Source organism: Salvelinus namaycush, chromosome 10 (assembly GCF_016432855.1).
Source record: "Salvelinus namaycush isolate Seneca chromosome 10, SaNama_1.0, whole genome shotgun sequence".
Lineage (NCBI taxonomy): Eukaryota > Metazoa > Chordata > Actinopteri > Salmoniformes > Salmonidae > Salvelinus > Salvelinus namaycush.
In genome coordinates this window covers 26,004,592-26,242,847 of record NC_052316.1, presented here as the reverse complement: position 1 = coordinate 26,242,847, position 238,256 = coordinate 26,004,592, and the positions used below count along the sequence as shown (strand labels likewise).

At 43.9% G+C, this 238,256-nt stretch overlaps 4 protein-coding genes and 3 pseudogenes across 9 annotated transcripts; 2 read left to right on the top strand and 5 right to left on the bottom strand.

Moving 5' to 3' along the window:
- LOC120054269 overlaps positions 1-4,948 on the bottom strand; it is a 44,888-nt pseudogene extending 39,940 nt beyond the window's left edge.
- An 11,474-nt stretch (positions 4,949-16,422) lies between these two features.
- LOC120054268 lies at positions 16,423-19,827 on the top strand (annotated as a pseudogene).
- Positions 19,828-34,827: 15,000 nt separating this feature from the next.
- LOC120054901 (protein PRRC2C-like) lies at positions 34,828-70,240 on the bottom strand. The gene is made up of 29 exons (XM_039002625.1): positions 69,883-70,240; positions 59,488-59,657; positions 58,708-58,882; positions 58,303-58,553; positions 57,769-58,103; positions 53,596-53,675; positions 53,355-53,482; positions 53,153-53,240; positions 52,873-53,026; positions 52,034-52,706; positions 51,691-51,866; positions 51,230-51,512; positions 50,877-51,078; positions 47,738-50,488; positions 45,171-45,313; positions 40,032-40,186; positions 39,487-39,883; positions 38,835-38,920; positions 38,499-38,693; positions 38,100-38,360; positions 37,784-37,972; positions 37,533-37,704; positions 37,178-37,378; positions 36,460-36,581; positions 36,166-36,326; positions 35,774-36,014; positions 35,465-35,572; positions 35,132-35,326; positions 34,828-34,935 (listed from the first exon to the last, which is right to left on the bottom strand). Exons 2-29 carry the CDS (start codon positions 59,600-59,602, stop codon positions 34,828-34,830), a joined length of 8,145 nt encoding a protein of 2,714 aa, XP_038858553.1. The 5' UTR covers positions 59,603-59,657; positions 69,883-70,240.
- Positions 70,241-71,875: 1,635 nt separating this feature from the next.
- Positions 71,876-95,006, bottom strand: LOC120054900 (flavin-containing monooxygenase 5-like). 3 transcript variants are annotated; one of them, XM_039002621.1, is made up of 12 exons: positions 94,901-95,006; positions 86,367-86,515; positions 81,976-82,164; positions 81,664-81,829; positions 79,743-79,885; positions 79,260-79,342; positions 78,175-78,291; positions 77,952-78,099; positions 77,658-77,865; positions 77,364-77,436; positions 74,395-74,596; positions 71,876-74,193 (listed from the first exon to the last, which is right to left on the bottom strand). In XM_039002621.1, the coding sequence occupies exons 2-12, from the start codon at positions 86,496-86,498 to the stop codon at positions 73,969-73,971; spliced, it is 1,686 nt and encodes a 561-aa protein (XP_038858549.1). In that variant the 5' UTR covers positions 86,499-86,515; positions 94,901-95,006; the 3' UTR covers positions 71,876-73,968. The 3 variants fall into 3 exon arrangements, with proteins under 3 accessions (XP_038858549.1, XP_038858551.1, XP_038858552.1); XM_039002623.1 differs by having other exon boundaries at positions 78,175-78,288; XM_039002624.1 differs by lacking the exon at positions 71,876-74,193 and having other exon boundaries at positions 74,505-74,617.
- A 2,072-nt stretch (positions 95,007-97,078) lies between these two features.
- On the bottom strand, positions 97,079-182,740 carry LOC120054898 (flavin-containing monooxygenase 5-like). 4 transcript variants are annotated; one of them, XM_039002619.1, is made up of 10 exons: positions 128,659-128,768; positions 116,664-116,805; positions 113,750-113,938; positions 113,456-113,621; positions 113,058-113,200; positions 100,475-100,671; positions 100,264-100,399; positions 99,952-100,171; positions 99,725-99,797; positions 97,079-99,631 (listed from the first exon to the last, which is right to left on the bottom strand). In XM_039002619.1, exons 2-10 carry the CDS (start codon positions 116,793-116,795, stop codon positions 99,196-99,198), a joined length of 1,692 nt encoding a protein of 563 aa, XP_038858547.1. In that variant the 5' UTR covers positions 116,796-116,805; positions 128,659-128,768; the 3' UTR covers positions 97,079-99,195. The 4 variants fall into 4 exon arrangements, with proteins under 4 accessions (XP_038858547.1, XP_038858545.1, XP_038858546.1 ...); XM_039002617.1 differs by having other exon boundaries at positions 128,598-128,733; XM_039002618.1 differs by lacking the exon at positions 128,659-128,768 and adding an exon at positions 125,917-126,012.
- Positions 182,741-194,334: 11,594 nt separating this feature from the next.
- Positions 194,335-199,834, bottom strand: LOC120054897 (phospholipid phosphatase 6-like). The gene is made up of 2 exons (XM_039002616.1): positions 199,241-199,834; positions 194,335-195,960 (listed from the first exon to the last, which is right to left on the bottom strand). Exons 1-2 carry the CDS (start codon positions 199,731-199,733, stop codon positions 195,590-195,592), a joined length of 864 nt encoding a protein of 287 aa, XP_038858544.1. The 5' UTR covers positions 199,734-199,834; the 3' UTR covers positions 194,335-195,589.
- Positions 199,835-200,657: 823 nt separating this feature from the next.
- Positions 200,658-216,305, top strand: LOC120054267 (annotated as a pseudogene).
- Positions 216,306-238,256: the final 21,951 nt, after the last annotated feature.

Sequence of the window (238,256 nt, the reverse complement as noted above, 5' to 3'; positions counted from 1 at the left end):
CTTACTACCATTGACTGATGTGACAATAATAAGACCCCCCCCCCCCAGCAGGAGAGGCCCTGTGATCACATGCAAGTACGCATGAACGCACACCACACACATACCATGCCTGTAGATTGGACATGGAACCAGATGTCTTGATTAGGCTGCGGGCTGGAGAGGGATGACTACAACACTTTTTATTTTGTTAAAGGGCCTCGCCCTCTCTCCACCCCTCCTAGGGTGTTACGTTCATCCGTGAAGAAAGAGAGAACACGAAGCATCGCCCTCTGTGGGACGGAGGAGCACATGTTCTTCTCCTCTCTTCAATCTCAAACAGCTCCGCCCTCCATGGACCTTCCCTTCCTCCATGAGAGAGGTCATCAATCCATCCATCATTCATCAACCACCAATCCAACTCATCTATCCAATCGGGAGGGAGGACGGGGATGGGGATGTAAGCCAATATGGTTGCAGTGTGCGATGTGAAAAGGCAAGGCCACCACCACACAACAAACACTCTAGGTGGCAGCCGACACATTAAGAGGCAACCACTAAAACAACGCCCCCAGTAACCAGACAAAAGGACACACACAGAGGAAGACCAGACTGCGACGCTATTCTCTGCCAATCGACGATAAAGCAGGTCTGTATTCTGATCTACTTGAGGTGGTTTCAATTAGGTCCTCCTGATTTCCTTGGGACTCCTTAGAGCAGCTCATTAACAGGTCCACCTTCCCCTTGAGCAATATCTTACACACACACACCACACACACACACACACACACACAACACACACACACACACACACACACACACACACACACACACACAAGACACACACACACACACACACCACACACACACACACACACACACACACAACACAAGGAACAGCACACACACTCTGAAACTTACCCAGACTTTCTCATCGATGATCTTGATCCCCTCCAAAGGAGACAGTTAGAAAACACCTTCTGTTTGTGGTCTCCTTTCGACGCCCTGCCGCTGCTATACCCACAGAACACACCACACAACAGGGTTATAGACACATATACACACGTTACTGACTTTAGATGGAGTATGAACAGGGAAGTACTTCCGGAGAGAGATGGCCTCCCTCACTTCGTGTTCCATATTACTGCCATGGTCGGAACTAAGAAGCACAAGCATTTCGCTTACACTCACATTAACATCTGCTAACCATGTGTATGTGACAAATAAAATTGGATTTGATTGAGAGGAGGACAGATCGAAGTGTCTGTCTGTTGTCTGTCGTCTCTGTGTGTGTGTGTGTGTGTTGTGTGTGTGTGTGGTGTGGTGTGTGTGTAGTGTGTGTTGTGTGTGTGTGTGTGCGTGTGTGGATGGTGGATTTTCTGTCTGGATGAGAAAGAGGAAACGGTTTGATCAATTTACCATCTACCTCTGCTCTTTACCCTGTCCTAATCTTTCTCCTTCGCCATTCAACCCTAGCCTCTATCTCCTTTCTCCGCACCCCTCTCATTTTCACCCATCCTGCCCTTGCACAATTAACCAGCATGTAATGGAGATAGGAGCCAAAATCCTCCGCCTCACTGCTTCTCTCGCCATCTTCATCCTCAACCCTCATTCCCTGCCTCAGGGTCAAACACATACACACACAGCACCTTGAGCTTCATCATGGGAGTCTTGACAGAGTTGTCTCCGCGTTCAGCTGGTGACTTCGTTCCAGACGATAAGTTTAGCCTTGTAGGAAACGCCATCCCCCTTAAAACCGCCTGATCAACCCGGCCTCGCTACGATCCTGCCTGGAGAGAGACAGAGACACACAGGTCAGTACGTACACACACATGACCATACACACACACACACACACACACACACACAACACACACACACACACACCACACCCACACACACACCACACACACACACACACACACACACACACACCACACACACACACACACACACACACCACACCCACAACACACACACAACCTCTCATTATGATCCAGCTGTAAAGAGAGTCTTAGTACACAGTCAAGAAAAGGAAAGCCACACAGTATTTGCTGTTCCATTGATTGGCAAAGGCTTCAGTATTCCTCTCATTCTCAAATACAGACACAACACACTGCTAGGTCAACATGCTGCAGTGCATCTCTTCGTCCAATTCAACCCTTCTTTATCCCATTCTTTTCTCTCCTCCCCATTTCTATTGAATGATCGGCATGACATTTTGTTTTTATCTCCTATCTCTGTTTCCCCTCTCTCCACATGCTCTTATTGTCTCTGTGTGTGTATTGAATGTGTGTATGTGTTTTGTGTGTTTGTCAAGCCCTGGCCTTAGGTATTCTTTGTTTTCTTTAAATTATTTAGTGGGGTCAGGGTGTGACATGGGAATGTATGTGTTTTTGGATTGTCTAGGGGTTTGTATGTTAAAGGGTCCGTGTCTTGTCTAGGGTTTGTTGTCTATGGCTGCCGGATGGTTCTCAATTAGAGGCAGCTGTGGTCATTGTCTCTGATGAGAGCCATATTTAAGTTGGGACAGAGGGCGCTGTTTCACTTTGGGGAAAATCGTGCCAATTAACGGCCTCGTACTCAAATTCTTGCTCGCTTTTTTTTTTCCCTTTTTTTTTCCCTTTTTTTTTTTTTTTTTTTTTTTTTTTTTTTTTTTTTTTTTTCCTTCTTCCCCTCCTCTTTCCTTCTCCCCTTCATACAATATGCAAATTATTATTACTATTGGATAGAGAAACACTCTCTAGTTTCTAAAACCGTTTGAATATATGTTGAGTAAAACAGAATCAATTGCAGGAAAAACTGCCTGACAGGAAGTGGAAAATCTGAAATCGATGCTCTTCTAGGGCATGCCTAAATGGGCCCTTCATATATATCAGTCTACATGCCACTTCATACGTCTTCCACTAGATGTCTGACAGGCAGTGCTGAGAAGAAATGGAGTGTATAACTTGATTCTGGGTCGATAAAAAGCTCTCGGCCAGGACGTGTCACCAGTTTCCTGTTTTCTGGAGAGTCGTGAAGGGAACCTGGTTTGCCTTTGCTAAAGCTGTCATTATGGACGAAACATCTCCGCTTGATGTTATTTGAAACATGTGACAAAGCATCGTAAAGTATGTTTTTTCCAATATAGTTAATTAGATTATTGAAATTATTCGGGACATTAGGGTGTGCGTTGTGTGCCTTTGCTTCAGGAAGAGAGCTCGCGCCACTTTGCTAGCTATTTCGTGCTAATTGACTGAGAAGGGACATTCTTAAAACCAAACAACGATTGTTCCCGACAACAGAACCACTTGTTACAACATCTGATGAAAGATCATCAAAGTAGGGCCCATTTTATGATGCTATTTCATATATCTGTCGAACATGTGAAATAGTTCCCCCCCCCTTTCCTTGCGCCCCAGATTTTGGGTACTCTCTCGCTATAAACAAGCGGATGTCGTAATGAAGTTATTTTTAGAATTCAACACGGCGTTGGACATTAAGAACTAGTGTATCTACCATGTCTATACAACATGTATTTTTTAGTGATGTTTAGAATAGTTATTTGGTCAGAATATGTGAGTGTCAGAAAAATATTCCGGACGTTGTGGAAAAAGATGCCTACGTAGCACAATGTATAAACCACTGATTCCAGCTACTTAAATATGCACATTTTCGAACAAAAACATAAGTGTATGTATAAACCTGAGGGTATAGGACTGTCATATGATGGAAGGTTTATGAAGGTAGTGAAAATTAATATATTTTGCTGGTTTATTCCTAATCGCTAACGTGCATATTGCTATCGCTAACGTCCCTTGAGGAATGAATGCGTAGTGTGGTAGGTCTATTGTTTTTTAGGGGGGTAAAAAAAAAGGCTTAATATAATTGGCCTATTCTTCCCTTACTCTTCTATCTATCTCTCCCATTAATAATATATAAAAATATAAATAAAAAAATATGAAATTGAATATATAAAACTAAAAATGTAATAAAAAGATAGAAAGTAAAGTATGATATATTAATATATATAAAAGAGATATATCATAGATATAGAAATAAATAAAATATATAAAATAAAACCTATTAATAAAAATTATAATATATAAAATATATAAATAAATATAAAGGAGAAATTAGAATATTAAAATCATTATAAATATAAAATAAAATATAAAATAATATGAATTAAACATAATAAAAATAAATTCTACTGAATATGCTAATAATAAATAAGAGAATAATAATAATAAAATTGTGAATTAATAATAATTATATTAATAAAAGAATAATAAAAAAAATATAATAATTATAATATATGATAAATGAACTGCTATATCAACTATAATATATAAAATAAAATAATATAAATATTAATATATTACATAAATGAAACAATAACAATAAAGAAAAAAATTAATAATAAATATAAATAATATAAAAAACCACTTAAAATATATATAAATTGATGCACAAAACATATAATACTCTACTACTCAATCCTCACTATACAACATCTACCAATACATATAATTATAATTATCCTATATAAATATCTTTACAATTATATAATCAATAAATACTAATAATATCTTTATACTTATAAATAAGAATGAAATCTCTAGAGACTTACTAAATATCCCTCTCCAATACCTCCTTCCCCTACTCCATCACTCTATACACCACGAACCTACTCTCTTCTATTCCCTCCCTTGCACACATTACCCAACCTACCAACTACTATACTCTCTCTCCACTTATAACAACTATCTATCTCTCCTATCTATAATAATTCTATTCTTCGACCATTACCTTTCCTAATGCTTCATCTCACTCTTTATAACCACCCTCATCACCTCATACTAACTCCTTGCCCCCCTGGCCTCCCTTCCTCTCTTCCTCCTATTCCCCTTCCTCCCCCTATCTCGTCTCCCCGCCCTCTTTACCTTCCCATCATCCCGCCCGCACCTCTTCTCCCCTCTTGCTCCATCCCTACCTCCTTTCACTACCAGTCTACTACCTCCTCCCTCACCTATCCCAATCTATCCTCGGCACCATACCTCTTGCTCCCCCCTACGCCCTTACTCTGCCATTCTTCCCCCTCCTCTCGGCTCCCCTCTCCTCCCTTCCTCTGCCCCCTCCCTTCCTCCCTCTCTCCCCTAGCTCTCTCTATCCCCCCCCCTCCCCTCTCCCCTTACTCTCTACCCTCCTCCCTCCTTCCCTCCTAACTTTCTCTCCTCCTCTCTCCTCCCCCTCCTCCCCCCTTCCTGCGCCCCTCCCTACTCCTCCTCCCCCTCTCTCCTCCTTCCCCTTGGCTGCCCCTGCCTATCCCCTCCTTCCCTTTTCCCCTTCCCCCTCTCCTCCCTTTTCTACTCTTATCTCTACCCTCTCTCTCTTTCCTACTCGCTCCCTCCTCCTTCTCTCCTCCTCCCTCTCGCTCTGCTCCCTCCTACCCTTCCTGCCTCCCTCCCTACTCTCTCTCCCTATGCTCCTCTCCTCCCCTCCCCCCTCCCTACTCCCTCCTCCCTTCCGCTCCCGCCCTCCTGCCCCTTATGCCTCTCCTCCTCCTCATCTTCTCCTCCTCTCCCCTTTCCTCTCCCTCCTTCTCCTCCCTCCCCTCCCTTCCTCCTTCCCTTCCCCGCCTCTCCTCTCTCTCCTGCCTTCTCTCCTGCCTCTCCCCTTGCTCCCTCCCTGCCTCCTCTCCCTCCTGTGCCCTCCTCTCCCCCCTATTCCTCTCCCCTGCCTCCCCCTAGCCCCCTCTCTCTCTCTCTCCCCCTCTCTCCTCCTCTCTCCTCTCCCCCTTCCCCTCTCCTTCCTCTCCCCCTTGCCCCCCTTCTCCATCCTCCTTCTTGTCCCCCCTGCCTCTCCCCTCCTTTCTCCCTCCCTCTCTCTGCTCTCCTCCCTCTCCTTCTCTTACTCCTCTATAATTGTATTTTCGCTGTAAAACACTTAAAATCAGAAAATATTGGCTGGATCACAAGATGTTTGTCTTTCATTTGCTGTACACCATCGATTTTCAGAAATGTTATGATGAGTATTAGGTATTTGACGTTGGGTGTCTGTATATACTCTGGCTGCTTCGGTTCTATTCTGTACGGTAGCTGGAAAGCTGTCAAAATATGCACATTTTTCGAAACAAAACATAGTATTTATTGTATAACATGTTATAAAGACTGTCATCTGATGAAGTTGTTCCTTGGTTAGTTTGGTTGTTCTTGGTTAGTTAGGCTGGCTTGTGCATGCTTACCTGTGCTGTGAATAAAATGTCATGTCCTTTTTTGTAGTTGGTGGTGAGCTTAACATAAAAAAATATATGTGGTGTTTTCGCTGTAAAAAACATTTAAAAATCGGACATGTTGACTGGATCAAAGATGGTTGTATCTTTCAATGTTGGCTGTATTGGACTTGTTAATGTGTGAAAAGTTAAATATTTCTAAAAAAATATCTTTGAATTTCGCGCTCTGCGCTTTTCAGTGGAATGGTGGGAGAGAGTTCCGCTAGGCGAAACGCCGGTTGCCAGACAGGTTAGGCAGCATACGGCTTGGGTTTTGTGTGGTAATTGTCTATGTAGAACGTTTGTATGCTTTTGATTTGCACTTACAGTTTGTAGCTTCACGTCGTTTGTTGTTTTTGTTTTTAGTTGTGTTTTATAAGTGTTCGTTTGTGTCTTTCACTCGCTCTAATAAAGAGAATGTATTTTTCACACGCTGCGCCTTGCGTCCAATCATTATCCTCAAGCGATCCGTGACAGAATTACCCACAGAACGGGCACCAAGCACGCGTGTCAAGTCTAGCAAGCAGGAAACATACACAAGGATTTATGGCAATGTGAGCAGGATACTGACTATACTACGTGGGAGGAGATCGACAGGTGGCGACGGACCCAGGGCGAAGCCTGGAGCCCCTGGGATCTCCTGGAACAGTGCGAGGAGGATACCGGCGAAATTGGAGGCAGCACGACGGACGCGGTGGCAGCCTGTGAGTTCCAGCCCCAAAAATTTATTGGGGGGGGGGGGGCTCAAGGGAGGTGGCGAAGTCAGGTAGGAGACCTGGCCAACTCCCGAGCTTTACCGTGGAGCGCGAATGTATGGGCAGACACCGTGTTATGCGGTAGAGCGCATGGTGTCCTCCTGTACGTGTGCATAGGCCCGGTGCGGGTTTATTCCACCTCCCCGCCATCTGGAGGGCTAGATTTGACGTATTGAGCCGGATGTAGAAGCCGGCCCAACGCATCTGGCCTCAGTGCGTCTCCTCGGGCCGGCATACATTGCACCGGCCTTACGCATGATGGTGTCCCGGTTCGCCTACACAGCACAGTGCGGGTATTCCACCTCCCCGCATGGTGGCTACGGGGAGCATACAACAGGTAAGGTTGGGCAGGCTCAGTGCTCAAGGGCGACCAGTACGCCTGCACGGGCCGGATTTCCGGCGCCCACCTCCACCGCCCCAGCCCAGTTCCACTCAGTGCCTACCCACGGCCACCAGGCTTCCAGTTGTCTCCAGAGCCCTGTCCTCCTCCAAGCACTCGCCCTATGTGCGTGTTCCAGCCCGGTACCACCAGTTCCGGCACTACGCACAAAGCCTCTGTGCGTCTCCAGAGTCCTGTGCCGTCCGTTGCTGCTCCCGCATAGCCCTGAGATGCGTGTCCCAGCCCGGTACCACCAGTGCGGCACCACGCACTAGGCCTAATGTGCGTGTCTCCAGGGTCCAGTATCCCTGTTCCTTCTCCCCGCACATAGCCTTCAGGTGCGTGTCCCCAGGCCGGTACCACCAGTTCCGGCACCACGCACCAGCTCCTGTGGTCTCCAGAGCCCTGTACGCACTGATCCTGTCTCCCCGCACTCGACTGAGGTGCGTGCCCTCAGCCCGGTACCACCAGTTCTCGGTACCACGAACCAGGCCTATAGTGCGCCTCGAGAATTGTCAGTGTGCCTGTTGTGTTCCTGCTCCCCGCATAGCCTTGAGGTGCGTGTCTCCAGTCGGTTACCACCAGTTCCGGCCACCACAGCACAGGCACTACTGTGCGCCCAGCAGGTCAAGATGTCGGCCGTCTGCCCACGCCGCCTGCACTGCCGTCTGCCCAGAGCCGTCTGAGTGCCTGCCTGCCCAAGCGCCGTCTGAGCCCATCACGTCTGCCCAGCGCCGTTGAGCCATCCGTCTGCCAGCGCCATCTGAGCATCCGTATGCCCAGCCACGACCATCTCTGCCCGATCCTACTGCAGGCTCTGGCATCCGTCGCCTAGCGCCATCTGACAGCATCCGTCTGACCCAGCGCCATCTGAGCCATCCCGTTTTTTTTTTCGTCCCGACATAGCAGCCGGCCCGTCTGTCCCGAGCCGTCAGAGTCGCACCTTCTGTCCCGAGCGTCAGAAGCACGTTCGTCAGTCAGGAGCGTAGAGCCGCAGTCAGGCCAGGATCTGCCAGAGCCGCCAACCAGCCAGGATTTCTTCAGAGCCGCCAGTCAGCCAGGATCTGCCAGAGCCGCCACGCAGCCCATGAGCAGCCAGAGTCGCGCAGCCAGCCATGGAGCAGCATGAGTCGCCCAGCCTAGCCATGAGCAGCAGAGTCCTCAGCCAGCCATGGGCAGCCAGAGTCGCCAGCCAGCCTATGGGCAGCCAGAGTCGCAGCCAGCCATGAGCAATCCGCAAGATGACCAATGCCCCTAGATCGCCAGCCAGCTAAGATGCAGATTCGCAGCATGCCATGAGCAGCCAGAGTTCGGCCAGCCAGCCATGAGCAGCTCAGTCGCGGCCAGCCATGAGCAAGCAAGTCGCCAGCCAGCCATGAGCAGCCAGAGTCTGCCAGCCTAGCATGGAGCAGTACCAGAGTCGACCAGCCAGCCATGAGCAGCCAGAGTCGCCTAGCCAGCCATGAGCACGCCAGGAGTCGCAGCCAGCCATGACAGCCAGAGTCGCCAGCCAGCCATGAGCACCAGAGTGCAGCCAGCAGCAGCCAGATTCGCCGCAGCATGCAGCCAGAGTCACCAGCCAGCCAGAGCAGCCAAGAAGTCTACCGCAGCCATGATCTGACCGAGTCTACCGCCAGCCATGATCTGGCCAGAGTCTTACCGCAGCCATGATCTGCCAGAGCCGCCAGTCAGCCAGGATCTTCCAGAGCCGCCAAGCCAGCCAGATCTTCCCCCAGAGCGCAGTACGCCAGGATCACCAGAGACACCAAAGGCTGGTATGAACAATGGTGAGTGGGGTTTTTTCCCAGTCCCGCACCGAGCCGACCGCATAAGAAGGCCACCCGGACCCTACCCATTCTGTGTTAGTTTTGCGGCCGGAGTCCGCCACCTTTGGGGGGGGGGGGTACTGTCACGCCCTGCCTTAGGATTCTTTGTTTTCGTTATTATTTAGTTAGGCGGGTGGGACACTGGGGAATGTATGTGTTTTTGGATTGTCTAGGGGTTTGTCTGTTAAATGGGTCAGGTCTTGCTAGGTGTTTGTATGTCTATGGCGCCTAGATTGGTCTCAATTATGGGGCAGCGTGGTTCATTGTCTCTGATGTAGAGCCATATTTAAGGCAGCCATAGGCATTGGGTTTTGTGGTAATTGTTAATGTAGAACGTTTTAGCTTTGTATTGCCACTTACGTTGTAGTTCACGGTCATTGTTGTTTTGTTAGTTGGTATAAGGTTGTTCGGTTTCACTCGTATCTAATAAAGAGATGATTTTCACACGCTGCCGCCTTGGTCACTCATTATCCTCAAGACGATCGTGACAGTGTTGTCCTGCTACTTTCTCTATGTTATCTTCTGTGTTGAGTAGAGTACTCCTCTCAGACAATAGAGAGGGAGAGAGGAGAGAGGAGAGCGAGAGAAAGATCCTCAGGTCATGAGTGTTTAGACTGATCTCTCTTTAGCTGTCTTGGACCTTTACCTGTTCCATCCCACTGAGATTAGAAGCACCACCCACTATACGACAGTGCAGGCAGGAAGCAGTGGACCAGGTGTTTAGGGGTTAAGTTGTCTTGATGAAGAGAACAACGGCGTAAGTTACTGAGGTACTGATGACAGAGCCCTTCAGCCCTGGAGCGAACCGTCAACGCTTTAGTTGCATCTGTAAACCCCCCTAAGCTTACCATGGACACCCATAGCAGTATTATCCTGCTTTTTTCTGGCCACTATGACTGGCTGTCATAGAGGACTAACAGAACATACAGTGCCTTGAAAAGTATTTGCCCTTTCTAATTTTCTTTACTTTTGCATTTGTTTATTTGCTGAATGTTATCAAATCTTCAACCACAATCTAATATTAAACAAAGGACACTGTTTGGACAAATAACACAATTAAATACTTATTTAATTTATGTAATAAACAAAGCAACACCAATATCCATGTGAAACAGTAAGTTGCCCCCTAACACTCAATATGGTCTGTTGCCACCTTTAGCTTACAATGACTCCACCACTCACCTTCCTGTAGTTGTGTCAGTCTCTCACGTCGTGTGGAGGCTGATCAACAACTACAGGAAGTGTTTGGTTGGAGTCATTGTAGCTAAAGGTGGCACAACCAGTTATTGAGTGTTAGGGGGCAATTACTTTTTCACATGGAGATATTGGGTGTTGCTTTGTTTATTAAATAAATTAAATAAGTATTAAATTGTGTTATTTGTCCAAACAGGTCCTTTATTTAATATTAGATTGTGGTTGAAGATTTGATAACATTCAGCAATAAAACAAAATGCAAAAGTAAAGAAAATTAGAAAAGGGGCAAATACTTTTTCAAGGCACTGTATGTTCTGTTAGTCTCTAAGTGACAGCCAGTCATAGTGGCCGAAAAAAGCAGGATTAAATACTGCTATGGGTGTCAGGTAGCTTAGAGGTTACAGAGCAACTAAAGGATTGGCGGTTCGACTCACAGGGCTGAAGGGCATCTGTCATCAGTACCTCAGTACTTACTGCCGTTGTTCTCTTCAGCAAGACACTTAACCCCTAAACACCTGGTCCCAATGCTTCCTGCCTGCCTGTCGTATGTGGGTGGTGCTTCTAATCTCAGGGGGATGGAACAGGGTAAAGGTCCAGAGACAGCTGAAAGAGAGATCAGTCTAAACACTCATGCCCTGAGGATCTTTCTCTCTCTCTCACTCTCCTCCTCTCTCCCTCTCTATTGTCTGAGAGGAGTACTCTACTCAACACAGAAGATAACATAGAGAAAGGAGCAAGGACAACACTGTCACGATCGTCTTGAGGATAATGAGTGGACCAAGGCGCAGCGTGTGAAAAATACATCTCTTTTATTAGAGACGAGTGAAACACGAAACGAACACTTATAACCAAACTAAACAAAACAACAAATGACCGTGAAGCTACAAACGTAAGTGCAAATACAAAAGCTACAAACGTTCTACATAGACAATTACCCACAAAACCCAATGCCTATGGCTGCCTTAAATATGGCTCTCAATCAGAGACAATGAACCACAGCTGCCTCTAATTGAGAACCAATCTAGGCAGCCATAGACATACAAACACCTAGACAAGACACTGACCCATTTAACATACAAAACCCCTAGACAATCCAAAAACACATACATTCCCCATGTCACACCCTGACCTAACTAAAATAATAAAGAAAAGAAAGATAACTAAGGCCAGGGCGTGACAGACCCCCCCCCCCAAAGGTGCGGACTCCGGCCGCAAAACCTAACACAGAAGGGGAGGGTCCGGGGTTGGCCTTCCTATGGCGGCGGCTCGGGTGCGGGACGTGACCCCCACTCCACCATTGTCAATACCAGCTTTGGTGTCTCTGGTAGATCCTGGCTGACTGGCGGCTCTGGAAGATCCTGGCTGGCTGGCGGCTCTGGAAGATCCTGGCTGACTGGCGGCTCTGGCAGATCATGGCTGGCGGTAGACTCTGGCAGATCATGGCTGGCGGTAGACTCTGGCAGATCATGGCTGGCGGTAGACTCTGGCTGCTCATGGCTGGCTGGCGACTCTGGCTGCTCATGGCTGGCTGGCGACTCTGGCTGCTCATGGCTGGCTGGCGACTCTGGCTGCTATGGCTGGCTGGCGACTCTGGCTGCTCATGGCTGGCTGGCGACTCTGGCTGCTCATGGCTGGCTGGCGACTCTGGCTGCTCATGGCTGGCTGGCGACTCTGGCTGCTCATGGCTGGCTGGCGACTCTGGCTGCTCATGCTGGGGCGACTGGCTGCTCACTGGCTGGCGACTCTGGCTGCTCATGGCTGGCTGGCGACTCTGGCTGCTCATGGCTGGCTGGCGACTCTGGCTGTCATGGCTGGCGGCGACTCTGGCTGCCATGCTGGCTGGGACTCTGGCTGCCCATGGCTGGCTGGCGACTCTGGCTGTGCCATGGCTGGCTGAGGACTCTGGCTGCTCATGGCTGGCTGGCGACTCTGGCTGCTCATGGCTGGCTGGCGACTCTGGCTGCTCATGGCTGGCTGGCGGCTCTGGCAGATCCTGGCTGACTGGCGGCTCTGGAAGATCCTGGCTGGTTGGCGGCTCTGGCAGATCCTGGCTGACTGGCGGCTCTAGCGGCTCCTGACTGACGAACGGCTCTGACGGCTCGGGACAGAAGGGCGACTCTGACGGCTCGGGACAGACGGGCGGCTCTAATGGCTCGGGACAGACGGATGGCTCAGATGGCGCTGGGCAGACGGATGGCTCAGATGGCGCTGGGCAGACGGATGGCTCAGATGGCGCTGGGCAGCGGATGGCTCAGATGGTGCTGGGCAGACGGATGGCTCAGATGGCGCTGGGCAGACGGATGGCTCAGACGGCGCTGGGCAGACGGATGGCTCAGACGGCGCTGGGCAGGGGCAGCTCAGACGGCTCTGGGCAGACGAGCAGTGCAGGCGGGCGTTGGGCAGACGGCCGACTCTGACCTGCTGAGGCGCACAGTAGGCCTGGTGCGTGGTGCCGGAACTGGTGGTACCGGACTGGAGACACGCACCTCAAGGCTAGTGCGGGGAGCAGGACAGGGCACACTGAATTCTCGAGGCGCACTATAGGCCTGGTGCGTGGTACCGGAACTGGGGTACCGGGTGAGGCACGCACCTCAGGGCGAGTGCGGGGAGAAGGATCAGTGCGTACAGGGCTTGGAGACGCACAGGAGGCCTGGTGCGTGGTGCCGGAACTGGTGGTACCGGGCTGGGGACACGCACCTGAAGGCTAGTGCGGGGAGAAGGAACAGGGCATACTGGACCCTGGAGACGCACATTAGGCCTAGTGCGTGGTGCCGGCACTGGTGGTACCGGGCTGGGGACACGCATCTCAGGGCTAGTGCGGGGAGCAGCAACAGGACGCACAGGACTCTGGAGACGCACAGGAGGCTTGGTGCGTAGTGGAACTGGTGGTACCGGGCTGGAGACACGCACCATAGGGCGAGTGCTTGGAGGAGGAACAGGGCTCTGGAGACACACTGGAAGCCTGGTGCGTGGTGTAGGCACTGGTGGTACTGGTGGGGCGGGGATGGTGGCGCCGGAAATACCGGCCCGTGCAGGCGTACTGGCTCCCTTGAGCACTGAGCCTGCCCAACCTTACCTGGTTGTATGCTCCCCGTAGCCCGACCAATGCGGGGAGGTGGAATAACCCGCACTGGGCTGTGTAGGCGAACCGGGGACACCATGCGTAAGGCTGGTGCCATGTTGCCGGCCCGAGGAGACGCACTGGAGGCCAGATGCGTTGGCCGGCGCTCATGACATCCGGCTCAATACTCAATCTAGCCCTGCCAGTGCGGGGAGGTGGAATAACCCGCACCGGGCTATGCACACGTACAGGAGACACCATGCGCTCTACCGCATAACACGGTGCTGCCCATACATTCGCGCTCCACGGTAAGCTCGGGGAGTTGCGCAGGTCTCCTACCTGACTTCGCCACACTCCCTTGTAGCCCCCCCCCCCCCCCAATAATTTTTTGGGGCTGATCACAGGCTTCCTACCGCGTCGTCGTGCTGCCTCCATTCGCCGGTATCCCTCCTCGCACTGTTCCAGAGAATCCCAGGGGGGCTCCGGCATTCGCCCTGGGCGATCGCCCACCTGTCGATCTCCTCCCACGTAGTATAGTCCAGATCCTGCTCCCATTGCCATAAATCCTGTGTATGTTCCTGCTGCCGCTTGACACGCTGCTTGGTCCCGTTCTGGTGGGTAATTCTGTCACGATCGTCTTGAGGATAATGAGTGGACCAAGGCGCAGCGTGTGAAAAATACATCTCTTTATTAGAGACGAGTGAAACACGAAACGAACACTTATAAACAAAAATAAACAAACAACAAACGACCGTGAAGCTACAAACGTAAGTGCAAATACAAAAGCTACAAACGTTTACATAGACAATTACCCACAAAACCCAATGCCTATGGCTGCCTTAACCTGTCTGGCACCGGCGTTTCGCTAGCGGAACTCCTCCCACATTCCACTGAAAAGGCAGAGCGCGAAATTCAAAAGATATTTTTAGAAATATTTAACTTTCACACATTAACAAGTCCAATACAGCAAATGAAAGATACACATCTTGTGAATCCAGTCAACATGTCCGATTTTTAAAATGTTTTACAGCGAAAACACCACATATATTTATGTTAGCTCACCACCAAATACAAAAAAGGACAGACATTTTCACAGCACAGGTAGCATGCACAAAGCCAACCTAACTAACCAAGAACCAACCAAACTAACCAAGGAACAACTTCATCAGATGACAGTCTTATAACATGTTATACAATAAATCTATGTTTTGTTCGAAAAATGTGCATATTTGACAGCTTTCACAGCTACCGTCAGAAATAGAACCGAAGCAGCCAGAGTAATTACAGACACCAACGTCAAATACCTAAATACTCATCATAAACATTTCTGAAAAATCGATGGTGTACAGCAAATGAAAGACAAACATCTTGTGAATCCAGCCAATATTTCTGATTTTTTAAGTGTTTTACAGCGAAAATACAATATAGCATTATATTAGCTTACTACAATAGCCTACCACACTACCGCATTCATTCATCAAGGCACGTTAGCGATAGCAATATGCACGTTAGCGATAGGGAATAAACAGCAAAATATATTAATTTTCACTAACCTTCATAAACCTTCATCAGATGACAGTCCTATAACATCAGGTTATACATACACTTATGTTTTGTCGAAAATGTGCATATTTAGAGCTGAAATCAGTGGTTATACATTGTGCTAAAGTAGCATCTTTTTCCCACAACGTCCGGATATTTTCTGACACTCACATATTCTGACCAAATAACTATTCATAAACATAACTAAAAAATACATGTTGTATAGGAAAAGATAGATACACTAGTTCTTAATGCAATCGCCGTGTAGAATTCTAAAAATAACTTCATTACGACATCCAGCTTAGTTATAGCGAGAGAGTACCCAAAATCTGGGCGCAAACGACTATTTCACATGTTGACAGATATATGAAATAGCATCATAAAATGGGCCCTACTTTTGATGATCTTTCATCAGAATGTTGTACAAGGGGTCCTTTGTCGGGAACAATCGTTGTTTGGTTTAGAATGTCCTTTCTCCAGTCAATTAGCACGGAAAGCTAGCAAAGTGGCGCGAAGCTCTCCTTCCTGAACAAAGGCACACAACGCAACACGCCTAATGTCCCGAATAAATTTCAATAATCTAATTAAACTATATTGAAAAAACATACTTTACGATGATATTGTCACATGTATCAAATAAAATCAAAGCCGGAGATATTAGTCGTCCATAATGACAGCTTTACAGAAGGCAAAACCAGGTCCCTTCACGCACTCTCCAGAAAACAGGAAACTGGTGACACGTCATGCCGAGAGCTTTTATTCGACCCTAGATCAAGTATAACACTCCATCTTCTCTCACTGCCTGTCGACACTAGTGGAAGACGTATGAAGTGCATGTATACTGATATTATGAAGCCCATTTATAGGCAGGCCCTAGAACAGAGCATCGATTTCAGATTTTCCACTTCCTGTCAGGAAGTTTGCTGCAAAATGAGTTCTGTTTTACTCACAGATATAATTCAAACGTTTTGAAACTAGAGAGTGTTTTCTATCCAATAGTAATAATAATATGCATATTGTACGAGCAAGAATTGAGTACGAGGCCGTTTAAATTGGGCACGATTTTCCCCCAAAGTGAAAACAGCGCCCTCTGTCCTCAACTTAAATATGGCTCTCAATCAGAGACAATGAACCACAGCTGCCTCTAATTGAGAACCAATCTAGGCAGCCATAGACATACAAACACCTAGACAAGACACTGACCCATTTAACATACAAACCCCTAGACAATCCAAAAACACATACATTCCCCATGTCACACCCTGACCCAACTAAAATAATTAAGAAAACAAAGAATACTAAGGCCAGGGCGTGACAAACACACAAACACATACACACATTCAATACACACACAGAGACAATAAAGAGCATGTGGAGAGAGGGGAAACAGAGAGAGGAGATAAAAACAAAATGTCATGCCATCATTCAATAGAATGGGGAGGAAGAGAGAGAATGGGAGAAAGAGAGGTTGAATTGGGGACGAAGAGATGCACTGCAGCATGTTGACCTAGCAGTGTGTTTGTGTCTGTATTTGAGAATGAGAGGAATACTGAAGCCATTTGCCAATCAAATGACAGCAGAATACTGTGTGGCTTTCTTGTTCTTGACTGTGTACTAATACTCTCTTTACAGCTGGATCATAATGAGAGGTGTGTGTGTGTGTGTGTGTGTGTGTGTGTGTGTGTGTGTGTGTGTGTGTGTGTGTGTGTGTGTGTGTGTGTGTGTGTGTGTGTGTGTGTGTGTGTGTGTGTGTGTGTGTGTGTGTGTGTGTGTATGGTCATGTGTGTGTACTGTACTGACCCTGTGTGTCTCTGTCTCTCTCAGGGCAGGATCGTAGCGAGGCCGGGTTGATCAGGCGGTTTAAGGGGGATGGCGTTCACTACAAGGCTAAACTTATCGGTCTGGACGAAGTCACCGCTGCACGCGGAGACAAACTCTGTCAAGACTCCATGATGAAGCTCAAGGTGACTGTGTGTGTATGTGTTTGACCCTGAGGCCAGGGAATGAGGGTGGAGGATGAAGATGGGCGAGAGAAGCAGTGAGGAGGAGGATTTTGGCTCCTATCTCCATTACATGCTGGGTAATTGTGCAAGGGCAGGATGGGGTGAAAAATGAGAGGGGTGCGGAGAAAGGAGATAGAGGCTAGGGTTGATGGGCGAAGGAGAAGGATGAGGACAGGGGTAAAGAGCAGAGGTAGATGGTACATTGATCAAACCGTTTCCCTCTTTGCTCATCCAGACAGAAAATCCAACCATCCACACACGCACACACACACACACACACACACACACACACACACACACACACACACACACACACACACACACACACACACACACAGAGACAGACAGACAGACAGACACTTCCGATCTGTCCTCCTCTTCCAAATCAAATCAAATTTTATTTGTCACATACACATGGTTAGCAGATGTTAATGTGAGTGTAGCGAAATGCTTGTGCTTCTAGTTCCGACCATGCAGTAATATGGAACACGAAGTGAGGAGGCCATCTCTCTCGGAAGTACTTCCCTGTTCATCTCCATCTAAAGTCAGTAACGTGTGTATATGTGTCTATAACCCTGTTGTGTGTGTGTTCTGTAGGGTATAGCAGCGGCAGGGCGGTCGAAAGGAGACCACAAACAGAAGGTGTTTCTAACTGTCTCCTTTGGAGGGATCAAGATCATCGATGAGAAGTCTGGGGTAAGTTTCAGAGTGTGTGTGCATGTTCCTGTGTGTGTGTGTGTGTGTGTGTGTGTGTGTGTGTGTGTGTGTGTGTGTGTGTGGTGTGTGTGTGTGTGTGTGTGTGTGTGTGTGTGTGTGGTGTGTGTGTGTGTGTGTGTGTGTGTGTGTGTGTGTGTGTAAGATATTGCTCCAAGGGGACAGGTGGACCTGTTAATGAGGCTGCTCTAAGGAGTCCCAAGGGAAATCAGGAGGACCTAATTGAAACCACCTCAGTAGATCAGAATACAGACCTGCTTTATCGTCTGATTGGCAGAGAATAGCGTCGCAGTCTGTCTTCCTCTGTGTGTGTCTTTGTGTCTGGTTACTGGGGGCTTTGTTTGTGGTGCCTCTTATGTGTCAGGCTGCCACTAGAGGTGTTTGTGTGTGTGTGTGGCCTTGCCTTTCAACATCGCACACTGCAACCATATTGCTTACATCCCCATCCCGTCCTCCCTCCCTATGGATAGATGAGTTGGATTGGTGGTTGGATGAATGGATGGATGGATGGATGACCTCTCTCATGGAGGAGGGAAGGTCATGGAGGGAGGAGCTGTTTGAGATTGAAGAGAGGAGCGAAGGAACAATGTCTCCTCCGTCCCCACAGAGGGCGGATGCTCGTGTTCTCTCTTTCTGTCACGGATGAACGGAACACCCAGGAGGGGTGGAGAGAGGGCGAGGCCTTTAACAGAAAAATAAAAAGTGTGTGTATGTCATCCCCTCTCCAGCCCCAGCCTAATACAAGACATCTGGGTTCCATGTCCAATCTACAGGCATGGGATGTGTGTGTGTGCGTTCATGCGTACTTGCATGTGATCACAGGGCCTCTCCTGCTGGGGGGGGGGGGGTCTTATTATTGTCACATCAGTCAATGGGAGTAATGATAATCATCAGCCTAGTTAATAAATATAGGACACATCAGTCACACAGAGTTACTGTCTCCTCTCGTACCACTGTAGCTGCTGCTGGGTGCTCTGTAGTACTGTCAGCTCTGTCAGAGCTCTGTGTGGGTGACAGATGCACGTCTCCTGTGTGTATTTGGGCTCATGCTATGTTCTGAGATTGCCTCTGTCTGTAGTGTCACATCCAGGGAGTAAATGTAGTGATCGACTCGACTGCCTGCAGAGACGCGACTCCATTGTCACAGACATACACTGTCACACACATGCAGGCACACGCAGCACGCGCGCACACACACACAGACACACAGTCCCAGCTCTGGTTCACTGGGACAACCAATGCCATCTGCCATCCCTCCCTGGCACAAACCACTCTGGCTAAACTGGAGGGAGTAGGGGAACTAAAGACTGTTAAATGTAGCAGGCGGGAGTGTGTGTTGTGTGTGTGTGTGTGTGTGTGTGTGTGTGTGTGTGTGTGTGTGTGTGGTGTGTGTTGTGTGTGTGTGTGTGTGGTGTGTGTGTGTGTGTGTGTGTGTGTGTGTGTGTGTGTGTGTGTGTGTGGGTTGAAGAGGTCTAATCCCTCCCTCTGCCTGGCACAGAAACACAACACAGAGGCTCATAGGGATAGTGGGACTGTATCCCTCCGTCTGGCCACTTCCTGCTGAGGGCTGCCTGAGCTCTGAATAGAACTACTGCCAGATATCCTTTCCTCTTTCCTCTCATCTGTTCATCTCTAGATCAATGGTTCTGTCTGTGATGACTTTGTGTTTCTGTCTCTCTCAGGTCCTCCAGCACCACCATGCTGTCCATGAGATCTCGTACATCGCTAAAGACATCACGGACCACGAGCCTTTGGCTACGTCTGTGGGAAGGAGGGAAACCACCGCTTTGTAGCTATCAAGACCGCTCAGTCAGTGAGTACCACACAATTTGTGAATGTGTGTGTATGTCCATGATCCTATTGCCCTCTGCTAGCCACGGGGAACATTGTCCTGTTGACATTTAGATAATGACCCTTGAATTAGCTCTCAGCAGATAGACACATGCAGAGCACAGTCGCCCTGCTGCTGTGGCATGTGTGTGGTGCGTGCGTGGAGAATAGCGATAGAGTCTATATTCTCACCATGTTGTCTGTGTCTTAAATTCCTGTGGGCAGGTTCTGCGTGTAGACATAGAATCTGCCGGGACGGAATGGGATGTGTCAAATGATGAGCGGCAGTAGTTTTGGTCTTGGGTTTCTTCACTGATTATATGGACTAGGGTGTGAACGTTTAAACATTAAAACATTTAAATGAAATTGGGATCATTAACGTTAAGAGTTAATGTGATTTTTTTGCGTTCCTATTACAAAGTATGTCATTGCCTTTTAAAACGCCACTGCCCCTGTTTACAAACATAAGAATTAAAGCTGCAAGCAGCATTGGTCCCTCCCCAGCGGGTGGAGACGACAACTCCAAGCCTGGAGCGCATCCTCCAGAGGCAGGGCAGAGACCAGCTACACTTCTGCAGACGCAAGGTGTTCATCTTTCGACCTCAGCTCGAATGTCGCCAAGAAAAGAGCTAAATTCTTCGATGTGAAACGCAAACTTCAAGCGAAGAAAGTGAATTTCTCACTCTGCTTCCCTGCTCGTCTGCACATTGAACATGCCGGGGGGAAGCTACAATTCGACTCCCACGAGGACGCCCAGCATTGATTCGACAGTCACTTATGAGTTGTATCTGGATCTATGACCTACTCTTTGCCAGCCTAGCCTAGCATGCATAGCCTAATTCCCTTTACAGAAGGGAATTTCTTTTTCTCCCCGTTGCCATTAAAAAATACTGATACTGTCTTGTATGGTTGTCATTTAAGCTACACATTGGCAGGTCCTTTTTATTTGGCTAGATGGCTAATGTAGTAATGCATGGCTACAATTCCAGGCTTTTGCAGAGCTTTGCTCTGTTGTTTTTTCTTTATTTTTGTCTAGATACTTACTGAAGGACGTTTCCCTACTTTATTACGCCCTATTGATCATTCGTATGTGTACAGACACTCGGCCTCTTTTCTTTTTTGTAACAGGGTAACATACTGTGGGACACTTATTTGGCAATCCTTAAGACACATTGTATGTGTTGCACTGATTATAGACTCCCTGAGTCAGAACAATTCCGTTTCACTGTTATGGGGTGTGTGTTTTGGTTATCTGTTGACCTACTTTACCGTTTTACATTTACGTCATTTAGCAGTTTTGTGAATGCCTTTTCAAGTGTATTTCACTACTGGGGTATGGAGCCTCTCCACGTTAGGATAGGAAAGTTTTCTTTTTATATTTTATATTGTGTATTTTATACCTAACACAGGCTTCAATAGCGCTTCTCCTTAAGAAGGGGAAAGACCCCACTTCCTGTTCTTCTTAGGCCCCTAAGTCTCCTTAATGTGGATGTAAAGGTGCTGGAGAAGGTGATAGCGAGGCGTTTGAAGTAGTCATACCAGGACTCATATCACAGGAACAAACCGGCATTATAAAGGACATATATTCATTTTTTAACATTCGGACGCTGTTTAACATGATTTATTGTAAACAATTCTCCAACTCCCCTGAGGTGGTAATTTCCTAGACGCAAAGAAGGCATTCGACAGAATTGAGTGGGAGAACCTATTTGCTGTTCTTAAAAAATGTGGATTTGGGGACAAATTTAGCTCATGGATCCATCTCTTGTATACATCTCCCCAGGCCAGTGGCTGTACCAATGACACCCGTTCTGATTATTTTGTCCTGGAATGTGGGACACGCAAGGCTGCCACTGTCCCCTTTATTATTTGCTGTCACAAATTAAGCCCCTTTCAGAGCTTTACGGGCATCCTCCTCTTTCCAAGGTGTAAAGGAGTTGAACAAAGGTTATCATTATATGCAGATGATTTGTTACTCTATGTAAAAACCCTGTAACCTGTTTACCTTCTATCTTTCTATTCTGGAGAACTTTGGCACCTTCTCCGGTTACAAGCTGAATCTCCAGAAAAGTGAGTGCTTCCCAATCAATCCAGAAGGCAGACTTGCCTTTTGAGCGCTACAGTTCCAGCAGACAGACTTGCCCTTTCAGCTTAGCCGCTCTGGTTTCAAATACCTTAGAGTGAACGTAACTCGTTCATTACATGCTCTTTTTCTGCAAACTTTGCTCCCCTTGCGCAAATGAAAACTGATTTTCAGAGATGGGGTAGCTTACCACTATCACTTAATGGAAGGATTAGTGCTGAAAAATTAATAGTTTACCCAAATTCCTTATCTATTTCAATCTATCCCATTGTTTTTACCAAAGTGTTTTTTTAAAGTCAATCAGTCAGGCTGTTACCACATTTATCTGGGGAGGAAAGGTACCCAGAGTCAGTAGATCTTTACTTTAGAGGTGCATGTTTATTGGAGGTGTCACGCCCTGACCTTAGAGAGCTTTTTTATGTCTCTATTTGGTTTGGCCAGGGTGTGATTTGGGGTGGGCATTCTATGTTTTGTTTTCTATGATTTTGTATTGTATGTTTTGGCCGGGTATGGTTCTCAATCAGGGACAGCTGTCTATCGTTGTCTCTGATTGGGAACCATACTTAGGTATCCCTTTTCCCTCCTTTCTTGTGGGAAGTTAACTTTGTTTGTGGCACATAGCCCTTAAGCTTCACGGTTGTTTGAATTGTTTATTGTTTTTGTCGGCGTCATTTCTAAATAAAAGGAATATGTACACTTGCCACTCTGCGCTTTGGTCCTCTTCATTCGACGGCCGTGATAGAACTTCCCACCACAAAAGGCCAAGCAGCGTGGCAGGAGTATGAGACAACCGGGAGGAGGTAGAGAGGTGGTCGGTCGAACCAGGGAGAGTGCCAGTGCCCGCCTGGGATTCAATTGAGCAGTGCGAGGAGGCATACGGAGAATGGAGTCGGCGAGAAGTACATGGTTAGCGAGGAAGCCCGAGAGGCAGCCCCCCCCCAAAAAAATTGGAGGGGGCACACGGGGAGATTGGCTGAGTCAGGTTGGAGACCTGAGCCAACTCCCCGTGCTTACCGTGGCGAGCGTAGTACTGTTCAGGCACCGTTTCATGCGGTGGAGCGCACGGTGTCTCCAGTGCGCGTTCAAAGCCCGGTGCGCTACATCCCAGCTCCCCGCATCTGCCAGGCTAGGGTGAGCATCCAGCCAGAACGGGTTGTGCCAGCTCTAAGCTCGAGACCTCCAGTGCGCATCCACGGCCCAGTGTATCCGGTGCCTCTGCCAAGGACAATGCCTCCTGTATGTCTCTCCAGCCTGGTGAGTCCTGTGCCTGCGCCCAGAACCAAGCCTCCTGTATGTCTCCCCAGCCTGGTGAGTCCTGTGCCTGCTGCCATAACCAGTTCTCCTGTATGTCTCCCCAGCCTGGTGAGCCCTGTGGCAGCTACGTACCAGACATCCATACGTCTCCTCACTCCAGTGATGACCCATGCCACGAAGCCTCCAGTGATGATCCATGGCAAGAAGCCTCCAGTGATGATCCATGGCAAGAAGCCTCCAGTGAGGATCCATGGCACGAAGCCTCCAGTGATGATCCATGGCAAGAAGCCTCCAGTGATGATCCATGGCACGAAGCCTCCAGTGATGATCCATGGCAAGAAGCTCCAGTGGATCCATGGCACGAAGCCTCCAGTGATGATCCATGGCAAGAAGCCTCCAGTGGGATCCATGGCAAGAAGCCTCCAGTGATGATCCATGGCACGAAGCCTCCAGTGATGATCCATGGCAAGAAGCCTCCAGTGATGATCCATGGCACGAAGCCTCCAGTGAGATCCATGGCACGAAGCCTCCAGTGAGGAGTCATGGCACGAAGCCCCAACGACATTCTCCAGTCCGGAGCCTCCAGCGAAGGTCCCCAGTCCGGAGCCTCCAGCGACGGCCTCCAGTCCGGAGCCTCCAGCGACGTTTTCCAGTCGGAGCCTCCAGCGACGTTCTCCAGTCCGGAGCCTCCAGCGACGTTCCCAAGTACGGAGCCTCCAGCGACGTTTTCCAGCCGGAGCCTCCAGCGACGTTCTCTAGTCCGGAGTCTCCAGCGACGGTCTCCAGTCCGGAGTCTCCAGCGACGGCTCCAGTCGGAGCCTCCAGCGACGGTCTCCAGTCCGGAGCCTCCAACAACATTCTCCAGTCCGGAGCCTCCAGCGAAGGTCCCCAGTCCGGAGCCTCCAGCGACGCCTCCAGTCCGGAGCTTACAGCGACGTTCTCCAGTCCGGAGCCTCCAGAGACGTTCTCCAGTCCGGAGCCTCCAGCGACGTTCTCAAGTACGGAGCCTCCAGCGACGTTCTCAAGTATGGAGCCTCCAGCGACGTTCTCCAGTCCGGAGCCTCCAGTGACGGTCTCCAGTCCGGGGCCCGCAACGAGGGTTCCCAGTCCGGGGCCCGCAACGAGGGTTCCCAGTCCGGGGCCCGCAACGAGGGTGCCCAGTCCGGGGCCCGCAGCGAGGGCCCAGTCCGGGGCCCGCAGCGAGGGTGCCCAGTCCGGGGCCCGCAGCGAGGGTACCCAGTCGGGGCTCGCAACGAGGGTCCCAGTCCGGGGTCGGCAACGAGGGTCCCCAGTCCGGGGTCCGGCGACGAGGGTCCCCGCACCAGAGGTGCCACCAAGTGGGGTGAGCCAGTGGTGGAGGGGGTCTGCGTCCCGCAACTGAGCCGCCACCGCGGATAGATACCCACCCAGACCCTCCCCTATAGGTTCAGGTTTTGCGGCCGGAGTCCGCACCTTTGGGGGGTACTGTCACGCCCTGACCTTAGAGAGCTTTTTTATGTCTCTATTTGGTTTGGTCAGGGTGTGATTTGGGGTGGGCATTCTATGTTTTTGTTTCTATGATTTTGTGTTTGTATGTTTTGGCCGGGTATGGTTCTCAATCAGGGACAGCTGTCTATCCTTGTCTCTGATTGGGAACCATACTTAGGTAGCCTTTTTCCCTCCTTTCTTTGTGGGAAGTTAACTTTGTTTGTGGCACATAGCCCTTAAGCTTCACGGTTGTTTTGTATTGTTTATTGTTTTGTCGGCGTCATTTCTAAAGGAATATGTACGCTCACCACGCTGCTCTTTGGTCCTCTTCATTGACGGCCGTGACAGGAGGGCTGGCACAACCCAACTTTTGATACTATTTCTGGGCAGCCAACTTTCAGAAATTGCTATTCTGGTTGCATGCTCAGATATCCCATGGTGCCACCTAGAGGCACATTGACACAGTGAATCCTCCCAATTTTCTGGCTTCCCTGCTCCACCCCCTTGCCAACCCTGGGATGGCATATTGACTATATTACTCGACAGAAAGCAGCATTTCTCAGATCTATCTGTGTATTTTGTCATTGGACAAACACTCCACCAACAAAATTAAATCTGTTGTGAATGGGAAATGGGTGTTGAATTTACACAAGAGTGGTGGGATGAGGGAATGATGGAGTACGCTCCACTACATCTTGTGCTCGTCTTGGTCTCATACAATTTAAGGTTTTACATAGGGTGCTTTTTCCAAATCCAGATTGTCTGACATATATTGTATATCCAAATGTAAATGATGAGTGTGATAGAGGTCATGTCTCACCATGTGACCTTAGTCACATGTTTATTCAATGCTCTAAACTACAAAAAAAACGTGGATTCTATTTTTAAAACTTTATCTGAGGTGCTTGAAATGAACCTGCAGTGTTGTCCCTTGATAGCTGTTTTTGGTATTTCAGAAGACTTGTTCTCCTTGGACCCCAAACATGCTGATATTGTTGCTTGTACATCCTTATTAGCTCGACATAGAATTCTTCTCCAGGAGTAGTCTGCTCAGCCCCCCTCTACTTCAATGGCTCAACAATGTAATGTTCTTCCTAAAGCTTGAGAATATTAAGTTTCTTAGGGGTTCTAATTATACTTTGTTAGAAAATGGCAACCATTTATATCATACTTTAATGGCTTGCAGAGGCTCCCCTCTGATGAGATGCTTTCAGGTTTTCCAGTAGACATTACCAGTAGTCATTACATAATAGGTACAGTCATCAATATAATGTTATCCAAGGAATCAAGGTGGGTGGACTGAGGTAGGGCGGAGAGGTAGGGAAGGGACTAGTCGGGTTGGGTGGATGTGTTGTATGGAGGGAGGGAGGTGGTTGGGATATAGTAAAATCTTTGTACTTACATTGATGTACATTTTGTAAAACTTGAATAAAAATGTATTTAAAAAAATATTTATATATACTGTATATAAACACATGTAAAGTGTTGGCCCATGTTTCATGAGCTGAAATAAAAGATCCCAGAAAAGTTCCATATGCACAAAAAACTTACTTCTCTCTAATTTTAGGCACAAATTTGTTACATAATTGTTAGTGAGCATTTCTCCTTTGCCAATATAATCCATTCACTTGACAGTGTTGGGTTGTAATTTGAAATACTTGCTATACTAGAAGTTAAAGGTACATGTACAGTATAAGGAATGTATATGGTGGAGTCAATGGAAGGTGGATAAGAACTAGGGACCTGAAAAGTTACTAAGTAAAGGAAAAGGCAATCACATGGCTGAGGTCACTGATAAGGTTGGATAGCGTGGATTAGTGAGGAATGGGGCCGAGATCAGGTCACATGAAGGGAGAAGGAACAGTTATTAACCAATCACTTGTGTTACCTGTAAGGACTAGGTGTAGGTGTGATGAATGTGTGTTACCTGTAAGGACTAGGTGTAGTGGTAGTGTGTGAATGTGTGTTACCTGTAAGGACTTAGAGTGTCGTAGTAGTGTGTGAATGGTGTTACCTGTAAGGACCTAGGTGTAGGTGTAGATGTGGAATGTGTGTTACCTGTAAGGACTAGGTGTAGTGGTAGTGTGTGAATGTGTCGTTACCTGTAAGGACTAGGTGTAGTGTGTGTGAATGTGTGTTACCCTGTAAGGACTAGGTGTAGTGGTATGTGTGATGTTATGTGTGAATGTGTGTTACCTGTAAGGACTAGTGTGGGAGTGTGTGAAATGTGTTACCTGTAAGGACTAGGTGTAGTGTGTGTGTGAATGTGTGTTACCTGTAAGGACTAGGTGTAGGGGTAGTGTGTGAATGTGTGTTACCTGTAAGGACTAGGGTGTAGGTAGTGTGTGAATGTGTGTTACCTGTAAGGACTAGGTGTAGTGGTTGTGTGAATGTGTGTTACCTGTAAGGGACTAGGTGTAGTGGTAGTGTGTGAATGTGTGTTACCTGTAAGGACTAGGTGTAGTGGTAGTGTGTGAATGTGTGTTACCTGTAAGGACTAGGTGTAGTGGGTGAATGTGTGTTACCTGTAAGGACTAGGTGTAGGTGTAGTGTGAATGTGTGTTACCTGTAAGGACTAGGTGTAGTGGTAGTGTGTGAATGTGTGTTAACCTGTAAGGACTAGTGTAGTGGTAGTGTGTGAATGTGTGTTACCTGTAAGGACTAGGTGTAGTGGTAGTGTGTGAATGTGTGTTACCTGTAAGGACTAGATGTAGTGGTAGTGTGTGAATGTGTGTTACCTGTAAGGACTAGGTGTAGTGTGTGAATGTGTGTTACCTGTAAGGACTAGGTGTAGTGGTAGTGTGTGAATGTGTGTTACCTGTAAGGACTAGGTGTAGTGGTAGTGTGGTGAATGTGTGTTACCTGTAAGGACTAGGTGTAGGGGTAGTGTGTGAATGTGTGTTACCTGTAAGGACTAGGTGTAGGGGTAGTGTGTGAATGTGTGTTACCTGTAAGGACTAGGTTGTAGTGTGTGAATGTGTGTTACCTGTAAGACACTAGGTGTAGGGGTAGTGTGTGAATGGTGTTACCTGTAGGGACTAGGTTAGGGTAGTGTGTGAATGTGTGTTACCTGTAAGGACTAGGTGTAGTGTGAGAATGTGTTACCTGTAAGGACTAGAGTGTAGTGGTAGTGTGTGAATGTGTGTTTACCTGTAAGGACTAGTGTAGTAAGTAGTGTGTGAATGTGTGTTACCTGTAAGGACTAGGTGTAGTGTGTGAATGTGTGTTACCTGTAAGGACTAGGTGTAGTGGTAGTGTGTGAATGTGGTTTACCTGTAAGGACTAGGTGTAGTGGGTAGTGTGTGAATGTGTGTTACCTGTAAGGACTAGGGTGGTAGTGTGTGAATGTGTGTTACCTGTAAGGACTAGGAGTTGTAGTGTGTGAATGTGTGTTACCTGTAAGGACTAGGTGTAGTGGTAGTGTGTGAATGTGTGGTTACCTGTAAGGACTAGGTGTAGTGTGTGAATGTGTGTTACCTGTAAGGACTAGGTGTAGTGGTAGTGTGTGAATGTGTGTTACCTGTAAGGACTAGATTAGTGTGTGATGTGTGTTACCTGTAAGGACTAGGTGTAGTGGTGAATGTGTGTTTACCTGTAAGGACTAGGTGTAGTGGTAGTGTGTGAATGTGGTGTTACCTGTAAGGACTAGGTGTAGTGTGTGAATGTGTGTTACCTGTAAGGACTAGGGGTAGTGTGTGAATGTGTGTTACCTGTAAGGACTAGGTGTAGTGTGTGAATGTGTGTTACCTGTAAGGACTAGGTGTAGTGGTAGTGTGTGAAATGTGTGTTACCTGTAAGGACTAGGTGTAGTGTGTGAATGTGTGTACCTGTAAGGACTAGGATGTAGTGGTAGTGTGTGAATGTGTGTTACCTGTAAGGACTAGGTGTAGTGGTAGTGTGTGAATGTGTGTTACCTGTAAGGACTAGGTGTAGGGTGTGTGTAATGTGTGTTACCTGTAAGGACTAGGTGTAGGGTAGTGTGTGAATGTGTGTTACCTGTAAGGACTACGTGTAGTGGTAAGTGGTGAATGGGTGTTCACTGTAAGGACTAGGTGTAGTGGTAGTGTGTGAATGTGTGTTACCTGTAGGACTAGGTGTAGTGGTAGTGTGTGACATGTGTGTTACCTGTAAGGCTAGTTGTAGTGTGTGAATGTGTGTTACCTGTAAGGACTAGGTGTAGTGGTAGTGTGTGAATGTGTGTTACCTGTAAGGACTAGGTGTAGTGGTAGTGTGTGAATGTGTGTTACCTGTAAGGACTAGATGTAGTGTGTGAATGTGTGTTACCTGTAAGGACTAGGTGTAGGGGTGTAGTGTGAATGTGTGTTACCTGTAAGGACTAGGTGTAGTGGTAGTGTGTGAATGTGTGTTACCTGTAAGGACTAGATGTAGTGTGTGAATGTGTGTTACCTGTAAGGACTAGGTGTAGGGGTAGTGTGTGAATGTGTGTTACCTGTAAGGACTAGGTGTAGGTGTAGTGTGTGAATGTGTGTTACCTGTAAGGACTAGGTGTAGTGGTAGTGTGTGAATGTGTGTTACCTGTAAGGACTAGGTGTAGTGGTAGTGTGTGAATGTGTGTTACCTGTAAGGACTAGATGTAGTGTGTGAATGTGTGTTACCTGTAAGGACTAGGTGTAGGGGTAGTGTGTGAATGTGTGTTACCTGTAAGGACTAGGTGTAGTGGTAGTGTGTGAATGTGTGTTACCTGTAAGGACTAGGTGTAGGGGTAGTGTGTGAATGTGTGTTACCTGTAAGGACTAGGTGTAGGGGTAGTGTGTGAATGTGTGTTACCTGTAAGGACTAGGTGTAGTGTGTGAATGTGTGTTACCTGTAAGGACTAGATGTAGTGGTAGTGTGTGAATGTGTGTTACCTGTAAGGACTAGATGTAGTGGTAGTGTGTGAATGTGTGTTACCTGTAAGGACTAGGTGTAGTGTGAGAATGTGTGTTACCTGTAAGGACTAGGTGTAGTGGTAGTGTGTGAATGTGTGTTACCTGTAAGGACTAGGTGTAGTAGTAGTGTGTGAATGTGTGTTACCTGTAAGGACTAGGTGTAGTGTGTGAATGTGTGTTACCTGTAAGGACTAGGTGTAGTGGTAGTGTGTGAATGTGTGTTACCTGTAAGGACTAGATGTAGTGGTAGTGTGTGAACGTGTGTTACCTGTAAGGACTAGGTGTAGTGTGTGAATGTGTGTTACCTGTAAGGACTAGGTGTAGTGTGTGAATGTGTGTTACCTGTAAGGACTAGGTGTAGTGGTAGTGTGTGAATGTGTGTTACCTGTAAGGACTAGGTGTAGTGGTAGTGTGTGAATGTGTGTTACCTGTAAGGACTAGGTGTAGTGGTAGTGTGTGAATGTGTGTTACCTGTAAGGACTAGATGTAGTGTGTGAATGTGTGTTACCTGTAAGGACTAGGTGTAGGGGTAGTGTGTGAATGTGTGTTACCTGTAAGGACTAGGTGTAGTGGTAGTGTGTGAATGTGTGTTACCTGTAAGGACTAGGTGTAGTGGTAGTGTGTGAATGTGTGTTACCTGTAAGGACTAGATGTAGTGTGTGAATGTGTGTTACCTGTAAGGACTAGGTGTAGGGGTAGTGTGTGAATGTGTGTTACCTGTAAGGACTAGGTGTAGTGGTAGTGTGTGAATGTGTGTTACCTGTAAGGACTAGGTGTAGGGGTAGTGTGTGAATGTGTGTTACCTGTAAGGACTAGGTGTAGTGTGTGAATGTGTGTTACCTGTAAGGACTAGATGTAGTGGTAGTGTGTGAATGTGTGTTACCTGTAAGGACTAGATGTAGTGGTAGTGTGTGAATGTGTGTTACCTGTAAGGACTAGATGTAGTGGTAGTGTGTGAATGTGTGTTACCTGTAAGGACTAGATGTAGTGGTAGTGTGTGAACGTGTGTTACCTGTAAGGACTAGATGTAGTGGTAGTGTGTGAATGTGTGTTACCTGTAAGGACTAGATGTAGTGGTAGTGTGTGAATGTGTGTTACCTGTAAGGACTAGATGTAGTGGTAGTGTGTGAACGTGTGTTACCTGTAAGGACTAGGTGTAGTGTGTGAATGTGTGTTACCTGTAAGGACTAGGTGTAGTGGTAGTGTGTGAATGTGTGTTACCTGTAAGGACTAGGTGTAGTGGTAGTGTGTGAATGTGTGTTACCTGTAAGGACTAGATGTAGTGTGTGAATGTGTGTTACCTGTAAGGACTAGGTGTAGGGGTAGTGTGTGAATGTGTGTTACCTGTAAGGACTAGGTGTAGTGGTAGTGTGTGAATGTGTGTTACCTGTAAGGACTAGATGTAGTGTGTGAATGTGTGTTACCTGTAAGGACTAGGTGTAGGGGTAGTGTGTGAATGTGTGTTACCTGTAAGGACTAGGTGTAGGTGTAGTGTGTGAATGTGTGTTACCTGTAAGGACTAGGTGTAGTGGTAGTGTGTGAATGTGTGTTACCTGTAAGGACTAGGTGTAGTGGTAGTGTGTGAATGTGTGTTACCTGTAAGGACTAGATGTAGTGTGTGAATGTGTGTTACCTGTAAGGACTAGGTGTAGGGGTAGTGTGTGAATGTGTGTTACCTGTAAGGACTAGGTGTAGTGGTAGTGTGTGAATGTGTGTTACCTGTAAGGACTAGGTGTAGGGGTAGTGTGTGAATGTGTGTTACCTGTAAGGACTAGGTGTAGGGGTAGTGTGTGAATGTGTGTTACCTGTAAGGACTAGGTGTAGTGTGTGAATGTGTGTTACCTGTAAGGACTAGATGTAGTGGTAGTGTGTTACCTGTAAGGACTAGATGTAGTGGTAGTGTGTGAATGTGTGTTACCTGTAAGGACTAGGTGTAGTGTGAGAATGTGTGTTACCTGTAAGGACTAGGTGTAGTAGTAGTGTGTGAATGTGTGTTACCTGTAAGGACTAGGTGTAGTAGTAGTGTGTGAATGTGTGTTACCTGTAAGGACTAGGTGTAGTGTGTGAATGTGTGTTACCTGTAAGGACTAGGTGTAGTGGTAGTGTGTGAATGTGTGTTACCTGTAAGGACTAGGTGTAGTGGTAGTGTGTGAATGTGTGTTACCTGTAAGGACTAGGTGTAGTAGTAGTGTGTGAATGTGTGTTACCTGTAAGGACTAGGTGTAGTAGTAGTGTGTGAATGTGTGTTACCTGTAAGGACTAGTTGTAGTAGTAGTGTGTGAATGTGTGTTACCTGTAAGGACTAGGTGTAGTGTGTGAATGTGTGTTACCTGTAAGGACTAGGTGTAGTGGTAGTGTGTGAATGTGTGTTACCTGTAAGGACTAGGTGTAGTGGTAGTGTGTGAACGTGTGTTACCTGTAAGGACTAGGTGTAGTGGTAGTGTGTGAATGTGTGTTACCTGTAAGGACTAGGTGTAGTGGTAGTGTGTGAATGTGTGTTACCTGTAAGGACTAGATGTAGTGTGTGAATGTGTGTTACCTGTAAGGACTAGGTGTAGTGGTAGTGTGTGAATGTGTGTTACCTGTAAGGACTAGATGTAGTGTGTGAATGTGTGTTACCTGTAAGGACTAGGTGTAGGGGTAGTGTGTGAATGTGTGTTACCTGTAAGGACTAGGTGTAGTGGTAGTGTGTGAATGTGTGTTACCTGTAAGGACTAGGTGTAGGGGTAGTGTGTGAATGTGTGTTACCTGTAAGGACTAGGTGTAGTGTGTGAATGTGTGTTACCTGTAAGGACTAGATGTAGTGGTAGTGTGTGAATGTGTGTTACCTGTAAGGACTAGGTGTAGTGTGAGAATGTGTGTTACCTGTAAGGACTAGGTGTAGTGGTAGTGTGTGAATGTGTGTTACCTGTAAGGACTAGGTGTAGTAGTAGTGTGTGAATGTGTGTTACCTGTAAGGACTAGGTGTAGTGTGTGAATGTGTGTTACCTGTAAGGACTAGGTGTAGTGGTAGTGTGTGAATGTGTGTTACCTGTAAGGACTAGATGTAGTGGTAGTGTGTGAACGTGTGTTACCTGTAAGGACTAGGTGTAGTGTGTGAATGTGTGTTACCTGTAAGGACTAGGTGTAGTGGTAGTGTGTGAATGTGTGTTACCTGTAAGGACTAGGTGTAGTGGTAGTGTGTGAATGTGTGTTACCTGTAAGGACTAGATGTAGTGTGTGAATGTGTGTTACCTGTAAGGACTAGATGTAGTGTGTGAATGTGTGTTACCTGTAAGGACTAGGTGTAGGGGTAGTGTGTGAATGTGTGTTACCTGTAAGGACTAGGTGTAGTGGTAGTGTGTGAATGTGTGTTACCTGTAAGGACTAGATGTAGTGTGTGAATGTGTGTTACCTGTAAGGACTAGGTGTAGTAGTAGTGTGTGAATGTGTGTTACCTGTAAGGACTAGATGTAGTGGTAGTGTGTGAACGTGTGTTACCTGTAAGGACTAGGTGTAGTGGTAGTGTGTGAATGTGTGTTACCTGTAAGGACTAGGTGTAGTGGTAGTGTGTGAATGTGTGTTACCTGTAAGGACTAGGTGTAGTGGTAGTGTGTGAATGTGTGTTACCTGTAAGGACTAGATGTAGTGGTAGTGTGTGAACGTGTGTTACCTGTAAGGACTAGGTGTAGTGGTAGTGTGTGAATGTGTGTTACCTGTAAGGACTAGGTGTAGTGGTAGTGTGTGAATGTGTGTTACCTGTAAGGACTAGGTGTAGGGGTAGTGTGTGAATGTGTGTTACCTGTAAGGACTAGGTGTAGTGTGTGAATGTGTGTTACCTGTAAGGACTAGGTGTAGTGTGTGAATGTGTGTTACCTGTAAGGACTAGATGTAGTGGTAGTGTGTGAATGTGTGTTACCTGTAAGGACTAGATGTAGTGGTAGTGTGTGAATGTGTGTTACCTGTAAGGACTAGGTGTAGTGGTAGTGTGTGAATGTGTGTTACCTGTAAGGACTAGATGTAGTGGTAGTGTGTGAATGTGTGTTACCTGTAAGGACTAGATGTAGTGGTAGTGTGTGAATGTGTGTTACCTGTAAGGACTAGATGTAGTGGTAGTGTGTGAATGTGTGTTACCTGTAAGGACTAGGTGTAGTGTGTGAATGTGTGTTACCTGTAAGGACTAGGTGTAGTGTGTGAATGTGTGTTACCTGTAAGGACTAGATGTAGTGGTAGTGTGAGAATGTGTGTTACCTGTAAGGACTAGGTGTAGTGGTAGTGTGTGAATGTGTGTTACCTGTAAGGACTAGGTGTAGTAGTAGTGTGTGAATGTGTGTTACCTGTAAGGACTAGGTGTAGTGTGTGAATGTGTGTTACCTGTAAGGACTAGGTGTAGTGGTAGTGTGTGAATGTGTGTTACCTGTAAGGACTAGATGTAGTGGTAGTGTGTGAACGTGTGTTACCTGTAAGGACTAGGTGTAGTGTGTGAATGTGTGTTACCTGTAAGGACTAGGTGTAGTGTGTGAATGTGTGTTACCTGTAAGGACTAGGTGTAGTGGTAGTGTGTGAATGTGTGTTACCTGTAAGGACTAGGTGTAGTGGTAGTGTGTGAATGTGTGTTACCTGTAAGGACTAGGTGTAGGGGTAGTGTGTGAATGTGTGTTACCTGTAAGGACTAGGTGTAGGGGTAGTGTGTGAATGTGTGTTACCTGTAAGGACTAGGTGTAGGGGTAGTGTGTGAATGTGTGTTACCTGTAAGGACTAGGTGTAGGGGTAGTGTGTGAATGTGTGTTACCTGTAAGGACTAGGTGTAGGGGTAGTGTGTGAATGTGTGTTACCTGTAAGGACTAGGTGTAGTGGTAGTGTGTGAATGTGTGTTACCTGTAAGGACTAGGTGTAGTGGTAGTGTGTGAATGTGTGTTACCTGTAAGGACTAGATGTAGTGTGTGAATGTGTGTTACCTGTAAGGACTAGGTGTAGGGGTAGTGTGTGAATGTGTGTTACCTGTAAGGACTAGGTGTAGTGGTAGTGTGTGAATGTGTGTTACCTGTAAGGACTAGGTGTAGTGGTAGTGTGTGAATGTGTGTTACCTGTAAGGACTAGGTGTAGTGTGTGAATGTGTGTTACCTGTAAGGACTAGGTGTAGTGTGTGAATGTGTGTTATCTGTAAGGACTAGGTGTAGTGGTAGTGTGTGAATGTGTGTTACCTGTAAGGACTAGGTGTAGTGTGTGTGAATGTGTGTTACCTGTAAGGACTAGGTGTAGTGTGTGAATGTGTGTTACCTGTAAGGACTAGGTGTAGTGTGTGAATGTGTGTTACCTGTAAGGACTAGATGTAGTGTGTGTGAATGTGTGTTACCTGTAAGGACTAGGTGTAGTGGTAGTGTGTGAATGTGTGTTACCTGTAAGGACTAGGTGTAGTGTGTGAATGTGTGTTACCTGTAAGGACTAGGTGTAGTGTGTGAATGTGTGTTACCTGTAAGGACTAGGTGTAGGGGTAGTGTGTGAATGTGTGTTACCTGTAAGGACTAGATGTAGTGTGTGTGTGAATGTGTGTTACCTGTAAGGACTAGGTGTAGTGTGTGTTACCTGTAAGGACTAGGTGTAGTGTGTGAATGTGTGTTACCTGTAAGGACTAGATGTAGGGGTAGTGCTCCTAGCGCTGTGAGGAGTTGTCCCAGGCTTCATGTCCATCCCACTGCCAAACAGCTTCAGGTCCATCTCAGACATCTGGATAGAAACACACAGAGCAGACACACATTACGTAATGTACTGCTAGCATCTCATCAACACAATTCTTACACACACACACGCAAAATACATAATACAGGTAGCTATTATACCATTAGGCCATGAAAGGGCTTTGAGACATACACAAGTCTGTCTCTCACACATGCAGAACTTTGTATCATTCCCTGGTGAGTACCTTGCTGGAGGGGGGCTGCATCACGCTGTGTGTGTGTCCGAAGGGTCCCCTGTAGGGCTGGGAGACTGGGGGCTGGCGGCTGAGGCTGGGGGGCTGGGCCTGGGGAGGGGTGGGGGGCAGAGCCAGGAGGGGCTGGCTGCCCCCGGAACCATAGTTAGGAAGACCGAGCTGGGAGCCTGGCATAGGGACTTGCACCTAGAGAGAGGGAGGGCGAGAGAGAAAGAGGAGGAGATTGGGAGGGGTGAGTTAGTTGCAATGTCACAACTGTCTGTTTTGACAATCTGTTCCTTTTGCAGAAGTTAGCCTCTGAAAGTGTGTAAATTATGTGTATACCTGCTGCATGGCAGAGCTAGGAGACTGTGTGTTACTATAGTAACTGCTCTGTCCGTGTTGTTGCACCTGTCCTGAGTACAGGTTAGAATGTGGACTCATCCCCTGACGCTGGCGCGAGAGAGAAGAGAGCGAGAGAGAAGAGAGCGAGAGAGGGTTAGGACAATAGCATTCATGATCACGTCTTACAAAGCTCTTGTATGACCACATATAAGCTTGCTTCAGCATTTACAAAAGATAGCATGAGTTCTCAACAGTTATCAATAGATTCTAAGAGAGTTGGAACTACGTTGTGTGTACCTTATTCCATACCTGCAGTAGGTGTGTGTCTATCAGCTGGGATCCTCCCATGCCAGAGGGCTGGTTGAGCTGTGGTTCAAACAGGATGGGGATGTGTTGTGTGTGTGTGTTGGAGGGCTGCTGGTAGGCCAGGCTGGACTGGGGCTTGCCCAGGTCATGGCCCCCAACACCAGGGTAGCTGTGGAGAGATGGCCCTGATAACATCATGGGACTGGGCTGGGACAGACTGCTCTGCATAAAGGCCTGCTGTGATCTGAAGGACAGAGGAAGGGAGACGAGAGAAGAGAGTTAAAATATTGTGTGATCAAACACACAAACACACCTCTTACCAGTCAGAATGACACAAAATTTGACCCAAACAGCATTATTTGATAAATACACATCATTGTGTGTGTGTTTGTTACCTATAAGGCTGCAGTGAAGAGCTGAAGAGGTCCTGTGGCTGGGAGACGGGAGGTCCGGTGCTGAGGCTTAGCTGGGCCTGGTGAGAGTGTGTGTGTGTGTGTTGGTGCTGCCCCTGTAGGGGAGCATAGATTGGGATAGGAATCTGCTGCACCGCCGCCTGCTGCTGGAGGGGAGAAAATAAGGCCTTATAAGGCTTCACAGGGGGAGAATAAGGCTTCACAAGGGTTGAATAAGGCTACATTAAAGGCAGTTTAAGCTTAAAGTCGTGTTAAAGAGATCCTTGTAGTGTGTACCTGTGAGAGTCTAGGCTGGTAGCTCTGCTGCTGGTGCTGTGTCAGAGGTGCCAGGCGGGAGTGGGGGTTGCTGAACAGGTGACTGGTGTCCATGTAGAACGCTGGAATCTGGGCTGCAGAGCCTACACACACACACACACACAGCGCGAGAAGAGGATGAAAACTACTCAATTCACAAACTCACCACAATTCTGACAAATGCATGACTATTGTGTGTCCTGAGGACATTTTAAATCACTAGCATCACCTTCACAGTAACATTAAGCTGTCTCCATCTCAGATCACATAAGGATTGTGAATACATTGACCTTTCTCTAAATAAGTGTCCTCTATGAGACATGAGGTAATTATGTCCTACATGAGCCGTGATGGCTGTTCCTGTGGGCTCAGCACTCTCTGATCGAGGCTAATACCTGACCTCCCTATGGGGCCTACTGCACTGTAGTAAGCTCTATAGCTAGCATCCCAATGAGAGGCTCACTCAGCCGTCACTGATACGACACGAGAGGAGCACAACACTAAATGGCTGTCTCATCAAAAGCGTTACACCTCCATACCCATTTAACAGAACTGTTTTCATTCAGGTTTAGTAGTATCTGCTAGACTAAGTCTAAGTAGGGCCAAGTCATTTCCTGGTGAGGTCATGTAGTTAAGGAAAAACTCCTGGCCCTAGTCATACCGCTAAGTGCATACAAGTCAGATGTGTTTGAGGACTCACCTGCTGCAGACTGGGAGACGTAAACCTGTGGAGTCTGTTGCTGCTGGGGAAGCAGGGGGGCCACACAGCCCAGCTGGGAGAAGCTGGTCCCGCCCATGGATCCAGTTTGCAGCTGCTGGGGTTTCACCTTGCAGATGTTGGGGGGGTCAGAGGCCGTGGTGGTCTTAGTGCTCAGAGCGGACGTGGTGTATGTCCCAGCACCTGGGGGGGCGGTGACAGGAGATGGAGGGGGGAGGAAGCTAGATGTCACTACACCCAGTTGCTGTTGATGATGTTGCCCAACCGTCAATCCATTTAGTATTAGTGTAAAAACATTGTATAACAAGTATTATTGACTTACAAAGAAAGACTGTACCTGTCAGAGAAGTGCTTGGTGTGACAGAGGCTACTGGTATCTGAGGCATGGAGACAGAGGAGAAGGAGGAGTAGGAGGAGGAGGTGCAGGAGGTGATGGGAGAAGAGGTGACAGGAGAACTCTTTTCTACCAGGCTGGGGGAGTTCTCCCACGCTTTACGGGCTGACTCCATCTTACAAAAGAAATAAGATAACGTATTAGAAGCAGATAGACACCGTATGCATAGAAGGGTATGTTGTGTGTGTGTGTACCTTCAGTGTGAGGTCAACAGAAGCAGGAGAGACAGTACTGAGGCTGGAGCTCTGCTGTAAGGCCTCTCTACGAGGGAGAGGGTGAGGCAGGGCCACGTTGGCCACCAGGCTCTCCTCCATCTTACTCCCTCCAGTAGGAACGCTGTCAGCCAGAGAGGAAGAGGGGGTGGTGTAGTCGGTCACTGACTCCTGGCAGGGGGAGGGTTAGGAGCAGACAAGTTTAAGTCAATAGAACTAGAATGAATGGAGCATTCATGAATGTGGTGGATAGACTGGTGGCCATATTGGGTATACCATACCAACCATCCCCTCTCACCTTGGAGCTGCTGGCGTACTCAGCCGAGGGTATGGTGATCATCCCCTCGATATCGCCCCCTAGCTCAGGAACAGAGGTGTCTGTGTTGGGGGGGCTGGAATCTACTGCTCTGTTGGTCCCTCCTCCTGGTACAATCCCCCCATCAAGACATTCTTCCCCCCCCACACGGACGTCCTTAGCCTTGCGGTTACGCAGAGAGCGTTCTTTACCAATAGGGCCAGGCTTGTACTCCTTAGGCTCTACTGGCTCCATGTCAGGGAGCTGGAAGTAGAGAAGAGATACAGTTCAAGTTGAGAAAATATGAAGAATCATGTCAATGTAATTCTTTGCACAAACATATCAGTCACTATGGATTTTCTGAGTATTTGTGTCAGTCAGTGTGTGTGTTTAGTACCCTACCTTCTGTGTTTTGATAGGTCCAGCACGGGGCTGTTTCTGTCTCTGTTCTTTAGGAGCAGGTAGTTTGTTGTCAGGTCCAGGCTCAAGCATGGCTGGTACACCATCGCTGTCTGTACTGCCAGCTGAGGACGGGGCTCCAAACTGGATACTGTCCATCCCTAGATCCACACTGCCTTCTGAGCCAGGCTTCACTCCCTACAACACACAAAGGCACTTTAACTAACCAACCCCTTTATTTGCAGCCACAATAAAACAGAACGAATCCATAGCAAGTCAGTCTGTTGTACAATACAGGTTGTGAAACGAGATATTGAGAGCAAGAGAGGAGGTCCGTACCTCAGGAGTGACAGTCCCAGTGAAGGAGGTGAGAGGTTTGTTCCAGGCACTGACTGAAGGAGGCTGAGGAGGGCTGATCGGTCCAACTGAAACACACACATCAGATGAGACCAAGCATATGAAAAACCCTAGCTCATGTATATATATATTTCCCCCCCCCCCCTTTTCTACCCAATTTCATGATATCCAATTGGTAGTTAGTCTTGTCCCATCACTGCAACTCCCCTATGGACTCAGGAGAGGCGAAGGTTGAGAGTCATGTGTCCTCCGAAACACGACCCTGACAAGCCGCACTGCTTCTTGACACACTGCTCGCTTAACCCAGAAGCCAGCCGCACCAATGAGTCGGAGGAAACACCGTACAGCTGGCGACCAAAGTCAGCACGCATGCACCGGGCCTGCCACAAGGCATTGCTAGAGCGCGATGGGACAAGGAAATCCCGGCCGGCCAAACCCTCCCCTATCCCGGACGACGCTGGGCCAATTGTGTGCCGCCTCATGAGTCTTTGTTGCGACACAGCCTAAGATCGAACCCGGGTCTGTAGTGACGCTGCGATGCAGTGCCTGAGACCGCTGCGCTACTCAGGAGATGTACACGTTTTAACTAACGAAACGTCATCTCGTTGTGAAAAATGACTGTTGTGTGACTCACGTTTCTTGACGTCAGGGAGTATGGTGGATCCGGTCACCTTGTTCTCCCAGAGTTCCGTACCGAGAGTGCTGTGGGGCTGCGTGAGCAGGGCCACAGAGGGAAGGGGAGTCTTGGAGATGAAGTCCACAGTGGTGGGGGTAGGGGCGGGGGGTAGGGTGGCCACAGAGCCTTCCAGAGTCTGGGGAGAGGCAGCAGGCTGGGAGGGGGGAGGGAGCTGGGAGGCAGATAGGAGGGGCTGGGGTTGTTGGGGGGGAGGTGAGGGCTGCTGTGGCTGTGAGGCTTGTTGTGGTTGTTGTTGTGATGCTTGTTGATGATAATGCTGCTGTTTTTTGGCGAATCTTGGTGGCAGCTTGCTTCCTCCTCTCCCCTTTTCCCCTGATCCTTTCTTCCCATAGTGCTATAAACCGACACAAGGCAACGACATACATGTTAGGGATGTCGGATGTTAGGGTCCTATGGTCCTCAGTGTGAATAAAAGTCTTGTGTTTAGTTAATACAGGAATAACTGCCTCCCAGCGGTGAATTGCACACTCTGCCTCTCTCACCTGTGTAGTCTGCTCCTCTTTCTTCCTCCTCTCCTCGTCCTGTAGTCGTTTCTGTTGTTTGCGTGAGACCACCTCAGTGAAGCCGTCATCTGTAGTGTTACACTGGGGGTCCTCTAAGGTTGTCACCTCTGGATGGTCATCTATGATCACCACACCTACAGGACAGCACACAAAGTGAAATCAGTTCCATGGACTAGGTACAAGTTCTAGAACAATAGAATCTGTCAAATTCAGTATTGAGTATGGCTGTGACGATACCAGTAACGCAATATTTTTTCCTGCTGTATGCAAAATAGTGTGTGCTATAGCTTGGAAAATAAATAAAGACAACAGAATGTTTGTTTCCAACAAAAGGGCTGTTTTCCTAAAGAAGTTAAATTCGCTTCGTGTTCCGTTTCCTTGCCACGACACTAACGAGCATTGCAATACCAGTATCGTCCCGGCCCTAGTACTGAGCCAATAAAGCATTACAGTACCCATAGCATATTGAAAAATATATACAGTACAGGTCAATAGTTGACACACCTACTCAAAGGTTTTTCTTTCTTTTGACTCTTTTCTACACTGTAGAATAATAGTGAAGACATCAAAACTATGAAATAACATATGGAATCATGTAGTTACCAAAAAAGTGTTAAACAAATCAAAGTATATTGTATATTTGAGATTCTCAAAGTAGCCACCCTTTGCCTTCTTATTGGTGTCCTTTGGAAGTGGTTTCTTTGCAGCAAATCGACCACGAAGGCCTGATTCCCAAATAAAATAAAAGCTTCAGAGTTCAAGTAACAGACATATGGCAACATCAACTGTTCAGAGGAGACTGCGTGAATTAGGCCTTCATGGTCGAATTGCTGCAAAGAAACCACTACTAAAGGACACCAATAATAAGAAGAGACTTGCTTGGGCCAAGAAACACGAGCAATGGGCATTATATGGGTGGAAATCTGTACTTTGGTCTGACGAGTCCAAATTTGAGATTGTGTCTCTCAAAGACACAGCGGTTGGAACCCACAGAGTAGGTAAACGGATGATCTCTGCCTGTGTGGTTCCCACCGTGAAGCATGGAGGAGGAGGTGTGATGGTGTGGGGATGCTTTGCTGGTGACACTGTCTGTGATTTAATTAGAATTCAAGGCACACTTAACCAGCATGGCTACCACAGCATTCTGCAGTGATACGCCATCCCATCTGGTTTGCGCTTAGTGGGACTATCATTTGTTTTTCAACAGTACAATGACCCAACACACCTCCAGGCTGTGTAAGGGCTATTTGACAAAGAAGGAGAGTGATGAGAGCTGCATCAGATGCCTGGCCTCCACAATCACCAGGCAACCCAATTGAGATGGTTAGGGATGAGTTGGACCGCAGAGTGAAGGAATAGCAACCAACAAGTGCTCAGCATATATGTGGGAACTCCTTCAAGACTGTTGGAAAAGCATTCCTCATGAAGCTGGTTGAGAGAATGCCACGAGTGTGCAAAGCTGGCATCAAGGCAAAGGGTGGCTACTTAGAAGAATAAAATAGATTTAGATTTGTTTTACACTTTTTTTGGTTACTACATGATTCCATATGTTATTTCATAGTTTGTCTTCACTATTATTCTATAATGTAGAAAATAGTAAAATAAAGAAAAACCCTTGAATGAGTAGGTGTGTCCAAACTTAACTGGTACTGTATATAATTTACTGATGGACACTAGATAGTAGGGGTTTGATACGCATCGAGATTAGAGGTCGACTGATTTCAAGTTTTCATAACAATCGGTAACCGGCCTTTTTGTATGCCAATTATGGCCGATTACATTGCAAACCACTGCGTGGCAGTGGACTGCGTGGCAGGCTGGCCACCTGTTTCGCAAGTGCAGCATCAAAAGGACCTTGTGGCTGCAAGGAGCCAAGGTAAGTTGCTAGCTAGCATTAAACTTATCTTGTAAAAAAAATGTAAAAAACAATCTTCACATAATCACTAGTTAATTACACATGGTTGATGGTATTACTAGGTTAACTAGCTTGTTCTGCGTTGCATATAATCAATGCGGTGCCTGTTAACTTCTTATGGCTGGGGGGGCAGTATTGCGTAGCTTGGATGAATAAGGTGCCCAGAGTAAACTGCCTGCTACTCAGGCCCAGAAGCTACGATATGCAGTAGATTAGTAGATTTGGATAGAAAACTCTGACGTTTCTAAAACGGTTTGAATGATGTCTGTGAGTATAACAGAACTCATATGGCAGGCAAACACCTGAGAAAAAATCCAACCAGGAAGTGGGAAATCTGAGGTTTGTAGGTTTTCAAGTCTTTGCCTATCCAATATACAGTGTCTATGGGGTCATACTTCCTAAGGCTTCCACTAGATGTCAACAGTCTTCAGAACCTTGTTTCAGGCTTCTATTGTGAAGGGGGAGAGAATAAGAGCTGTTTGAGTCAGGTGTCTGGCAGAATGCCATGAGCTCAGTCAGGCACGCACCCGTGAGTTAGCTGCGTTCCTTTTCCTTTCTAAAGACAAAGGAATTGTCTGGTTGGAATATTATTGAAGATTTATGTTAAAAACATCCTAAAGATTGATTCTATACATCGTTTGACATGTTTCTACGAACTGTAATATAACTTTTTTGACTTTGTCTGGACTAAGTGCCTGCACCTCTTGAATTTGGATTTGTGAACTAAACGCGCGAACAAAAAGGAGGTATTTGGACATAAATGGACTTTATCGAACAAAACAAACATTTATTGTGGAACTGGGATTCCTGGGAGTGCATTCTGATGAAGATCATTAAAGGTAAGTGAAAATTTAGAATGCTATTTCTGACTTCTGTTGACTCCACAACATGGCGGGTATCTGTATGGCTTGTTTTGGTCTCTGAGCGCTGTATTCAGATTATTGCATGGTGTGCTTTCTCCGTAAAGCTTTTTTGAAATATGACACAGCGGTTGCATTAAGGAGTAGTATATCTTTAATTCCATGTATAACACTTGTATTTTCATCAACATTTATGATGAGTATTTCTGTAAATTCATGTGGCTCTGCAAAATCACCGGATGTTTGAGGCAAAACATTACTGAACATAACGCGCCAATGTAAACTGAGATTTTTGGATATAAATATGAACTTTATCGAACAAAACATACATGTATTGTGTAACATGAAGTCCTATGAGTGTAATCTGATGAAGATCAACGGTTAGTGATTCATTTTCTCTCTATTTGTGCTTTTTGTGACTTCTCTTCGGCTGGAAAAATGGCTGTGTTTTTCTGTGACTTGGCGCTGACCTAACATAATCGCATGGTATGCTTTCGTCGTAAAGCCTTTTTGAAATCGGACACTGTGGTGGGATTAACAACGTTTATCTTTAAAATGGTGTATAATACTTGTATGTTTGAGGAATTTAAATTATGAGATTTGGGTTTGAATTTGGCGCCCTGCACTTTCACTGGCTGTTGTCAAATCGATCCCGTTAACGGGATTTCATCCATAAGAAGTTATTAATTTATCATCGAACAATGAAGACTTACAGAAAACGTTTGAGCTCTGTCATTGCCAACAAAGGGTATATAACAAAGTATTGAGATAAACTTTTGTTATTGACCAAATACTTATTTTCCACCATAATTTGCAAATAAATTCATTAAAAATCCTACAATGTGATTTTCTGGATTTTTTTTTCTCATTTTGTCTGTCATAGTTGAAGTGTACCTATGATGAAAATTACAGGCCTCTCTCATCTTTTTAAGTGGGAGAACTTGCACAATTGATGGCTGACTAAATACTTTTTTGCCCCACTGTATATAAAAATAGTAATTATTTGGTATCGGCTTTTTTTGGTCCTCCAATAATCGGCTTCGGCGTTAAAATCATAATCGGGCGACCTCTAATCTAGATACATGGGTTCCGATACGATACAGGAACAATACGTTTAGTTTGAAACGATTCGGTGCAATTTGATTTATGGACTGAATCGATGCGATTTAGGTCGATTCATCGCATGAACACATTCATTTTCCATTCTAAATTAATATCTGACACTGATGGAGCTCATGAGCTGGATCTGTCTGAGCCGACTTCTCTGAGCAGAGTGTGAGTATGTGTGAGAATGATGTACTGGGTGAGCTGAGACATAGGGCATCTACCACTATCAGATTAGGCAGGGCTATTCATGTTTTGTCCCCCCACTTCCTCATCACCTACTGATTAACTTGTCATATAGCAGATTAAATTGTTTTGAGCTAGTAATATGTCAATACCTATCTTTAAAAATTAGCTATGAAATGTACATAGCCAATTAATATAAATACAGCTTTGGATTTCACCCAGTCTCAAAAGCGAATGGTTTGGAACTTTATGGAGGAGAGCTGCCCTCTTCTCCCATTCCGACCAGTGTGGCTCGAAAATTATTGTTTAAATTACACCTTTACCCTGTTCATGTAAAAGTGACCAAATGCACTGACTGACTGTAGCAGAACTAACAAAAATATTTTATAAAAAAGGTGAGCCTGGCAATGAAAAGCCCCAATCAGCGGTAGCCTACACAGCTCCACCGGTAAAACGCAATTTTCTACAGCGCATTTGGTAACAATTACATTGGTTGTCCCTCAATATTGCAAAAGCCATTTTACAAACATCTGAATGCTTTATTTTATTTTTTATTTAACCCTTATTTTACCAGGTAAGTTAACTGAGAACACATTCTCATTTACAGCAATGCCCTGGGAAATAGTTACATGCTGAAGGTGTAGCCTACAAATATTAGAAGAGGACTACGCTCTCATTGGCGCGAGCAGCTGAGTCTCCCGCACTGTGCACACAGTTATCTGACTTGTAGATCAATGTCATTCTCAGTTACTGTACTTGCATAAAAGTTTGATAGGCTGAAGGAGAGGACGCATCAATTCAGTCAACAGATCAGGTATTTTTGGAACGAGGCAACAACAAAAAAATTAAATAAACTTGTGAACCTGGCGATTCATAACGTTTGGATCGGTTCTCTTACTGATGCATGCTTCGTTTGGATTAGTCAGGGCTCCCGCAGACTGATACTCACATCTTCATTTTTTTAAACCAGGGACCGATGAGTATGGGTGAATCTTTACATCCCTACTGGATAGCAGGTGTGTACGTCTGTGTGTGTGCGCGCATGTGTCTCACTGGCATAGTTGTTTAGGTCAAACTGCAACAGAGCGTTCTCCTTCTCCTTGGGTTTCTGTTTGGTCTCGTCCTTCCTGCGTCCAGCAGGGTCTTTACCCCCAGTACGCACCACTCCCCCACCTGGGGCTGAGTCTGGGGCCGCTCTGGAGGGGAGGAGAGAGAGACATGTTAGGGAAAGAGAGAGAGATGGAGACAAGAGGACAGGCCACTGTACAGAGAAGCAGCAGATTTATTAAAAAAACAAGATGGGCATCCCAATAGTGTAAAAACTTTAGGATCTATAGTAGTCCTTTCTGATAACACAAAATATAGAAGTGTAATAGAGGACATTGCTTTCACATCAGTGAAGGTGAGGAAACACGGAAAGGAAACCGCTTTAGACTATTGAGATGCAGCCAGAAAGGGAGAGGAAGTGATTAGAGGTCGACCGATTAATCGGAATGGCCGATTAATTAGGGCCGATTTCAAGTTTTCATAACAATCGGAAATCGGTCATTTTGGACACCGATTTGGACTTTTTTTTTTTTACACCTTTATTTAACTAGGCAAGTCAGTTAAGAACACATTCTTATTTCAATGACGGCCTAGGAACGGCGGGTTAACTGCCTTGTTCAGGGGCAGAACGACAGATTTTTACCTTGTCAGCTCGGGGATTCGTTTTTGCAACCTTCCGGTTACTAGTCCAACGCTCTAACCACCTGCCTTACATTGCACTCCACGAGGAGCCTGCATGGCAGGCTGACTACCTGTTACGCGAGGGCAGCAAGAAGCCAAGGTAAGTTGCTAGCTAGCATTAAACTTCTTATAAAAAACAATCAATCTTAACATAATCACTAGTTAACTACACATGGTTGATGATATTACTAGTATATCTAGCGTGTCCTGCGTTGCATATAATCAATGTGCCTACTTCGACAAACGACTGATGATTTAACAAGCGCATTTGCGAAAAAAGCACTGTCGTTGCACCAATGTACCTAACCATAAACATCAATGCCTTTCTTTAAAATCAATACACAATTATATATTTTTAAACCTGCAAATTTAGTTAATATTGCCTGCTAACATGAATTTATTATAACTAGGGCAATTGTGTTTCTTCTCTTGCGTTCCGTGCAAGCAGTCAGGGTATATGCAGCAGTTTGGGCCGCCTCATTGCGAACTGTGTGAAGTCCATTTATTCCTAACAAAGGCCGTAATTAATTTGCCAGAATTGTACATAATTATGACATAACATTGAAGGTTGTACAGTGTAACAGCAATATTTAGACTTAGGGATGCCATCCGTTAGATAAAATACGGAACGGTTCCGTATTTCACTGAAAGAATAAACGTTTTGTTTTCGAAATTATATTTTCCGGATTCGACCATTTTAATGACCTAAGGCTCGTATTTCTGTGTGTTATTAAGTCTATGATTTGATAGAGCAGTCTGACTGAGCGGTGGTAGGCACCAGCAGGCTCGTAAGCATTCATTCAAACAGCACTTTCGTGTGTTTGCCAGCAGCTCTTCGCAATACTTTAAGCATTGCCCTGTTTATGACTTCAAGCATATCAACTCCCGAGATTAGGCTGGTGCAACTGATGTGAAATGGCTAGCTAGTTAGCGGGGTGCACGCTAATAGCGTTTAAATCGGTGACGTCACTCGCTCTGAGACTTGGAGTAGTTGTTCCCCTTGCTCAGCAAGGGCTGCGGCTTTTGTGGAGCAATGGGAACGATGCTTCGAGGATGGCTGTTGTTGATGTGTTCCTGGTTCGAGCCCAGGTAGGGGCGAGGAGAGGGATGGAAGCTATACTGTTACACTGGCAATACTAAAGTGCCTATATAAACATCCAATAGTCAAAGGTATATGAAATACAAATGGTAGAGAGAGAAATAGTCCTATAATTCCTATAATAACTACAACCTAAAACTTCTTACCTGGGAATATTGAAGACTCATGTTAAAAGGAACCACCAGCTTTCATATGTTCTCATGTTCTGAGCAAGGAACTTAAACGTTAGCTTTTTTTACATGGCACATATTGCACTTTTACTTTCTCCTCCAACACTTTGTTTTTGCATTATTTAAACCAAATTGAACATGTTTCATTATTTATTTGAGGCTAAATTGATTGTATTGATGTATTATATTAAGGTAAAAGAAAAGTGTTCATTCAGTATTGTTGTAATTGTCATTATATTACAATTACATTTATTTTTGAAATTTAATTTTAAAAAATCTATTATTATTATTTAAAAAATAATAATAATTTAAATCGGCCGATTAATCGGTATCGGCTTTTTTGGTCCTCCAATAATCGGTATCGGTGTTAAAAGTGATATGTACCCAGCAACTAGAACAGGATACGAAAGGAGATGAGAAACATTTGTCCTTCAGGAAGAGAGTGCTTCTACAGCTTTTATTCACACACACAGAAACGAAAACAGAAGCACATGGTATTGGAGTTTGGTTGTTTAATAAGATATTGTTCATTATGTTAACAGTGAAGATATAACATGCAAACAGTCAGTGAACAAGACTAAAGGCCAAACCAAATCATGGTGTGAAATTGGTGGATGACTCACCCTCTGCGTCCAGCCTTGCCACCTCCTCGCCTCTCTCCCTTCCCCCCTGCGTAGCCGCGGCCTGGTTTGGGTCCGCTGTTCCCCCAGCGGTTCTGCCTCTCCACCGGACGCTGACTGGAGAAACTCCTCCTGCCCCCGGCGGGCCCGGCTGCCTCGCGTTTGGGTGTCACCCCTCCCTCGGTGGGGGTCCTACTGGGGGGTGCTGAGCCCTGAGGGGGTAGGGGGGCTGGTGTCGAGGGCTGGGCAGTGCCACTAGCAGCCTCCCGCGCTCCCCTCCTCTCCTTCCGTTCTCTACGCTCGTTAAAGTCGCTACTCTCCGACGCCGTCTCCCACTCCTCGTTGGCCTGGTCAGAAGAGTTCTGCGTGGACAGGTCAGGTGACTTGGTGCCCACGGCAGAGGTGGTGGGAGGGGTGGTGTCAGGCAGTGCTGGGTCAGAGGTTAGGTCAGCGGCTTTGGGTTCCTTATCTACAGGCAGGGTGAAGGGGGCCCCTGGAGCTCTGGAGAGAGTAGGGGACAGGGAGACAGGGCCAGGCACTAAGGCTGGGACGGGGGCAGTGGAGGTGGGTCCTGGTCCTGTGTCTCCTCCAGCTAAGACTGCAGCCTCTCTCTCCTTCAGCCTTCGGAAGCGGGGGGGTTTGTCCTGTCTGGGGGGTCGGGCTGGCCGAGGGCGACGGGGCCTCTCTCTGTCTCTGCTACTCTGGGGTCCCCCCTCCCCAAACTTCTTCCCCTCGAACTGTCGGTCTCTGTCTCCTCGAACGGGCCGTCGGTCAGAGTGGTGGTCCCAGTTGTCATAACGTGATGACGAGGGTTCTGTGTCCTCGGGGCGGAAGGTCTCCATGGGTTTAGAGGGCCACTGGGAGGACGACTCTCTAGTTCCTGGTCGTCTGAGAGGAGCTGACCTAGGACCTCCTCTCTCCCTGGCTCCCCCTCGCCTGCTGTACAGTCCCCCTCTCCCCCGCCGTGAAGGATCTCCTTTGGGCAGGAAGCCTGGCTTGGGCCTTCCCTCGTCTCCTCCTCTGGGCCCTCCTTTCTCCCCCAGGTGATGGGGTCCGAAGCCAGGTTTGTGTGGTCCAGAGCGGGGCTCTCCTGGTATTTCACTGCGGAGCGATCGGGGTGGTTTGGCACTGGGCTCACGGTCTGAAGCCCCAGTGTCGCTAGCGGACTCCCGTCCTCCTTCGCTCTCTGAGTCGGTATCGGAACCACGACGCCGTCTGCGTTTGGGCATCACTTCGAAGTCTGAGCTCTCGCTGCGCGTCTCGCTCTCTTCACGGCAGCGGAAGGCAGCAGCGCCACTGACGGCAGGAAAGTCTGAGCGCGAGCGCGGCTCCTGATAAGGGTACTCCCATCGACTACGACCCCGGCCACCTCTACTTCGACCAATGTAAGTCCCCCGGAAACTCCGTCCTCGAGAGTAGTACTCCCCTCTGCCTCGGCCTCTAAAACCATCAGCCGGCCAGTCTCGCTCTCTGTCCCTTTCCATCTCTCTCTCCCGGTCTCTTTCCCTCTCCTCACGGCGGTAGGTCCGTGGGGGGAGGTTGGGCTCCTTCCTAGAGGGTAATTTAGGTTCAGGGTTTTTGTCATGGTTCGGTAGTTGGTCTGTCTTGTCGTCCTGGGAGGCTGGTATCGGGGCATGTGTATCTCTGGATTTCTGGGGGCCCTTCCCAGACCCCTCTGTCTCAGGGGCCTCACTCTTCCCATCCCTCTCTCTCTCCCCGTGGGGTCTGTCCCTGTCCCTCTCCCCGTGGGGTCTGTCCCTGTCCCTCTCCCCGTGGGGTCTGTCCCTCTCCCCGTGGGGTCTGTCCCTCTCCCCGTGGGGTCTGTCCCTCTCCCCGTGGGGTCTGTCCCTCTCCCCGTGGGGTCTGTCCCTCTCCCCGTGGGGTCTGTCCCTCTCCTTCTCCCCGTGGGGTCTGTCCCTCTCCTTCTCCCCGTGGGGTCTGTCCCTCTCCTTCTCCCCGTGGGGTCTGTCCCTCTCCTTCTCCCCGTGGGGTCTGTCCCTCTCCTTCTCCCCGTGGGGTCTGTCCCTGGGGCCCTCAGACACCGCAGCAGCAGCGGAGGCAGCTTTCACTTCTCCTCGCTCCTCCTTCTTGGGTCTCTCCCCCTTTTCTCCTCTCTCACGGTGTCGCTCTCTCTCCTCCCGCTGCTCTCGTTCTTCCTTCATGTCTCTGAGTACAGGTTTCTTAATGGGTCCAGACCTGCGTACCGGCCTCTCTCCCCCTGGTCCGTCCCTACGGCCGGCCCCAGACCTCCCTCCCCAGCGCAGCTCAGCCTTCTGCTTGCTGGGGGCTGGCTTCTCTAGCTTGTGGAGGCCGTCAGCTGGAGGGGTGTCCCCGGCCACAGCAGCCTGGGAGAAAGGCTCTTTACTGGCCTTTATATCTTCCGCGCCTGGCCTCTCTTCTGGATCCTGGAGCTCAAGTGTCTTTGTGCCCAGGTGGAGGCTGTCGAACCTGGGCTCATCCAGTTTGAGGGAGTGGCTGGAGCCCTGGGAGATAGTACTCTGTAGCATGGCCTGTCCCAGAGCCTCCACCTCTCCAGTGGGCAGGCTAGGCTCCACTGGCTCAAAGGGAGACCCACCAGGCCCTATTTCTGTCTGCAGGGGTTCTGGAGCCTCCTCTGGGCCTGGGCCGAATCCTGACAGGGGCTTTGTGGGGTCTCTGAAAAGGTCTGATTTGCCACAGGGTTTCAGGGGATTGTGATCCTGGCTGGGGTACATGGCTGGGAGACCCCTTTCCATCTCCAACCCAGAGTCCAATCTGGGAAAAAGGAGAGATGTTTTAATTTAAAAAACTCTACGAACTTGGTGGACAACTGGAGCACACTTGATGACAGAAGGGCTTTTGATCTAAAGTGGCTTCCTCTTATTCCTATCTACCGTGGAGACAAGAAATTAAAAATAAAATGTTTTGTTTAACCTTTATTTAACTACGCAAGTCAATTAAGAACAAATTCCTATTTACAATGACAGCCTTGGAACTGTGGGTTAACTGCCTTGTTCAGGGGCAGAATGACAGATTTTTACCTTGTCAGCTCAGGGATTCGATCTAGCAACCTTTCGGTTACTGGCACAACGCTCTAACCACTAGGCTACCTGCCGCCAGGTTAGTGTAATAAGATGCAGCCTGAGTGTTGTTGTCTACTCACCTGCTGTCCTCGTCCTCCCGTCCTTTAGGGGGTGTGACAGAGGGCAGGGGTTCAGTTTGGGGGTATGGGTCAGACCCCCATACTATGCGCGGTTCAGAAGGGAGACTATGGTCCCGTATGGGCCTGGTCAGGTGGTCGAAGGAGTCAGAACTGGAGCTGTCTCCTGGCTCTCTACGAACTATCTGCTTAGGAGGAATCCGCCCTGTAGACGAGGAGAAGGGACAGTCAAAATGTTTATTTATATATATATATATATCTCATTAACAATTCATGGCTTTTGTGCCAAACACATACACTGAAGACAAGCAAACCTAAACAGTCAAAACAGACACACTATGTCAGTATTGCCGTACCAGGTCCAGGGTGCATGTTTGGCATGTCGAGCGGTGGTCTTCCAGACATAATGCGGGGGTCTATATATGACTGCATCATGAGCCAGCGGGGGTCAAAGCCCATGTTAGCCAGGTGCTGCTGATGCTGGTGGTGAGGGGGGCCGACGGGCTGGTACAGGGAGCGGTGCTGCTGCTGGGAGGCAGCTACACATCCTCCACCCGCACCTCCTCCTGATGGGGACACAGCCCCACCACCACCCCCCTGCTGCTGTTGCTGCTGCTGCCACTGCTGCTTCATCTGCTCCTGCAAGGAGAAAAAAGTAAGAGTTAGATACAGGGATTCTCTTCAAAATAACATGGACAACATTAAAAAGATCAGGACTTCAGAGATGGAATGTAATGGAATTTGGTTACTGTTTTCTATATCCAATTTCACATTTGAAATTCCCCTTGGAAAAAATTAAGCAACACAAGTCCAATACCTGCTGCCTGAGGAAGCGCGGGGGCAGAGACTTCTGGAACTGTTTAGAGTATCCAGAGGTGAGAGAGGGGCGCATGGCAGCCCCCACCTCTCCCTCAAGGTCCAGGGGGGCCACAGGGGCGTCCTCTCCACTGAGGGGGTCCATAAGGGGCAGAGTGAGTGGCACAGGTTCCTCCACTAGAGAGAGAAAGAGAGAGCGAGAGAAAGACAGTCACACTGAAATTAAACAAAACCTTGTTATTGGAATAAACAAATAGGGTCTCTGCTTGTTGTGAAAGTGTGGGAGGTAAAGCAGCTGGTTAATTTATGTTGGTGGAAACACAGGGCTCTGCCAGGGGGCTCACCTCTGCTCTCATCGGTGCTGAAGTAGTCTCTGATAGGCATGGGCGTCAGTCTCTCAGTCTGGCATTCCTCTACCAGAGGGCTCACCTCACTCAGGGGGCCCACCAAGCGCAGGGGACCCTCTCCGAGCCGAGGCTCTGGGGGTATGGACAATGGTCTCTGGACTGGAGGGCTGGGCTGGCGAGGCACAAACTGACTCTCTTCCTTCGCACTAGGCTCTACTCTCTCCACCCTCTCTCTCTCAATCCTTTCCCTCTCCACACTCTCTCGGAGAGGGGCTGATATGTTCGGGGGCTGAGAGGAAGGGGCAGGCTGTGATGGTGCAGGGTTGGAGACAGGGGGAAGAACAGACAAAAGAGGTGTGTCTTCACACACAGCTCCAGTCTCTTCATTGGTTGTCTCGGCGGCAGGGCCGGGCTTGGCATCTGTTGCCGGGCGGAGTTTCTCGTTGAGGCGTTTGAGTTTCTCTGCGCAAGCGGCGAGTCTCTGCTCTTCCATCCTCCTCTCCTCCTCTTCTCTCCTCCGCCTGGCTCTTTCTACCGCTTCCGACAGGTCCTGCTTCTTGTGTTTCTGGCGCCAGGCCTCGCACTCCTCCTCACCAGCAGGGGGAGCAATGGTGGGGGGTTTGGCCACGCGAGGGGCTCCGCTGCCCACCGAGCGCCCACCTGGCTGACCCTAGAGATAGAGTGAAAAAGATGATCTAACACTACTACTTTACCTTAAAACCTCCAAAACCTAAATTAACTTGTATAGTAAAGCTCTTGATGGCGCATTAGTCCTGGACCCCTCCATCCAGTCAAACACACCGCAAACCGAGCCAACCAGCCACCCTCAGCCTCACCTGATGGTCCTGTGGTGGGCCGGTCTTGTACACCCCCTTACTGCCTGGGGAAAGCACCCTGGGGTCCCTTCTATCTACCCATGAGCCTTTGCTGCCCTCCTGGCCGTCTGACGTGCGCTGCACCCTCATCCGCTCCAATTTACCCATCCACTCCCTGAGTGAGTGAGACAGAGAGAGTGCAATGGTTAGGAGTCTTGAGGTGTACAGAAAACCAAGGTTCAAACAGTCTATCACACCCTGGTAGTGAGGCAGAAAAGGAAGCACCTTCAGTGAGACTCACCAGTTTTCCCCTTTCTCTTTGGCGGCATGGTTCTCCTCGTCGTCACTGAAGTTGAGTTTCTCTGTGTAGTCGACCTCCATCTGAGCTCCTGGAGAACAGATAGGGAAAGATGAGGGTTACCGTTACATCGAGTTTACGTGAAAAGCTACTAAAACGTAATGAAAGTAAAGAATCATTATGTATAAATACAGATGAGTCTTACCAGCCCAGCCCTCGTCAGCCTCTGTGTCCAGGTTGTCAAGCTCTTTGAGCTCTGTGGCGCTGATGATGGAGGGTCTATCTGGGTCCTTAATCCAGGCCTGGGGGGGCCCGTGCTGGGGACGGACTCTCCTGGGGACCCAACACACAGGGTCAGTACACTGAGGAATGGGTGATGCGAGGTCTAGGAAGTTGTGTTGTTATAATGATGAATAGTGTTGGGATGTAGATGTGTGTGTACTCACCTGGCTCCATCCTGTGGAAGAGGGTATCTGATGTTCCCTGGCACTGGAGCAAAGGGCATCCTGGGATACGCATTGAACATCTAGAACAGGACACAGAAACACACAGCCATTACTAGGAGAATCCTACTCTGCAAGGTTAAAGAAATGTTTAGCAAACTAGCAACGATTGTCAAGAAAACATCCCACATCAGGTAAGACATTCTACAGCTTTTTATTCACCTTACGACGCCTGGCAACAAGAGCGCATCCAATTTGTTGCGATTGTTTTCCTACTTCCGGCCCAGTCACAAGCAAAACATCATTAAATACAAATTCAATGTCAAAACTATTACAGAATTAGAAAGATATGTTAATACTATGTTGAGTAAAATTATAGAAAACATTTAAACTTTTGTTATCTAAGCTACCGGACTTGAATATGTTCCGGGATTCATCCGATGGCATTGGAGGAGTTTAACACCTCAGTCGCAGGCTTCATTAATAAGCGTATCGACAACGTCGTCCCCACAGTGACCGTACGTACATAACCCAACCAGAAGCCATGGATTACAGGCAACATCCACACTGAGTTAAAGCTGCCTCTTTCAAGGAGCAGGACACTAATCAGACGTTTATAAGAAATCCCGACTCCAATGAACCATCAAACAGGACCATGATCGAATCCTACTACACCGGCTCTGATACTCGTTGAATGTGGCAGGGATTGCAAACTATCACAGATTACAAAGGGAAAACCAGCCGCGAGCTGCCCAGTGACGCGAGCATACCAGACGAGCTAAACGTCTTCTATGTTCGCTTTGAGGCTAGCAACACTGAAGCAATGAGAGCACCAGCTGTCTGGGTGACCAAGCTCTCCTTAGCCGACGTGAGTAAGACCTTTAAACAAGTCAACATTCACAAGGCTGCAGGGCCAGACGGATTACCAGGATGCGTATTCAGAGCATGCGCTGACCAGCTGGCAAGTGTCTTCACTGACATTTTTAACCTCGCCCTGACACCTACATGTTTCAAGCAGACCACCATAGTCCCTGTGCCTAAGGATGCCAAGGTAACCTGTCTAAATGACTGTCAACCCGTAGCACTCACATCGGTAGCCATGAAATGCTATGGAAGGCTGGTCATAGCTCACATCAACGCCATCATCACAGACACCCTGGATCCACTCCAATTTTCATTACGCCCCAACAGATCCACAGATGATGCAATCTCTATTGCACTCCACACTGTCCTTTCCCACCTGGACAAAAGGAACACTTATGTGAGAATGCGGTTCATTGACTACAACTCAGCGTTCAACAAGCTCATCCCTAAGCTGAACATCTCCATCTGGATCCTGAACTTCCTGACAGGCCGGCCCCAGGTGGTGAGGATAGGCAACACATCCACCACGCTGACCCTCAACACGGGGGCACCTCAGGGGTGCGTGCTTTATCACCTCCTGTACTCCCTGTTCACCCACGACGCCAAGACCACCATTAAGTTCGCTGACGACTAGACGGTGGTAGGCTTGATCACCGATGAGACAGCTTATAGGGAGGAGGTCAGAGACCTGGCAGTGTGGTGCCAGGACAACAACCTCTCCCTCAACATCAGCAAGACAAAAGAGTTGATCGTGGACTACAGGAAACAGAAGGCAAAGCACGCCCCCAGTGCAGTTATCACAACACATTATTTTCTGTGTTATAGCCTAACTAGATAATATCGCTTTAAAGCCCTGTGGAAAATTACCTAATTTAAATAAAAGCAGAGGAAGAGGCGAACTTTAGAATACTTGTGAATTTGCGAGGCATGCAAGACAATTAAGACATTGCGAGATGCAGACTACCAAGACATGGGCAGGCAGAACCGTACGCACCTCTCTGACGCTGGCCTTTCTGCTCGGTCTCTTCACTAGTGATGGGAGTATGTGTTCAGACTTCGGTCTGTTGCATGTAGAATATCCTAGCTTAGGCTATTCATGGGATCGATGTCGTACAGTATCTTCGGGCCAGTCTTGTGCGCATGGCGTAGGCTACTCTTCGTTGCTGAGGGCGTTTTTGTCTCATAATATGAAATTACAGTAGGCTACCAGAATAGCCTGTATCGATTACTCTTTTCAGATATAACAGTATGTGGCCCCTTGAAAACGCCTTGGCTACAGCATGTTTGTTTGTCCGTTAGGGTAGGTTATACTACGTTTATTTTTACTGGATATTTGTGTATGTACTCTTTACCCATTTTTCTCCCCAATATTATGATATCCAATTGGTAGTTACAGTCTTGTTCCATCGTATGGACTCGGGAGAGGCGAAGGTCGTCTCCGACAGACGACCCAGCCAAGCAGCACTGCTTCTTGACACCCTTCTCGCTTAACCCGGAAGCCAGCCGTACCAACGTGTCGTTGGAAACACTGTACAACTGTCGACCATGTCAGCGTGCATGCGCCCGGCCCGCCACAAGGAGTCGCCAGAGCGCAATGGGACAAGGACCACCGCCTCATGGGCTCCCGGTCGTGGCCAGCTACGACAACACAGAATCGAACCCGGGTCCGTAGAGACGATTGCGATGCATTGTCTTAGACCGCTGCGCCACTCGGAAGGCCCTACACTACGGCTTTTTAAATGCTGACACGAAACCTTCTCTGGAGATATGAACTACATTTTACTTGCCGCTGCTGAAGCAGGACTAACTTCCATCACTAAGCAACCAGAACTGTCAATCCTAGACTGCATGCGCGCAGATCCCCATTTCCTAAAAAAGTACTTTAAAAGTTAAATATTGCAACTTCCAAGACATTTAGTCGATAGAAAGCACATCTACAAAACTGCATAAACACAGCAGCACATCAATCAGCAACGTTTGTTGGGGTCGGGGAAACAATAAAGAACTTTATATGCCAGAGCAAAATTCTACTGTCTGATGTCACTTTATTTTTATTGTCTGAAAATGTATCAATTACAGACATGTTACTGTACCGCGTTCTGTGTCTATAAAGGGTCGTGGTAGATATAAATGAATTACCCGGCCCTGGAGGTCATACATACGTAATAGGACCATTATTCTGCATTGTGAATGGACGTGGAATTTTATCGATAAACAGGCAGTTTAAATGTCACATCATTAATAGTCTATCATGGTCCAAACACCCAAACACAGTCGTAAAGAGGGCACAGCATCGCCTCTTCCCCCGTAGGAGGCTGAAAAGATTTGGCATGGGCCTTCAGATCCTCAAAAGTTCCACTGCTGCACCATTGCAGGACATCTATACCAGGCGGTGTCATAGACTGTTCTCTCTGCTACCGCACGGCAAGCGGTACCGGAGCAACAAGGCGTCTGAACAGCTTCTACCCCAAAGCCATAAGACTGCTGAACAGTTAATCAAATGGCTACCCTGACTATTTGCATCGACCCCCTTTTAATATGTACCGACTCTCTTGCACCAGCTCTATGCACACTCACTGGACTCTACCCCCCCCCACACACACCACATACGCTCACACACACCCAGAGACACACTTCACAATCGTTACATACGCTGCTGCTACTCTATTTTCTATCCTGATTGCCTAGTCACGTTTACCCTTACATACATGTAGATTCTGCCTCAATTACCTTGTTCCCCTGCACATTGACTAGGTACCGGTACTCCTTGTATACAGTCTCGTTATTGTGTTACATTTCCTTTTTGCAACATGTTACTTTTTAACTCTGCTTTGTTGGGAAAGGGCTCGTAACAGATTGCAATTATCCGAATGTTATCTATATAAAACATTTTTGCACTGTTTGTCATTGATATTCCTTGTCTAACAACATTGCCATTTCAAGTATTGATCTTCAAAAGAAAAGGGATAGAGCCTGCATTGATAACGACCATTAGATAGTCTAATATGCTAACTAGCAAACCCGCCCAGTCCAAGCTAATGAGAATGCTAACGATCGTCAGCTTCTGACGAGGTGAAAAACAAAGATTAAAATGTTTTCTATCATTTTCCGTCACATATAACTAACATATCTTCAAATTGTGTGCACATTATGTTATAGTTTTGACAAATGTCCTTAATATTTAACAATGTTTTGTTTGTTGGTGAATGGGCCGTAAGGAGGAAAACAATCATGTTCGATCAGGAACTGAATCAAGTGGGCGGGCATTATAAATTAATACCAAGCAAAATCAATAATCAGTCCGTCACTTACGTAGGGTGGCATCATGCCCCTGAGCTGGGGGTGGAACTGGGGAGGCACACCGGCATGGGCCTGCTGGCCCCCATTGAGTTTAGGCTGGGCTGGAGCAGAGGGGGGTTGTAGCTTGGGCTGAGAGGAGAGGGGTGCAGGCTTGGCAGACAGGGGCAGCCTCTCCCTCTCCTCTTTCTTCTCAATAGGGGGCACCCTGCCCCTCTCCTCCACCTCCCCAGGGGGTGAGGGGGTGCTGAGCGCTGCCCCTCCCTCCTCTGGCCCACAGCTGTCCATCTCAGAAGGGCTAGCTGAGGTGGTCAGATTCTTTCCCCCGCCCTCGCGCCAACTACCAACATCTATAGGGGAGCAGAGACAAGACAACACAGGCCAGTCATTTCTGTGGTAGAGTAACAACCTTTGGGTCGGGTAGTTTGGTCCATCAGTAGCGGGTAGAAGAGTGCAACGCTCATGTTCTGAGGACAGACTGGGGAATGTGTGTGTGTGTGTGTGTGTGTGTGGTTATGTGAGTGAGTGTGTGTGTGTGTGTGTTCGTACTCTGAGGTCGGAGGCTGGGTCCAGGTCCATAAGGCTCTTCCTCCTGCCCCTCCCCTTTCTCCGGCTCTCCGGCTGCCTGCAAACTGGGGAACTCCTGGTGGAACTGGCTGCTCACACGAGGGGCTCCTCCATCTAGCTGTGGTGGTGGCAGCTTGCTGTTGGCCCAGGATCTGCTGCACCCTATAGAGGACGAGACCTCTGGGGGTTGGGGGGGCCCTGGGTTAGGCTGGGGTGGGGGGGTATCGGACTGCCTGATACACACAACACAAAGAGGAGGGGGAGGGGAGAGATCGTGGAGAGTAGTTGTTTATTATTAGGGCTGAGAAACAACCTAAAGACAAAAATAACTATGACCTAGTAACAGTGTATGTAGATATTCAGTAAGGGACAGCCATAGTATCTCACCTCTCGTCTCCTCCCTCAGGTCTGGAGGCCCAGCCGCTGCCGTCCTTGGGGACAATGTTAACGTTGGGGTCGTTGCCCTTGTTCTCTGCCTTCAGGCTGGGCAGGTTGGCAGGGGGGGGCATGCGCCGACTGACAGCAACCTTACCCAAACTCTGGAGCCCATGTCTGGCAGCCACTGGACGAGGGCATGAAACATTTCGACATTTAGCAAGGAGCAGTTTACATAATCACATTTATTATCAGGGGTGCAAACTGGTGAGGACCCGAAAAGGCAGAAAATGAATTGTGCGGAAACGTGTGACAAATCTGAGATTTTTTGGGGCCTATTTTTTGAGAATAAGTAATGTATACAATACACATTTGATTAATCTCAAAACGGTTAACTTTCCAAACCACCATAGACAGAAAATTGTGTCCTGGGGGGAGGAGTAGGGTTCTTTGGTCTGCGTTTAAGGTTTACCATGACAATAATCTCCGTTTCCCCGGACAGGAATACATAGGGAAGATTTCTATTTGTAGCCCAAATTCCATTATCTTGGTTTTGTTTCTCCAGGTTTTGGATTTCGTGTGATTTTTTAAATTCTTCTTCAGATCTACACGATTCACGTGAATGGTCTATTTTTAGATCAAAACTGCAAATATCGCTGAAAAGCAACGAGTTCACATCCCCGCATTATGGACAAACCCAAACTGGCCTCTAGCCACAAGGAGAGGCAAACATTTTACAATGAGACCTTGACAAAAGAAAAAGTGTGTGTGTGATGGGAAGCAGGAGCGTACCTGCAGTTTTCTGGGTCTCCAGAGACTTGCCCTTGTACGTGTTGAAGAGGCTAAGGGTTGCATACTTGGTCTTGCCATCCTTTGCCTTGGTGCTCTGCCCTGACTTCTCTGACATTTCGCTGGAAACTCATTGAGTCTGGTCCTCTGGTCTCACCCCCAGAACCAGCCTCCTGCAATATAAATCAAGCTTTATTTAAAAGGCGCTACACAGATTTTTTTTAGTTACATTTCCATTGTAATTTCAGAAAATGTATATAATATACAGTGCATTCGGAAAGTATTCAGACTAGTGATGCACAGATATGAAATTGTTCGCCGATACCGATATCCGATATTTTCCTTGCAAAAAAAAAAAACTGACACCGTCAATCAATATTTAACATTTCAGCAGCCTTAAGCATTCTAGTAGTTAAACACACACATGGATGCAGCGGTCTAAAGCACTGCATCTCAGTGCAAGAGGTGTCACTACAGTCCCTGGTTCGAATCCAGGCTGCATCACATCCGGCCGTGATTGGTAGTCCCATAGGGCGACGCACAATTGGCACAGTGTCGTCCGGGTTTGGCCGTCATTGTAAATAAGAATTTGTTGTTAACTAACTTGCTTAGTTAAATAAAGGTTACACACACAAAATAGTTATTTTGTTGGCATTTACGCATGTCCCCATTACCAGTAAAACAATCAAAACCTATTTCTTTCACTTACTTGCTGTGCTGTTCATTTGTTCAGTCGTTTCATTCTCAACCAGGATTTCTATGGAACGCCGTTTGGGTCTTTGCATATCAAAAAAGATACTATTTAAAACTATTTGACGTGTCAAATAAGTTTGTTGACCAATCAGGACCTGAATATGACTGCACGTCACAATTTAACGCGTTCATAAATGTTTTACGTAGTTATTACGCTATCACTCGTATTTCATATGTCACAACGATTCATCGATACGTATGCTATGATGCTGGTAAAGTTGTCTTGCGCACCTACAGTGCTGGTCATTAAAAAAAGCTATCTAGCTCATGGATGCAAACAATGTTCTTCCCCAAAATCAAAACGACAATCTGTTTCAGTAGCTATAGTTAGCTAGCTAACTATATAGATAGGTGTCATCATCAGGTAGCTAAGGGGAAAATTAGCGGGAAGGGGGGAGAGAGAAATGGGGGGAGGGGGAGAGAATGAAGGTAACTCCACAGAGCTCTTCAGAGTGACGGAATGACTGACTAGGAGAGACTCTACACCTCTCCATCACAATGGCTTCTCTCCACTCGATGGGGCATGTCGTGTTGCCATGCCGACAGGCCCTAAGAGAGCAGCCTTTGTTGAGCCATGCGGCTGTGCTGCCTAACGGCCGGGAGCCATTCATTATTGATGGAGGAGCTATGTTTGAGCATGGAGGGGGCCAGGGCAGCTAACAGCACAGCACTGAGGCTAACAGTGCTGTTTCCCAAATGCTCAATGACCTCTGGTGGGTGGCATCACTCCTACATAATACTGATGGAAGACACTCTGATATAAATGAATGCCCAAATGGTAGAGCAGGACCCACTAATTGTTGTTGCAGATATCTTACATTTAAAATTTGAAAGCTTTCACAATTGCAGTAAAAGTTTAAAAACCCGAAATGTAATAGATATTTCCTCAACTCCGGCAGTTCCATTGTGTTTTTTCATTGTTCCCCTCTAACCAGGGAGTGATTTAGACCTGGGACACCAGGTGGGTGCAATTAATTATCAAGTAGAACAGAAAACCAGCAGGCTCCGGACCTCGTAGGGTAAGAGTTGAGTACCCCTGCTCTAGGCAGTGGGCAAACTGATTGTATGAGCAAAAGCAAAGTCACAAACAGGCACACTGCGCTGACAATCCTAGCCACACTAAACTGGCACACATCTGCTAGCAGAGAATGCAGAGCGCCTGGGAGAGGGGAGGCACGAGTGAGATAAGCAGAGCCACTTCCTCCACAGGGAAGGCCAGGCCAGCCCCTACGTGTGCCACAGCCACAAGGGAGAGACCCCAAAAAGGGACAGAGTCAATCAAGGACAGAGTGTGAGTCACAGGGACAAAGCAGCCTAAACAGACATTCTGCTCCTCTGATTGTCATAAACACCCCCCCCCCCATAGACCTGACCAGCCCCCAAGTCCTACCTTGCTTAGCCCTCACCTCTATCTGCCGGGTCTCCAGCCATACATTGTTCACCTGCTCTGTCAAGTCCCACATAACCCAGCCATGCTCCCAAAGAGGTCATTGCCCAGCCTTGCCCACCTGCTCAACCCAGACCCTCATCCCAGCTTCAGTTCAAATCATGCCCAGTCCTCTCTCTCTGCAAACCAGCTCTACCCAATTACTCTAACATATAATATTCTGACTGATGTTTTTTTTTTTTTAATCAAAAGTGACATAACACATATAGCCCTTAGAACTCCAACCATGGCCCTTTGCCTCCAGGGAGAGCGGAGATGAAAGAAGAGGCGCAGAGATTCAGATCTCTGTAAATGAGGGTAAAGAAAACAAGGAAAGGAAACCTTTAGACCAGGGGTGTCATAATCATTCCGTTGAGGGCCTAGGGTCTGCGGGCTTTTGGGTTTTCCTTTCAATTAAAACCTAGACAAGCAGGTGAGTTCTTTATTAATTAGAGACCTAAACTCACCAAATGTGGTGCGGATCTGTTTTTATCCAAAAGTATTCTTCGCCTCGTATCCGAAATCCACAACAGAAGCTAGCCAGCTCACTAGCTAACGTTAGTATTCAGCTAACCGCAGCTAGCGGTCATCAGCTATCCTTTAGCTCGGGAAAGCTATCGCAAGTTTTGTACAACGCGACTCAGACCAGAGCATACCTGACCTATTTTCTCTCCATATCCCCGGATATCTACCGCAAGCTCTGGACATTTACACCTGGATCTTGCAGCTAACTAGCTGCTATCCGAGTGACTATTGGCTAATGTCGATTCTGGCGCAAACACCAATTATCCCGGAGCTAGCTAGCTGAAGAGTTCCATCAGCCACTCCTGGGCTACAATCCCCTATCTGGACCCGTTTTACGGCCGATGCGGAGCCCCACCGGGCCTTCACGACTGGAATGCCAACGTTATCTGCCAGAGGGAGTTATTCAACTGGACCCTCCATCGCGACGTAACCTGAACGCCCATCTGCTAACTGGGGCCCGTTAATCGTTAGCTGTCTTGAGCATATCGGCTGCTATCTGAACAGGTCTATCAAACAATCTTCTTGGGCCACTATAACTATTTAGACAATTGGATTGGTCCCCTCTACCACACGGAACCCCACTAACCTACCGACGGAAACGCACGGTGTGGCTAAAAACAGACCTCCATCTTCTGCTAGCTTGCTACCCATGGCTCGGCTAGCAGTCTGAATCGCCGTGACCCCAACCAATCTCACTACTCACTGGACCCTTATGATCCCTTGGCTAAGCATGCCTCTCCTTAATGTCAATATGCCTTGTCCATTGCTGTTCTGGTTAGGGTTTATTGGCTTATTTCACTGTAGAGCCTCTAGCACTGCTCATTATACCTTATCCAACCCTTCAGTTCCACCACCCACACATGTGATAGAGACAATATCTCTTTCATCATCACTCAATGCCTAGGTTTACCTCCACTGTATTCACATCCTACCATACCTTTGTCTGTACACTATACCTTGAATCTATTCTATCGCCCCAGAACCCTGCTCCTTTTACTCTCTCTTCCGGACGTCCTAGACGCCCAATTCTCATAGCTTTTAGCCGTACCCTTATCCTACTCCTCCTCTGGCGATGTAGAGGTGAATCCAGGCCCTGCAGTGCCTAGCTCCATTCCTATTCCCCAGGCACTTTCTTGATGACTTCTGTAACCGTAAAAGCCTCGCTTTCATGCATGTTAACATTAGAAGCCTCCTCCCTAAGTTTGTTTTATTCACTGCTTTAGCACACTCTGCCAACCCGGATGTCTTAGCCGTGTCTGAATCCTGGCTATGGAAGACCACCAATAACTCTGAAATCTCCATCCCTAACTACAACATTTTCAGACAAGATAGAACGGCAAAAGGGGGCGGTGTTGCAATCTACTGCAGAGATAGCCTGCAGAGTTCTGTCCTCCTATCCAGGTCTGTACCCAAACAATTTGAACTTTTACTTTTAAAAATCCACCTCTCTAAAAACAAGTCTCTCACCGTTGCCGCCTGCTATAGACCACCCTCTGCCCCCAGCTGTGCTCTGGATACCATATGTGAACTGATTGCCCCCCATCTATCTTCAGAGCTCGTGCTGCTAGGTGACCTAAACTGTGACATGCTTAACACCCCGGCCATCCTACAATCTAAGCTTCATGCCCTCAATCTCACACAAATTATCAATGAACCTACCAGGTACAACCCCAAAGCCATAAACACGGGCACCCTCATAGATACCATCCTAACCAACTTGCCCTCTATATTCACCTCTGCTGTTTTCAACCAAGATCTCAGCGATCACTGCCTCATTGCCTGCATCCGTAATGGGTCAGCGGTCAAACGACCTCCACTCATCAATATCAAATGCTCCCTGAAACACTTCAGCGAGCAGGCCTTTCTAATCGACCTGGCCCGGGTATCCTGGAAGGATACTGTCCTCATCCCGTCAGTAGAGGAGGCCTGGTTATTCTTTAAAAATGCCTTCCTCACCATCTTAAATAAGCATGCCCCATTAAAAAAAAACAATAGAACCAGGAACATATACAGCCCTTGGTTCTCTCCGACCTGACTGCCCTTAACCAACACAAAAACATCCCGTGGCGTTCTGCATTAGCATCGAACAGCCCCCGTGAAATGCAACTTTAAGGGAAGTTAGAAACCAATATACACAGGCAGTTAGAAAAGCCAAGGCTAGCTTTTTCAAGCAGAAATTTGCTTCCTGCAACAAACTCAAAAAAGTTCTGGGACATTGTAAAGTCCATGGAGAATAAGAGCACCTCCTCCCAGATGACCACTGCACTGAGGATAGGAAACTCTGTCACCACCGATAAATCCACTATAATTGAGAATTTCAATAAGCATTTTTCTACAGCTGGCCATGCTTTCCACCTGGCTACCCCTACCCCGGTCAACAGCACTGCACCCCACAAAGCAACTCGCCCAAGTCTTCCCCATTTCTCCTTCTCCCAAATCCAGTCAACTGATGTTCTGAAAGAGCTGCAAAATCTGGACCCCCACAAATCAGCAGGGCTAGACAATCTGGACCCTTTCTATCTAAAATTATCTGCCGAAATTGTTGCAACTCCGATTACTAGCCTGTTCAACCTCTCATGTCGTCTGAGATTCCCATAGATTGGAAAGCAGCTGCGGTCATCCCCCCCTTCAAAGGGGGACACTCTTGATCCAAACTGCCACAGACCTATATCTATCCTACCCTGCCTTTCTAAGGTCTTCGAAAGCCAAGTTAATAAACAGATCACTGACAATTTCGAATCCCACCGTACCTTCTCCGCTATGCAATCTGATTTCCGAGCTGGTAACGGGTGCACCTCAGCCACGCTCAAGGTCCTAACGATATCTTAACCGCCATCGATAAGAAACAATACTGTGCAGCCATATTCATTGACCTGGCCAAGGCTTTCGACTCTGTCAATCACCACATCCTCATCGGCAGACTCAACAGCCTTGGTTTCTCAAATGATTGCCTCGCCTGGTTCACTAACTACTTCTCCGACAGAGTTCAGTGTGTCAAATCTGAGGGACTGTTGTCAGGGCCTCCGGCAGTCTCTATGGGGGTGCCACAGGGTTAAATTATTGGGCTGACTCTCTTCTCTGTATACATCAATGATGTCGCTCTTGCTGCTGGTGAGTCTCTGATCCACCTCTACGCAGATGACACCATTCTGTATACTTCTGGCCCTTCTTTGGCCACTGTGTTAACTAACCCCCAGACGAGCTTCAATGTCATACAACTCTACTTCCGTGGCCTCCAACTGCTCTTAAATACAAGTAAAACTAAATGCATGCTCTTCAACCGATCGCTGCCTGCACCTGCCCGCCTGTCCAACATCACTACTCTGGACGGTTCTGACTTAGAATATATGTGGACAACTACAAATACCTAGGTGTCTGGTTAGACTGTAAACTCTCCTTCCAGACTCACATAAAACATCTCCAATCCAAAGTTAAATCTAGAATTGGCTCCCTATTTCACAACAAAGCATCTTTCACCCATGCTGCCAAACATACCCTCGTAAAACTGACCATCTTACCGATCCTCGACCTCGGCGATGTCATTTACAAAATAGCCTCCAATACCCTACTCAACAAATTGGATGCAGTCTATCACAGTGCCATCCGTTTTGTCACCAAAGCCCCATGTACTACCCACCACTGCGACCTGTACGGTCTCGTTGGCTGGCCCTCGCTTCATACTCGTCGCCAAACCCACTGGCACCAGGTCATCTACAAGACCCTGCTAGGTAAAGTCCCGCCTCATCTCTGCCCGCTGGTCACCATATCAGCACCCACCAGTAGCACTCGCTCCAGCAGGTATATTTCACTGGTCACCCCCAAAGCCAATTCCTCATTTGGCCGCCTCTCCTTCCAGTTCTCTGCTGCCATTGACTGGAACGAACTACAAAAATCTCTGAAACGGGAAACACTTATCTCCCTCACTAGCTTTAAGCACCAGCTGTCACAGCAGCTCACAGATCACTGCACCTGTACATAGCCCATCTATAAATTGCCCAAAAAACTACCTCTTCACCTTACTGTATTTATTTATTTAGCTCCTTTGCACCCCAGTATTTCTACTATGCACACTCATCTACTGTCAAATCTATCATTCCAGTGTTTTAATTGCTATATTGTATTTACTTCACCAACATGGCCTATTTATTGCCTTTACCACCCATATCTCACCACATTTGCTCACATTGTATATAGACTTATTTCTCTACTGTATTATTGACTATGTTTGTTTTTCTCCATGTGTAACTGTTTTATCTTGGCCAGGTCGCAGTTGTAAATGAGAACTTGTTCTCAAACTTGCCTACCTGGTTAAATAAAGGTGAAATAAATACAAATTCAACTATCAGGTACAAAGGAAGCGTGAAAAGCCGCACACACACGGCCCTCCGAGGAATGAGTTAGACACCTGTGCTTTATGCTGCGGTTAGTTGTATGAGGTAGACGGCAAACCGGATGTCATTGTTTTCAATGAGAGCACGAAGGTAAATGCCGTTGAGGCTGGCGGTGAATGCAGTCAGCCGCCATGGTAGACGGGACTTGCCACCAGTTAAAATATTTCCACTTTCGTCGTAGCGTTGTTTTCTACCGGATGCTGATTTGCACCGATTGTTTACTGAAATCACAATAGCAACGCATAACGTCGTCCTGGCTCGCTTTTTCCGTCACCAATTTTCTTACTTTCTTGTCATGCTATGCCGACTGGTATGACGGTTTTTGCATGTCTCGTCTAAACGCAGCATTAGACTATCGAGATGGCCCCCATGGCAGGAAGCTACAGACAGACCCAAGATTGTGTGCACTGTGCCAGCTGAGGTGGATAGCAGCTGAGTCACCTCTCACAGAGATACAACAGTAGTCAACAGATAGCCATGCAACAGAGGACCACAACACACCTAGAATGATCTGAAATCCTAATGGGATTAATCCGCCATTTTGCTTCTATTCATCCTGTTTTCAGATAAGTGGACATGAGGGACAGGAGACGCAGCGAGGAAGCCACTTTAGACTATTGAAATTCAGCCTATATTAAGTTATATTGAGCTGCAGCCTCTTGGGAGGAAGGAACATCAATATCTTCCAGTCTGTAGGGAGATGGAATTCGATGGTTTCTAAATATTTTCCCAGTCATTGGGGACTAAATCCTGCTGTTATCTTCCCTAACGCATATACAAAACAGATGGCATTGAATATGGAATCAGCTGGACTGAGATGGATGAAATCATACCTTGAAGGCAGAACTCAGTGTGTCAGAGTGAGCAATGAGCTGTCGCCCACTCTTAGCTATGATGTGGGTGTGCCCCAAGGGTCAATACTGGGGCCCCTCCTGTTCAGCCTGTACATTAATGATCTGCCTTCTGTCTGTACTGGGTCTGAAGTTCAAATGTATGCAGATGATACAGTGATATATGTGCATGCAAAGAGCAAACAACAAGCTGCACAAGAACTCACTACTGTAATGGTCCAGGTTACAAAGTGGCTCAGTGACTCGTGTTTGCATCTCAATGTGAAAAAAACTGTTTGCATGTTCTTCACAAAGAGGGCAACAGATGCTACTGAGCCAGATGTCTATGTGTCAGGGGAGAAGCTCCAGGTGGTATCTGATTTTAAGTACCTTGGCATCATACTTGATTCCAACCTCTCTTTTAAAAAGCATGTGAAAAAGGTAATTCAAATAACCAAATTCAACCTAGCTAATTTCCGATTTATACGAAATTGTTTGACTACAGAGGTAGCAAAACTGTACTTCAAATCTATGATACTCCCCCACTTAACATACTGCTTGACTAGTTGGGCCCAAGCTTGCTGTACAACAGTAAGACCTATTCAGTCTGTCTACAAACAGGCTCTCAAAGTGCTTGATAGGAAGCCCAATAGCCATCATCACTGTCACATCCTCAGAAAGCATGAGCTCCTGAGTTGGGAAAATCTTGTGCAATACACCGATGCATGTCTTGTATTCAAGATCCTAAATGGCTTGGCTCCCCCTCCACTCAGTATTTTTGTTAAACAGAAAACCCAAACATATGGCAGCAGATCCACAAGGTCTGCCATGAGAGGTGACTGTGTAGTTCCCCTAAGGAAAAGCACCTTTAGTAAATCCGCTTTTTCTGTGAGAGCTTCCCATGTCTGGAATACACTGCCATCAGACACACATAACTGCACCACATATCACACTTTCACAAAATGCTTGAAGACATGGCTAAAGGTCAATCAGATTTGTGAACATGGTCCCTAGCTGTGTGTTGCCGCTTTCCATGTCTGTTGTCTGTAACTTGTGAGGTGTGGAAACACTTTGTTGCTTTTATGAATTTTGTCTTGCTGCTTTTTGTTCTATGTTGCTCTGTCTGTATGCTACGTCTTGCTTGTCCTATGTTGCTATGTCTGTATGCTATGTCTTGTTCTATGTTGCTATTGTCTATATTGTAATTGTTTTTAATAACCTGCCCAGGGACTGCGGTTGAAAATTAGCCGGCTGGCTAAAACCGGCACTTTTACTGAAACGTTGATTAATGTGCACTGTCCCTGTAAAAAATAAACTCAAACTCAAACTATAGACCACTTTTCAGGACTTAACATCAAAGTTTGACTTGCGGGTTAACTATACACTGCCGGCACACAGCAGGGCAGTGTGGCTTTCGGTTGGAACTTGGTACCAGGATCAGTATGAGACTATCCCTCTATCTCCTCCCATGGACATGTGCTGACTTTTTAAAATCAATATCAATTTAAAGTGGATAAATTCACTTTCCTATGAAATGGCGTCATCTGGCCCACTCTGGGGATTCGGATAGACAGGTAGGTTGAATCACTTATGACTGTTTCCTAAACCAATCTCCTCTGACACGCTGCACATGCTCACTCATCTCACCACACTCAGGTCAAATGCCTGGTCATTTGCATACCAGTCACACCAGAGAACACAATAAATACCTGGTTGTCAGTGATCGGAATCAATGGTAGCAGAGGTTATCAACATGGATTTTGGTTCATATAATTTACTAATGGCCTTGTCCAGAAGACAGGATCACGGTCACCGGAAAATGTTTAAGACCTGTGGACTGTGTTTGCCAACTGTCTGGGTAAATGTATTCCGAGTTGTCTAGAGAGGATGTTTATAGGTTAATACTTTTGTTAATTTTTAAACTGGGGACACGGACACTGTCACGCCCAAAACACAAAGAAATGTAGATGTAACGTGTTCAAACCTCTAGCAGTGCATTTTTATTTTAGTAATAGTTCAAGGCTTGGAGATGGTATTAAAATCTCGGTGCAGCTAACTAACTGGTCAAATTGTAGCCTAACTGGTTCACCGCACCGGGCAGGCCGATGGTTTGATGGATCAGTTTTACGTTGAGACATGATGAGTCACATCGGTCCGGCGCCTTTTCTAGCCCAAAACACAAAACAATCGAACACAAATTAACGATATCAAACATGATTCTAAACTAGTAGAATACTATTTGGCTGCAATCGTTCAGATTTACACGATACTGCAGCATGGTGGGTTAAGCAGTTGAGAAAAGTCAAAACGTTCAGTTTCGGTTCTTAAGTCGCCATCATCATCATCACATTCGGCTTTTTCTCAGTGGACGTACAGTGCTAGCGTGCTAGCTAAGTGGCCAACGTAGCTAGCGTTACACCTAACCTGCTTTTCACGACGAACTAGATAGAAAATTCTTGACATGGCGACCAACCTGTCACCGCCGGTCTCTCTTCTTCTAGTATGTCGTCTGGGTTCGGCTTGTTTTGTAGTATCCAAGCCGAGTGTGTGGCCGGCGGATTACAAAAACTGGCTAGCTTGCTAACGGTAGCTAGTTAGGTAACTAGCGTGGTACAGTAGCTAGCATCCAACCATTTATCCTCGACTTGCACGGGCCTCAAATCTATTCTGTGCCAACACGGTGCCCTTTCTTCTTTCCCGGGGTTTCCACCGTTGTTTGGACGTTAAGGGGATCACGACTTGTGTTTCTGTCTTTTTTTTTTTGCCCACCCGTTATCTCGTGTGAGACAGTGCTGCTCTCGTTGAGTGCTGCTTGCGCCGCGGCCTGTCTCACAATCAAAGATGGCAGACCGCCAGTCCACGGGTGTCTGACGTCATCACGCACAGAAGACGGCGGCTGCAGAGCGACAGTTTTGGGAGTAGATGAAGCCAGAGGAAGACGCGAATCGAGAGAATTTACTCTGTCCAAAATCTGTTAAAGCCCTTTTAACATGGTAAGCCTAAGCCCTTTTGTATGGTGGTCTGAGTATCGAATTACGGCGATGCTTATTTGATCGAATATAAGTTTCCTAATGTTGAGGCTGTTACAAATGTACTGCTAAGTGGATACACGTGGCATTCCGGCAACTCTGAGAAAAACGACTTATGCCAAGTTCAAAACAGCTGGGAACTCGTTGTAAAAAAGAATTTGTTCTTAACTGACTTGCCTAGTTAAATAAATACATAAATAGAGCTCCGAATTTCTGACCTGAAAATCACCGACGTCATGATTTGACCTCGTAATTTCTGCGTTCCCACGCATATCTGCCCTCTCATTGGCTATAATTGTCCTACCTGATCTCGTCTGCCTTCAATCATTGAGGACATGCATTTCTTTTGTTAGAGTGGTCACTCGGCTATCTTGTCAATATAATAGATCATCTTTGATGACGCCACAGGTGAGCAGATAGATTCAGGCCTTTTAACCACTGATGTCAGTTCAGTTTTGCATTTCCCTTCACAAAAAAATTAAGGTTAAGGATGGTGTTGTGAGAATAAACTGATCTTAGATCAGTGTCTAAGGGCAACTTCTAGCTGGATCAAATTGTTTGGAGTGCTTGGCTTGGAACCCTACTTTAGCGCAGCTATGCATCATTAGCCCCACAGCTGATAATAACACCCTATGTACAGTTAGGGTGGTTGTTTCTCTAAGACATACAACCAATGATTGTTTGCAGTCTGGGGATGAGGCTTGTGGTTTACATTGGGTCCCAGTGGTATAAAGTACTTCAGTAAAAATACTACTTAAATTAAGTAATTTTTTGTGGGTCTGTATTTGACTTTACTAGTTATATTCTTGACTACTTTTACTTCACTACATTCCAAAAGAAAGTAATGTACTTTTTACTCCATACATTTCCCTGATACCCAAAAGTACTCGTTACATTTCGAACGCTTAGCAGGACAGGAAAATGATCCAATTCACACACTTATCAAGAGAACATCCCTGGTCATCCCTACTGCCTCATTAAACACATGCTTCATTTGTAAATGATGTCTGAGTGTGCCTCTGGCTATCCGTAAATGAAAAAAACAAGACAATTGTGCAGTCTGGTTTACTTAATAAGGAATTTGAAATTATTTATACTTTTGATACTTAAGTATATTTTAGCAATTACATTTGATACTTAAGTATATTTAAAACCAAATACTTTTACTCAAGTAGTATTTTACCAGGTGACTCACTTTTACTTCAGTAATTTTCTATGAAGGTATCTTTACTTTTACTCAAGTATGACAATTGGGTACTTTTTCCACCACTTTTGGGTCCTTGCTATCCGGCATCCTTGGGATGTCCCAACTCTGACGTGCATTGAAGTTGGCATTTTAAATGGTAGGGGTTAAGGTTACTGTTTAAAGGTAGGGCCGTCCCAAGGATCCCCAAAAGCAATAACTGTTTACATAGAGGGCTGAGAGGCTAAGGCAAATGTCATTAATTTTTTTATTTTTGAATCTATTCTACAATAATGTTTCAAATTCATAACTTGTTTTCATCCCCTAGTATTACATTCAAATGTTATTAAGCCCAACAAAGTAAATGTTGCTGGGCTAAAAACATACAACATTACAAAGAAATTAAACCTAGAATCCTTAATTGAAACAATAACAAAGTCGGCACCCTGCTTCAGTTTTGGAAAAAACCTGAGGGATGGGCCCAGAGAAATCTAACCGCTCTCAAATCATAGACAGAGGATGCAAAGACTGAACATCCATGAAATCAAAATGAAAGTTTTAAAAATGTTGAGGCTACACAGTGTTTGTTTAAATATGCATTGTTTACAAACATTTGAGTAAAATTAGCTTGTATTTTGGGTTCGGATTGGGTACGACATTTAAAGTAAGCGCAAGGCATTTCTAAGTTATATTCTTCAAGAATAAATGGGTACATATAATTAGTCAAATAGGATGTAGCAACTAAGGATTCTAGCTTTAAAGTGCGACTGCCTTTAAGAAGCAACAAATCCCTTTGAAAACGGCCTATGTGACAACAAATTAGCAAGATACAGTTATTCTAGTGTCAAAATTGACTACATAGTGTAAAATAATTTGGGTCATAAGGTCATCTCATCTAAAACAGAGTTTGGACCATCTGTACGTCACAACGGGTAAATTAAGCTTGGGTTTTGATTTGATGATGTCCATTTGCCAACTAACATGGGGTGAACAGCTGTGTGGATTGCTCACTCTCCAATTGACAGTGAGACAGACCTGCCCAGCAGCTCTAACTTTGCTTACATAAAGACAACACATTGCGCATTTTTTTACTTGAGAAATACTACACCAAACACCTTAGATGTAAAATTGCGCAACATCCTCGTCAAAAACGTCAAAATTAATTACAGATTTCTTGAGTTATGTTAGATTCATTCTGGGGATTTTGAGGAAGTGAAACAGGCTTCCGCATCTACAGTGTATCATGGGGGACAAACATATTTAACCAAACGCCCAATCGATCCAGAAATCAACATTTTATAATGAGCATCAGAAAAACACGTGCCAATCGGCGTGTTCAGTGGCTCTTTAAACATCCAGACACCATGCCTAGCAACTACCTCCTGTCTCCTACCACCCTAGGCACCTGTATAGCTCTGAAAGGGATGACAGACAAGGATGGCAAAAATGCCATATATCTATTCACATACAAGTGCATAGAGGCTAGGGGGGGGGGTGTTGTCTCTGGGCCACACTTTAGTGGTTTATAGCAAAGATGTTCCTGGAGTAGGCACTTTGTGGTGACATTTATTATGGTCACCAGTACATCGTAAGGAGGGAAAGGTAGAGGTTAGTGTGTGCATACATTTGACTAGATTAGTGAATTACAGACGTGTAACACTCAAAGCCAATCCAAACATCAAGGCAAAAATGTATTACACCACTCTCCTTAAATCATTTTGCTATTTAGAAAACAAGGTTATAGAACAAAAGAAATGACATTACAATATATCTGATCAGCACTGTGGCATCAAGTAAAATCGAATCCCAGCAATTATGAGAACAGGCACCATACTGTGAATAATGCATAGTGCAATATTAGTGTATTATTTCCAATTCTGTGCATCCATTCTGTGAATTATTGGTTATGAGAGATTCATATTAACATCATTTGTGTTCCCTGATTAGTTGGTAGAACTCATCTTTCACAAAGATGACCTGGCAGATTAATTAACAGACAGTCAGGTTAGTGATTGCTGCCTGCTATTGCATTTCTGTATTTCTGGTTAATAGCTCATCTGGATTATGAGTTTGTTTCAGGTCACTGTCCTGGTGTAATGGAGGTGACCTCCTTGGCTTTGCTCAGTGGGCTAATGGGCATTAGTCAACCAAACCAGGGTTACAATACCTAGTACTCTGGGACCCTCAGTCCTTAAACATATTTGTTCTATACCACCACTAGTACAGCTGGTTTAGGTGTACTTGTACTGGAATTGAATAAATAGGTGGAATGGCTGAGAATTTAGCACAGTGGGCTAGCATGACTGGGCTAACACCCAGTCACAGCCTGGGTTTGATCCCTGATGGGTTACCACAACACTGGCAGGTATGGTTTGATCTTGTCCTGCCAGGTGGTGGGGTCCAGGGCGATGAGGAGGGATGGGTGGTTGTGTATGTTCCAGTAGTACCCCAGAGCCAGGGCAGCAGCCCCCACGGTTAGGGTCAGGGTCAGGGAACTATGCTTGGGCTCAGGGATGTCCGAGGGCCTGGTCTTCAGGGCTCCTGCCATCCGATCCCACGTAGTCAGGATGGCCTGGAGGGAGAGGTAGATGTTTCAGTTTCTCTAATGTCCCAAGTAATACTTAGGCCAGTATCGAAGACTATTCATTTAAATAGGGAGAATATAAACACATTAATAGTTAGTTCTGAATTTCATCTGATTGTATCGATACCAGAAAACACAACATTATCAGCAGTATATTTTTGTATTAATACACTGTAGGCCCATCCCTACCTGTCGGGCCCCGTCCCACTGTCCCGGCCCTCTCAGACGGTACTGGTACGGGGTGCATGGCCCCAGCAGCACACACAGCCACACACCAGGATCCCGCAGCAACAGCCCTAGGAGGCTGGGACGCACCCCCACCTGGTAAGCTATCTGGTCCATGTAGTCAATGTAGTCCACCTGGATGGTGTGTCTCTGGGAGGTCACATACCTGAGACAGGAGAGTTAGGCCCTGCCCAAAAACAACCCATAGGCCCCCCTCGGTATTTTGCAGATCTGAAGGAGCAGGATATCTAATCAAATCAAATTTTATTTGTCACATGTGACTATGCATAGATAGACAGCGAGTAGCAGAAGTGTAAAAACAATGTAAATAGTCAGGGTGGCCATTTGATTAACTTTAACAGTCTTATGGTTTGGGGATATAAGCTGTTAAGGAGATTTTTGGTCCTAGACTTGGTGCTCCGGTACTGCTTGCCGTGCAGTAGCAGACAGAACAAGTGGGTCTAGGGTTTCCGGCATGATGGTGTTGATGTGAGCCATGACCAGCCTTTGAAAGCACTTCATGGCTACCAACGTGAGTGCTACGGGGCGGTAATCATTTAGGCAGGTTACCTTCGCTTTCTTGGGCATAGGGAGTATGTCATATCTACATGTTGCAAACAGACCACCAGACTCGGTCAGGGAGAGGTTGAAAATGTAAGTGAAGACACTTGCCAGTTGGTCCGTGCATGCTTTGAGTACACGTCCTGGTAATCCGTCTGGCCTCGCGGTGAATGTTGTCTTGCTCACATCGGCTACGGAGAGCGGCAGGTAGCCTAGTGGTTCGAGCGTTGGACTAGTAACCGGATGGTTGCAAGATCGAATCCCTGAACTGACAAGGTAAAAATCTGTCGTTCTGCTCCTGAACAAGGCAGTTAACCCACTGTTCCTAGGTCGTCATTGAAAATAAGATTTTTTGTTCTTAACTGACTTGCCTAGTTAAATTAAGGTAAAATAAATTTAAAAAAAGAGCGTGAGCACACAGTCGTCCGTAACAGCTGGTGCTCTCATGTATGCTTCAGTGTTGCTTGCCTCAAAGCGAGCCTAAAAGGCATTTTGCTCGTCTGGTAGGCTCGCGTCACAGGGCAGCTCGCGGCTGGGTTTCCCTTTGTTTTTCCGTAAGATATTTCAAGCCCTGCCACATCCGACGAGCGTCAGAGCCGGTGTAATAGGATTCAATCTTAGTCTTGTATTGACACTGCCTGTTTGATGGTTTGTTGGAGGGCATAGCGGGATGAATCTCTGAATATATTCCAGTCTGTGCTAGCAAAACAGTCCTGTAGCGTAGCATCCGCGTCATCTGACCACTTCCGTACTGAGTTCATCACTGGTACTTCCCGCTTTAGTTTTTGCTTGTAAGCAGGAATCAGGAGGATAGAATTATGGTCAGATTTGCCAAATGGAGGGCGAGGGAGAGCTTTGTATGCATCTCTGTGTGTGCAGTAAAGGTGGTCTAGAGTTTTTTTCCCCTCTGGTTGCACATGTGACATGCCGGTAGAAATGAGGTAAAATGGATTTACGTTTGTCTGCATTAAAGTCCCCCGCCACTAGGAGTGCCGCTTGTGGATGAGCATTTTCTTATGGCCTTATACAGCTCGCTGAGTCCTGTCTTAGTGCCAGCATCGGTCTGTGGTGGTAAATAGACAGCTATGAATAATATAGATGAGAACTCTTGGTAGATAGTGTGGTCCACAGCTTATCATGAGGTATTCTACCTCAGGCGAGCAATACATCGAGACTTCTTTAATATTAGACATCGAGCACCAGCAGTTATTGACAAATAGACACACACCCCTGTCCCTCGTCTTAACAGACGTAACTGCTCTGTCCTGCCGATGCACGGAGAAGCCAGCCAGCTCTATATTATCCGTGTTGTCGTTCAGCCACGTCTCAGTGAAACATAAGATATTACAGTTTTTAATGTCCCATTGGTAGAATAGTCTTAATCGTAGATCATCCAGTTTGTGAGAGTGCTACGGGGCGGTAATCAATGATTGCACATTGGTCAATAATACAGGGAGTAGTGGTGGTTTACCTTCGTCAGCAAATTCTTACTATGCACTCCGCCATCCTCCCCCTTTTTTCTCCGTCTTTTCTTCACGCTGATGACGGGGATTTGTGCCTTGTCTTGACAAAGCAGTATATCCTTTGCGTCGGACTCGTTAAAGAAAATATCTTCATCCAGTTCGAGGTGAGTAATTCCTGTTCTGATGTCCAGAAGCTCTTTTCGGTCATAAGAGACGGTAGCAGCAACATTATGTACAAAATAAGTTTAAACAATGCGAAAAAACAAACAAAATAGCACAGTTGGGGCCTCCCGAGTGGCGCAGTGGTCTAAGGCATTGCATCGCAGTGCTAGCTGTGCCACTAGAGATTCTGGGTTCGAGTCCAGGCTCTGTTGCAGCCGGCGGCGCACAATTGGCCCAGCATCGTCCGGGTTAGGGAGGGTTTGGCCGGCAGGGATATCCTTGTCTCATCGCGCACTAGTGACTCCTGTGGCGGGCCAGGCGCAGTGCACGCTGACACAGTCGCCAGGTGTACAGTGTTTTTCCCGACACATTGGTGCGGCTGGCTTCCGGGTTGGATGGGCATTGTGTCAAGAAGCAGTGCGGCTTGGTTGGGTTGTGTTTCGGAGGACGTATGGCTCTCGACCTTCGCCTCTCCCGAGTCATTACGGGAGTTGCAGCGATGAGACAAGACTAACTACTACCAATTGGATACCACGAAATTGGGGAGAAAAAAGGGGTGAAAATAAAAACAGCACAGTTGGTTAAGAGCCAGTAAAATGGCAGCCATCCCCTCCAGCGCAATTATTAAAAAGGTGCAAGCAATATGGTGGAAACTTCCCTAAATCCAATTAAAAAGGTAGGTGGAGCCATCATTATATTGCTTAAACTTATCCTGTCCCCTCAAATCTACTAAATCAATCTCAGTACCTCTTGGCAATTGTCTCCTCCTTGTGTTTAATGTCCTTCAACATGCAGTCCATTGAGGGAAGCTTATTCAGCCCTGTGGGTGAAACAGATAATCCAACTGATATACAGCATGGCTCTGGACAAAATAAGTGCACCAAAGGGACTGTTGTGTCATTTTGATAGTTTAAAAAAAAAAGAACTGTAAGTGCCTTCTGAACAGAGAGGTATGCTTGTGGGAGCAAGACAAAGAGAGAGAAAGCGAGAGCGGGAAGTTAAACAAGTGGGCCAATGTCTGGTAAAATAACAGTGATGTACCTTTGAAGACCCTGGTGGCCCATCGGGCCTGCATTTCAGAGATGGGCATGATGGCTCCAAGCGGCTGCACCAGCCCTATAACGGCCAGTGTGGGACGCTCTAACCCCGGAGGGAACATGTACTTATACAGACTGGCCTTGTTACCGGAAACCGGCAGCATATTGGACGGTAGGAAGGGGAAGGAGAAGTTGTAGCCAGTGGCAAACACCTGGAAATGAGGTAATGGACAGGTGAAAGGTGGCAACTGTGCATGAGTTTGGGTGTGCGTATATATGACTATGTCTTGTTACGCACCACCAAGTCTATGTTGTCCTCCACGGTTCCGTCGTCAAACTCAATGCTGGACCCCCGAAGCCTGCGGATGTTGGGTTTGACCTGCACTGTGCCAGACAGGATCCGGTTGGGCAGCTCATCATTCACTGTAGGGTGCTGGCTGAACAGCCTGGGACATACACAACAGGTTTAAAATATACTTAGTTCTCTTTCTTTTTTTCTTTCTTTGTATGTGTGCTCTTACCTGTGTTTGGGCTGTAGAGAGTAGAGGCTGTGGTTGAATCTCTGGTTGATTTTGTTCTCTCTCAGTCTGCAGACCAGGCCAAAGGGCAGTACAGACTTGGCCATATTTAGCACCCTTCTAAATAGAACCAACGCAATGTTAGTGTACACTGAGTATACAAAACGTGAAGAACACCTGCTCTTTCGATGACGTAGACTGACCAGGTGAATATAGGCAAACGCTATGATCCCTTATTGATATCATGTTAAATCCACTTCAATCAGTGTAGGTGAAAGGGAGGAGACAGGTTAAAGAAGGATTTTTAAGCCTTGAGACAATTGAGATATGGATTGTGTGTGTGTGCCATTCAGAGGGTGAATGGGCAAGACAAAAAATGTAAGTGCCTTTGAACGGGGTATGGTAGTAGGTGCCAGGTGCACCGGTTTGTGTCAAGAACTGCAAAACTACTGGGTTTTTCACACTCAACAGTTTCCCGTGTGTATCAAGAATGGTCCATCACACAAAGGACATCCAGCCAACTTGACACAACTGTGGGAAGTGTTGGAGTCAACATGGGCCAGCTGTTAAGTTCATGTTTTAAGTATCCCTATATTTCTGTTATTACGGGGCTATCACTCAGTCAAGAGTGCGCATGCGCAGGAAGTCTAGTCGTTGATGGACCTAGCCTCGAGTGTAATGGCTACCTTGTAGTGTGTTCATATAGTATAGTAAACTTTGTTAAACTGGAACCTTGTCGTTGTGTCATTTCGAGTTAACACCAGCATCCCTGTGGAACGCTTTCGACACCTTGTAGAGTCCATGCCCCAACAAATTGAGGCTGTTCTGAGGGCAAGGGGGGTGCAACTAAAATATTAGGAAGGTGTTCCTAATGTTTGGTATACTCAGTGTATGTTACTGATGGAACGCAACCTCCTTCAAGTGGAATCCATTGATCAGGCATGTTTCTGAAACGGGTGACATCTATGACCAAGCACTTTCTTTCATCTGTCCAATAATTTCTTATCAGTAATGATGGAGGAAGACATTTTGCATTTGTAATGTTTTTAAAGTGTAAGGCGCAAAAAGGTGATTTCCAGACAATCTACCTGTTCAATTCAAAGTCAATGGGCACCCCTTGTTGACCCACACGGTTGAGGATCCATGCCCCACGCCTGGTACTGAGGAATACCTGGAGAGAGAGATGGGAGAGTGGGGGGAAGAGCATGGAAGAGGAGGAGGCAAAGACAGGCAGAGAGGTCAGAGGATGATTTGACATAATAAAATGGTACTGGATAGACAGACTTGCCTTGTTTTACTGTTTCAGTCTTCTGCCCAAGTTTGCAATCTTATCTCAGTACCTCTGAGCATATGACAATATTGGCCCCACCTCACTACACACAGCAAATTGGGTTACATTTTGTGAGTGTGTTCAAATGGTTTTGATCATTTCTAGGAAGCCGTTTGATATGAATATGAACTGATTGTTACAAAATGCCCTGTTTGACTGGGGCCTACTTGGTGGCGTGTAAAAACGTTTTGCTTGGTCGTTGTACCTGTTAGGATTCTAACTCCCCGCTGTTCTACTGTACCTGTTTGGTGACCCTGCTGAGTTCCACAGCGATGTCTCCTCCAGAGTTGCCGATGCCGATCACCACCACCCTCTTCCCCCGCCACTCCTCTGCCGTCTTATAATCCCGACTGTGGAAGTACTGGCCCTTGAATGTGTCGATACCTGGAAGACAGGCCTGTGTCACTGACTGACTGACCACCCCGTACAGTACTACTAGGGGTAGTAAGTGCACAGTAAGCGAGATAAGACTGTGGCTGAAATGAGACAGAGAGCAAATGAATCAAGACATTTCACATATGGGTTCTGTCCGCTTTGTAAAGAGTGATCATGTACTTGATATTAACTGTGTTTCTAACCAACAGATAAATACCTTTTAAATCTGAATCGGACTTCAACCTACCTATCATCCGCCATGCATTGGTCTCTATCACGACTAAGCTGCGACAGTGCCCTTCAGCCACTATTATGAGACTGCTTGATCAACAAACCTTAAAATAGAGTTGAGATAAGACCAGACTCGGGGTTGGAGCTGACATAGACTATATATACAAAAGTATGTGGACACCCCTTCAAATTAGTGGATTTGGCTATTTCAGCCACACCCGTTGCTGACAGGTGTATAAAATCGAGCACACAGCCATGCAATCTCCATAGACAAACATTGACAGTAGAATAGCCTTACCGAAGAGCTCAGTGACTTTCAATGTGGCAACGTCGTAGGATACCACCTTTCCAACAAGTCAGTTCGTCAAATTTCTGCCCTGGTTGAGCTTCCCCGGTCAACTGTAAGTGCTGTTATTGTGAAGTGTAAACGTCTAGGAGCAACAACGGCTCATCTGAAGTGGTAGGCCATACAAGCTCACAGAATGGAACAGCCAAGTGCTGAAGCGCGTAGCACGTAAAAATCATCTGATCTTAGTTGCAAAACTCACTAGCGAGTTCGAAACTGCCTCTGGAAGCAGTGTCAGCATAAGAACTGTTCGTCGGGAGCTTCATGAAATGAGTTCCCATGGCCAAGCAGCCGCACACAAACGTAAGATCACCATACGCAATGTCAAGCGTCGGCTGGAGTGGTGTAAAGCTCGCCGCCATCGGACTCTGGAGCAGTGGAAACGCGTTCTCTGGAGTGATGAATCACACTTCACCATCTGGCAGTCCAACGGACGGATATGGGTTTGGCAGATGCCAAGAGAACGCTGCCTGCCTCAATGTATAGTGCCAACTGTAAAGTTTGGTGGAGGAGGAATAATGGTCTGGGGCTGTTTTTCATGGTTCGGGTTAGGTCCCTTAGTTCTAGTGAAGGGAAATCTTAATGCTACAGTATACAATGACGTTCTAGACGATTCTGTGCTTCCAACTTTGTGGCAACAGTTTGGGGAAGGCCCTTTCCTGTTTCAGCATGACAATGCCCCTGTGCAAAAAGCGAAGTCCATACAGAAATGGTTTGTCAAGATCGGTGTGGAAGAACTTGACTGGCCTGCACAGAACCCTGACCTCAACCCCATCGAACACCTTTGAGATGAATTGGAACGCAGACTCCGAGCCAGGCCTAATCGCCCAACATCAGTGCCTGACCTCACTAATGCTGTTGTGGCTGAATGGAAGCATATCCCTGCAGCAATGTTCCAACATCTAGTGGAAAGCCTTCCCAGAAGAGTGGAGGCTGGAATAGCAGCAAAGGGGGGGCCAACTCCATATTAATGGCCATGATTTTGGAATGAGATGTTCGACGATACTTTTGGTCATGTATTGTATCTACAGGACACAGTTCAAGGTTCACTCTGTATTGTGCCAACGTCTAAAATAAAACCCTATTCCTTAGGGGTGCTGCGTCTAAAATAAAACCCTATTCCTTAGAGGTGCCACGTCTAAAATGACATACCTTAGGGTGGGTGTCATTTGAGATTGGCCTAGTATCTGAGGTCACTGTTGTAGGCTACCTGGGAAATCGTGTAGAGGCAGGTTGGGGTGACAGTGGTGTCCTATACAGATCATCACAGCATCAAAGATATGTTTCTCCTTCTCTCCCTTCTTGTTCTCCGTCTCCACATCCCACTGGCCCGAACGAGAGAAGTCTGGTCTTGGCTTCACCTGGAGGACTCTGATCTAACTCACACACACACACAAGTACACGCACGCACGCAATTGTATCAGTGTTGTGTAACATATGCAATGTTCTAAACGCCTCACCTCCCTGAGTACAACCTTGAAACTGTATAAATGATTGCTGTGACCAGGAACTGAGCTCCTACCTGGAAGCGTATGTGCTTGGTGAGTTGGAAGTGTTCGGCGTACATGCGGAAGTAGTCCATGATGAGGGAGTTGTGCATGTAGTTGGGGAAGTGGGCTGGGATGGGAAAGTCAGAGAAACACATCATCTCCTTGGAGGTGTTGATGATGACAGAGTGGTAGATACTGGCCCTGTCAGCCTCCGGGTTCTCCTAAGGATGGAGAGAAGAATAGGTGTAAAAGGTCAGAAAATGATTTCCCCACACTTTTTATGAGTGATTCAGACAAGGAGATGAAGCCACTTTAGCCTATGGAGATGGAGAGAAGATGAGGCCACTGTATCTAGAGCAGTGTTAATTTTGGCAGCTATTTTAGATTTTGTTTTAGTGTTAGCCTTTATGACTAAAATACCTTTTAATAGTAGCAGGGAAGACTTATTTTGCTACTGAGTCCAGCAACCAAAAACACGAGTCATTGCTAAAATATAACTTAAGCCAAAAGCACATCAAGTTCAGGGACAAGTGCATCGGGGCAGGGGAGGGAGCAACATCACTAACTGAATTAGAGATTGAATTTAACACTGCTTATTGCATTGCCAAAGAGGAGATGGCCTTTACCAAATTCAGACCCATGTTACTCTCCCAGAAAATAATGGATTACAAATCTACCCGACATATGGAAACGAGGTGTCCTGCGCAAACATTATTGGCACCATCGAGAACACTATCCGGGAAGAGGGTTAGTATTACCCGGGATCCTTGGGACGTATCTACCCTAAGCCTTAACCCTAAAAGCAAGTTGATTTAATAGCTAGATTCTTGATCAAAGAAATTGACTTGTTATTGTGAGAGGCGACTAAACATTTATTTCATTATCCAAGTATCAGCTCATAGTCAGCATGTTGCCTTGTTACAACATAAATATTATTAGCTACATAGTTTTGTATTATTCTGTTAGCTGAACGCAGTTATGGATAACAGTTCAGTTTGCAGTTGCACTTTTAAATACAATAAAGATTGTTTTAATCATCTATATACATTTCTTTGCTGTTGCACTTTTGAATATAATCAATGTTCTGTTTTGTATATTACTTTGTCCAAAACTAGTCACCTATGCAAATATGTTTGCAGTTGCACTTTTGAATAAAATTATTCAAAGTTGTTTTTATTGTAATGTCTTTCCCACTCCAGTGATGTGTTCTACAACATCAAGGTAACAACTGATAACAATTAGGGATGATAGGACAGTCATTTGCAGTAAATTTTGTCTGGTGCTCCTTTCTTTTTGAAGTTAGTAGCAGCAATGCTACCAATTAAAAATGTTAATTTAGAGCACTGACTATACTCCTAATATTCAGCAAATAGCATGAAAAAACAACTGCAGCATTTGCGGAACGTGATAGCGGTAACACAGACGAATAACAGCGCATATGGGAAAATAGAGCTTCTGATGTGATTAAAGCTAAAATAGCCTAAAGGAAAGTAAGAGAGTAAACATTATTGTTTCTAGTTTAGGTTAGTTACAATTGAAGTGTATTGTCCTCACTGCGCATCAGTTCAAAAGATTGACGAGTGACTGAAGTGACCGCCCGGGAGCTGTTTGAGAGTCAGGGCAGATCAATTTACAGACCACGTAAATCATGGGTGTCAAACTCTGGCCCGCGGGGTAATTATATTTGGCCCGCGAGACAATACCAAATTACTACTAGAGCTGGCCCGCCGGTATTATACAGCGCATTCACCGCTAATACTACGAATTCCATAATGCTCTGCTGTTGTTTTCGCGCGCCAATCAGGACAGGACCCAGAAACGCCCTCTCCTCTGTGACAGTAGTCATAGCAACATAGACGCTACAACTGTCAGCTCGCTATCCCTTCCCAAAAATGGCGAAAAGAAAGGCAGAAAACAGGAGCTTTCTGGACAAGTGGGAGGCAGAATATCTGTTTACATATGTAAAAGACAAACCTGTTTGTCTTGTTTGTGGAGTCAACGTGGCTGTAAGTAAGGAGTACAACATTAGACGACACTGAAACGAAACACCATGACAAATACAAGGACCTGGACATGACTCAAAGGAGCCAGAAAGTAGAGGAGATGAAAAGAAGTTTGGTTTCACAACAGAATATGTTCAAAAAAGCCACATCACAAAGTGAGGCTGCTGTAAAGGCTAGTTATATAGTGGCAGCAGAGATCGCAAAATCAGCCCGGCCCTTTAATGAGGGAGAGTTCGTGAAAAAGTGCATGATGAAAGTTTGTGACCTCGTATGCCCAGAGAAAAAGCAAGCATTTTCAAACGTGAGCCTGAGCAGGAACACAGTAGCTGATCGCACATGTGATCTTGCCACCAATCTGTATGACCAGCTGATGGAAAAGGGAAAAGATTTCGTTGCGTTCTCCCTCGCTGTGGATGAGAGCTGCGACGCATCTGATACTGCTCAGCTGTCAGTCTTCATCCGTGGAGTGGACTCAAATCTGTGTGTTACGGAGGAGCTATTGGGATTCAAAACAATGCATGGCACAACCACAGGAAAGGAAATCTTTGAGGAGGTTTCCAAATGTGTAACTGAAATAAAGCTGCCGTGGGATAAACTCGTTGGATTAACGACAGATGGTGCGCCAGCGATGTGCGGTAAAAAGAGTGGACTGGTGGGCATGGTTCGGGAGAAGATGCGGGAAGAGAACTGTGCAGGTGAGCTAACTGTTTACCACTGCATCATACATCAGGAATCATTGTGTGCCAAAGCCCTAAAGATGGAACATGTTATGACCACAGTAACACAGGTAGTTAACTTTATAAGAGCCAAAGGTCTGAATCACCGCCAGTTTAAATTTTTTCTAGAGGAGTGTGGTTCGGAATACGCAGACGTGCCGTATCACACAGAGGTGAGATGGCTAAGCAGAGGAAAAGTACTGAACAGATGTTTCGAGCTGCGTGAGGAAATATGTCAATTCCTGGAAACCAAAGGGAAGGATACAGCAGAGCTCCGGGAGCAAAAGTTTCTGTGTGAGCTGGCCTTTCTCTGTGACATCTCGAGCCATCTCGATACGCTGAACCTGCAGCTTCAGGGGCGGGGGCGCATCATCACAGACATGTACGCTGCAGTGAGGGCCTTTAAAACTAAACTGTGCCTGTGGGAGAATCAGATGCTGCAAGGAAACCCTTGCCATTTTCCCTGCTGCCAAACCATAAAAGCGCAGATCTCTACCGCCGTGTTCCCATGCGCACAGTTTGCTGAAAAACTCAGTGTTCTCGCCGCTGAGTTTAGCCGGCGATTTGCCGACTTCGATGTCCAGAAATGTAGGTTTGAACTGCTTAGTAATCCCTTCGCAGTTGATGTGGAAAATGCACCAACCAACATCCAAATGGAGCTCATTGAAATCCAGTGCAACGACACGCTGAAGTCAAAGTATGATGCTGTGGGCGCCGCACAGTTTCCACGGTTCATCCCTGACACAATGCCTCAGCTCCGCACCCAAGCTGCTCAGATGCTCTCCATGTTCGGCAGCACTTATCTATGCGAGCAACTTTTCTCCTCGATGAAGATGACCAAAACAACTCACAGGAGACGTCTGACTGATGAACACCTTCGCTCGATACTGAGGATTTCTTCAGCTCAGAGCCTGAGCCCAGACATTGATGAACTAGCATCCAAGAAGAGATGCCAGGTATCTGGCTTGGGCACATCAGATTAGATCAGTGTGCAATAATTAACGTTTTCTTTGTGCACTTTTTCTTGCTACAAGGCATGGGCTTGAATGGTTGATTGATTTATTATCATTTTATTTGTAAAATTATTAGCCAGTGGAAAAAGTTTATTTTGGTATTTAAATCAGAAGGCTGCAAATAGAAAAGAGGCATACGATTTTTATTTAAATTTTATTTATTTAATAAATGAATGCCATTGATGTGTTTTTTCATTTGAAATTCGATTTTGCATGTCTCCACTATTAAATTATATATTGTATGGTAATAAGCGATGCTTGTTCCATATTCAATGTTAAAGCAAAACTTGTTTGGGTCCATATTAAAAGGTTCATTTGTTCAATGTTGGCCCGCGACTTTGTTCAGGTTTTACATTTTGGCCCACTGGGTATTTGAGTTTGACACCCCTGACGTAAATGAAAGACATTAATTCTGCCAATGAGAGGATTACATTAAATATTCTACAAAGGTTGGACAAAACAGATGATGTCATATTGAATGTCCATTAGTCACACTTGTAAATCTCATCGTCACATTTTTTCCCCGTCAACTAAAATGAAAGCTAATTTGTTACAGCTATCGTTTTATTCATGGCATCCCGTCTCATTATCATCATTCGTTTTCATCAGGGAAAATAGGATTACAAATATTTTTCGTCATAGTCAATGTTGACGAAATGAACACTGATTGAGATGCAGCAGTCCGTCTTACCTTGAACCTCCACAGTCCCCCGATGTCATCACTGCTCTCGAAGCAGGTGGGCTCCAGACCCTCGTCCAGACAGCTCTTGATGCTGGTCAGACCTGAACTTCCCCCTCCAATCACACACACGCGCCGTGACATACCGTCTGTCTGTCTGTCTGCAGAGGCAGGGAAAGACACAGTATAACGCAAAACATTAGGGTTAGTAGCCTACAAAAAATGCATGCTGTCTGTCTCCACAGGAAGGACAGAAGTAGAGAGGAGATTCAGTAACTCATGAAGGATAAATGGAAGTAAATACTGTATACAGACTAGATCTAAATCTATTCAAACTCTCCAATCAGAGGGGTGGGTGTGGTCGCTGGTGAGCTGCTTGTTTACCAGTCATGCAGCACAGGCTACTGTAGCCATTGCTGAGTATCTCAACTCCATCCATATCAAAAGAGGCTGCTGGGAGGAGCTATAGGAGGACGGGCTCATTGTAATGGCTGGAATGGAATCAATGGAACGGTATCAAACACATGGAAACCACATTTGACATTCCAGCCATTACAATGAGCCCATCCTCCTATAGCTCATTCCACCAGCCTCCTCTGGTCCATATATACATCTATACTGAGTTGAGCTGCGATTTGTGTAGGCGGAGTCTACCACCAACTACATGGAGTCGCTATCAGTCGACACTGAGCAATTCCACGGAATCAGAATGATGCTGAGACTTTTCACTTCAACAAACAAAACCAATGATTTCAAAGGTAAACAAACCATACAACTCTATGCACAAGGACTACTTGTAACAATGTACACATTTACTTGAAGAACAGTGCAGATGCCAAGTTTGGTAACAAAATGACAGTTTGTGCTGTCATTCTGTTACCAAATTTTGTATCTGCACTGTTCTTAAAGTAAAATGTTCTGTGAAAATTGATCAAAGTAGTCCTTGTGCATAAAGTTGTATGGTTTCCAACTGGGCACACACTGGTTGAATCAACATTGTTTCCACGTCATTTCCTACATAAGAATTCAGACCTTTTACTCAGTACTTTGTTGAAGCACGGTCAGGTTGGATGGGGAGCGTCGCTGCACAGCTAGTTTCAGGTCTCAGTCTCCCAGTCCCTGCCGCTGAAAAAAATCCCCAAAAGCATGATGTTGCCATCGCTTCACTGTAGGGATGGTATTGGCCAGGTGATGAAAGGTGCCTTGTTTCCTCCAGATGTGACGCTTGGCATTCAGGCCAAAGAGTTCAATCTTGGTTTCATCAGACCAGAGAATCTTGTTTCTCATGGTCTGAAAGTCCTTTAGGTGTCTTTTGGCAAACTCCAAGCGGGCTGTCATGTGCCTATTACTGAGGACTGGCTTCCGTCTGGCCACGCTACCATAAAGGCCTGATTGGTGGAGTGCTGCAGAGATGGTTGTCCTTCTGGAAGGTTCTCCCATCTCCACAGAGGAACTCTGTAGCTCTGTCAGAGTGACCATCATGTTCTTGGTCACCTCCCTGACCAAGGCCCTTCTCTCCAATTTGCTCAGTTTGGCCGCCTGGCCAGGTCTAGGAAGAGTCTTGGTGGTTCAAAACTTCTTCCATTTAAGAATGATGGGGGCCACTGTGTTCTTGGGGACCTTCAATGCTGCAGACATTTTTTGGTATCCTTCCCCAGATCTGTGCCTTGACACAATCCTGTCTCTGAGCTCTACGGACAATTCCTTCGACTTCATGGCTTGGTTTTTGCTCTGACATGCATTGTCAACTGTGGGACCTTTATATAGACAGGTGTGTGCCTTTCCAAATCATGTCCAATCAATTGAATTTACTACAGGTGGCCTCCAATCAAGTTGTAGAAACATCTCAATGAGGATCAATGGAAACAGGATGCACCCGAGCTCAATTTCGAGTTTCATAGCAAAGGGTCCGAATACTTATATAAATAAGGTATTTCTGTTTTTTTATTTTTAATACATTTGCTAAAAATTCTAAAACCTGTTTTCGCTTTGTCATTATGGGGTATTTTGTGCAGATTGAGGGAAAAAGTATAATTGAATCCATTTAAAAAGAAGTCTAAAGTAACAAAATGTGGAAAAAGGGAAGGGGTCTGAATTCTTTCTAAATGCACGGTACATTTTAAAGTGTTGATTAACATACATTCTCAAGCCTCGTTCCCATTACCTATAAGCACTTTGTTACGTTCCGCCAAAAGTCATGCATTTCAGGAGGTTGCCTGCCATGCAGGCTCCTCGTGGAGTGCAATGTAAGGCAGGTGGTTAGAGCATTGAACTAGTAACCGGAAGGTTGCAAAAATGAATCCCCGAGCTGACAAGGTAAAAATCTGTCGTTCTGCCCCTGAACAAGGCAGTTAACCCGCCGTTCTTAGGCCGTCATTGAAAATAAGAATGTGTTCTTAACTGACTTGCCTAGTTAAATAAAGGTGCACATTTTTTTATAATATATATATATTTTTTAATCGGCAAAATCGGTGTCCAAAAATACAGATTTCCGATTGTTATGAAAACTTGAAATCGGCCCTAATTAATCGGCCATTCCGATTAATCGGTCGACCTCTAATGCATATACAACAAGTCACCATAATCAATTACAGAGAGAAAAGTGGCCTGAACAAGCTTCTTTCTAGCCATAAGCGGGAAGCAAGCCTTATTACAAAAATAAAAACCCAATTTCAATTTAAGCTTTGTAACAAGATTATCCACATGAACTTTAAAGGACAACTTGTCATTCAACCAAATACCTAGGTATTTGTAGGATGACACTTTTTCAATGGATAAGCCACCAGATGTGACAATGCTAACGTTCTCTGGCAGAGTTCTAGCTCTGGTCATGAATTTTGTTTTTTGTACATTCAAGACCAGTTTGAGACCATAAAGGTAGGTCGGCTGTGACTGAAAAGCAGTCTGGAGCTCTTCAACAGCCTGAACCAGAGAAGGAGCACATGAATATATAACTGTATCATCTGCATATAGATGTAACTTTGCTGGTTGCATCACATTTCCCAAATCATTAATAAAAATTGAGAACAACACAGAAGCTAAAATGGAACCCTGGGGCACACCTCTATTAATCTCAAGAAAGCTAGACTTGTGATTGTCAGTATATACACATTGTGTTCTGTCAGAAAGAGTTCCTAAACCAATTTACTGCCCCTTCACTGAGACCAATGTTTCTGAGTCTAGCTAGCAACAATTCATGGTCAACTGAATCAAAGGCCTTTGATAAATCCACAAAAAGTTGCATGGCTGCCAACTTTTTGAAGAAAGCTTGGATTGAGATTTGCTATGTGAATTTCATTGCCCCCTGGTACAACCCCTAAATGGAAAATTTGACTGTTTTAAAGCTAATTTCCTGCAATTCTACGTATTTTGACATGGCTTAGGCGTATGAACATGGTGGAAATAAAAAAATAAAAAACATTTTAAAACACAGGTCAGGTGTATTCAGGGTTTTTTGAGCATTAAATGAACACCCAATTCGATGACTTTGTTACTTTGAGATTTGGGGGGGATGAAATTTAAAGAATGCTAATATTTTTTTAAATATATTTTTTAGGTGGTTTACAGTTTATCCAGACAAATGAGATAGGGAGACAGGCAAATGCTAGAAACAGTGGGAAGGTTGGAAGCAGGATCCCTGTTCTCAAGTGGAATGTTGTATGTGACACGTGCCAGGGAGTGTCACCACTACACCAAGGCTCTCCACAGGAAATACTAATAATAATGGTTGATGGCAGTGGGTAAACAAATCATAGATTGCTGTCTACTTGTTCATAGACTGCTTTTAAGGTAAGGACACAAACATTTTGTAATTTGGGTGAACTGTCTCTTTAAAATAGGGCTAGAAGAAAATCCTGCTTGCTCTCCAGGAGGGTTGGCCACCCCTGATCTATATAAGTTTCCTAAGTGCTGGGTGTTTGAAAATGTTCTAACAATAATTCCTCAAAATCACCCAAACTTCAAGAAAAATCTAATGAATATCAATATTCAGGTGGTTTTTGACCTTCAAGACAAATCTAATGAAAATCAATATTCAGGTGGTTTATGCCTATTAGTTGAAGATCCTTGCCATCATCTTACTCTACATAGACAAAATATGTGTTTATAAATTGTGAGTCCCCCTATCATCTCTGCCTAGCATGTGCACAATACTAAAATATAAACAATTATATTTGATTCCCGGACGATTTAATATCCAAAGCTTATTTGTATGACATATTCAAAACTGGCCATGAATGGCTGCAATAATTCATAGCTTCATATAATTAATTTTCAAAGACACAAGTAGGCATATTAGATTTCAAATATGTCATTACACTGGCAAAATTGGGAAGAAATGGAATAATAAAATAAGTGTGGGGAATAACAGTGTTCTTGCTGACAAGAACAGTAATTACCCTATATTTTAGCCCATTAAGAATGAGAATTGTTCCACTGCTCAGACTAAATAAAATAAATAGATAATCACATTTCTTGAAGACAAAATGACAAATCTGCCCTTACACCCTAACCAAATTATTTTTCTATTAATTGTCCCTCCTCTAGAATCAAACTTACACTTTTCAGTTCACAATCTGTTAGACAAAAATGTTCATAGTTACAAATCAGGTCACTCTACCAGATTTCCCTGCTAAAACGTGCTGTATGTAGGTCTGTCTGCTGCCTTTTCATTGTCACAGCCTAAATGACAATCACCAAATGAGGGGACTAATGCAAGTGGATTATATCGACTTTAGTACATGCTGTCAAAAGGCTGCATTCTGCAATAGGGACTGGAGTAACAGCAAACAAATTGTTGACAACATTGTACACTGAACAGAAATATAAACACAACATGTAAAGTGTTGATCACATTTTTCATGAGCTGAAATTAAAAATCCCAGAAATGCTCCATATGCACAAAAGCTTATTTTTCTCTAAGTTTGTGTATACATTTGTTTACATCCCTGTTAGTGAGCATTTCTCCTTTGCCAAGATAATCCATCCACCTGACAGGTGTGGCATATCAAGAAGTTGATTAAACAGCATGATCATTATGCAGGTGCACCTTGTGCTGGGGACAATAAAAGGCCACTAAAATATGCAGATTTGTCACAGGACACAATGCCACAGATGTCTCAAGTTCTAAGGAAGCGTGCAATTGGCATGCTGACTGCAGGAATGTCCACTAGAGCTGTTGCCAGAAAATGTTATGTTCATCTCTATACCATAAGCTGCCTCCGTCATTTTAGAGAATTTGGCAGTACGTCCAACCAGCCTCACAACCGCAGACCACATGTAACCACGCCAGCCCAGGACATCCACATCCGTCTTCTTCACCTGCAGGATCATCTGAGACCAGTTACCCGGACAGCTGATGAAACGGAGGAGTATTTCTGTCTGTAATAAAGCCCTTTTAACTAATTCTGATTGGCTGAGCCTGGTTCCCCAGTGGATGGGCCTGGCTGCCAAGTGGGTGGGCCTATGCCCTCCCAGGCCCACCCATGGCTGCACCCCTGCCCGGTCATGTGAAATCCATAGTTTAGGGCCTAATGAATTTATTTAAATTAACTGATTTCCTTATATGAACTCTAACTCAGTAAAATCATTGAAATCGTTGCATGTTGTTTATATTTTTGTTCAGTATACACAGTGGCATTTTTTAGCATGTAAATCTTGGTGGGGCAAACAAACAAATTTTTTTTAGATGCCAGCAAAGCTACTAAACAAGACAACACTAAACAATACATTAATTGCACTATAACGGTGACAAACGGTGCCACAAACTATTAGGGGCTACATAAAGCTGTCCCAACAGCAGAGCTTTCTTTTCAGCACCATGGAGTGAATCCTTACCACTGCTACACCTGGATATCAGCTGAGTCTTGTATGTCAGCGAAACAGTTCATTCAGCCTCATTTACTGCCTTTTTAAAAACCATTGCTGATATGGCTGACTTGCTTAAACAAATGTGCTTACTATTGACTCCTTGTGGATTTGAGTAAGTCGATAAGAACCGCAAAGTTGATAAGAACCGCATTCTCCTTCAATAATAACAAACAGCAAAATTAGTTTTGACTTTTGAACCATACACAAACATTATTACATTTATGTTCAGTAAATTCATGTTTATTCTTATATCATTAACACTTAGCTTTAAGTATAAGCAAGTGCAAGCAAACGAGCTGCGACGAGGTAAGGCCTATTCATTCATCACTTTCAAAATGGACACCGACAGAAATTGAGACAGATGTTAGTTCAGATTAATTCAGCAACATGAGGCCTTGACTCCTCTTTAAGTCACCGCAGAGAGAAAGAGAGAGAGAGACACTTGGTTAGCCTACCATTTGAAGTATTTTATTAGGCCTATGAGGTCTAAAAAGGAAGGAAAATACAATCATGAGGATCCACTTTTATATACAATATACCGACGCACAGACAGCGCATTGCGCAAACAAAACAACCCTCGCAATATCAACTGGAATTACATGGGTCTATTACTGAACTTTTTGTTGAAAACAAATATTTGAATTTGAAGAGACTGTCACTGGCAAACATGGTTACAGACCCACCAACATTATATAGCATCTCCTCCTCGTCAAGAAATGCACGAGCTAATTATAATACACAAAGTAAGCAAAACTATGAAATCTTTCCAACTTTGCCTAAAATCATGAAGACGACACTAATGAAATAGACCTATATAACAATATGCCTATAACAAGTGAGATGTACAAACTATGGCATAAAGGAACGATGAGCGGATAAGAGGCTATCCCTAATTTCGATTAAGACATTAATGAACGAGATCAGATGGACGTGGTCAATATAACTATTTGTTCAGCACTTTTGAAATGTACAGCGACAGAATTGAGAACATGGGCTGTTCTTACAGTATTCTCCCTGTACACCAAGTCAGAACCAAATGATAAATAAAGGGGGCATATAGGCAGACAGAGAAAGCTCTTACAATATTGTATAATGACATTTCTCTAAAACAGGCTATAGGCTACATGTGCACCACCAAGTCAAAGCAGTAGGCTACATTCTGAGGGGAAAGGGATCAAATGATTAGGGTGAGGCACATGGGCTATTAACAGCTTACTACACAACATACACTTATTCTTACTTTCTTAGCTACAGTATACATATCTCCCTGGCATATTACATAATTTATGCAGCAGCATACAAGACATTTTTGGACTTGTTGTGCTGTGCTCACTTGAACAGGAACATGGAGTGGAGGTATTTCTTGTGGGCAAATTTTGTCATCAAACTTCGTCATCAAAGTCTGGCCTTCTCTGGATGTATGATGCTTTCAAGACAACTGGGAACTCAAGAAAGCTCTAGAAAGAGGCCCAAGTTCCCGACTTGGAATTCTGAGTATTCAACCTTTTCAAAACTTTTTTTCCTAGTCGGAGCTAGTTTTTTCCCCCAGAGTTCCCAGTTGTCTTGAACTCACTGAAGTCTGAGATTTCCCAGTTCTGAGTTTCCAGTTATTTTGAGCATGGCAGGTCATGCTGGAATGACAGCATGGCCAATGTATTCAACCTTTTCTGTCTCATGGTGTTGCGTGTTAATGTTTATCCTTATAAGCTTGGAAAAGAGACCCTTTCAGATAGGTGTTTTAAATCCTTGAACCCAGATTTGGACCACACACCCTCTCCACCGAATAGCAGGCAGGGGAAGCAAAACAGCGATTGCTTTGCAATGCTTGCAGTTTGCCACTGATTCATTCAAAACCACTCATTGTTGCCAGTAGATTGTCGATGTGATTCATGATGATGACTGCTTGTCTAGCTTTTTTAATATACATATATATATATATTTTTTTAGCTAAGATTGAAAGATTGAAAGTATGATGTATCAGTCCAATCAAAGCTATGGTGACAGAACACTGAGCCAATCACTGCTCAGATAGAGAAGATTACCAAAGCCTACGCTCTGTATTTTCTGCTGGCTGCCCCTCCTCCACAGAAAGCACTGAGCTAGGCTGGAACACCTGCATTTTGGAGTTGCCTAAACAGGTGGGGCTCAAAACACCTGTCCTGAATGACGGGACGCCACTAAGCATAAATAAAACAGCCCTACACTTTTTCGTTTTCTAAACTCAGCAGAGAACATTCTCTCGCTCCATTCAGCTCAGCTCTAATCTTGAGGGACGTATCTTTAAAACATGCATCCAATCCCCTTGATCCCTTACATAACTAGACCAATCACATGCTTCAATGTGCAGAGGTTCACAGTACTGTGGCAAGACAGGACAATGACAATATACTTTTTTCTATTGTATTATTGACTGTATGTTTGTTTATTCCATGTGTAACTCTGTGTTGTTGTTTGTGTCGCACTGCTTTGCTTTATCTTGGCCAGGTCGCAGTCTTGTTCTCAACTAGCCTACCTGGTTAAATAAAGGTGAAATAAATACATAAATAAAATGATAGCGCGTCAAATGTATGTCACATCCTTGCAAAGTTATTGTTAACGTTATAACGCATAATAAGACACTGTTATAGTTACATTGTTCTACTATTAAAGTACGACTTCGAATAAAACCGTGGTCTTACCTCGTATTATCCCGAAAAAAATCTGCAAATAGAAGTTCAGGAAACTTGCATGTTGCAACACAAATCGTCAAATGTATAATGTTGAGGGCAGAGTCTAATGGCGTTTATATAATTCATTGGCAGAGTGTAAAGGTCCTTGCTTTCCGGAATTCTTGGGACGTCCCTACCACATTGAAGTTGAAATGTAACATGGTTAAAGGGACAATCAGCAGTTGTTACATCCATTTTTGGACTTATAAATGAATTATATGTATCAAATCGAATACAATTGTATTTGTCACATGCGCTGAATACAACAGGTGTAGTTACAGTGAAACGTGTACTTACAAGTCCTTAACAAACAATGCAGATAAGAAAAATAAGTGTTAAGAAAGGGTAAGTGTAGGGGTTAGAGTTTAGGCAGTGGTGTAGTGGTGCCAAAAATATGAACTAAAATGTCCTAGTTTCAAACATTTAAGGAACTGGACAAATATAGTGATGCTATTGATAGGTCTAACCGTCTTATGGTAGATGGAAAGGATTTCCCTAAAATGTTCAAAATTAAATGTTAACTAGCTACAAAGTAGCGTATGACTACCTGGATGAATTATATAATGATTATTTGCATCATTCCAGTGGCCATTTGTTTTGCAAACTCAATCTCATGTGGCTACAAGATCACACAAGATGGCGCTGACAGAGAGGGCTGCCTCGCTTCTAGTCCTTAGGAAACTTTGCAGTATTTTGTTTTTTTATGTATTATTTCTTGCAAAATGTACAAGCATTTCGCTACCCTCGCAATAACATCTGCTAACCATGTGTATGTGACCAATAAAATTTGATTTTATTCACAGAAGCAGAGGTAACCAAAGAACAGTGCTAGCTGCCTGTGCACTTGGATTAAAGGGTAACTACAAAAAAATATATATACTGTATATATTTATTTATCCCAGACCTCAAAAGTGGTCTCCTGATGTGGTTTAAGCATAGTTCTGGACTTATAACTTCCAATGTTGTTGTTTTTCTATTAAAGTGTGACTTTGAAAGCAAAAACCTGAAGAAAAAAAAGAAACCTGTGAATTTATGACTCAGTTGACAGCGTCTTTTATCTAGTTCAATAATAGGCCTACTATTAGCCTACATGCACAGTACAGTTTGGGTTGGCCTGACTGAAAAACCAATATGATATTTATCATTTTAGGTCATTCAGAGTACATGTTACTGTTTCTCGTATAATTTTTCCACACGGGCACCTTTCCTTTGCCGGGCAGGCCGTTTGGGAAATGTTAAGCAAAATTACAGTATACCCACTTCTCCAGACAGCACTTGCATGGCGCGTATAGGCTGGACTGACTGAGGCGGTCTGTCTGACTTCATTTGAACTTGCCTTCTCTTTATTAAAGGGACACTGCAATTGGGGATTCTGGGAATTAAAGAGCCACTGAACACGCAGATTTGGCACGTGCATTTTTCTGTTGCTCATTAGAAAAACAAGATTTCAGTCTTGGAGTCATCCCCAGAATGAATCTAAGATGACTCAAGAAATCTGTAATTAATTTATGTTTTTGTAGAGGATGTTTTAGTTGCATACTTTTACATCTAAGGTGTTTGGTGCAGTATTTCTCAAGTAAAAAATGTGTGACGTGTTGTCTGTCAGAACTGCTGGGTAGGTCTTTCTCACTGTCTATGCTATTGGATAGAGAGCAATCACCGCAGCTGTTCACCCCATGTTAGTGGGCAAGTGGACATTGTCAAATCAAAACCTAACCTTCATTTACCCATTGTGACGCACAGATATCCCAAACTCCATTTTAGATGAGATTTACTTTATGAAAAATGATCCTATTTACACTTTATAGTCAATTTTGACACTAGAATAAATGTTTGACTCATATCGATGCCACATAGGAAGTTTTGAAGGGATTTGTTGCTTTTTAAAAGGTAGTCACACTTTAAGCTGTTTTTCTACCTACTCAAGAGTCAGATGAACTTATAAATACCATGTTTACATCTCTGCATGCAGTGTAAAGGAAGTTAGAGGTAGTTTCACAAGCCAATGCCAACCAGCGTTAGCCAAAGACTGGAAGTCTAAAGTTAGTAACATACGCTAGTAACAAACAACATTTTAATGTAGGCCAATTGATAAAAGCTGGTGGGTAATGTGTCTCGGTAATTAATTCAACAAACTGCCCCAATCAATATGTTTCAATAACTGTATTAATCAAACAATTTAATAGATTATAAAATATTCATATAAAATCGTCTCCATTCATTGACAAATACTTATTTTCAACTCCTGCCAGGCCTACTTTACTTGCAGGGGCCAAGGCAAGCTCTATTGGAGGGCTTATCCCTGTTCATGGAGAGCTACCATCCTGTAGGTTTTCACTACAACTTTTAATGTAGCACACCAGATTTAATTAGCTGGTTGATAAACTGAACCATGCTGCTTTTATAATCAAGTGGGAAGGTGGTAATTACCAGTTGTGAAGTCTTAAATATGAGTTGGGTACATTTACATTTTGAACTGGGAAATACACAAACATGGACGTCTTTAGAAGGCTTGTGATTGTTTTGCTCAGTCAGTTTCTGCCCATAAAAAGTATATCCAGAGCTGCTTTCACTTTCTAAATCAAAAGAAATAACAGAATGAATTTTGTATCAACAATTTGTATTTAGTTCTTACCATGAACAACAACTGCTGAAGATGCCGCCAGGCTTGTAGTCTTTTTGTTGACAGTGATGTCAGAGGTGCAAGTGGGAAACTCAGAGCACAGTGATGAGACAAGTTTCCCACTACTAATTACCAGTTGGAGGGCCATTCAATTGGATTCTTCCCAGTTGTTTGTGGTAAATATTACCACCTTCCCACTTGGTCGTGAACACAGCATCAGGTTAGTTACAACTGGGGTTGGAGCGAAAACATACGAGGGCAGCTCTCCAGAAACAGGGTTTGATAGCCTTGCTTTATTGCATTCTCTTGTACATTTTCTCTAATAAGGCAGCACAATGGTATTAGTCTACAGTAGTTGTCTTTCACACACTTAGTACCCCCTGCTCTTATGGGCCCATTGCAACCAACAGGCAGAACTTAACACTCAGTTGTATGTTAGCACTTGATGCTACTAATGGGAAATTACATGCACCTAAGTGTTAAGACAAACTTGCTTTCAACCAAAAACCCACAGATCAGTTGATCTCATGTTGTTACCATGTCAAACAAGTCTGATACCAAACATCTGCATCTTGGCTATCTACTCCCGACCCCAATGAAATATCGAACTATAAGGAACATTCCAAATCGGAAGGCTGGTAAATAATGTAAAATGCATATTGTAAGAATATTAGGGCTGCCAAACTAAAAAAACATGTCATTGAGTTAATCGCAAGTATTCCTGTGATTAATCACGATTAATGGAAAATTCAGAATTTGCTCAAATTAAGCTGTCATTTAAGATGTTTTATACAAAAAAGCATTACAAGAATATTGATGTCTTGATTTTGTCCAAAGTAACGGTTAGCAAAATCGGGTAGATTGATAAAGCACACTTTCTTTAACCTCAATGTCAACTTGTTTTGACATTGCATTGTTGTTTTTAGCTGTATAGACTGTTTTCAGTGTATTTTGTACGCTTTTAGACAATTCGATTAACCACGATAAAAATAAATGTGAGCACTAAAATTACAAAAACGTAATTTGAGTTCACTAAATAACTCTTAAAGCCCTAAAGAATACAGTATTCATATAAACATACCAATATAACTAGAATATAATTTTTGTCATCTGAAAAACCTTGATTAGACTATAATTTAATACAGATTATATTAACTCAATCATGATTGGCTTGATTTTGTTACACATTTCAGATGTGGACAGTTCAGGGATATTTTAGCCATACTTAATTACACAAGTTATAATTCATGAATTACATAATTTGTAAATGAATAAGTAATGAGTGCACCAACATGAGTTTTCCCTTCATATAACCTATATTGCAACAGTATAATTGCTGTCTTAAACAAGAAATGACTATGGTAGTTGTACTGAATGATTATCAAATAGTTAAATCACCCCTTAGTTTGCTCGATTACCAGGTTTTATTTCTACCAAAGAAAATACCCTGTAGAACATGTTGGGAGAAAACAGGACTAACTTAACACCAACCTCAAACGTAGCTCTGCTTTTTGGGAGCAGCAAATTTTGGAAGCAATTGAGATCAGCTGTACGGGTGATGTTAACGTGTATTGATGGTTTAACAAGAGATCACCTGGAGATAAAATAGTGGCCAACAGTGGTTGCAATAGGCCCATAGTGTTCATTTCCACCCCCACATGGTCTCAGATGGACTGTACATCTTATAGAGGAGGCCTGTGGGATGTGAGAGGAGTGATGAGAGACTGTGTCTAGTATAGAGGGTTAGTAGGAGAACAGCGCCAGACAGGGTCAATGTCAGTCTCAGACTACAGGAAGCTCTGGTTCTGCTCTCTGGTTGTGCAGCCATCCTGGTCCTGAATGGCTGGGCTACTCGCTCCCACTGGGTGAGGATAGCCTGTCGGGCCCCGTCCCACTGCCCTGGCCCTCTCAGACGGTACTGGTACGGAGTGCAGGGCCCCAGCAGCACACGAAGCCCCACACCAGGCTCCCTCAGCAGCAGCCCTAGGAGGTTGGGTCGAACTCCTAACTCCTCTGCCATGGAGTCCAGGTAGGGGATATGGTCCACCTGGAGAGGGTGACGCTCCAAACAGGCAAACCTGGAGGGAGAGGGAGACGCACACAGGTGAATAGTTTGTTACCTATTAGCAAAATAATGATGTGAGTGTAATAACGCATGGTTGTTGTCCCACCTGTTTTGCAAGGTACTGGTGTCTCTCTTTATATCCTGCAGCATGGCTTCTTCAGAGGGCAGAGTTAGTAACCCTGGAGCAAGAAATTATGTAATCACACATTAATAATGACAACAACCTCAAAGCTTCAATCACTCGCATTCAAATACACTAATCTACCCAACAACTTCAGACACAGAGCTGGACAATTCAGGAAAAGGGGAGTTAATGAGTTAGTTAGTTTTTACCTTTAAAGACCCGGGTGGCCCAGCGGGCCTGCATCTCAGCCAGAGGGTTGATGGCTCCCAGGTTACAGATGAAGCCCACTACAGCCAGACTGGGCCGGGCCAGCCCAGGGGGGAACACATTACGGTACAGAGACAGGCGGTGACTGCTATTAGCCAGCAGACCCGAAGGCAGGAAGGGAAAGTCATAGTTGTAGCCGGTGGCAAACACCACAACATCCACCTAGAAAGGAGAGGTAGAGTAGGGTAAAGGGGAGGTGAGAAGGGAGGAGAGAGTGTCTGTGTGTGTGTGTGTGTGTGTGTGTGTGTGTTCACCTTGTCCACAACGCTGCCGTCCTCAAACGCCACACTGGAGCCTCTGATCTCCCTGATGTTAGGTTTGATCAGAACACGACCAGAGATGATTCGACCAGGCAGGTCATCATTCACCACCGGGATCTGGGCAAAGAACCTGAAATAGATGGATCAGTCAGCCAGCCAGCCAGCCAGCCAGTCAGCCAGCCAGTCAGATATGTATAGAGCATACCTGTGTTTTGGCTGTAGGCCGTACAGTCTGTGGTCAAAGCTCTGGTTCAGATTCTTCTCCATCATCCTGGTAATCCAGGAGGGGAAGAGCTTCTGCAGCAGCTTGTCCAATCGTGAAGTGCCCACCAGGTCACCTGGCAGGCCCCCTGCCCCCACCCTGCTGACCACCCATGCCCCCTTCCGTGTGCTGAGGTACACCTGTAGACCAGGAGAGGAAGGGTTAATGATCTTTGTCAGAGGTGGCCTAGTTTCATTATACACCGACAATATTTTACTTTATCTAAACAATGTATCTCAATACCTCTCAAACGCTTTGAAGATCATAGTCAAATTCAGCACCATCAAGTTACAAAATAAATCTAACCAAATCTGTCCTACTGCCTCTCAAGACCCCGATGGAGGACTCCATCTATACTTATGGAATCCCAATAGTTTTCCATTTTAATATTTAGGAATAAATATATTTCCTTCCATAGATAAAACCATTTCTAGAAACTTCAACAGAACACTCAAGTCAATACGACCTCGGTAGATAGACTAACATCCGAGTTGCGTTAATTGCCACTGATGAATTTCTGTACAGTGCCTTCAGAAAGTATTCACACCCCTTGACTTTTTCCACATTTTGTTGTGTTACAGCCTGAATTTAAAATGTATTAAATTGAGGGGTTGTCACTGGCCTACACACAATACCCCATAATGTCAAAGTGGAAATTCTAATTAAATAAAAATGAAAAGCTGAAATGTCCTGAGTCAATAAATATTCAATCCCTTTGTTATGGCAAGCTTAAATAAGTTCAGGAGTAAAAAGTTGCTTAACAAGTCACATAAGTTGCATGAACTCACTGTGTGTGCAATAATAGTGTTTAACATGATTTTTGAATGACTAACTTATCTTTGTACCCCACACATACCAATAATTGTAAGGTCCCTCAGTCGAGCAGTGAATTTCAACCACAGATTCAATCACAAAGACCAGAGGTTTTCCAATGCCTCGCAACGTTCTTGACCCTAACCAGTCAGGCTTCAAGACGGTTCACTCAACCAAGACTGTTCTTCTCTGTCACACAGAGGCTCTACGCAATGCCAAAGCTGACTCTCCTCTGTTCTCATCCTCCAAGATCTATCCGCTGCCTTTGACACCATGAACTATTAGATCCTCCTCTCCACCCTCTCAGGGCTGTGCACACTCTTGGATTGCATCCTACCTAGCAGGTCGCTCCTACCAGGTGACGTGGAGAGGATCTGTGTCTGCACCACATACTCTCCCCACTACTGGTGTCCTCCAGGGCTCGATTCTAGGCCCTCTCCTCTTCTCTCTACACACCAAGTCACTCGGCTCCGTCATGGTATCTCCTATCATTGCTATGTGGATGACACTTAACTACTTTTTCCTTCCCCCCTTCTGGCACCCAGGTGTTAACACGCATCTCTCCGTGGCTGGCAGATATCTCAACAATGTCGGCCCACCACCTCATCCTCAACAAGACTGAACTGCTCTTCCTCCCAGCAAAGGCCTTCCTACTCAAAGATCTCTCCATCATGGTTGAAAACTCCACAGTGTCGCCCTTCCATAGTGCAAAGAATCTTGGCGTGACCCTATCGTTCTCTGCAAACATCAAAAGCAATGACCCGCTCCTGCAGGTTCATTCTCTACAATATCCGTAGAGTACAACCTTTCCTCACACAGGAAGCGGCACAGGTCCTAATCCAGACACTTGTACTCTTCCGTCTGAAATACTGCAACTCGCTGTTGGCTGGGCTCCCTGCTTGTGCCATCAAACCCCTGTAACTTATCCAGAACGCAGCAGCCCGCCTGGTTTTCAACCTTCCCAAGTTCTATCATGTCACCCCGCTCCTCTGCACATTCCACTGGCTTACAGTTGAAGCTTGCATCCACTACAAGACCATGGAGCTCACCTATGGAACAGCAAGAGGGGAAGGTTGCTCTAACCCTACACCCCAACCCGAGCACTCCGTTCTGCCACCTCTGGTCTCTTGGCTCTCCCATCCCTACGGGAGGGCAGCTTCCGCTCAGCCCAGTCCAAGCTCTACTCTGTCCTGGCACCCCAATGGTGGAACCAGCCTCCCCCTGAAGCTAGAACAGCAGAGTCCCTACCCATCTTCCAAAACCATCTGAAACCTTACCTCTTCAAAAAGTATGCTAAATAATCCTCCTCCTCACCTCGACCCCTTCTAGCTCTGACTCTACTGACAGCCACATTATTGAGGAAAAATGTACTTTCTATGCCTGTGATATGTGGTTGTCCCACCTAGCCGTCTTAAGATGAATGCACTAACTGTAAGTCACTCTGGATAAGAGTGTCTGCTAAATGACTAAATTGTAAATGTAAAATGCAAAGAAACCGCACAGGGATTTCACCAGGAGGCCAATGGTGAATTTAAAACAGTTTAAATGGCTGTGATAGGAGAAAACAACATTGTTACTCCACAATACTAACCTAATTGACAGAATTTAAAGGAAGCCTGTACAAAATAAAAATATTCCAAAACATGCATCCTGTTTGCAACAAGGTACTAAAGTAATAATGCAAAACATGTGGCAAGGCAATTCACTTTTTGTCCTGAATACAAGTGTTATGTTTGGGGCAAATCCAATGCTAAGTACCATTCTCCATATTTTCAAGCATAGTGGTGGCTGCATCATGTTATGGGTATGCTTGTAATAGTTAAGGACTGGGGAGTTTTTCAGGATGAAGCAGAAATGCAATAGAGCTAAGCAGAGTCAAAATTCTAGAGAAAAACCTAGTTCGGTCTGCTTTCCACACAACCCTGGGAGATGAATTCACCTTTCAGCACAACAATAACCTAAAACACAAGGCCAAATATACACTGGAGTTGCTTACCAAGAAAACAGTGAAGGTTCCTAAATTGCAGAGTTACAGCTTCGACTTAAATCTACTTGAAAATCTATGTCAAGACCTGGAAATGGTTGTCTAGTAATGATCAACACTCAATTCGACAGAGCTTGAATAATGTTTTAAATAATAAATGTCACACAATCCAGGTGTGGAAAGCTCTTAGAGACTTAACCAGAAAGACATAGCTGTATTCGCCTCCAAAGGTGCTTCTACAAAGTATTGACTCAGGGATGTGAATACTTATGTAAATGAGATGTTCCTGTATTTCATTTTCAATAAATGTGCAGAGAGAAATTGTAAACATGGTTCCCTTTGTCATTATGGGGTATTGTGTGTAGATTGGTGAGAAAAAAACATATTTAATCCATTTTGAATTTAGGCTGTAACACCCAAAAAATGTGGGATAAGTCAAGGGGCATGAATACTTTCTGATAGTACTGTTGTTCAAATGCTTCCCTTGTCTCCCCCTTCTAGCTATTGGGGGGAAAATCCATAGTGGGTTTCGATCCCGGGTTAAAATGAACAAACTTACAAAGAGGGAAAGACGTAGGAGGACTATCCGTACTAAACTTTAAAAATTTATTTCCAGGCAGGCTGGGTCCATCTAGCTGTTTACGCCAAATCTTGACTCTGCCATCAGCGTGATGCAACAGGAACCGGGATTCGTCAGACCAGGCAATGTTTTTCAACTCTTCAATTGTCCAGTGTTGGTGATTGTATGCACATTGGAACTGCTGCTTCTTGTTTTTAGCTGATAGGAGTGGATCCCGGTGTTGTCGTCTGCTGCAATAATCCATCCATGACATGGATTGACGAGGATTATGGATTATCTCTATTTGTGCTTTTTGTGACTCCTCTCTTTGGCTGGAAAAATGGCTGAATTTTTCTGTGAGTTTGTGGTGACCTAACATAATTGTTTGTGGTGCTTTCGCTGAAAAGCCTATTTGAAATCGGACACTTTGGTGGGATTAACACCAAGATTACCTTTAAAATGGTATAAAATACATGTTTGAGGAATTTTAATTATGAGATTTGTTGTTTGAATTTGGCGCCCTGCACTTTCATTGGCTGTTGTCATATCGATCCCAGCCATAAGAAGTTTTACATGGACACTGAAAAGATCCACAAATGGCTGTATGTGGTATGGATCAAGCGCAGGAGAGGTGTTCAAACAGAGGTGCTTAAAGGAAGGCGCACAGGTAGGCCTCATGAAAACAATGTTTCATATGCTCTTTTTAATCACAGTAATAGGCACAGATTTGTCAGTCAGAGTGAGCTTGATAAGGTGAAAGAATCCTTTTCATTGCATCACTTTCATATACTGTACATTAAGACAAATCCTTCTACGTTGAGTATTAGAACGCAGTTTACATAACCTGATAATGACTTGATATTTGAGTGCATTCACAACAAGCCACCTGCAGACAACGTACAAAATGCAATAGTGCATTTGAGGGTTGGATTTTCTGATGAAAATAATTATTTGATGCACGGCCTACTATTTCTAAAAATAAATTCCTACGTCTTTTGTGAGTAAAATCCTTTTCCCAAAATTAATTTAGGTACATTTTTGTGAAGATGTATGAGGGTTGTGATATGGGTCATTTAATAGTAAAATCATTTAAGGGATCAATACATTTCTATATTGCTTCCCCAGTATCTGCATGAACCATCAGGCCAAGTGTTTTTGGTTGACCCTGCTGGACAGAAAGAGAAGGAGGAATCGGAACACGCTAGATTCAAATTCAGGTCTTAGTTATTCCATTGTACTGGATCTAATACATATTAGCATTTTACATACATTCATAGATGTAATCATTTTTTATGACATACTGTGAAAAACTCTTGGCTGCTGGCTCTGTCACTTTCAGACATGCGCAGAGCAGACTGAAAGGGGAAGGGTAGCTCTTGACTTGAACCACAGGGGTTCTCTGTAAAGAGAGTAATCCAAAAGGCACAGACACACACCCCTTGACCTGTATGTATTCTCTCCTGATTGGCTCTGTGGTGCACAGTCTGGTAGTCTGACTAAAGTGCCAGAGGTATGAGGAGAGACATCCTCCTTTGTATTTATGGGAACAAATATTTCCTAACACTTTGGATCCTATTCTTGGATAGTTAGAAGACAAAATGCATCAATGCAAAAAAAACATACTATTTACTGTCCATGGGTAACCTCAACCTTGTGTGTCTGTGGGTGTTTTGGCCAATAAAGTGCCAACTCAATTCTACCAGTGACGAGTCACTCATGCCCCTATGAACGGGGACACAGGGCAATAGTTTTTCATCTAAACCAGCCCTTTTTTACTGGAGTACACTAACCCCTAATTGGGGCTCTTTTCTTGACACATAGTAGCAGTTTACCAGATAAGAATTCAAGAAGATCAAAAAGTAGATTGTTGTAAGGGTGTATTACGTCCTGTGCTGGCCACATTGTCATATCTATTCTGGATTCTGAGTGGTAAAATCATAGCTGAAAAATGCCTCTATGTATGTGTACACATTTTTCCCCAAGACAGAACTGCCAAAGGGGGTGGAGTTGCAATCTACTGCAGAGACAGCCTGCAGAGTTCTGTCATGCTATCCAGTTCTGTGCCCAAACAGTTTGAGCTTCTACTTTTAAAAATCCACCTTTCCAGAAATAAGTCTCTCACTGTTCCCACTTGATACAGACCCCCCTCAGCCCCCAGCTGCACCCTGGACACCATATGTGAATTAATTGCCCCCCATTTATCTTCAGAGTTTGTACTGTTAGGTGACCTAAACTTGGATATGCTTAACACCCCGGCCGTCCTACAATCTAAGCTAGATGCCCTCAATCTCACCCAAATTATCATGGAACCTACCAGGTATAACTCCAAATCCATAAACTCAGGCACCCTCATAGACCAACCTGTCATCTAAATACACGTCTGCTGTCTTCAACCAGGATCTCAGCGATCACTGCCTCATTGTCTGCGTCCGTAATGGGTCCACAGTCAAACGAGCACCCCTCATCATAGTCAAACTCTCCCTAAAACACTTCAGCGAGCAGGCCTTTCTAAATCGAACTGGCCCGGGTCTCCTGGAAAGATATTGACCTCATTCCGTCAGTAGAGGATGCCTGGTTATTCTTTAAAAGTGCTTTTCTCACCATCTTAAATAAGCATGCCCTGTTCAAAATGTTCCCCTTTCAGGGAAGTTATGCAACCTTTCAGGGAAGTTACGAACTTATCGGCAGACTCAACAGCCTTGGTTTCTCAAATGACTGCCTCGCCTGGTTCACCAACTTCTGGCAGTCTCTATGGGGGTGCCAAAGGGTTCAATTCTCGGGTTGACTCTTTTCTCTGTATACATCAATGATGTCGCTCTTGCGGCTGGTGATTCTCTGATCCACTTCTACGCAGACAACACCATTCTGTATACTTCTGGCCCTTCTTTGGACAGTTAACTAACCATACAACTCTCCTTCCGTTGCCTCCAACTGCTCTTAAATGCAAGTAAAACTAAATGCATGCTCTTCAACTGATCGCTGCCTGCACCTGCCCGCCAGCCTAGCATCACTACTCTGGACGGTTCTGACCTAGAATATGTGGACAACTACAAATACCTAGGTGTCTGGTTGAACTGTAAACTCTCCTTCCAGACTCAAGTTAACCATCTCCAATCTGAAAGTAAATCTAGAATCTGCTTCCTATTTCGCAACAAAGCCTCCTTCACTTATGCTGCCAAACATACCCTTGTAAAACTGACTATCCTACCAATCCTCGACGATGTCATTTACAAAATAGCCTCCAACACTCTACTCAGCAAATTGGATGCAGTCTATCACAGTGCCATCCGTTTCGTCACCAAAGCCCCATATACTACCCACCACTGCGACCTGTATGCTCTCGTTGGCTGGCCCTCGCTTCATATTCGTCGCCAAACCCACTGGCTCCAGGTCATCTATAAGTCTTTGCTAAGTAAAGCCCCGCCTTAACTCAGCTCACTGGTCACCATAGCAGCACCCACCCGTAGCACTCGCTCCAGCAGGTATATTTCACTGGTCACCCCCAAAACCAATTCCTCCTTTGGCCGCCTTTCCTTCCAGTTCTCTGCTGCCAATGACTGGAACAAATTGCAAAAATCACTGAAGCTGGAGACTCATATCTCCCTCACTAGCTTTAAGCATCAGCTATCAGAGCAGCTTACAGATCATTGCACCTGTACATAGCCCATCTGTAAATAGCCCATCCAACTACCTCATCCCCATATTGTTATTTATTTTATATATTTTTTTGCTCCTTTGCACTCCAGTAGCTCTACTTGTACATTCATCTGCTGCACATCTATCACGCCAGTGTTTATTTGCAAAATTGTAATTATTATTTCGCCACTACGGCCTATTTATTGCCTTACCTCCCTAATCTTACCTCATTTGCACACACTGTATATAGACTTTTCTATTGTGTTATTGACTGTACGTTTGTTTATTCCATGTGTAACTCTGTGTTGTTGTTTGTGTCACACTGCTTTGCTTTATCTTGGCCAGGTCACAGTTGTAAATGAGAACTTGTTCTCAACTGGCTTACCTGGTTGAATAAAGGTGAAATAAAAATAAAATAAATAAAAAAATACTGTATGTGGGAATGTCTTCTGTCCGTCCTACATGTAGTGTTGGTACATGGAATATTCCTCAACTGCATATATCATAAATTGCTATTGCAAATAGAAGTATTGTGTTCCACAACTGACATTTTCAGATATTACTTTGACAAACACACTTTGGTGCTTACAATTCATTCTCTATTGTCATAGATTTGGTGGGCACTGTCATCTGTGATCTTTGTGATATGACTTTGTTTAAGCACGTACTGATGAAACTGTCACTTCATATTTTTTTCTTAAAGTCTACAAACGCTCTACATTTATTCACTCTGTGATAGGGTTGGATCCTATATGCTACTTTTATTATTGTCCTGTAAATGGTTCAGTGCCTATAATTTAAGCTGTGTGTATATATATATATATATATATATATATATATATATAAAAATAATGGGGCATAAAGGAAATTACCTCTACTACTAAATTATAGTGATAAGGAAAACAGCATACAAATGTGGCTTGTGTATTCATTTGCCTATTACTAATCAGAATTCCATTATGTTTACATAAAAAAGAGAATACTTCAAAATGAGAAGATACTGCCATGGAAAATACGACTGGATGGACATAAAGTGGAAAGGAGGGGAAATAACTCACACCATGCAGCAGGACACCTTCAGCTGCGGGGTCTTTGTAATGCAGGTTTGATAGTTATATTTTCAATAATGAATGGTTAGCTGTTATGTGACAATTAGGTCAAAAACTGTATTTTATTTTTTGGTGTAGATGGCCAAGGAAGTTGCACAGAACTTCCCCAACATCCCCTCCCAAATTGATATGGAACCTTCAAAAACACATGGAGCAACTGCGAAAAATAATGGCTGAGGATATACAAAAATGTCTGGTATGTAATGACATTTAATTCAAAGTAAATTCTTTATTTGTATGTAGTTGTGTGGGACAGCCATATGTTCAGTTCATGCCTATGATTTCAGAGTTCAACAAAGCCAACAACTGCTTCATGTGTGCCACTGATAAAGAACCTGGATGTGGCCCAAAGACTGACTGGGTTAGTAACTTTATTTAACATGTTTAGAATCTTTTGACAACAGTGACGGCATGTAAGACAATTTATGATATAACACAATGGATGGCTAATTCGTCATACTACATTGATATTATTTATAACGTGTTACGCTTTGTTTTGTTTTGATAGAATGTTTTGCATGCCAACGGTGGTTCCATGCGCTGTAACTAGGAATGAAGACAAAAGAGTTCAACAGACTAAAGAACACAACCTGGAAGTGCTGTCTTTGTTGTTGAAAATGTATGCTCTACCCCATCCACACTGAAGAGGCTCTGAATGTACATCAACCAGGGATAAAGAGAAAGTTAACACGGTGAAATGTTTCATACTTATTTGAAGTTAAGTGTCTGTTGACATGTTGGAAAAGATTAAAGGTCTACAATTTTTGTTTAATTTGTCAATATTACATTTTTATTCATTGATATACTGGCCACCATTACTGTGGTTACATGTTCAGTATATGTATTGACCAGCAAACCCACTGCAGCCTACCTCACTAGCTCACTCCATCCCTGCTTTGGACAATTAATAGCATGACTCTCGTACTTTGCCCTTTTCCTTTATGGTTGATATTAACGACGAAAGGAGATATTATCTGTCTCTCTTCTATTGTGTACTGCTGTTAATAAATACTGTGGAAAAATAAACAGGGAAAATAAGTACTTAGAACAGTGGTTCTTAACCTGGGTTCGATCGAACCCCAGGGGTTCGGTGAGTCAGTCTCAGGGGTTCGGCGGAGGTCAAGACACACATCCGACTCATATGATTCGTGATGACACGCCCCGCTTGCCCATCATTGGCTGCAGGTGATCACGCTACATCGCTTGGCCTATCTGTGCTGCAGGGAATTTGGTGCGCTCAGTTGTCGACTTGTGACTGTCGTGATGGTACGTCTTGTGATTTCTTTCTTAATATTTTAATCCCTTCATACTTACTATGTCAAGCAAAAAAAGAAAGTGTGTATATGTACAATATGGATTCACATGTATAACGGAACGTGATGGGAGTCAGCGTCCTAACTGCCTGATTTGCAATGCCAAGTTGAGCAATTCTAGTATAGCACCGGCAAAACTAAGAGAACACTTCCTTAAGCTGCATGGAGATGGAAAATACAAGAACACAACGCTCGCTGAATTCAAGGTGAAGAGAGCCAGATTCGATGAAAAGGCTACTCTGCCTGTTCTCGGCTTTGTACCCATTAACAAACCGATCCTCACAGCATCGTACGAAGTTGCTTACCTGATCGCAAAGCAGGGCAAACCACACACCATTGGTGAAACACTCATAAAACCAGCTGTGTTGAAGATGGCGAATATCATGCTGGGAAAAGAGGCTGAAGTTAAGTTATCCCAAATGACACCATCAGCGACAGAATAGAGGACATGAGCAAAGACATCTTGGCTCAAGTAGTTGCAGATCTGATTTCAAGCCCGGCAAAATTCAGCCTTCAACTCGACGAGACCACAGACGTTTCCAATCTAAGCCAGCTCGCTGTATTCGTGCGCTATGTGAAAGACGACGTGATAAAGGAAGATTTTTTATTTTGTAAGCCTCTTACAACAACAACTAAGGCAGCCGATGTGAAGAAACTTGTGGATATTGTGGGATATGGTTTCTGCAGTTTGTTCGGACGGAGCTCCAGTCATGCTGGGAAGAAAGTCTGGTTTTGGTGCGCTAGTGAAAGCCGATGCACCACACATCATTGTTACGCATTGTATTCTGCACAGGCATGCGTTGGCAACAAAAACCTTGCCTCAAACTGGCAGAAGTATTAAAAATTGTAGTGGAATGCGTGAACTATGTGCGAACTAGTGCTCTGAGGCACTGCATCTTCAGTGAGCTGTGTAAAGAATGAATTCGAGGTACTTCTGTACCATTCTAACGTTCGGTGGTTATCCCGGGGACAGGTGCTGAATCGTGTTTTTGCCGTGCGTGTGGAATTAGCCCTGTTTTTGCAAGAGCATCAACATTGTCATGCAGATTGCTTCAAAAATTCTGAGTTCATTCTCATTTTAGCGTACCTTCGCAGCTCTCAATCATCTCAATCAAAAGATGCAGGACGGTGGAGTCAACATCATCGAAGCGGAGGAAAACCTGAAGGCTTTTCAAAAAAAGCTACCGTTATGGAAACGACGAACAGAGAACGATAACTTCGCAAACTTTCCCCTGCTGGACGACTGTGTAAGTAAGATCGAAGATGTATCTGGAATCGGAGACATTTCTGTACCCGTGGAACTGAAGCAAGCAATTGCCACGCACTTAGATGAGCTTGCAAAGTCTCTCGACGGATACTTCCCTACAAGTGAGTCGTATCCAGCATGGGTGAGACAGCCGTTCATGTTTAGTGTTGAGACAACAGATGTCAATGAGGAATACCTCGATGAAATCATTGAAATTCAGCAGAGCCAGGTTCAACAGCAACTCTTCAGAACAACAACGCTTTCAGCGTTTTGGTGTCAACAAATGGTAACGTACCCTGTTATTGCTAAGAAAGCTCTGGAGATTTTCATACCGTTTGTTACAACATATCTTTGCGAGCAATCCTTTTTGAGGATGCTGGACATAAAAACGAAAAAAAGGAACAGACTTTGTTGCGAAAATGACATGAGAGTGGCACTTGCCAAGGTGAAGCCGCGCATTTCTGAACTGGTCTCTGAAAGGCAACAGCAGAAGTCACACTGATTTGCAGTAAATATTCATTATTATGTTTTTGTTTTTGTGTGAAAATCATGTTTTGATGATTTTGTTCTTTGAACACACGGTGTTGATGTTTATGCACGGCTCATTTTGTGCACCAGTAAAATATATACCTATGTTTTGAATTAATTAAGAAGGGTTCGGTGAATGCGCATATGAAACTGGTGGGGTTCAGTACCTCCAACAAGGTTAAGAACCACTGACTTAGAACTACCAATTATTATAGATAAATATTAAAGAAAAGGGTAAACACAACACTGGACTGAACCCCCTAATTGTCAAACTAATATTAATGTACAACAATATAGAAGAGACATAACTAAAGGTTATGCAATATGGGTGTATATCCACTGCACGCTTCAGAGGTGTGTAATTGACATGACCAAGGAGCTATTGAAATTTAAAACTATGAAAAATGTATGTGAAACCGCGTGATTTTACAGTACACAAACAAGAGTGTGCAATATAGAAGGGTACATTCTGCACCATGTTTGAAGTCAGTAGGTCACATGACCAAGGAGCTATTGAAATTTTACATTTCGAAAAATTCATGTAAAAACGTGTAAGATGAAAATGGACAAACTAAAGGGTGTACAATATAGAAGGGTAGTCAGTGGACATTCTGAACCTTGTTTGAGTCCAGTAGGTCATATGACCAATGAGCTATTGAAATTCAAAAATTTAAATAAATAATTTAAAATAGTGCGAGATGCAAATCGACAGAAAATAAATGTGTGCAATGTGTGTCTATGTCATCGGGTTAGCTAGAACCAGTTCTTAAAGTTTTAGGAGTAATGGTTAAATAGCTTTTGAAATTTGAAAAATGTGATTTGTCACTATGTTGACGGTCCCTAACTGCTGTTGGTGGACGTAAGGAAAACTGCAGGCGAATATCCGTCGAATATCCAACTTGTCTTTTTTAAGTTTGTTCACAGACTATTTAACACAGGAAATGTTTTACGATGAAATTGACCCCATATGATGTGGGAGTGCATTGCAGTTAAATACTGCTAGGACAAAGTTACAAAATTCATTTTGAAGTGCATGAATTTAAATATTAAATGCTTTGCATTTACTATGTTACTTAACGATGATAGCTCCTTACAGATGATTACCGCTGGGAGACAGCACTTCTGCAATAAAGATGTTGACTCTCAGATGGCAATCACCTCACTCTTTCCCAATTTGCCAGTGGATACAGTTACCATTAGAATTATCGACAGAGAGAATGAATGGTGCTAGAGATTGCTTAGTCTCTTCCTGTTCATGATAGCTAGGAGTTTTGCATACTTCCCTACATAATATCTGAGAGAAATACTTCCAGAAGAATCAGATGACTTCCCACTCACCTGCTCCGCTACTCTGCTGGCATCCACAGCGATGTCACCTCCAGAATTCCCGATCCCGACCACCACCACCCTCTTCCCCTGCAGCCCCTCAGCACTGCGATATTCCCAACTATGCAAGTACCTGCCCTCAAACTCCTCTATACCTGGGTGGATAAGATAAACAAATGATAAATAATGATACTCTATCATGGTAATTGATTAATGATCGAGCATATTATTCAAATTATACGTTGTGAGGGCTATGACTGGGATTTACACATGATGATGTATGTATGTAAGAAAGATGTGATTAGGATTTGAGTCTATATATCTCCAGTGATAGTAGCATATAAAATGAACAATACACAAATACACAATGTCACCGGAGACTATGATAGCGACAGAGATTTGACAGTTACCTGGGAAGTCATTGAGAGGCAGGTGTGGTTGTGTAAAGTGACCGGTGCAGACCATCACAGCATCAAAGACCTGAGTCTCCCTCTGACCTTCTGTCCCCTCTGTCTCCACCTCCCACTGGCCCGACACTGGGAAGTCTGGCCTCTGTCGCACACTCACCACAGTGGTCTGACACACACAGGTAGACAGGCAGACACGCACGCACCACAAAATGAATCATTATTTACCATTGAAAGGGATCATAACATAAGATGTGACTGAATAAACATCATCTTCCTTCCTTCATGCCCTCTGACCTGGAAGACGATGTGCTTGAAGAGGTCAAAGGTCTCAGCGTAAAGTCGTAGGTAGATCAGCAGCTGGGAGTGGTGCATGTTGTTGGGCAGGTGAGCTGGAGGGGGGAAGTCGCTGTATGACATCATTTCCTTGGAGCTGTTGATGATGACAGACTGGTAGATGTTGGCCCTGCCTGGGTCTGGATGCTCCTACAGGACAAGGACACCGACTAAGGATATGCTCCAATAGACACACTACTATTCAACATATAACAACTGGCAAGTTTATTTGGTAAATATTTTCTTAACTCTTCTTGAACTGCACTGTTGGTTAAGGGCGTGTAAGTAAGCATTTCACGGTAAGGTCAACTCTTGTTGTATTCTGCGCATGTGACAAAGTTTGATTTGAAGGGCGCATCCAAATTGTTACGACTTATCCTCCTTACGGCCCATTAACTTCTCTAGGGTAGGGGACAGCATTTTCACGTTTGGATGAAAGCATACCCAAATTCAACTGCCAGTTACTCATCCCCAGGAGATAAGATATGCATATTATTAGTATATTTGGATAGAAAACACTCAACTGTTTGAATCACGTCTGTGAGTATAACAGAACTTATTTAGCAGGCGAAACCCCGAGGACAAACCATTCAGATGTTTTTTTTTTTTTTTGAGGTCACTGTCTTTTCAATGAGTTTTCATTGGGAAACCAGATTTCTAAGCGAATTGCTTGCAGTTCCTACGGCTTCCACTAGATGTCAACAGTCGTGAGAAATAGGTTGAGGTTATTCCTTTGTGTAATGAAGAAATACGGCCATCTTGAAGTCGAGGCACTCCAGGTGTCCTGGACATGCGCTTCAATCAAACAGAAGGCATGCTACATATCGTTTTAATCCTGTATTGAACACATATCATCCAGTCTTCAATTTTATCGATTATTAACGTTAAAAAATACCTAAAGTTGTATTACATAAGTAGTTTCACATTTTTTGGCAAAGTTTACAGGTAACCTTTGAGATATTTTGTCGTCACGTTTGAGCAAGTTGGAACCGGTGTTTTTCTGGATCAAATGCGCCAAATAAATGGACATTTTGGGTATATATCGACGGAATTAATCGAACAAAAGGACCATTTGTGATGTTTATGGGACATATTGGAGTGCCAACAACAGAAGCTCGTCAAAGATAAGGCATGAATTATATTTTTATTTCTGCTTTTTGTGTCGCGCCTGCAGGGTTGAAATGTTCTCTCTCTTTTGTTTACTATGGTGCTATGCTCAGATAATAGCATCGTATGCTTTTGCTGAAAAGCCTATTTGAATTCTGACATGTTGGCTGGATTCACAACCAGTGTAGCTTTAATTTGGTATCTTTCATGTGTGATTTAATGAAAGTTTGATTTTCATAGTAATTCATTTTAATTTGGCGCTCTGCATTTTCTCAGGCTTTTTGCCAAGTGATACAGTAGCGTCTTGCCTAAACTCAGATTTTTGGATATAAATATGAACTTTACCGAAAAACAAATACATGTATTGTGTAACATGAAGTCCTATGAGTGTCATCTGATGAAGATTATCAAAGGTTAGTGATTCATTTTATCTCTATTTCTGGTTTTTGTGACTGCTCTCTTTAGCTGGAAAAATGGCTGTCTTTTTCTGTGACTTGGCTCATACCTAACATAATCGTTTGGTGTGCTTTCGTCGTAAAACCTTTTTGAAATCGGACACTTTGGCTGGATTTACAACAAGTGTAGCTTTAGAATGGTGTAAAATACTTGTATGTTTGAGGAATTTAAATTATGGGATTTCTGTTTTGAATTTGGCGCCCTGCAGTTTCACTGGCTGTTGACGAGGTGGGACGCTAACGTCCCACATACCCTAGAGAGGTTAAACAAACAAAAACTTTGTTAAATATGAATTATATTTGTCAAAACTATTAATTAGTATGTTAATTCTATGTCGAGGAAAATTACTTAAAATATAAACGTTTGTTTTCACATAGTATAAGCACTCGGAAGCTGACATTATTTAGCATTAGCATTCTCATAGAGAATGACTGGCGGTGTTAGCTAGCTAGCTTTGTGACAAAATATTGCAAATATCGTAATGTTATCTATACAGAAAACATTTTGAATACGGTTTCAGTCTTCTTCATTGATATTCTGTGTCTAACAACATTGCCATTTCAAGCATTGATCTTTGATTAGGATACAGCCTCTAAGTATAACGACCATTTGATACAGTCTAATATGCTAACTAGCTATCACCGTCAATCATTCTCTATGCGAATGCTAATGCTAACTAACGTCAGCTTCCGAGTGCTTATAGTACGTTAAAACAAACTTTCGCAGTTTTTCAATCATTTTCCTTCACAAAGAATAAACACATCTTTCAAATTCTGTGCAAGTTTTGACCAACTTAATTAATATTTAATGAAGTTTTGCTGCTTTGTGAATGGGCCGGAAGTAGAAAAACAATCACGTTCGATCAGGAACGTGTCATCACTAGTTACCACAACGACAAAGTCATAAACCCTGCCTATTTATTTCTACAATCTTCTTAAAATTGTATTTTAAACCGCCGTAACACTAACCACACTGCTAACCTTTAGCCTAACCGTAACCTTAAATTATGACCAGAAAGCACATTTTTGTTTTCATTCATGTTTTCTTTGTGGCTGTGATAACTAGTGGAAACCCAGGAACTGGGTCAAGTGAGCGGGGCATCATAAGGTGAATATACCCCTTATGTGTCCAATGCATTAGATATTGGAACAAAGCCAGTGTCATTTATATTGGATATTGAAATCTCCAGCAGTAGTGGGCAATCCCAAAACTCCATATAGGTACACACTCAACACACACGTACGTACGTATGCACACATGCAGAGTAGATTAGTGTTGATCAGGCATCAGGTTCCTCACTCAGTCCACTCACCTTAAACCTCCACAGCCCTCCGATGTCTTCACTGCTCTCAAAGCAGGTGGGCTCCAGACCCTCATCCAGACAGCTCTTGATGCTGGTCAGACCTGAGGGACCCGCCCCGATCACTGCTACTGTACGCACCATTATGATGGAACTACACACACACAGAGAGAGAGGTTTGTACCATTGGATTAACTACAACCAATTTACAATATCACACTCACCTGGAGAAAGACTGACAGTGGTGTAAATCACGTCATAATTTCCTCAAAGTTTGTACCGACAGATGTAGCTTATTGAATAGCCTATATAGAATATGGATAAAATGCATCCCCCAATTGCAACGTCTACCTATGCCCACAGTCTCAATACATTTTTATATGTTTAACACTCTCAAAACACCAAGTTAGGCATACTTAATTTCAAAATTCATTATCATGAATGTTAACTCTTCACGCTTTACTGGTGAAATGTCCAAACTGCATCTGCATGCCATTCATTTGATCTCAATCAGTTTCATGGATGGGAATATGCATTTAGCTATTCTTGAATTACCCTTTCGTGAGCGATTTAGAGCAGATGGCATTTAACTATTAGTCTTTCTTGTATTTTGTTTCAATCAAAGCATATGTGACTGACCGGCTCCAAACCGGTCTTATGTAGAAACATTTGGACCTGTTTTTTTTTACATTGGACAAAAGTTGAGATTCAGAGATACAAAATGCTATATCATACACTACAGTTGAGGAACAATGGGAAAGTAATTTTGGTTACTTTCAGCACAGTTGCAGTCACTAACGCTCTAGATAACAGCCTAACCAGCTTTGCTATTTTAAAATGGTCATTGAATGTTTTGGTACTACTATTGGAGAGCCTTCTACAATCATTCAGCATCGTTCACACCCTCTTAAGCTTTAGCACCGCCCAGCTCCTTAAGGTTTGAGCCGAGCGTTCTGTACGAACAGAAGTCAAGCACCCAAGCTAACTTGCTAGTTACTTCCAGACACAAAATTACAGAACAGCTCACTGAACATTACTCGCCCTAGCAAAGCTGGTTAGGCTGTTATGTTATCTAGAGCGTTGGTGACTGCAACTGTGCTGTCAGATTGTCAGTTCGTAAATTCAAAACGTGTCACTTTCGGAATGTTCAACGCGCACTCCGGACACTCTGGCCGATGATTGATCTAAACGTTCTGGCCTCACAACGGCAGTAATAAAACAAAGACATGTAAAAAAAAAAAAGTCTACATAGAAATCTCAGTATATCACAAACATATTATTTCTGTCTCTATATCTGTCTGTAGGAGTGCAGGTCCGTCAATTAGGGATTCAGTTCAGTTTGTGGTTCAGTGCATTGTTCCTTGGTGCTTCGCTGGAGAGTTCTGAGTCCCCTCCCTCTCTCTCTGTTTCCACACCCAAGCTTACTGGCCAAGATTGGCTAGCTTGCTAACTACTTCCAGACACATAATGAGAGAACACCCCACTCTGACCATTACTTGCCCTAGCAGAGCTGGCTAGGTTGTTTTGATGTTATCCAGAGCGTTGGTGACTAACTTTGCTGCAAATATCCCAAGCAGGGCTACAGCAACTTCCAGAGAGGATCAGGCTCCTTGGGCTTTTCAGTGGCCACTCTGGTTTTGGGGTCTTTGGCAGAATGGTGTCGCTTTAACCAAGTGGTCACATATCGTTCTGGGTTCCACTGCACGAGAGGGGGTACGTGGAGTTTTATGAACATCAATGCAGACGCAGTGAATTTGGATCATAGATACAGTTGGTGTGAGAAAGTTCATCTGTTTAAACCCCGTCACACTTCGCCGAGCTGCAGATTTTTCCCCCACGTTCTTATTGGCCAAAATGGTCAAGCCTGACGGACCTCCGCAGTACACACACGTAGCCTACAGTTCGTCATAAGTCTCGCCTCTGTTAGAGAAAAGACACTGCCACTTACCTACCTTTAGGCTGCTATATATATTTATTTTGTCTGCCATTCATCATGGGATTTTATTGGCAATTAAATATAATTTATTTAGAATTTATCAAAATTAATTTTCCAAAAATAGTTTTACCAGCTCCGACAAAAGTGAGGGAGCACCACTAGCCCACGCTCCGGCAGCACTACACCCCTGGACACTAGGAACCCTGCATGCCAGACCAGATCAGTGCCTCTGATTGGTTAGTGGGAATGGCACTGTTTCTGGAGGATGGTCATGAAAAATGTCCAGCTAAGATACAAAGTTTATGACCCCTTGATTATAGGCCCTGGTGGGGTGGGTGGGGCAGTGGACTGAGATGGACAGCACCACAGAAAGGGGAATTCAAGGCTTTCTTTCTGATTTGTTTTATTTGAACCGTGTTGGTGTTATTTTAACCATGTTTTGCATTTCTCTGAAGGCCCTATTTCTTTAGAACTTCACTGATTGGATTTTAAATCCAAACACCATTGTCAATCAATCAATGATTGGCTTAGCAACTCACAGCTACTTACAGCGCATTCAGAAAGTATTCAGACCCCTTCTCTTTTTTCTACATTTTGTTACATTAGCCTTATTCTAAAATGGATTGAATTGTTGTTTTTTCCTCACCAATCTGCACATAATACCCCATAATGACAAAGCAAAAACAGATTTTTATACATTTATATAAGTATTCAGACCATTTGCTATGAGACTCGAAATTGAGCTCAGGTGCATCCTGTTTCCACAGTGGCCTTCATCATTCTTAATTGGAAGAATTTGGAACCACCAAGACTCTTCCTAGAGCTGTCCGCCCGGCCAAACTGAGCAATCGGGGGAGAAGGGCCCCGATCAGGGAGGTGACCAAGAACACGATGGTCAATCTGAAAGAGCTCCAGAGTTCTGCAGTGGAGATGGGAGAACCTTCCAGAAGGACAACCATCTATGCAGCACTCCACCAATCAGGCCTTTATGATAGTGGCCAGACGGAAGTCACTCCTCAGTAAAAGGCACATGACAGCCTGCTTGGAGTTTACCAAAGGCCCCTAAAGGAATCTCAGACCATGAGAAACAATATTCTCTGGTCTGATGAAACCATGATTGAACTATTTAGCCTGAATGCCAAGCGTCACATCTGGAGGATGGCACCATCCCTACGGTGAGGCATGGTGGTGGCAGCATCATGCTGTCGGGATGTTTTTCAGCAGCAGGGATGGGAGACTAGTCAGGATCGAGGCAAAGATGAACGGAACAAAGTACAGCGAGATCCTTGTTGAAAACCTACTCCAGAGCGCTCAGGACCTGACAGGGGAAGGTTCTCCTTCCAACAGGACAACGACACTAAGCACACAGCCAAGATAACGCAGGAGTGGCTTTGGGACAAGTCTCTGAGTGGCCCAGCCAGAGCCCGGACTTGAACCCGATCCAACGCTCCCCATCCAACCTGACAGAGCTTGAGAGGATCTGCAGAGAATGGGAGAAACTCCCCAAATACAGGGGTGCCAAGCTTGTAGCGTCATACCCAAGAAGACTCGGCTGTAATCGCTGTCAAAGGTGGTTCAACAAAGTACTGAGTAAAGGGTCTGAATACTTAGGTAAATGTGATATATAAATTTGCAAACATGTCTAAAAACCTGTTTTTGCATTGTCATTATTGGGTATTGTGTGTAGATTGATGAGGGGAAAAAAACAATTCAATCCATTTTTGAATAAGGCTGTAAAATAACAAAATGTGGAAAAAGTCATGGCGTCTGAATACTTTCCGAATGCACTGTAAGTGGGTTTGAGTTAGTCTATACTGTAACTTCACGTTAATCTATATATTTCCCCCCTTTAACCTTCAACAATGAATTTACACCTCAAACTAAATGTTATCTATAGAGAGAAGCAGCAGTTATGTGGATGTGAACTTTGGTCTAGTTAAACGTTTTTACAGCTCCTGTCCTGGTCTCCACTCCTTGAGGCATGAGGCAGTGGGAGAGCAGGGGACGATAAGGGGCAATTCAGTACATATTACTGAATACTTTAAAGGGCTTTTTTCTATGAAGAACCCATTTATCAGGGTTAGTTATCGGAATCTTTGCTTTAATCCTCTAAAGGTTCTTCCTTGAACTCTCTATGAAGGGTGCAAAGCCTTATTTGCATATTTACCCGTGTGCCTTTCGAGGGATCTCGGTGGTCTTGTGGTTAGAGTGTCCGCCCTGATATTGGAAGGTTCAGAGTTCCATCCTTGACTGAGTCATACCAAAGACAGTAAAAATGGGATCCTCTGCTTGGCACTTAGCTATAGATAGATTGGGGGGGTAAGGCCCTGTGCCAAGGGGGTGTATTTGTACATCACGCTACAGAAACAGGAGATAGGCTCCTGCTCGTATGAGCTGTTCCGGGCTCGCACAAGCCAAGGGTACTTACTTACCTTTGAGTGAATTGTAGAGTTACTGTGTTTGTTGGTGACAGAGACATGGTTGTTGCATTCAATGGCCTTCACCAAGTGAGAACCTAAATGTATTGTCATTAAACTCCTTATGATAATACATTACATATATCATAATGCCTTACTTTGACGGCATAGTTTTACACAAACACACTGGTCAAAACTTCTGGTTTGCAGGCCACATCAGGCATGCAAGTCACATTATGCTCACTTGCAAGTGATGTTTTTTCCCCTATTGGAATTCCAGCCTGAGTGAGGATACCCAACAATTGGAACGTTTAACCCCCACACAACCTGCAGTTGAAATGACTGCCACGGTAGGGAAGATTTATAAATGAGACTACTTAAACCATCTAAACTGGAACAACCATCTCAGTAACAGGGTGCAATAAATCCAACTACTAACAGATAGGATTCATTTAGAAACATGTATGTTATTGTTTGTTTGAGAAGCATAAGATGAATCCATCAATGTAGCTGTCAAGCACAGATATTGAAAAACTATTCAAAATCAACCTGCAATAGATCATGCTCAGAAATATGATAATGATGGGTGTGTTTGAGTATTTCTAAGTGTGTTACTCTACACAGTGTAACAATGACCCAATCACACTCAACTCTGGGTATTAACACCAACACTGGGGTTATTTTACACCACTTAGTTAATTTAACTCCTGAATCAACTCTAGAAATGTTACACTGAAAAATCATCACTAGGTAACACTTGCCAATTTGCTGTGTACAAATACTGTATTATTCCCATATTAGTAGTTAAAAACACTCACATCTCTTTAAAAAAAAAACTCAGCAAAAAAAGAAAGGTCCCTTTTTCAGGACCCTGTCTTTCAAAGATAATTTGTAAAAATCCAAATAACTTCACAGATCTTCATTGTAAAGGGTAAAACACTGTTTCCCATGCTTAATGAACATGCACCTGTGGAACGGTCGTTAAGACACTAACAGCTTACAGACAGTAGGCAATTAAGGTCACAGTTATGAAAACTTAGGACACTGAAGAGGCCTTTCTACTGCCTCTGAAAAACACCAAAAGAAAGATGCCCAGGGTCCCTGCTCATCTGCGTGAACGCCTTACACGGAACCCAAACCGGCTGCGTGCGTGCGCCATCATGCATAAATGTATTTTGTCCCCCCACACCAAACGTGATCACGACACGCAGGTCAAAATATCAAAAACTCTGAACCAATTATATTAATTTGGGGACAGGTCGAAAAGCATTAAACATTTATAGCAATTTAGCTAGCTTGCACTTGCTAGCTAATTTTTCCTATTTAGCTAGCTTGCTGTTGCTAGCTAATTTGTCCTGGGATATAAACATTGAGTTGTTATTTTACCTGAAATGCACAAGGTCCTCTACTCCACCAATTAATCCACACATAAAACAGCCAACCAAATCATTTCTAGTCATCTCTCATCCTTCCAGGCTTTTTCTTCTCTTGACTTTATATTGCGATAGGCAACTTTCATAAATTAGGTGCATTACCACCACTGACCTCATTCATCTTCAGTCACCCATGTGGGTATAACCAATGAGGAGATGGCACGTGGGTACCTGCTTCTATAAACCAATGAGGAGATGGGAGAGGCAGGACTTGCAGCGCGAACTGCGTCAGAAATAGAACTGACTTCTATTTTAGCCCATGGCAAAGCAGACGCTCGCGAGCAGTGTGGGTGCAATAACTGAATAAAATAGATTTCTAAATTTATTTTTCAGCGTTCACGCACGCGACGCGAGCGGTGTAGTCAGCCTTTTAGGCATGCTGCTAGGAGGCATGAGGACTGCAGATGTGGCCAGGGCAACAAATTGCAATGTCCGTTCTGATCGCACCGTAGTGGTTTAACAACACCTGCACAGGATTGGTACAGCCGAACATCACACCTGCGTGACAGGTACAGGATGGCAACAACATCAATCCCTCCATCAGTGTGCAGACTGTCCGCAATAGGCTGAGAGAGGCTGGACTGAGGGCTTGTAGGTCTGTTGTAAGGCAAGTCCACACCAGACATCACCGGCAACAACGTCGCCCATGGGCACAAACCCACCGTCGCTGGACCAGACAGGACTGGCAAAAAGTGCTCTTCACTGATGAGTTGCGGTTTTGTCTCACCATGGGTGATGGTCGGATTCGCGTTTATCGTCGAAGGAATGAGCGTTACACCGAGGCCTGTACTCTGGAGCGGGATCGATTTGGAGGTGGAGGTCTGGGGCAGTGTGTCACAGCATCATCGGACTGAGCTTGTTGTCATTGCAGGCAATCTTAATGCTGTGCGTTACAGGGAAGACATCCTCCTCCCTCATGTGGTTACCTTCCTGCAGGCTCATCCTGACATGACCCTCCAGCATGACAATGCCACCAGCCATACTGCTTGTTCTGTGCGTGATTTCCTGCAAGACAGGAATGTCAGTGTTCTGCCATGGCCAGCAAAGAGCCCGGATCTCAATCCAATCGAGCACGTCTGGGACCTGTTGGATCAGAGGGTAAGGGCTAGGACCATTCCCCCCAGAAATGTCCGGGAACTTGCAGGTGCCTTGGTGGAAGAGTGGGGTAACATCTCACAGCAAGAACTGGCAAATCTGGTGCAGTCCATGAGGAGATGCACTGCAGTACTTAATGCAGCTGGCAGCCACACCAGATACTGACTGTTACTTTTGATCCCCCTTTGTTCAGGGACACATTATTCCATTTCTGTTAGTCACATGTCTGTGGAACTTGTTCAATTTGTCTCAGTTGTAGAATCTTGTTATGCTCATACAAATATTTACACATGTTAAGTTTGCTGAAAATAAACACAGTTGACAGTGAGAGGACGTTTCTTTTTTTGCTGAGTTTACAATTACTCAAACTCTTGATGTTAAAGTTTAAACGCTGAGGTAAACACTAATGCTCAGGCACTATTTAAAAGAAAGATTCAGAAGGGCCCTATAACCCTTAACCTACATACATGGATAGGAGTATACATACATACATGGATAGGAGTATACTGCCAAGACAGAGAGGGGAAATAAAGAGCGTGCGATAGAGAGAGAAACCCACTGGGCACATGCTGGTTGAATAAATGTTTCCACGTCATTTCAATGAATTGACATTGAACCAACTTGGAATAGACATTGAATTGACTTCTGTGCCCAGTGGGAAGAGAGGGACAGGGAGGGTCTAGGGTAACAAAAATGTTGATGTGAGCCAAAGAGAACGGAACATGGCAGAGAGCCAAAACACATATTTCCTGGAAATCCTAACGATCGCTGTAAAGCTGCTCAACTCTCAGTAACACAGCATGATACGAGTTGTTCCACGAAGAGTGCCTTTAATTTACACTCAATTTAACAGCTGGATCACATACCTCTACGCTTTAACTAAACCATGTTAAAAATGATAATATTAGTGTTACCCTGTTACCCATACATAGAAAGGCTAGACATTTTTTTACAATGTTTTTGTTGCCCCTCCCTTTTGCACACAACAAGCATCCATTCCCCCTGTCACAAGGGAAGGTATGGCTAATTTAAAATGTTAGTTTAATTGTCACCCATTATAGTCATTTTTCTTAATTTAACCTTTGGAGATGGAAAAACATTTGTTATGAAGTTGAGCATGTGCTCTTTATGACAATGTAAAAAGTTTAAAATACTTTCAAATAAATAAATGTACAAAATTATACTACCCATATATGAGTGAGTCAATCAGGAGGCCACAGAAGGGTATAAACATAAAATAATACACTATATTACAAATACCTGTGACCAATGCCACGTTCAAGTGCTAGTCGGAACTAGGAAACGGACATTTCTGACTTGCTAACTTGCTGTAGAAAGATGATCCTGAGTTTCCCACTCGGGAGGTATCAGAATCATGAGGGATCCTGAGTGGCTCAGTGGTCTAAGGCACTTCATCACAGTGCTAGAGGCGTCACTACCGACCCGGATTCGATCCCGTGCTGTATCATAACCGGCCGTGAATGGGAGTCCCATAGGGCGGCACGCAATTGGCCCAGCGTCATCCGGGTTAGGCCGTTATTGTAAATAAGAATTTGTTCTTAACTGACTTGCCTAGTTAAATAAAAATTAAATGAAAAAATGAAAAAAATAGACCAAAGGGAAGAGCTACGCAAATAACTTATGTTAATTTTAAGAGTCGTAGCCAAACCAGTGCCTCTGATTGGTTAGTGCCACTGTTTCTGGGGGATGGTCACAAAAAAATGTCCAACTAGGAGCAAAAGTTTATGCCCCCTTGACTATAGGCCCGGAATCGGGGGATGGGCAGTAGTGAGATGGTGATGAGAGAATGTAAACCCTATTTTAACCCTGCAGGAGTGGCTATGTTTACTGAAAAATAGTAATTTGCATGTCTCTGAAGGTACTGTTTCTTTAGAACTTAACTAATAGACTTCTCAATCCATACACCATTGTCAATCAATGATTCACTATTTAAGAGTGCTTGAGTCGATCAGAAGAACACAGAAAGGTATAAATAGAAAATTATACAAGTAATCAAAAATACCTGACTTCAAACTGAACAATAAGAACCTCTAGAAACAAAGTATCTGCCTCTTCAGTGAATAAGGAACACAGAGATCCATGAACATGCTTTATCAGTCTTTGATGTAATCAGTGTCTCAGGAAGATTTGCAATATACTGTAAATACCGTGCTTTTGTTTTCCCAGAAAATTTAAAAGGGAGAGTTGCTCACCCATTGCTCTGGTTAGATTTTTTTTCTCATAAAAAGCATGAAACATGCAGCCTGTTCCCGTTTAATGTACGCTTGTGGGATCTGGTGGATTCGCGAGGCTATGAGACGTCATCGATTAACACACAAAAAAACTTTTCAAACAGTAAACATTGATGAGGAAGTTGTGCTTACCTCCCTATTCCAGTGGACACGGGTTGAAATGCGTCCAAGCTACAAACCCCAGAGATCTTTCTCTCTTCCACCCCTCCCCCCAAATCTTACAGCCCCTTGTCACTGAAACCAGCACTGATTGGTTCATTTCACTAGCCGTGTGTCTGTGGAACAATTATGATTGGTCAACTGTGGCTGATTAGTCAACCGAGATGAGACACAAACCCCAAACCTGATCAAACTGTTTTACATTTTCTTCATTGCTTTTTAAATGTCTAACATCTCTTTCTACACTACAGCAATGCCTTCTTCACTAAGAAGTTGATTTGGTTGGATGTTGAACAGGTACAGAAAGAGGCTGGATATAGCCTACAAGAGTACAAACTAGAGGATAGAGGCTACATAAAAAAATTACTAATATTGCCGTGTATTTTTGGACATTTGTAGTATTTACTACAGTGTTTTTTTGTATGGATAATACTGTAGTATTTATTATAGTATTCTACAGTATATTACAGTTTACAACAGAATTCTATAGTAAGTACTTGTAATATTCTATAGTAAACTTTAGTATTTTTTCATGTGGGCAGTTATGAAGGATGGTTTAATTCAATTTAAGCAGGGAGTCCAATTGAGATCAAGGTCTCTTTTTCAAGAGGGCCCTGCATGATAAGATCAGCAGCAATTATACAACAATGTTAGACACAGATACTACAATCAAGGGAGAATAAGAAACACACATTTTTTATAAATACAAAACACAATTATAAACTAGAAAATGACATTTCCTGAAGTAAATGTGTGTGCTTTTGCGTTGTAGTCTTGAAGTAGGCTGAAACGGACCAAGAGCAGTGGCAAATCCAAATGTTGCCTTTGAAGTCTATGGAGCTTTTATGCAAATGTAATGGTCATAGTTCAAATTGTATAGATAGTGAAGGGTTGGCTGAGGACACACTTGATTGATCTTTATAAGGCCATATCAGGACATGTTCAGTATAACCTGTAATTTTCCATTCTGCATAAGCTGTATTTTTCCACTCAGATAATAAAATGGCTTGTTAGCGGGCCTTTCTCTGCTGGACACTAGCCAGGCAATGCACACTTGTTTTTAAAATTATAATTTTGTGTGGTTGCTTATGGAGCCTCTTCCAGGCACCAGCTCTTTATATCCAATGTCATTCTGTGAATATTCCCTTTGAAACTTATCAGTCTCATATTACCCAAAGTCTGTAATATTGCATGTATAAGTCATTCAAAATTACTATATAAACCCTGAGACTCAGAACAATCATTTGCCTTGGAGCCTTTGAGACATTTGGCATCAGGCCTCTGTTCGGACATTAAATAATTTTCAGAAACTTGATGACTCATCTGAATTGTCGCCTTTAACACAGAATTCTCCCCCCTAAGCCTTCAATAGTATCAAAAGCATTTTGACAAGCAATGTACAATGCATTTGGAAAGTATTCAGACCCCTTGACTTTTTCCACATTTTTTTGCGTTACAGCCTTATTCTAAAATGGATCAAATATTTTTTTTGCAGGAGTGGCTTTGGGAGAAGTCTCTGAATGTCCTTGAGTGGCCCAGCCAGAGCCCGGACTTGAACATCTCTGGAGAGACCTGAAAATAGCTGTGCAGCGACGCTCCCCATCCAACCTGACAGAGCTTGAGAGGATCTGCAGAGAAGAATGGGAGAAACTCCCCAAATACAGGTGTGCCAAGCTTGTAGCGTCATACCTAAGACTCGAGGCTGTAATCGCTGCCTAAGGTGCTTCAACAAAGTACTGAGTAAAGGGTCTGAATAGTTATGTAAATTGTGATATAAGTTTATTCTTTAATAAATTTGCAAATTGCTTTGTCATTATGGGGTATTGTGTGTAAAACAATTAAAGCAATTTTAGAATAAGGCTGTAACGTAACAAAATGTGGAAAAAGTCAAGGGGTCTGAATACTTTCAGAATGCACTGTACGTCGAGTCAGTCTGCACATTTAAAGTTGGTTTGGCGTGTAAAACTAGTTATGGTACAAATGTTTACCATGTTAAAGCCCCCATGCAGTCTTTCTAATTGTATTTTTAAATCACTGCATGTCCAAGACATCACTGTGGTCTATTTCATTAAAACAAATGTATTTCCCTCGACCTCTTTTTGACCTTGAAATGCTCAGTCTGTGGGCATGTTGATACAAATTGTAATATATTTACACGCACAGCTCTGAGTGGCGGAGAGGATCGTCTAGACCAGGGGTAAGTAACTAGATTCAGCCATAGGCTGATTTTTGTGGGAGCGGATAGTCTGTTCCACAGCCCCGTAGTCACATCTGCACTGAAACAGGTGGGCTCCAGACCCTCAGTCAGACAGCTCTTGATGCTGGTCAAACCTGAGGAACCTGCCCCAATCACACACACGCTGAGACATACCGTCCGTCTGTCTGTCTGCAGAGGGTGGGAGACATACGACAACACTATAGAAGGCAGATGACAGACACTAGTTCAGTTTCCACTGAGCCTACAGAGACACAATTGCATCACCACACAGATCCGTTATCGTTCCTCTGTCTGTACTGGCAGCTTAAACCAACAACTATCCAACTCACTCTACCAACAGAATCACACCTCAGAAAATGTAGATAATTTCATAAACCTGAATAACAATGCAAACTAATCTAAAATCAGTTGGCTGTCACCCATAGATTGTACTCACCTGGTCCAGTGAGTGGATCAAGAAACCTGTGCCTTGCCTGTATATACTACCTGTTTATTACCTGTGCTAGCTGGTGTGGAAAACTTCTAAACTCCCAGAACCCAGGTTTTTGTGTAACCCCAGTTTGTAATGTAGTCTGAGTGAGTGAGAAGGACTTTGCACCCTGTTAACTGGAACTCTGTCAGATGCAGGTCATAGTTTGGTACCCCACAGATAGCCCTTATCAGGACTCCAATTCCATTACATTGGGTCATTGGATGTCCCCTGCAGCCTTGTGAGTGAAATGTCCCGACACAAATATGCCTCTCACGCAACAGTTTTGGAAACATTTGCAACTTAACTTTTCATATGAACGAGAAAGATTCTTTCTTGCTGGTATGAAAGTTAAGATACGAAGGTTTCCAAAACCGTATCGCAAGCGGATTATTGATGTTTCTAAACGTTAAAAAACAGCTTCGGGAATGAAGTTCACATGGAGCCAGCTGGTCCATACCTTCAGTTGAGAACCGAAAGGGAGGCTGGCTGAGCCGCTCCACAGTGTGCTTGTGGTGCTCCCCCATGTTAGATTTCAGGATGCATTCTTGGAATAACTGGATCTGTAATCTGTAGTGAGACATTCTCTCAGGTCAAACGTTCTAATTCCTTGAGGATTTGAACTTTTCCCTAAGAGGCCTGTCCTGCATACAGACTCTGACCAGCATATTAGCAGAGTAAAGAAACTTCACAAATCAGGAAGTGAACAAAAATCAGAGTAGGGGATGTCCTATAGGTCAGTGGTTCTCAAACCTCTCTTCAGAGACCCTCAGACATTTCGCAATTTTGTTGTAACTCTGAACTAGCTCACCTAATTCAACGGCTTGATGATTAGTTGACAAGTTGAATCAGGTGTGCTAGCTTTGAAATAGATCAAATACATGGAACAGCTGGGGATCCCCAAGGAGAGGTTTGAGAACCACTGCTATAGGCTAACCCTTTTCTGACATATTTAAATAACGCCGAAGGTTGTTACTAGCCTACAGAAGTCAATTTCATCTACCTATGGGAAGAAGCTGAAACTCAAACATGATGAACTCATCTCACCAGCCACCATTTTACCTTCAACTTGTTTTGACAGAATCCTCTTGAAGGGGTGGACATGTAAGATAAAGTGCAGACCAGAATACTGACAGCAGGGAATTATAACGTATTTATAAATGTTTCTTTTCACACACAAACCATCAATAAAACACCAAATGATGGAATTTCTTGTGGAAGAATGGTGTCGCATTCCTTCAATAGAGTTCTAAACACTTGTAGAATCTATGCCAAGGTGCATTGAAGCTGTTCTCACTTGTGGTGGCCCAAGCCCTATTAATACATTTTATGATGGTATTTCCTTTATTTTGTCAGTTACCTGCATGTTTAGTGTGAATATTTCTGAAGTACATGTCACCTGTCTGGTCTTGAAGGGCTAGAACATGCATTCAAACTGGGTGAAGATGGCGCGGCGTGCCCTGGGCTGGTGATACTGTACTGGTAGGTGGTGACAGGGCCCCAAAGAACCCTCTTGAACAGGGGGTAGTGTCATCCATGTAGGACACAAAGTCCACCTGCAGCGGCACCAGCTTGGATACGATGTAGCTGTGGACAGGACAGATTAACAGAGCAACAGAGCTTGGCTAGAACAAATTGATGCCCGGCCCCCCATGGCCATCAGTCTCCCAGTCTGACCAAGCGGGACTCCATGATGGCTCCCAGGGCATGGATGAAGCCCACCATGGCCAGGGTGGGGGGAACACATGCTTGTACAGCCCCACCCAGTGGCCAGACGTATGCATTAAGTTGGGAGGCAGGAATTGAAAGTCGTAGTTGCGCCTGTAGTGAACAAAATCACATCCACCTCGCAAACACACAAATAGACAGGTTAATTAGGGTGTGTGTATTAGTGGAGGCTCCTCAGAGGAGGAAGGGGAGGACCTTCATAAAAATAGTGAAACATAAAATGTATCCTTTTTAAACAAAACTATACTAAATATATTCACGTCACCAAATAACTGATTAAAACACACTGTTTTGTAATGAAGGGCTATAGTAGCCTCAACAGCACTTTGTAGGGTAGCACCAGGACATTTATTTTCCATCCTCTTCTGGGTACATTGACTTCAATATAAAACCTAGGAGGCTCATGGTTTTCACCCCCTTCCATAGACTTACACAGTAATTATGACGAGTACCGGAAAAGATGTCCTCCAACCTATCAGAGCTCTTGCAGCATGAACTGACATGTTGTGAATCCAATGAAAGGATCAGAGAATTAATCTAGTACTGAAAGAATAAGCTACAGCTAACTAGCACTGCAGTGCATAAAATGTGTTGAGTAGGTGACTCAATGAAAGAGAAAGACAATAGGTGAACAGTTTTGAACTCTCCCGAGCCCGTACGGGAGTTGTAGCGATGAGACAAGATAGTAATTACTAGCGATTGGATACCACGAAAATTGGGGAGAAAAGGGGGTAAAAAATAAAAAAATAAAATAAAGATTGTGCTACCATGGAAAGGAAAATACTTGTCTATTTATGGAAAAATCACCCTGATTTAACTCTTTAGTTATATCCCAGTTTACCTATTTGCTCATGGCCCTGCCTAAACCAAACAACTTGTTTTTTAAATTATATGACCAAAAAATATTCAATTTAATTTGGAACGGCAAGCCATAAAAAATTAAACGGGCCTATTTAGAGTGCATTCAGAAAGTATTCAGACCCATTGACTTTTTCCACATTTTGTTACGTTACAGCCTTATTATAGCAGCATACCACCCTGCATACCACTGCTGGCTTGCTTCTGAAGCTAAGCAGGGTTGGTCCTGGTCAGTCCCTGGATGGGAGACCAGATGCTGCTGGAAGTGGTGTTGGAGGGCCAGTAGGAGGCACTCTCTCCTCTGTTCTAAAAAATATCCCAATGCCCAAGGGCAGTGATTGGGGACACTACCCTGTGTAGGGTGCTGTCTTTCGGATGGGACGTTAAACGGGTGTCCTGACTCTCTGAGGTCATTAAAAGATCCCATGGCACTTATCGTAAGAGTAGGGGTGTTAACCCCGGTGTCCTGGCTAAATTCCCAATCTGGCCCTCAAACCATCACGGTCACCTAATAATCCCCAGTTTACAATTGGCTCATTCATCCCCCTCCTCTCCCCTGTAACTATTCCCCAGGTTGTTGCTGTAAATGAGAACGTGTTCTCAGTCAACTTACCTGGTAAAATGAGAATTTGTCGATGAGTGGGTAACACGCCACTACCATCCGTTCTATTGGCCAACGTGCAATCACGGGAGTATAAACTGGACGATCTCCGTTCGAGACTATCCTACAAATGGGACAATAAAAACTGTAATATCTTATGTTTCACTGAGTCGGGGCTGAACGATGACATGGATAATATACAGTGAGCAGGGTTTTCCATGCATCGGCAGGACCGAACAGCTACATCTGGTAAGACGTGGACTACAGGAAAAGGAGGGCCGAACACGCCCCCATTCACATCGACGGGCCTGTAGCGGAGCGGGTCGAGAGTTTCACATCACCAAGAAACTATCATGGTCCAAACACACCAAGACAGTCGTGAAGAGGGCACCTTTTCCCCTCAGGAGACTGAAAAGATTTGGCATGGGTCCCCAGATCCTCAAAAAGTTATACAGCTGCACCATTGAGAGCATCCTGACCGGTTGCATCACCGCCTGGTATGGCAACTGCTCAGCATCCGACCGTAAGGTACTACAGAGGGTAGTGCGTACGGCCCAGTACATCACTCGGGCCAAGCTTCCTGCCATCCAGGACCTATATACTAGGCGGTGTCACAGGAAGGTCAAAAAAATTGTCAAAAGACTCCAGTCACCCAAGTCATATACTGCCTCTGCTAACGCACGGCAAGCGGTACCAGAGCGTCAAGTCTAGGTCCAAAAGGCTTCTTAACAGCTTTTACCCCCAAGCCATAAGACTGCTGAACAATTAATCAAATGGCCACCCAGACTATTTACATATAATCCACCTGGAGAGGATTACGCTCCGAACAGGCAAACCTGGAGGGAGAGGAAGGGGCGACATAAACAGGTGCTTGTATAGTGCTTATAAATCATTCTTAAATACTTTGTTACCTGTTGGTGAACTATTTGTGTTAATATAATATCACATGGCGATTGTCCCACCTGTGGTGCATAGTACTGGTGTCTTTCCCTATGTCCTGCAACATAGCTTCTTCTGATGGCAGTGTTAGTAACCCTGGGGGGGACATCATATAATCACACATTAATATTGATACAAACCTTAAAGCTTTAATCACTCACATTCAAATACACTAGGCTACCAAACAAATTGACACAGAGCACCGGGACGAATCAGGAAAAGGAGAGTTAGTGAGCAGTGTTGGGGAGTAGTGAAGTACATGTAGTTCAACTAGTAGTTTAACTCCATTTTGCAGTAGCTTGGTGGTAGTTGAACTAAATTCAGATCTTGGTAGTGTTTTCAGAAGTGAATTACTTTTTTTTGCCATGTAGCGGAGTAGCTAACTATTGGAACTACACACTAGCAGTAGCAACCTGTGATCCTGTTAAGCCCCTGTTTATCTCCCTGTTTCACATGTTATTTTGGCATTAATACATGTCACATATCAGTTTGCAAACAATGTAAAAAAAATCATTGAATCCCATCGGTCACAATAGTGACCGTAAAAAACGTTTTCAGTTATAAGGCTCTAAAAATGTTACTGAATGATCTATCAATGCATTTCCAGCAAATATTTAAATAATAAAGGGTCTCAATGAAAGATGTGCAGTGTCACATGTTTAGTGTAAATTGTCACATGACCAGAGCTGTTTTCTTCCTGGTTGCACCATGAGAAGAGGATGACTGCATCAAAGCTCCCAAACAAAAGGTTAGTAAAGTATGTTAACATAAAGTTAGGACAAAGATTTTTGGTACACATCATCTTTAAGGTGTCTAGTATTGATATATGCATTTGCAATTACTCAACTTTGTTCAGTGTGGTCATAGAATGTGTAAACATGTTGACGGCAACAATAGTGACCGGTGGGATAACACAGTGCATCTAGGTATACACATAGTTATACACATACATAGTTCTTGTTCTAACTTTCTACTCTGTTCTTTCTTTTAGTTTCACTTTGAGTCGAGTTCTGGATATGTTGGATCTAGGTGACTGCCCAGACAAGGCATGCAACATTGCAGTTATCCCTCAAAATGAGAAAGATGCTGTCCTGAGTGATTGTGATAGCGATGGGTCAGATATGGACTATGGACAGGCCATTTTCCAGCCAGGCTGTTAAAGGCATATGCTGAACCTATGCAAACAGATCATGACAGGAACAACGTTATCAGTGATGATGACCTACCCCTCACCCCCCCCCCCCCCCCTCCCCCCCATCCACAACCTCCCCCACCCCCCTCCATTGTTGATAATGAAGGGCCAAGGGCCTCTACCCGCCAGAGGGTCCAGTCAGAAGAGCCAAGGGCCTCTACAAGCCATACGGGTCAGCCAGAAGAGCCAAGGGAAAAGCTGCAGGTGGTCAAAAATAAAGATTGAGTGTTCAAACGATCGAAGAGGCCTGCCACTGATGTGATTCCAAAACACATAGTATATAGCCCAAATATGCAAAAGTTTGGCACGAAACCACTGAGCCACGGAAGGAGATCTTTACTGGCTGCTACTGTTGAAGATCAGGCAAGATATGACAAAACTTCTCACTGGCCAATCAACAAGATGCACCGGTTCCAGAGAAGTCGTCATTGTGACAAACGTACTACCTATGCATGTGAGAAATGCAAAGCGCCACTGCACATTGAGTGCTTCAAGATATACCATGGACAGTAGAAAAGGAGATAAGATCGAATGAAAATGGGCTGAAAAAGACAATAAAAGAAAAATAGAAAAGTCGATTAAGGGTGAGGAGAAGAAGTACAACGGACTCTAGGAAGAAAAGAAAAGTCGACGAAAAAGACAATCAAAATGACTGAAATGTTTTTGGAAAAGAAGGTCAATTGATTCAAGACATACTGTATGACAGTAGGACTGACTGATCACAGTTCAAAATAGTGATGCACAAACTAATCTTGCACTTGGTTCTGAAGCCTAACTCTATGATATATATATATATAAGCACTCATTGTGCAGTGGTGCTTTTTAAATATATATATATATATATATATATATATATATATATATATATATATAATTGTATTTTGTTCAGTGTAGGCCTCTACTTGAATGCATATTCTACAGGCTACCTCTATCCTAAATGTTACCTTTATGTTCAGTGGGAATGAATCACACGACTGCTATACAGTTGTGAGTGAATGTTGCACTAAAATGTCACAATGACAATGTTACAATGAATATTGCACTAAAGTACAAGTTCAAATGTTACAATAAAGTTACAATATTAATGTTTCAATACATGTTGCACTAAAGTAACAATGTTGAAATACGTTGATGTTTTTTTTTTTTTTGTCTTTGCTCTCAGTATTCATATCGGTGTAGTGTAATGGTTTTTGATGTGTAAAATAGTCACACTAGAATGTGACGGGGCATTCTAGTGGCAATGCTGGGGACTGCTAGTGACAGAGTTTTAAATGTGTTAATAACTGGGTTGGGATATATAAGAATGATGAGTGCCTTTATATGAAGAGTGCCTTGGTCCTCCTTTCTTTTTGATGACCAATTTACCCCTTTTACCCAAGAGCACCTTCTATCTACCAAAATGTACTTTGTGTACCTTAGTAGTGCTTCCCTTCCTTCTCTTTCTACGGGATATATAAGAACTTTGATAACTGCATAGGAGAAATATGTTAATTCAGTATATGTAACATTATCCCACCGGTCACAATTGTGACCGACCATAAAACACACTTTTTCACCTACTTTTCCATTAAAATTTCAAAAAATAATGATTGATTACTTCAAAGGGTTACTAATGACACTTGATTTGGATATTTTCATGTCTGGGAAAAATTCGGGATTAAATGGGTTAAGCCCCATACAAACATGGTCTCTTTTTTGCTTTCTTGAGTAAGGCAGCTCCAAAATGCAGGTCTTTCAGCCTAGCCCAGTGCTTCCTGTGGTGGTGGGGCAGCCAACGGGAAAAGACAGAGCGTAGGGGTTGTAATGTTCTCTAGTTGCGCCGTAATTGGCTCAGTGTTCTATCACTCATGGGAATACTAACTCACTGCAAAATATACAGGAGAGTTGGAAAAATTAAAGCCCCTTGGGTGCTGCCATAGAGTTACATTAGAAGTGCCCATCCAAAAAGGCCACAGATAAAATAACGTCAAATCACGTTATATCTACCATAGCTTTGATTTGACTGATCAAGTCAACATCTTACTTTCAAAATCTTAGCTAGCAAGCTAGACAAGCAGTCATCATGAATCACATCGACAATCTACTGGCAAATCCTTTTCAATCCTTGTCATATGAAGAGAACGTATAGATAAAACATATCAGTGATAATCGGCCATAAACATTACACAACAATTTGGAAATCGCAAATTCAACATCTAGCTCTGATCAATTTAAAATTCTATGCAATACCTACAATCTCACTCAGATTGTCAACAGTGTAACTAGGATAAGTGTGTAACTAGGATAAAATATCCTCTGAAATCCTCTTTGATTGATTTGATCTTAACCAATACTCCTCATCGTTTTAATGCTTCTGGTATTTTTGCAAATGACATAAGTGATCACTGTGCTATTGCCTGTGTGAGAGATGGTAAAATTCCTAAGAAATCTCCACGTGTTATTACGAAAAGAAACTCGAAGCGGTTTGATATTCTAGGTTTTTTACATGTAGTATCTAGCATTTAATGGAATAGAATGGAATTAATCCCTGACGTTGAACTAGCCTTTTCTTACTTCCACAACGCATTCCAGGATGTATGCAATAGGCATGCCCCTTTTAAAAAATGTAGGATTAAGGGCAGAGAGAACCCTTGGTTTACTAAGGAACTTAAATCATAAGGGAACAAAATGCTATGTGGGCTAAAGCAAGAGGGACTGGTTTGGCAGATGATTGGATGGCTTTAAAACGTCTTCGAAATATGGGTGTGGCTATGATCCGTAAATTGAAAGCAGACCACTACCTGAAATCTACTACTCTACTCTAAAATTTAAATAATCCATCCACATTTTGGCAAGTAGTGAAAGGTTTGGAGTGCAGAAAAGATACACAGCTTCCTAAACAATTGTTGGTAGACACACAGATTGTAACTGAGAGAACCTTCATTCTGAAAGCCTTGAACCAGCATTTTTTAGATGCAGGCAGTTTATTTGAAAAGGTCAAAGGTATAATTGAGCCCCCTATACATTTACCTGACACCCCTGTGCACTACTTCACCAGGTTCTCCTTTTCATCCTTCTGTTTCAGAAGTGTGTAAAGCCCTGAAAGAAATAGATTTAAAAAAAATCCCCTGGCCCTGATGAACTAGACCTCTGCCTCCTACAGCTAGCTGCAGACATCATTGTTCCCCCTTAACATGTATTTTTAACCTTACGCTTGATGATAAGGAAATCCCCAAGTTATGGAAACTGCTTTTGTACTGCCTCTCCTGAAAGGTGGAGATCCTTCGCTACTTGACAACTATCGACCCATATCAAAATTGTCTGTACTGTCAAAGGTACTGGAGTCCTTAGTTAGTAGGCAGCTAAAGACCTACATCCAAGAAAACAACATCTTAAATGGAATGCAATCAGGTTTTAGGTCTGGCCACAGCACTGTTTCAGCAACATTTAAGGTTTTAAATGACATCCACTGTGCTCTTGATAAGAAGTTACATTGTGTGTCTGTTTTTATTGATTTGTCAAAGGCTTTTGACACCGTGGACCATGCTGTGTTGGTGCAAAGGTTAAAATGTTGTGGAATTACTGGTCATGCTCTAGATTGGTTTATAAATTACCTATCAAATCGTACACAATGTGTAATGGCAGATGGTTGTAAATCTGAGTCCATAGAGGTGTGCTCAGGTGTTCCGCAAGGTTCTATTTTGGGCCAACTGTTGTTCATTTTGTATATCAACAACATTGGGGATCTTATAGAAACAGCAGATGTTCATTTTTATGCAGATGATACTGTTCTTTATTCAAATGGTAGTAGTTTATCTTTAGCTTTTGTAAATGCCCAAAGAGCATTTAACATCATACAACAGAATCTGTATGATTTAAAGCTGATTCTAAATTCGGGTAAAACAAAATGCATGGTATGTTCAAATGCCAGGCATGTTACAAATCATGTCATTGCTACATTGGCTGGTGTCACGCCCTGACCGTAGAGATCCTTTTCATGTCTCTATTTTGGTTGGTCAGAGCGTGAGTTTGGGTGGGCATTCTATGTCTGGTGTTCTATGTTGTCCTTGTTTTGTATTTCTATGTGTTTGGCCTGGTATGGTTCCCAATCAGAGGCAGCTGTCTATCGTTGTCTCTGATTGAGAACCATACTTAGGTAGCCTGTTCCCACCTGTGTTTGTGGGTGGTTGTTTTTTGTTTTGTGTGTATACCTTACAGGACTGTTTCGTTTCGTTCTCTCTCTTTGTTGTATTTTGTTCATTCAGTGTTCAGTTTATTTAATAACTTTAAAATGAACACTTACCACGCTGCACCTTGGTCTTCTCCCGACGACTTTCGTTACAGCTGGACATACTATAGAGCAAGTTAAAGTGTACAAATATTTGGGTGTGTGGGTTGATGATAAGCTGAGCTTCACTGTGCATGTAGAGAACTTGATAAGGAAGCTCAAGCTGAAAATAGGATTTTATTACCGGCATATGGCTTGTTTTTCTTTTGAGGCCAGGAAGGTGCTGGTACGTTGTACATTACTGTCGGTTTTAGATTTTAGTGATGTTATATATATGCAGGCCTCAGCCACTACCCTGAGAGCACTTGATTCAGTGTATCATGCAGCCCTCAGGTTCATTACAAATCAGAAACGTCTAACACATCATTGTGATCTCTACAGCGCTGTTGGCTGGTCGTCATTGACCTTGCGTAGGCTGAAACACTGGTATACACTGATTTATAAGGCCATATTGGGTAAAATGCCATTTTATCTCTGTTCTTTTTTAGTCAGGTCAGTAAATAAATATCAATTACGGTCCCATTCTGATTTGCTTCTAACAGTACCAAAAATTAGAACAGGTGGTAGAAATAGTTTTAGTTACTTAGCACCGGGTCCTGGAATTCTCTCCTGAACATTTTAAAATGTGATGATCTAGTTTTGTTGGTGGAGTTTAAACACTTGATCGATGTATATATTATAGAAGAGTGTAATTGTTTTTAGGTCAGCTGTTTTTAGTCAAGATGTTTGTGTTTTTAATGTAATATGTAATTGTTGTACTGTATGTGTGTTTATAGTTTTGTTTAATGTTGTGTTAGTGTATGTAAGTTGTTTTGTCTGAAATGTTTTTCCCCCTGCTACTATTGGACCAGGTCTCTTTTGGAAAAAATATATCTCAATGAGAAAAAACCTGTATAAATAAAGGTAAAATAAAAACTAAAAACAATGAGTGAATTGTTAGGAATCCGTGGCTAACTGCAAGCGTTGCAATGCCATCAATAGCCTGCTAGTCAGTAGAGGGTGTGTGGTCCATGTCTGGGTTTAAGGGTCTCTTTCCAAGAGACAGGATAAACATTCATGGGCCAGAAAAGGTTGAATACGTTGGCCATTCTGTTAATCCAGCATGACTTCTGCCGCGTTCAAAACAACTAGAAACTCTGAACTGGGAAATCTCAGATTTCAGTGAGTTCAAGATAACTGAGAACTCTGAAAAAACGAGATCCGACTGGGAAAATAAGTTTTGAACGGTCATCCAACTCAGAATTCCAAGTCGGGAACTCGGGCCTCTTTCTAGAGCTCCGAACTGAAGATCACTGGCATCATGATTCAACCTTGTTTTTTTCCAAGTTCCCAGATGTCTTGAAAGCACCAAAAATCCCAGATTTGCCCACAAGGACAGCCGCACCACCTTCCTGTTCAAGAGAGAACAGCAAAACAAGGTGAGTCCAAAAATGTATTGTATTGTCCTGCATAAATTATGTCATATACCAGGGAGATACAGTTGAAGTCGGAAGTTTACATACACTTAGGTTGGAGTCATTAAAACTCGTTTTTCAGCCACTCCACAAATTTCTTGTTAACAAACTATAGTTTTGGCAAGTCGGTTAGGACATCTACTTTGTGCATGACACAAGTAATTTTTCCAACAATTGTTTACAGACAGATTATTGTGCGCCTCCACGGTCCAGTGCATCCGGTGCCTCGGCCAAGGACAAGGCCTCCTGCATGTCTCCCCAGCCTGGTGAGTCCTGTGCCTTCTCCCAGAGCCAGGCCTCCTGTGTGTCTGTCCACTCCAGTGGTGATCCATGGCACGAAGCCTCCAGTGATGATCCATGGCACGAAGCCTCCAGTGATAATCCATGGCAAGAAGCCTCCAGTGATAATCAATGGCACAAAGCCTCCTGTGATGATCCATGGCACGAAGCCTCCTGTGATGATCCATGGCACGAAGCCTCCAGTGATGATCCATGGCACGAAGCCTCCAGTGATGATCCATGGCACGAAGCCTCCTGTGAGGATCCATGGCACGAAGCCTCCGGTGAGGATCCATGGCACGAAGCCTCTGGTGAGGATCCATGGCATGAGGCCTCCAACGAAGGACGTCAGTCCGGAGCCTCCAGCTACGCCTTCTAGTCCAGAGCCTCCAGCGTCGCCCTCTAGTCCGGAGCCTCCAGCGTCGCCCTCTTGTCCGGAGCTTCCAGCGTCGCCCTCTAGTCCGGAGCCTCCAGCGACACCCTCTAGTCCGGAGCCTCCAGCGTCGCCCTCCTGTCCGGAGCAGCCAGAGTCGCCCTCCTGTCCGGAGCAGCCAGAGTCGCCCTCCTGTCCGGAGCAGCCAGAGTCGCCCTCCTGTCCGGAGCAGCCAGAGTCGCCCTCCTGTCCGGAGCAGCCAGAGTCGCCCTCCTGTCCGGAGCAGCCAGAGTCGCCCTCCTGTCCGGAGCAGCCAGAGTCGCCCTCCTGTCCGGAGCTGCCTGAGCCGCCTGTCAGTCAGGAGCTGCCTAAGCCGCCCGTCAGTCAGGAGCCGCCTTTCACTCCGGTGCTGCCGGAGTCGCCCTTCACTCCGGCGCTGCCGGAGTCTCCCGTCTGTCCGGCGCTGCTGGATTGCGGAGTCTCCCGTCTGTCCGGCGCTGCTGGATTGCGGAGTCTCCCGTCTATTCGGGGCCCGCTGAAAGGGTCCCCAGTCCGAGGTCGGCGGCGAGGGTCGCCGCTCCAAAGGCGCCACATAAATGGGCCAAGACTATGGTGGAGTGGGGTCCACGTCCCGCACCAGAGCCACCACCGCGGTGAAATGCCCACCCAGACCCTCCCCCTTTTTATGTCTTTATTTTAGTTGGTTAGGGCGTGAGTTAGGGTGGGCATTCTATGTTGTTTTTCTATGTTTTGTTCTGTTGTGGGTGGTTGTTTCCTGTGTTAGTGTTTGCACCATACGGGACTGTTTCGGTTGTTTGTTTGTACTTTTGTTATTTTGTTCAGTGTTCTGTGGATTTATTAAATATTCTCATTATGGACACTTACCACGCTGCACATTGGTCCGATCCTTGCGGCGACTCCTCAGACGAGGACGAAATCCGTTACAAACTGACCTAAGACAGGGCATTTTTACTAGGGTTAAATGTCAGGAATTGTGAAAAACTGAGTTTAAATGTATTTGGCTAAGGTGTATGTAAACTTCCGACTTCAACTGTATGTAGTATATATATATATATATTGTTTTAATGAATGCTGGTATTTAAATGGCTGGATTGCTAAATTAGTTGCTATTTAGCTTGCTAATGTTCCTTAGCCGCACACCCTAGCCAAAGCCACAGTGAACGGCCCTGTCTTGTAATATTTTTACAGCCCTGCTAGCTACTTAAAGATTACTTATTATCGAGGAGTACTGACGTTAAACATGTTTTTGTATTTTTGGCAAAACAACAACTGAAGGTCTAAAACTTCAGGCAGGCTGGCTGGCTAGCTATAATTTCAATGCTACCTAGCCTTAACCGCGCCAGCTCGCGATTAGCATGAAAACATTGACAAAGCTCACAAAGCTCATTTGACCGAGGACAACCCCGTAAAAACTTTGTTAATATCTACAACAGATCAGCTTTCCAACAGCACAGATATTACTTTTAAATACTCTTTGAAATATGAATATTTCATCTAAGCCTATGATGTAGAAATGAACAACTTCAGAATAAACCAGGAACGTTAACGTTAGTACTATGACACTGTTTAAACAGGAATCACAGTCGCATCCATGGTCTCTATTTTCACAAAATTGTCGTCTTGCAGAATGGAAACCACGCAGAGGAGCCTTGAGTGGGCTAAGGGGAGGCTGATAAATGTTGGGTTTACTGTTGATTTTTTTTTTTCACTCTTCGTTCTCCAGCTGCCCATTGTATTCGTTCTTGGTCAACATTTGTATTTATGTCTTGGCTTTAAAATCCAACATTATAAAACATTGCCAATTTGTGACAGTTACTATAATTTAAAAGTGTTTTTGGAATGAGGGTGGTGGGCTGTGTCACAATACATTAAGTAGCCTAAACACAGTGTATTATTGTTACAGCCAGTTTCCCGGTTACCGGGCTCCTCGAACTTGGAGAGGAGCTAGAGGTGCACCTTGTTATGCCATCACTCAAGAGCAACTGAGGTTTCTGATGTCCTGTGCTTTCAGTGTGTCTCAGATGGCAGATATTCTACATGTGTCCCGATCGACAGTCCAACGTTGTCTAAGGTCAGTTGTGCTAGGGAGTAATGCTATAAACTACAGACTTTAGATGCATGTTTTTTCCCAGACACTTCAATCTGTCACATGCACCGTTATATTCTGACATGTCAGACTTGGCTCTGGATGAAAAGATTAAGGACTTCGTGGCTGGGAACGACAAATTTGGACCGGAGGCTGTTCGATCACAATTAAGGGCTCTGGGTGCAGAGACGCAGAGTGAGGGACAGCATGCTTCGTGTTAACCAGAGGGCGGCTGCCCTCAGACCCATGTAGCAGAGGCTGCATAGAAGGTCATACTGTGTTGCTGGACCAAACTCGTTATGGCACCTTGATGGAAACCACAAACTGATAAGGTAGATGTATCTTTGTGATAGACACAATTATCTATATCACTGGTGAGAAGTTGTACATTATAACATCTCAAATTGTTCATCAATAACTAACAGTTCAGTAAGCAATGGCCCTTGATACCATATGTCACTAGTGGATAATAATTGTTTTATTGTGTTTCTGCTACTTCTGTGATTGATAGAATATCTGCATCATGAAATGAACAAACATGCTTATATTGAGGAGATACGGAGGCAAAAACAGTTGGAGCAAGGTATTTGTGCCTAAGTGTGAACAACAGGAGAGTCTGTCCTCTTGACTCATCAAGATAAACGTGGTTATTTTTCCAACTGAAGTAGATATTGTAATCACACATCTTCCGCTGCAGGAAACAGTCTAGAACAAACCCTTGTTGTGGCCTTTAGAGGGCTAACGGAAGTACTTATAGTTGTGATCCACAGTAGATTGTTCATTATTTTGGATGTTAATTAAAACCTCTTATGGCTGCAAGCCCGAGGTCGGTACACCTATGACAACATCCCCCACCCCCCCCACACTGATTAGCATCGCTAGCATAGCGTCACAATTAAATAGTAGCATCTAAATATCATTAAATCACAAGTCCAAGACACCAAATGAAAGATACAGATCTTGTGAATAAAGCCACCATTTCAGATTTTTTAAATGTTTTACAGGGAAGACAAAATATGTAAATCTATTAGCTAACCACGTTAGCAAAAGACAGCACTTTCCTAACTCCATCAGTTTCTTACTCCATCAGGTGCTATCACCAATTCGGCCAAATAAAGATATTGATAGCCACTAACCAAGAAAAAACCTCATCAGATGACAGTCTGATAACATTTTTATTGTATAGGATAGGTTTTGTTAGAAAAATGTGCATATTTCAGGTATAAATCCTAGTTTACAATTGCACCCACCATCACAACTCGACTAGAATAAATACACAGAGCAACGTGTATTACCTAATTACTAATCATAAAACATTTCTTAAAAATACACAGCTCACAGCAATGGACAGACACAGATCTTGTGAATTCAGACAATATTTCAGATGTTCTAAGTGTTTTACAGCGAAAACACAATAAATCGTTATATTAGCATACCACATATGCAAACGTTACCCGACCATTGATTCAAGCCAAAGAGAGCGATATCGTTATCATCGCCAAAATATATTAATTTTTTCACTAACCTTCTCAGAATTCTTCCGATGACACTCCTGTAACATCATATTACAACATACATATAGAGTTTGTTCGAAAATGTGCATATTTAGCCACAAACAACCGTGGTTATACAATGACAATACTAGCAAAACTAGCCTGAAAATGTCGGACGCCATCTTTCACAGTGATCTTGTCTCATGGATAACTATTCATAAACTTGACTAAAAAAATATAAGTTGGACAGCTATCGAAAGACAAATTAGTTCTTAATGCAATCGCTGAATTACATTTCTAAAATTATCCTTACTGTGCAATACAGGGTTCGCCAAGCGAAGCTATACCAAACAAAATGGCGGAATATGCGTTTAAAATTTTTCGACAGAACAACGATTTATCATCTTAAATATTTCTTACTATGAGGTGATCTTCCATCAGAATCTTGGGCAATGTATCCTTTCTTGGGTCTAATCTTCTTTTGGTCGAAAGATGTCCTCTGTCCGTCGAAATGCCCACTAACGTTCGACCGGGACCCCGAAACGTGCCCAAAGCTTCAAAGAGCATCACATAGAAATGCCTCAAAATCGCACTAAACGGATATACATTTCTATAAAACGGTTTAAATTAACTACCTTATGATGTTTTTAACACCTATAACGAGTAAAAACATGACCGGCGCTATATTACTGGCTAAACCAAGGCTTGGAAAAAGCCCAGTCCGACGTCCTTCTTGCGTTGAGCGCAGGGTCCAAAAGAACGCTACTTCCGGTATTTGGTGATTTATAGAGGCACTGATTGCGCAATCGACTCCATTCAAATTGTCACCACTTACTGACATCTAGAGGAAGGCGTGGGCAGTGTTTGTATCCTCATAGGATTTACTGGGACTTTAAAACTGATCTGGAACCAGAGGCCAAGATTTCTGAAATTTCACACACTGGGAGGAAAAGTGCTGTAGAATGAGTTCTGTTTCACTCAGAGACATAATTCAAACGGCTATAGAAACTAGAGAGTGTTTTCTATCCAATAATAACAATAATATGCATATTGTACGAGCAAGAATTGAGTACGAGGCCGTTTGAAATGGGCACCTTAAACAGAGCTACTCAATACTGCCCCTGCAGCCATAAAAAGTTAATGTAATATTTGGTCTGCTGCTTTGTTATATACTGCAGGAACCTGATGCAGCATCTAAGTGGTAAAGGAGGATGGTGATGTTTGTATATTTAATGTGTCTTCAGCTTTTGTATCATCCAGTGCTGTATTTTCTGATTTAGGTGGAGGACAGTCATACATGGTGGCATTGATGGGTACAGCAGCCTCGTTGTGTTTCTCCGTGCTTCCAGCAACAATCGCAGCAGTACTGTAATGGATTGCTTGATGAATGCTGTCTCCAGATATGGCGTTCCCTCCAGAGTTAGGACGGACTAGGGAGGAGGAAACAACACCGTCTGCTTGTTGAAAATTGTATTTAAAAAATCGAGCTACATGCATCCTTAAAATGTCTTCTTGACCTACACATTGATTACATTCTATAGTGAGTGATGCATGCGGCTACATTTTTCAAATGTAAATCATTTTCAGAACGCAATCACCTCATGTTTGACAGCTTTATTGCTTTCTCACAGTTTTTGAAATGTATAAGCCTTTAAATTACCTTTTATAGACTACTTCTACAAACGAGGCTACACTTGTGGCAGCACCTATTCCTGTGGCCCCCCCATCTTTTGCACCACTTCTTGTGGCCCCTGTAGCTCCCTCCAGTAACCACGAGCACAACCGTTCCTTGATTTTAACTGGCGGCTTTATTCTGTAGATTTAGTCAGAATTATCACCTTCCGTGAGAACTATAAAGTAAATGAAAAATACAGTTAAGCATACTCTTACAACCTTATCTTACGAGTGACTTATTAGCTTGGTATAACTCTGAAGTGCTTACATACATAAACAGTTTAGCCGGCGCTATAACAGTATTAGATTAAACACATGAATAAAGGAAAAATACCTCATTGGCTGCTTATTACAGAAGGGAGGAAATCAAACTTCACACTTATTATTCCTGGCATGAATTCACGCTTCATCCTTAATTATTATAACGTTACCATCCTAACATATACGCTTCAAACTTTATGAACTACACCCGATGACATGAAAACTTAGCTAACACAGCGCGGGATTGCCTTCCCTCCAAAAGTGTGTTGCTACAATAAGAATCCCCGTTACAACAGTTATTAGCTACGTAGTTCCGCTTGTCTTATCATTTCCCCGCACAGCGGACACGTAAACAATTCAAACACAAAACAACGACATAACCTGTAAGTCTAACTGTCAGTTGCACAATTCAAACACAAAACAACGACATAACCTGTAAGTCTAACTGTCAGTTACACTCCCACCAATCACCGGTGATTTCTGTGAAAGGGGTCTGCAGGTTTCTTGATCGGCTTCCAGGACTATCTTATGGATGGGCTTCTCCAGATAGGTGGGTTTGGTGATGCGTTTACCTCTCTCATCCAGGAGTCGCTGATCAGTAACTTGAATCTTCTCACCCGGCCATCCTGTCCCGGGTACACTTCTGTAACTTTTGCCAATTTCCACTGGTTGCGTGGTGCAGTATCATCTTGCAAGATGACAATGTCATTAATCCTTGCGTTTCTTCTGTCTTTATTCCATTTCTGTCTGTATTGATTGTTCTGAGGTATGAGCACTCTCCATAACCTGATGTACTAGCGTCGGAGAAGTGATGGAGCTCATAACTCTGCACCTCCTTGAAACTTGATGGCAAGTAGCCTCGTTGAATCCTTACTTCAGACAAGATTTGTAGACATTAGAGCCAGAATTCCCACTGGGAACGTAGGTCATCTGGAAGGGGGTCATCCCAGTCGATCTTGTCACGACACATCTGCTGCACGATCTGCTTCCCTGCCAGGACAAAGGGTGCCACAAACCCAAGCGGATCATATACAGAGGCTACTGTAGACAATACTCCTCTTCTTGTGAGTGGGCGTTCCTTGACAACTACTCTAAACTGGATCTCGTCTGATGCGACACACCACAGTACACCAAGCGCTCTCTCCATGTGTGGTTCACCCAGAGCCATATCCAGGTCTTTGGCACCCTCGGCACATTCTTCCTTGGGAATTGTGGCTATAACTTCCTTGCTGTTAGAGATAAACTTGTGCAACCGGAGTTTGCCGATGCTGCAAAGCTCTCTTGCTTCTTTCACCAGCTGGGCCGCTTCAGCTTCAGACGATACGCTCGTCAACCCATCATCAACATAAAAGTTCCTTTCTATGAACTGGATATACTTCTCGCTGAAGCTTCCTCGTTCTTCGGCAGCAAGATGTTTGAGACCATAGTTGGCGCAACCAGGAGATGAAGCTGCGCCGAACAAATGGACCTTCATACGATACACTGAGGATTGAGACTCTAGATCTCCGTTCTCCCACCAAAGGAACCGTAGATAATCTTGGTCTTCTGCTTTCACATGAAACTGGTGGAACATGCGCTCTACATCACACATGATTGCAACTGGACCCTTACGAAAACGACAAAGGACGCCCAGCAATGTGTTTGTCAACTCTGGACCGGTAAGGAGATGGTCATTCAAGGACGTCTCTCGAAACTTAGCTGAGCAGTCAAAGACGACTCGTATCTTCCCAGGCTTTTGTGGGTGATAAACCCCATGGTGCGGGATGTACCATGCTGGATGCTTGTTAATTTCCTCTTTGGAGACCTTCTCAGCATCTCCACAAGCTATGGTCTCTTCCATGAATGCTGTGTAGTCCTTGTAGTACTGCTTGTTTCTCCTTAGCCTCCTTTCCAGGCACTTGAGACGGTGAACTGCACATGTTTTATTGTTCGGCAGGTTGGGTCTTTCTTCCTTAAACGGCAGCGGCATCTCATAATGTCCATTGTCCTTGCGTCTGATTCCCGCTTTCATTTTTGTCAGGAACCGGATATCCTCTTGAGATATGAGGTCCTCTTCTGCAGTTCTCTCGTTGAAGTCGGATTCAAGCGTCTTGATAATGTCCAGTGCTGTGATTACCTCGCTTACGCGTGTTCTACTAACATAGTGTACTTGATTTGTGACGTTGGAAGAAGATTGAAGGCTTGGCATCACCTGTCTAACGATAACCCGATGACTCACTCCAATAGCGTCGCCATGGTCGATACATGGGTTTCCATAGCCGACTATGCTCCAGCCAAGGTCTGTTCTCTGAGCAAAAGGCTGATTTTCCTTACCAGACACAATTTCTCTTGGAAGGAGAGCCTGGGAGCAGTTGTAGCCAATTAAGAGACCGACATCACAGCTCTGTTGAGGAGCAATCTCCTCTGCAATGTGTTCAAGATGAGACCATGCTCTTGCAGTCTCTGGAGTAGGAATATGATCTCTGTTTGCAGGAATAAACTCTCTCGAGTAAGTCGTTGGCAGAGGGATTTTCTTCTCCAAGTAAAACCCTCTAACCTGCAAACCAGACAGCTTCTGGCAGGGCACAATGGTATTCCTTGAAGCCATTGTAGAGAGTTTCAGTTGGACTGGCTCCTTCCTTGTATTGAGAGCGTTTGTTGTCTCTTCAAGGATAAAGGTGGTGTCGCTCTGGGTGTCAAGAAGTGCATACACAAGAACTTCACGATCTGGCTCGCTTGTGGTTGACACCCATACTGGAATGATTGTGGAGGTGTGAGTGTTGTTAATGTCCCTTACGACTCTGTTGGATATGGCCTCACTTGACGCTCTTGTCCCCTTATCTTGTGGGGGCTCTGTCTTCCTATCCCTTAACCTTTCTTTAGTACGATCTTCGTGCAGGCAGGATGGATGCCTCCTCTGACACGTGTCGCAGGTGTTCCTGTTATCACAATCTTTCGAGTGATGCCCAGGCCTTAAACAGCCAAAGCACAATTTATTCTCTTGAACAAACTTTTGTCGCTCTGTGGTGGGCTTATCCATGAACTTACAGCATTTGTGGAGACTGTGACCTGACTTCTCACAGAAGACACAACTAGTAACAGTATCTTTCTCATCAGAGTTAGTTGCTAACACCCTTGCTCCGGGGCTTTGAATCCTTGGTGTCTTAGGTTTTCCATCTTCGCTTGATTGCAAAGCATGAAGGGATGTTACGGGATTGCAAGCGATCTTTGCTTCTCTCGTGAGAAACTTCACAAACTGACTGAAGCTTGGAAAGGTCTCAGTTTCTTCTAAGATGTCTACGACCTTTCTATTCCATCTTGAAGTTAGCCAATCTGGAAGTTTAGCGAGGATCTTTTGGTTTTCATTACAGTCATTAAGCACCTCCAGGCCCTTATTCTGAGACATAGCAGCCTCACAGCTGCGAAGAAAGTCTACAAGGTCTCTAAGTTCAAGACTGTCCTTGGATCCTATCTTAGGCCATGCATTGAGCTTATCTCTGAAGGACTTGGCGATGAGGAATTTGTTTCCGTACCTTTCTTCAAGAATGGTCCACGCAGCATGGTAGGCTGACTCTGTTCCTAACATAAAGTAACTTTCGATGGCTTTCTTGGCAGGCCCACCGACATATTTTCTTAAGTAATATATCTTCTCAGTTGCTGGTATGTTCTTCCTGTCTATCAGAGTCTGAAAAGAGACCTTCCAGTCAGTGAACGAGAGTGGTTCTCCATTGAATGTTACTGGTTCTGGTATGGGGAGGCGGCTTTCACTGATTGATTCCGCTAGTAACCTGAACATGGTCTTGGTGCCATCTTCTTGTTGTGTGCTTGTCACAACATGTTGTGGTGAGAGACTGTGAAATGACCCACTTCTGTGCATGACTTCTTTCACAGATTTGCAGTTAGAGAGTAGTTCTCTCTTCTCGTCCTCTGAGTTTTCATCTTGCTCATACACTTGCATCCGCGCCTTGGCAGCATTTAGTTTCTTGAGCACTTCTAGGCGCTCTAACTCTCTACGCTTGTCTTCTAGCGTCCTTCGTCTGGCAGCATTTTCTACCTCTAACTTGACTCGCAGCCTAGCTTCTTCTAAGCTGCGTTTCACAGCCTCAGCTTCTTGCTCCGCTGTCCTCTTCTTATCTTCATCTTCGAGTCTCTGAAGCTCTTCTAGTTGGCGTTCTTGCTTAACCATTACTTCTAAAGCTGCTTGGTTAGCAGCAACTTCCGCCGCAGCCTCTTGTCTCTTGACAGATGACACGCTTGAGCGTCTGGAGTTGAGCTTTGAGTTGCTTAGAGACTGGGAGGAAGCACTTGAGGGCTGATAGTTGAGACTTGACTTATGTGAGAGTTCGGACACGCACAAGGAATTGCTGTCCTTCCAGTTCAGTTCTATCTGGTTACTTTGACCTTCTTCCCTGCCTTTTAAATGACACCTTACAGTCTTGATAATAGACATTGTAACTGCTTCACAAGTATCAACTCTGCGTCTTATATCGTTGTCGGGAATGTCGATTTGACGCAAATTTACATAGACAAGGTTTAGTTCTGTAGAGGTATGACTGATCTTGTTTAAGAGGTCTTCTAGTAGGTCTTCAGAGCAACAGCCTGTCAATGACTGTTTTGCTTCCTTTACCAGAGCCTTCCACTTCTCATAGCTGACCCTGAAACGATGTTCGAGCTGTCTCCACCTTTCGTCGCGCAGTTCTCTGCCCTTTTCAGTTAACCTGCGGACCCTCTCACCTTTTCGTGGCTCTTGTTGTGATATCTCATTAGCAGCCTCTGTATCATCATTCGCTGGCAGAAGTGACTCCACACCAGTCTGGGCCTCTTCCTGCTGCTCTGTTTGTTCTGATGAAGGCTTGAAGTTTGCGAGGTGTTGCTGCAGCTGCTCAACTTGACCTACCCCATCTCTATTACCTTTAGTGAAACTACCTCTTTCTGACATTCTAAATCAAATCAATTCTAGGTAAGGTTTGGATAAGTGAGTAGGTAATTTATACTCTAATTCACTGTAATTTAAACCTTAGTACGTGGTATAAACATGTATAATGCTTGTAACAAAGGCTTGAACAAACACCTTACCAAACAATTACACTATTAACTTACAGGTGAAAATAGAATTAATAGGTGTACGCTGACCCTTAATGTTTTGTAACTATATATATATATATATCCCTTTTTATATATATATATATTTTTTAGTAAGTATCAAAGAATATTTTTCCATTAATACACATACCAGCGATACATTAATAAGATAGAAAGAACAAATGCATAATACCAGCCTCTTGAAATGCACAACTATCTCCAGTCCTTACGAATTGTAATCTTAAAGTCTCTTATTAGCTGTTCACAAGGCTAGGACCACCTTCAAACACCTTGACTTGTACTTGCGTGTCTGACTTTCCTGTTAGTCTTGACCTTATGTTGCCTCACGATGCTTCCTTATGTGGAGATTTTCTTCTTAGGTTGCAGGTAGGTGCAAAACTCTTATCAGATGACAGGGCCTACCAGGATTTGGGAATCTTGTAGACGTTTTACAGCTGGGTAAGATTCTTCTTTCTCTCTTGCTCGTGAAGAGCATTGAGTTCTCACTATAGCTCCCTCCAGTAACCACGAGCACAACCGTTCCTTGATTTTAACTGGCGGCTTTATTCTGTAGATTTAGTCAGAATTATCACCTTCCGTGAGAACTATAAAGTAAATGAAAAATACAGTTAAGCATACTCTTACAACCTTATCTTACGAGTGACTTATTAGCTTGGTATAACTCTGAAGTGCTTACATACATAAACAGTTTAGCCGGCGCTATAACAGTATTAGATTAAACACATGAATAAAGGAAAAATACCTCATTGGCTGCTTATTACAGAAGGGAGGAAATCAAACTTCACACTTATTATTCCTGGCATGAATTCACGCTTCATCCTTAATTATTATAACGTTACCATCCTAACATATACGCTTCAAACTTTATGAACTACACCCGATGACATGAAAACTTAGCTAACACAGCGCGGGATTGCCTTCCCTCCAAAAGTGTGTTGCTACAATAAGAATCCCCGTTACAACAGTTATTAGCTACGTAGTTCCGCTTGTCTTATCATTTCCCCGCACAGCGGACACGTAAACAATTCAAACACAAAACAACGACATAACTTGTAAGTCTAACTGTCAGTTGCACAATTCAAACACAAAACAACGACATAACCTGTAAGTCTAACTGTCAGTTACAGCCCCCCTCCACCTATACCACTTCCTGTAGCCTAGCCTCCACCATTCCCTGAGGCTTATCGTCCACCTTCACCACACTCTTCTGTTGATGTTGGTGATGACAATGAGTAAGTCACCCCTGTAAATAATTATGTGTCTTATTACAGATGAATTGTGGGAAATATCTGAGTTTTGTGATTCTGAATGTCTCTTTTTTTAGTGTTGACCTCCAAACACTGCTGAAGTTAATGAGCAGCAAGGTTGACTCTTTCTTTCCCCTGATGCCAACCAAATGAATGTGATGAGGAACAACGTTTATGATTGTGCAGAGGCTTTAAGAAAGCACGCTTTAATCCGGAGGCAAAAATAGACATGGTTTTTAGAGATGCTGACGGAAAAGGGGCAGCTGATGAGGGTGGTCCCTCGAGAATTTCTCCGGCTGCTAATGAGTGCCATCCATTCCTCTGCAATATTTGAGGGACCTGATTGGCAAAAATGCCTTTCGTGCAACTCTCAAGGTGAGTTACACTTTTACACCAACAAAGACACGTTTGTTTATGGCAATATGTATGACTTGAGTAAGACATTAGATTTTTGTATGTTATGTAATGTGTCCTTTATTTACTGTTTGTCTTCTGTGTGACAGCACTCCATGGTGGTGTATACAAGCAGGTGGGCCGCATGATTGCTGTCTGTCTGGTACATGTGTAACGATCGTCTGAAGAAGTGGACCAAAGCGCAGCGTGGTACGTGTTCATGATAATTTATTCACCAAAAACACTCAAGCAAAATAACAAAGTGAGAAACGAAACAGTTCTGTAAGGTGCAGACACTAAACAGAAAATAACTACCCACAAAACACAGGTGGGAAAAGGCTGCCTAAGTATGATTCCCAATCAGAGACAACGATAGACAGCTGCCTCTGATTGGGAACCACACTCGGCCAAAAACAAAGAAATATAACACATAGAATGCCCACCCTAATCACACCCTGGCCTAACCAAAATAGAGACTAAAACCCTCTCTATGGCCAGGGCGTGACAACATGGGGGTGTAGAGCCACACGTTTTTTCAGAGGCTATACAGGCAAGTGTGTGGCCTACAACCTCCTGTGCCAGAACTGAAAGAAATTGCGGAATATGACTTCAGAGAGAAGTTGGAGAAGGTAAGTACTTTATACTGTGATGGATGTTATGTTACTGTTCATTTGCAGTTTGAAAAAAATAGTAGGGTTGTAGTTGTTCATGAATACTTTTCCACATGGATTTGGTTTCCTTTTGTTGGCAGTCAATTTTTTTAAGGGTAGTGATAATCAGTTTATTATTTAGCTCATTTGTCCCAAAACACAATCTAAGATCTAGTTAGCACAAACTGTTGACGAGGCACAGGAAGCGGTCATGTTGCGTTCAGTGCGATACATTCATACATTGGAGAGGGATGCCCTGGTGGAGTCAGCCACAAAATTCTACTTAGAAAGCAGGATAAGGGATGCTCTTGAGCAGTGAGTTTCCATATACGTATCTAAGGAATCTCAAGTTTAGTTAAATTCTTCAGGGCAAATTCATTATGTGACTTTTTTTTTTACTTTATAGATTCAAAGAGGGTCTGGAGTGTCTAGGTCTCCTGCCTTACATGAATAGACACTCAAGCCTCTTCAGAGAAGTTTTCATCTACGCTGAGAAACCTCTTTTGGCCAAAGACATAGCTTCTCTCTCCAAAGCAGAGCGCTCCCCACCTGGTACCAATCAAAGAGCAATAGAGAGAAGAGGCATATGTTTCTGGAGGGACTGGCTGCTGGAGGTGGAAGGTTAGATGCAAAACCATGATCATTGAAGTAACATGGCCCACATCAATAAAATATAACACCTAATCACTCTAACAACTATGGGACAGCATTTTGTAGCCTTATTCTTTCATGAGCCCCCTAAGAACGTAATAGAAAAATTAAATCCCAAACTACTTTCACTTAGAGTATCATGTTCTCAAATAAGTGTTACTTATGGACTTTAATGTCCCACCCTTATTTTTTCAGGGGGAACACATACCCTTTAACCATGGAGAAGGATTCATTTTCACTTTGGGTGCTTCAGCATTCCTAGGCTGGGATTGCCAGTGGAGCCACAGCTACAGTTCTCTCTGCTACCGCACGGCAAGCGGTACCGGAGCGCCACGTCTAGGTCCAAGAGGCTTCTAAATAGATTCTACCCCCAAGCCATAAGACTACTGAACATGTAATCAAATGGCTACCCAGACTATTTGCTGCTACTCTATTATCTATGCAGTCACTTTAATATCTTTAATACCTACATGTATATATTAACTTGACTAACCCCCGCACATTGACTCTGTACCGGTATCCCCTGTATATAGCCTCGCTATTGTTATTTTACTACTGCTCTTTAATTATTTTTTACTTTTATTTCTTATTTTTTGTAGTTTTTTTAAACTGCATTGTTGGTTAAGGGCTTGTAAGTAAGCATTTCACTGTAAGGTCTAGTACACCTGTTGTATTCGGTGCATGTGACAAATACAATTTGATTTAAAGGGAATTCATTTTAGGGGAATTATCCAAAATGTTTATTGCATGACTACCTAGTAAATTGGGAAGACTGCAGCCAATGTTAATTGGTGATGTGTCCCAAAAGGATTGATATTATGAAAGTTTCCGACAGGATTGTCCATCAGCAAAAAAAAGTTGTGTCGTGAAAGTTTTCAAAAACATTACAACCAATCATAATCAATTGGACACAGTAATGCATAATGCAGCTTTTATATTTTAATAAATGTATGATTTCTTAGTGGGTAAACTGAGCATTATGCAAAGTAGTTAAGTCATGTATGTCAATATGTGCAAAGTTACCATAAATAAATCTTACAGTAAATATGGACATTTCATTTACATGTTATGGCAATACAAACAGACACCGTAGTTGGTACATAGGCCGTGGTGCAGCAAGTTTGAGGGTAGTGGAGAAGCACTAGTGGGACTTTTTGAGTGACTGACGGCAGAAAAGGATATCAGGGTGCCCGGGAACTTGAAGCTGCTGATCATCTCCATGTCAATGTAAAGTAGATGGGAGAATGGTAAACGGGGGGGGGGGGGGGGGTCTACACACTGTGAACAATTTAGACTAAGGATGCATTGAGATACTGATCTTTCATTACCAGGACAGGAAAACAGGGACAAAAGGGGGCTGTAATGAGAAGAGTAATTACTAGCAATAAAAAGGTTTTGTTTATAAATGTATGTTCTAACAGGGATGATGTGTGCTAAATTGAGAAGCTGGAATTCGAGTCCTATACTCAAAGTAAGCACTAAGGACTGTCATTCTAAATCCGACCATCACCCCTGGTGAGACAAAACCGCGACTCGTCAGTGAAGAGCACTTTTTGTCAGTCCTATCTGGTCCAGCGACGGTGGATTTGTGCCCATAGGCGACGTTGTTGCCTGTGATGTCTGATGAGGACCTGCCTTACAACAGGCCTTCAAGCCCTCAGTCCAGCCTCTCTCAGCCTACTGCAGACAGTCTGAGCACTGATGGAGGGATTGTGTGTCCCAACTCGGGTAGTTGTTGCCGTCCTGTACCTGTCCCGCAGGTGTGATGTTCGGATGTACCAATCCTATGCAGGTGTTGTTACACGTGGTCTGCCACTGCGAAGACGATCAGCTGTCCATCCTGTCTCCCTGTAGCGCTGTCTCAGGTGTCTCACAGTACGAACATTGCAATTTATTGCCCTGGCCACATCTGCAGTCCTCATGCTTCCTTGCAGCATGCCTAAGGCACGCTTACGCAGATGAGCAGGGACCCTGGGCATCTTTCTTTTGGTGTTTTTCAGAGTCAGTCAAAGGCCTCTTTTAGTCCTAGGTTTTCATAACTGTGACCTTAATTGCCTACCGTCTGTAAGCTGTTAGTCTTAACGACCGTTCCACAGGTGCATGTTCATTAATTGTTTATGGTTCAATGAACAAGCATGGGAAACAGTGTTTACACCCTTTACAATGAAGATCTGTGAAGTTATTTGGATTTTTACAAATTATCTTTGGAAGACAGGGTCCTGAAAAAGGGACATTTCTTTTTTTTGCTGAGTTTATATTGATTTGAGAATGTTTATAACTGTATAAATACATTAGGAGTAGTGACTAGTCTGTAGGAGTTAGATGGCAAATGTATCTGTAGCAGGAGGCGAGGTGTTTGAGACAATGTTTACATAGGGCTGTTAAGTGGGATGGAACATGACTGCAGTGGAGATCTGTGGGGGCTCATAAATTAAGATCATGGTGAGAGTAGAAGAGATAGTGGTGGTATTTCAGACACTATGGTCAACTTTTAAGAAACCTGTGACTCAGAGTTTTGTTAAGTTGAATATTTTTCCAACTCATTAATCTCTTTGCCAATTTCTAACAGCCGGCGAACACTTGACAGATTACATGCAGGAGTTATGCTCACGACAGTCGCTGTAGGAGCCGTAATTGAAGGAGGCTATAGGCATGGCCCATGTTAGTAGTAGCAGGGGTTACTTTAGTAGCAATGTTGGGATATCAGTTTATGAGGACTCGTGCCACATGGATTGGTAACTGGGAGACCGATGGGAGTACAGGGGAGGCTGTTTTTCAAATGTCACAAATTAGTGATCTTGCCATAATAGGAAAGTCTATGTTGTCAGGGAATGACCCATGTGTTGCAGTGTGTATATCCTCAGGTGAAAGCAGAGATAACCAAGGGCACTGGCTGAATTCTGGAGATTGAGTGTACATCAAGATGCACCAGGCGGGGTGTTACGTTCCCCAGTTTCTGTGTTGTAGCTTTTGTATTTGAGTGTGTGTGTTTCAGGAGATAGCTTCCTGAGTTCTACCCAACCAGCTGATTGGTCAACTCAATGGCTAATTGATGATTGGAGAGCTGACCCCGCCCCCTCGTCAAGAAGCAGCTGACTTTAATTACTATCGCCACCTGAAGATATAAAAGCCAGTGTTCTGTTCAGAAGGGAGATCATTAGAGCGAGAGAGGATAGGCAGGGTGAGATCATTGAAGGCTGAGGAATGCAGAGAGTTTGATTGTGAGAGAGATATTTGCTGAGAGAGGAGGCTGATGGCTTTGGGGTAATTTACTGTGTTAGTTGTTGCTGGGAGCAGTTGGTATATTCTGTAAGTTTGTTGCTCAGTCAGACAGAGCCTCATTGATGTCCTGTGTTTCTGAGTGTTTGTGAAATTGTTAATAACTATTCTGTTTCATTTGTTCCCAGGGGGGAAGGGGAAGGCACCTAGGGAGTGTTTAGGCAAGAGGCCCGCGGGCATACATATACCCGTAGTATATTCACTGTCTAGGCACACTAGGTAAGACCTGGGCGGACCACCCCCTGTATTTTGGTTAGGGCACCAGGTGGTGCTAAGTTGGAGTTAGCTGCTTTATTGCCCCAGCCGCGAACTCAGGCTCTGGGTGTAGTTATTCCGACCCTCTCTGCCTAGTCATCACCATTTTACCTGCTGTTGTTGTGTTAGCTGTTAGCTGATTAGCTGTTGCTGTCTCACCTGTTGTCTTAGCTAGCTCTCCCAATCAATACCTGCGATTACTTTATGCCTCGCTGTATGTCTCTCTCAAATGTCAATATGCCTTGTATACTGTTGTTCAGGTTAGTTATCATTGTTTTAGTTTATAATGGAGCCCCTAGTTCCACTCTTCATACCTCTGACGCCTCCTTTGTCCCACCTCCCACACATGCGGTGACCTCACCCATTATAACCAGCATGTCCAGAGATACAATCACTCTTATCACCCGGTGCCTGGGCTTACCTCTGCTGTACCCGCACCCCACCATACCCCTTTCGGCACATTATGCCCTGAATCTATTCTACCATGCCCTGAAATCTGCTCCTTTTATTCTTTGTCACCAACGCTCTAGGCGACCAGTTTTGATAGCCTTTAGCTGCACCCTCATCCTACTCCACCTCTGTTCCTCGGGTGATGTGGAGGTAAACCCAGGCCCTGCATGTCCCCAGGCACCCTCATTTGTTGACTTCTGTGATCAAAAAAGCCTTGGTTTCATGCATGTCAACATCAGAAGCCTCCTCCCTAAGTTTGTTTTACTCACTGCTTTAGCACACGCTACCAACCCTGATGTCCTTGCCGTGTCTGAATCCTGGCTTAGGAAGGCCACCAAATATTCGGAGATTTCCATACCCAACTATAACATTTTCCGTCAAGATAGAACTGCCAAAGGGGGAGGAGTTGCAATCTACTGCAGAGATAGCCTGCAAAGTAATGTCATACTTTCCAGGTCCATACCCAAACAGTTCGAACTTCTAATTTTAAAAATAAGTCTCTCACTGTTGCCGCCTGCTACCGACCCCCCTCAGCTCCCAGCTGTGCCCTGGACACCATTTGTGAATTGATCGCCCCCCATCTAGCTTCAGAGTTTGTTTTGTTAGGTGACCTAAACTGGGATATGCTTAACACAACGGCAGTCCTACAATCTAAGCTAGATGCCCTCAATCTCACACAAATCATCAAGGAACCCACCAGGTACAACCCTAAATCTGTAAACATGGGCACCCTCATAGACATTATCCTGACCAACTTGCCCTCCAAATACACCTCTGCTGTCTTCAATCAGGATCTCAGCGATCATTGCCTGTATCCGCTACGGGTCCGCGGTCAAACGACCACCCCTCATCACTGTCAAACGCTCCCTAAAACACTTCTGCGAGCAGGCCTTTCTAATTGACCTGGCCCGGGTATCCTGGAAGGATATTGAACTCATCCCGTCAGTTGAGGATGCCTGGTCATTCTTTAAAGTAACTTCCTCACCATCTTAGATAAGCATGCCCCGTTCAAAAAATGCAGAACTAAGAACAGATATAGCCCTTGGTTTACTCCAGACCTGACTGCCCTCGACCAGCACAAAAACATCCTGTGGCGGACTGCAATAGCATCGAATAGTCCCCGCGATATGCAACTGTTCAGGGAAGTCAGGAACCAATACACGCAGTCAGTCAGGAAAGCAAAGGCTAGCTTTTTCAAGCAGAAATTTGCATCCTGTAGCTCTAACTCCAAAAAGTTCTGGGACACTGTAAAGTCCATGGAGAACAAGAGCACCTCCTCCCAGCTGCCCACTGCACTGAGGCTAGGTAACACGGTCACCACCGATAAATCCATGATAATCGAAAACTTCAACAAGCATTTCTCAACGGCTGGCCATGCCTTCCACCTGGCTACTCCAACCTCGGACAACAGCTCCGCCCCCCCACAGCTACTCGCCCAAGCGTCCCCAGCTTCTCCTTTACCCAAATCCAGATAGCAGATGTTCTGAAAGAGCTGCAAAACCTGGACCCATACAAATCAGCTGGGCTTGACAATCTAGACCCTCTATTTCTGAAACTATCCGCCGCCATTGTCGCAACCCCTATTACCAGCCTGTTCAACCTCTTTCATATCGTCTGAGATCCCCAAGGATTGGAAAGCTGCTGCGGTCATCCCCCTCTTCAAAGGGGGAGACACCCTGGACCCAAACTGTTACAGACCTATATCCATCCTGCCCTGCCTATCTAAGGTCTTCGGAATCCAAGTTAATAAACAGATCACTAACCATCTCGAATCCCACCGTACCTTCTCCGCTGTGCAATCCGGTTTCCGAGCCGGTCACGGGTGCACCTCAGCCACGCTCAAGGTACTAAATTATATCATAACGATTCCCTGATCCACCTCTACGCAGACGACACCATTCTGTATACTTCTGGCCCTTCCTTGGACACTGTGCTATCTAACCTCCAAACGAGCTTCAATGCCATACAACACTCCTTCCGTGGCCTCCAACTGCTCTTAAACGCTAGTAAAACCAAATGCATGCTTTTCAACCATTCGCTGCCTGCACCCGCCCGCCCGACTAGCATCACCACCCTGGACGGTTCCGACCTAGAATATGTGGACATCTATAAATACCTAGGTGTCTGGCTAGACTGTAAACTCTCCTTCCAGACTCATATTAAACATCTCCAATCCAAAATCAAATCAAGAATCGGCTTTCTATTTCGCAACAAAGCCTCCTTCACTCACGCCGCCAAACTTACCCTAGTAAAACTGACTATCCTACCGATCCTCGACTTCAGCGATGTCATCTACAAAATAGCTTCCAATACTCTACTCAGCAAACTAGATGCAGTTTATCATAGTGCCATCCGTTTTGTTACTAAAACACCTTATACCACCCACCACTGCGACCTGTATGCTCTAGTCGGTTGGCCCTCGCTACATATTCGTCGCCAGACCCACTGGCTCCAGTTCATCTATAAGTCCATGCTAGGTAAAGCTCCGCCTTATCTCAGTTCACTGGTCACGATAACAACACCCACCCGTAGCACGCGCTCCAGCAGGTATATCTCACTGATCATCCCAAAAGCCAACACCTCATTTGGCCGCCTTTCCTTCCAGTTCTCTGCTGCCTGTGACTGGAACGAATTGCAAAAATTGCTGAAGTTGGAGACTTTTATTTCCCTCACCAACTTTAAACATCTGCTATCTGAGCAGCTAACCGATTGCTGCAGCTGTACATAGTCCATCTGTAAACAGCCCACCCAATTTACCTACCTCATCCCCTACTGTTTTTATTTATTTACTTTTCTGCTCTTTTGCACACCAGTATCTCTATTTGCACATGATCATCTGATGATTTATCACTCCAGTGTTAATCTGCTAAATTGTAATTATTCGCTCCTATGGCCTATTTATTGCCTACCTCCTCATGCCTTTTGCACACAATGTATATAGACTCATTTTTTTTTTCCTACTGTGTTATTGACTTGTTTATTGTTTACTCCATGTGTAACTCTGTGTTGTTGTCTGTTCACACTGCTATGCTTTATCTTGGCCAGGTCGCAGTTGTAAATGAGAACTTGTTCTCAACTAGCCTACCTGGTTAAATAAAGGTAAAAAAAATAAAAAATAATAAAATTGGTTAATGCATCATATGAAAGAGGATAGATGTTAGGGGTAATTGTACTCTAAACAACATGTTGAAGGCATTGATGTGAAAGCATATACAGTGCTGAGTTACCTCAAGAGGATGTAGGGTTGTGGCAATGGAGGAGATGGGGAACAAAGTGAAAATGACGTGACTTGGGAACACCTCTCGGAACCTGGGGCCGAAAGGGGAAGACTGGGCGAAAGCATGAGGCTTTTTAGGGCTTTCATTTTGGTGGAATCCAGCAGAAAAGTATCCTGTGTTCGTTGTCCCTTCTTCCCAAAGGGTCGATACAGCTGTAATTCAGACAAAAAAAACATTTCACACAAGCACCGATATTTAACCCTTTCTCCTAGGCTGAGTCTCCTCCTACCCATCTTTACAAACATCATTCTTTACTGCTAGGCAGGACATTAGTGATACGGGCCATGAACTTCTATTTCTCTCTTAAATTTGATTTACCACACCCGCTCGGGCCTTATTGCTTAATTATGTTCCGGCCCCCGACCATCCGCTCAAGAAAAAAATTGGCCCGCCGCTGAATCTAGTTGATGATCCCTGTCTTATGGCTTGGTGGCAATGTTCCCTCGAAAATTTTTCAGCACTGAGCAGATTTCACAAATTTGAACCTTGTGAAATTTCTGTGCAATTTCCAGCATGCGTTTACTGTGAACAAAATTAAAGTGGGTACTGCCTCAGTGGCCAATCAGGCTACTGTGGCTATTTGATCATAATGTAGGCCTACTAGAGTGGCCTACCATAAAAAACATGGAGAAAATGCATCACATAACATTTTAACATAGAAATAGTGGTTTTAGCATTCAGCCTACAGTAGCAGCCAATGTGTGTTCAATGTAGGCCTACATCCCATGAGAAAAAAACACAAAAAGGTCATCTGTGTGCTCATAGTCCTAACCGGGGTCTTGACCTGACTGCAGATTGGCGTTGTAACCAACTTCAGGGGGTAAATGTCACCTTCGATGGCCACTGGCACGCAAGAGAAGTGTAATCTTCACAGATGAATCCTGATTTCAACTGTACTGTGTGGGTGAATGGTTTGCTGATGTCAACATTGTGAACAGAGTGCCCCATGGTAGCAGTGGGGTTATGGTATGGGCAGACATAAGCTACGGACAACGAACACACTTGCATTTAATCAATGGCAATTTGAAAGCACAGAGATAACGTGACAAGATCCTGAGGCCCATTGTCTTGCCATTCATCCACCGCCATATCCTCATCATGATAATGCACGGCCCCATGTCGCAAGGATCTGTACACAATTCCTGGAAGCTGAAAATGGCCCAGTTCTTCCATGGCCTGCATACTCACCAGACATGTCACCCATTGAGCAGGTTTGGGATGCTCTGGATCTTTGAAATTGTTGCATGTTGCGTTTATATATTTGTTCATTGTAGCATACCTGTGTTTTGGCTGTAGGCCGTACAGTCTGTGGTCGAAGCTTTGATTCAGATTCTTCTCCATCATCCTGGTAATCCAGGAGGAGAAGAGCTTCTGCAGCAGCTTGTCCAATCGCGAAGTGCCCACCAGGTCACCTGGCGGGCCCCCTGCCCCCACCCTGCTGACCACCCACGCCCCCCTCCGTGTGCTGAGGTACACCTGTAGACCAGGGGTTTGTGATGTAGGTCAGATATTGCCTAGTCTCTTCCTGTTCATGCTAGCTGGGAGTTTTGCAAATTTCCCTACATAATATCTGAGAGAAATACTTCAAAAAGAATCGGATGATTTCCCACTCTGCTGGCATCCACAGCGATGTCACCTCCAGAATTCCCAATCTCGACCACCACCACTCTCTTCCCCTGCAGCCCCTCAGCACTGCGGTATTCCCAACTATGCAAGTACCTGCCCTCAAACTCCTCTATACCTGAGAAAAGGAGAAATGGGATCATGGATTGATTGTGATAATTAACAAAGAAGAAGGATTGAATGTTAAACTAATAATACTTTGTTCTGGAGTTGACAGTTACCTGGGAAGTCATTGAGAGGCAGGTGTGGTTGTGTAAAGTGATGGGTGCAGACCATCACAGAATCAAAGACCTTCGGTCCCCTCTGTCTCCACCTCCCACTGACCTGACACTGGGAAGTCTGGCCTCTGTCGCACACTCACCACAGGGGTCTAACACATACGCAGACACAAGAAAGCAGACAGACAGACTGTCAGGCAGAAAGATAGACAGGCACAAACACGCACAAATCAGGACCATTTATTGCTGAATGTGAACATAATGGGTACATTTTCATAGCTGACATGCATGACTGAAAAGACATCTTCCTTCCTTAACTTCTTTGATATAGGGGGCAGCATTTTCACTTTTGGATGAATTGCGTGCCCATAGTGAACTGCCTCCTACTCTGTCCCAGATGCTAATATATGCATATTGTTATTACTATTGGATAGAAAACACTCTGAAGTTTCTAAAACTGTTTGAATGATGTCTGTGAGTATAACAGAACTCATATGGCAGGCAAAAACCTGTGAAGAAATCCAAACAGGAAGTGAGAATTCTGAGAGTGGTCGATGTTAAAGTCATCGCCAGGGCCTCCCAGGTGGCGCAGTGGTCTAGGGCACTGCATTGCAGCGCTAGCTGCGCCACCAGAGTCTCTGGGTTCCCGCCCAGGCTCTGTCGCAGCCGGCCGCGACCGGGAGGTCCGTGGGGCGACGCACAATTGGCCTAGCATCGTCCGGGTTAGGGAGGGTTTGGCCGGTAGGGATATCCTTGTCTCATCGCACTCCAGCGACTCCTGTGGCGGGCCGGGCGCAGTGCGCGCTAACCGAGGGGGCCAGGTGCACGGTTTTTCCTCCGACACATTGGTGCGGCTGGCTTCCGGGTTGGAGGCGTGCTGTGTTAAGAAGCAGTGCGGCTTGGTTGGGTTGTGCTTCGGAGGACGCATGGCTTTCGACCTTCGTCTCTCCCGAGCCCGTACGGGAGTTGTAGCGATGAGACAAGATAGTAATTACTAGCGATTGGATACCACGAAAATTGGGGAGATAAGGGGGTAAAATAAAAAATAAAATAAAAAAAGTAAAAAATAAAAAAAAGTCATCGCCTATTCAATTCCCTGTAATATATGGATCTGTTTGCACTTCCTACGCACTTCCTCCACTAGATGTCAACAGTCAGTAGAACATGGAATGAAGCTTATGCTGTGTTGTGGGACCGGATAGGAGGTGTTTGAGTCAGTGGTCTGGCAGAGTGCCAGTTCTTGGTCACGCACTTTCCTCATGATATCGTCATGCGTTCCATTACTTATAGAGACTGAAAAGAATGCTCCGGTTGGAACGTTATTGGATATATATGATAACAACATCCTGAAGATTGATTCTCTACTAAGTTTGACCAGTTTATTCGACTTGTAATATAACCTTTTGAAGTTTTCGTCCGACGTTTGCCTGCATCTGCGCGAGCGTTTGGACATGTGTACTACACATGCTAGCAAAATTAGCTAATTGGACATAAGTAAATGGACATTATCGAACAAAACAACGATTTATTGTGGAACTAGGATTCCTGGCACTGCATTCTGATGAAGATAATCAAAGGTAAGGGAATATTTATGATGTAATTTCGTATTTCTGTTGACTCCAACATGGCGGAGAAATGTTGTTAAATCTGAGCGCCGTCTCAGATTATTGCATGGTGTGCTTTTTACGTAAGGTTTTTTTAAAATCTGACACAGCGGTTGTATTAAGAACAAGTGTATCTTTAATGATATGTAAAACATGTATCTCATCAAAGTTTATGATGAGTATTTCTGTTATTTGACATGGCTCTCTGTAATTACTCCGGATATTTTGGAGGCATTTCTGAACATGGTGCCAATTTAAACCGAGATTTGTGGATATAAATATGCACATTATCGAACAAAACATAAATGTATTGTGTAACATGATGTCATGAGTGTCATTTGATGAAGATGTTCAAAGGTTAGTGATTCATTTTATCTCTTTCTGCTTTTTGTTACTACTATATTTTGCTGGGAAAATGGCTGTGTTTTTCTGTGGCTATGTACTGAGCTAACATAATTGTTTGGTGTGCTTTCCCCGTAAATCCTTTTTGAAATCAGACATGTTGGCTGGATTCACAACATGTGTAGCTTTAATTTGGTGTCTTTCATGTGTGATTTCATGAAAGATAGATTTTTATAGTAATATATTTGAATTTGGCGCGCTACATTTTTTCTGGATTTTGGCCAAGTGGGACGTTAGCGTCCCACATATCCTAGAGAAGTTAAGGGAACTATACAGTCATCTCTCATGGCGGATCGTGTGGATCTGCTGCCATAAGGTTTGGGTTTTCTGTTCAACAAAAGTACTGAGTAGAGGGGGAGCCTGGACATTTAGAATCTTGAATACAAGATAGGCGTCAGAGTATTGCATAAGCTATTTTCCAACTCAGGAGCTTATGCTTTCTATAGCTATTGGGTTTCCTATCAAGTACTTTGAGAGCCTGTTTGCAGACAGACTGAATGGGTTTTAATGTTGAACAGCAAGCTTGGGCCAAACTAGTAAGGTAGTATGTTAAGTGGGGGAATTTCATAGATTTAAAGTACAGCATTGTATCCAAGGGTAGCGCATGTTCGATTAAGTACATATAACCATTGAGGACATGTAAAACTAATGATTGGAGGAAGTACAATGGAATTATCATTATGTTTTGTTTGTAGTCAACGTTTGGGTTTCTGAATCGGGGTAGTATAATGAATGCTGACCAAGTGGTTTTTTTCTGGGAAAAGGAGTGTTTCATTGTCTCTCTTCGGAAAAAATGTTTTCTGGGTGCTGTAATTTTGAAGGGAGCGAATCTTAAAGGGGTACACACACATATGGAATTTTAGAGGTTTTATTTTCTGAGTTTTAATTAAACACGTGAATTCATTTGGTAAAGGAATGTTCTGGGAACCTGGGATACAACATGTAGGAAATGTTTGACTATTTTTTAAATTTGTCTACTATAGTAAGAAACACTTCTTTGAAGGGTTTTTTATGACCTCTATCATGACTTTCCGTTGTGGCTTGATCACCCTCATTGGAAATCCATTTGGATAATGAATTTAAGGTAATACTGTTTTTAAGGTAGCTTAAGTAATGTTTAGAAATCTAGCAAAATTTTATTTTCCTTTAGGTAGTCAGCTGTTGTAGTATGCAGTGTAAGAAATTCGACACTTAGAGATTAAAACTATAGACCTGTTGATTTTTCTAAAATCCATGAGTTCAGACAGGGAGACAGTGAGACATTTAGTAAATATTTGGAAACAACCCACAGTTGATACTGACTGTTATAAAAAAGAGAGACAGACAGAAGGAAAGGCAGATGGAGAAGCCCTCCCCGCACTACTGAGACCTTGATGGTTGGGGAGTAGCATGAGGAGAGAAGATAGAAGTGACACAGAGTTTACACAGACAAGCACATAGGCATTTAAAACCATACAAAGCAGCACAGATAGATCTTAAAGAAGATAAGACACTTGACAGAGAATTGTTACAGGATAGCCATGAATGAAAGCCCCTAGGGGAATTAGACAGGTGGAAAATGAAAGGGGCGATCCTACAAGATAATGTCCGACATAAGGATAATTTACTAATCTTACCTGTCATTGTTTAGATATGCGGCAATATTGGGACACTTTGTGGCCTATTGGATAACGAACTAATTAAAATAAATATAAAAATATTTTTTTATAATAGATAAATATAGCAAATGGGTAGAAGCGTTCCCAACATACTTGGCGGACACAATTATGGTAGCTAAAATATTAGGTCAAGATATTATCCTTAGAGTTGGTTTACTAGGATCTATTTCTTTAAATAATGGATGACAGTTTAGCTAATCAGGTAGAACAAATAGAAGGCCAGAGTTGGGAACCAGAATTGGTAGACATAGAAGTTGAAGATATACTAGCAGAACACATATACTAGCAGGACTGTTTGTTAACCAAACCCGTATGTCCAAGATTTTATGTCCAACAGGTGAATTACAGGAGAAGGTGATTCACTCAATCCAACCAGGAGACTGGGTCTGGGTCCAATCACTAAAGAAAAAGGACTGGAAGCAGCCACGGTGGGAGGGGCCATATCAAGTACTCCTGGTGACTGCTTTCGCGGTGAGAATAGCTGAAAGAGCTACCTGGGTTCATGTCACACATTGCACTGACACTGTCGAACAATCACAGAGTTAGGAGAAGAATCGAATACCAATAGGGGGGTTACCTCTCTAACGAAGATTCCCTGACCCCGCCCTATCCTCCCTGTGTGTGTTCATAGAAGTGAAAGTATGGGCTGGCCTCTAGCTGATGATATGTTCTCCGGGAAAGGGTGGGGCTTTACAGGAGTGCTGGTCGGTCTGAGCTGTCTTATGGTGGGAGCCATATTCCTAATACACCATGACCCATCCGAGAATGCAGAAGGTGGTAACTTGACCCATAGTGTAGACGACGAAGATTTTGTATCAACCAAGCATAAGAGGTAAACAGGAAGTGAGAGTGGAGTTAGGGAAATATGTCTCCGTTGAGTTCTATATAGACCAAATGGGGTCTCTGACCCCTTGGCAGTCTAGGACTATGGGCCTTTATGGAAGATATCTGTGCAGGTCCCCGTGTAGTTCATGGAAACAGGTCATAGCTCACCCCGAGAGAGGGGGTAATAGAAATACACATACCCAGTATTGAAGAAGATTAAGTATAGGCCAATTGGAAGTGCCATTGGAATAACTACAACAAATACACACAAGGTACAATATCACACTCACTTCTGTCCAGACACAACACATGTCAACTTGGAGAGAGACTGAGGGGCCCTGACCTGCACAGGCAGGAGATGGTTATGACAAGACCAGAGCCTCTGATTGGTTAGTGGGGAGTGGCACTGTTTCTGGGGGATGGTCACAAAGAATGTCCAACTAGGAGCCAACGTTTATGACCTATTGACTCTAGTTAGGGGCTCTGTTTAATTTGTATTTGTCTGAAGGCACTGTTTCTTTAGAACTTCACTGATTGACTTTTCAATCCATACACCATTTTCAATCAATCAAATTAGAGACCTTAGAACTATTTAAGGGTGCTTGAGTCGATCAGGACACAGAATGGCATAAAAAAATTATACAGTTGATCAAAAATACCTGTGTCCTCTGAACAATAGTGAGCCTTTGAAACAAAGTATCTGACACTTTAGGGAATAAGGAACACAGCGCTCCATGAACATTGTTTATCACTCAGTGTAATCAGTGTTTCAGGAAGGTTCACACAATAATGACCTTGCTTTAATGTTTTCCAAGAATCGCTCCGCCATTTCCTGGCTGCTCATGAGTTATGACCAATCCAGAAACCGGATAAACACATTTTGAAAGGTGTAAGAGTGACGCTGAAATGGCCACTTTTCTCATGGACTGGTAATGTTAGGTAAGTGTTGGGTTGTTTTTTTTGCCTGCTTGCTACGTTAGCTGAGAATCGTAGCGTGTTCAATGTTCAAGCTAGCTAATGTTACTTAGCTACAGTAGCTAGCTAACATCTTTATTAAGACCGTGTTGTATTAAAAAGGTATCTAACAATGGCATCATGTAGTTACACTGCATAAACCCCAGAAGATGCCCAATGCCTTTATTTCAACTAGCTAACGTTAGCTAGTTTAACCTAGATAAGCAGATTGTTGACATTATAGTGTGTGACAATGCTAACTAGGTGACAATGCTATATCTATATTACCCAGCATTTTTGTCCCGGGACTCCCCCAAATGCATTTAGCTATAATATTTGGTACAGCAACATCACACAAACATGTATTTCTCAGGGAGATACTGGTGGAGACAGTCTGATTTCGAGGGAACCTAAGGCTGTACAATTTGTTGTTTTGCAAACCAACACTGTATTGATTCAATAATGATTTTGTTGTTCATCGAACAAAATAGTTGGCTACGTTTGCCTGTACATCACATTGCCTGCTTATATACAGCATTGATTCCTACCTAGTCTGAACTACCCACCAGAAGGACAATGAATATCCAGCATGGCCAGTCAAGTAAAAAATTGCTAATCTACATGACATATTGGTGGACTATGGGCCATCAAATCATGACTCATTCGATGGTTATATTAGCATGATATGTTACACCACCACATCCTATCATTTGGAAAGTATTCTGACTCCTTGACTTTTTCTAAATGTTACAGCCTCATTATAAAATTGATTAAGTAGTTTTTACCCCCTCAATCTACACACAGTACCCAATAATGACAAAGCAAAAACAGGCTTTTACAAATGTTAGCAAATTTAAAAAACTGAAATATTTCATTTACATAAGTATTCAGACCCTTTACTCAGTACTTTGTTGAAGCACCTTTGGCAGCGATTACAGCCTTGAGTCTTCTTGGGTATGACGCTACAAGCTTGGGGAGTTTCTCACATTCTTCTCTGCAGATCCTCTTAAGCTCTGTCAGGTTGGATGGGGAGCGTCGCTGCACAGCTATTTTCAGGGTCTCTCCAGAGATGTTTGATTGGGTTCAAGTCCACTCCCGCGTTGCCTTGGCTGTGTAATTAGGATCGTTGTTCTGTTGGAAGGTGAATCTTTGCCCCAGTCTGAGGTCCTGAGCGCTTTCATCAAGGATCTCTCTGTACTTTGCTCCATTAATCTTTCCCTCGATCCTGACTAGTCTCCATGTCCCTGCCGCTGAAAAACATCCCCACATCATGATGCTGCCACCACCATCAATCAATCAATCAAGTTTATTTTATATAGCCCTTCGTACATCAGCTAATATCTCGAAGTGCTGTACAGAAACCCAGCCTAAAACCCCAAACAGCAAGCAATGCAGGTGTAGAAGCACGGTGGCTAGGAAAAACTCCCTAGAAAGGCCAAAACCTAGGAAGAAACCTAGAGAGGAACCAGGCTATGAGGGGTGGCCAGTCCTCTTCTGGCTGTGCCGGGTGGAGATTATAACAGAACTATGCCAAGATGTTCAAAATGTTCATAAGTGACAAGCATGGTCAAATAATAATCATGAATAATTTTCAGTTGGCTTTTCATAGCCGATCATTAAGAGTTGAAAACAGCAGGTCTGGGACAGGTGGCGGTTCCATAACCGCAGGCAGAACAGTTGAAACTGGAATAGCAGCAAGGCCAGGTGGACTGGGGACAGCAAGGAGTCAACATGCCTGGTAGTCCTGACGTATGGTCCTAGGGCTCAGGTCCTCCGAGAGAGAGAAAGAAAGAGAGAAGGAGAAAATTAGAGAGAGCCAAGATTTTCAAAATGTTCATAAATGACAAGCATGGTCAAATAATAATCAGGAATAAAAGTCAGTTGGCTTTTCATAGCCGATCATTAAGAGTTGAAAGCAGCAGGTCTGGGACAGGTAGGGGTTCCATAACCGCAGGCAGAGCAGTTGAAACTGGAACAGCAGCAAGGCCAGGTGGACTGGGGACAGCAAGGAGTCATCATGCCCGGTTTGCCGTGACGTATGGTCCTAGGGCTCAGGTTCTCAGAGAGAGAGAAAGAAAGAGAGAACGAGAGAATTAGAGAGAGCATACTTAAATTCACACAGGACACTGGATAAGACAGGAGAAGTACTCCAGGTATAACCAACTGACCCTAGCCCCCCGACACATAAACTACTGCAGCATAAATACTGGAGGCTGAGACAGGAGCGGTCAGGAGACACTGTGGCCCCATCCGAAGATACCCCCGGACAGGGCCAAACAGGAAGGATATAACCCCACCCACTTTGCCAAAGCACAGCCCCCGCACCACTAGAGGGATATCTTCAACCACCAACTTACAATCCTGAGACAAGGCCGAGTATAGCCCACAAAGATCTCCACCACAGCACAAACCAAGGGGGGACGCCAACCCAGACAGGAAGATCACGTCAGTAACTCAACCCACTCAAGTGACGCACCCCTCCTAGGGACGGCATGAAAGAGCACCAGTAAGCCAGTGACTCAGCCCCTGTAATAGGGTTAGAGGCAGAGAATCCCAGTGGAGAGAGGGGAACCGGCCAGGCAGAGACAGCAAGGGCGGTTCGTTGCTCCAGAGCCTTTCCGTTCACCTTCACACTCCTGGGCCAGACTACACTCAATCATATGACCTACTGAAGAGATAAGTCTTCAGTAAAGACTTAAAGGTTGAGACCGAGTCTGCGTCTCTCACATGGGTAGGCAGACCGTTCCATAAAAATGGAGATCTATAGGAGAAAGCCCTGCCTCCCGCTGTTTGCTTAGAAATTCTAGGGACAATTAGGAGGCCTGCGTCTTGTGACTGTAGCGTACGTATAGGTATGTACGGCAGGACCAACTCGGAAAGATAGGTAGGAGCAAGCCCATGTAACGCTTTATAGGTTAACAGTAAAACCTTGAAATCAGCCCTTGCCTTAACAGGAAGCCAGTGTAGGGAAGCTAGCACTGGAGTAAAATGATCAAATTTCTTGGTTCTAGTCAGGATTCTAGCAGCCGTATTTAGCACTAACTGAAGTTTATTTAGTGCTTTATCCGGGTAGCCGGAAAGTAGAGCATTGCAGTAGTCTAACCTAGAAGTAACAAATGCATGGATTAATTTTTCTGCATCATTTTTGGACAGAAAATTTCGGATTTTTGCAATGTTACGTAGATGGAAAAAAGCTGTCCTTGAAACAGTCTTGATATGTTCGTCAAAAGAGAGATCAGGGTCAAGAGTAACGCCGAGGTCCTTCACAGTTTTATTTGAGACGACTTTACAACCATCAAGATTAATTGTCAGATTTAACAGAAGATCTCTTTGTTTCTTGGGACCTAGAACAAGCATCTCTGTTTTGTCCGAGTTTAAAAATAGAAAGTTTTCAGCCATCCACTTCCTTATGTCTGAAACACAGGCTTCTAGCGAGGGCAATTTTGGGGCTTCACCATGTTTCATTGAAATGTACAGCTGTGTGTCATCCGCATAGCAGTGAAAGTTAACATTATGTTTTCGAATAACATCCCCAAGAGGTAAAATATATAGTGAAAACAATAGTGGTCCTAAAACGGAACCTTGAGGAACACCGAAATGTACAGTTGATTTGTCAGAGGACAAACCATTCACAGAGACAAACTGATATCTTTCCGACAGGTAAGATCTAAACCAGGCCAGAACTTGTCCGTGTAGACCAATTTGGGTTTCCAGTCTCTCCAAAAGAATGTGGTGATCGATGGTGTCAAAGGCAGCACTAAGGTCTAGTAGCACGAGGACAGATGCAGAGCCTCGGTCTGACGCCATTAAAAGGTCATTTACCACCTTCACAAGTGCAGTCTCAGTGCTATGATGGGGTCTAAAACCAGACTGAAGCATTTCGTATACATTGTTTGTCTTCAGGAAGGCAGTGAGTTGCTGCGCAACAGCTTTTTCTAAAATTTTTGAGAGGAATGGAAGATTCGATATAGGCCGATAGTTTTTTATATTTTCCGGGTCAAGGTTTGGCTTTTTCAAGAGAGGCTTTATTACTGCCACTTTTAGTGAGTTTGGTACACATCCGGTGGATAGAGAGCTGTTTATTATGTTCAACATAGGAGGGCCAAGCACAGGAAGCAGCTCTTTCAGTAGTTTAGTAGGAATAGGATCCAGTATGCAGCTTGAAGGTTTAGAGGCCATGATTATTTTCATCATTGTGTCAAGAGATATAGTACTAAAACACTTAAGTGTCTCTCCCGATCCCAGGCCCTGGCAGAGCTGTGCAGATCCAGGACAGCTAAGCCCTGGAGGAATACGCAGATTCAAAGAGGAGTCCGTAATTTGCTTTCTAATGGTCATGATCTTTTCCTCAAAGAAGTTCATGAATTTATTACTGCTGAAGTGAAAGCCATCCTCTCTTGGGGAATGCTGCTTTTTAGTTAGCTTTGCAACAGTATCAAAAATAAATTTTGGATTGTTCTTATTTTCCTCGATTAAGTTGGAAAAGTAGGATGATCGAGCAGCAGTGAGGGCTCTTCGGTACTGCACGGTACTGTCTTTCCAAGCTAGTCGGAAGACTTCCAGTTTGGTGTGGCGCCATTTCCGTTCCAATTTTCTGGAAGCTCGCTTCAAAGCTTGGGTATTTTCTGTATACCAGGGAGCTAGTTTCTTATGACAAATGTTTTTCGTTTTTAGGGGTGCAACTGCATCTAGGGTATAGCGCAAGGTTAAATTGAGTTCCTCAGTTAGGTGGTTAACTGATTTTTGTCCTCTGACGTCCTTGGGTAGGCAGAAGGAGTCTGGAAGGGCATCAAGGAATTTTTGTGTTGTCTGAGAATTTATAGCACGACTTTTGATGCTCCTCGGTTGGGGTCTGAGCAGATTATTTGTTGCGATTGCAAACGTAATAAAATGGTGGTCCGATAGTCCAGGATTATGTGCAAAAACATTAAGATCTACAACATGTATTCCATGGGACAAAACTAGGTCCAGAGTATGACTGTGGCAGTGAGTAGGTCCAGAGACATGTTGGACAAAACCCACTGAGTCGATGATGGCTCCGAAAGACTTTGAGTGGGTCTGTGGACTTCTCCATATGAATATTAAAATCACCAAAAATTAGAATATGATCTGCTTTGACTACAAGGTCTGATAGGAATTCAGGGAACTCAGAGAGGAACGCTGTATATGGCCCAGGAGGCCTGTAAACAGTAGCTATAAAAAGTGATTGAGTAGGCTGCATAGATTTCATGACTAGAAGCTCAAAAGATGAAAACATCTTTTTTTTTTTTTGTAAATTGAAATTTGCTATCGTAAATGTTAGCAACACCTCCGCCTTTGCGGGATGCATACAGCATTTCTTCCCTTCCTTTTCAGTTTTGGCATTTGCACAACCACAACTTGTACAGCCTCGGGTTACCTCCAAATGGTCTCCACCAGTATCTCCCTGAGAAACACATGTTTGTTTGATGTTACTGTGCCAAATGTTATAGCTAGATGCATTTTTTGGGGTGGTCCTTGGCCAAAAAGGATGTCGACCACCTAGCTAACTAAGTTAGCACTACCGTCTAAACAAAACACTATCATGTCAATAATCTGTATATCTAGCTTTAGCTAGCTAATGTCAGCTAGTTGAAATAAAGGCATTTGGCATCTTGTGGGGTTTATGCAGTGTAGCTACTTGATGCTATCATTTCATTTCGCTTGAGTACAAAACAGTCCGAATACAGAAGATGTTAGCTAACTTGAACATTGAACACACTAAGGTTAGCAGGTAACGTAGCTAGCAGGCTAAAAATGCAACCCAACACTTACCTAAGGTTACCAGTCCATGAGAATGGTGGCCATTTCTCTAACACCTTTCAAAATTAATTCCTATGTTTATCCGGTTCCTGGATTGGTCATGAGCAATCTTTATCTCGCTTCTTTTTCTCTTTTGACTTGAATTGATTCAGATCCAATAACAGAGAATGGTGTTGATTCAGATCCAAGAACAGAGATGATGCATGTTGACTTCGTCTGCTCTGATTGTTTCTGGCGGCTGTAATGTTAAATTTCAAGTGAATTTTACTTCCTCTCCAGCTATGGGCATAGTGTCGCCCACGACCTGTGGATTGCTGCTTTAAATTCTAACGGTTATTGGCATAATTTTAGCAAAAACGAAACAAGAACGGCAAGTATAGAATTATCCCACATTGAACAAATCTACGGCCTCTCAGGCTTGCTTTCATTGACCACGTTTCCATCCATAGTTTGTATGCGTGTAAAGTCATACTATAATAAATGTAGCAGTTTCAGTACACTTGTATAAATTATATGGTGTGTGGTCCTTCCACTATGACTCAGGAAACCATATTCCATCTGTAGATAAACTATAAATGATATGGTGTGTGGTCCTTCCACTATGACTCAGGAAGCCATATAGTTTATCTACAGATGGAATAAATTATTTTAAACTTCACAGGGTGGTGAAAGTGCACGGTAATATTGATGCTCATTTCCAATACATATCGAGGGCCTTGTTCTGGTGACATGATAGTCGATGCTTGACTGCCATTTGACAAATAAAAATATGAACAATCTTGTGTAGACCAACCTACTCTCACTGTTTATTCCAGCTGTTGACTAGAGCGCACGTGCCAGGACCAGAGAAGGCACATGCTATTTAATGCAACAGTTTTTGTGTGAGGTAGTTGAAAATGCGATGGAAACAACTTTTAAATCGGTACATGAAAACTTAAGCGGAAAAGTAAATTTTGTGTGCACTGTCATCACGCTCTGATTTTTAGACCCAACAAGTCCATTTGGTGGAAACACCACTGGTGGGAAAATGTGCATATTTTCTTTGTGGATTGTAGAATATTCGCAAAAAAATCTGTCGCCAATTGGATGAAAACCTAGTTACTGAGAATGACGTATCTATAACTCCCGTTTCTATTGGATTTGGTTGGATCGCCCAAAAAGCTGTCTACTGCACCTTTAAAGGGAGAGTTGCTCACACATTGCTTTGGTTTGATTACTTTTCTTCAAAATCATGAAAAAATCATGGAACAACACAAATACATTTGTCAAACAGTAAACTTTGATGTTAAAGAAGTTGTGCTTACCTCTATTCCATTGGACACAGGGAGAATCTCAATTGTTTACCTCTTGCTTCCTCCCTCCTCAAAACCAATTGGATGAAAAAGCAAGGTCTCTCCCTTCTGACCTTCTCCAATGGGTTTTGAGAAGGAGGCAAGGAGAGAGTATGCAATTGAGATTCTCCCACAGGGGTAGAAACAAAGAGTATCTATTAGACAATCTATTATATTGACAAGATAGTGGAGTGACCGCTCTAACAATGGAAATACATGTCCTCAAAGATGGAAGCGCTCTACTGTCTTTGATTGATGGAAGGCAGGAGGCGAGATCGGGTGGGACCATTCTAGCCAATGAGAGGGCAGATGTGTGTGAACAGCAGGCAACTCCAATATAAAGTTGTATTTTCTTTCACAACCTAACCATTATGAAACTTCTATTAGATCAAATAAGCCTCACATAGCAAATTACCGATCCAAAAATTTGCTGTCTAAATTCCACACTCCTTGACATCTGACAAGGTGAAAAATCTGTTGATTAACCCTTAATTGCTACTGTTCCGCCATTGATAATGGCTGACCCTGGCTGTGACCCCATTCACCAAGGGTGTCTCAGGGGACGTTGGGATATGCAAAAACACATTTCCATTTAACACATGGGTATAATACACACTTGTACATGTACACGTGAAACAGGATAAATATAATTACCCACCAAGTTATTTATCATCTATTGTAAACCTGAATAACAATGCAAACCCATCTAAATCTGTCACCCATAGACTGTACTCACCTGGTCCAGTGAGTGGACCCAGAAGCCTGTGTGTTGCCTGCTGTGTTCGCTGGTGTGGAAAACCTCTACACTCTCAGTCAAAACCCAGATTGTTATGTAACCCCAGTCTGTATGTCAGTCATGCAGTCAGGGGGATAGACTTTGCTCTCTCTCAGCTGAAGTAGTTTTGACTGGAACTGTGTCAAATGCAAATGTGCGTTCAGTTTGCTTAAACATTTGCTATGTTGCGGAATGGTTGAACATTGGGAAGATAAACAATATTTATGAAATTTAATATGGGGTAACAGAAGTTTTTATTTTTTATTTTTTAACAGAAGTAATTTTTTCTACCCAGTTATACACAAAGAGCAGTCCAGTTACAATCTTTAATAATACCAATAATATACTTCACAGCAGAGGAATGGCTCTGAGAATCATGAAGATCACATGAGCAGAGGAGTGGAGGGTGGTGTTCATAAAAGAGAGGAGGGAGGTGGTTTAGGATGAAAAGAGGGTGGTGTTCAGGCTCTCTGGGGGTTGAGGGTGGAGAGGAGGGAGGTGGAGGAGGATGGTGTTCAGGCTCTCTGAGGTGTGAGTTTGGAGAGAAGGTAGGTGAGGGAGGAGGGTGTTCAGGCTCTCTGGGGGTTGAGGGTGGAGAGGAGGGAGGTGGAGGAGGGTGGTGTTCAGGCTCTCTGGGGGTTGAGGGTGGAGAGAAGGTAGGTGGAGGAGGATGGTGTTCAGGCTCTCTGGGGGTTGAGGGTGGAGAGAAGGTAGGTGAGGGAGGAGGGTGGATGGAGGTGGAAGTAGTAGGCTGCTGCTCCTCCCACCATCGCTGTGAGGCTGAGCTTTAGCAGACGGCCCGCCACAGAACATCCCTGCTTCTCCTCCACCTGGTACAAGGATGGGCAGAAGAACACATCATAGTATAATAACCTATTCGATACCAATGTACAATAATCTTAAATACAAATATCTTAGATGCATCTTCAGTATGAATATATAATAAATATGTCACCTGTCTGGTCTTGAAGGGCTGGAACATGCGTTCAAACTGGGTGAAGATGGCTCGGCGTGCCCCGGACCATTTCCCTGGGCCGGTGATACGGTATTGGTAGGCGGTGACGGGACCCCACAGAACCCTCTTGAATAGGGGGTAGTCAGTGAAGAACAGCCAGGCCAGGCTGGGTCCGACCCCCACTTCCCCAGCGATGTCATCCATGTAGGACACAAAGTCCACCTGCAGAGGCACCAGCTTGGATACGATGTAGCTGTGGACAGGACAGAGCTACAGTCATCAGTTATTAATTATTCAGGATATTGATTAGTAATACCCAGCTTTTATTTTTTTATTTAATCCATTTTAGAATAAGGATGTAACGTATCAAAATGTGGAAAAAGTCAAGGGGTCTGAATATTTTCCGAATGCATTCTATTCATGTATGTATGAAGCTTAGATATTATATGGCTTTGGGATGGACAGCCATCTCACTTCTTGTCCATGTCCTTGGTGTCACACTCCACAGCCTTCAGCATGGCCTGGTTGGACGGTAGCTTCTTATGACCTGAGAAACAAGACAGAACTAAGACCACTCCTCTGATCAGAACTACACATGAAGCAGGGGGGGTAGAAGCAAATGATGTGCAGTAATGGATCCTGCTACCTCTCTACTGGCTATCACTCAGTCTGACCTTTAAAGACACGTGTGACCCAGCGGGACTGCATCTCTGCCTGGGGCATGATGGCTCCCAGGGCATGGATGAAGCCTACTACGGCCATGGTGGGGTGCTCCAGGGTGGGGGGAAACACATGCTTGTACAGCCCCACCCGGTGGCCAGACTTATGCATTACGTTGGGAGGCAGGAAGGGAAAGTCGTAGTTGTAGCCCGTAGCGAACACAATCACATCCACCTAGAAAACGAAACACACTTAGACAGGTTAAACGTTAATAAGGTGTGTGAATGCGAGCATGTATGTTTCAGTGTGTGTATCTGTGTCTGGCTGTGTGTCCACCTTGTCCACCACACTCCCATCCTCAAACACCACACTGGAGCCTCTGATCTGTTGGACATTGGGTTTGACCATGACTCCACCAGTCAAGATCTTATTGGGAAGCTCATCATTGATCACTGGAATCGTACTGAACAACCTAGAAGAGAGGAGATAATGTATACATGTATTGTACACACACACACACACACACACACACACACACACACACACACACACACACACACACACACACACACACACACACACACACACACACACACACACACACACACACACACACACACACACCTGTGTTTGGGTTTGAGGGCGTACATGGTGTGGTCATACATGGCGTTGAGCTTCTTCTCTCCGAACCAGCTGAGCCAGTTAACTGGCAGCAGTTGGAACAGGATGTGGACAAAGCGTGTGTTATACTTCATGTCCACGGGCAAGCCGTTGTCCGACAGCACACGTATGACCCACGCACCGCGACGCGTGCTCAGATACACCTGCAGAACGGGAGAGAGGAGGGACGGGATAATTCATTTTTGATTTTTATTATCATATTTAAGAGAATATTCTTCCCCCAGCTCACACTTCATTCACAGACCAAGAAAACAGACAATAAGAAACAAACAACCAACACAAATAAACACAGAAACTATGCCAATTGAAAATCGGACCTTGTATTAGTGGTTACCTGCTCTGAATCTGACCCTGTATCAGCTGTTAGTTACCTGCTTGGCCACCCGGCTGGACTCCACAGCAATGTCTCCTCCAGAGTTGCCGATGCCAATCACCACCACCCTCTTCCCATGAAGGTCCTCTGGACCCTTATAGTCCCAACTGTGGAAGTACTTCCCCTCAAACGACTCAATACCTGAAATCAACAGAATACTCGATTGGCATGCTCTACTGTGTGTGTGTATGTATATATATATGTGTCAGAAGATAGTGTCAGCTCTGAGAATGGTTCAAGGAGTTTTTTCTTGCCATTGTGCTAACTGCTTGTTCTAGGGGTCTAGGCCAGGTTATTGTAAAGCACTTTTTTATTAAAAAAAAGAAGATTTTTATTTGTTGATTGATTGATTGATTCTGCTGACCTGAGAAGTCTTTAAGTGGAAGGTGTGGGTAGGAGTAGTGGCCAGAGCAGACAATGACAGAGTCAAACATGTGTGTCTCCTCCTGTCCCTCCCTGTTCTCTGTCACCACCTCCCACTGGCCTGAATGACTGAAGTCTGGCCTCTGTCTCACACTCCGCACACTGGTCTGAAACACACACAATTAACCAACCTTGAACCCACCAACCAACCCATTATACCCTATAATTGGGTTTGTAAAGTCACTCTGCTGTCACCTGGAAGTGGATGTGCTGCAGCAGTTTGAAGTGTTCAGCATAGAGCCTGAAGTACTGCAGGATACGGGAGTGGTGCATGTAGTTGGGGTAGTCAGCTGGGATGGGGAAGTCGCTGAAACACATCATCTCCTTGGAGATATTGATGGTGAGGGAACGGTAGATACTGGCTCTGTTGGGCTCAGAAACCTCCTGGAAGGAGGCAGACATGTTTAAGTCATAGCGCTGTGATATGATCATCAATATCCATATTATCATCTGATAACTGACTGCTCCCTTGTGCTTACATAATAAATAAGATCTCACTCTGAGCATATTAGGTCAACTCAAACGTGGGACTGTTTCACCCATTTACAATCATTACATTATGTTAGCTGCGCTAGGCACAACAGTGTGGTAACTCTTCTGTAGATTGATACATACAGATATACAGTGGGGCAAAAAAGTATTTAGTCAGCCACCAATTGTGCAAGTTCTCCCACTTAAAAAGATGAGAGAGGCCTGTAATTTTCATCATAGGTACACTTCAACTATGACAGACAAAATGAGAAAAAAAAATCCAGAAAATCACATTGTAGGATTTTTTATGAATTTATTTGCAAATTATGGTGGAAAATAAGTATTTGGTCACCTACAAACAGGCAAGATTTCTGGCTCTCACAGACCTGTAACTTCTTCTTCAAGAGGCTCCTCTGTCTTCCACTCGTTACCTGTATTAATGGCACCTGTTAGAACTTGTTATCAGTATAAAAGACACCTGTCCACAACCTCAAACAGTCACACTCCAAACTCCACTATGGCCAAGACCAAAGAGCTGTCAAAGGACACCAGAAACAAAATTGTAGACCTGCACCAGGCTGGGAAGACTGAATCTGCAATAGGTAAGCAGCTTGGTTTGAAGAAATCAACTGTGGGAGCAATTTTTAGGAAACGGAAGACATACAAGACCACTGATAATCTCCCTCGATCTGGGGCTCCACGCAAGATCTCACCCCGTGGGGTCAAAATGATCACAAGAACGGTGAGCAAAAATCCCAGAACCACACGGGGGGACCTAGTGAATGACCTGCAGAGAGCTGGGACCAAAGTAACAAAGCCTACCATCAGTAACACACTACGCCGCCAGGGACTCAAATCCTGCAGTGCCAGACGTGTCCCCCTGCTTAAGCCAGTACATGTCCAGGCCCGTCTGAAGTTTGCTAGAGAGCATTTGGATGATCCAGAAGAAGATTGGGAGAATGAAACCAAAATATAACTTTTTGGTAAAAACTCAACTCGTCATGTTTGGAGGACAAAGAATGCTGAGTTGCATCCAAAGAACACCATACCTACTGTGAAGCATGGGGGTGGAAACATCATGCTTTGGGGCTGTTTTTCTGCAAAGGGACCAGGACGAATGATCCGTTTAAAGGAAAGAATGAATGGGGCCATGTATCGTGAGATTGAGAGTGAAAACCTCCTTCCATCAGTAAGGGCATTGAAGATGAAACGTGGCTGGGTCTTTCAGCATGACAATGATCCCAAACACACCGCCCGGGCAACGAAGGAGTGGCTTTGTAAGAAGCATTTCAAGGTCCTGGAGTGGCCTAGCCAGTCTCAACTCCATAGAAAATCTTTGGAGGGAGTTGAAAGTCCGTGTCGCCCAGCAACAGCCCCAAAACATCACTGCTCTAGAGGAGATCTGCATGGAGGAATGGGCCAAAATACCAGCAACAGTGTGTGAAAGCCTTGTGAAGACTTACAGAAAACGTTTGACCTCTGTCATTGCCAACAAAGGGTATATAACAAAGTATTGAGATAAACTTTTGTTATTGACCAAATACTTATTTTCCACCATAATTTGCAAATAAATTCATAAAAAATCCTACAATGTGATTTTCTGGATTTTTTTTTCTCATTTTGTCTGTCATAGTTGAAGTGTACCTATGATGAAAATTACAGGCCTCTCTCATCTTTTTAAGTGGGAGAACTTGCACAATTGGTGGCTGACTAAATACTTTTTTGCCCCACTGTATAACATGGATTTGGTCTCCTCCCCTTTGATTCTATAACACCCTCCACTCTTTTGGAAAGGCTTTCCACTAGATGTTGGAACATTGCTGCGGGGACTTGCTTCCAGTCAGCCACGAGCATTAGTTAAGTCGGGCACTGATGTTGGGCGATTAGGCCTGGCTTGCAGTTGACGTTCCAATCCCAAGACATTATTCCTTGTCCACCCAACTTGACAGTTGGCACTATGCATTGGGGCAGGTACTGTAGCATTCTCCTGGTATCCACCAAACCCAGATTCGCCCGTCGGTCTGCCAGATGGTGAAGCGTGAGTTATCACTCCAGAGAACGCGTTTCCACTGCTCTAGAGTCCAATGGTGGCGAGCTTTACACCACTCCAGCCGACACTTGGCATTGCGCATGGTGATCTTAGGCTTGTGTGTGGCTACTTGGCCATGGAAACCCATTTCATGAAGCTCCCGACGAACATTGCTTCCAGAGACAGTTTGGAACTTGGTAGTGAGTGTTGCAACCGAGGACAGATGATTTTTACATGCTATGTGCTTCAGCACTTGGCTGTCCCGTTCTGTGAGCTTGCGTGGCCTACCACTTCGCAAACTGAGCTGTTGTTGCTCCTAGACGTTTCCACTTTACAATAACGGCACTTACAGTTGACCGGGGCAGTTCTAGCAAGGCAGAATTTTGACGAACTGACTTGTTGGAAAGGTGGCATCCTATGATGGTGCCACGTTGAAAGTCACCGAGCGCTTCAGTAAGACCATTCTATTGCCAATGTTTGTCTATGGAGATTGCATGGCGGTGTGCTCGATTTTATACACCCGTCAGCAAACGGGTGTGGCTGAAATAGTTGAATCCACTAATTTGATGACTACATACTTTTGTATATATTGTCTACCTTTGAACTGTTGGTGCCAACATGGCAACCATTATAACGGCCTGAATAAATCTGCAAACTTAGTTTGCCAAATGTAATGTACATCAGTCCCTGGTCCCAGGCCTTGCCTTGAACTTCCACAGACCCCCGATGTCATCACTGCTCTCGAAGCAGGTGGGCTCCAGACCCTCATCCAGACAGCTCTTGATGCTGGTCAGACCTGAGGGACCCGCCCCGATCACTGCTACTGTACGCACCATGATGGAACTACAGAGAGAGAGAAGGTTAGTACCATGATGGAACTACAAGGAGGAGAGAGAGTGATGGTTAGTATGGCGCTACAGGGAGAGACGCACTTCAAGCCCCTACCCCCAGACAAGGGAGAGGAGAGAGGGAGGAAGAGTAGGAGAGGAGAAAGAGAGGGAGGGAGAGTATAGGAGAGAAGGATAGACAGCAGAGGTTGTAGGTAAAGTAACTCATTTTAAAAAGCAGTTTGTTGTGCAAAAATTAATTGCTCTAATTGAACTTACATACACTGAGTGTACACAACATTAGGAATGCCTGATCTTTCCATGACATACTGACCAGGTGAAAGCTAGGATCCCTTATTGATGTCACCTATTAAATCCACGTCAATCAGTGTAGATTAAGGTGGAGGAGAGGGTGAATGGCCAATACAAAATATTTAAGTGCCTTTGAACGGGGTATGGTAGGAGGTGTCAGGTGCACAGGTTTGAGTGTGTCAAGAACTGCAACGCTGCTGGGTTTTTCCACGCTCAATAGTTTCCAGTGTGTATCAAGAATGGTCCACCACCCAAAGGACATCCAACCAACTTGTGGGAAGCATTGGAGTTAACATGGGCCAGCAGTGGAACGCCTTCGACACATTGTGCAGTCCATGCCCCCGGCAAATTGAGGCTGTTCTGAGGGCCAAAGGGGGTGCGGATCAATATCAGGAAGGTGTACACTCTGTGTAGATGATATCAGGCAGGAGAGTGGAGAGATGTTCTTTAGTGTTATGATAAAAATAGAATGCTTAAGATAAGGTCACAGCAATGGCTTCTCTCCAGGTCGTTTAGTTACATTTAAATGTAACAATCTGACTTTTGAGCGATAACTATGCCACACCCTGCAAACATTGACCAGTTTGAAATTAGGCTAAACATTAGAAAAAGCATAGGCCAAACTTGCACGCCTATTGTAATACCAGGTGCATGGAGAAAAACTGCATGCTGATTAGAAAACAAACTGCTTCATGCTGGTGATCTTAAAGGGGAACTCCACCCACTGATTTGGCCTGGTATTTTGGCTTGCTCCTCATGTAATGCTGGCAGCCATGACACACCCATCTGTCAGAACCTTGCCCGCAGCCGTTTCCCTCCACTCAATCACAACAAACAAACCTCCTGCAGGTTGAGTTCAATTCACATGACCAGACATGAAATGGGTTTAGAATATTTTTTTAAGGAATGGCATGTGACACAAAAAAGAGGAGGAATTACTGTTTGGTCAGGTTTAAGTAGGGGGGTAGTGGTGATTAAGAAGAGTGAAAACAGGGGTGGAGATTAGCAGTTAGTAGCAGCTGGAGCTTGTTTGAGGAGTTACGTTCAAGGCAAACTAGTAAAGTGTTGCAAAAAATAGGCTGATTCGCAATGGTTAACAGCTGGTGCTTGTTGAGTTGCTAGGCAACTAGTTAAGTGTTATATTCAAGTCTGGTCCCTTCTCCTGAATTTGTTTAATCCTTAACGCCATTTCACGAGTGTCAGGACTAGACATGAAATGGGTTTAGAATATTTATTGAGGAGATGGAATGGATGTGAGAATGAGGATTCAGCGGGGAAATGAGAATGGACCGGATGAAGCCAAGGGCTGCAGATCAAGAATCCGGAGGGGTTGACTCTGTAGGGTTTGGCTTGGAGCCTCAGGTAGACATCACCGTCAGGTCGTGGTACAGTAGTTAGGCAGTATCCCCAATAAGAGAGCACCAAGTTAGTTGGACCCTGGATAGGAAGTGAGCTGTTCTGGATTTCATGTGCTGAATGGTTTGCGATATAGTTGAGGTAGGACAGTCATATGGACTAGGTGCCCATGGAGAAAACTAACCATAGGCCCCAGGAGAGCAAGCAGAAGTAACCGTGGCAAGGAAAAAAACTCCTTTGAATGAAAAAAACCCTGAGGAACCAGACTCAGCTGGGGAACAAATACTATTTTTGCAGGTTGTGCAGGATACAGTGCGTGAAGTAGATGGTGTCCGTGAAAGGAGGCGGAGACTGGAGGACTGTGCCTGAGTTAATGCAGGTTCTGCGAGATTAGCATGTTGTGTGCTGTCCTGATGTTTATGTCAGAGCGGATGTAGGAATGATAGGCTTGAGAGGACCAGTTGGCGAGGAGTTGAAACGGTGTGGTCTGCGATGCTGTGTCGGGATGCCATGGATGTGGCAGGTGTGTCCAGAGAATTGGTCAACAAGATAACCAGACAGGGATAGTATTTGTCTCAGATGGGAATGGAATCATTGGCGATGGAAGCAGAATCAGTGATGAATAGTGGGTCGGATGGAGAGGCATGTTGAGATTGTCTGAGCTGCAGCAAGTAGGTAAGTGGTTCATAAGGGCTGAGGGTAGATGGTAGCCGGAACTGGTAGACTGGTGTGGTCCTGCCAAACTGATTGAGGATGGGAACGTCTGACACACTAGGATGTCGAGAAGGGATGTAGATAGTAGATGAGGATGTAAACTCTGAACATTGCAGGAATCCCAAAAAATGGCAAAAGAAACATTGATTATAGTGTGGAAGAGACTGTGATGGAGATGTAACCAGACCGAAGTGTCTGGATGCAGGCAGACAGGATGTCGAGTGTTATGGACTGGCGGCGAGGGGGGACTTCTGTGCGTTGGAAGCCCTTGAGGAGAAGGGAGACATGCAGGTGAGAGGAGGAACATGAAGACCCAGTAAGCAACTTGAGAAAGATGTTGATCCTGGCCAGGTACATCCGCATGAAGAGGGATGAGCTGGCATGGGTGAAGAAGGCAGACATGGTGACCAAGTCGTTGGAGGAAAAAGGCAGGTGATACAGTGCATTCGGAAAGTATTTAGACCCCTTGACTTTTTCCACTTTGTTACGTTACAGCCTTATTCAAAAATTTCCCCCTCATCTATCTACACATAATACACCATAATGACAAAGCAAAAACTGGTTTTTAGAAAATGTTACAAAAAATATAAAAATACAAAAACTGAAATATGACATTAACTTTTTTTTTTACCCCGTTTCCTCCCCAATTTCGTGGTATCCAATTGGTAGTTACAGTGTTGTCTCATCGCTGCAACTCCCATACAGACTCGGGAGAGGCGAATGACGAGAGCCGTGCGTCCTCCGAAACACAACCCAACCAAGCCGCACTGCTTCTTGACACAATGCCCACATAACCTGGAAGCCAGCCGCACCAATGCGTCAGAGGAAACACTGTGCACCTGGCGACCGTGTCAGCGTGCACTGCGCCTGGCCCGCCACAGGAGTTGCTAGTGCGCGATGGGAGAAGGACATCCCTGCTGGCCAAACCCTCCCCTAACCCGGACGACACTGGGCCAATTGTGCACCGCCCCATGGGTATCCCGGTCACGGCCAGCTGCGACAGAGCCTAAACTTGAACCCAGAATCTCTAGTGGCACAGCTAGCACTGCGATTCAGTGCCTTAGACCACTGCGCCACTCGGGAGGCCGAATATCACATTTACATAAGTATTCAGACCCTTTACTCAGTACTTTGTTGAAGCACCTTCGGCAGCGATTACAGCCTTGAGTCTTCTTGGGTATGACGCTACAAGCTTGGCACACCTTTATTGGGGAGTTTCTCACATTCTTCTCTGCAGATCTTCTTAAGCTGTGTCATGTTGGATGGGGAGCGTCGCTGCACAGGTATTTTCAGCTATCTCCAGAGACGTTCGATTGGGTTCAAGTACAAGCTCTGGCTGGGCCACTCAAGGACATTCAGAGACTTATCCCGAAGCCACTCCTGCGTTGTTTTGGCTGTGTAATTAGGATCGTTTTCCTGTTGGAAGATGAACCTTCGCCCCAATCTGAGGTCCTGAGCGCTCTGGAGCAGGTTTTCATTAAGGATCTCTCTGTACTTTGCTCCGTTAATCTTTCCCTCTATCCTGACTAGTCTCCCAGGCCCTGCCACTGAAAAACATCCCCACAGCATGATGCTGCCACCACCATGCCTCACCATAGGGATGGGGCCATGTTTCCTCCAGACGGGACACTTGGCATTTAGGCCAAAGAGTTGAATCTTAGTTTCATATGGTCTGAGATTCCTTTAGGTGCCTTTTGCAAACTCCAAGCGAGCTGTCATGTGTCTTTTACTGAGGAGTGACTTCTGTCTGGCCACTCTACCATAAAGGCCTGATTAGTGGAGTGCTGCAGAGATGGTTGTCCTTCTGGAAGTTTCTCCCATCTCCACAGAGGAACTCTAGAGCTCTGTCAGAGTGACCATCGAGTTCTTGGTCACCTCCCTGACCAAGGCCCTTCTCCCCCGATTGCTTAATTAGGCCAGGTGGCCAGCTCTAGGAAGAGTCTTGGTGGTTTCAAACTTCTTCCATTTAAGAATGATGGAAGCCACTGTTTTCCTGGGGACCTTCAATGCTGCAGACATTTTTCGGTACCCTTCCCAAGATCTGTGCCCCCGACACAATCCTGTCTCGGAGCTCTACGGACAATTCCTTCGACCTCATGGCTTGGTTTTTGCTCTGACATGCATTGTCAGCTGTTGGACCTTATATAGACAGGTGTGTGCCTTTCCAAATCATGTATAATCAATTGAATTTTCCACAGGTGGACTCCAATCAAGTTGTAGAAACATCTCAAGGATGATCAATGGAAACAGGATGCTCCTGAGCTCAATTTTGAGTCTCATAGCAAAGGGTCTGAATACTAAATCAAATAAGGCTTTTCTGTATTTTTTAAGGTCATCATGGAATAAGGAGGGACTGGGGTTGGTAGGGGTTCTGCATTTAGGGCCAAGTGCCGTAATCTCTGAAATTGAAGACGGGACAGATAATCAACGATTGCGTTACATTGGCCGGGTACATGTACAGCTCTGAGAAGGAACTGACAGACGTCTAACCTGGCTGTCTTAGGAAACTCATGATAGGGAGGGAGTCAGAACGGCCCTGGTTAATGATGGCCCTTCTGGACCCTTCATTTCCCCAGAGAGAAGCGGCTACGGCAGCAAACCAATGACCGCTGTAGAAACCTTCGTACCCAATGGAAGAGGCAGCGCAGTGAAAAGCTGTAAGTCTTCAGGAGAAGAGACAGTCATCATAGAAAAAGGTGATACCATTCCAATGACTGAGGAGGTGCCAAAGCCTGAGCTCCGAGAGGCACGAGGGATCGAAGACCACGGCGTGAAGCAGGGAAGGCACGGAGGTGGCCAGGGAGAGAAGGTGGGACGGGAAGGAATTGCCTTGAGGGGTGATCCTGATGGCAGAGATCAGGTGGCCCAGCAGTGAAAGCCGCTGACGTTTAGTGCAGTGGGGAGATTACAAGTAATTGGATAATGGGAGGGAAATGCGTTGAAGTTTGTTGAGAGGCAGGGAGGCCTGAAAGAAGACTTTGTCCAGTATGATGCTGGGGAATTTGAGGTGAGTAGAGGGGCCTTCGGTCTTTCCTCAGAGAGAGGTACGCCAAGGCGGCTGAAGGTGGAATATTGAAGAATCTTAAATATACACACACACTACTGTTCAAACGTTTGGGGTCACTTAGAAATGTCCTTGTTTTTGAAAGAAAAGCACATTTTTTGTCCATTAAAATAACATAAAATTGATCATAAATACAGCGTAGACATTGATAATGTTGTAAATGACTATTGTAGCTGGAAACTGCAGATTTTTTATGGAATATCTACATAGGCCCATTATGTGTTCCAAAGGCACGTTGTGTTAGCTAATCCAAGTTGATTATTTTAAAGGCTAATTGATCATTAGAAAATATTTTTACAATTGTTAGCACAGCTGAAAACTGTTGTTTTGATTAAAGAAGCAATAAAACTGGCCTTCTTAAAGACTAGTTGAGTATCTGGAGCATCAGCATGTGGGTTCGATTACAGGCTAAAAATGGCCAGAAACAAAGACTTTCTTCTGAAACTTGTCAGTCTATTCTTGTTCTGAGAAATGAAGGCTGTTCCATGTGAGAAATTGCCAAGAAACTGAAGATCTTATACAACGCTGTGTACTACTCCCTTGACAGAACAGCGCAACATGTCTCTAACCAGAATAGAAAGAGGAGTGGGAGGCCCCGGTGCACAACTGAGCAAGAGGACAAGTACATTAGAGTGTCTAGTTTGAGACGCCTCAGAATTCCAACTGGCAGCTTCATTAAATAGTACCCGCAAAACACCAGTCTCAATGCCAACAGTGAAGAGGCGACTCGGATGCTGGCCGAGGCAGAGTTCCTCTGTCCAGTGTGTGTTATTTTGCCCATCTTAATATTTTCTTTTTATTGGCTAGACTGAGATAGGGCTTTTTCTTTGCAACTCTAACTAGAAGGCCAGCATTCCAGAGTTGCCTCTTCACTGTTGACGTTGAGACTGGTGTTTTAGACTGGTGTTTTTTGTGAGTACTACTTAATGAAGCTGCCAGTTGAGGACTTGTGAGGTGTGTGTTTCTTTGAAAAATAACTTTCACAGAACGTTGTGGGAAAAATTGTTTTCTAAAGAACCAAAGGAGAACTTTTAGGGAACGTTCATTTCACTAGGCAAGTCAGTTAAGAACAAATTCTTATTTGCAAAGACAGCCAAGGAACAGTGGGTAAACTGCCTTGTTCAGGGTCAGAACAACAGATTTTTACCTTGTCAGCTCAGGGATTTGTTCTAGCAACCTTTTGTTTACTGGCCCAACGCTCTAACTAGGTTACCTGCCGCCCCAGACTTGAGGACCGACGAACTCCATACTAGGGTCCTTTGGCAGGGTATGCAAACCATTGACCTCCACAGCCAAAGTTCTATCTGTAGCTATAGGACACATGATCCTTTGAACACATTTGGGGGCTATGAAACAATGGAGCCCTATTCAATGAAGGGAAGCGAAGTGGATGGGGGTGATTTGCACATGGAGCTTGGCAAAAGAGGGCATCATTGTAATCCATACCCAACCTTCGTTATGACTAAAATGATCATATTTACGCGTACATTTTAACACTAGAATAAATGTTTCTGACTCATATCAATGTTACATAGGCTGTTTTGAAAAGGATTAGTTGCTTTTTAGGGGCAGTCGCTCTTTAATGCACCACAGAATTGATGGCTCTTTTACCAACGTTTCGATTTCAGACATTCATTGTTTAATTCAAACATGAAATCGAAAACTCATTAAGATTATCCTACCTCTAACACTTCAATTTAGACAAAAGGTTTTTCCATCATTAAGACATTAGGCTTAAATATAACAGAACATCTACAGAATTCTTTATTCCACTGTAATTGCAGTATACATTCTGCATAATAGTGTACAGTGCACATGACATTTCTACATAGATTCTAGACAATTACATATGGTGAAGCAGTAATGTATGGTGAAGCTCTAATGTAACTTACCTTTGTGTTGTGTGTCGGCAGGTGAGGGTTGTGTGTGTGTGTCAAAAGGGAAGAGCTCATCACAGCCTTTTATGCCGAGCAAACACAGTGACTTTTTTTAATCATCACAAAATAAGACCTGGATCAAAGTGAACATGTTTAACATTGACAGGAGTGCAATGATCTGGGTTATATTGGTGGAGGTTAGATATTACAGTCAAAACAAATATTTGGCTTCACACCACATCTGGTAAATTTCCATGACACAGATTCTACCATACTACATATTCTAGATCAGATTTACACTCAAACAATTCTGCAGAATAGCATCAAGCTCCATTTAAAATTCCACTTTGTCATTTCTAGTTTTCAGCTACTTCTATTAAGCCACAAAAGATAAAACTGATGTAATTTTGTCCCAGATAACTAAATATAAACCACATGGTGAGTCAAGGTCACAACTTGACACATTTATTTAAAAAATATATATACAGAATTAGTGCAATCATTCTGGAGTACGCCTCCAAAATCCATAGAATAAAGTCAAATTTGCTACCATATACAGTCAACCCAAAATAACAATGCTTGTGTCTGCAAACTTTGTCTTTTGACTGTACAGAGGCTGAGATGGCCAAACTGGTAGCGCACAGTTCCAAACAGAGTACTAGTTACAAGTCCGGGGCCTATAGGGTTCTAGCCAAAAGTAGTTTGGGACTAAAAGTTGTCAAAAACTCCAGTCACCCAAGTCATAGACAGTTTACTCTGCAAGCAGTATCGATGCAGTCTGGAACCAACAGGAGCTCCTACTCACAAGCCATAAGACTGCTGAACAGTTTGTTAAATAGCTACCCGGACTAACTCTTTTGACTCATCACATACGCTGCTGCTACTGTTTAGCTAGCCTGTAACCAGGACACTTTATCCCTAACTACAGTATTTATTTATTTAACTAGGCAAGCCAGTTAAGAACAAATTCTTATTTACAATGACAACCTACACCGGCCAAACCCGGACGACGCTGGGCCAATTGTGCACCGCCCTACGGGACTCCCAATCACGGCCGGTTGTGATTCAGCCTACCAGTCAAAAGTTTGGACACATCTACTCATTCCAGGGTTTTTCTGTATTTTTACTATTTTCTACATTGTAGAATAATGGTGAAGACATCAAAACTATGAAATAACACATGGCCATGAGGCCAGTGGTGACTAAAAGAGTTTAATGGCTGTGATAGGAGAAAACTGAGGATGGATCAACAATATTGTAGTTACTGGAGCTAAGCACAGGCAAAATCCTAGAGGAAAACCTGGTTTAGTCTGCTTTCCACCACACACACTGGGAGATAAATTCACCGTTCAGCAGGACAATAACCTAAAACAAGGCCAAATCTACACTGGAATAGTTTACCAAGAAGATGGTGAAATGTTCCAGAGTGGCCAAGTTACAGTTTTGATTTAAACCTGTTTGAAAATATATAGCAAGACCTGAAAATGGTTGTCTAGCAATGATCAACAACAAATTTGACACAGCTTAAAGAATTTTTCAAAATAATGAAATGGGCAAATGTTGCGCAATCTAGGTGTGGAAAGCTCTTAAGAGACTTACCCAGAAAGGTGGTTTTCAAAATGTGGGGAAAAAATCAAGGGGTGTGAATACTTTCTGAAGGCACTGTATCTACCTCAATTACCTCGTACCCTGCACATCAACTCGGTACTGGTGCCCAGTATATACAGCCAAGTTATCGTTACTCATTGTGTATTTATTCCTTGTGTTATTATATATATTTTTGCATTGTTGGTTAGGGCCCATAAGTAAGCATTTCACTGTTAGTCTACACCTGTTGATTACAAAGCATGTGACAAATAACATTTGATTGGGCATAATATTCTCAGACATACGTTAGTGATTAGATAGATAACACAAAACAGAGCGTTCTTCCTTATTGCAATGTTAAGAGAACCATGATTACTTTGGCTGGTTGTTTCTCATCAGAAGACAACAGGATGCAGTTTCTGGGGATGCCATGTCATTGGTTCTTGAATCGGTAGGATTTGACCTATCACTGGTTAGGTCTATTCTCTACTACTGCATTATTGCTGAAGAAATACAGCTTGTATGTATGCATGTATGAATGAGAGAAACTGTTGTTCACAACAGTCAGAGAAAAAATACCCTACTGATGTAGACCATCTCTCAGGGAGCAGTACATGAAGACCAACACATCATGTGTAGCTGCACTCACTGCATTGTAACATACCAAATCTTCCCCAGAAAAATATTTCTCATGCAAAATACTTAATGTTTAGTTTGGAGTCATACTTGAGCATGGATGCAACATAACAGTAGATAAGTGAGGGGGAGTCAAGGGAAAGGGTAGTGATTCAGCTGGAGGGAATACAAGATAAATGGTGAAGAGCAGCTGAGGAATGGAGCGGTAATGGAGTCTGACTCCTCTCTCTGAGCAGAAACAGACGCGGGGGGCCGAGAGAGGGAGAGACAGCTGTAATAGCGTGAGGGTGAGAGACGATAAGAGAGAGCAAGAGAGAGACGGGGCTAATAAGCTGCTCCTCCATATTTAACCACGGCGGATGTGTTTGAGTGGGTGGCCTCCTCACTCACACACACCTCTTCCAGGTTTCTCAGTTACAGCAGAATCCACTCAGCTGAGGAGGATAGGAGAGAGAGTGGTTTTGGTCTCAGAGTTGAGGAGATAGAGAACAGTGGCTGGGGAATAGAAGAGGGAATATTAGTCATCAGAGTTAACAAAAGAATGTTCCGTCTGCCAGGATTAGGGTCTGTGCAGGATCTTCACAATGTGACAACAGGCAAATGACAACACTGGTAACGGCACAAAATGACCACCGTATTGAAACACCCAGAAACATTCTAAACACCCAGGACACCTGAGAACTCTGACTGGGTCCCTCACTCCTGCCTCACATGCACCAGAGAATGTACATTCATATAGAGGGGAGGCCATGAGTAGTCAGAGCAAAGAGCAGTTTAACAGTAGGGCAGTTAAGGACACGGTGGAAAGCACTTGGCCACTAGATCCGGCCCACAGCTAATTAGTGGCTAAGGCACGCACCATGGTTACACCATTACCACCCTTAGCGGAGTTGCCAACAACCAGAAGTATCCCTTTAACATTGAAGGGGGATATGTATTTTTTAGCCAAGAGCAGGAGCAGCACCATTTAGTGGGCAGAACCTGGTAATATCAGAATGTAGGATGGGACATAAACCTAACAACTTCAAAGACTAATCTCTCTGAACAGGGGAAAAAAACATCCCCAAATTCACTGAGAATGTATTACATAGGATGAAGAAACAATACTCCGAGCCGCAGCTCCATACTACTTGTTAAACATATACAACTGGTACTGTATACTTGTTGGGTTGAGAGTGGCGTGGGGTGTGGTGGTCCGTGGGTGGCTTTTCACCATTTCTTTGGAATCCTTATGTCTAACTCATTGTTCGAATTTTTGGGGGTCCACATCAGATGTTATGTAGTATATTTATTGAATATTACATACATCCAATTTAAAAATGGCCAATTTGGGTGCAATCAATTAGCTTAATTTCTCAGAGATCAAATTATATTTCAACCAAATAATGTTGCAATAAGGCAAATCTTATCAGTTTCTAACTACAGAAACATTTTCAGAACAATCTGAGATGGTGGGTGTCATGGCTCGCTGAAATGACATGGAATGACCCGCCTGCTACGTTAGGTTACACCACTACTACAGCTGGCGTCACCCAGGGGTTTAACCTGGACAAACATTAAATGATGCACCTCAGACTGGTGCTTTGTCTACACCTGTGTGTGTGTGTCAGTTACACCTGTAACAAAACAGTACAGCAGGAATGAGCAACCAGTCTTGGACATTCACCGTCTTGTGATCTCAAATGTGGAAGACACATTTCAGTTGAAGGCATTCAGTTGTACAGCTGACTAGGTGTCTTCCCTTTCTATCAGAAAGACAAAAAGCTATTCTACTTCTACCATCTCTGTGACTGAACTATAAAACCTGCCCTGGCCTCTCCGGTTTTCCCTCCAACCACTGCAAACCTGTTGCAAAACTATTTAGACAGTTACTATAAGGAATCAACTCTCCACAAGATGAGAACCATCTTCAGGATCAGGTCTCAGAGCCATAGATAAGAGGAGATCACGTTTAACACATTAAAAGGTTATAAAGTGAATGAACTACATGTTTGATGTCAGCGTAGCTGTAAAGTTGTTGGGTAACCTAATTTGGAATGAAAACCATGCCTCCTGTCTCTGGTTAAAACATCATCAATGTTAATTATTTTTTAGCATTCACCCATCTGTAGAAAACTGGTATTATTACTCAAGATCTGCAATAACACATTCAGGGTGACTATATTTCAGTGAGAAATAAAAAAGACAAACCATTTCATTTTGTGAACTTTATAGAGTAGCACAGTATGAGTCATAATACCCGTAAAACCAAGTGGTCAAACAAGTTAATTGTTCCAAAACGTTTTTCCACCATTCATTTTAGAAACACTTAAAATAAGGGCTGTGTTTCATGTAGGCTTACCTTGGCGTTACATTTTGATAACCGTGTAAATCGCTCTAGGACAAGGTGACTTTTATCAATATATTTGCCTGTATTTACCCCCCAAAATGTAAACGTTAATTAGCTGCTAATGCGACTATCTTAAAGAACTACAAATGCCATGATGATGTGGACGAGACAGCCGAATCAAGGCAAAGGTAAGAGTCTCTAGATTAACTAACTATCTAATGTTAGCTCAATATAGTAATTAATAAATTGGCTACATTTCTTTAAAATTGACAATTCTGTGAACGGTCTTGTGCAAGTTTTAAATTGACACAATACCTGTTAGCAAAGGTGTCAGCTAGAGATGACGTGCAGGAGCTTACAGGGATTTGTAGTCTTGCATGTCTAGTTTGATGCTAATTAGAACTTCCAAATAGAGCCGAAAATATATTGATAAAAGTCACCTTGTCCGAGAGCGATTTAAACACAGCCCTTATTTGAAGTGTTTCTAAAATTCCCTATAGGAAAAATGAATGGTGGAAAAACGATTGGAACCATTTCCCTGTTTGACCGTAAGGTTCTATGGCTGTTATGACACCTCCACTGTGAGGCTCTATACCTTAAAAGTTTAAAATAAGTCAATACATGATGTGTCCTCCATAAATTACATTGCTCTTTTCAGAGCGCCCCACAGACACCATAATCAATTCATAAGTTAACCTATAGCATTCATTCTCCCCTTTGAGAACACAACTCTCTGAGACATGCACACAGACACACACTTTCTCTCTCTTATCACAGTATGGAAGAGCACCCTGCTCCTAGGTACTTCTGATTGCAGTTACATATGGGTGGATGGTTGGTGGGTGGTAGGCTTTGTTGTAGTTGTTTGTCTTGAACAGGCAATGATGAGTGACCACAGTGTCAGTATGGGACAGGATCAGTCAATGTTTCATACATATTGGGACAGGGCGTCTGTCTCCCACCTACCACACCCTCCCATCCTCTCACCCCTGGATGAGCCCCAGGAGCCCCTGCATACCCAGCGATGATACCCAGAGCATCTCCACCAGGTTGTACTGGCAGTAGCCCATCAGGAAGCCAAACAGCACATCGGTCATGTTGTGTCTTCCCAGCAGCACCCGGCTCAGCCCCACCAGACCAGACCACAGGAACACAAGCACCCGCAGGGGGACGGCCAGCACCAAGTGGGCCAGCAGGAAACGGGCACACATGGCGGACCGGGTGGCGTGCCCCGAGGGGAAGGAGTAGCGGTCCACGGAGAAGGTGGCGAACATGTCCATGCGGTTGTGGGATGGGCGGCGCCGACGGACGACCGCTTTCACGATGCCAACCAGGATCAGGTCAAGAATGAGAGCTGAGGGGAGAGGATGCAGAATGGGTTGCGAGATATGAGAGAGAGGGGGAAAGAGATGAGAGCAATTACATGGTTGGCAAACAGACCAGTCAGTAAACAGTATACAGTACCAAAACAAACAAATGTATGCACACACTAACAAATACACTAACACCCAGCATATAGTATTAGCAGCAATACACATTGCACCCACACAAACGTATAATGTTATCACAGTATATGAGACAACAAACTCTACGCCTGTTTGGGCCGAACCTCCACACAAACGCTCAGTAACAGCTTTGGCCTTTTGCCAGGGAGGGAAAGAGAGAAGATGTGTGAGGAAAGAGAAAGAAACAAAGACAGAGAGCTGCAGTCTTTTCCTCCTTATCTAGGCTGTAAAGGAACAGCTGTCATTGGCTCCTCCAGCCCTTCTGGCTGCATCACACAGTCACACAACAGGGACCGCCTCTCCCGTCTGCTTGCGTCACACAGCAACAGACTTCTGCCGACTGAGTGGTACTGGCACACTCTGCTACTGTACTGTAGATTCTAGCTCAGGCTGAACCTTGTGAATACTTAAACTGCACAGAGGACCCCTCGCTCTCTGTCTGTTTATTTTTCTGTCTGTGAGACAGGCAGACATTCAGACACTCTTTCACCCCAGGACCACACCACCACTACACACCAACAGGGGACATTCTCTGTCTCTTCTAGTGTCTGACTGTTCATAGCGTTGGAAGACTTGAGACGACAAGAGATGGCACACTCTGCCTGATCCCCCCTGGATGTGTATTTCTAGCATCAGTATTGTAAGTGTGTGTGTGTGAGAGAATCTGGCACCAGCATCTGAAGAGTGTGTGTGTGTGTTTACTAGTGATGCGCGGGTCAACCGTTTGTTCACACGCATTTGTTAATAACCCATCCGCAACCGCCTGACTATGTGATGAAGTGAAACTCTGAGTCCTGCAGCCAACCCTAACCTGCAAATAGGCCGATAGAAAATGCTCTGTACAGTCGGAGACGGCAGAACAATTTTTTGACAGGTGGTACGGGATAAAAAAATGTATACTTAATTTAGATACGTTTCTGCTTATAATTTCTGACATTTTGGTAGAATATTTGTTAGTCAACTTATCTATAATTAGATACATGCAGTTTCTCTTCTTTTATTATGCCCTAGAAGAAAAAAATAAACCCCTTGCTCACTATAATGTCATAAATCGATGAATGCTTTACTCTAGTTGACATTGGTAAAGTTCCCTTTTAGCTTTGCTTCTCTCGTGCGGCAGCCATTTAGGGACCGGGGAGAAAATGCAATACCAAAAAGACTTTCTGTACAAAATATTCTAATGACATCAGTTTGACCAGTTAGGGAAATTAAAAGCAGTGAAAACGACCCAACATGTTTCTGATAAAATTTAAATTCGGCTTGGATGCATATTTTGTGGTTGAAATACTATCAGCTTTTATGACACTGATACAGATGGCACCTTTACAGACTGTCCCTAACCGCACATTCATTCTTTAAAGATGCTGAAATCAATAAATATTTCTCCACTCTTGCTCCCGAGTCAAAATGTACATTTGCTGTATCATTTTACTGCAAAGTAATGTATAATTCTGCAGGAGTTGATATTATATTAGGCTATGTGAGAGTTTATATTCAGGGTTCAGACTTCAGTTACTATTCAATTTAACCCATCTGAACAGTAGGCTACAGTTTCCTTGATGTGCCATATTTGAAGTTCCCATCTTGTGACTCTCGAATTTGTATAGCGCCTCACAATCATCACACATAACATAACTTTGGTGAAGGCGTATCATGCTCTTTTACCACTTCACCAAATCTTTCCCAAACATTGCTGTTCTGGCCCTCCCTTTTCTTTATTTTCAACTCTCCATTTCACAGCTTTTCTCTTATTGAATTCAACTCCGACCTTATCCCTTTTCCCTCAGTGGATCGACGTTATCTTTTTCTGCCCATGTTCCCAAAAGCATTTGGTGATTGCCGTGCATTTGGTGTGCGTAGTTAGCCCCTAAAGCATAGGCTTACACAATTATTGAAGATAAAAACGATGCAAGAAAAACCTCAAATGTAGCCTATAGATATGAATTGCAAAATTATTATACATTTGTGGATTTTTAATGCATTGCTTTCTCTTTATTCAACCCACCCGCCCTTCATCCACACAATATTTCATGACCCTAAACCCCCCCTCCCCGTGGATATAACCGCAGGGACTGCTGATTATGAGTCACCCCGTGCTGTAGTATTCAAGATAGATGCTTGGAATTAGGCCTCCAAAATATTGCCTTAAGTGTGCTAAATACACTAGGGCGCATAATCATAAGGAATTATAATACTGTACTGTGTGTCACCTTGCCTGAACTGTTGTGAAGAGTGGAGCAGAGAGTAGTAGATGAGGGGATGGAGAGAGGGATGGCCTCTGGACAGGAGTGAAGGAGAGAAACAGATGGGTCACAGGATGAACGGAGGGATGACCGTTACAGGTAAGGAGCTGGCACCAAAGGAAAGAAGAAAAAAAAGAGAAAATTAAAAAAATATTGTGAAGGGAGGGGTGAAATAGTGTGTGTGTGTCTGCTGTAAGGCATGGGTAGATGAGGGGGCATACGCAGGATAGGCCTAATTAGAATAAGGTGCCAAATCCTTCCCTCCTCTCATCTCAGACTAATCTGTACTGATACTTATCTGAAAGCACAAGACGGGTGAAAAACAATAGGGTGGGTGATTCCTACCAAGGATGTGCTTTCATCTTCTACCATCATTGCAAATGGAGGAGAGGGAGAAAAGGCGCCACTACAGACTATAAATATGTAGGCTACCTACTGATCTAATAAAAACACCAATATAGACATTCATTATTAAGCATGGCATCCTCCTTGTGGTCTGTGTGTGCAGTCATTGACTTGTACTGAAATAGGTGCCGGTACCATTCATATTTAGGTGCAGCAACTCCTCAATAGTGTTCAGCTAATATTCTATATGAGGTGCAGGAACTCAAACAGATGAATACCTCAGGTGCTGATACTCAGTTCCGATGAGCCTCATGACCAAGTCAAACATTCTGTGTGTGTGTGTCTGCTGTAAAAAGGCCGGGGATAGGGATGAGTGGTGGGATGCATGACAATTACAATAGGCGGTGTGGTGGTAACCTTAACATTTGAATTCTATTTCTATGGAAGAAATCTAAATCAGAGCCTTCCGGCTTTCTACACTGGAGGCTGCCTGTCAGAATTACTATCAATAAGCCCATTAATATGCCATGATCATATTTACCCATGAAGAGATTGAACATAATTTCCTGTCCTGCGGCACTGTCAGCCTTATACAGGCAGTAGGCTGTCCCAACCAGCCATGGTATTCCATGTCCAGAAATTTCTATCAGTTTCATCAATGGTCGAATGCTGCCCCAGGATGAATCTTCACAGGCACACACGCCAAGCCGCTTGGAGAGCCACAGGTCTATGGCGAGGAGGGAGCTAAGGGCTATCCCGATAAAGGAAGGGTTGAGCCGCATACAGTCCTCTTCGGGCATGCCTGTGTTGGAGGAGGTGGAGGACCCGGAGCCTCTTCGCCGGGTAGGGCTCTCTGAGGCCCGCAGTCTGGCTGCAGCGGTTGGGTCGGAGCCCTGCCGCTGGAAGAGAGTGGCTGGAGGGGTTCGGTTCAGCGACATGAACTCGTAGCGTCCGTTGCCATTGGTGCTGCCACTGAGACCTGGGCTCCCACCTCCACTGCGATTGGCGTTGTTTTTGGCTTTAGGAGAAGGCATTTTGTTCAGTTTCTGTGTTTGAAATTAGGTGTAATGTCACCGCTTCACAGGTGACAATTCCTCTTACGTCCTCAACAACTTTTCTGAAACGCCATTTTTGTTTTTCCTAGCGCAAAGCACACTGGGAGATTTGCTCTCGTTGAAAGATTGTGAATGAGGTAAACTGAATAATTACCTGACTATTGTAAATGTGTATAATTATGAACAAAACACTGTTATTGAATGTTCAATCAAATCCATTTGTATTTGTCACATGCGCCTTACAGTGAAATGCTTACTTACAAGCCATTAACCAACAATGCCGTTTTAAGAAAAATAAGTGTTAATAAAGTATTTACTAAAATAAACTGAAGAGCCAATAGGCATAACAGCAAGCAGAGGTTTGGGAGTGGAGGTGCATGGACTTTTTTTTAATTCGCCAATGGCGAGGAGGATGGGGGAATAATTATTTTTCCCTCTCTACATACGGCTAAATTGGTCACTAATACAGGAATAGTATAGGCCCAGTGCACTACTTTTGTGGGGGGGCCAACATTTTATTTTATTTATTAATATATATATATTTAAAAAAAAATGATTTTTCAAGATGTGCTGCAACACCCCTACCTCCCACGGCTATGCCAATAGGCTAAGCTTAGAGTGCATTGACTGCAATACATCTTTCTATTAGGGCTAGCTAGTAATCTTAATCAAAATGTCTTTATATAAAAAGGAAGCATTTTGAAATTTACACTAGTCACCACTGCCTCAGTGAGATCGCTGCTCTGATTGGTGGGGGATTTTACATACTTGTAACTCTCTCTTCTGTTGTCCATTCATTCAGGGCCATGTGTTTCCCAAACTCGGTCCTGGATCCCCTACTGGGTGCACGTTTTGTTTTTTGCCCTAGCACTACACAGCTGATTCAAATAACCAACTCATAATCAAGCTTTAATTATTTGAATCAGCTGTGTAGTAAACAAAACGTGCTCCCAGGAGCAGCCCCAGGACCGAGTTTGGGAAACCCTGGCCTAGACATAGAGCCAAAAGGCCGTATTAGCATGGGCATCGCCATTTAGGGCTTTCACCATTTTTATGTAGTCAACTGAGTGGGACTACCAACTTCATTAGCTGATCCTTTCTAGTGACCCGGTTGGAGTCATGTCCAACTGGGTTATCAGGAGGGATCAACCAATCGTGAAGAAGAAAATGGACTACTTCAAAATGGAGATTGCCTCACTGGCGCTGCCCATGCAGTCACTGATGCTATAAATGGCACAGATACAAAGATGAGTCCTCCATCTATCTATCTCTATGAGCCAGAGCCTATTTTATGTCTGCTACATTAGGTTACCTAGCCTATAACCTACTACAGCCACAAAGTCATTAATTCCAACTATTTCTACAATTTATATTATTAAAATGTTATTTTAACATTAGCTTAGCCATAACCTTAAATTAAGACCAAAACGTTTTTACGATATAGCCAATTTTGACTTTGTGGCTGTTGTAACTAGTGGAAACCATATAACCCCCACCGACTTCTCCTTCACATCTCCTCGCCACTGAGAGAGGACCATGCCTGGGATACTGCTAGGAGACGAATTCCCCAACTTCGAAGCCGAGACAACCATCGGGAAGATCAAATTCCATGACTTCCTAGGAAACTAGGAAGTGCTACCTGTTGTAGGCTAAATAAGTCGGTGTGATGATCTGCGGTAGCCTACCTGTACCTCAACTGTTATTTTGTATCTGCAGCAGACTGTCATCAATTGCATAATCAGTAGCCTAATTCACTGATGGTGTGTTTGTATAACATTTGACATACAGACAATAAACAAATATACTTGGCTGCATGCTCATTGCCACGACATCAGCGTGAAATTGGTAATACACGGAAGCAAGTGTCATATCATGATGGTAGCATAATCATAGACGCTAAGCACCGGCCCAGGACCAGTTTCAGTTTTAACATATAAATCCGTGGTTCGGGGTCATATGGAAAGTGGAGAACGCTGATCCCATATCAGATCCTAAAACCGTGGAGGCTATAGGTCACGCAAAAGATGTTGTACCTCAATCCCTATTAAAATGTCAGTCAATCGTGAATTAGATTTGATTGATTTTGATATAAATACGTCCTGTTTTGAACGTATACGCTCTTGACCTGAGCCTTTATAGAAGGTTAACCTAGGAGAGACTTTCAGCTGCTGTCACACTAAAAAGTGAATAATTGACAGCTGAACATACAAAAAAAAAATCTTTCCTTATTTTACAAGGTACATTGACTGAGAACACATTCTCATTTATAGCAACCTGGGGAATAGTTACAGGGGAGAGGAGGGGGATGAAGGAGCCTGTTGGAAGCTGGAACTGATTAGGTGGCCATGATGGTATGAGTTCCAGATTGGGAATTTAGCCAGGACACTGGGGTTAATGCCCTTAAGATCCATGGGATCCACACAGTAAGGACACCTGTTTAAGATCCCATCCAAAAGACTTCTTCAACACACGGCAATGTCCCCAATCACTGCCCTGCAGCATCGGGATATTTATTTTTAGACCAGAGGAAAGAGTGCCTCCTATTGGCCCTCCAACACCACCTGGTCTCCCATCCAGGGACAACCCTGCTTAGCTTCAGAGGCCAGCCAGCAGTGGGGTATGCTGGCTGTAGCAGACAGTATTTTCCAGAGTGACTTACAGAAGCAGTTAGGGATAAGTGCTTTGCTCAAGGGCACATCAACAGATTTTTCACATAGTCGGCGCAGGGATTCGAACCAGTGACCTTTCAGTTACTGGCCCACTGCTCTTAACCGTTATGCTACCTGCCGCCCCATGTAAAAATAGAGAGGCATGTTTTTTCTAGGCTAGCCCTATACATTGAAATTCTTTCTGCAACAACATCCCATTTCAATTTAGTCGTTGTGACGTGAGCATGTAGATGTGTGTGCACCTATATCCAGCTGCCCCCTCCTTCATTTATCGGTAAAACTGTTTAGAGGAACACAATAGCACCAGTATGTTAAACCAGCCTGCACTGAGAGTGTGTGACTGACCAGACAAGGTTGCCATTGTTTAGGGGTGTGTGTCTCAGTGCTTCAATTGGCTTTTGTCTCCGAGCCAGGTGACCATCCAAAGTATTTTTCTTTTGTTAGGTTTATTAATCCGACCATTTAAAAAAACAAAAAAACAAGCACACACAACTTGAAAAAGCTTAAGCAAAATCATCAAGGATATGACAAAGTCTGGGACTTATTTCCATTGTGGTCCTCTTGAAACAAGACGGCTAGGCAAGATTGAACACTGTTGAACACAGTATGACAGCGAGATAATAAAACATAAAAACAAAGAACAACTATCTCATCATTGCAGTTACATCGTAGGGTACATTCATATGGGCAGTTTTTTACTTTATTCTTAAAGCTTTGCAGAGATGATGTCGTTTTTGTGGGCAGAGGCAACTCATTCCACTCTGAGGCTCCAGTATACAAGAAAGTACCTTCCCAGCATTACTCCTGAACGTGTATAAGCACACATTAGGAACACCTGATCAGGTGCTGTGATTGTGTGCATCTTCAGCATGGGGAAAGTAATCACTTAGATATCTCGGTGCAGAACCATAAATATTCCTGTAAACCTAACCCAGTCTAATCTGAGACACCCTCAACAGGCAGCCAGTTGAGTTCCTGAAAGCTGCTCCTGTCTATGTGAGTACGTAGACTCACCTTCAATACTACCCTGATCAGTTTATTCTGGGCTAGCTCGAGCTTCCCCTTCAGAAGCTTAGATAAGCCCCCAAACCAGGAAGTACTAGAGTAGTCAAAATGGCATTGAATTAGGGCAGTGGCTGGCACTCTCATGGAGTTCTTATCATGCAGCTTGGACTTTCTAGCCAAAAACTTAGTCCTGGCATTAACCTTCCCAAGCACTTTAGTGGCCATGCTCACACCTCCCAAGTTTCCATAGAGGATACATACAAGGTAGCTAACAGAGGTTTTAGTAGTCTGCACCTCACCTCCTAACTCCACTCTGATTTCAGAGGACCTACACAATTTAGGTCTGAACCCCCCAAAAATTGCCTCCGGTTTACCTAAGTGCAGAGATGGCGTATTAGCTCAAAGCCATTTGCTAATGTTAGTAAGCTCTGTGCTAAGTATGCTCTCCAACATAGTTTTACTTTTGTGAGACACCAGAAGTGTAGAGTCATCTGCATAAAGGAAAAGATGGCAAGAACACACATTTTTTATACAGTAAAAACAGAAGAGACCCAATCACGCTCCCCTGCGGAATGCCACAACTCATTGGTTTTGCCTTAGACAGTGAACCATTAATCTCTACCACTTGCTATCTCCCTTTCCAGTTTGGAGATTGGGAGACAGTGGTTAACCTTCTGTAGGTCAAGCAGTACCATTCCACAGATATTTCCCTCATCAATCTCTTTCCTGATGAAGTCAGTCAAGTAAAGTAGACAAACCCGACTGAAAATCACACATTAGACTTGGTTGACATTCATACATTTGCTCATGTCAACTCTTTCCAGGATCTTTGATGTTATACTGAGGATAGATACAGGCCAGTGGAGGCTCCTCAGAGGAAGGGGAGGACCATCCTCACTGAGTTTCTTCAAATTAAAAATGGTAAAACATTGAAAACTAGACTAAATATATTCACGTCACCAAATCATTTATTAAAAGACACTGTTTTGCAATGAAGGTCTACAGTAGCCTCAACAACACTCTGTAGGGTAGCAGCATGATGTAGCCGGAGGTCAGCTAGCTTCCATCCTCTTGGTACATTGACTTCAATACAAAACCTAGGATAATCTTGGTTCTCACCCCCTCCATAGACTTACACAGGACGTCCTCCAACCTATCAGAGCTTTTACAGCATGAACTGACATGAAATCAAAGGATCAGAGAATGAATCTAGTACTGAAAGCATAAGCTACAGCTATCTAGCACTGCAGTGCATAAAATGGGCTGAGTAGTTGACTCAAAGAGAGAAATACAACAGTTTTTAACAAATTCATTTCTTCAAAAATGAAGAAGCAAGAGATTTTGTATTTTCTTTTTAGTTTCACTTACTTAGCTAGCAAATGCAGCTGGCTAGTTTAGTTACTCAAACACCTGGCTCAAACAGAGGGATACGATGTTAGCTAGCTGGCAATGACTATCCAACACAACACTTGAACTCTTTCAAGTCAAAGTAAGCTTTTGGTTTTATTAAATTATTGCCACCGGGGCCGCCGGTCTAACTGCTTACTGACTATACACTGTAGCGTTACTGATTGTGGTGGGTTTACAAATTATAATTTTTATTTAACTAGGCAAGTCTGTTAAGAACATTCTTATTTACAATGACTAATGCATTAGTTCTATTAGCTATGTTGACTAGGACGTTACATTAGCTAATATGGGGACAACAATGTAGGCTGTGTGTAGTGGTTTGGCTTGGAAAGTTTTTTTCGCCTGGTCACATAAAGCTGATGTGATGTTCATTGAAGTCCACAAACGAAGGGGAAAGGTGAGAGCAGGAGAGCGCATAGAGGCAAGAAGGAATACAACGTGGCTGCTATGATCAGGGGTGTATTCATTCCGTTGATTCTGTTGAACAACGTTTCTTATACGGAAGCCAACGAAACGGGGATGAAAATATCTGATTTTGTCCAATATAAAATCTCATTTGCAACTGTTGGACTAATGATTACACCCTAGATAAGCTAGATGCAGGCAAGAGAGGCGGTATTGAATGTGTCACGGTCTGTCCATGTGTCACTGTCTCATCTCAAATTTCTCTAGACATGTGTGCACCTACATTGTCAACTTTTATTCATGGGCTAGGTTGTAGCAACCTCATGATGTGTGTTGGGATAACTTGAGTATCATGTAGTAGCCTAAACCAATCGATGTTACATTGAACTGGGTGAGTGTAATATGAATGACAGTCATCCAACAAGGCTCATGGGAAGAAAATAATTATTGTTCTCCCTCATCATAGAAGGCACTGACCGCCACTGATACAGGCCTATAATTCCCAGGGTCAGACTTTATCCCCTTCTTATACAGAGGTATAACTTTCGATTGTTTCATGTCCCTAGGAAAGATGCCATGTTCAAGAGAGAGATTGACGATATGCTTAATACATGAGGCAATTTGCTCAGCAGAATCTCTAAGAAACTTTGTAGTCCTGTGTAACGGCAGTCTAAGTCGTCCTCCTCCTCAGACGAGGAGAGGCGAGAAGGATCGGAGGACCAATGTGCAGCGTGGTAAGTTTCCATGATTTAATAACATGAAAACTAGACAAAATACAAAACAACAAACGTACTAACCGTCACAGTCCCGTGTGGCACAAACACTGACACAGAAAACAACCACCCACAAATCCCCAACACAAAACAAGCCACCTATATATGATTCTCAATCAGGGACAACGATTGACAGCTGCCTCTGATTGAGAACCATATTAGGCTGAACACAGAAACAGACAAACTAGACACACAACATAGAATGCCCACCCAGCTCACGTCCTGACCAACACTAAAACAAGCACAACACATAAGAACTCTGGTCAGGACGTTACATCCTGTAGCTTTGGAGCATTTAAGCTCTGCTAGCATACTGGCTACTTTGGCTGTTGCTACCTTTGCAAAAGAAAAAGAGTCCAGTCCAATACTGTTTAGTTTGTTTTTGGTAGTACTACTATTGCCTAGTTCCTTAAATGACCTTAAAAGGGTAATTTTTGTTATCAATGATTTTATCAGTAAAGTAACCCCTCTTAGCTGCATCAAGCCATTGAGGGCTTCCACCATTTTTTTCGTGTTCAACTGGGTGGGACTTCCATCTTCATTGGCTGATGACCCGGTTGGAGTCATGTCCAACTGGGTCATCAGGAGGGATCAGCCAATCGTGAAGTAAATTGACACTTTAAAATGGAGATGGCCTCAATGGTGCTGCCCATGTAGGGGAGAGGCGTTGTGACGTGAGGTGTTATAATTTTTTAAAAAGCAGATTTAGCTATTTTATTGGGTAATATGATATGGAAGGGCGTTCCATGTAATCATGGCTTTATACAATACTGTGCATTGCCTTGAATTTCTTTTGGACTTGTGACAAGACCACTGGTGGCATTCTTGTGGGGTACGTATGTCTGTCAGAACTGTATGTTATTTGATTATACAGACAATGTGGAATTTTCATAAAAACAAGAAGTGATGCAGTTAATCCTTCTACTTTAGTGAGACGGGCATGCTTCTTGTTGATATCAACCCTTGTGTTACAATGACGTGCTGCCCTGTTCTGTGCCAAATGCAGCTCCTTTTTGCAGCTCCTCAACATTTAACCGGGCATAGTCAATATGTAATAAAATCAGAGCTTGCAGGACCTGTTTGGTCGACTGTGGTGTTAAAAAAAAAGCAGGGCATCTCTTTATCACAGACAGACATCTCTCCATCTTTACAAGAATATGATCAATATGCCTTTACCTTGACACTTTACGCTCTATTAGATTGTAAATTGGCATGGTCAAGGCATATTGATGATATTCTTGTAATGATGGAGAGATCAAATTGTATTTGTCACATGCTTTGTAAAGAACAGAAGTTGACTAACTGTATAATGCCTACTTACGGGCCCTTCCCAACAACGCAGAGTGAAATAAAATATAAAAGTAATAAATACACAATGCGTAACAATAATTTGGCTGCATACTCAGGGTACCAGTATCTAGTCGATGTGCAGGGGTACGAAGTAGATATGTATACTGAACAAAAATAAATGCAACATGCAACAATTCTAAGGATTTTACTGAATTACAGTTCATGAAGAAATCAGTCAATTGAAATAAATTCATTAGGCCCTATTCTATGGATTTCACATGACTGGGAATACGGATATGCATCTGGTCACAGATGCCTTAAAAAAATGTCACTGCATTTTTGTGCATTCAAATTGCCTTCGATAAAATGCAATTGTGTTCATTGTCCGTATCTTATACCTGCCCATACCATAATTCCACCGCCACCATGGGGCACTATGTTCACAATGTTGACATCAGCAAACCGTTCACCCACACGACGCCATACACGTGGTCTACGGTTGTGAAGCCTGTTGTACATACTGCTAAATTCTCTAAAATGACGTTGGATGCGGCTTATGGTAGAGAAATTAACATTAAATTCTCTGGCAACAGCTCTGGTGGACATTCCTGCTGTCATTAGCCAATTGCACACTTCAAAACTTAAGACATCTGTGGCATTGTGTTGTGACAACTGCACATTTTAGAGTGGCCTCTTATTGCCCCCAGCACAAGGTGCACCTGTGTAATGATCATACTGTTTAATCAGCTTCTTGATATGCCACACCTGTTAGGTGTATGGATTGACGGCTAGTTGCCAGTTAGGTAACACAAAATTCATAGCAACTTCCAGGCAACTAACTGCCATTAAGTTTCTGTGAAATGCACACTAACCTCTTATCAGTGCAGCTCGTTGTCATATGCTCTTATAAAGATAGCAGAATTGAGTGTTGAAATAAGTGCTCAACCTTTGACAACAACCATCAACCACCTAAACTGGTACAACACTTCCACCGACGGTTGGCACAAATACACAAAATGCAGTAACTTGTTGTTTACCTTACTTTGATTGCAACCAATAGCCTGTAGTGTACTGTAAAATTATAGGAACTTTTTAAGTGCACCATTTCATTGCATAAAGGAAAATGTGGTGGAGAAGTAAAGGACAGTTCTTTACAACCATCTCAGCAGCAAAGAACCCTTCCTGATATGCAAATAAACATTTGGTGAAAATGGTTACACATCACATTCACCCCTAACAAAGAACCCCTCAAGAACCTTTTTCTTTTTAGCGTTAGGAGTCAATGTGAATTTAGCCTACTTTAAACGCAGTGAGAATTGGGCAGTTCTGTTGCCAAAAAAGTAGCTTGTAGTTAGCTACACCGCTACATGGCAAAAAAGCAATTAACTATTGAAAACACTACCAAAATGTAATTCAACTACCAAGTTACCTCAAAATGTAATTAAATTACTAGTTAAACTACATGTAGTTCACTACTCCCCAACACTGAATACAGAATGATGTGTAAATTGTGGTACTTCAGTTAAAAACATCAGACAGTGGTCACAATTACTGTTTTGATGTAATATGATACTAAAAAGGTGTGGTTCTATGAAGCATTTGTTACCAGTACCACAAGTTGTCCTGTTATTTTCTTCACACTTACACACTCCACACACTGTTGCATCATTGGTCAACCACATATTCCAGAGACTGGTCACATAATTTTCAGTCTTTCCATCCACCTTCCCTTACGTAGTCCGACGTGTTAACGGCTAAAGTGAAACACGAACACTGTGTAATGTTTTAGGCCTGAGTCTGTTCCCACCCCTACCCACTTGTTGCTCTCTGGCTGCAGAGCATTTGGACTGGTATTTCCTCTCCTCTGTCTTGAGACCTACTGATAGCTTCTCTCCTCCAGATGGGGAGTCCTGTTCTCCCACCCCCAGGACTTTACTCCAGTGTGTACCACAGAGCTGGCCTGTGCTGCCAAGATCAGCGATGAGTTTAAGAAACGCAACGTCAAGATGATCGCTCTGTCCATCGACAACGTGGCCGACCATCTTGCCTGGAGCAAGGTTTGCCTCTACCTGTCTCTCTGCATCCATTGCCTAAGTGGTTAAAATGTAGAGCACATTGCCTAACTACAATATGGACTACAATAATCTCTCTCACAGATTTACTACCATATTGTAACACTGTCAGCCATGTCTAAATCAATATTACATGCACACACCCTGTGTAATCCCCTGAGACTGGTTTAGTCTGCACAGCTGTTACTCTGGCTCAACTGCATTCACAGATGGCCATTTCTTTACAAAAATATATTGTGTAGAACATGTTTGTTTGTCTGTCATGTAGAACAGGGAATAATGTTAGCTCTATTCATTACATTTCTATCTGCAAGGTCCTAAACATTTCACCTCCTCCCGCCAAAGCCTCTCTCAGGTCCAACAGGGAAAGATTTCCTCTGGCCTGCCAAGTTATCAAATCTTACACGGGGGTATTGGTGATGGGCCATATGGATAGGTTGCTAGGTTACAGCAACACCGCCGCCGTCTTCCAAAGTTCGCAACAACAAGTTTTTGGGAAGAAAAGTGAACTAACTACGTAGTGAAAATCTGTCCTGTGAAAACCACTTGCCCCAACACCATCTACCAACACACACATTTCTGTAAACTTGTGACTAATGGCAGCCTTCCTTCCCACAATGAGGAACAGTATTAATTTCATCTGATGTCCAGCCATTCTACTGCTATTTATACTGCTGCTGTGAACACAGGAACTTTCTCCACCATTTTAACACTTGAAAATAAAAACATGGACTCTGGCCACAACCTGCTCTAACCCAGTAACCCTAATGTTGATGTGTCTGAAAGAGCGGAGTGTCAGGTTCTATAGTTTACATTTCAGACTAGTTCTGTAGATTATACTACAGATACAGTCAGTTTCTGTTTGTAGTTCACACCAGGATTACATGAGTGAGTTACTGAGCAAAGAAAGGACACTTTTACTCTACTAGCAGTGGTGAAGTCTGTAAAGATTTAAATGATCGAAATCGTAGCCACTAAAGGAGATACGGTCCCCTGCCTTTCCCCATCATTGCTGACCCCTGAACTCTAACCTCTCCCTGTCTGTAGGATGTGATGGCGTTTAACAGTGAGAGTGGGTGCTCTCCCCTGCCCTTCCCCATCATCGCTGATGATGAGGGAGCTCTGTTCAGCTGGGCATGCTGAACCCTGATGAGATTGACAAGGATGGCATGCCCCTCACCGCACTCTGTGTAAGTGAGGTCACACACTTTCATCAAGCTGTCCACTCAAGAAAAGCTGCGGCACAGATAGGCCCACTGCAAGAGTATCCACTGCTACTAATCCAGTTATTTTGTGACTTTTCATAGTTGACAATCTTGTATGTTTTAGATGCACTAATCAAAGTATCTCACTAATACTTACATCTCGACTAAGCATCCATTCATAGTCATGTCTTCTGTGGAGCAGGGCTTTAATGTCCGTATCATTGTACAGTGCCTTACTACCCCAATAAACACACGTTTGTAACGACCACTGTGGGGTGTGTGTTTTTGGTGGTGAAGTTGGAAAGCCATGTTGAACTGGGTATAATACAGGTCTGCTTCAATACTTAGTTAAATGACTCCAAAGAGAAGCCATGAGCTTACCACAAAGGAAATCAAGCAATCTCATGAATTGATGTAATGTATCCAAGTGAGCAGACACGTAAGGCAATTGATTCATGAATGGTTCACTCCTGATGCTCTCAATTGCCCCTTCATGCCTGCTCCCATAACCTATAATTCAGTATTTCTTTGTGACTAACTTGTATACAGGTAGACCAGAGAAGCCACATCCCTGCTTGGCAGATGAGTGGCAATGTCACGTTGTGACCATAGTTCTTTTGTATTTTCTTTGTTTTAGTGTGGTCAGGGAGTGAGTTGGGTGGGTTATCTATGTTTTGTGTTTCTGTGTTGGTTTTCTCGTTTGGCCTGATATGGTTCTCAATCAGAGGCAGGTGTTAGTCATTGTCTCTGATTGGGAACCATATTTAGGTAGCCTGTTTTCTGTTGGGTTTTGTGGGTGGTTATTTTCAGTCTTTGTGTGTCTGCACCAGACAGAACTGTTTTCGGTTGTTTCTTTGTTATTTTGTTATTCAGTGTTCTGTTTTGATGATTATTAAACATCATGAACACTTACCACGCTGCACCTTGGTCCTCACCTTCTTCCACCGACGACAGGCAACCCTGATTAGAAGCACCTGGTGCTCACCTGTGTTCACTACAAATGCTGTTTTGAATTAAAAAGATTTGTACCTACACACTGAAAAAGGCTGCAAAGCTGAAATGTCTGTGTACACTATCTGTGATGCAGTGAAAACACTAAAAATAAATAAAATTGAAGTAAGCTTTATGCAACATATGATTGCGGACCCATCCCACCTTTTTGTTTGTCTGCTTCAATACTTGGGGAAGGCATCCTTCTTTCCGGTAACTGAATAGTAACTTTGCTTTCACTTGATCACTTATCTAATCTCCTACAGACCATTGATGACCTCAAGGAAGGATCCATTTGACCAGTATACAAACAGGCCCAGTCCTTTACTCTGAATTACCTCCTGTAATGATTGTATCAGATGGAGTACAGAGGCCTTAGAAAATAACAGACAGTTATTTAAGTGTTTTTGATAGAGGCTGGATAAGATTGAACACACCGTCCACCCACAGGCTAAAGTCCTGTTGTAGTGTATAGTCTGTGGGCTATTATTCCTGTAGGGCACTGGTGCCTAAATGATGGGTTGGGTCTCTGCAGAGGGGGACAACTCCAGTCCTTGAGGGCCTGATTGGTGTCACACTTTTTCTCCATCCCTAGCAAACACAGCTGATTAATCAAATTGCATTCTAAACTGATTAGGTGATTATTGGAGTCAGGTGTGTTAGCTGGGGCTGGGGCTAAACTGTGACACCAATCAGTCCCTTGAGGACTGGAATTGCCCACCCCTACTAGTGGGTCCTCCTGGGTCACAGCGCAATACTGAGTTATGCATGGAAACATGAATTTGGTTAGGTACTTGAGTCACAATAAAGACCAGAAGCTTTAGTTGGGTCCAAGCACCCTAAAAGATAGGAAACCACTGATCTAGAGCTGTTGCTAGTGTAACCGATGTGAAATGGCTAGCTAGTTAGCGGTGGTGCGTGCTAATAGCGTTTCAATCGGTGACGTCACTCGCTCTGAGACCTTGAAGTAGTTGTTCCCCTTGCTCTGCAAGGGCCGTGGCTTTTGTGGCACGATGGGTAACGATGCTTCGTGGGTGTTAGTTGTCGATGTGTGCAGAGGGTCCCTGGTTCAAGCCCAGGTAGGGGCGAGGAGAGGGACGGAAGCTAGACTGTTACACTGACACACTGCTGAAACCCTCCAATGCTTTACTGTTTTACCAGCAGATGGCAGCACATCCACTAATGTAAAGGAGGACTTCAGAGCCATAGATGGCTACAGTCAACTTGAGTTTGGCTCTGTTTTTAGTCTGAGATTTAACAGTTTAGAACTCACTGACTGGTAATACTTTGTTTTCTGGAACCAGATGGATAATAGAGAATAGGGAATAATCATTTGAAATTGAGTTATTATATACTGTATATAAGTCCAGGAAAATACTGACTGGGAAAGTAGCTTTCAGTGTGGCATGAGAGGAACTCTAGTTAATAATTGACATGTGAACCTGATCAAGTGTTCTAACTGCCATGGTGTGTGTGTGTTACCTAACAAAGGTATTCAACCCACAGAGCATAGTACTGTAAAGGACCCAGAGGCCTGAACACACGCACACACACCCATAGAGGACACTCGCTGCCAAGGATTATATTTCCTGCTGAACTCCAAGGACAAAGAGGAGGGGGTTCCATTTGTGTGCAGAACGATAGAATTTCTTTGAAGACTTAGGCCATGCCCCCTGACCGTTCCTGTTGCCAGGACACTGCGAATCAGAGAGCATGGCATCTTTTCACAGTTCTACTCCACTCATCTCCACTGCCATTCCCACAAAGTTTAAGTGCAATACAGTTAACCAGTCCCTTATACTACATTATTTTTACTTGCTCCTGATAACTACATGCTCTGATCTAGTGCACACTGTCAGGATAGTCCCAAGTACCGGCGAGCGCATGGAATCGCCTGTCTTTGTATTACCAAAGTCTTCTAGATCCTGACTGTTCTGAGAAGGGGTGTGTATGGACAGTAAGCCTTTCCTTACATGGTGTATCCTCTAGATGGCAATGGTGCAACAGTTGACTAACTGGGGCAACAGTACATGCATACTAATAATTTGATAATAAACTGATTATGGCATTAGTCATGTAAAAACCTTACTGTGCTTATCTCAGTCAGCATGAAGTCAAAATCATTGCATTTTATTTATTTATTTATTTATTTTAACTAATCAAGTCAGTTAAGAACAAATTCTTATTTACAATGATGGCCTACCAAAAGACAAAAGGCCTCCTGCAGGGACGATGTGCTAGGATTAAAAATAAAAATATAGGACGAAACACACCTCACGACAAGAGAGACACCACAACACTACATAAAGAGAGACCTAAGACAACAACATAGCATGGCAGTAACACATGACAACACAGCATGGTAGCAACACCACATGACAACAACATGGTAGCAGCACAACATGGTAGCAGCACAAAACATGGTACAAACATTATTGGGCACAGACAACAGCACAAGGGCAAGAATGAAGAGACAACAATACATCACGTGAGGCAGCCACAACTGTCAGTAAGAGTGTCCATGATTGAGTCTTTGAATGAAGAGATGGAGATAAAACTGTCCAGTTTGAGTGTTTTTTGCAGCTTGTTCCAGTCGCTAGCTCCAGCGAACAGAAAAGAGGAGCGTCCCAGAGATGTGTGTGCTTTGTGGATCTTTAACAGAATGTGACTGGCAGAACGGGTGTTGTATGTGGATGAGGGCTGCAGTAGATATCTCAGATAGGCCTCACCTAAGAGGGTTTTATAAATAAGCATCAACCAGTGGGTCTTGCGACGGGTATGCAGAGATGACCAGTTTATGGAGGAGTAGAGTGCAGTGATGTGTCCTATAAAGAGCATAGCTAACGTAGTTATGTGCAAAAGGAGGTTGTTAGCTAGCTATATCTTTTCAGTTTTGGCGAATGGTCCTTTACGATGTCCAAAAAAAGTTGTCCTGTGGCTGTTGTATTTTGGAGATTGCGAGGAGGATATCTTCTGGTGTGATCCAAGCAACAATATTGTTTCTTATTGAGGTAATTTACAATGGAAGTGCATATCAGTTCAAAATATAGATGAATCCAAGGGGTACTGTATTGTAATGACCTCTGCACAGAGGGAGGGGGCTTCAATGGCCTCTGCATTTGGGTGAAGGAGGCTGTGAAACTCTCCTGCCATTGTTGGGCTCAAGGGCTTTGACACCTCTCACTTCACACCTCAGTGCTAATTGACGTTGCAGAAGGATTTGTTTTAACCTAGCAAGCTTGGTAGCCTTAAATTAGCATTCAGTCCTTACAAAGTAAATATATCATTGTAATTTATTTTTCTTATTGGCTTTAGAAGTAGCTTCAGACTAAACATTACTCACTCAGTTCCAGGTTGGATGGTGTTTTCAGGTTTCTGTTCTGCTTATTTTGCTGGTCATTGGTTTGCCAGAGTATTAGCTGTATAGTACTTGGAAATAAAAATATTTGGTAGTAGGATTCCTTCCAGGTAATTCTATCCAAATCAGGTTGTAGGTGTGTAGTTTTGATTTGGAGTGAAGGTTATGTTGTGGAGGGTAGTATCCTGTATATGTCCTTGTGGAAAAATCTATATTTTTGTAAAAACATGCTGAAAATGCAGGATCCCATTTGCTCATGATCTCTCTCTATTCTTGGCAGCCTTGTAAGCATACACGGCTTAAAACACCTGGTTTCTGAACAATCTTTTGAATTATTAGGACAAGCGAACAGCTTAAAGAGATTCTACGGTCATTTTGTATACTTAGCCAGTAGTTCTGAAAGTAGCTCTCACTGGCCAAAAATGGTCCACCAAATCATTGCTATCTCTCTCTGCTCATAGATTATGCATGAACTACACATTGACACATCCAGCCCAAAGAGGGAGGTTTAAAAAATATTTAGTAGTCGCCAAAGTTCTGGAGCATATCTTTAATTGGAGATCCAGCAGTGTATTTGATCTGTGCATGTGCCAGCACCAGCAGTGCAAGCCTCCCTCTTAAACCAATGTATGCTTACTCTGGCAATGCGGTCTGGAGGCTCCATATGGAGAGTGTGACGCAATTGCGGAGCCTCCGTAGGCTTGTAGAGGCAAAATAGAGCTCCTTAACGCATCCCTGTGCGCCTCCCAAATGTTTTACAATGTGGAGGGCTCCGTATTGCCCCGTATAGCTCCGCATTGACATGATTGGTTGACGGTAAGTGGGGGCGGGAGGTCCTGTATAAACACAAACTCACTTCCTTGACAACTTCCTTCACAGAAGGAAGCATGGAGAGGCCAGAGATAGCCAGACTTGTAAATTGGGCTAAGGAACCGAAGTGGGGTTTTGGAGAAACGCCATCACACATCTGCAAGCAATGCAGTGGATGAAGGCGTGGCAAGAGCGTGGGGAACGGATAGATGTGGTTATGGACAGCGAGGAAGAAGGAGAAGAGCCGAGTGTAGTGGGAAGATGTGTGTTCAGGAAGAATGGCGCCAGACATGATAAAGAAGAATCTGAATCAGTGACGGTAACTTGTAGTGGACTTGTGACATTTGTTTGTGTTCTTTCTGACCACAGGGAGCAGGCGCTCCGTGTCACGCAACTTGGGTCAAGATCTGTTTCTTGCTTTGCTCTTAGGAACAGGGCACCATTGAAAGGAGTGATTTCTGGGGTAGCGTTAAGTATGGAGGGGGAGTAATTGAAGTTGAAAATTCCTGGTGTTTGTGACACCCACCCTTTGGTGTGATGCAGACCCGGCGGGGAGCACGGTGAAACAGACTGTCAGTACTTTTGAGTTTTGAGTCAGTCTCTACCAGACAAAGTCAGGTTAGGATGTATCAGTTATCCTGTTAGAACTTTTGTTCAGAATCCACGGTGCCGTTTCAGGTGCAATGTTTATGGTAATGTACAGTAGTATGTAGGAGGGAGATTCCAAGATGTGGGAAGTGTGCAGGAAGGCATGGAACAGAGAATTGTGTAGTTTCGGTGGGTAAAGTTGTGTGTGTCAACTGTCTGGGTGCTCATGTTGCTGGGGATCGTAAGTGTCCAGTGAGAGAGAGGCAGGTTGAAGTGGCCAGGGTAGTGCAAAAGGTGTTGTATGCTGAGGCAGTGAAGAAAGTAGCAGAGGATTGGTCAAAGGTGAGGGATCCTGAGAGGATTCCAGTGAGAAGTAGATTTGTGCCAGCACACAGGAATAGGTCAAAGAGAGATTTATAAAATAGTGGTATATACACTACATTTCAAAAGTTTGGGGTCACTTAGAAATGTCCTTGTTTTTGAAAGAAAAGCACATTTCTTTTGTCCATTAAAATAACATCAAATTGATCAGAAATACAGTGTTGACATTGTTCATCTTGTAAATGACTATTATAGCAAAAACACTGTGCTATCCTGGAGCACAGGACATTACTAGGCTGTTTCCTACCGTTCTACGACCGCTGTCGAGGGCTGATGCTGTCGTAGTCCATGTGGGGTCAAACGACATTAGGAGGGCTAGCTCGGAACTGGATTTTAAAGAACTGATTCAAGCTCTGAAAAACTCCAAAAAGCACCCAAAATGCGGTCGCGGCCACTGCTGTGCCTCGGCAGCAAAAGATTCAGTAGGCTACTGGCATTACACATCTGGCTAAAAGACTACTATGTTGGCATAACTCTTATAGATAACTTTGACACCTTTTGGCAACAGAAGATGCTTTACAGGAATGACGGAGTCCATCTAAATCGTCTTGGTGCCTGGACCCTGTCCTCACATTTCAAGGCCACGTTGAGACAATGACTTATCAGTGACCCAAACCCTGCTCAGATAATCCCTATCATTGTGAGCTGTTGTGCAAATGTACATGTTCCCAGTGGTGTCTGATAAGCCTCCCAGTAAAGCAATAGAAACAATCAAGAATCCCAGAAAAGAGTTTATCTCTGAAACTCACTTAGAGAGGATATTATGTCAAATGCTGTTGATGTAATATGGCTACAGGTTCACCTGCCTCACCGAAAGCCTATTCTTGTAGGAGGTTGCTATAGACCACCAAGTGCTAACAGTCAGTATCTGGATAATGTGTGTGAAATGCTTGATAATGTATGTGATATCAACAGAGAGATATATTTTCTGAATTACCTAAATATTGACTGGCTTTCATCAAGCTGTCCAGAAAAAGCTTCAAACTATAACCAGTGCCTGCATTCCTGGCTCAGGTCTCAGTCAACCTACCAGAATATTTGCATTTGACATTTTAGTCATTTAGCATTTTAGTCATTTTAGTCATTTAGGATTATTTAAGATACTGTTTGAAGAGGTAGGGTTGCAGATGTTTTCAGAAGATGGCATGGACTGTCCTAGTAACAGGGGGAAGCTGGTTCCACTATTGTGGTGCCAAGACAGAGAAGAGCTTGGACTGGGCTGAGGGGGAGCTGCCCTCCTGTAGGGGTGGGAGGGAAAAAAGACCTGAGGTGGCAAAACGGAGTGTCCGGGTTTGAGCATAGCTCGAAGGTAAGGAGGGGAAGTTCCTCTTGCTGTTCAATAGGTAAGCACCATGCTCTTGTAGTGGATCCGAGCTTTGACTGGAAACCAGTCCTTTATTGTATTTTGTTTCAATCAAAGCATATACAGTATCCTAACTACCGGCTCTGTTGAGTTTTGGTGAATGATAATTGTTTTGGGGCTATTCAGCTTCAGCTAACCATCCTAAAATCTCATTAGAACTGAAGATGTGTTTTTGCTGTAACAATAACTTTATAGGCCTACTATGCTATTAAATTTGGTTCTGTTATGTAAAATATGAATGCATCTTTATGAGATGCGAGACATTGATTCAGCTTTGATCTAACTTTAAAAAACGAGCACCATTGTGAGAAGTGATAATCTTCTATTTGTTATAATAATAATAAGTGATGAGTAGGACTATTAGGCGTATAGGCAACAGATCTTGATGAGTGTTATTTTAAACAATTGGAGCACCCTTCGTGGCTCTAAAAGGACAGCACTAAATAAACTTTGATTTGATTAGCTTGAACACATGGTTACAATATACCCTACTACAGAATAAAAGAAAACAGAGAGGTGAACTATCAATTCATAGAATTTATTTGCATAGATTTAATAATCAAATCAATTGACCAAGTAGTGAACATAAATCATTACTACATAGAATTGCAGAAAATTCATTCAGCCATAAAATCAAGCTTTTGGTGTGGTGTATCAATGCATCTTAATAAACTACATATAACCTAAATGCGTTATTACCTCTTACTTGGCCCAATTCACATTTTCAATTTCCCACCATGACATACCAAGCTAGCACGGGCCCTGCGTCTCAACCAATAGCCAATATAGGCTAAATATCCCAAGCAGGGTTACAGCTACTTTCAGAGATGGTCAGCCGCATGTGCTTTGTGGTGCCACTCTAGTTTGGGTGGCCTCGACAGAATGGTGTCGTCGTAACTAAGTAGTCACATATCGCTCTGGGTTCCACTGCGCAAGAGGGGGTCATGGAGATTCATTAACATCAAGGCAGACACCTGAATTTAGATTTTTTTTTCAACGTTCTGATTGGCCAAAGTTATCAAGCCTCCAACAGGCCTCCGCAGTGCACACATGTAGCCTACAGTTCTTCATTATTCTTGCCACCGCCAAAGAGAAGACAAGGAAGAAACCACCATTTACCTACCTCTAGGCTGCTGTATCCTACATATTTATTTGGTTTGTCATTCTATTGTTATTCACAGAATGTTTGTGCCAATTAAGGGAAATATAATTTATTTTGAATTTATCAGAAAACATTTTCTGTATACTCTCAAATTGAAAAAAGTGATGGAGCGCTGCTGTGTGTAATAACATCCTGAAATTGCTTCTTCCGGTTACTGACAGGCATGCGCCCATAAAGAAAGTGACTGTTAAAATGGCCAAATCCCCATGGATAGATGATTAATTGAAAAACTGTATGGCTGGGAGGGATGAGGCTAAGCGAATGGCAAATAAGTCTGGCAACACAGCAGATTGCCAAACATACAGTAAATTGGGAAATTATGTAACTAAACTAAACAAAAGGAAGAAAAAACTATATTATGGGACAAAGATAAATGATATAAAGAATGATAGTAAAACGTTTTGGAGTACCGTAAATGAAATTCTAGGCGGAAAAGCTAACTCAGCTCCATCCTTCACTGAGACTGTTGGCTCATTCATAACAAAGCTCTTTGCTATTGCCAACCACTTTAGTAACTTTATTGTTTACAAGATTAGAAAATGTAGGCAGGACATGCAAACAACAAATGCTGAGCTTTCATGAATAACGAACCAAATAATGAAAGGCAAGCACTGTAGCCATAAATCCCCAAGGTTGGTACGGAAGTGGTGAACAAAAACCTTGCTATAAATAAGGACACACCACCCAGAACCGACAACCTGGATGGTAAACTACTGAGGTTGGTAGCGGAATACATTGCGACTCCTATTTGACACATCTTCAATCTAAGCCTAGAAGACGGAGTGTGCTCTCAGGCCTGGATGGAAGCAAAGGTCATTATGCTGTCCAAAAATAGCAAAGCACCCTTTAATGGTTCAAATCAGCTTGTTACTGGTGCTTAACAAACGTAATTTTTTTTAATTGTGTTCGACCAAATAAATGTTATTTTACAGAAAACAAATTATCAACTGACTTTCAGCATGCTTATAGGGAACGGCACTCAACATGCTCGGCATTGACTCAAATGACTGATGATTGGCTAAAAGAAATTGATATGATTGTGGGAACTGTTTGTTAGACTTCAGTGCAGCCTTTGATATCGTTGATCATACCATATTACTGAAAAAAACGTAGGTGTTATGGATTAACATCCTTTGTGTTATCATGGATGGACAGTATCCCATCCAATAGAACACAGAGTTTTCTTTAATGGAAGCCTCTCTAACACAAATTCGGTTGAGGGTGGTGTACCGCAGGGCAGCCTGCTTGGACAATCTTTTTTCTTCTGTGTTTATTAATGACCTTCCACTGACCTTGATTAAAGCCTGTGTGTCCATGTACGCTGACAACTGTATCGCATACACGTTGGCTGCAACAGTAAAATAAATAACTGACACCCTTGCTCAACCCTAGACCTCATCTGGATCTATTATTGAATAATGTGGCTATTGATCAAGTTGAAGAGACTAAACTGCTGGGTGTCACCCTAGATAGCAAGCTATCATGGTCAAAATATATAGACTGAATTGTTACTAAAATAGGAAGAGGTCTGTCCATGATAAGGCGTTGTTCTACTTTCTTTCTCAGTCAACCAGACAGGTCCTACAGGCCCTAGTTTTGTCGCACCTGGACTGCTGTCCAGTTGTGCACGTATTGCACTTAGATGACACGGAGGGCGAATGTCAATGACATGCATGTCAATCTGTCCCGGTTCAAAGTTGAGGAGAGAGTGACTGCATCACTATTGGTATTTGTGTGAGGTGTTGATGTGTTGAAGGTACTGAACTGTATGTTCAAGCAGTTGGCACACAGCTCGAACACTCATAGGTATCACACAAAACATGCACCAAGAGGTCTCTTCACAGTCCCCAGGTCCAGAACAGAGGCTGGGAAACACACAGTATTAAATAGAGCCATGACTAAAACAATCTAATCTATGGATTTCACATGACTGGGAATACAGATATGCATCTGTTGGACACAGATACCTTAAACAAAAAGGTAGGGGCGTGGATCAGAAAACCAGTCAGTGTGGCCACCATTTGCCTCATGCAGCGCAACACATCTCCTTCGCATAGAGTTGATCAGGCTGTTGATTGTGGACTCTGAAATGTTGTCCCACTCCTCTTCAATGGCTGTGCGAAGATGCTGGATATTGGCGGGAACTGGAACATGCTGTCATACACGTCGATCCAGAGCATCTCAAACATGCTCAATGGGTGACCTGTCTGGTGAGTATGCAGGTCATGGAATAACTTTTTCTATATTTTTTTATTTTATATATACACTACCGGTCAAAAGTTTTAGAACACCTACTCATTAAAGTGTTTTTCTTTATTTGTACTATTTTCTACATTGTAGAATAATAGTGAAGACATCAAAACTATGAAATAACACATATGGAATCATGTAGTAACCCATAAATTGTTAAACAAATCAAAATATATTTGAGATTCTTCAAAGTAGCCACCATTTGCCTTGATGACAGCTTTGCACATTCTTCATTGTGCGCCACCCCATGGGTCTCCCGGTCGCGGCCGGCTGCGACAGAGCCTGGACTTGAACCAGGCTCTCTAGTGGCACAGCTAGCACTGCAACGCAGTGCCTTAGACCACTGCACCACTCAGAATAACCTTTCAGCTTCCAGGAATTGTGTACAGACCCTTGCAACATGGGGCCGTGCATTATCATGTTGAAATATGCGGTGATGGCGATGGATGAATGGCATGACAATGGACCTTAGGAACTCGTCACGGTATCTCTGTGCATTCAAACTTCCATTGATAAAATGCAATTGTGTTCGTTGTCTGTAGCTTAAGCCTGACTACCATAACCGCTCTGCCACCATGCGGCACCATGCAGCAACATTGACATCAGCAAACTGCTCGCCCACACAATGCCTTTCACGCCTGTGCCATCTGCCCGGTACAGTTGAAACCAAGATTAATCCGTGAAGAGCACACTTCTCCAGTGTGCCAGTGGCCATCGAAGGTGAGCATTTGCCCACTAAAGTTGGTTACTACGCCGAACTGCAGTCAGGTCAAGACCCTGGTGAGGACGGCGAGCACGCAGATGAGCTTTCCTGAGACGGTTTCTGCCAGTTTGTGCAGAAATTCTTCAGTTCCATCAGCTGTCTGGTTGGCTGGTCTCAGACGATCCCGCAGGTGAAGAAGCCAGATGTGGAGGTCCTGGGCTGGCATAGCTACTCATGGTGTGCAGGAGGCCGGTTGGACGTACTGCCAAATTCTCTAAAACGACGCCTTGGCTTATGGTAGAGAAATTAGCATTCAATTCTCTGGCAACAGCTCTGGTGGACATTCCTCCAGTCAGCATGCCAATTGCATGCTCCTTCAAAACTTGAGACATCTGTAGCATTGTGTTGTGTGACAAAACTGCATATTTTAGAGTGTCCTTTTATTGTCCCCAGCACAGGGTGCAACTGTATAATTGTCATGCTGTTTAATCAGCTTCTTCATATGCCACACATGTCAGGTAGATGGATTATCTTGCTAAAGGACAAATGCTCACTAACAGGGATGTAAACAAATTTGTGTCCAAAATTAAAGAGAACATTTCTGGGATCTTTTATTTCAGCTTATGGAACATGGGACTAATACTTCCCATGTTGCGTTTTATTTGCTCAGTGTATGTATATTCATGTAAATAATGTATTTTATTTGTTGTGTTGTTTCCTGTTTGGACCCCAGGAAGAGTAGCCGCTGCCTCGGCAGCATCTACTTGGGTATCATCATAAATACAACCCCCCCCCTCTCTGCCCTGCCTGTCCTTGGCTGAAAATCCAAACAACTTGGGAAAGGCCTCAATGGGGGGCATAGTCTTTAAGCACCTTGTCATATCCAGCAGGACAGGCAGGGCAGAGAGACAGAGCAGCCAAGGTACCATACAAGGTGGGGCCGTGTCCTTCTGCGCATCTGGCTAACTAGGGAGGCTGATAGCCCATGTCACTTTAGAGAACCATGGGGGCCAGGAGTGTGCCAGTTCTGGTGCACCTAAAGGGCCGCCCCCTGAGACGATTTCCCTTCCATGGAACTAAGGGGCCTAGCCCGAACCATGAAAAACAGCTCCAGACCATTATTCCACCTCCACCAAACTTTACATTTAGCACTATGCATTGGGGCAGGTAACGTTCTCCTGGCATCCACCAAACCCAGATTTGTCCGACAGACAGTCAGATGGTGAAACGTGAGTCATTACCCCAGAGAACGCGTTTCCGCTGCTACAGAGTCCAATGGCGGCGAGCTTTACAACACTCCAGCTGACATTTGGCATTGCGCATTGTGATTTTAGGCTTGTGTGCAGCTGCTCGGCCATGGAAACTCCTTTCATGGAGCTCCCGACGAACAGGTCTTGTGCTGACAATGCTTCCAGAGGCAGTTTGGAACTCGGTAGTGAGTGCTGCAACCAAGGACAGATGATTTTTACGAGCTATGCGCTTCAGCACTCTGCGGTCCAGTTCTGTGAGCTTGTGTGGCCTACCACTTCGTGGCTGAGCCGTTGTTGCTCCTAGACATTTCAGTTCAGAAAAACAGCACTTACAGTTGACCTGGGCAGCACTAGCAGGGCAGAAATTTGACAAACTGACTTGTTGGAAAGGTGTTGTTGAAAGTCACTGATTACATTGTGCATGTTCATTTATACAGAAATTATTATTCAACATGTCCTCACCTGGGATTTGAACTCACAAACCCTTTGTTCATGGTATTCAAATCTTCCTGCCATGTCTATATCAGTTGGCCCCTTCCAGTCCAGCTCATCAGTTAAATTGACTATACTCTCATCATTGATTTGATTTACTTATTTCAACAATAAAAAAATATGTCTGTATACTTGTGTAATGTTGGTGGGGCATATTAACCTGTTTTAATGATACTCCTGAATCACTATGATCAATAAAGGTTTTCTTGAGTGTACTTTTAACAGTGCTGAGATTGACTTCAAAGTGCGTTCACCCTATTTCTTACACCTATCAATTTGTTTCGGATCTACACAAGTGCCTGGCCCAATAAGCACGTCTTAGATATATTCCTTATTGGGACAGTGGTTAGGGTGTTTGTCATTGGTGCTGGTGGCCTGTGTTTGAGACCTGCTAGGGGAGTCACCCTACTTCCCCTTTCTTAGCAATATACACTGAGTGTACAAAATATTAAGTACACCTGCTCTTTCCATGACAAAGACTGACCAGGTGAAAGCTATGATCTTATTGATGTCTTGTTAAATTCACTTCAATCAGTGTAGATGAAGGGGAGGAGTTTCTAGCTCCAACAGTGCAGTAATACCTAACAATACAAAACAATACACACAAAACCAAAACATTTAAACAAAGGAATATCAGGACGAGCAATGTCAGAGTCAGGAATATAAATATATATATATATATGTATATGATGGTGTGTCTAGACATGATATATATTATATGAATAGAAAATGTGTGCACAGCAGTAGTGATATAGGATGAGCCTTGACTAGAACATGGTATATACATACAGTATTTACATACTGAAACAGTATGTAAACATTATTAAAGTGACCAGTGTTCAATGACTATGTACATAGGACAGCAATCTTTAAGGTGTAGGATTGAGTACCGGGTGTTAGCCAGCTAGTAACAATGACTAGTTTAGGGCAGCGTTCTCTATCATCTTTTTGAAATCCACACTGCATATGCCATGTGTCTCTTATAAGCTCTCGTCATTGCATTCTATCTGTAACATTCCTAACTTGTTGATGAAACATGTCCCAGGTGGTTTTGTTGCTTCTGATAGAAACATACCCAGAACATTCTCAGAATATCAGAAAGGTGTATATTTACAGTAGCAATGTTGATGCCAGTTATACCAGAATGATACACAACACAGAGTTCAAGCTCCAAGTTTTAATGTGGAAAAATAGACAAATTGCAACAGAATCACTTGGGATCAGTGTTGGGGGTAATAATTACTTACAGTAATATATTACATTACTTTTATGAGTAACAGAGTAATATAATGAGTTACTGTCTTCAAATATTTTATATTATTACAGTACATTTTTCAAGTAGCCCATATATTACTTTCAGAAGCATATCTCTACCGGAATGTTATATATATTTTAAAGCCTTGTCTAATACTAATGGAATTCATGCTGTAGGTTAACGCATTCCAATAGGCTACCGTAAACTCGAAAATCTAAGAAAGATGGAAACTTTTTCCTTGTGGAAATGCTCCCATTATTTTTGAGTTAATCAAATCAAATCACATTTATTTATATAGCCCTTCTTACATCAGCTGATATCTCAAAGTGCTGTACAGAAACCCAGCCTAAAACCCCAAACAGCAAGCAATGCAGGTGTAGAAGCATGGTGGCTAGGAAAAACTCCCTAGAAAGGCCAAAACCTAGGAAGAAACCTAGAGAGGAACCAGGCTATGAGGGGTGGCCAGTCCTCTTCTGGCTGTGCCGGGTGGAGATTATAACAGAACATGGCCAAGATGTTCAAATGTTCAGCATGGTCAAATAATAATAATCTCGGTAGTTGTCAACGGTGCAGCAAGTCAGCACCTCAGGAGTAAATGTCAGTTGGCTTTTCATAGCCGATCATTAAGAGTATCTCTACCGCTCCTGCTGTCTCTAGAGAGTTGAAAACAGCAGGTCTGGGACAGGTAGCACGTCCGGTGAACAGGTCAGGGTTCCATAGCCGCAGGCAGAACAGTTGAAACTGGAGCAGCAGCACGGCCAGGTGGACTGGGGACAGCAAGGAGTCATCATGCCAGGTAGTCCTGAGGCATGGTCCTAGGGCTCAGGTCCTCCGAGAGAGAGAAAGAAAGAGAGAAAGAGAGAATTAGAGAGAGCATACTTAAATTCACACAGGACACCGGATAAGACAGGAGAAGTACTCCAGATATAACAAACTGACCCTAGCACCCCGACACATAAACTACTGCAGCATAAATACTGGAGGCTGAGACAGGAGGGGTCAGGAGACACTGTGGCCCCATCTGATGATACCCCCGGACAGGGCCAAACAGGAAGGATATAATCCCACCCACTTTGCCAAAGCACAGCCCCCACACCACTAGAGGGATAACTTCAACCACCAACTTACCATCCTGAGACAAGGCCGAGTATAGCCCACAAAGATCTCCGCCACGGCACAACCCAAGGGGGGGGCGCCAACCCAGACAGGAAGACCACGTCAGTGACTCAATCCACTCAAGTGACGCACTCCTCCTAGGGACAGCATGAAAGAGCACCAGTAAGCCAGTGACTCAGCCCCTGTAATAGGGTTAGAGGCAGAGAATCCCAGTGGAGAGAGAGGAACCGGCCAGGCAGAGACAGCAAGGGCGGTTCGTTGCTCCAGAGCCTTTCCGTTCACCTTCACACTCCTGGGCCAGACTACACTCAATCATATGACCCACTGAAGAGATGAGTCTTCAGTAAAGACTTAAAAGTTGAGATCGAGTCTGCGTCTCTCACATGGGTAGGCAGACCATTCCATAAAAATGGAGCTCTATAGGAGAAAGCCCTGCCTCCAGCTGTTTGCTTAGAAATTCTAGGGACAATTAGGAGGCCTGCGTCTTGTGACTGTAGCGTACGTGTAGGTATGTACGGCAGGACCAAATCGGAAAGATAGGTAGGAGCAAGCCCATGTAATGCTTTGTAGGTTAGCAGTAAAACCTTGAAATCAGCCCTTGCCTTAACAGGAAGCCAGTGTAGGGAGGCTAGCACTGGAGTAATATGATCAAATTTTGGGGTTCTAGTCAGGATTCTAGCAGCCGTATTTAGCACTAACTGAAGTTTATTTAGTGCTTTATCCGGGTAGCCGGAAAGTAGAGCATTGCAGTAGTCTAACCTTGAAGTAACAAAAGCATGGATACATTTTTCTGCATCATTTTTGGACAGAAAGTTTGATTTTTGCAATGTTACGTAGATGGAAAAAAGCTGTCCTTGAAACAGTCTTGATATGTTCGTCAAAAGAGAGATCAGGGTCCAGAGTAACGCCGAGGTCCTTCACAGTTTTATTTGAGACAACTTTACAACCATCAAGATTAATTGTCAGATTCAATAGAAGATCTATTTGTTTCTTGGGACCTAGAACAAGCATCTCTGTTTTGTCCGAGTTTAAAAGTAGAACGTTTTCAGCCATCCACTTCCTTATGTCTGAAACACAGGCTTCGAGCGAGGGCAATTTTGGGGCTTCACCATGTTTCATTGAAGTGTACAGCTGTGTGTCATCCGCATAGCAGTGAAAGTTAACATTATGTTTTCGAATGACATCCCCACGAGGTAAAATATATAGTGATAACAATAGTGGTCCTAAAACGGAACCTTGAGGAACACCGAAATGTACAGTTGATTTGTCAGAGGACAAACCATTCACAGAGACAAACTGATATCTTTCCGACAGATAAGATCTAAACCAGGCCAGAACTTGTCCGTGTAGACCAATTTGGGTTTCCAATCTCTCCAAAAGAATGTGGTGATCGATGGTATCAAAGGCAGCACTAAGGTCTAGGAGCAAGAGGACAAATGCAGAGCCTCGGTCTGACCCCATTAAAAGATAATTTACCACCTTCACAAGTGCAGTCTCAGTGCTATGATGGGGTCTAAAACCAGACTGAAGCATTTCGTATACATTGTTTGTCTTCAGGAAGGCAGTGAGTTGATGCGCAACAGCTTTTTCTAAAATTTTTGAGAGGAATGGAAGATTCGATATAGGCCAATAGTTTTTTATATTTTCTGGGTCAAGGTTTGGCTTCTTCAAGAGAGGCTTTATTACTGCCACTTTTAGTGAGTTTGGTACACATCCGGTGGATAGAGAGCCGTTTATTATGTTCAACATAGGAGGGCCAAGCACAGGAAGCAGCTCTTTCAGTAGTTTAGTTGGAATAGGGTCCAGTATGCAGCTTGAAGGTTTAGAGGCCATGATTATTTTCATCATTGTGTCAAGAGATATAGTACTAAAACACTTGAGTGTCTCTCTTGATCCTAGGTCCTGGCAGAGTTGTGCAGACTCAGGACAGCTGAGCTTTGGAGGAATACGCAGATTTAAAGAGGAGTCCGTAATTTGCTTTCTAATGATCATGATCTTTTCCTCAAAGAAGTTCATGAATTTATTACTGCTGAAGTGAAAGCCATCCTCACTTGGGGAATGCTGCTTTTTAGTTAGCTTTGCAACAGTATCAAAAATAAATTTTGGATTGTTCTTATTTTCCTCAATTAAGTTGGAAAAATAGGATGATTGAGCAGCAGTGAGGGCTCTTCGATACTGCACGGTACTGTCTTTCCAAGCTAGTCGGAAGACTTCCAGTTTGGTGTGGCGCCATTTCCGTTCCAATTTTCTGGAAGCTTGCTTCAGAGCTCGGGTATTTTCTGTATACCAGGGAGCTAGTTTCTTATGACAAATGTTTTTAGTTTTTAGGGGTGCAACTGCATCTAGGGTATTGCGCAAGGTTAAATTGAGTTCCTCAGTTAGGTGGTTAACTGATTTTTGTCCTCTGACGTCCTTGGGTAGGCAGAGGGAGTCTGGAAGGGCATCAAGGAATCTTTGTGTTGTCTGAGAATTTATAGCACGACTTCTGATGCTCCTTGGTTGGGGTCTGAGCAGATTATTTGTTGCGATTGCAAACAAAATAAAATGGTGGTCCGATAGTCCAGGATTATGAGGAAAAACATTAAGATCTACAACATTTATTCCATGGGACAAAACTAGGTCCAGAGTATGACTGTGACAGTGAGTAGGTCCAGAGACATGTTGGACAAAACCCACTGAGTCGATGATGGCTCCGAAACCTTTTGGAGTGGGTCTGTGGACTTTTCCATGTGAATATTAAAATCACCAAAAATTTGAATATGATCTGCTATGACTACAAGGTCCGATAGGAATTCAGGGAACTCAGTGAGGAACGCTGTATATGGCCCAGGAGGCCTGTAAACAGTAGCTATAAAAAGTGATTGAGTAGGCTGCATAGATTTCATGACTAGAAGCTCAAAAGACGAAAATGTCATATTGTTTTTTGTAAATTTAAATTTGCTATCGTAAATGTTAGCAACACCTCCGCCTTTGCGGGATGCACGGGGGATATGGTCACTAGTGTAACCAGGAGGTGAGGCCTCATTTAACACAGTAAATTCATCAGGCTTAAGCCATGTTTCAGTCAGGCCAATCACATCAAGATTATGATCAGTGATTAGTTCATTGACTATAACTGCCTTTGAAGTGAGGGATCTAATTAAGTAGCCCTATGTTGAGATGTGAGGTATCACGATCTCTTTCAATAATGCCAGGAATGGAGGAGGTCTTTATCCTAGTGAGATTGCTAAGGCGAACACCGCCAGTTAATCAAGGAGAAAGAGAACAACATTTTAGTCAAATACAAACTGCAAAGGCAGCATTGATCTCTTCATCCATAAACACCTCATCAAACCTGAAAAAGCATCTGGAGGTCGTACACAGAGGCACAAAGCTGGTAGCCAAAGGTCCAGAAATGTGTGAAAGAGGAGAAATCTATACGCATTGTGATAATAAACAAAGACGCTTAAAAAATATTGCCTAGTGTTCTGACAAAATGTCCATATAAACCCAAATCGGCAATAATGACATAAACATACAGTGCATTTGGAAAGTATTCAGACCCCTTCCCTTTTTCCACATTTTGTTAAGTTACCGCCTTATTCTAAAATGGATTAAATAGAACATTTTCCTCATCAATCTACACACAATATCTAATAATGACAAAGCAAAAACAGGTTTTTAGAAATGTTTGCGCATTTATTAAAAATAAAAAACATTTACGTAAGTATTCAGACCCTTTGCTATGAGACTCAAAATTGAGCTCAGGTCTATCCTGTTTCTATTGATCATCCTTGAGATGTTTCTACAGCTTGATTGGAGTCCACCTGTGGTAAATTCAATTGATTAGACATGATTTGGAAAGGTACACCTCTGTCTATATAAGGTCTCACAGTTGACAGTGTATGTCATAGCAAAAACCAAGCCATGAGGTCGAAGGAAGTGTCTGTAGAGCTCCGAGACAGGATTGTGTCAAGGCACAGATCTGGGGAAGAGTACCAAAAAATGTATGCAGCATTGAAGGTCCCCAAGAACACATTAGCCTCCCTAAGCACACAGCAAAGACAGCACAGAAGTAGCTTCGGGTCAAGTCTTTGAATGTTCTTGAGTGCCTAGCCACAGCCCGGACTTCGAACATCTCTGGAGAGACCTGAAAATAGCTGTGCAGCGACGCTCCCCGTCCAACCTGACAGAGCTTAAGAGGATCCGTAGAGAAGAATGGGAGATACTCCACAAATACAGGTGTACCAAGCGTTTCCTTTTTGGGGGGATTTAACTAGTTAACTTATTTACAATGATGGCCTACCCCGGCCAAACCCTAACCCGGACGACACTGGGCAAATTGTGCACCACCCTATGGGACTCCCAATCACGGCCAGTTGTGATACAGCCTGGAATCAAACCAGGGTCTGTAGTGATGACTCTAGCACTGAGATGCAGTGCCTTAGACCGCTGCGCCACTCGGGAGTTTGTAGCATCATACCCAAAAAGACTCAAGGCTGTAATCGCTGCCAAAGGTGCCTCAACAAATTACTGAGTAAAGGGCCTAAATTTGCTAAAATTATAAAAAACAGTTTTTTGCTTAGTCATTATGGGGTATTGTGTGTGAAACAATGTAATCTCTTTTAGAATAAGGCTGTAACGTAACAAAATGTGGAAAAAGTGAAGGGGTCTGAATACTTTCCGAATGCACTGCTAAACCAAGGCCACCAGCACCAATGACGAACGCCCTAACTACTGTCCCAATAAGGGATATCACTAGGTAATGTGCTTATTGGGCCAGTATAGTTAGGCCCTATCCAGAAAAAAACATAAACTCTCCTCCATAGGCACTTGTGTAGACTGAAACAACTTGATAGGTGTAAGCAATAGGGTGAATGCACTATTGCATTCACCCAATCTCAGCTCTGATATTAAAAGTACACTCAAGAAAATATTTGATTGATCATAGTGATTCAGGAGTATTATTAAAACATGTTAATATGCTCCACCTGTAAGAACTGATGCTGATGTTGAGAAGCAGGTACGGGGAGTGAACAGTTAATCAAGCACAGACAAGGAACAGGACAGGAAAAGCGTCAGAACAGGGGGAACAAAACGTCATGACGACAATAATGCAGAAGCGGGGAACAACCTCGGGAACAGACAGATATAGGGGAGGAAATAAACACAGGTGAGTGAGTCTCGGTGAGTGTTTAATTAATCGCTAATCCGCGTGATAAGGGGAGCAGGTGTGCATAATGCAGGTCAGCCTGGCGCCCTCGAGAGTCAGGGAGGGAGAGCGGGAGCAGGTGTGACACCACCACCATTAGACAACTATACAGAAAGCCCTTTATATAAAATCAATTATGAGTTAACAGATACCTGACATGGACATGGTAGTGTAGCAAGAAGGTCAGAGTACCATGAACCAAGAGGTTGTGAGTTCAAGTCTGAAGTGCAGACATGTTAAATAATAATTACTGCATGAATGAACATGCATCATGTATGTCAAATATGTATGTTAAAAGCACTGTGTGTGAGTATCCCTAACCTTACCAACAGACAAAGACTATCAGTGGTTTACCAAGCAGGGCCTTAATTTGCTCAGCAACAAGATGTGATTGGTAATTCATTTTTCTATGAACACATAAATGTTGCACCATTCCCATGAAACGTGTCTAGAACATTAATATCTTATATTCTGAGAACATGGTAACCACATTCCGGGTAAGTTCTATTTGACATTAAGGGAATGGTTTCTTGGAAACATTGATTGCACATCATGGGAACATTCCTATGAAAATTTTAGTTAATGACCTAAATGTGACTCTTAAGGGAATGTTCTCTAAAGATGTGGGAATGGTTGTTGTTAGCTGGGTTAGAGCTTATCTCTAGGACACGCGGCTGGGCACTGGCTGAGGCTGAAGCTGAGGGCTGCGAACTAGCTAGGGGCAGGGACTGGAGACATAGAGCAACAGTCAACTTTGGGGCTACCGTGACAGGAGAACCAGCGCCTGGAACTAGTGCAGAAGGTTTAGCGTGTAGCACTATGGGGGGTGACTGCGGACCAACTGAAGGCAGAGACTGCAGACCTAGTGGGGCACAGAACCTAAAGCCTGGTGGCCAGGCTGAAGGTCGACTAGGGCTGAGGACATCGCACATAGGATGGCTGAAGCCTGGGAGCCTAGTGCTGGTAACTTTAATCCGGAGAGGGAGAACAATTCTGGATCTGACAGGGAAACGGACTCTGGACCTGACAGGGAAATGGACTCTGGACCAGAGAGGGAAACTGACTCTGGGCCAGACAGGGAAACTGACTCTGGACCAGACAGGGAAACTGACTCTGGACCAGACAGGGAAACTGACTCTGGACCAGACAGAGAAACGGACTCTGGACCAGACAGAGAAACGGACTCTGGGCCAGACAGAGAAACTGACTCTGGGCTAGGAGTGCAGGAGAGCTCTGGGCCTCTGGGGGAGACTGGTAGGTCTGAGCCTAGAGAGGCAGGAGCTTGATGACCAAACTGGGTTAGGGAATGAGGTCCGACTAGGGCTGAAGACAGTAGACCTAGTACAGCTGGAGACTGAGGACCTAGTGCTAAGGACTGAGGGCCGAAGAGGGCTGAGGACTGACAACCTAGCACAGGTAACTTGTGGCCTACCAGGGCAGGAGGCTGACAGCCTGGCAAGCTAAGGAACTGCAGGCTGACTAGGTCTGGAGACAGCAAGCCTAGTGCAGTGAACTTTGGGCCTAGTAGGGCAGAAGGCTTTGAACATGGCAGGCTAGGAAACTGCCTACCAACTAAGGCAGGGGCTACAATTATTAAATATTAAAGCTTTAAATCTCTCACTAAAAGCTTCACTCATACATAAATTATACTTAAATCCAAAATGTTTTTCCAGTAGATTATTAAGAAAACCAACTGATTGCAGCACTACCACAAAAATGTAGGAGGCAAGTGGAAAAATGAGAAGGTATGGAACTTGTTTGCCTGCCATATATTAAAGATACAAATTGGCTGAAAGGAACTGGCACAAATAGAAAAATATACCAGTTTCATTTGAGGACAACATTTTGACAGTCGCGCCATACAGGTTGCAAAATAAATGGGAAGAGATTTTCGATGTACAAATTCCATGGCATATGGTTTATGAACTGGTACAAAAACTACACTTGATTCAACACTTAGTTTTTCAATTTAAATTATTATATAAAATTCTTGCCACCAACAGAATGCTATATATATGGGGCATACAACAATCTCAGCTCTGTAGATTTTGCTGCGAACAGACAGCTGTGCATAGCCCAGGTGCCCATCTGCACATCTATCACTCCAGTGTTAATTTGCTAAATTGTAATTACTTCGCTACTATGGCCTAGTTATTGCCTTACCTCCTCCCGCCATTTGCACACACTGTATATAGACTTTCTTTTTCTCTATTGTGCTATTGACTGTACGATTGTTTATTTCATGTGTAACTCTGTGTTGTAGTTTGTGTCGCAATGCTTTGCTTTATCTTGGACAGGTCGCAGTTGTAAATGAGAACTTGGTCTCAAAATGATTTAGTTAGTTAGTAAATAAATATCTAAGCCAATTTGTATTTATCGCTGATTCACTATTTAGGCTAGGGTTCGTGCAGATATGCAAGGGTTTGTGACGTTCAGTAATGAGATCTGATGAGGTAATAATAATACATTAATGAGAATGACTAATCGATAAGATATGAAAATATCTGAAGAGTCGATTCGGAAAATAGAGACTCTATAAACTTTTCCCCATGGTGCCCCGACTTCCTAGTTAATTAAAGTTTACATAATTAGTTTAATCACGTAATAATAATTACACAGAGAATTTATACATTTGATAAAATAAGTCTTCACATTTAATGATAGTCACAGACACGACACAGCACTCCGCTGGCTTGGGTTGGGGGGACCTAGTGGGAAATCGGTCGGTGGAGCAGCTTGGCCAAATTGGGAGGAAGTGGCAATCCCGACACTGGTAGATACGGCGTAGACTCCGGCTCGGTGGGCCTAGAGCGATGACGATCTGGTGAATAACTGCGCCATCTCGGGACATAGTGGAAGTCCCAACAGTCCTGTGGAGGTGGCAAATGCTCTGGCTGGAGAGGCCTGAAGTAATGTCTCTCAGGGGAGTAGCCTGGCCAACTCGGAGTATCGGCATTGAGGGCGCTCCTGTGGCGGTGACTAGGGATCTAGCCGAGGGGGCCTAGAGTGTTGGTGGTCAGGAAAGTAGCGGCGGTGTCGGTGCTCCCACGGTGACTCTCGCCGGGAGGGCCTAGAGTACACCCTCCTGATCTCTTCTCGCGTACGAAGCTGGTCCTCGTAGTCCTATGTGGTGGTGACCAAGAGATAATAAATCTCTGGATATGGACACATCTACCTGGTTCTTGTTGGACCGTCTGTAATGGGCAGAGCTAAACATCACATAAGTACATAGCGGCTGAGGGCTCCGAAGCCAACCACTCAGACAAGCTCCAGCTATTTTTTCAAGGTCCTTCGTATCGCCGGATTCTGACCTGGCTACAGTGAAGATGTTATCTCTTGGTCACCAACACACAGTTGCACACCCACATCATCATGGTTGCAAAATTCCAGGAATTTTCCATAAATTCCCTGGTTTTCGAGATATCCTGATTAGAGGATTCCAGATTTTCTGCTCATTCCCTTCTGATTCCGGGTACTTCCAACCGGGATTTTGGGAAAACCAGGGAATTTATTGAAAGTTCCCGGAATTTTGCTACCATACGACTACACATCATAGAATAAACACACTGTTAACTTGGTAACGATAACGTTGAGCAGAAGTGGGAGGGGCCAGAGTCCATTTGGTCACGCTGATTGGCTGAAAGGAAGGGACTTGTTTTAGACTACCCTTTATTGTTGTCTCAGGGTAGGGAGCACGGAATTGCGGTACCACGCACCACTAGCAGCATTTTAGCCACATGCTGTCATGTGCTGTCTAGTCTGTGTTTTATAAATGTGCAATGAGCATAAAAAGACACATTTATATAAGGAATTGGCAACTTGTTTTTATTTATTTATTTATTTATTTCACCTTTATTTAACCAGGTAGGCAAGTTGAGAACAAGTTCTCATTTACAATTGCGACCTGGCCAAGATAAAGCAAAGCAGTGTGACACATACAACAACACATGGAGTAAAACAAACATACAGTCAGTAATACAGTAGAAAAATAAGTCTATATACAATGTGAGCAAATGAGGTGAGATAAGGGAGGTAAAGGCAAAAAAAAGGCCATGGTGGCGAAGTAAATACAATATAGCAAGTAAAACACTGGAATGGTAGATTTGCAGTGGAAGAATGTGCAAAGTAGAGATAGAAATAAGGGGGTGCAAAGGAGCAAAATAAATACATAAATAAATACAGTAGGGGGAGAGGTAGTTGTTTGGGCTAAATTATAGATGGGCTATGTACAGGTGCAGTAATCTATGAGCTGCTCTGGTGCTTAAAGCTAGTGAGGGAGATAAGTGTTTCCAGTTTCAGAGATTTTTGTAGTTCGTTCCAGTCATTGGCAGCAGAGAACTGGAAGGAGAGGCGCCCAAAGGAAGAATTGGTTTTGGGGGTGACCAGAGAGATATACCTGCTGGAGCGCGTGCTACAGGTGGGTGCTGCTATGGTGACCAGCGAGCTGAGATAAGGGGGGACTTTACCTAGCAGGGTCTTGTAGATGACCTGGAGCCAGTGGGTACAGGTCGCAGTGGTGGGTAGTATATGGGGCTATAAATGCTTATAAATAAGCATCTTATCCAGGTAGGCCACTTGATTTCAATATCTAAACATAAAGGGCATTTTTATAGACAGACTTGAAAGCCAGATAGGTGATTATTACAAAAGAGCAGGTTAAACTATTTTGATAAAACAATTAAATTATTAGTGGGTCTTATGGTTGTGGTTTTTGATATTTAGCCTAGGTATAATTTTACAAGCCCTGAATTCATTAGATTATTTGAAATGTTTTGTATTGACCTTTAATTGTGGAACAAAGCTTATTCGGAGAAAACATACAAAAAATGTAGATACAGTATATATTGTGAAACGCCCATAAGTTTGAAATAAAATCTAGATATGATTTTTAGGTCATGTCGCCCAGCCCTACCTCAGGGCAACATTGTGCAGTTAGGCTACTTTTCAGGCCAATATCATGCTCAAAGAAAGATGTGGAAAATGATGTAAATGTGGCCTTGGCCAATGTTTTGCCAACATATCCACTGACATTCACAGGCAATGGACACAGGGACATTCTATCGGCGAAAGTAGCCTAAACAAGTATTTAGGATCATACCCTCTAATAGTGAGGAGAGTGGACAGCAACTTTAGGACAGCAGTTAAATACTAGTTTATGCCCAACATGTATTTTCATATGAAAAGAGTTTCTACTATATTTCACTTAAAACCTCTTGAGCCTATGGGGGGTGCTATTTTGATCTTGGAAAAATTGGTCTCCAAATTAAACTGCCTCGTACTCAATTCTTGCTCGTACAATATGCATATTATTATTACTATTGGATAGAAAACACTCTCTAGTTTCTAAAACCGTTTGAATTATGTCTCTGAGTGAAACAGAACTCATTCTGCAGCACTTTTCCTGCCAGGGAGTGAGATTTCAGAAATCTCGGCCTCTGTTCCCAGGTCAGTTTATAAGTCCCTGTGAACGCTGTGGGGCTACAAACACTGCATACGCCTTCCTCTAGATGTCAGTAAGTGGTGACAATTGGAATGGAGTCGATTGCGCAATCTGGGACCTTATATTAGACCCTGGAGCGGAAGTACCTTTCTTTTCAACCTTGCGCTCGACGCAGAATGGACGTCGGACTGGCCTCCTTCCAAGCTTTGGTTTAGCCAGTTCTATATCCCCGGTCATGTTTTTATTCGTTATAGGTGTTAAAGACATCATAAGGTAGTTAATTTAAACCGATTTATAACAATTTATATCAGTTTATTGCGATTTTCTGGCATTTCTTTGTGACGCACTTTCAAGAGTTGGACACTTTTCCGGTACATGCCGAACGTTAGTGGCCATTTCGACAGGACAAGAGGACATCTTTCGACCAAAAGACGATTAGACCGGAGAAAGGACACCTTGCCCAAGATTCTGATGGAAGCTCAGCTAATAGTAAGAACTATTTATGCTGATAAATCGTTGTTCTGTTGAAAATAGTCAAATGCATAAAACGCCATTACTTGCAATGTAGCCTTGCGTTATCGGACCCTGTATTGCGCAGCAACGTTAATTTTAAAAATGTAATTCAGCGATTGCATTAAGAACTCATTTGTCTTTCAATTGCTGTCCACCCTGTATTTTTTTGTCAAGTTTATGATTATTTATTGATTAGACTAGGTGACTCTCCAAGATGGCGCCCGACATTTTTCTGGGCAGCTTGGCAACTTTTCTCATTGTATAAGCACGATTTGTGCCGCTAAATATGCACATTTTCGAACAAACTCTATATGTATTGTGTAATATGATGTTACAGGACTGTCATCTGAAGAATTCTGAGAAGGTTAGTGAAAAAATTAATATATTTTGGTGGTGATAACGTTATCGCTCTTTTTGCCTTGAATCAATGCTGGGGTAATATTTGCACATGTGGTATGCTAATATAACGCTATATTGTGTTTTCGCTGTAAAACACTTAGAAAATCTGAAATATTGTCTGGATTCACAAGATCTGTGTCTTTCAATTGCTGTACGCTGTGTATTTTTAAGAAATGTTTTATGATGAGTAATTAGGTAATACACGTTGCTCTCTGTAGTTATTCTAGTCGAGTTGTGATGGTGGCTGCAATGGTAAACTATGATTTATACCTGAAATATGCACATTTTTCTAACAAACATATGCTATACAATAAATATGTTATCAGACTGTCATCTGATGAAGTTTTTTCTTGGTTAGTGGCTATTTATATCTTTATTTGGTCGAATTGGTGATAGCTACTGATGGAGTGAA

Coding starts and splice junctions, on each gene's coding strand:
- LOC120054897 (XM_039002616.1), bottom strand. CDS start 199,733: ATGCCTTCTCCTAAAGCCAAAAACAACGCCAATCGCAGTGGAGGTGGG. Junction 195,961..199,240: donor TATGTTCAATCTCTTCATGG/GTAAATATGATC, acceptor CTCTCCCCTCAG/CTCTCATTCTTGACCTGATC.
- LOC120054901 (XM_039002625.1), bottom strand. CDS start 59,602: ATGTCAGAGAAGTCAGGGCAGAGCACCAAGGCAAAGGATGGCAAGACC. Junction 51,867..52,033: donor CAGCACCGATGAGAGCAGAG/GTGAGCCCCCTG, acceptor TTCTCTCTCTAG/TGGAGGAACCTGTGCCACTC. Junction 36,015..36,165: donor TCTTCACTGCAGCCTTATAG/GTAACAAACACA, acceptor TCTGTCCTTCAG/ATCACAGCAGGCCTTTATGC.
- LOC120054900 (XM_039002621.1), bottom strand. CDS start 86,498: ATGTCACGGCGCGTGTGTGTGATTGGAGGGGGAAGTTCAGGTCTGACC. Junction 78,292..79,259: donor ATTGACTTTGAATTGAACAG/GTAGATTGTCTG, acceptor GGTTCTATTTAG/AAGGGTGCTAAATATGGCCA. Junction 78,100..78,174: donor TCTCTACAGCCCAAACACAG/GTAAGAGCACAC, acceptor TGTATGTCCCAG/GCTGTTCAGCCAGCACCCTA.
- LOC120054898 (XM_039002619.1), bottom strand. CDS start 116,795: ATGGTGCGTACAGTAGCAGTGATCGGGGCGGGTCCCTCAGGTCTGACC. Junction 113,939..116,663: donor GAGGGCTGTGGAGGTTTAAG/GTGAGTGGACTG, acceptor CTTGTCCTGTAG/GAGCATCCAGACCCAGGCAG. Junction 99,632..99,724: donor ACCAGTACCTTGCAAAACAG/GTGGGACAACAA, acceptor CTCTCCCTCCAG/GTTTGCCTGTTTGGAGCGTC.